Source organism: Falco punctatus (genome assembly GCF_963210335.1).
Source record: "Falco punctatus genome assembly, chromosome: 2".
Classification (NCBI taxonomy): Eukaryota; Metazoa; Chordata; class Aves; order Falconiformes; family Falconidae; genus Falco; species Falco punctatus.
In genome coordinates, this window is record NC_137581.1 from 8,824,572 (window position 1) to 9,111,718 (window position 287,147).

Sequence of the window (287,147 nt, forward strand, 5' to 3'; positions counted from 1 at the left end):
GAGGGTCCTCCCTTTGCCCTCCTGCAAAACCACGTTCCCCGCAGCGTGAAATACAGAAACGCTTTCTCCTTTCTGAGTGTGCGGGGAAGCTGTTCACAGTTCCTGGAATGACAAGGCCCTGTCTGGTTTTGTGTCTTGGCTGAACAGCCCTTCCCAGGTGGATTCACAGTTTTGGGGAATTCTCCAGAGATCTTGTTTTCCACATCAACCCTTTGGAAAGGTTTGAATCTGCTGACAAGTTATCACTGGGTGATGCCTGAGCAGGGGTGAACACTGCCATGCTCAGGCAGGGAGGACAGCACTGAGGGGTGATGCTGTGGGATGCAGCCGTAGCTGGACCTTGGCTGGTACCAGCTTGGTGTTGCTCAGCTCCTCTGCTGTTCATAGGTCTGTGCTTGTGAATCTGTAATTTCCCTGTGTCCATCTGGATACACAGATCTTGGACACATTAGGAAATCCTATTATCCACCGCATTTCACAAGATAGGTAGAACTCCCCACCTTGCCAAAGTATTTGACAAAGCAAATAGTGGCTCTGGAACGGTAGCACAGGGATTTGGCTTTACAGCAGAGGCAAATGGGTTTAATTTTGTAATTTGTTATCCAAACATCCTCAGAGCAGCACATAAGGAGGAAAAGGATATTGAGCTGCTGCCTCTCGCAGTTTGAACGAAACGTGCTGCATCCTCTCACCGCTCGGTAGAGTAACACAGGGAAAAGAGGTACCTGACCATCAGTGTATCCTTTTCACGGATAATCCTACACGCTTGTCTGGCTACCCCAGCCATGGAGTTTGCACTGGGTTCTCTGATGCGGAGAGAGATGGTATTCAAGGACTTGGTACGCAACCTAAAAAGTAGCTCTGGATTGTATCAAACTGAATTTTCTGAAGGAAGGGAAAGCAATTTGTACAGGTGAGGCCTTGGCTTCTCCCCAGCAGGCTGCTGTGCCATCAGTAATCATAGGATGGTTCAGGCTGAAGGGACCTCTGGTCCAACCTCCTGCTCACAGTAGGGTCAGTTATGGGGTCTGACCAGGATGCTCTGCAATGTATCTCGTTTACTTCTGAAAACCTCCAAGGATGGAGCCTGCACAGCCTCTCTGGTCATCTTTCTCAACAATCTGCACGGTGTAAAAGTTTTGTATCTAGTCTGAGCCTCTTGTTTCATTTTACATGTGTTTTTCTCCTCCCACCACACACCAAGCACCCTGCTCTGTCTTCTTGTTGAACCCTGTAGACTGCTGTTAGGTGCCCCCAAAACTGTTCCTTTTCCAGGCTGGACAAGTCCAGCTCCCTCATCCTCTGCTCACAGGCCAAGTGCTGCAGCCCCAACTATCCCAGTGCGCTTCCACTGAACTTTCTCCAGTTGATTAATGTCTTCTAGTGGGAGGCCCCAAACTGGATGCAGAACTTGATTTGTGGTCACCAAGCACCAACTAGAGGGGGATGATCCGTTCCCTGGATCTCCTGGCTCTGCTTCTGTTCATACCGTCCAGCAGACTGTTGGTCTCTGCTGCCAGGACACACAGCTGGCTCATGCCCAGCTTGATGTCCACCAGGACACCCAGGACCTTCTCCAGAGCTGCTCCCCCGGCTGTCAGTGCCCAGCCTGCACCACTGCTATGAGCCCTTTCTTCCCAAAGGGGAAGGACTTTGCGCTTGCTGTTGTTGAATTCCATGAAGTTCTTGTCTTCTTCCTTCAACGTGTCTGTCTGAATGGCCACCATTCCCTGAGCGTATCAGCTCTTCCCTCCCACTTGGTGTCATCTGCAAGGCTAAGAAAGGCCAAAGAATTTGAAACCTGAGAACAACGTAGTTTCTTCTTTATCTCTTTTCTAGCCTTGAAAGCATTTGTTCCCTTAAGTATTTGCAGCATTGAAAGGCTATCTTTCCCAACTACCTTCTTGTCGTCTGCATCCCTACATCAATTCTGCCATGGATTCTGCAGCTGAGGTCTGCCTGGGGAGGGAGGCCCCGTGCTGCTCTGCCCTCAGAGCCCTGCGGTACATCAGGGCATTCAGCTGTGCCTTGCTGCAATGCCTGCTGCCACACAGATCGGTTTAGAGGTGACGTTCAGTCACCACAGCCCCTGTGCTGCAACGAAGACAGAACCCAGGCATTTCTGCGGGGGACTGCAGAACAGGTTTAACAGTGGAGCACTGTCCAGATAGCTGGGGTGGGGAAGAAGAGCAGCCTGGGCTCCCTCCTTGCAAACAGCTTTTTTTGGATGTCCTGTTTTGGAGGATGGCTCATATGGTCACATGAGTCCGAGAGAGCTATGCGTTGGATCACCATTGGTTTATCACAGGTATTGTATCACCATTTCGTGAGGGAGGACTTTGGACCAGAATAAGACCAGAGAGATCTTGACTGTTTTTCTTCAGGGAGAATGATAAACCTTATAATGTGGTATCACTGCCCAGATCTTGAGTGGTGCTGCAGGGCTGCTCAGCAATGCCAGGGAAGTTGTCCCGTACATCTGGGCAGATGCTAGGGGGAGAGTTTCGGGAGTGATGGCAGGCATGGCCTAGTGGGTCACTGTTTCCAACACTGGGCTTCCCTGAGCACCCAGAGCTCTGCTTCCACACCTGCAAGTGCATCATAGGAAGCAACACAACTTCTCACTGTGTCTTAACGTAACACCTTTTGGTGTTGCTCCAGGCATCTCACAGATCCACTGGCTGCCCTTGGCTTCGTAGCTGAGGAGGCTCTGGTGACCTGGAGCCCCATTTCTTTGGTCCAAGGGGAGAACAGCGGCCCCCTCTCCGTAAAATGTGGAGCATGCATGGGGAAAAAAGGAATTTCCACCTTCCCCCCCCCTTGCAGTCTGCTGATGTGTCCAACCTTAAAAACAGTGCTCTTCGACTGCCCCTCAACATGTGCCAGCGAGGACAGGAGAGGAAGCAGAGGCCGTTATTTCCATGCAGAGGACAGTCCTCCATTCTCAATCACCATGAACGAGGCCATCAAAAAGGGCCAGGCCCTCCCAGGTCACACTGGAGGAGAGCGGAGGCTCCCACCTTTCCACCCAACAGATGAAGTCAGTACTTGCCACGCAAACTAGACTAATAAATGTCGGGGCAGCAGGAGGTGAGTGCAATCAAGTGCGAGAGCCTGAGTTATAGCAGTAACCTGCTGAATTCCTGGGTCACAAAGTAATTTACAGAACAACCCTAATGTCATTCAATAATTATTCAGACAGCCCAGACCCCGGGGGGCACAGCCTCCTGCTGGGTGTATTATTAATACCATCAACAAGCAGCAGGATGTTGGTGTGAAGAAAAGAACCACAACACAAGCGTGTGAACCTAAGGAACAAATGGGAAATGGTATTCGTAGGAGATTGTACCAGCCTCTAACGAGTAAAAAAAAAAAAAAAAAAAAAAAAAAAAAATCTGTCTGTCTTGTCCTAGCGAGTCATTCAGCAAAATATGAATGTGTCCCCTTTGACAGTGAAAATTGCTCGGGGCCGTTTGCAGCAGAAGGGGAGGAAGATCGGTGTGTCAGTGGCTGCTCATTTGTACCTCCCAGCCTCTGCGATAGTCCCCATGGAGACTGAAGAGGGGGGGGAGAGGGGGGAGGAAGGTGGTTTCCAAGCACCCCAGAATAATTTAAATTAATATCCAGCGAACAATGTAAACCTTCTCTTTGACGTGGCGTGGGAATAGGCAGTCGCAGCGCTCAAACTAGGTCAGCTGAAACGAAGGTAACGCCACAGCCCGGGATTTGATCGGCAGAGTAAGCCAGGGGCTCGACCTCTGCTATCTCAGTCCCTCCCTTCCCCTCCCACCCACCATCCTCCAAAACATCTAGAGACTTCTTTTTGTGATTGGAGACTTGCTGGATGGTAAGGATGTACATAAAGGCTGAGAGTGGGTGTAGAGGGCAACACCTTCTGCCGTGTGTACCACATGGGTGCCCGGAGAGGCCAGTGTCAACAGGGCAGCATTGCCACAGCTGCAATTTTAAACCGTTTTACATCACTGCTTTGGGTTTTGTGACCCTCCCTCACCCAGCTGAAGCTCTACACGGTCTAAAGGTTGCTGCAAAGGTGCAATAAGGAATTACGTGGGCAAAGCCTCAAGTGAATCGAGCCTGAAGTAACCTGTGAGTTGTTTCTCAGCTGGAAAATGACAGCAGAGGGCTACTTACAGCCTTGCTTTGATCTGGTGTGCACAGACAAGGAAAACCTCCCTGGTTTTGACCCTTCCTCATGCAGAGGAGCATATAGTTTATTTAAACGTGGGGGTAAATGTTTCTCGAGGGCATTTACAGGATCAGAGAAGGCTTTCTGGCCACTACCTCAGGGATAAATGGCATATGTTGGCTTTCAGCAGAAGAGGTTTTGCCTCAGAGCTGTTCTTGTAGCACAGGAGTGGAGCTGGGCTGCTGCCTCAGGCACTACCTGAGGCGGTAGACCCATGTCTTCATTTGATCCATCACGTGTGTGGGATGTAGGTCACCACCAGTGACTGGGAAGTGACTTGTGCCTGGGGTGCCCTGCTCTGCATGGAGCCCTCCAGGAGCATCGCTGGCCACAGGCTGAAGTTGTTACAGGAGCAGTAGCATCAACACATCGACTTGGGCTATGGGTGATTCTCTTTAGTCCTTAAAAGTGCAAAATGAGTACATCTCCATAAAATTGTGCAGCAAAAAGAAGTTGGCCATGTGGAGCTGCCTGGTGGTAGGCAATATCCTGGACCAGTGCACTGCAGGACCATTTCATACTCCACTGGGAGTGCCCAGCATGTGAGGGGTGGACATGGGTCTGTCCGCAGAGCTGTCTGGGTCCATGATCCAGCAAAGCACTTACGGCAGTAATGAGACTTGCTGGGTCCTTTGTCAAAAATATTGTAACTCCGTTACTAGATCAGGGGCTGCCAGAGCAGAGTCTGGAAGGCTGTCACCTCCCCAGTGGAGACAGAGCGGAGCACTGCCTGGGAGTCATCTTCATGTTTCCTATCAAAAAAAAAAAGACACAGGGTGGCTTTCCTTCTCCATCTGTCACAACTGTGGCCAATTCACCACTTTTTCATAGCACAGGTGGAATTCAGATGGCTGTTTAACTACATCAGAATTAAGCAGAGGTCCAGCAGCTGATAGATGTCCATCTGTCCAGGAGAGGTGTCCCTGAACCTGCAAAGCCACCAGACTGGAGAGCCCCAGAGGTCCCGCAGGAAGGCATTTAATGTATTTGGGCAGTGGAGGGACAGCTAGTCCTATGACTGGATGGATAACCCATCCCTGGAAGTGCTCAAGGACAGGCTGGATGGCGCTTTGAGCAACCTTATCTAGAGAAAGATGCCCCTGTCCATGGCAGGGGGCTTGAACTGGGTGATCTTTAAAAGGTTCCTTCCAACCCAAACCCCTCTGTCTATGGAAACACATGCAGACGGGATCTCTGGTTGGGAACTGGGGGAAGCTAGAATCAACAGGTGTCCCCTATACCCGTGGTGGGCAGCCACAGCCTGAGGTTTAAGAAGCTCAGCCGTACAACCTGGTTCACTGGCCACAAGTGACTCCTCTTTCTGTGGCCTTTTCCAGTGTCTGGCCAGTGATCTTTTTCAGTTTGGGGTTTGGTTTTGCTTTTGCGCTGCCAGTGCACAGCTGGCAGGCAGGAGGGCCACAGAGCGCCGCGGACATCGATGGCAGGAGGTACGCAGGGCTCTGATGTGAGTTGCAGGCTCCAGCCCCTTTCTTTTGTTCACAGTTTAGCAATAAATTGCTAGGGACATCCACCCCCCATCTACCTCCCTCCTTGGCTTCTCCCACTGCCAGACGTGACGGTAATTTTGTGCCTGTGCTGCTTTTCTTGATGAGACCCAGGAAAAAGGGGTGAGAGATGTGTTATTCCGATGTTATCACTGTTGCTGCCTAAGAACAGGATCACCAAAATACTTCTATTTTCTCTTTTGTGCTTATGCACGGATGTTGCTGCCGATATTCCCTGAATTCCCCTGAAAAATAAAGAGTGTTTTATCCGTATTCCCCAAGTGCCCAATACAAATGCAAATCAGCTCCGAGTGTAAACGTTGTTTGGTTTGTAGTTGGGGTTTTTTTTGGGTTTTTTTGGTTTTTTTTTTTTTTTTCCTGGCTGCGCAGCATCACTTGGCAGGTCTTTTCTCACTTGTTTCTTTTCCTTCCTTTCCTTTAGCTGGTGTGTCCTAAGCGAGGTCCCCAGGAGGGTCAGAGACCTGCTCCATTCCCACACCTCTGCCCTCCTCTTCCTCCTCCTCCTCTTGCCCAACTTGTTTAAAGCCTGTTTGTTTATTAACCCCTTGAGCAGAAAGAGCTGAAGGGCTAAAAATAAACCAGGACTCGCTCAAATTCCCTAAAATAATGGCTGGGTGAGCCACACTGGTCCCAGATGAGAATATTCAGGCATTTTATGTTCCTGCTTTGCTGCCTCTCTGCACGGTTCATCTCTTGGACAAAATCAAGTAGGACATCATGGCTGCAAGGAGTCAAGATCAGAGGGTGCAAGGTGACTCTGAACTGTCCCATTACTTTAAATAGCTCAGTGCTTTTTAGGTAATAAAATACCTAAATGAGGGACCCCTAAATCCCCCATGAGTGGCACTGGAACAAGTGGGATTTTAACCAGTGAGGCTGGTGAGAGTAAATCCTTTAGCCAAAGCAGATGTCTACTCACTTAGAAAATTCATGCTCGTATTTTTTAAAAAGTACAAATAGCCAGTAGACCTGGTGACCGGGTTGAAGCCGCGCCTGCCATTTCTTCTTCTGGATTTGTCACATTTTCTCACATGCTCGAATTTCAGACTGACGTAGACTCTCTGTGCCTTCAGAATCTTTGATTTGACTTTTACAAAAGAAATTATTTTAAATTTTATTTGAAGGTACAGCTGAACAGATCCGCAGGTTATGCCAAATGCACGTAGGTTTACTGCAAGAAGACATTAAAAACAGGATATCAGCATCAAAATTCAGCCCCAGCAATCCAGCAAAAGGTGGTCTGCAGTTGCTGTGCTCCTGGCATCGCTGCCGGCAATAGGCACCGGCACGGTCAGGATCCATCTCATCCTCCCATGGGTTTCAGATCAACTGAGCACTTAATCAAGTGCACGAGCAGCTCCCACTTACCGAAATGTTCTTGCAATGGGCTTAGCATTTAGGATGTCCCTAAACCCAAGCGAAGGGCTGGTGAAGCCCATGTGAGGCTGAGGGATGCCGCTTCCTTCCCCGCTTGGGTCCACCAAGGGGCTCGATGTCCCATGAACCTGCTGAGCCCGTGGGCTGGCTGCGTGTCACGGCGTTTCAGCCCACAGCAGGGCTGGAGCTGTCTGCTGGGAGGGACCGAATTGGGGTGGAAAACATGTGGGGCCCGATCCGTCACCTGCATCGCCTCACTGCCATCTCCCATCTGCCCGGCACTGATACTGAGCAGCTTGTTCTGCCCTGAATGCCGCAGCTGAGCTGGTTCCTAAAAAAAGACCTCAGAGTTAAAAAATTCATTTGTGTGGGTTTCCTTTTTTTTTTTTTTCCCCCTTTTTCTTTTCCCCCCTTTTCATCTTCTTTCCTGCTGCTATTCATTTAGCATGAAATAACCTTCCAAATCAATCCGGAAGAGATCATTTGAAACTGTTGCTGTTTTCCCATTGCTAATTGCTGGTTTCAAATCCCATTCGAATTGGCCTGAATACAGTCTGATGTTCCTAAGTGCCTACCAGGTATTTTTGCCGACAGGCTTTTATTTTCCTGCAAAAAAAAACCCCAAAACCCACAACACCCCAGTCCTGGCTCACTGGTTAGCTTTTAATGGGACAATAGCGTCTCCATAGTACGTCTTGTTTCCGAAGCAGAGCTGCATTTTGGCAGGAACCGACTGCTGCCGAGTTTCACAGAGCCGGCACTGGTTTGGTACTTGTGGACCCAGAAATGAAGCAGTTAATTGTCCTACTGGGAAGGAGGAAATTTCTTGTAAAAATCCAGAATCTGGTTGAACAATGTGGCCTTTTATTTTTCAGCCTTGGAATCAAGCCTGGCTGCCCTTGTAAACAAAGAAAGGAAAGAATCACTGAACCAACCCAACACATAAAAACTGACCATGTCTGTCTTTGAAGTTCCCTTTATGTTGTTTGGAAAACTTGGGATTATAGAGGGTTTTTTTTTTCTTTTTTCTTTTTTTTTTTCTTTTTTTTTTTTTTTTTAAGAAAAAGAGAGATGGGAGTTAAGGGAAACTTTTTCTTAAACAGAGCAGAAGTCATTAATTAAGTATCCCATTCATCCCTGAGGCACCGGCTCATCAATCAGATTTCTTATTAGCATTCTGATGACCCGCCTGACCTCCTGTCTCTGTACTGTCTGCATGACGACACGGAAAACCAGACCACACACCGAACGGAGGGGGATTATTCGATGCTTTTCCTTACTCTGGGCGGGGGAATGGGCTGGGAAGAGGAATGATGACTGACGTTGTTGTTTTGGGTTGAGGCAAGTCAGTAAGTGCCTCCTGGAGAAACAGCCCTGAGAGCTTGGGAGGGTGACATACGTGGTGTCCTGGTGGGCTTGTGGATGCATCCGCAGGGCTGCTCCGGAGCTGGGACCTTGGTGCCATTGCAGGGTCTCTCTGCTCCCGTCGTGGTCATGGGAGGCTCAAAGTCAGAGCGAAGAGCAGGATTTTAGCCCAGTGACACCCTTGGGTAACCCCGGTTGGGAAAGGACTGGCTCCTGAAAATGTGCTGGCAACTTTGGGCCCCCTAAGTTGGCTGTGCCCTCAGGACGGGTAAGGATGCCACATTACTAGTCCTCCAGCCTTTCTCCTTCCAGGTTATTCCAGTTACAAGTAATTAGTGAATTGTATCTTTACACAACTGTTCTTAGGCAAGTTTTTGCATTGGAAAAAAAACAAAAAAGAAGGCGGCAGTGACAGCAGCAAGTTACGATGTGTGCCCATCTTGAGGGAATGTCCAACTACAGCAGCCCCTTGCTTAGCATGGGAATTCGTACATGCACACAGAGGCACAGAGCAGGCAGCCAAGGGTGACCCTGAGCGACGCCAGGGAAGCGGTGGGGTGGCCAGCGGAGGGAGGCAGCAGGGAGGACCACGAGCTGCTCTCCGTTAGGTTTGCAGCGGTGTTACGTGGAGCGGCGTGGCAGCGAGGAAGAAGGGCAGTGTGAGTGATGTGCGCGTGTGCCGGCCGTGGTGATGGATACAGGAGTATGGCGCTGCTCTCAGGGCAACTTGTTACCAAGAGCTGGCTGAGATTTCCCAATAAGATTGTTTTTCCCAACTGTTCTCAAAATAAAACTTTTTGACTTTCTGTTTTAAGCTGGGGAGGCTGCTTTCCTGATGAAATAAAAGACTATTTGTTTTACTATTTCCTACTTCATTCTTCTCTTTTTTTTCTCTCTCTTTTTCAAAAGCAAAACTATAAAAATGTGTATGGTGGACAGAAAAAGGAAAACTGGAAAATGTGGATAAAATTGGAAAGTTTCTAAAGTATTTGGGGCCATTCATTTTTTTTAAAAAAATTATTTCTTCTTTTTGATTTCCTCTAGTTGGAAGGGGTTGTACTTGACCAAGCGTGACGTGTTCTTCTTTTAGTCTTGCAGCCCTGGATAGTTACCATTACAGCTCATCTTGGAATTCAGGCAATATTCCCTGAGTCACACTAGAAACTGGCAGGGATTAAGGTCCATTAGACCATTAGGGGTGTGAGCCTCAAGGTTTAGCCCCAAAAGAAATGTCTCTCTGGGCAAAAAAATTATATCTGATCTCCAGCTAAAACAACAATGGATAAAACGTCCTTATCTTTGGGTCTCATCCTCAGGGCAAAGGGTTGCACAACTGAGGGGGACATCGGGGAATGTCCTGGGCATGCAAGGACATCCATATCAGCTGTTGGTGATGGAGTGATGGAGGAGGAGATGGGGAGGATGTAAGTGAGAGGGAGCAGCAGTTTGGTCTTTCATTTTAAATACCAAAGCAGGTACCTGAACCCAAGGGCTCTGCATCCCATCCAGGTGCCTTTGGCACAGACTGCAGGAACATTGCCACTCTCTGTCCCAGTGGATCCTGAATTATTGGACACCAGCGTGAGGGGTGCAAGTCAACTTCTTCTGCTCTGTGTTCTTAAATTAGCATGTTGTCATGGTTTAACCCCAGGCAGCAACTCAGCCCCACGCAGCCCCTTGCTCACTCCCCTCCAGTGGGATGGGGGAGGGAAGCGGAGGGGTAACAGTCAGAAAACTCTTGGGCTGAGATAAAGACAGTTTAACGGGTGAAGCAAAAGCCACGCACACGAGCAAAGCAACCCAAGGGATTCACCCACCGCTTCCCACGGGCAGGCAGGGGCTCAGCCATCCCCAGGGCAGCCGGGCTCCGTCACGCGCAGCGGGGACTTGGGAAGACAAACGCCGTCACTCCCCGCGTCCCCCCCTTCCTCCTTCTTCCCCCAGCTCTATACGCTGAGCATGACGCCGTATGGTATGGAACATCCCTTGGGTCAGGGAGGTCAGCTGTGCCGACTCCCCGCTCTTTGTGCCCCCCCAGCCCCCTCGCTGGTGGGGTGGGGTGAGGGGCAGCAAAGCCCTTGGCTCGGTGTCAGCGCTGCTCGGCCACAGCTAGAGCAGCCCTGCGTTATCAGCAAACGCCGTTTCCAGCACAAATCTAAAAACATGGTCCCACATTAGCTACACGCTAGCTACTATGAAGAAAATTAACTTTATCTCAGCTAAAACCAGCACACATTTTATTTTCCTTCTGCTGTAGAGTGAAGCTTGGGACCCTTCATAGCATCTGAGATTTTACTCCATGAATTCCTTGCTACTGTAGGAATTCAGACACTAACATTGCAGGTCTCCCCTCCTCTCTTCCTGAGGCACGCTACGGTTCCTGATTTGGTCATTTGCTGGCATGTGTTTCCTACGGCCCAGGGTGCACAGTGGCAAGTGAAAGGGATGCTCTATAGATCCTTCTGAACCACATCTGCTACAGCAGCTTCATGTTTCCTCCCTGACAGAGGCCAGAGGAGACCCTTGGGAAGAGCTGTATGAATGGGATGAGCAAAGAGCAACACTGTCCCCAAATTTTTCCCATCCTCTTCCAGTCTGTGGCCTGGGGACCTCTGACTGTGTAGCTGTCTGGGCTTCATGACCCGGATGGTGTCTTCTGGTCCTGTATAAGCCTAAACACATACCACCCAGGCAGGCCCTGTGGCCCCAAGTGCCCAGCTTTGTCTAATGTCGTAGGGGCATAACCAACCCCTTCTTGGCCAGTAACTATGGCCTGGGGCCAGCAGGATCAACCGGACCAAGGATTAGGCCAAGCCAGAAATCAGACTATTAGTCAGAGTGGCTGGAAACCAGCTCCCTGGGCTACCGGCACAGACATTCCTCCCATGCACTCAGAAAGGGATCTGTGTATCCCAGGCACTTTAAAAAAGGTTGTATTTTTGCTTGGCAATGGGAAGGGCTGGTGTGCGTACACAGACAGCCCTTAAAGGCATCCTGATGGTGCCTGGCTGAGGGCATCCTCACCAGGTCACGTCTGGTCTCAGCTCCCTTCTTCTCAGGATCCAGAGTCCTCAGGAAGCGTTACCCAGTTGGGCTATTGCTGGACCTCCACATAGTGGCACAAATCGTGGACTGGGGGCATCAGGCTGTGAGGCTCCTCTCCACACCTCCATCGCAGCAGATTTCTGGTGTGTATTTTGCAGCTGGTAAACACAGAAAGGAATTAAAGCTGTTACATACTGAAATGATGAGGGTGTGTTTTAGACATTGACAATTAAGTCTGGTTGTCGTGGTCCTTGTTAACCGGAGCAATGCTTGATCTAGTTCCTCCCTGAGGTATCTGCTGTGGCCTGTCTGTCAGTTGTCTTTGTGTGCTGTGCCATGCCATTCAATACTCAGTGTATTTTAAATTTACATCAGCTGAAATGTCAGATATTTCTCTGATGATGTCATTTTTTCCAACACAGCGGCCTGGGAAGCAGCAAGTAAAATAACACAGGGAAGGAAGAATGTGTATTAGGTAGATACTGTCACAAAAGAGATCAGATGGGGAGAGTTTCCTCTGTGGAAGACCTAAGAAATGCACAAAGAGTTGTGAGGGGGAAGGCTCAACCCCCTTCCATCTCTCTCCAGTGCAGTAAATGAGGAGGCGAGTTTGACTGGGTACCAGTTTGGCAGCTGCTGATCTGGTGCCCGACCACCTGACACAGCGATCAGATGTTTCCAAAGCCCGCATAAATTAAATTCCATATACTTGGAAAAAATTTAAACAGGATCTCTGGTGCCAGCAGCTCTTATCGCTTTGTAGCCTGTTTGCATTCCCTAGCAGATAATCACCATGACTAACATTTATCTGGCACAGCCAATTTTGCTACCAAAATCTGTTTCCTGACCTTAACTGACTATTCACAGAAATGACAGCTCCCCCTGCAACAGTATAAATGCTAAAAAAATATCTCCTAGTAAATAGATGAGTTTTGTGGACACTTTATAAAGTCAAAATAAGATGCGATAAGTGCTCCAGAGAGCTGGAGAGAGGGGCTGAGTGTCTTTTATTTCTCCATTTTAGATTTGTGGTAGTTTCCTTCATCTGATTTTTTTTTATTTTCTTTTTTCTTTTTTCTTTTTTTTTTTTTTTATTGCTGCTGCTGCGTGTTGCATCTCCAAATATAGAAAGACTTGTGCAGTTGGATGGCTGGAAAAAGAGCCACCTGCCACGTTCTTCGTGCCAGCCTGTCTTCTGCTCTTTCTTTCTCTGCTATTCCTAATCTGTATTTTCAAGAGGTCTGTAAGGTAGGAAAGGCTGGTACAAGTCTTTGGCAAGGCAGTGAAGGGCACTGGGGGATTGACCAGGGTTCAGATAAACCTGTCAAGATGAAAAAAGGAGAGGTTCAACTTTGAGCAGTCATGGGGCTGCGCATGATGCTGGCTCCAGACAGCGGTGGGAGCTGGAGCTGGGACAGGGGAAGAAAGAAGGACCAGGGCAGATGCACACAGGTCTGCCTGTGGCTCGTTAGCAGATTTCTAATCTAACAGGGCTCTGCTGCCCAGACCAATTCCCTTTCCTGACCTGTGTTTCCATAGATCTCCACTCATGTTATGTGCATTATGAATCCACAGTTCATCCTCTTGGGACATAGACTAGGCCGGAGGGCAAGGAGTACTTGCTGGCTAGATATAGGAATCTTTTATCCCCAGTGAGTTTTTAAGCACTTCAGAGTTAACTTATCTTTCTCAAGAACTGAATTCTTCAAGTGGATCTGCCTATTCCTTCCAAAAGTCTGTAGTCTGTATTTCCTTGGAGACCTTCTGATTCTTCCTCCATGAAGCCCACAGCCTCCCGTGAACCCATACCATGCTCCTAAGGAAAATCCCCCTTTAAATAGTGTGTCTAGGCCAAGTGTTCACTCTGCAGTGGTCCAGACCTAGTGGTCCTCACCTGAAGATCAGAGCTGAAGGCCCCAGGCTGCAGAGGGATGGCTTAAAGATGGTCCCTTGCAAAAAAAAAAAAAAAAAATCACCAGGGTTCCTCCAGGCAGGGCTAAATGAACTGCCTCTGGGCAGCACTGAGTGCGAGATGTTTCTGTTGCCGTGTCTTGCGTGCCTGGCTGTTTGTGAGGGGTGCCGGCCTCAGAACTGGCTTGAGTCACTGGCAAAAGCGCCCACCCTGTCTGTGACTGGGGATGTACCCTGAATCCCCTCGGCCCTCAAGGTTTCTCAGTGGTTCCTCTTCTTCCTCCTCGTGCTGCCACTAGAAGACTGAATTTTCGCCTATACCGATGACTCTCCCCACCCAAGCTGAATGCGTTCTCCAAATCCCCATTCAGATCCTTCTTAGAAGTCCCTTCCGTAGGCCCCAAAAGCAACAATTCAAAGCTCCACCCCAGAGAAGATATTGCCCTTCCTTATCTTCATTTTCCTAGAGCATCCAACCATATGGACAAGGCTTATTGCATCTGCCAGCTATTTGTTGTACCATCTGTACATTCTTCACATGGGCTAATTATGGATATTTTGAGATCTTATTAAGCTTGTTAAGTTTCAAAATGGGAGCAGGGGGGATTAGATGACTTGGAGAATTCGGAAAGAGAGATGCTTTGCATTTTTTTCTCTTTCCAACTTTGGTGCCAGGCCAGTTGAAAACTGCAATGACCAGAAGCAGTTAGTAGCTGGGAGTTTTCCCCCTTGAATGGGAGTGTGGTGACCTCTGAATGGCTAAAGAGCATTTTCTTTCAGACGACTCTCCCGCACTGGTTTGACACCTGTAGCTCCAAAGGATGTTGGACCGAGTTGGCAGGCGCCCTGAGTTTTTAAGATCTGGGTGGGATGAGTTTGATTAGGTTGGTCATGGGGGGGCTGCTTCAAGGTTGGTGGGAAACCAGTCAGTTGCAAGGCAGGATCACTAAAACAGGGCAGAAAAGTTACTCCAGAGCTGTCTGCTTCTCTCCACCAACAAGAAGAGAGTTGAAGGTGAGAAGCCCATGTGGGGTCCTCTTCATCAGCCATGACCAGTGGCTCTCGGGTCTTTTTTAGTCAGTGTCTGTATTTGGCAATGTGGTGGGCAGCATCTCGTGGTCCTTGTTGAGGTCCTGGCTGAGATGAACTGTGGCTGGGGGGATGGCTGGGGGGATGGCGGGGGGATGGCTGTGCCTGGGTTCAGCCTGCAACAGCTGGGCTCCTCCTGTGGCTCCCCGTGGAAGGCACAGTGGAGACCCTCGCACCCGTCACCCAAGGGAGGGTGGGCAGCGCACAATCCCTCCGCCCTCCAGCTGGGAGCCCTCTGGCAGCACCAAAAGGAAGATGAGAGCGTTAACACACAAAGCTTGAATGTCTTGACCAAAACCCAAGCCCCTGAGAAGGGGGCTGCCAAAATCCCCCTCGCATGAGCCCAGCAGCCCCCAACACGCGTGGTGGATGGGCCACGCCGAGCAGGAGCAGCCGCGTTCCCACCGCCGGGCGCGCAGCGATATGACGGCGTGCCAAAGGATCTTTAGGGGCTGGGGCGGGGGGTGGCGGTGGAAATCCTGGCATAGAATTTAAAATGTGCTCTAACCTTTTCTGCAAACTGAAAGCAAGAAAAATGCTCATAAAACTACTCTTTGTGCACAGAAAGAAGTCCGTTTTTATACTGTTGCTAAGTTCCTTATTGTTTTCTGGCTGTTTTTTGTGTTTCTGTGGCAGCCTTTTCTGTGGGCCTCTTTCAGTGACTTAGCTATATTGGCCTGCAGATAATTAGATCAGTGCTATCATTTTCACTGTCCTTTTTCCTCTGGGGCTATTTGCATGATAATGGTAGTTTGTGCGACTCTCCCTCCTTCTCTCTCTCTCTCTTTTAACAAGACACCATTTCTAAACATGAAATAATTCGGGGAACAATCTGCGAGTGGCTCTGTTAAGAAAAGATCGAAAACATCTGGTTAAGAAAACATTTCTGTCACCAAAAATTCGTTAGCTATAGCTTTCAAAAAAAAAGTCTTTTTTGTTGTTGTTGTTGTTGTTTTTACAGTATTTTTAGTCTATATGTACTTGCTGTATGCAAAGCTCCTAACTACAGGACACCCCCACTCTGGGTATGTATGTGCATATAATGATTTATTATGTGTTTAGATAATTTATGGACAAGTAAGATATTAGGATTTAAACCCTTAATGAATCCAATGAACATTGAAAAGGTAGCCGTGCCCCACAAACTGGTTTTACACCCCTCTTGCCGTGAATGAAGGCTTCCCTCCAGCAAGTTCTGCCCAAACTGAAGCATGAGAGTAAGCCCATTGAAATCCAGAGGCTGACCTGGGTGGCTGACGCTGGTGTGGCGTTGATTTAGGGTCTGGCGTTTTCCATGTGGGAACGTATCCCAGCCAAGGGTGGGCCAAGGAAGCGCTTTGTGCAGGAGCAGGGGGTCCCACCGTGCCCAGGTCCCACAGACCGGTGGCTGTCTCAGCCTGCAGGCTGTGCTGCACCACTGAGAAGGTTATTTTTGCTGTAAGAAAGGGGTCTTGGGACCAGTTCCTGCTCCTGATGGGATTAAACTCCCTGCAGGCATACCTCAGCAGGGGAGAAAAGAAATGGTTAAAAAAATAAAGGGAGTCAATAAAATTGGTGCTGGTATCAGGAGATCGCGGAATTAATTTGAGAATTGGATTTCCCCACAGCAGCTCAGCAAGGGGCATCAGCCTTCCTACACCCAACGTTTTTTGACATGGATCTGTCAAATCTTCCGGACACCCTGGGAAAAACATATTCCTGGTCCAGCTCCAGGTCTCAGAGACCTCCTCAGGGCAGCCCAGCGCTGCAGCGGATGGCTGGTGAGGCTGGGAGTAGAAAATCGTATTTGCCTGTTTTGTTAAGCTTATTAAAAACTGCTTGAACCTTTCTAATGGGCAATTTTCAATAGGTAAAACTGGCCACAGTTTTGATAGAATTTTCAATTAAAAGTAAAGCAATTAAAAATTCCACAATTGTCCTTTTTATGAAAAAAAAAAATTCTTGAAAAGAGACAGGGTTTAACCATTTAAATACTGGGACACGGTGCTGACCAACATCTTTAAATATGATCCCACGCAGCCAACACCTCATAACAACTGTAACACACCAGAAAAAAAATATTTCTTTAGGTAAATACCTATGAGGATTGGGCTCTGTTATTGTCTTCCGTGGGGTCACACAGCTCACACAGTGTGAGCCCCAGCTGGTGTGGACACAGAAGAGATGGTGCCAGAGCAGCGTCCATAGGCAGGGGTCACTTTGTTGCCACTGTCATCACGTTACAGATCCATCAGCTGAGCTGCACCAGGTTTGTTTAAGAGACACCAAGGAATAAGGAGAGTTGTGATAGCATTGCTGTGGTCACAGGTAACTGAAGTCACCTCCAATTCAGAGACTCTTCAGCATGGTTGAAGCATCATTCAAGCTCTAGCTGGAGTGGGGAGAGGGCTGAGACCAGGCCATGGGAGAGCTGGAAGGACAAGCAGAGTTTAGCTTAGACCTACTTTGGAAGGAAGATGTGACATGGCCTATGAAGACTTTTGCATGGGGTTTCCTGGCTCAAGAAAAATTTTTATTCCCAAATGGAGGGCAAAGAGACAGGGACTGGCTCACCAGAGTCATGCGAGTCGCGGATGCTCAGAGATTCTGAAGATTAGGTCCGTTAACTGGGGTCATTCATCACAGTGAAAGTCAGTGGAAACGGCTGCACTGTAAGTTGGACCGGGTCCTTACTTCAGAGCATAAATAACTAATGAGAAGACTTCTTTCTGAAACACTGGTGCCAAGCTGTGTATGACCACGGACCACACACCAAACAGCACCCAGCCCTCCTATGCTCTCCCCTGTGCTGTGGATGGCACATGGATGGACCTCCAGGAAACACCTCAGTGCCTTTGGTTTCAGTGACCATTTTGAGATACATGATGACTATTTTGCACCATTTACTAAACCCTTACTGTTTGCATCAGGTCAGATGTGAGGAGCTCCTGTCCTCCCCAGAGCTGTGCAGCACCTCCCAGCAAAGCCTGTCAGGCACCATGAGATCAAATAAACTGGTTCCTGCCAAGCAAACAGAGATTAGTGGATGGATAGTGTGCCGCAAACAAGGCAGTGCTTGACATTAGTTGCTCTTTGTTTGCATTTCACATTTTATTTCCACCCAGCAAAAATCTTCCAAGCAGTGCCCTGCACGACTAGTGAAAATAACGCAATGAGTTTGATCTCGAAACCCACACATCTACCTGCAGAAATGTTCCTGAGTGAAGATAAAACCCTGCAAATGTCAAGGAATACACAAGGACTGAGGAAAAAAAAATAATATGAAAAAATATTTCTCAGTAACACAAAAAGTAATTTCCTTTCTTAGCCTTTCCCAGTACCTATAAATGCTTCCTCAATGCATATTTCTACCAGTAGCCAAGTGTCGGACTATGAGCAGGACTTGATGAAATGCAATTACAATTTCAACCCCCAAAACTCTTTCCTGAAGAGGCAAGTGGTGGGTTTTGCACAGCCCTTGTAGTGGTGACCTTGTAGACCCACCAGCAATACACCCAAGTGCTGTGGTCAAGAAGGCTGCCCACAAAACTTACCAAATGCACAATTTTTGTGGCAGACAAATTAATGTTTTTGCAGCTTTTTTTGGATTTTAGTCCATACCGGGTTATTTTTTATCAAGCCATAAATAATTATGCAAAATTTAGGTGGAAGACTGATCTATTACAGCTAATACTCTTCCTGAATGGTCATGTTTTCAGAGAGTACAAAAAAATATTTAAACCCACTGAAGGCAACTTCAGTGAAGAGCTGAAAGCCTGCTGCCATCACCTTTGAAATAATATAGGAGATTTGAACAAAAGTCATGATAGTCATAGGTATTATGTCCACATATTATAGATAGAAACTTCTCCAACGGGAAGTTTATATAATGAAAACCTAGCTATGATCTGAAACAGTGAAAGCAACACAGTTTTTTAAGCTGATGCTGAGGTTTGTTTTCGGATGAGCTGCCCCAGGAATTAGATTTGGACATGTTCCCTTCCCCATTGCATGCTTCTTCTGATCTTGTTGTCTTAAGCTTCCAGTCTACCTTCTCATAGATAGATTTCCTTCACATATATCATCTATAAAGCGCATAACAGCTGTGGAACAGTATTTATGACTGTTCAGATGAAGAAGAATGAAAGGGCTATGATGGAAGAGCTGACTCACTGCTAAGCAACCCCAGTTTTACACAGGAGTAACCTCACTGAAATAAGGAATTCCAGTCTTCTAAAACCCGGAGTTGGGTCAGCCTCAGCTGAGTGATGGACTTCCCTATGCATCCAGAAGATCAAATATAGCCCTCGCTACGTGTGGTCCGTGTTTCGGCTGAGTCCTGCATGGCCCACATGGGTGAACCGACCATTGCCTTATGGGTGACGTGATCCCAGAACAGGACATGGCAGGACTGGGCTGCCTAAATCCCCAAGATTTCAGAAAGTACTGGAAAACGGGAAATAAAGTCTCTCCCTAATGAATTTACGAACTCAGTTCCAGCGGAAACTTTGGGTATACAAAGTTGATTGAATGAGGGCTTGAACTGACCTACTGTTTCTTTTCCAGTTCTAAACCATATATGTATTTCCGCCCCTCCCCCCCCCCCCCCCCCCCCCGCCCCCGCTTGCTTAAAATCACCACATAAAAATTTCTCAGGTTAAATGTTTGAAGTCCACCTCAGATACTTGTGTCTAGCTCTGCAATACTTTGTTGAAACCCAGAAGTCTCCAGTGGCATCTCAGAGCTCAGCTCAGCCCATCGCTTTTATGTGATCTTCTGGTGGAGTGATGATCCCCTAAACACAGACAACACAGCTTTGTGCTTGATCCTTGTACAGCTCTTTCCAATGCAATGCAGTGCTTATAAACGCACGTCACCCACTCACTGGTGCCAACAGAACCACCAAAACCTGCTTTGCCATTTCTTCCGGAGGGAATGTATCACAGGAGAACATGAAACACACATCGAGATTGAAAAAGGGGAAGGGAAACTGAGACAAGGGCATCCAGAAGCTGCAAGAGGCGAACAGGGCTTCATTTGCAGGGTGCCAAGTCTGCAGTCCTGTGCCCACTGATAATTTCATCTTAATAAAATAGCATCTCTAAGAAGCCAAGAGTGTAAAGGAAGGAACCGTGTGTACGCACACATATGAACGTGCATCATTTAAAGGGGTCTGCAGTGATTTAAGGCAGGTGAGGACTGGATCTACATAAGCCACACAATCTTATATCTATACACATATACCAAATTTAGGTTAAGGGGCTTGAATGTGGCTTAGGTGGAACATGCCTTTCATGCCTCCTGATTTTATTGACTATTTTATTGTCAGTTTTTCTTCCTCTAGTAGTGGAGAAGCAGACTTGTACGTTTTAAAATTTCTCCAACTGCTGCGAGTATAAACTTCCTGAAGATTTTAGCCTCCTTGCAAGAGATCCAGTAAAATGAAGATTTTTTTTTTTTTTTTTTTTTAGGTCAACATTTTCTTCTGGCAGACTGAGCCTGAAGTGCACTTTATTTCCCTTTAATTTAACAGCTCCAGCAGCTTTTCCAGTTAAATCGACTGTTCATTATTGAGCCCATTTATGAAGGGCTGTGCAGTGCAGTTTAATGAATCCCTGGCACAAAGCTCCCTTTCAGCGTAGGGAAAGAATAGCAGCCTATTTAGGTCCTGTAGGGCTGTATGTCAAAGGCTGCCTATAATACTTGTCAGGGAAGGGCAGAAATTCCCACTGATATAAGAATGTGCAAGAAATCAACTTGCACAACCAACTCGCCGATTAAGACGCGATCAGGAAATGAGACTGTAGGTTGCGAGCGGTGACACCTGTTTGGGCAGCCTGATTTTCCCATAACTTGAGAACCATATGGGCCATACAACGGGCAGGGAAAAAAACACCTCCTCCCTCCCCTGTCGTAGAGATTTTCTTACTTTCACGCTGCCTTCCCAATGCTGTGATGAAAGGAGAATGGGTGTTGTGAATTGTGAGGGCTAGGCTCAGTGCTGGATTCGGTTTGCCTTCCCCATGGGAAGATTTTACTAGTGATGACAGAATCATGGAAGGGTTTGGGTCGGAAGGGAGCTTTAAAGGTCGTCTAGTCCAACCCCCCTGCAATGAGCAGGGACATCTTCAACTAGACCAGGTTGCTCAGAGCCCCGTCCAGCCTGACCTTGGATGTTCCCAGGGATGGGGCATCTGCCACATCTCTGGGCAACCTGTGCCAGTGCTTCACCACCCTCATGGTAAAAAATTTCTTCCTTCTATCTAGTCTGAACCTGCCTTCTTTTAGTGATGGGGCACAGCATGAGATGCTTCCTTCAGGCTGGACCCTAGTGGGATCCTGTCCCTGCCTTGCAGAGGATTTACTCTGGGGTTGGGCACCGAGATGGGCAGTCCCACGAGCATCAGGAGGGCAGCAGCTTCAGCCTCTGCAACCGCCTCCAGTGAGGAGCTGCTCCACGAAAATTCTGGCACTGTAACATGCTCCTCAGCCATGCAAGGCTTTCTTGTTTGCGTAAGCCGCTCTCTCCTTTTTGGCCCGCTCAGTCTGTAAGGATAACAAATTGTTCCTCTTGAGAAGGGCTTGATCGTGTGGCTTTGAGCTCAATTTGTGGCCTGTGCAAAGCACCAGTGAGCATGGCGTGTCCCTGCTCCCTTTGCTTCACAGGGCGACTGTGCCGCGGTTCCCTCTTAAAAGCCAAGCTTGATGCCAAGGGCATCATTCTGGAAAGCCTTGGTTTAATCCTCAGAGCTGGTTGAGATGCTGCTACCTATAATGAGCAAGAAAATAAACAAACCCACATAAAATTCCTACACAGAAATGGGCAAGAAAATAGCAGTAGAGCCCTGGGAGCCCCTTAGTGAGCGCTGAACGCTCTCCCGCGGGATGGAGGTTTGGGGTGGAGGAAGCGCTTCTGCAGCCACTTCACTCACCTCCCTCTGATGGGGGGGAGAGCGGAGGGACCAGGACATCTGGTCCAAACATTTGCCTGGGGTTGGGATTATTTTGCGGGTCTAAACCCAGAACTTCCCAGACCTTGCCAGTGAGTTGAGGTGGATCACTAGTGGGGTGAAAGCCATGCTGCACAGGCTGAGCATCATCATCCTGAAACAGCACAGGCAGAAGACAAGTCTTGGCTCACATAGCCACTGGGAAGGAGAGACGTTTTGCAGGAATAACCAAACTGCTATTTCCTTGGAAAAATTAAGTTTCTTTGCAAGTTGTGGCTTAGCAAATACCCCTCCAGGCATTGCCCAACTTGGGGTAATCAGCTCTGCTTGAGAGAACATGGAGAATGAGTATGTTTAATGCAATTATGAAGGCTTTCTAAATCTCCAGATCTGGTTGAGAATATGTAAATTCAGCTGCTTAGCACAACTGAATGCAAACTTTCCTTTGCATGCCTGACAATTGTTTTAATACTCTCCAATTTTTAGAAGGTAATAAAGTCTCCCACTAAACCGTAGCTGAGTTCTCAAAGCTGTTTATTTGACTGAATTCAGCCTTACAGAAGAGAAGCCGGGGCTTTCAGCTTTTTTTTTTTTTTTTTTTTTTCCTCTAAGCCACCGGATATTTAGCCACTCTGCATATAATACCACCCAGACTCATTAACAAGCCCCTTTAGACAGGCTATGAAATATTGCTGCTATAACACCGAGGCAGATACTAACCTGAGGACCATTTAATTGCTGTTCTGTTAAGAGTCATTTCACATTGCTCCGATAAGAAATGCTCCCAAACTGGCTGCACATCCAGCAACAGACAGCAATCCGCCTTTTCTAGAGCCATGTGGTGTCTGAAGTGGCCTCAAAGTAGATGCAGAACTTAGTGGAGCACACAGGGTATATACATGTTGCTCTTTACCTTTCCCCATCAATAAGGGAGCTTGGAGCAGGCTGTAAAGCTTGTCAGGGATGGTCAAAGCTCAGGTAGCTAATCCATGTCGGTTGTATTCCAGCTAAGTAGTTTAAATCCACCTGCTACGTAGAGATACTCATTCTGACACGAAGAGATACAGAGGTTTCCCATAGCCCTCTGCCTATCAGGATTTTTTTGCTTCAATTACACGGGTGCACTCAAAGCAGCTCCCCAGATAAGAGACCCTGGGAGGCTCCAGATACACAGGTTTGGCACAGAGACCCGGCTCTGATGTGCCGGCACCGGAGCCAAGGCTGTGCCTGGGACCGCGAAGCCCTGCCTGATGCTGGGACCCCCGCTGAGACCGAACCCCGCTGAGACCTGCTGGGATGCAGGTGAGAGACCAAGAACATCAGCATTTTTGTTTCGTAAAGGATTTGGAGCCTTTTTTTCCTCTCCTGAAATAGGTGCTGTCTCCTCTTTTCTCCTGGCCATCACTTGCTCTGCATTCAACAAGTGTTTGACACTACAGTGAAGTGAATTTGGCTGATTTTTCCACTTTACCACTAAGTAAAGTGATTTTTCCACCTTAGGAGTTCATTTCCCTTTTCATCTGCAGAGTTTTGCTTTCTGCTTTTTCCTTCCAATACAAAACCTGCTGCATTTCTAATGCGATCGATGCAGACCAAGAAAACTCACTTTATTTCAGTCTAAATCAGGTATGCATCTTCATCACTTGGACTTGTAAAATATCATGGAAAATAAATCCGGACGTCAAAGGGTTGAGGTTGTTCTGCACCAGTATGAGTTTTCTAATGGGAAAATCAATCAAATACCTCCTGCCCCCCCCCCCCCCCCCCCCCCCCCGAAAAAGACAAGATAGCTCCTTCAGGCGCTGTTATTGGTACTTGTAGCCACATCGCTGATTTTCCTGCCTTCCATAAGGATGGTTTACGCTGCTGCTTCACTAAACCCGGGCAAGTAAAAATCTTCAGTTTTAACTGAATGTGACCCAGTCTCTTAAAATCTCCACTGGATCACTGCGCTGGATTTTCTCAGGACTTGACCTGACTGGGAAAATACAATACGCCGGGTGACGCTGCATAGCAATGAGATGGGGAAAAAAAAAAACCCAAACCGACAAAAACCCAAACAGCTTTGCAAATTAATTTCGGCTTGTGCATCCCGGGGGGTGCCCGAGCAAGAGCACGTCTGGGTGCCCGCGCCCCCGGCGGGGACCCAGCCCCGCGGTACCGGGCTCGGGACCGGGAGCCCCCGCCCGGCCCCGGGGGCGCTGCCCACCCGCTCCGGGGCGGCCGGGGGATGCCGGGGGGACGGGCCCGGGGGGGGTACCTGTCCCGGGGCGGTGCTCGGCCCGCCCCTCCGCCGCCGCCGGTGTCCCCGGCCCAGAGGGGGGGGGGCGGCGGGGGGGCGGGGTGGCCGGGGCCAGCCCCGCTGCTGAGCCCTCCCCCTCCCCCGCCCGCCGCCTTTTCCCCGCCGCCGCCGGCCGCCCCGCGTATCCCTGCGGAGCTCGGGGCGGCGGCGCCCCGCCGCCGGCCATGGCCGTGCCCGCCGCGCTGCTCAGCCCCCACCACCTCCTCTCCTTCTGCTTCCCCGCCGCCGCCGGCGGCCTGCTGGGCTATGCCGACCTGGAGAAGGGCTACGAGGGCGGCGGCGGGGGCGAGGCGGGGGACTTCAAAGAAGCCACCCGGGACCTGCTGAGCTTCATCGACTCGGCCTCCAGCAACATCAAGCTGGCGCTGGACAAGCCGGTGAAGTCCAAGCGGAAGGTGAACCATAGGAAGTACCTGCAGAAGCAGATCAAGCGCTGCACCGGCATCATCGCCGCCGCCCCGCCGCCGCCGCCCGCCCCGCCGCCGCCCGCCGCCGCCTCCCCGCCCGCCGCCTGCCCCGCCAAGCCCCCGCCGCGCCGGGAGGCCTCGCAGGCGGCCAGCAGCCTCCAGAGCAAGAGCCTGGCCGCCCTCTTCGGCTCCCTGCAGCAGGGCCGCGGGGCGGCGGGCGGCGGCGAGGCGGCGGGCGGCGGCGGGGCGGCGGGCGGCGGCGGCGGCGGGGCGGGCGGCCCGCGGAAGGTGCCGCTGCGGGACCGCAACCTGCCGCCCTCCTTCTTCACGGAGCCGGCGCTGCCCGCCGCCGCCCGCGGGCCGCCGCCGGCCGCCAAGGAGCCGGAGAAGGGCGGCGCGGAGGCGGCCGAGTTCTTCGAGCTGCTGGGCCCCGAGTACGGCGCGCTGCTGCCCGAGCACGCCGCCCCGCCGGACGCCTTCCCCGGCGGCGGCGCCCGCCTGCCCGCCGAGCTGGGCCTGGAGCACGGCCTCTACGAGGCGCCGCTGCCGCTGCCCGCCGCCCACCACCCGCTGCTGGGCGGGCTGCTCTACCCCGAGCCGCCCTGGAGCCCGGCCGGGCCCTGCAGCCCGCCCAAGAAGGCGCCGCCCGAGGCGCTGCGCCCGCTGTACCCGGCCGGCGGGGAGCCGGGCCCCGGCGGCGGCGGCGGCGAGGAGCCCGGCGGGCACCTGCCGGCGGGGTTCGCCCCCTTCTTCCCCGAGTGCCCGCTGCCCGCCCCGCAGGTGCCCTACGACTACGGCGGCGGCTACCCCCGCGCCGCCTACCCCGGCCTGTAGGGCAGGGCCGCGGGGCCCGGCCGCCGCCCGCCGCGCCGCCGGGAGGGGTTGGGGCGGGGGGGAGGGCTGGGGCGCGGGCGGGCCCACGCCGGGGCCTGGCGGACGCTCGGGGGGCAGCGGGGACCTGCCGTGCGGCTGGGGGCTGCGCTCGCCCCCGCCGCGCACCCAGGGCCGCGGCTGCCCGCAGGGTTCGCCCCGCCGGCCCTGCCGTGCTGCGGGGCGCGCTGCAAACACGGTGTGAGGCGCTGGGTCCGGCGGGCAGGCCTGTGTCTGGCGGCCGGGCCCGCTCCCCGGTCGCCCCCCGCCGGGCTCCCCCGGCCCGGGGTGCGCGGCCGCACGGCTCATCTCGGCAGGTACTCCATCGTTCCAGTCCAAAACCACAGCGCGGTCAAACTCTTCGTGGGATGCGGTTTAAAATTTTCCCCAGCTTGGCCTGCATCGCAGGCGCCGGTGGGATGTTCGGCTGAGGACATGAAGGCCAGGGGGTGAAAAAAAAAAGAAAAAAAAAATTATTCAAGCAAAAGCGTTTTGCTGCTACCGAAACTTAGTGTCCCGAAATTTAACAGTGCCTCGCAGGATCTCGCCGACAGCCATTCATAGCGCTACGTAAAGTTAATTGACGGCATAATTTGGGGACAAAAACGTACCGATCGCAGCCGCTACGGCGATGCGGCTCCTGCAGACCATTGGATTTCTTCCAGGAATGTGTCGAAGCTCGGAAAGCGACGCGGCTCGGTTTCATTGTGTACAGGAGATTATTTGATAATCATTTAAGTTATGTAAAAGAGTCTATGATAGGTCCTATCGAAATAAAGCTACACAATAGATCTAAAGGTCTGTGGTTGTTACTGCCCTGGAAATGCAGCGGTGCAGGGGCTTCCACCGCGCCCCCGCCCTCTGTAAGGGTTTCTTGGCAGGAGTTAAGACGGGCCGAGGGTTTTGTCTGTCCTAGATCTTTTGAAATGCCAGTGTTTTACCCACAGCACCCCATGCTTGTTTTGCCTTCGTTTGTACCCGGCTGTTTCTTTAAGTTCCTAGAAAGAAAGGAATGATCATACGCTACAAAGCTGAGGGATGAAAACTGTTACCGTTATGAAAACAGATCAAAATACTCGGGAGTTTTCCTATTGTGATGCGAATCTCAAAAGGCAATCCCGCAGCCGGGCTCCTCGCCAGGCCCAAGCGGGCTGTTTGTTTTTGAAACGGGATCTACATACGGATCAGCCTGAGGTTTTACCCTCAGCCGTGACAAATCCATGTGCCTTCTGTCTTTTAAAAGATAACGTGAAAGGTAAAGCAGTTTCCTTCATTCATCAGCCCAGACTGAACTTTTCAGAGACTCGGGGTGGAGCTGGTGGGATAAGTGGAGAGGTGAAGCAAGATCTTGTGGAAATAAACTGTGAGATACATTGTTTTGGAAATCAGCTTAATTTTAAATAGCAAGAGCTGTAACTTAATGCTGCCTCTTTCCTCCCAGAAAGCTGCCCGAGGTCTCTTCAAGCTGTATGGAAAGGAACCGCCATGGGTGAACATCCACAACACTCCAGTGTCTTAATAGCTGGATGCTGTTGAGGAATTGCGCTTCTCAGGCATAATTTTGTGGTAGTTTATTTAACCAAGCTTCACAGGAGCCTGTACGAGGAACAACGAGTGTCCGGTCCAGCCAAGGTAGCTACAAATTAGGTTAATCCTGCCCTGCTGCTGGTTTTGATGGCGGGACAATGTCCTGCTCTGTGAACTCAGTCCTGCCTTCTCCGCTTTGGCAAACCTCCCAGCCACGAGGGCGCGAGTTCGCCTTCGCAAAGCGGCGCTTTGCCAGGTCCAAGCAGAGCTTGCCCATAACTACCTAGACAAGACCAACCGGCAGGTTATTTTAGTTGGAGAGGTGGTGGTGGTGGGGTTTTTTTTGTTATGTTCGGCAACTGCTTCAAGCAATGGAATTTGTAGCCTATACGAGCAGCTGCTTGGAGTATTTCAGCTTGATGGTGCTGTGCTAATATGTATATATATATGTATATATATATTTTTTTTTATATATATATAATATATCACCTGGCTCCCCCACCTGAGCCGTGCGCCTGAGGTCAGCGTTTTCAGCAGGCCAGGCAAACGAAGGGGAAGCTGATAATGCTGCGGTCTCTGCTAAGGAAAGAAAACACCTTGTTTCACTGAGGATCGCACCAATTTATTTCACAAGTTCGATATGCAAATATGTGTTAACCAGAGATCTAATCCTGAAGACCTCGCAGCCTGTCCTGTCAGCTGTCTCATGGACTTCAGTGAGATTTTGCTCAAAAAATATTCTAAAGCAAGTCTTCAGGAATAGACGCTGGGATGTGCTATGTAGACAGTGTGAACCTGAATGGTTTGGTTGCCCGCAGGCCTCACCTTTTTACTCCAAGTAGCTGTGAAGTGCCACAAATTGACCTGTCAGGTGGCTTTCATGACTTTGGTGCTCCGCTCCCTTGTAGATGGTTACCTGTGGTGCTCAGAAGCTGAGCATCATCGGCCTTCTTGGGTTAGATCTTGCCTCAAACCAGTGGGAGAAGCGGCTCTGTGGGTGTCATCAGAGCTGGGCAGCCCACCCCGGAGGCTGCCAGGTTGAAGGGCTCTTTGTGGGCTTGCAAGAAGTTGGAGGCAGGCTCCAGGAGTCAGCCTGACTGAGCAGCAGCTGCGGCTGTCGCTTCAACTTGGCCTTCTCTTCTGCAATGGTTCCCTAAAGCAGACATTTTCAGTTTACACTGAAAATAAAAAATAATAATAACAAAAACCCCAATGTAGGACCAGCATACTTTGAAGCACCGCTGCATTTCTGCCCGAGTCTGCATTTGAGGAGTACTCAGTATGGGGAGTCTGCTAAGGCTGGAGAGGAGCTCACCATGGCTGGGTTGATCCCGGCTGCTTTCCCCACAGCGCTGGCAGGACACAGGGTTTCTGTGCAGTTCCTGAGGAGCGCTGGAGCTCACTGCCAGGCCAAGGGTTGCCGTCTGCTGGAGCTGCGGCTTTTCCCTTCGTTGGCTGTATGTGGGCATGTTTTGTTGTGGTTGTTTCCCCCACCTTGAATAGCGCAGGCACTGAAAATGTCACATGTAAGAGTCTCGCGCAGAAACACCCTTGGGAAATTGTTTTCTCCACTGGAGCACTGAAAAGCACCAACTTAAGCATCTGTAAGACTAAAACCTTGTGTGACAGAGCAAGATCATTCGGTTTATCTGGTGCACTTTTACAAGGGGTCTGTCCCCAAGAACTAAAGCCAATGCTTTTTAGCTTTTCTGTCTTAAAAGAAGCACATCTCTTTGAATGGAAGTGTGGTTGGATCGAGGTCAGACTATCAAACTATTTCATTTTACAAACTTGCACTGAGTTCCTCAAATATAATAAATTCTGTTTTGTTGCTGGTGCATTTCACACATACCTGATTTTACTGGAGATTCTGGTGGAAAAGCATACACATCTTAATAATTTTTCATATGAAGTCAAAGATGATAAAGGGGAGTGACAAGAACCCTTCACTCTAAAGTGAGAGAATCCTATCTTTCCTTAATGGTGCTTTACTGATGAGTAACAAAGGGTTCACCAAGAAGTTATTACTGTGCCTCAATATGTTGTGATTTAAACAGTCCGGGTCTTTTCCAAAGGTCCTTCAAGAAAGCAGAAAGATTCGTTCATTTTCTTGGATGGGCTTTTGAAACTATTTCATGACCCGAGTTTGGGATTGCTCTAATCCGGCCTGACCATCGACGATGAATCATCTTCAGTGAGTTTACGTAGTTGTTCAAACAATGTTAGTAAAAAAGATACAGAAGTTTATTGTAGGCTGCTTTTGTTTTCTGACTTCTTGAATAAACTGCTTTTGGCAACAATGCAAAACCTGAAGGTCATTCTGCAGTTATTGGCAACAGAAGGAAAAAGGTGGTGGAGCAACTCTGTAGTCATGTGCAAGCAACTAAGATGGAAATGTGGGAGCTCAAGCCTACAAACCTGACTGTAGGAAATGAGAGTTGGGAATGCTTTTAGGATAGCTTTATGTCAACGGAAGAGACTGCAGCCTACCCTCTCTGCAATAAACTCATCTCTCATTTTTAAGATAGGTTAACACTCATTTAAAAATCCAGTGGTTTTTGTAACACATCTACATAAAAGAATAAAAATAGAAGTGTATGATAGTAACCCCCCCTTTCCCAAAGCCTGCATGTGTAAAGATTGGCCAAGGATTGCTGAAAGGTGGCGTTATGAAAGGTGTGGGAGAGAACTACTATTTTCTGTGTTTTATAGTATTTTTCAGTACCTCACTGTAACCTCGTTTATCCTTGGTGACTCCCCTCCCTCACTGGCAGAGAACAACTTCACTAGGCTGGAGGATTTTTAGCCCTTTATGCTTTTTGGACCCCCTCCCTATCAAATGTAAATGTACTGTCAAAGCCTTATTTTTCATAGTTATTTTGGTGGTAGTCCACAGACCCACAGTTGTCCGGAGATTACAGCCTCAACATCACTGCATTGTTGCCTGTGGAAAATACTTTTAATTGCCTGAATCGCCCAGTGTAGGGTTGGAGGAATAAATTGGATTTCTGAAATGATCTTTCATCTCTCCTTCTCTGAGACGGGGGATTCACATCTTATTTATGAAATCTCTGTGACCCTCCTGGAGGCAGCTATAGCTGCACACTTACCCCTGTGCTCCCTCCAGGTGTTCCTTGACAATGCTGGGCATATAAGAAAATGTGGATTGGTCTGTAATAAGGGAGGGGGGACAGGATTCAAGCTTTGCGGTAACAGGTTCTGCTGTTCCTGTTAGTGTGTGTTTTGCATGCCAGGATATCTCCTGGTGGGCATTTTAGGCTGCCCCGGTCTTAGCAGCATATTGGTGTTCAGTTTGCGGGCTCTGCTGAACAGATTGTGGCAAAGCCAGCTGTGCCAGACGCAGAGGTGACTGTCCCCATTTGCTCCCCTGCCTCTTTGCCACAGGTGCCACCCCTTAGCTGCGTGTACTGAGTGGAGCTGTGCCCGTGCATCCCTTACTCCAGCCTCTGATCAGTGCCCAAGCCCAGCTTCAGGGATGGTTTGAAGTGAAGTGCGGGTCGTACCGACGAGCCCAGGAATGGCTGTAGTGCAGCTCAGCCGGTTCAGCCACAGCTCAGCTAAGCAAATCTGTTGGCAGGCTGGGAGCGAGTTAAACCTCAGGTACTGGGCGACAACGGTATTGCTTTCTAGTAGCTGTAGACAGTGTACAGAGACTGCTTTCTGTTTGAGCAGAAGGTGGGCATAATCGTTACTGATTTTTGGTTTTGTTCAGCTTTATAAAAGGTGTAGGTCCACTGCTTAAACCTCTGTGTGCCTCCACGGCAGTGAAAACTCAGTGAATGCTTCTAAGTTTGATGATGCCAAGACACTCTTTGAGACTGGCTGCTGGACCAGGGACGGTCGCACAGGAGAGGTTGTGGACCAGATTTCGTCTCTTCTCATTTTCTGAATTGCAGACTGTGATCCGGGCTCTTCTACGCTACAAGGTGAAGAACTAGTTTATAGGGACTGATCCCCATGACCCGTCTCAATGACACATAGCAGACGTGGCCCCTTCTGCAGGTGGCCATCCAAACCTCATGGGAAGGACTCAACCCTGTGCTGAGTGTACTCGGGTCTCTGCTGTGGGTTCCGGCTGAGGCAGCGCTCCAGGGTGGCCTTGAGAGCTATCCTGGACCTCCCTTAGTATGTCATACATAATACTTCCTCCTTCTCTCAAGTCTCTTTGATGTGTTCAGCTCCTAAGAGAGCTGGAGCGCTTCTCTGGGTATTGAGGCTGAGCACCCTGAAAAGTGCTCTTTCCTTCCAGCAATTAAAAATGAGCTTCATGGTGAGTTTGTGAGAGCTTTAGAAATCTGAGTGAATTTTTTGAACCCATCTGCAGGAGTTACGGATTAAAATGCCATTTATTGTTCTGACTGCTGGACAGCCTGGGTGACTCTGAGTTGAGCTGGACCCTGGCAGAGCCCTTGGTTGAATAATACCAGCCAGCGTTACAATTCCGTGATCAAATGCCCTCCCAGTTCCAGCAGTGTCTCTCCTGTCAGAGGCTTGTCAGCTAGATTCATTAGGTCTGGAGTAAGGAGCCCTGTTGTTCTTGATATACAGAAAGCAGAGATCAGATCGGTAAAACTGGGTGTGAATTCTAAATAAAAGGGAAATTCCATCCTTCTGCCACCATTTCTTTTCAGTGGATAACTAATAAGGAATCATTTTTTGCATAGTAACGCTTGATGGTAGAGCTGGGCTTTAAAGAATAGCTATAATTGCTTCTGTGCACTCAAATAATTGAATATAAATCAATTACCACCATTTTAGGTATTTGAACAGCCAAGCTCGCTCCATGAAGAAAAACCTTTCTTTCCTGTTTAATAGCCAGACCTTTAGCTTCTTTGTTTATCCACATATCTGGGACAAATGATTCAAACTCAGTCATTAATTAGTGATTTTATCAAGATTTTTCCTTTCAGGACTGAAAGGTCAGCACACCCTTGAAGCGCTAGCAAAACAAATGTCTCTGATTTGCACATGAAGTCAAGGCTTGTGAGGAAGAAGCCTCAGAAAATGGCTTAAAGGGCAGGGGTTTAATTCAGGGTGGCTGCCTGGCGTGCTAAGCACCGATGTGATGACCAGATAGCCTGTATTTGATCAAAAACTCTGTGGCTGATATTTTTTTTATCAATTAGGTGACCCTTCAGGGGTAAAGCCGGGTGACAGAAACATCAGGCACAAGGGCTGAAGTAAATGTCGGGCCAGAGGAGCATGGCCCTGACTTCGATGTAACTTATTTTTATTGTACTGTTCAGGGACCCTCCGGCTGCCAGGGCCACACGCTGGTTCCTGGATGCCGGGGATGAGCCAGCACCGCAGCCTGCGGCACAGCGCTCCGAGCTGGATGGGCCCTGCCAGGGAAGGGAGAACACGTTTTACTATGGGACAGACGCCACCTGACTAATCCAGACCAGCTGAGATTATAAATAAGATGCAATTTTGTTGACTAAAAGGAGAAAGGTGAGTGAGTAGGCAAAGAGGAGCGAAGGGGGTTTCCTGGCAGAGGCAACCCAGCCATCAGTCAATTGCTAGGCTTAGCATCATGTTAGGGTGCCATGGCGATCCTTTCCTGGCTTGAAACAGGTATTAATATTGCCACATTATTACCTGTATTGATATTTTTTTCTTGTATTTATGCTGGTTTTATTACTGGTTTCAAATCACCTCCTTTTTCAAAGGAAGAGAAAAAGAACAACTTGGGTAATAGAGGACTTGTTCTGCTGCCGAGAGAAAAAGTGGGAGCAAACAGAGCAATCCAAAGGGATCTGTTAGAAATAGCCTTGCTTTAAGTTAGAAAAAAAAACCGAGACAGGCAGCAGCTAAAAATCCCACAACATTCAGCTTGTGTTTTTCCTACACTGATTTAATCTCTTTTCCTAGTTACTGTGCCTTGTAAAGCAGCCACGCAGTGATTTTGGGGAGTCCTCCTACAGGAGATTTTTCTTCTACGAGGTTGGACAAGAGCAAAAATACTCATTGCCACTGCTTAAGTCCCTGGCAAAACGTGATGTGTGATGTATGACTGACAGGGCGTTCGCAGCAGCCAGGGACAGAAGTCCTCTGCAGCCCTCGGCTGGTTCGCTTTGCATCCTGCACGTTGGGAGCGCAACGGGCCAGCCTGGGCGGTGGGGAAGCTCCTGGGATGGGCATGGTCTTCCAGAAAAGGCTCCTAGCGAGCTTGCTGTGCTCTTGCAAGCCTTCCCCTTCCTTCCCAGCTCCAGCAGCCACGGGGAGGATGCGCTGCCTCCCAGCAGCTTCAGCACACCAGGCGGCATTTTCAGCTACGGGGCAAGCAAAAGCGTGGAGTGAGTTATAGCCAGAGGTGCAAAGCCAGGAGCTGTGGCTCGACGGCACGGCAGGCCTGCTGGTGGGGCTTGCCTGAGCTCGGGGTAGTTTCCCCTGCAGCCTTCTTTCTCTAAGGAAGCCAGCGGGAAAGGCTACAGCGCTCAGCCTCTAAAGCCGAGGGGAAGAAAGCTTTCCCTGCAGTGGGCATGGGAGCGACCCTCGTCCTGAAGGGAGGAAAAGAGACACAGAAAGTACCGGGCTTTCTCCTGGAGGAAAGCTAACAGGTGAAGCTCAGAGAGGGGACAAGCATCTGCAAAGGGCCTCCATGGGTGGAGAAAGGTCGGGTTTTGCAGCACTTTAAACCACTCGACATATGCAAGCCCTCTCCGCCTCACTCCTCTCCCTTCGAGCCTGGCACTTGCGCTCCTCCCCCCTTCCTTTCCTTTCCCCTCAGGCAGCGATGCCCACTGATTTCTTTCATCCCCGCATAGCCAATAGCATGCCTCCTGCCGGGAGCTAAAGCAGGCAATGGTGAGAGAGATGCTGATGAAGGAAATGTCCAGAATAAGGACCCACCTAAGGAGGCAGGTGCGCCATCCTCAGTGGGCACCTGTCCTGCCCGCCGGTGACCCCCACGGGCTGGCGCTGAGCCTGGGGCTGGGCTGCAGCAGGGCTGTGTGTCAACAGCCCCTTGGTGGTCCTGCAGCCAGGCGGGAACCCCAGCCCCACCCTGAGGTGGCCCTGACAGCCGTGCCGAGCACACGGCTGTGCCCAGGACCTGTGGCTACACCAGTGGTGTCCCTCCATGGGGGAGTTGCTCTAGCCTGGCTTCAGGACATCCAGTGGGCTGGATGATGGGAGAGGTCTTTGCATCGCCACCTCTCATGGTGCTGCATGTTGGAGTGAGCTTGGGCTGGGCTCACATCTTCGTCTCATGGCAATATAGGTGCAGGTGATACCTGGAGGATGGCTGTCCATATGGGTGGTGAGCCTGGTGCTCAGGTAGTACTGGTGGAGTCGAAGCATCATCATCATCTTCTCATCCCTCACCCTCCTGGAGAAGAAGACAGAGGCAGCTGCTCTGGACAGGTCAGTGACCAAGTAAGCGTGTGCCAGCTCCCTCAAAGGCCTGTACGAGTGAAGTAGCAGCAGGCCATCTGAGGGGTCAAGCATGCAAGCTGCTGAACTGTTGGCTTTGGCCTTCCATCCCCTGGCTGCTTCTGGTAGTTCCCTTCTAGGTGGCAAGGAATAGATGCAATGATGCAATGATGCAAAGATGGGGAAGAGACCGTGACTCCAGCTGTGCCCCAGCTGCCCAAAGCCCATGGGCTAAGCCTTCCCTGGAGCTGCTGGTCACAGGTACCCCGTGGAAGGGGCTGTGCTCCCCGCCGGGGGCTGCGGGCAGGTTGGCAGCCCGAGTGGGAGGGAGCGCTGTCTGCTGCTGCAGCTGCCGTCCCGTGCGGTGATCCGGGGGAGCAGGCTGCTGGAGAAGAGGAAGGAAGCCCGGTAGGAAGACAGGTGCAAAAGCAGAGATGTGGAAATCCTGAGGGAGACTGGAGAGGAGCTCCTGTCCTGGTAAGCCTCTCCTGCAGTGGCCTTCTTCCCCCTGCCAATAGCCCCTTGGGCAGCCAGTGCTCTGGGCTCTCACCGGACGAGGGGCAGCTGCAGGCTTTGGAGACTGTGACCCTCAACCAGCCATCTCTCCTGCTCCGGAGCAGTAGGTGGGTGCTCCAGGCGAGAGCGCCGGCTGGCACCCAGCACCCATGGGTGGCTCCACACTTAGGGATTCTCAAGGGGGATCAGGCGCTGGGCTCCACCAGTTCCCCAAATCACGCAGCCCCTGCTCCCTCCCAGCACCTGCAGCTAGAGGGGCTTGCCCTGCGCCTCTGCACCTGCTCAGCCAAAGGTCTGTGCCCTGGCCTCGCATGGTGCCTCAGCCTGGCGCTGCTGTGGGTTCCCTGCCACCGCCTGGGACACGAGGGGCCTCCACCGGAGCCCCCGGGATCATGGGGACACCCACAGGCCAGGCACATGCCTGGGAGTGTCGGGGCTGAAGGGGACAGGCAGTGTTTTTCAGCCTCCCTTGCTGGACCTGAATCTTGAACCTTTTATTTCTCACTCCTTAGCACTGCTGAGAAAATCCACTGGTAGGCCCAGCCCGAAGGGTGCCAGCGCTCCATGTCCTGCAGCTGGCAGGAGAAGCTGGGGACGCGGTGCTGCCCTCCCGCAGCTGCGGAGCTCTGAGCGGAGCAGGGAAGAGCATTTTGCAGGGTGAAATCCCACTGCTTAGTGAGCAATGAAGAGAGTTGCTTCCAGCTGCAGGGTTTTGCAATTTATTTATTTGCAGGAGCTGGGGAAGGAGGATGGGTTAACAGCCCCCCACACCATCCCGCAGGTTGCTGTGTAGAGTGAAGCCAACGTGTGCAGTATCACACATGAATAGCTGCCCGAACGGCTTCTCCTTTTTGCAAGGAAGCCCAGGTGGACCCTTCATCCTGCCCCTAGCAGCCCTTTCTCTAGACTCACCAGGCTCTCTTCGTCCTAAGCTGCTCACTGACCTGCCCCTGTAGCCTGGCATTGCTCTGTGTTTCGCTTGGCCAAGGCCAGGGAGGTCTTAGGGCTTCAGGGAAAGGGAAGGCTCCTTTTTTCCTGAAGAAAAGCCATTTTTGTGGCAGGCACAAGAGAAGCACCAATGGTAGGACCACTTCCCATGCCAGACTGCTTTCACTCTTGCCCTCTCTCCCAGCAAGAATCCCCCTCGGGTTCCTACCCCAGCATTTTGGACCCCCCAGCACTGTCTCACGGAAGTGGCAGGAGAGGAGGGATGGCCACCCCGGGCGCCTGCTCTGTGAACTGTCAGTATTGGCCTCTCTGTCCCCAGGGGAACCCATCCGAGCACCCCAGGTGGGAGCCCACAGCCGGGCAGCGCAGCGTGGGGCTACTGCTCTGTGTCACACACCGTCCTCCAGCAGCTGTGCCTTCTGCTGCACACCTGGGCAACCTTGTGGCGAGCACAAGCAGAGGAGATGCCTCCAGTTGTGTGCCTGCAGACTGCTGCTTGCACAGAAGAAAGGTGGCAAGAGCCAGAGCCTGGATGGAGACATGTTTGTATTGGACATAAGGGAGCTGGAAAGGCACCTTCTATGTGTCTGTGCCATTATTCATATTTTGTGCTGCTAAGGAGCAGAAGCAGAGAGCAGAAAAATGTCTCGGGGAGAAATGTGTCCAATTTGCAGGCTCACAGGGGACAGTTTTAGAGGGAGAGGGCACTTTCAGACCTCCCCCAAAACAGCTGTTGCCTCTGCCACAGGCAGCTCAGGACTTGGTAACCCTGGACACCTGCGTTTGTCGGGACACGTGCAGCGCTGCGTGCTCCCATGTTCCTCAGAACACCGTACCGCACTGGGCTCGAGACCCTGCTGCTTCTGTCTCACACCCTGGCAAAAAAGCAGGCTTTGAATTCATCTGTAAGGACATCGTCCCCTTGTTCCTCTACGGAATTAAAAGTTCAGGTGTGTTTTACCGCAGGATTTGTTTGCACCCTGCCTGGATTTGATGGCCACCTGCTGAAATCTGTCCTCAGTGCGAGTGTCTCACTCCGCCAGCACTGCCACCAGTTCTGGGGACATGCCCTGAAAGGCCGCCGGCAGCGACTTCTTGCTGCAGCAAAACCTCCTTGCGGGTTTCACTCATCCTCTGCTTGAGACGGCTGCGCCTTGCCCTGCACGAAGCCAGGCAGTGCTATTACCTGGCTGCGGGCGCTCGCTGTGCGGCTCCTGCTTCTGACAGAGGGGCCAGCGTGGAGGACAGGGAGCTCTGCCAGAGCGCAGCTTTCTGCCTTAGCGGCCCAAAGGCTCATTGCCTTGGCAATGCGATCCTTCCCTGGGAACGGTCTCACCCAGGGCCATCTCTCCTGCAGAGGCCAGGGACGAAGGGTTTGACCATTTCAGGCAGAAAAAAAGCCCTTTCCCAGGTGGCTCCTGGTGATGTGGCCGTGTTTCCCAAGTGGGTACGTTTGCTGCTGCAGCCCTTGGTTCTCTTGCATCAGCCAGTTGTGCTAGGGCTTGCCCACTGGTCGGGAAGGAGCTGGAGGGAGGCTTTCTCCAAGGGCTAGATCCTGTTGTCTTGAGGATTGGGCTCTATGTAGCAGCTGGAGGCAGATGCCCCCGGGGGCAGATGGAAGAAAAGGGAGAAGCAAGGATGGAGGAAAAGCCTAACAGAACAAGTAATGCGGGAGGTGGCTCCAGGGAGTAACTGTGTGTGCAGGTTTTGCTTTACGTATTAATCTGTCTTTTATCTCAGCCCAGAGGTATTCTTCCTGTTACCCTTCTGATTCTCTTTCCCGTGCCGCAGTCCGGGAGTGAGCGAGCCCTTTTTATGGTACTTAGGTGCCTACAATCGTTAACCAAGAACAGACCGTAACGGTGACCAGGGTTCACGGTATGGGGAGAGGGCCACATGCTCTAGGGATCACTCCTTGTGTGCCTGAGCTTCTTCAACACCCCGGGCTGTTCCTGAACTCCCATGAGAAATGGCTCGGACACTTAGAGGGAGAAGGGTCTGGGTACGGAAGGCACTTTCAGGCTTCCTCCGAAACAGCTACTGACTGTTCCAGGGGAGGTGAAGGTGGAAGGTACCCAGGTTCCAGGAGTGTTGTTGCCTCCAAAGAGCCAGGCAGGGGCTGTTGCCTCTCACTGGCCTCATCTCTAGAAGGCATGCCGTGTATCAGACAAATCCAGAGGATAAAAAGAGGTCCCTGCTGTGGCAAGGGCACAGCTCGATCCTCCCTCTCTTGGGCCTGCTATTTGCCTGGCCAAGATGACCTGGATCAGAACCAATATTCTGAAGAATAAACCATGATTCTGGAAGTCTCATTTCTAGAATAACGAAGAATTAAGACTTCTAAGCCACCTGTCAAAAAGCATCTTGACTTTGGCTTCACTGGTGGAGGGGGACGCCTTTCCTGCTGGCAGTGTTTGAAGAGAGACTGTCCGGTGATCATCATGAGACCGGCTGAGCACTCCCTGATGCTTCCAGGCTGTTCAGGAAAATTTCCTCTCTTTGTGCCTCCACCTATAAGGCATTTTCTCTCTCTTCACTTTCCTTTTTTTCGTTCTTGCCTAATATCTGAGAAGTTAGGCCCAGAAGCTGCACACACAGAAAGGCTGAGCCTTTAACTGAGCAGTGAGGAGGTGCACAGGAAGGAAAAGAAGAAACCAAGAGAAGCTCTGTAGGGACCTTCTGATGCAAAAGAAGTAATTGCCACCCTGCTACCTCTTTTCTCAAAAGCAGAGTTTTTTCCAGAAGCCATGGAAAAAGCAAGGAAACCTCAGTTTCCAGGTCTCTCGCTCAGGAAATGCAAGTGTTTCTCAGTGTCTCTCCCTGAACCTGAACCTCAACAGCTTTCTCTTTCTTTCCTTAGCTTAGGCAAGAAGACCTGCCTATGTGAGAAGCGTGAAAACTGCTGGCATCACAAGCGCACAGACATTGGAGAGGCCAGGGCTCCTCGGCAAAATGATGAGGTTCATTTCCTGGTGCTAAATGCCACTTACAGATACTAAATAAAGACTGGTAACCAGCCTTGGTCTTGCTGTGTGTTAGCGGTGAGAGCTGGGAAGGGAAGAGCTGCCAGCAAGTCCCTCTGTTCTTTCCCAGTTATGCTCAGGAACACTGTTACCCCACTGGGACAGTATTTGGCAGGGCGTGACAATTTTGCAGGGTTAGGGGAGGACTCCCTGGGACTCTGTGAGATGGAAAAACCCCCAGGAGGGTCTTTGGCTGATGGCAGTGCTCGGTAGCAAATGCAGTGATGCAGTGGAGACCCCCAGGAGGGTCTTTGGCTGATGGCAGTGCTCGGTAGCAGATGCAGTGATGCAGTGGAGACCCCCAGGAGGGTCTTTGGCTGATGGCAGTGCTCGGTAGCAGATGCAGTGATGCAGTGGAGACCCCCAGGAGGGTCTTTGGCTGATGGCAGTGCTCGGTAGCAGATGCAGTGATGCAGTGGGGTGCCTGTGTGTGGGTGTGTAGCAGGGGTGGTGCCCTGGTCTCCAGCATCTTCTCCCTCCCTGCATCCCTTGCCTTATATTCCCTCTAGAGAGCAGCCTGGACTGCGAAGGGGAGGGAGCCTGTTGTCCCCATGAGGCTGAGGGAGGTTTTGGGATTTGTTTCCAAGGGGAGGTGGGAGCACAGGACAGTGCCAGGCTGCACAGCCCATACACCAGCTTGGGTTGGATGAGACTCCCCGAACACTTGGGGACATTCAAAGGAGGAAAGGGTAGCGCTGCCCAAATGTACAGCTCTCCCAGGGCAACGCACGCACTTCCCACCACACCCGGAGAGCCACAGGCAAAGTATGGCCATCGTGTGTGAGGGATGATCACGCATACAACTGTCACCATGAGAGTGTGGCTCCGAGCTTCCCGAGGGCACTCCCACTAGGAACGGAACTGTTTTGCTTCTGAGGTGGCCCAGGTAGCTTCTGGGGCAGCTGGGCTGAGAGCTGAGCAGCATGTAAAGCAAACAGCAACACACAGCGCTGATGGACTGGGACAGGCTGCGGCCACAGCCTGTCTCTCTCCTTGGAGTACTGACTGCCCAGCTTGGGCTCCGTTTTATTCCCTAATGATATGCTCCCAGAGAGAAAAAACAGCGGCAAGTAAAAAACTACTTGGATTAATTTACTTTTATCATTCTGCAAGCCTGGAGGTGCGTTTGATATCAGCAATGATATGAACCATGGCAACTCGTGGTAAAAATGAGAAAACAGTTCTCACAAAAACTTAGACATCTTGTGTTTGCATGGCTGCGGGGGGCCACCTGTAATCATCAATAACAAACGAATCATAATCAGGGCTGTAAACGAGCCGTTTCACAAAGGCTTCCTTGTCTGCTGGCTCGGGGTACCAAGAAGCAAGACCATGCTTGTAGGCCCAGTCAACAATCTGCAAAAAGAGCAAAATGAGCCGATGCAACAACGTCAGCAAGTTGAAACCAGCTGCAGTTTGGCCCTGGCTATATCTTCCCGATTTCCTCCCCTCAAAATTGTGTCCATTTTTGCTTTTTTTCCTCTTTGTGCAATTCCTTGAGTCACCCGCACTTCATCCCTGGGGTGAGGGAATGCAAGCTGCCCGCAATTCCTGGATGCTTAGAAATGCACACCCCTGCCCTGGCAAAACGGCTGGAGTGTGCAATTAAAGGAGAGCAGCCCTTTAACCACCTCCGCTCACACTCTTAAGCTCCTCAGCTACACTGTGCATCCATCAGTTACTCCTAGCAGGCCAATGTGATTCTCCGTGGGTGTCCCCTGAACAGGAATTACAGATTTGATGTATACAGGCTACCAATGCCACAGTTAGGTAACAAGCCCAGATCTGGAATAGTATTTAGTACTTAGACCCTTATCAAATAACAGGAGAGGTTCCAAAATAGCAATTTGGAACCTAAAATCTTTTGGCAACTTGTATCATGTTTGAATTTGGCTCTAAACCTGATTTTTTGAAGTGCTGAGCACCCACAACTCCAAGTAATAAAGCAGAGCTTTGTGAGCTGTGAGGCACCCAGAATCAGAAGGTGTTTTTCACATTTGGGCTTTAATGATGGGAGAAAACAAAGCAGCAGTTCTGGCTGGAAAGATTCCTGAGAATCATTGCTTTAGGCTGTAGAATAAGTTGAATTAAAACAGCACAAAGCAAAAATGATGCCAGGGCAATTCCTGCTCTCCCTACCACGGGAAGTGGAAATAAATGTGGAAATACTCACTTTCACAGCAATTTTGAGAGACACCTCTCTGATGCTGTTCAAGGGAGGATAGAGTCTTCCTTCTGCAAGATTCTTCTCTGTCACCTGGGCAGCAATAGACTAGAAAGAAGAGAAAGGTAGTTTATGGAGATGGTCTCAAACTCTCATGGTATGTGGTTGAAACCTCAGCAGTGGCAGAGCTGGGACTTTCTCAATGGGAACTGCTGAACTATTCAAAATACATGTGTGCATAATACATTTCATTACAGACTTAAAACTGGAGCCAAAATAGTGGAAGTGCTGTGCCAGAGCAGCAGTTGTGGAGAAGGAGGAGAACCTTGCCATGGCTCCTGCACCTGTGTAGGTGCAATAGAAGTGTGAGCTTTCCCCGAGTCTGGGAAAAGCTGTAGCTTTTTGCTGAGGCTGTGCCATTTCCACTCAATGCATTGCCCCAGGCAGGTTCTTGAAAACACCCAAAGCAGGTGCATGTGTCTGTTACCATCTTTTAAAAAATATTAGTGAAATGCCAGTTGGAAACCTCTGCTGTGATGAGGAAGATATCATCAGATATGTGCCGGACTCCACAGGCAATGACTCCCAGTGCCACTCCTGGGAAGACGTAGGCGTTGTTTCCTTGGCCTGGGAAGAAGGTCTGTCCATTGGGCAGGGTTACCTTTGAGAATGGACTCCCACTTGCAAATATTCCCCGGCCCTGATCAAAGAGAGAGAAAGAGGCATCCAAATTCAGAAGAGAAATCTTGAATATTCCTGCTGCACACCATGATTTGTGCTCAGGGGACTCTGGTGACCAAGTGGAGAAACCTCCAGCCAGTCAGTGAGAGGCATCTCCACCAGAGCCATCTCCACTTGACATCTCTGGAGGGCCTGGTCCCCAGAGGCACAGCCAAGGCCATGGACAGGGCCACCGCGTGGGTGTTTGCACTGCCCAACTGCGAGTGCTATGAACTGGCTGAGGAGTCTCTCTCCCTTCTCTATCAGCCATCTATGGAGAGACTCATGTGGGATAAAGGTCTGGGGGCTGTGTGATTGCTCTAGCCAGCAGCAGTTGGTGGGGAGGGCAAAGTGGATAGTGAGACAAGGCCTCCTCTCTCACACCAAGTCAATGCACATGACGATAATTCTTCAGTGACATTGTGTCCAAGTTGGGTGATGAAACTGTTACATAAACAACTCGGACGGCAAAACACAGGGGACAGTCAACCTGGGAGGATGCGACATCTCAGACAGCCATGCGTGAAGGAGGCAAGCACTTTCTTTACAGGATCACAAAGTAGTTTGGGTGGCAGAGACCCAAACTCCTGCTCACAGCAAGGTCAGCTATGAAATCAGAATAAGTTGCTTGGGGTTTTATCCAGCCTGGTCTTGAAAACTTGCGAGGACAGAGACTGCACGAGCAATCTGGGCTCCTGTACCACCTCCTGGCCCTCCTCACAGTGTGAACATTTATCTTTACGACCAGCTTGAACTTCTCTTATTTCAACTTATACCCACTGTCATTTTTCTGCCCACCATGCACCACTGTGGTTTCCTTGGTACAGTCATCCACGGCGCACCCAGAGCACCCAGTTTCCCTATGCTGAGCACCAGTACCTCGGTGAGGCGGTAGCACTGCTCCGCTGTGCACTCTGCTTTACTTGTGGGGTTGCTCAGGGCAAACACAATGGGCCTTTCATTGAAGGCTGCCATGTCCTTCAAAATCTTCTCAGTGAAAGCTCCTGCAACGGCTGCAACACCTAAAACAACAACAGCAGAGTGAGATGGTGCTTTCTGACTGTCTGGCTTCAGTGCACTGGGCTGATCCCTCTGGAATGCCTCTGTTGGTAAATGAACTGTGGGAGGGAGCAGGCTCCATCTCTGGAGATGCAGGTGGTGATGCTTCTGTCTCATATTACGGTGAGATTAAGAGCCTGCCTCAAAATAAAGCCCTCTGCTCCTTTGGGCGCAGTGGGCATCAGTGTTTAGACCAACCTGGCTGCGGCAATGTGCCTCCCAGAGGCTCAGCACTTTGCTTTCAAAAGACTTACCTGAGCTGCCTGTTGCCGTCGTCATCCTGCCCACCCTGCCAGGGCCATGTTTGCTGCCGAGAGCCCCGGATCCTGCCTGCCCCAGCACCTCCCTCTACAGCCCTGTCCGGGAGGGCTCCTACAGCTCCAAAAGAGAGGAAGCCTGTGCCCCACAGCCAAAGGGGAAAGGATGTGGAGAACTCAACCGACAAAATGGGGGTAAAAAAAAAGCTCATTTCATCTTGACTTGGAGAGCAAAAGGAGGCCCTGGAAGAGAGACAGAGACTCCCCTAAGAACTGAATTGATGCAAAAAGGTCATGCTAAGGGAACTCCACCTATAATTGCTGTAGGCTTCACTTTCTGCACAACCTCTTCCAGCGTGTTCACACTGGGGTGGTCCTGGGCAAACATTTCTTTCTCATGGTTCAGGTGGCTCCTGCCCTGTGAGGAAAAAGGAGGAGTCAGACTTGGGTCTGTTGGCAAAAGGTGGAGACATAATGTAGTAACTCATCAGTTCATTTCACCTCTTGGCCCAAACCCTTCATCTCTACCTAAAACAGATTCCACAGAGCAGGAATTCAGCATCAGCCAGTCAGGCTCTGCGGTGTTGGTGTAATCATAGAATCACAGAATGGTTGGAAGGGACCTTAAAGACCATCTAGTCCCACCCCCCTGCCATGGGCAGGGACCTTCCACCAGCCCAGGTTGCTCCCAGCCCCGTCCAGCCTGGCCTTGAGCCCTGCCAGGGATGGGGCACCCACAGCTGCTCTGGGCAGCCTGGGCCAGTGTCTCACCACCCTCACAGGGAAGAATTTCTTCCTAATAGCTAATCTAAATCTAGATAAACTAGTTCCCCTCCCCCCGCTTTCTTATAAGCCCCCTTTAAGTACTGAAAGGATGGTAATGTCACATGGGGCTAATGTCTGCTCCTCTCACCCTCCAAAATACAGACTGTGTGGAAGAAGGATCTGGCTGCCAGGGCAGAGAAGCTGTACATACAGCACAAGTCTCCTCTGGCCTGAGGAGGGACAAGGGCAGAGGCTCTGAGGACCCAGGGAGTGCAGAGTAGAGCTGGACCAGGCTGGATCACCAAGCAGGGCACAATGTTGCTGTTGTAATGCCCCATATGACATGCAAGAATTGCAGCACTGCTGGACCACGGCCGGCAGCATATCCTACCACTTTAAAGGTCCAGCCCAAAGCACTGCCTTTAGGGCAGCCAGTGCTGCTAGTTCACTGTTGTAACCATAAAACCTAGTCCTCTGAAAGCAGGAACAGCTCTGCTGACACCCATAAAACTGCAGCCCTTACTCCAGGGCTGAGCAGGGGTCCACGGTATCAGCCTGCTCTGGCCTCTCTCTAGCTTGCAGGAGGTGGCCAGGGACTGGAGCTTAGCTCTAGAGACAAATTTACCTTCACAATCAGTCCCTTGGAGTCCACCATCCAGATTTTTTTTATGGCATCCTCTCGTGAAATTCCTTCCTTTTCCATGGCCATGAGAATGAGATGAGCTATGCCCATTGCAGCCTGGAACACAGTATATAAACACTTCATTGGGGTATCATCATCTTTTGGGTGGGAGGGAAAGATTTTTAATGAGAGATGTGTTGGGTCATCCCTCAGTGCTGCACAAAGCAGGGAGGCTTTCTGCTCCATGGTTGTACAGTGCCATGGCACGGGGCAGGTCTTAGCATTGTAGGTGCTGCTATAAATAAAAAACCCCAACAAAACAATTGTCCAACAGAACAGGCTGCCTGTAAGGCTGGAGCAGCGGAGGTGGTACCTTGACAGGCAGAGGCTGTCTCTGTCATTTAAACCAGCTGCTGCAGGGGAGGAAAAGGGGCAGACACTGAAGAAATGTTGGTGACGATGCCAGTGAGGAACTCAAAGCAAAGTGGAACTGCTGCATCTGAAGTACTGCCAAGAGGCAAGTCCTCTTCTCCCATTCCTGCCTGAGGAAGCAGCCCCGGACAAGCTGTGTGTCTCAGTGGTCCTACAGCTGTGCTTGGCCCTCCTGCCCAGAGGGGGACTAACAAGGCAGGAGGGTCTCTGTGCCACAGAGAGAGTGACCAGCACAAACATGTCTGCCAGGAGGGGTGGAGAAAGGGAACTATCAATCTTCGTTTCACAGAGGGATAGCCAGCTGTCACAGGTGGCTGACAGCTGAGCCAGGACCTGGACCAATGCCTTTAGTCCGCAGTCCAGGCTTTAGAGACTTGCTCTTCCCCCCCTCTCTCTGAGCAAGGTGCCATACAGACTACTCGACTTCTGCCATGGGGGCAACATGACTGATGCCCAAACTGAGGTTATGTTCTTACAGTTCTTTGAGACTGAATCCTTTTTGACTCTGTTGCTAAAGAGGCTGTGGTTTACCTACGATAGCACCCCTGAGGACTCAAGCCAGCCTCCTTAATCTTCCTGCAGCACCCCGCCTCATCAGGGGCTTCCCTCATGGTACTTAAAGCCCCATTGACACAGGGGCAGCCTCGTAACACCCAGGAAGTCTGCCCACGACTCAGGGGCCAAGAGGCCACTGAAGGATTGTTGGTGACTTCTACGCAGCGGCAAGATCCACTTGTGGGGCCCACTCTTGCCCAGTGGCAAGGAACCTGCCTCTGTGCTTTGTTTTCACGAAAGCCAAGCCTTGCAGGAAGTGTCATGGTTGACTTTTCTCTCTAAATTTGAATTTAGATCATTTTTAGGAACAAACTCAAGAGCATTCTTACCTCTCCCGCTCCCTGGAAAACAAACTTATGGTCAGAGAGCTTGTTCTTTGTGATCCTTAAGGCTGCAAAGATACCAGCGACTGCAACAGACGCGGTGCCTGAAAAGAGAGAAACACCATGAATATGGTAAATGGATTGTCTACCCCACTAGCATGCTGTACCTTGTGGAAGGAACCATTCCCCTAGATTGTGTCACTAAAGGATCAGAGTGCCTTCCCTACTCTGAAACCTTAATCCTCAGAAGACGCCTGCAAGGCAGGAGAACACCAATGTCCCTCTACATAGAGTCAAAAGGACACCAAATCCTTGAACGCCTGAAGTTAATACCAAACTCCCAAGAGTTTAAGGTTCATGTGACTTGTCTAAGGTCACCTAAGGCATCTGTAGCAGAGTGGTGGTCTGAAATTGGGCACCCTTGTCACAAAATCCTCTGTGATCATGGAATTACCATCCTCTTCTCCTCATTTACCTTCACAGCCCAGCACCACCTTCTCCTTTTTTACTTCCCTAATACTCTGATACCCTGACTCAGAGCCATCATCTCTCGCTGCCAAGCATTACAGAGTCACTGAGAACATGAGCTGGTCCCAGATTAGTGAGAAAGTATCCAGTGTATGGAGAGCAGAGTCCTGCTGTTACAGCCACTGTGACACGTACAACTTTGCATCCATCGAGAGAGGCAGATGTCTAGACTGAACCAGCCTGCCCTCACCCCACATCAATCACACATAGTATTCATCTAATGTCCTATTCCAGGTGAAGGAACACGGTGGGAAGAAATCAAGTGAGGCACAGAGGAATGAGCATTCAGGCACTGGTGGTATCTCAGGTCACCCGGGCAAGCTGCACACAAGCGTTAAAGGTGAGCTAGGAATGAAGGAGACGGTTTTATCACAGAATACCTCGAGTTGGAAGGGACCTATAAATATCATCAAATCCATTAGTTTTACTCCTCAGCATTTTAAAAGATACCAGTTTGGATGCACCCCAGCTCTGATGCTGTCCCCAGCTCTAACGCTGGTCTCTCCATTCTCATCTTCAGAAGATTTGTGAGAAATCAGGGAGTCAACAAGTAAAAAGCCTTGTGTGGGAGGTCACAGGTGGGGCGGACAATGAACCCTTTTAGGTTAATAAAACCCGATTTCAGCAGATTTCCAGCATTTCCTCTTTTCCTGCCCATTTAACCAGCCAGTGCATCAGGGTTCCAGTCAGCCAGTCCTTCAGGGAGACCCCCTGCCTGCAGGGTCCTTGGGGGCTGGGGTGCTGCCAGGCATCAGTGCACAGCCCGGCTGGGAACAGAGCAGCTCAGGAGCCAAGCACGACCACGAGCAGTGAAACCGGCAGATGGTGCTGCCTCATCTGTCAAGGACCCAGAAAGTACATTCAGCTTTACCTGCTGCGGCTCTTGAGCGCAAAAGTCACGGATGAATTAGAAATCTACTGGTATATCATGTCACCGGGGAATTATTCACTCTCTCATTATTTCCCTGCAAGCAGGAAACCTAGTGGGAGCACAGGTACTGTGGCTGGGAAGTAACTTTTATTGACATGGCTTATTTTGCTTAAGGAACCTATATAAGCTCCTCTGACAAAGAAAATCTTTATTGGCCAGACCAGAAGCATTTATCGGTACCATTAGCTCACCAACATTTTGTGTTTGTAACTCGGATGAGTTCAGTTCTCCCAAATTTAATCATTAGTGTCACCTAAGAGTGATTCTGGTTTAGCAGAGGTGGTAGCGGCCACACTCCTGCAGCAAATGTTAGTGCTGTGGTGTCCGTGCGCTGGGATGCTGGTACAGAATGGCAACAGCAACATTTCTTACTCACGAGGGCATCGCAAGCGTCTGTGTCTTAAACACAACATGGACTAGACTAATGGCTGGTGGCTTCGTGAGCTTCTTTCTTGCAATGAATCACTTGAGACACTCGCTTCGGCACCAAGGATAAATTCCCTTCATTAGCTCAGAAAACAGTTTGTATCATTTCCAGACCAAGACCATCTGAGTTCGGTCAGTTTAAGAGTGAGTTGATAGAGATGGAAACGGCCCCTGAGTGCTCTGCTGCTTCAGTGTTAACGTGTCCACTCAGACAACTGAAGGGTGTATAGGAAGGATTTCCCCTTGCTTCTGCACCAATTCTCTGCCTTTTTAAGCTGTATTTGTATTGAGTAATGTATTTGCCTGGTGAAATGCCACGCTATCGGACTAGAAAAATTACAGAGGAAGATAATGAACATCCAAGATATCTAAAGGAACACCAGATAATTGCCTAGTTTTAAGACTTTGCTTTTTATGGGTGTCACATAGCTGGCCCATGCTTATTCTGTGTATTTTGGGAAGTATCTTGGCTTGCTGCCATGCCAGATGCTGAGGACAGGACTCCTCTAAAGAAACATGTATGATCCTGCTCATGCTGAAGCAGATACCTGAACTGAGTCAAATGAAATGCACCGTGAAAGCATCATACCACCACAGATTTTTAAGAGAGACAACATAACAAGAATACATGTAAACATCTCTGTTGCAGACATCTGAACGGTGAAGGAAGGGATCCCACCCTGGCACTGAACTGCAAAGAAGTGAGGTCCCACAGCGGTCAGCGATGCCAAGCTTGTGACGTGTAGCAGAATATGAACCTTTACATATATGCTCACACGTGCTCACATGTTATCTCCCAGGCTTACTTTGCACAGAAATCCCCGAATCCTCATGTGGGTGGGAGTGGGGAACTGATCAGAGGAAAAAAGCCAAAATGGAACAATTACAGTGTGACAGTGTACGTGTCAGGTTACAGCATTAGCAGCAATAGATGCCTGGAAAGTATTTAAAAGAAAGACATGTAACTGGAGAAATATCTTGTTTCTCTTGGTCGAGACCCAGGCAAAATGGCTTTATACCCTATGATTGTCAAGAAGTCTGGCAGGACATCTGCAAACCCATTTAAATGGAAAATGCTCACAGGACATTCAGCAGAGGGACTCGAGGTCTTTTAAAGACGTTAATAGCAAGAATTTGAGAACTGAGGTGACGGAAAGAAAGGGTGCACGGCCGCAGTCTGCAGAGCAGCGTGCACTCTGCAGAGAGGAGAGCTGTGGGACTGGGTGTGCCATTACTCATCCCCTTGCACTTGTACTGCAGCTGACTAACAGCAGGACTCTGTTCAGCTCTGCCATGCCTAATCATCTTCCTCTCTCACCAATGTGTTTCTAATCCCTCCACGTCTCCCAGACTGCATCTCACCCCCATTATTCAAGTAACGAAATTACTGTACCTTGGCCTTAGCTCAATATTTTTCTTCGATAATTACAATTTCTGAGCATGGAACAACAGAGCATCTCTACGGAGGGGAGTTAACAGCTGGTTCATGTAAGGAATTGGCTAATCATTGCGCTTCAGGTCTGAAAAGGCCACAAAATGAGACTGGGTGGGGGAAGGCCAGGACCCCTCACCATGAGTTCTGGCAAGAAAAAACCCACCACGCTTCAACATGTTGGTCTATCTACTCTCCTAAGAGACTGAATGCTGCTATTGTCGATAACTACTTCCCTAAGTAATTAGCGAGAGCCAGCTTGGCTGGTCCGTATCTGAGGTGAGATATGGAGGGACACAGAGAGATGAAAGGAAAATCCTTGTAAATCATCTTGTCTGTCCAAGGCTCAAAGCGAACACTCACCATATCACAAAATAGCAAGCAGACCTCAGGAGCCTCTCTGGGGAGTCCAGAGCAACAGGACCAGTTAGGAAAAGAGGCATTTCAGACTGAAGTACACTCAGGAAAATGGCCATCCCCACAGGAATTAATCTCTGATGCTCAAGCACATTCAGAACGTTGTCAAACGTTAAGAAAATCCCCTCCGAGGTTAATTCCACTTGCACTAGTGTAAGTAAGAACAAACCCCAGTAGATGTCAGTGGAAGTACACTGGAGCAAAAGCCGGGGGAAAGGATCTGCTCCACCGCTTCAGGAGACTGCAGGGATGGAAAAGGCTGCAGCCCAGAGGCACCCATGCCCATGGACCTCACCCTTCCTTCAGAGTGGGGAGCGCAGACAGAGGGGCGAGCAGCTTCCCACATGGAATTTTGGGCAGCGCTGGCATAAGCACAACAGGGGACGTGCTGCCCAGAGCCCATGTCAAGGCTGTATTGCGTGTGACAGCACCCAGTGCCTAAGCAGGGGACATGGGGAGAAGCAGGGACCCTGTGGATGCTTGGGGGCAGGAGTCCCCCCATGCTGAGGACTGGCGCTGCCCTGTCACCTGGTCTAGGTGCTGGCTGAGGGGCAGAGCATCACCACCCTGCCGAATCCTTCTGATAGCAGCAGCGATGGGAGCATGCAGCGGCATAACTGCCCGTTTCTTCATACAACACCCGTGTGGGTGATTCCCCCTGCTCCACAGCACACTGGTGGAAGAGATAGCCAAAATCTGCCTGATCTGTTATTTTTTACCCTTGCCTTGCCTGCTTACACTTTGCTGCAGCAAAACCATGCCAAGACGAGGGCCCAGGGAACTGCAAACACCAGTTTAACAGCTACAGCCACGGGCAGCCAAGAAAATATATCTGAAGTTATGGATGCAGAGAAAGCATAGGGCTTTTCCAAAGCCTGGTTCACATTAATTCCCTGCAGCAGTTCCGCCTGTTACTGGAAAGCAGAGTGGAGCGCATCCAGATCCACTCCAAATAGACAATCAGAAGTCAAACACAGCAAAACTGAAGCAAAAAGCTGCTGAAGCATTTGCAGCTCAAGGTCTTCGCCTCCGTGGCTGTGGGCTAGTGTTACCTTTCCCCCAAAGGGCCTCTGTAAAACATTAAGAAAATAAACCTCAGAATGGTGTGAGGCGCGTCAGTAAGAACAGCGGTAAAACACAAAGCATCAACGCTCAGGGAAGGAACTCGCTTTTTCCACTAACAGATTTAGGGCGACCTAACCCAGAAGAGGTGGTGGTACGGTGAAGAGCTGTCTTGACAATGAAGACGCAGAGCTCATCTTAAAGTAGATGCCTAATGCAGGTCATCTTCAGGTGCCTGTTTTTAATCCTTCCACTGTAAAGTGCTTGGACTATACAGTGCAGTGCCTTAAACCCACGCTGCAGGGCTGGCCTGCAGCACTGCCCTCACTCCTGCCTGCACGAGTGCTGGCCAGCACGCAGGCTGTGCCATTGGGCACACTGAACCCCCTCGTCCACTAAGGCAAAGGCTACCAGGCAGCTGCCAGCACTTTGCAAGAAAGCTTCCCCATCCCCATCAGCAGTGGAGACCCTGTGGATGCTGTTTTATACCAACAACCTAAACCAGGTCAGAGCACAGCCTTGTTCTATCCATTTTGCCTCCTTAGCCTGTACTTAAAAGATCGCAGAGAGCTTAACACAGAGGAGATGCGTGCTGTTCTTTACTGCAAAGGAGAAGCTTGCCAAGGCATCCAGTGAATAAGAAAAACAGCAAATAAGAGGAGAGGGAAGGGAAACCAGTTTTACAATCCCCAAAATGAAAGGAGACATGGGATGGATCTTTAGAGCTCTGCACCACTAAGCCCAAGAAACTAAGGCCCATCTACACCCAGGAGTCCACACTGTTCTGACCGGGCTTGTTTAGCGGTCAATGTGTGATTAAGAGACAAGCCTAGGATAAAAAAAAAAAAAACAACAAAAAACCCAGAAAACCTGGCCCTTAAATAGTTAAGATAGTAGGTAGCATCAAGGGAAAATGCAGAAGCCTCCTCTGCTGCAGGGCACAGCAGGTCCCAGAGCCTTGTAACGGTGAACCCCGTACGGGACTGAGAACATCTCCACATCCATCTTCAGGCTGGGTAAATCCCCACCGGGAAAGCGTGCTGCTCAGGAGCTGCCTGGCAGGACATAGCCTGCTTTGTTCTGCGGCACCGTATCAACCAGCGCTCCCTTCCCATTGTGCTTCCCCCCTCTTTAGTTTCCTGTGATGATTACCGATGCGTTTTCCACGCCAGCTGAAACAACAAAGTAAGATACTGTACCATTTTAATCTGCTGAAATGAGTTAACACCGAGCCAAAACCTAGCGTCGCCTGCTTCTCACAGCACATGGAAACATGCCTGCAAAATAGGCCACGTTTGCACAAGATTGCTTTCTAACTTGCGCAAATGTTTGAAGCCACTCAGATTTGCGGCGCTGGAGTTGGCGTGTTCCCAACCGCAGCTGAGGTCTGGGAGCGGTGTTCCTCCAGGCTGAGACACCGCTTCCCGAAGTGTCCTGGAAAGGTTACAGAAAGGTTATCTACTGGGATAATAGGAAAAGGGCTGGTGGGTCAAGAGATATTTTGAGGCTCATCAGCAGTCACATACCTGTCAACAAAGGGGACCCATTGCTCTAATGTTGGAAAAAGACTCAGAGAGGTTTTGCGAAAGCGATGACCCCGGGCATTGCCTGTAGACTACTTTAGTTGTGGAGGGACTGTGGAAATACAAAAGTTTTTTTATGTGCCTTTGTTGATTTGGGGTTTCCCATCTTGAAGTGCCTTGAAGAAATCTCATTTGCGTGTTGTAGGTATTCAGGATTTTAGAAATCCTGTCTGTTTACAGTGTCTCAAACTGGATATGGATATATCTGAACACTCGGACTGGTGGTTTGAGAAGCTATCAATGTCATACTTTGTATCAGGTCTAGTTTTAAAAGACTGTTAAAAATGCCCAGAGCCAGGAGATAGTAAGCTTTATGCTTCTGTGTGCTATTCTCTCTGCCCTGCCCATATGTGTGAAAGGCTTTTGAATGACATGATTAGATACAACTAATGAAATAACATGTTAGAGCTTTCTTCATTTTTCTGCAACTCTAACTGAACAACTTCTTTTGCAGAACAACTTCTGCTGATCAGTACCGAGTAAGCAATCTACACCTGAAGAATTCATTTGATATGTGAATATGTGGGGGTTGGGGGGCGGGTAACACACTGATCAACCAGGAGAACAAACTTTCCATAGTAAAAATAAGCTTGGAAGAGATGCCTGGAGGTCACCTAGTCTGATATCTGCTTAAAGTGGGGCTAGCTTCAAAATTAGAGTAGAGTGCTTAGGGCCTTCTTGAAGGATAAAAGTCCCAAAGCTTTCTGCACAACTTGTCCCAGTGTTTGACCACTCTCATAGTGAATAATGTTTCTGTTCTGTCCGATCAGATAACTGAACCATGACACCGAAGCATCTCTGTTGCAGCATAAAGATTTCAGCTCAGCAAGCCGAGCCAACCAATTCCAATCACAGGTTGATGCATCTGATCCCACTTTTGCTTAGCCCAGGCATAAACCCCTGCTGATTCTTTGGTTACTCAGTGCACATCTTTGAAGACTGTGCTGGAATTAGACCGGCTTTTTTGCCACAAAGACAGGGAGGCACATGCACACAGAGCCCTAGTCCCATGCTGAGAACCTTAGGTATGCAAATTTACTGGGTTTCTGTGGACTCCTGCCTATTTAGCAGGGATTATTCAACACATCCATGAGACCTGATGAGATGCATCTAAAGATGCTGAGGTATGTGCCCAAAGGCATTGTGAAGTCATTCTTTGAAAGGTTTTGGTAACTGGAGAGATTCCTGACTCCCCAAAAAGACAAATGTTACACCCATCTTCAAGGAGGGCCAGAAGAATCCAGGGATTTTTAGCTCAGTAAACCTAACCTCAGTATCTGGGGATTACAAAGCAAGTCTTCTGGAAGATGTTTCTAGGAACGTGAAGGTGACTGAGAACAGTATGGATCTCCCAAAGCAAAAGAGGCCTGACCAACTCAGCTGCCTTCTACAATGAGAAAACTGGCTATGTGGACAAGGACAGGGCAGCGGATGTTGCTTTCCTTGACCTGCATGAGGCCTTTGAAATAATCTCCCACAGCATCCCTGTAGTCAAACTGGAGAGACGCAGACTGAACAAGAGGACTACCAAGTGGGTGAAAAAGTGGCTCAGCTGCTAGGCTCAAAGGTTTGTGGTCAGTGGTACGAAGAGGACAATGCTATTTAAGTTCTATCAACAACCTGGATGGTGTGACAGAATGCACCCCCAGGAAGTTCAGGGATGATTACAAGTTGGGGATAGCGACTGATACTCTGGTGGGTGTGACTGTAATTCACAGGGAACTCAGCAGGCTGGAGGAATGGGTTCAGGGAAACCTCATGAAGGTCAGCAAAGGCAAATGCAAAGTCCTGCAGCTTTGCAGAAGAAGACTTGGGGGTAATGGTGGACAACAAGTTGAAGATGAGCCGGCAATAATCCCTTGTGGCATAGAAGGCCAACAGCCTGCTAGACCGCATCAACAGAAGTCTAGGCAGCAGGTCAAGGAAAGTGATCGTTTCTTTGTATCGCAGAACTTTTGAGGTCATCTCTAGACTAGCATCTCCAGTTTGGGGCTCTCAGCACCAGGAATATATTGACAAACTGGAGCAAGTCCAGAGGAAGACTGTAAATGTCACGAGGGTGTACAGAGGACTGTGGGATCTGGGTTTGGTTAGGCTGGAGAAGACCAAGAGGGTAACGAATTTCTGTCGACAACTACTTAACTGTTTGTAAAGAAGCCTGATTCTTCTCAGAGGTACACAGCAAAAGGATGAGGGGCAATGAACACAAGTTGCATCTAGGGAAATTCCAATTGGATATTAGGGGGGAAGATGGACAAGCAAGATGAGAAAACTTTGGAACAGGTAGTACAAAAAGATTGTGAATATCCGTCCTTGCAGATATTGAAAATTATTTGGCTGGACAAGGCTCTGAGGAAACCTGATCTAATGTCAAAGCTGGATCTAAGTTTGAAATCACCTTTTGTTTGAGTGAGGGCTGGGTGACGCCCAGAGGTCCCTTCCAAACTAACCTCTTCAATGATTTTATATATTTTCTTGTATGAAGCAGGAAGCCAGAGATGCCTGTCCCAGGGATTCACAACACTTGACACCTTTGTAATACAGACTTTTCAGTCATCTACTTTCTTTTTACCACTGTGCACAATTAAGTGGAACAAAGTTACAGTAGGAAGAGAAAGAGCAGAATCTAAAGCGTTCTCACGTCCCTCCAATTTCATACGTGTTTCACCGCCTGCCCTGGCGCTTTACTGGAAAAAAAAGAAGTGACAATCAATTTTCTCCTGTAGAGCTGCAACTGAAGCTGTTGCCCCTTGCATGAACCCAGGCAGAGCTGGGAAAGGACTGATGTCATCACCCCCATAGAGGAAGGCGAAGCATTCCCTTCATGGGGAGCTCCCACACGCGGGCACAGCGAGCCCGCTCCCGCCAGCTCCCAGGCTAGCTAATGGCTTTCAGAATAAGAGCAATCACCTCGTCTGGGATTGTGGTACCTGGCAGGAGTCCCACTCAGCATCAGCAGGCTGGCTCAGACTGGAAGGGGTCTGAGTCACTTTCAGTTCTGTGGGGTTAGGGCAGATTTGGCAATACAGTAATTTGTGTCACACAAAAAAAGTAGGTGTTAACAATTTAAACTGCTTTCTGTTCGTGTGGGCACTGGGGCAGCACCAGGGATGCCTAAGGGAAATCAAGCGGAACAAGTTATATGCTCATCCCACATCTCACCTCTGTGTGTGTGTGTAGGCACATTGCACTCAGAGTCCCACTAACCAGTGAGCAATGAGTTTAAATTAGTATAGCTCAGGCCTGATCTAACGTACACTGTGCCTAAGATGTGCTTTTAAATCAATATACTTAAAGCAATGCCACATCATTCAGGCTTCAGGAGGTCTGCTCCTGCTCGACTTGAGGAAAAGTAATCAGGCCTGCTTCAACAGGGCTTTATATAATTCTCACTAATAATTTAAAACACAATTTGCATTGAACTCTCCCACTTTTTTAAGTAGGGGAGTCATGAAACACTGGAGTGTTAGAAAAGAGAGAGCCTGAGGCAAAACCAAAGAACAGGAGGGTGTAAGTGAGAAAATGGCAATTCCTACCTTTCTCATATCGTCTGGGGATACAGAGGGGTATATCAGGGCGGGTAAATCAGACTACTCATCCCAGCTTCAACTCCATTAATCTCTGACATGACTCCAAGACCAGAGTTAACTGTGCAGATCCAAGTTACTTCAGCTTCCCGTAAGTCCTCAAAACTCATTCCTGACTACAACTCCAGCTTGGAGTTCCCCATTCTTTCTGACTGCTACATAAAAAAGCCTGAAACAGTGCCTTCCTTCCCTTGATTCATCACTTGTCTGTCCAAAAGATCCAAAAGATCTGTCTTCCCTTACCTACAACTGTGAAACCAGTGCCAGCTAGATGCTTCATTTGAGAATATAAGGGAGTTTTACTAGTAAGAGGTAAAATCCTACTGTTTTAACAGGTGGGACTCCAGAGAATTTTCAGGGGACTTGACATCTCCCATGCACCATGACACGCATCTAACCGGGGGGAAGAAGACAAGGTCCATTTTATGGCAATGCTGCTTTACAGCATCATCCTGGATGTGGTTTGCCTCTCTGGGGGGGTCATTTCCAGAAACCATCTCAGGCATTCAGCTATGACCTATGGCCAAAAAGCAACTATAAAAAAGATACAGTCTCCTGCTTCCCACTCATAATCTTCAGCTTTACTTTAGTATCGTCTTTTTCTTCTGTCAGTTGAAGAAACCATTCCAATTCACCAAGAAACCCTTCCAATTCATGCAGGTTCCCCCAAGAAAACCTACATCGAGGGCCATATATCTGCCACATCACCTGACCTCTCTTCCTTCTGACTGCTGAGTCCCCTTCCACTAGCAGAGAGAGCAACTAATCCAAAATAAACCTTTACATCATGGGCTTCTCATTATGGGCTTCATCTGTACATCTCCTGAAAACTTTGAGTTCTTGGTTCTTCCATTCAAGACTACAATTAAAAATGTGTCTTCTGTGTTCTCTTTTTCTGTGCTTCTCTCTCCACTGAAAGTTTTTCTGGGTGGCAAGAACACCTAATGCATCTTCTTGTACAGGCGTTTCTATCTCACCTTTTCTGAAATGCCTTAAAGCTCCTCTGCTTCTAAACCCTCTTCATGAAAGTGCCTTTGAGCAGGACCATGCATCTCATTATACCAACCATATTTCCATCAGCCAGGGTCTTACTCCTTCCTGTGTCATGACAGATATTAACAAGCTGTTACACGCACTGAAAATATTGCTAGATGGGTAGCAGATGCAGAAATAGTGCTGGGAAGTCTGCTCAAACCCGAGCCGTCGCTGTGTGAAACATGACACTGACATTTCTGCCAGTCTCTTTCAAGTACAAGTGAGGATAAGTCCAACTGAGTGCAAATAATTAAATCAACAAACCTTGGAAATTTCTGCATGTTGCAAGCAGGACTAGAATAAAGAAGAAAAGATGAAGGGACTTGTGGATAACTGGCTAGCTGAAAAAGGTCACATAGCCATAGTCCAGCTGGCTGGACAAAAATGCACATCGCTCTCAGCTTATCTGAAGTAAAGCAAAAATACACTGTCCTTGGCTGTTCTTGTTACACATAACAGGAAGATTTCGGTGGGAAAAGAATGTTACAGGTGGGAACAGATAACTACAGAACTGAAACTAGGGGCGGACTTGGTATTTAGGCAACTAACCAATAATGAGCTTAACTTTTTTAATATGTATGAGCTAATTATAACAAGGCATAAAAGGTGACTGTAAGGGACAATAAACGAAGTCTGCTGATCACTCATATTGAGTGACTCTATCTTCCCTCCGTCGCAACAGGGACTCACAGAGGAAAACTGGTTATTTGTAATCACTCGGGAAGATGCTGTCCCTGCTGGATAGGCAAACAGCCCTTCCAATGGTTTAAAGCAAAGCCAGTACCAGACCAGGATGCCACCAATATGCAGCTTGCATCCCTCTGTGAACCTGAGCAACTCTGTTGACTGCTGATCCTCACAGCAGTCTGGGAGGCATGCTGGTTATAACTCCAGGTTTGCTGCTGACATTTCTCTTTGGTGCTGGAAGAGTTAAGTTAACCGCTCTAGGGGAGAACATACCTGTTCTCAGATTACGATGGAGTTAGCATCCACAGAGAGGAAAGAAGCTGGTTTACCTTTTAGTTTGTGCATGTAATAATGAGGATAACAATAGGACAATACCAGGATCAGCTGCTGACCACCTGGCTCATGGAAACTGAAAGCCTTGCATAACTGTTAAATTGTCACCATCGTTTTAGCTAAATTATAGAAAATGAATGGAACTCTCTAAATTACCTTAATCTAAAGCACATGATCCATTTCCTCCCTTGAACAACATTTCTGCAGTGAACAGCTAAATTCCTAAAATCAACGGAGACTCACTTGTCAACTTAAGACTGCTGTGCTCGTTCTTATTTTCAAATGCTTATGTGTAAACTCTAAACTTTATTACACATCTGAGTATTGTATAATAAACAGTCTTCTGATCTTAATCACCTTTTCTCATGACAAGCTGAAGGTTAAACTTGCATTTTCCTAACAGTACTTACCCTGAATATCATCATTGAAAGTACAGTATCTGTTGCGGTATTTATTGAGGAGACGAAAAGCGTTAGCATTAGCAAAGTCTTCAAACTGGATCAGACAATTCATGCCGTACCTGCAAGTTAAAAGGTAATTAAAAATGGTTAAAAACATTCTCACAGTGTAGGATGATAGATACATCTTTCACTGGGACAACAGAGCTAGAGACTCTAGTGTAGAGATAAAAGTATCGCAAGAGAAATGCATCACAGTAACAGCAAACAGGATCACACCCTTCCATACACTCAGAAATGTGGAGTCACCAAGAATAAATTGTATTCATAAATCAAGGGGGGGCTTCCTAATATGTATTCTATACCTATATCTATCTATCTATCTATCTATCTATCTATCTATCTGTGCATCTTTGGACTATCAGTACGATGAATTTTCAGTGATGCCTTTACCAAGGAGCTTCTCAAAGAGAAGGAGATGCTCTTTTGCAATGGATATTGCAGCTGCCACATCACAATACGTCAAATCTGACTGCAAAGGGAACATTGGTTAAAGGGACACAACCAAGCGCCCACTTCAACTGTAAGTGACCAAGAGATGAGAAAAAACCTGCTTGTAGGATTCCATGGACCGAGGGCTTCATGGTGTGATTTCATAGCTGCATTTTTGTGCTTTGGAAATGATTCTCTCCACTGAGTTGCTTAGCAGGAAACCAGCACACAATGACAGCTAGTGACCCATAGAGCGAAAAGGCAGGAAATAATTGCAAACTTTCCATAATTGTCCAGTAATATCAGGGCAAGTGTGCAGTTTCTAAAAATTGGGTTATATTCAGACTACTCCATATCTATACACTTTCAGCACTTGGTATGTCTCTAGGCTGCATTAAAGCTTTGTGAATAAAGTCTAAAAGAGCCATAAGTACTCTTCTATCTTGCATAAATGTTACAGGGCAGTGGGAGAAGCTCAGGGAATGAGTACTGAAACTATTAGCAACGTCTGGGTTGCAGGCAGGTGAAAGGGCTCTGAATAGCTGCAATTTTAGAGACTTGAGCCTCTCTGGGACTGTGAGCAGTGCAGGGGAGCATCACCTTACATACCTCCCATTCAGACTTTCCTCCTTTGCCACTGAAACCTCAGGTAGGGGACACCTCTGCTTTAGACTAGAAACTGATACTGGATAAAACATGCTCTATTTGAGAACCGTGGCTCCTGTCATGAAAAGTTCTTTTCACAGCACTCGCACTGCAGAGTGCCAAGCTCTCCTGAAAGAGCCTTGAATTTTTTATTATTATTATTATTATTTTCTATTTCAGGTATGTCTGTCAGCAAGGAGACAATGATAAGCACATACATTGTGCTCCTTTATTTGTTCCTCATGAGAAACTCTTGCTTCATAAACCCTCTGGTCTCAAAAAGGGAAAAGGGTTGGCTCTTACACTTGCTTCACATTCTCTGTGCTTGCTTTTAGAAAAGGACCACAATGAGGACAGACCTCTCAGCAGGGCCTGCAGCTGTAGGACAAAGGGGAATGGTTCTAAACTAAAAGAGGGTAGATTCAGACTAGATAAAAGGAAGAAATTTTTTACATTGAGAGTGGTGAAACACTGGCACAGGTTTCCCAGAGGTGGCAGATGCCCCATCCCTGGGAACATTCAAGGTCAGGCTGGACGGGGCTCTGAGCAGCCTCATCTAGTTGAAGATGTCCCTGCTCATGGCAGGGGGGTTGGACCAGATGACCTCTAAAGGTCCCTTCCAATCCAAACTATTCTATAATTCTATGAATGATTTTAGAGCCGTGTATGACTCTCTTAGATACAAAAATTTCAGATTCAACTCAACTCCAGTTGTCTCCCAATATCCTACTAAGCTTAGTATTTGCAAAATAATATTAATATTTGCAAAATTTTCAATGAAAAATTAGGTGCTTGGAGTCTTTGTTGAATCAGGGTCACAGAAGCTGTGGAAATTTTTCTCTGGGGTCTGCAATGCAGTGTCATCCCCAGAGGGCAATGTCCACTGCTGCTGTCACCAAAGAGCAGCAGAATGGGGCATGTCCACCTTAGAGAGCCATGTAGGCAGCGATCACTGACTGCACACAGCACAGCTCCGTGCCAGAACATGGTGCTGCTTCCTTTCTCCTGGGCACCATCTGGCTCTCTTCAGCTTCTCCTTTGCTGATGTTGGGAATGGATGTGGCACACCTGCAAGGGAGGACATGCCATGGCAGGTGGCTTTCTTCCCAGCTAATGTGGAATCCAGTGACTGAGGGCATCTTCAATTTATCTCATGCAATCTGGGTACCTTTCTACTATCTGGGCACCATCAGAGATGGACTGCCATGCCCAGTCCCCACTGTATGTGCACCCCCTTGTCTCTCCTGAAAGAGAACACAGTGCTGAGGGGTTAAAAACTGCTTTCAACATTAGCCTGTATTTATTGTGTGCATTTGATAGCTCCTACTTTATGAAGTATACTTACTCCCCACCCTGCAATGTCACAGTCCACTAAGCCTTCTCTAGGTAGACAGAGGCAGGCATGACTGGTCATACTGGCCAGAAAGGCAGCAACTTCTTGCCTTGTTTACTATGCTCAAAGGAGCAACAAAAGAGCCCTGTGCAACATCCCTGTTGTAATTGCACCACAACTCTCACCCTGAGTAGGGAGGTTTAGGCATGGATTTTCCAGGGGACCAACAGGCCTTGAAATTCAGCAGAATCTAGATGCTTAGGTGGGGCAATTCCAGCTTGCCATAATTCAAGGGGGGAAAAAGCCCTAAAAGAGGGACTGAACAACCGTCCCCCTTGGTTTTGTGACTTTGAACAGGACAGATCCTTTCCTTCACCCTATATGACAGGCCATGTTACATGGCTCGACAGCAAACTGGCGTCTATTAAAATCTTGTGTTTCTTTTTATAAGATGCTCTTAATTTGTCCCCAGTGTGCTGCTAACTGCAGGTTGCACTGAGTATTTGAGGGACAGACTACTTATGTACTTTAAGCCTCCCCACTGCAGATTCTGGCAGCTATGAAGCAGAGATCCAGTATCAAAATTTCTAAAAAGCCGAGCAACACTTTGAAAAGCAACAGATTAAGAGTCCCAAGTCACTTTTTCTCTGTAGTCTTGGGAGTCAAAATGAACACTGTGGATATCCAAGGAATCTGTGCAAATAAACTACAAAAAGTGCCTGCAAAAATCAGTTTTCTAATGGACAATCCTGTTACCCATCGATTGAATGTGTGAGGAAAACATGGCTAAGAAGGAGATGACACACCATCCAGATCATCTGCTAACATCTCACAGCAAAGAATTACTAAATCTTTAAGCAACTTCAGTTGCTATAGAAACTATTTTTCTAACACCAGTCTTATTATTTATTTGTATCGCCGAGGAAGTAACATTACTGACCTGCTAAATGAAATCAGTGATCTCAGTCAGCATTAATCTATGTGTGACCAACTCTCTGAAGAGCATAAGGGTAGGTGGGTGGGTTTCCCTGGCTACAGACTCAAATTTGCAAGAGTATTAACCTGAACACTTTTTTCCCCTCTCTTTTGAGCACAGAATTCTTTCTTCACATCACATTTGTGGTCTGCAGCATGAGAGTGCACAGTCCCTTCTGGTTTTGCTTTTGATCATTTTTTATGAAGCAGAGCCCAAGGAAAGTATGATGCCCTATAAAGACCTCATTTCTCTTCCTGTCCCTCAGTATGACAGGAGAATGCTGGAATGCAAACTCTTTTCACTGACCTATTTTATTGAAGATTGTTTTCTTCTTCTCCTCTGCAATATGTCCACTGAGCTTTTAAAAGTATAAACCACATTTCTGAGCTTATGTGTGCCTTTGCATAATATGAGAACCAAAGTCTTCAATGATAAAGGTCACAAATTGGTCACGGCAGGACCCTAAGACCAGATGCTTTAAATGAAAGAACCAAATATTTCAGATTCACAATTAAAGAGGGGAATGTCAGGATGATGAACCTAGTCCTCAACGGCTACCCACCGTATTGGGGTTTTGAGAGGACTATAAAGAACTTGTGCTGCTCAAAGTCACTGAAATTAAACACAAATTAGGCAGCCTACTTACTGAGCCATCTTAGAAATCCACGGGTTAATGCTTACTGCTCTTTCCTAATGGTACTTTGGTGGCTGTGTGTGATGCTCCTTCTTATGATGACCTGAGCAGTCTAAGGGTAAACTTAGCAAGGAGTATGAACAAAACGGCTGCTGGGGCCATCTGCAGTAACATCTTTGTGAGTATCAACATGATGAGTCAGTTCTACTGTCCTTCCTCCACAGCACAGTAACTCACAGGTTGAGTAACCTGCTTCATCCCAAGGGAATTCAGAGCACTTTAAAAAGAGCATTTGGGTGGCATCCAAAAGTAAAATGTAGCCAACTTGGGACTGGAGCACAGAAGTGGTTTAATATGTAACAATGCTAAAAAAAAAAAATAAAATATCCAGCTCATGTGAGAAGGTGGAGAATACTTGTTACTGCAAAGGGAAAGGGCGGCCAGAGAGCTGCTACTTGTACTGGAATTCAGCCAGCAAAATGCAGTGCAAAATGGGATTTCTTCCACTACCTTTACGTATCTAAAAGCTGGCTGGGTAATGCCCAGCTATACAACTCTGGCTGCCTTCTCTGAGGATGGAGAGAAAGAGGCACGTCCAACAGCAACTTCTCTGAGCTAGTCTAAGTGGAAAATGGAAGCAGATAACATCTCTGGAGATGCCTCATTCTCCACAGTTTCTGCGAAGACATACTAAGACGACCAACTTGAATTTAGATGTCTAATTTTAGACACCTAAATTAGGAGAGATAATCTAATGTTATCTAATTATCACAGCTGGTTAGGAAGATCTTAAATACAAGTCATGCACCCTAGGTCACTGGCCTATCACCCTTTCAACTGCAATGCTTTGCTGTCCTTCAAAGCCTGTAATTTCTTTGTTGATCTTCTCTACAGAAATTGCCCTGCTCCGTCCCTTCTGTACGGTATCCAAGTGATTCCCTATCAGCATACATGGAAATACTTGAGGATAGAATTAATTATACTGGCCAGTCTCCCCCCATTGTAATGTTTTTAAAATGAAAACTGGATTTTGACAAAACCGCTTCATTGGAAACATTGTGGTTCCCATTAAGAAACCAAAATTAATGATTTCTTTTGGGAGGAATAATTTTTAGTGAGGTATGCTTTTGTCTAACCAGCTAAGAAATTTTGCTTAGTTTAACTTGTGACATCTGATGTGAATGCAGTCCCACTTGGTACACCCACACTTGCCGTCTATAGGTGCAGGACGCCTTTTAATAGAGAAAGCAATTTTAAAGAGTATTTGAACACAGATTTCTGAAGATCCCCTCGAAGAAATTTAAAAATCCTTAAATTTGTAGCTAGAATTGAGGGTGGCCCTGCAAAGAGATCTTGAAAACTGCTGTGGTAGGAAGAGATTCCTGAGGTCAGTCTGCTTGGCTTGTTGCCAGTTCTCATAGATTCCTCCATGCTTCAACTGATCCCTGTGACTCATCTCCTAACTTTCAGCTTGGAGCCCGAAGGAGAGTTTGAAGCCAAAAACAGCAGGTCACATCAGGACTGAATAGTTTCCAATCCAGGAAAGGCAGAGCCAGCTAAGGGTCACTCCCTCCAGTAATCTCATGCTGACTGTCAATGACTCATGTCTCTAAGGCGTTCATTCTACCACAGAACCACAGAATCATAGACTGGTTCGGGTTGGAAGGGACCTTAAAGACCATCCAGTCCCAACCCCCTGCCACGGGCAGGGACCTTCCACCAGCCCAGGCTGCTCCCAGCCCCGTCCAGCCTGGCCTTGAGCCCTGCCAGGGATGGGGCACCCACAGCTGCTCTGGGCAGCCTGGGCCAGTGGCTCACCATCCTCACAGGGAAGAATTTCCTCCTAATAGCTAATCTAAATCTCCCCTCTTTCAGTCTAAAGCCATTCCCCCTTGTCCTGTCACTACCTGCCCTTGTAGAAAGCCCCTCTCCAGCGTCCTTGTCGGCCCCTTTAGGCACTGGCAGCTGCTCTAAGGTCTCCCCGGAGCCTTCTCTGCTCCAGGCTGGACAACCCCAACTCTCCCAGCCTGTCTCCACAGCAGAGGGGCTCCAGCCCTCTCAGCATCTTCACAGCCTCCTCTGGACTCGCTCCAACAGGTCCATGTCCTTCTGCTGTTGGGGGCCCCAGAGCTGGACACAACACTCCAGGTGGGGTCTCACCACAGTGCATTAGAGGGGCAGAATCCCCTCCCTTGACCTGCCGGCCACGCTGCTTTTGATGCATAGGATACAGTTGGCTTTCTGGGCCGTGAGCCCATATTGCTGGGTCGTGTTCAGTTTTTCATCCACCGATACCCCCAAATCCTTCTCCACAGAGCTGCCCTCAGCTGCCCTTTTGGGGACATGCCTGACCAAACTGACCCCTAGATGTGGCCAGGTATCATACAGCAGAGTACTGCTGGGCTGATCAGAAGAAGAAGGATCATGCTAACAATTTTACAGTAAGAATAGCCTTGGGGCACTGGCCAGACTCAGGTGCTGGTGGTGTTTAACTTGCTAGAGTGGACTTTGGTTTTCCAATCCTAAATGCTCATCACTTGCCAAGCATGATTTTTTTATGATGGCAGTCTCCTTTACAGAAAATTTCATTTTTCTTGGAAATCAGAACTTTGTTTTCTGGTGTACCAAGCAGCAGCAAGAAGATCTCGAGGACAAGGGCAAGGACAATTTGGTTGTTCTCTGCCTGGTTTTATCTAAGACTATGAGTAGGAGTCGCAGCGCATCAAAGCAGATCTCTTCAATCATGAATGACTGAAAGCAGTGCTATAAAATGCTAAATTCAGACAAGGATTGGAACTTCCTTCTTGTGATTATTTCCATAAAGGAACTGGACCTTCTTGCAAATACTTTTTCATGCATGTAGGAATGTTTAATACTCTCTGTTCATGGTAGAAAAAATGCCCTTTTGATACTGGTCAGTGAAGACACTGTACAGGTCCCCAGGCCACCCCTGAAGTTCTGACTTGTGCAGTTTTGGCCAGATGCTTCTCAAATGGTGACTGCTGCTGCCTCGTGAATATTTTCCTCTCTGACCTCATGGCTTATAATGAGGCTGGATGAACTCAAAGAGGTACATACAAATAAGGATGAAAGAACAAAAGCTGCATAATGGAATTGTTCAGGCAATTGAGAAGTCTCTTGAATAAAGAAGCTGATAGCATTGTCATCAGGAAAACATCTGCCTCCCTCTTCTGGGGTTCACACTCTTTTATTCCACACTTCGAGCTCCTCCAAGAGAGATGTGTATCATCTTCTGCAGGGGATACAGACTTTACTAAACAGCACCTTTCCTGTCAGCACAGCCCCGAGATCCCGTGTAGCTCTCGGCTGACAGTAACAGTACTGGAACAGCAGTACCGTGATAAACAAAGCTTGAATCCTATGCTTGTTTGTTTTCCAGGAAATTGAATAATTTCTTAATAAAGATTTTGGGTGGTAACTTTTACAACACACTTTTAATGTTGTATGTGTTTAGCTCCTAGAGTCATCCTTCCTCAGGGTGACAGTCTTACGCTATTAGTTTGATCAATAGTGTATTATTTCACTAAAAAGACTGTTTGTGCAAAATCTGCTAGGCGAGATCTGGAGACTGGACTAAATTGAGTGTGTGGGATCATTGTATGAAGCATCTCCCAGTGAGGCTGTTTTTACAGGAAGGTTTTTGCAAGATATGGGAAAGACAGAATTTGGGTTATAATTATTTAGGGCACAAACCCACAACATATGCAAAGGAATGAGACAGCAATTACAGCAATAAAAAAGATTATATTAATCTTTACCGTGAAAGAGTAGGGATTTTTTTTGAAGAGGAGGAACTGGAAAGTACATCTTTTTGTTTCCAATACTATAAAATGGCTTAAGTAATTCCAGAGATGGTGGAGAACAGGGTCCCCCCCGCGGGGCGCAGCCCCTCAGGCCCAGCCGGCTCCAGCCCCCCCGGGGGCACCGGCCCTGCCCGCAGCCCGGCCCCGGCCCGGGCTCCTCCCCGCGGGGCCACGGGCCCTGCCCGGAGCCGGCTCCGGCGCGGCCCCCGCGGGTCACAGCCCCCTGCGGGCACCCCCTGCCCCGGGCTGCGGGGGGGAGCTGCTCCCCCGCGGGCTCCGTGGGCTGAGGGGCACAGCCTGCCCCGCCGGGGGCTGCCCTGCCCTGCCCTGCCCTTCCCCGCGGGCTGCCGGGGAGCCTCTGCTGCGGCGCCCGGAGCCCCCCCGGCCTCCTCCGGCCCGGCCCGGCCCTGCCCCGGGGGGCTGCGGGGCTGCCGCTCGCCCCTCCCGGCCCCCCTCGCTGCCGCCGCTGTTCCCCCCCGCGGGGGTTTTTCCCCTTCTCAGCCCCTTCTCCCCGCGGCGCTGCCCCCGCGGCTGCGGGGCTCGGCCTCGGCCAGCGGCGGGCCCGGCCTGGAGCCGGGGGGCAGCGGCTCTGCCGGCCGGGGGGAGCTGCCCGCGGCACCGACACCCGGCACCCACCAGCGCCCGGGCACGGGGACCCCATACAGCACCTCTGTAAGACAGGCACAGAAATGCGCTGTCCAAGCGTGCTTTTCCACAGACTGAAAATGTCTAACTCATGCTAAGGGGAAAGCTCCAGTCCCACAAGGAGATACAGGACTGCAGAGATGTGCACAGTTCGGTGTGCCCAAGAGGAATGGGAACAACTTTGAATCCAAAATCAGGTCAAAACCTTCCTTTTTTGACTGGGGAAGAAAGAACTTGTGAATGGAAGGAACCAAACTGGAGATTGGAACTTGCTGTATTTCAATGTACTTCATCAGTCTGAAACCCTGATACATTTGAGCTTTCCTTTTAGATAAAGGCAATTAGATCCTGGCTGTTTACTAAGGCCCCAGATGGCAAGAAGATGTACTGCGTCCAGCTCTGGGGCCCCCAACAGGAGAAGGACATGGACCTGTTGGAGCAAATCCAGAGGAGGCTGTGAAGATGCTCAGAGGGCTGGAGCCCCTCTGCTGTGGAGACAGGCTGGGAGAGTTGGGGTTGTTCAGCCTGGAGCAGAGAAGGCTCCGGGGAGACCTTAGAGCAGCTGCCAGTGCCTAAAGGGGCCGACAAGGACGCTGGAGAGGGGTTTTCTACAAGGGCAGGCAGTGACAGGACAAGGGGGAATGGCTTTAGACTGAAAGAGGGGAGATTTAGATTAGCTATTAGGAGGAAATTCTTCACTGTGCGGGTGGTGAGACACTGGCCCAGGCTGCCCAGAGCAGCTGTGGGTGCCCCATCCCTGGCAGGGCTCAAGGCCAGGCTGGACGGGGCTGGGAGCAGCCTGGGCTGGTGGTAGTAGATTACTTTTAAGGTCTGTTCCAACCCAAACCATTCTATGATTCCATGATTCAGAGAGAGAAAAAGCAAGCAGTTCCCATTAGGTCTTTGCAAACTGAGTTTTTACAAACAAGAGTAGAAGAAAATTAGACTTGTCTCATCTGAATCCAAGGCACAGAACAAGATATACTTTCATCCATGTTAGAAATAGAGACAGAACCAGCAATCCTAAACAAGGAAACACTGCTGCCAAGCTAAGAAGAGGCTTAGAGGGAAAAAATTACCTTTGTTAATCCTACAGAAAAAGGGTGCAAGGCCCAGACTCATTCTTGCTATCAGAGATCCAGTTCTTTCCCCCCTCTGAGTGTGCTGATAGCCCAGGTGGCAGCTCTGGTGTGGTTGTTGGGCTCTTTGCAAAAGAAATTACACAAAAGCATAAGAATGTCCCAGAAGGCTAAAACTTTTCTACTGTCAATCATGTCTCAGAAATCTCATGTCAAGATTGCAGTGTTTGCATATTTGTATGTGTTTCTGGCCAAGAAGAGGAAACCCAGATGGCAAAGAGAAAATAGGAAGACAAGTTTACTACTTGGAGGCATGGGCCCAGGCAAGTGCACTACTGTTTACAAGGGGAGCTTACAAAATTTTTATGCTTACAGGCTGCAAACAGATGTTATACTTAACATCAGAAAAAGCCTTTCATTTTTAAGACTTCCACACAGCTAAGAAAGCAAGTTTTCCCTTAAAAAAATGTCAGTGAAAACTAAAATTTTGGTAAATTAGAAGTTGACCTGGTTCTGAATCCACTGAAAAAAACCCTTCAAATCCTCACCCGGTACCATGATGTGATTTACTAGTACTATTTATATCACTCATGAAATAGTTCTAATAGTGTTAGTGTTAAAAGGAGAGATGAAAAGGTGAGTTAGAAAACATGATCATATCTTACTTTGTTTTGAAATAGAAATGTAGTGAGTAAGGTTCATTGATTGCCAGCGCGTTTAAAGTCAAACCCAAGGATCCACATTAGAGGTCATGACTGTTAACAGCAGATGTAGCAGTTATGAAGGCCATCATGACTGAGATAAAAACGCAATTCCTTTTATGCTAGAATGTGTGTTTTGAGCCAAAAGATGGGAGCTTTGCAAAAACTTGTAGCCTTTTGAATTGTAGCCAATACAAAATTTGGAACTCTGGGTCTTGGGTTTAGAAAACCCATGCCAGGGGGCTGCATCATGAACCCAACAGGACCTGCTGCCTGCCTCACCATCTGTCTTAGGCTGCAGACGATTTTGGGTCGGAGTCTCACTAGGTTTCTGCCAACATAAACACAGCCACCACACCACACTCTGAGGCACAGAGCCTGCTGTGGATTCAGTGAGTGCTAAGGCAATGAAAGTGACCCCCGAAGCACAAAGATAGCAGGAAATCCTTGAATCTTGCACTACTGGAAGCTGGGGGGGTATGCCAAGGATTGCATGCTTGCTGTTCGCAGTCATGTGCCAGGGCATCTGCTATGAGCTACTGTTAGAGACAGGATATGAGGCAAGATCAGGCCAAGATCAATTACAAAGTGCTTTGGGGAAAAAAAATCTTGAAAAATCATAGTCAACCTTCCTCATAGTGATTACAGCAGAAAAACCTGCAACGACTTTTTTGCCCAGCATATCTCATGACTTCCAAGACCAGCACTAATGGCTGCTAAGGCCATTCTTGGTTTTTTATACAAAATGATGTCAACCTGGCAGTGGGTCTGAGGAAAGACTGCAGCTGGAAGTACAAGGTTTATTAGGAGCCAGGCATAAGCAAGAGATGCAACCGTATTAGCGCTGACCCTCAGATGTAGGCTTGAGCTACCCTCTGACACACAACAAGGAATGGAGCCTCACCGCCTGCCTTCCAAGCAGAACTCCTCCAGCTACGTCTGAACCAGCTGCGGTAAATCCGGCTTAGGTGGAAAAACACAGACAGAAAGCCTAGAGCAGAGGGCTTTTTGACATCTGTAGCTGGATTATCCCAGAGGATTTGAAGGCAAGGTAATAAAAAAGTCCATTACCACTGAGATCCTGTAGCAGCACCTCGGGAGCTCAATCATTCCTCAGTAGCAGAAAATCAAGCTAATAAAGCCTAAATATTATCCTTTGACTTTAAATATCATCCAGTGGTCAAAAGTAGATCACTGATGAACTCATCCCACATCAAGCCAGGATAAAGGACAGCAGGGGTGGGTCTTCCCATTACCGTCACTTCTTCCTTCTGGATGGTGTCAGAGTCCAGAGCTCTGACCATGGTCACTGGGGAAGGTGGGCAAGAAGAATATCCACCTTGGATTCCCGTGATGGCTGGAGTCGGTCTATACCATCAGCCCTGCCCGGGCACTGGTGATGGTGTGCGGGTCTCCTAACTGACACAGAGACACTGAGGGGGGACTTTAGGTGTCAGCAGTATTATGTGAGGGCTTTGTGGAGGCCAGCAGTGCCTAGGGACTAAGTCTTTCAAGATCAATTAGCTAAGTTAACTAGAGCAGCTGAAGAAATAACACGGGGTCACCTGTACTGGTGGTTTTGTTTCTGAAAGGTGCTGGTGAATTTGTGATCCACAGCCCTGGAGAACTGTTGGAAGAGAGGCAGCTTGTTTTTGAGCCGGCTCTGCTTGTTGGAGAGCACATGGGACCTGACTTGGTATGTTTGTGGGTGAAAGTACTGGGAAGGTATTAGGAAAAGAGAAATCAGGTATAAAACAAGCTCAAGGAAAAACAAACTTAGCAGAGTTACTCTCCTTCTTCTCCCATTTTGAGAAACGGAGTGCTTGATCTCCTGAGGTCTTCTGTGCTCTGCCACATGGCACAGGCTGATTGACAGAAAGCTTCTGCTTCCCTGGTCACCCTGGTAATAAACGCTGGTGGGAAAGGAAAGGGGAATGAAGTTATGACAGCTTAATGAAGCTTCTGCAACATGGTTTGCTTGTGTAGGGAACTGCACCTCACAGTATCTCAGGCTCCGTGCTCAGCATCTGCTGGCAAGTGACTGAGGCCAGCATTCAAAACAGAGGCTGGAGCTTGGGGACAGCCCATCTGTCAATACCTCTGGCCACTTGGAGCCACCAAGCTGCCCTGTTACCGTATGATGAAACTGCAGAAGGAGCGAAAGGAATAGGACAGATAAGGAACTGGTCTCCAGTTTCTATACCAGTTTAGGAGAAAAGAGAAGGAGGAAAAAAAAATTCCAGTGGTAGCTTGCTTTGGACAAGAGTCCAAGGATTAATGCATGTTGTTACTGTAGATGCTGGGCTGAAGCCCTTCAGAGCCCAGAGAACACGCGCCAGCGCAGCTCCCATGGCATTTTGACTTCAACCTTAATTTGCTCATATAGGCAAGCCCCAGAAATTCTGTGGGTTACTCAGATTACAATCCTTGGACACTTCAGGTGAAAATCTATTCCAGCCTACAAAAATGTACCAGTTCAAGAATAAAACTGATTTGCCCTTTGCCATGGTAACTGAGGAGAGGGAAAACTGTAGCAGTGCATTTTCCCATACAAAGCAGATTACTCATTGTAAGAAAACAGCAATTTGTCAGGCTGCTTCATTCGGTCATAGGCTAGGCTCAACGGGCCAAATTTTGCATATAGTTGCCTCCCAAGAGGAGCAAAATGCATAGCTTGGAACTCCTTAGTTAAAGAGCTCAGTCATTTCATGTCTTTTAGGTGAAAGAGTAATGAATGGAGGTTTAGGCAGCAGGAAAATGCAGAAATGCATCCAGCTGTTTCCGAAAGGGCTTTTCTTTCTAAAATTGCCCAGAAGTTGCACTTTATTTCAAAGTACTGTAAGTGCTAACTCTGAAGCCTCTGATACTCTCCTCGTTTCATTACTAGGTGGCTATTACAAGACCAGGAGCCCTTTCTGCTGACTGTAGGGGTCTCCAGCTACAGAAATTTGACATCTGTTTGATATTATTATTCCATTAGAAGAGTAAATCTTCACTTCCCTGGCTTTCTTGTGGGCTCTGGCACATTCCACTTTGGTGACAAATGTCCCTTGAGCCAGCAGTGATTTGACAGGGTGGGAGGTACTCCTGCAGAGGAACTGACAAACGGTTTCCATGAGAAGCTGAAGTACCCTCAGGAAGTAGACAGAATTTCTGCACGAATATCAAGCTGAAAAGGAAATGCCCAAATTGCAAGAGATTTGTGGCAACCCAAAAGATTTCTCCCCAGATAACTGAATTTGCATGTGACATTATAGACTTGCAGAAGAAATCACAGCAGACCGAAGATCACAGCAGTTCATACTCACAGGTTTCCTCATATGTGGAAGCAGACTACAATAAAGCAGCATGTTCTTGACCTTCTGAACAATTTCTGCTTCCTTTTGTAACAGATGCAAGAGCTCCTACTGGGTTGCATCCAGTCATTGCACTGGCACTGGAAATTTGAGACCAAATGAATCCGTTTCATGTAAGTTTGCCAGACCCAGGCTGATAGCAGGATTATTCACCAGCCCAGAGGTCACAGAGGATCACACTCCAACCATGCTTTAAAGTATGCTGGTGGTCAGGATGATAACATAGGGTAATGGCAACTTTCACTCAAGGATCTCCAAATACTTCACAGATGGGAATCGAAAAGTGCAAAGTGGAATATCTCAGCCCCGCTTTGTAGATAACTTTTTGGGGGCTTACTGTGTTCAAGCAATTCATCCTGGCTAAGAGAAATAGAAAAGCCGGGATCACGGGCCCCAGGAACTTGATTCCCAGTACCTGGATGAAAGCATTAGACATGACATCACCTCCTCACAAGATAAGATTTCATTGTTTCATAGCCAAGTGACTTCTCCCTTCAACATGGAGATTAGCTCATATAAACTAAACAGAGGAAAACAACAGCCAATCCTTCTCCTCCAGCAGCAAGCACAAAAGAGGTGAATTGTCTTTCTGGCCCTGTCACTGACATCGAAGGAGTAGTGGGTGCAATAAGCTTTACATTTAACACAACGAGCATAAATCTCAGAGCCAAATTTATGATGGCTGAGACCATCATCTGAGCTGTCAATTCTATTGTCCCCATTCTACCACCGACACCAACACTGCAATACCCCTGTGGTGTCCTGGCCAGAAGGAAGTGGGATAGTTTCCTTGAAGGATTAATTAGTGACTACAATCAAAATGAACAAAACCCCCATAAATCAACCCTGACAACTCTTAAATCTTGCCTACTTGTAGAGCCTCTCGTGATTTCCTAGTTGTGTTTGACCACTTTTCTAACCTCCATGAATTGCTTTCCCCTAGGTAACCCACAAGTGTCTAACATAACACCACGCTCTACCCAACTGATATTTCAGTCAAGCTTTCTTACCAAATAGAAAGAAGGACAAACCAGAGCACAAACACAAAAGTCTCTTCTCTGCAGTCACTCTTAGGTATTTTTAATCCAACCGGCAAGGCAGCACTACTGTGTTCATATTTGCAGATATAGGGGCTGTAGCACTAGCTGACAGCAAGTATCTCTGCACAGTAAGTGGGCAGTTGCAGCTGGGTGGGTTGATGTACTGGCTGGCTGTCACATGGGACATGTCTACACCACGCTGCTAAACAGCAAAGGCAAGACTCCTGTCCTGACAGCAGCGTTACACATGCCGCACAGAACCACCACATCAACAAGATGCTGAAATGCTCCATGACGCACTCGTCCCTCTCAAAACTTGGTTCATCAGCTGTCACTGAATGGTCCTCAGCATTTCAGCCCCTGTTTCCTACATCCCTCCACCCACAGCCAGCTGGGCGGTCAGACATGGAGAAGATACACTTCCCAATGGATGGGTAGGTGTTGTCATTAGACACTGGGCATGATGCCTCCGACCTCAAGGATGAACTGTGAGCTGATGACACACGTACCACCCACTCCCTTCCATATATGCAGGAACACACACATGCTCATAAAGCCGGCTAGACATGCAGAAAGAGGGAAGATCAAACATACCCCCTTCAGCTGTGAAGAAAAGATCCTACAACACACAGACAGGCAGCAGCCTATTAATCAGGCACAGGCTGCAGCTCCCTGCCAGTCCTTATCAGTATCACCTGCTGCTTTGGGAAAGGCAGAAAAAGCTGCTTGGGAGCTTGGGCTTTCCAAAGACTATTATTTTTTTCCTTAACAGTTGTTCTCAATTTCCTTCGTATGGTAACTTCTCCTGATAGTCATGGAGATTCTAATATACTTCTTTTTTTCCAGAAAGGAACTCAATGCAGTGCAAGAGGTGCCCATACAGCACTGAGGTTGTGGTTCTGCTCTTCCCAAACTCCCTGGTACCTCAGAGACCCTCTAGCCCAGCTAGTAAGTAAGAATGGAAATGCAAACTTGCTCTGTGCCACCGTTAAAAAGACAATGCTTATACACTTATATGCCTGGCCATCTCACTTCACAGACTTAAAATGCCAGCAGGGAAGCTCCTATTTTTAACAAAGCGATAGACAGGCAGTCTGGGGACTCAGACATCACCGTGTGGAGTAACATGCCATTTCCATTGAGATGATTTCCTTCACAATGGTGAAATCTAAAAACTTCCTTTACAAAATGTAAACAAACCAAAGTTTAGATTCTGCCTGTGCTGAACGAGGCTCATAAATGCATGATGGAGGCCAGATACAGCCCACAGGGCATATGTTTGACACCTCTGGCCTATATGGACAGGAAATGGTTATAAATAGTCTCATTTCAGTTCTCTGAAGACAAATATTTTTGACACAGAGTGCTCAAGCACAAAGAGCCATTTGTAGACCACCCAGGAGACTTGCATTTAAATGACCTTTCTTTGCTTGGGCGATCAATTATACTAATGTTTATTTCACGAGTTGCAACATTTGTTCTTAAATGGAAGCAGCCCAGAGGAGCCATGTATGTAATCCCACTTACTTGTTGGTAACTGCCTGCATAAACTCATCAATCAGTTCGTCGTACTGTTTCCCACGAACCCTCTTGTGTTTCAGTCCAATATAGAGTGGATCACTCAGGAGAGCCTAGGACACAAAGCAATTCTGTTGACATCTTCTCTTCCATGGATGGACAGAGATTTATGTCCCAGCCTACCCAAAAAGTTTGTCTGTTGTGGTCATGCTATTTTTACTTACTATGCAGTGAAGGCTGGGTCACACAGCGCTTCCTGAGCAGCAAGTGTTTGCGTAAGAAGTTACGGGCTATCTTTTTGTGTAAATAAAGTCAGAGGGATGTAATGCTTCTTGACTGCCGTAGGAAATAGAGCTCTGTGTCTAGAACAGCTCTACCAAAGGCTCTCTGCCAAGGTGCCTCGCTGCTAGTGCATAAGACTGACCTTGTGTGGGGAGTCTTTACTGTTCATTCAGTTCTTAATTTTCCACTGACATTACCAGGAAGCCTGTTGACTGTAGACAGTGCTTTGAGCAATGAAGATCGCCTGAAGCAACTTGAAATGACATGTGTCATTTAGGTCTTTATGCGACATTCCAGCGTTGACCGGAACCAGTGATCAGACACCAAAATGTTCCCAAGACCTGCACCTATTTAGCACTCACCTTGGTTATCTGCAGGTGTCAAGGCAAGGTATTTTCATACGACAGGTTAGTTTATTTTTTGGCTCCCACTACGAATATATAAACAGGCCGTTCCTCCAACCCGTCCAGCAGGTGTTAAGTCAGGACCCCTAAGCCACCTAAAAAGGACTGGTTCAGCATGGAAACAGCGCATATTTTGAGGAAAATTTCAGGACAAACTGTGGCAGGAGACAGGTGACACCTCTGTGAGTCACTGCAAAGCAACAATACTTCCCGTCCAATTTCAGGAACTGAATCATCCATGTGAGAAGGGGATGAGCCATCTCAAACCTATTGTCCTGCAGCCATAGGGGCCCTAAGTATTGGCAGGTATGCTAAAACCAGATTTGTTTTTACAGCCACAGCTGTTTTCTCTTAGAATTAAAGATGAAAAGGTTTTCCTCCGAGTATGATACATTAACTCTTCAGGGCCATGAAACAGAAAGCAGACTCATTTGCATTACTTCACTGATTGCTCCTCTAGCACGGTGTGCTCCGGGGCTGGTTCACAGAGTATAAAATTCTTCTGCAGGCAAGCTGAGAAATGCCAAGCTCTGAAAAAACATCAATTTGCTGAAAGAGTATACAAAGTATCATGGACTGTTAAAAGACAAGGTGGGAACTGATGCTGAATCTATGGTATGACTGCTGTATTTACTCCATTCTACCTGAGGTTCCTGTGTTAACACCACAGTTACCCTAGGCTCACCACATACTAACAGGCAGAGACAGACAGGATGAATGCCTGGAAGAGGTGTCTTATTTCTGCACTGATAAACACGTTTATTCATGGGGCAGGATGCTTGATAAATGGGTTTACTTGTGGGGCAGGGTGCTCCTGTGACGTGCTTAGGGTTCAGTTAGGCTGGGTTTATGCACATGAGAAACCCATTAAATAAATAAACAAATTCTTTATATTGTGAGGAAATATATTGTTCATATTGTTGGAAAACAGCAACTTCTATATCTTAATCCCAGGTGTGGAAATTGCCTCCACAAAGAAGTTCCTGGACACATAAGTTACATTTGATCCTGCGCAGTATCAAAGCGCCCAAGACTGACTCTGGGAGTCCCTTTTCTTGACACAATTTAACCCTTGGAGATACCTAAAAATCATTGGGGCCACTCTGGATTTTAGTGTCCCCTGGATGCTGAGATAGAAACAGATAGTCATGCATGGTCAGAAGCTTCCCATGGGAAGGGAAGCACTTTCACCCAGGTCCCTCTGGAGGGAAACTCCAGCTGGGGGGCTCAGAACATGCTCTGGGGGGCTCCTCCAGCATGCAGGAGAAGGAGGAGATGAAGGAGCCAAAGTCAAGGGCAACGCTGTATTGACTGGAAACTAGAAGTGAGAGACAGAGACTTAATTCCAGCTTTAGCCTCAGAGGGTCCAAACTCAGAGTTCCCACTTTTCAGGAAAGACCGTGGATCAGGCTGAGATGAGCACACCCTGTCTTCCACAAGTCCATGACAGGCCACTGTGCTAAAGGGATAAAGTAATCCTGGGACCAAAGACCAAAGAAGTAATGGAGAATCTCATCCCAGATGTCATCTAGGGCCACAGATTTTGCTTTCTTTCATTCCTTTCAAGTGTCTAGTGTGACACACTTGGGACTGGAGTGAAAGAGGTGCAGAAAATCTAGCTTTCCAGTGAGCATTGGCATGTCTCAAAATGTCGGCACTCATTTGTCTTCATAGACAAACTCAAAGCTCTTATACCCCAGATTTGTTGTTTCTCTCAAAAAAACATGTGTTTGGTTTACTTGGGGTCAAGTGAGGCTCAAGTACATTTCACAAAAATGGACAAACCCAGGCGATCACAAATAACTATAGGATATTCGTTTTAAAATGACATCCTCGCAGATGTCTGTTCTGGCATTGCTAAAATGTTGCACTTCGGCCTTTCTGAGCCAGAGTCATAAGGCAAAAATCTACAAACAGATGGAGTCTTCTTGTCTGCTTATCATGTGCAGTGAAGTGTGCAATCTGACAAAACACTGAAATTAATCATTCCCAAACCACCCACCAGGGATTCTCAATTTTCTGGAATACAGTCACCTCTACGCAGACACGAGTATCTGCCGGTTTTCTCACAACTACCAGAGGAAGAATAAATCCGGGACTTGTACAAAACCTTTCAGCTCACCTTGCCGTGCTGAAAGGTGGTGCTGACCCTTCAGCTCCAACTGGCACCGCTCTGAGTCTTCTCACCAGGGGACCACGAGGCTATTTAGTGTTTATTTCAGTTCCCCAGAAAAGCAAGAGTTTCTTGAGCATCAAAGAGGAATGAAACCTCCCCACTTCCCTGCAGTGCTGGTCTAGCCATCATCTTATCTTGGATGGCTCTGACTTTGTCTCCACGTTTAGGGAACGGGCCTCACTTAAGCATTGATCTCAATTCTTTTTCTCCCCCCCCCCTCCCGTTAGATTTATGAAAAACTGTCTTACCTCATTGTCTGTGCCAACGTCCAGCAGGACAGGGAGACACTGTTGTGGGTGAACTCCACCACAAGCTGTGTACAAAGCAAGCTTCCCGACCGGGATACCCATGCCGTAACTTCCTAGATCTCCTAAGCCGAGAATCCTCTCTCCATCTGTCACCACGATAGCCTAGGAGGATCAAATGAGACTGTTCTATGGTGTGGCCAAGGCTTTAGAAGCAAAACTAGCTCCACTCTCTTCACGCTGATGCCATTTTGCAGTTGCATCGTGCAACGGATATTTGCTCCTTCTACATGACATGACGTTAATTGGCCGTTCATTTTTGGGGGCAGAGATAATGCGTTTGATGGGTAGCTGCTCGCAGTGTGGGAGAGCAGCAGCTCTGTTTGCCAACACTTCACTTGTAGCGGAGCCCAACCAGCATGGCTTTTTGTGCATCTTGAGTTGTATAACAAGCATCACAAAAGGGATCTGGCTTTGATTTTTCCTCTCTTTTTCTGGAAAAAGAGCGCTGTACAAAAGTGTTTGTGCTTATGAACTGCATCTGTGGAATTAACAAGCTCATGTCTTCATACTGTTGTAGAGTAGCTTGTGGAGTAGCCAACACTGGATAATCAAACCAAAACTCATTATCACTGGGTCCCTTTGCCTCTGGTTCCCCTGACTGCAAGGCGGGCAGGCAGAAGCCAGCAGCATGGACTGTGGTGGGGCTCCCATGCCAGGTATTAAATATTTGACCTTTTTTCCCACCCAGTTGGGAGTTAAACAATTGCCATTTAACTTGTGCAACTGGCCTTTGGCATTTCAGCAATACTGTGACGTGCTACCTCACCAAAATCTCCGATCCATAATTTTAGGGTTTTCTTGTTATTGTATCATTTCTTTGTGACAAGAAGGGAAATAAAAGCCTGCTTAATGTTGTCCAAATTAGAAGCCTAAAGTTGAGCTGTTCGGCCCTCACTGTACATCACTGATCCCTTAGGAGGCAAATGACCGAGCAGATCTGACTAAACTTCCCAATTTTTAGGTTAACTACTCTGTTCGTTTTGTCCCCAGGGTCAGGCACTCTTTCGGGCAGTCCTGAAATCCAGTAAGAACAGGAATATACTGGAGTCCAGTCCCACTGCGGGAGAAAAGCTGTAAATACAATAATAAACTTCAACTTTCAGCGCTGTCCCAGCACTTCAGAGAACAAAGCGCTCACATCAAATGGTTTATCAGACTGCGGGGGACTCAAGTTTAGCTTGGATTTCAAAGGAGAACACGGCAAAAAAGTCCTTTATTTTCTGATCTGCAAAGTTAAGGCTAAACTTAGGACATACACATGCATGTGCTTTAGTGAGAAAATAAGAGAATGGGAAATTAGAAGCTATCTCAACAGATATACTTCCTTGGGGAGGGGCTAGATAATAAAGATGCATTCATTTATTGCTGTGATGGAGAAGCATTTAATTGTTTAGGAATGGAATAAACCTCTTGCTGTACTTTTCTATTTCAGGAAGAACTGTACTCATTTGGTGCAGCGTCCTTTCTTACTCAACATAAACTATATACACATCCCAAGCCTATTTTCTCCCTCAACCTAAACCACTGTTTCAGGAATAAGCCTGAGGAGAAACTACAGAAACAGAAGACACATGCACCTATTCCATCTTTTACATCTGCTTTGCCCTCCTGCAAAAAATCCCAAAACCTCTGGCAGTCTGAGGCACGATACGTTCCAGGGTTGTATTGCACATAATAATAGTGACAACTAATATGTAATAGGGAATATTTTGAAATGGTCCTCCTATATGTAGAATATGTGGTGTTGTGCTGTTGCCACTTTCTTGTCACTAGGAGACAAGAATTCCTAAAAGTGATCCTTCAATGAAAAATCTATTACAAATAAAAGGACTATACACCTATCCTTAGGCTAGAGGCTGGATGATCCCTGACACGGGAAATTCAGTCATGGCAGTGATACACTTACCCATCTCCATTTTTTAACATTTTCCTATTTGTTTTTCCTTCTGAGTCAATGTGAAATGTTACCAATGGGAAAGTCTCTTTTTGTGTGGGCTCCATCTGTTTCTGGGTGTGAGCTCACTTCTTTACTACACCCAGAGGATGCAGTTGGAACTGGAAAGCAGTAATGGGAACGGGGAAAGCAGCAAGCACATGCACTGCTACAGGTTTATCCTGAAATGGATGCAAATTACATGAAAAGGAGTTAAAATCCTAACTATGCGAAGAATATTAAAAAAAATATCTCTAATTAATCAAAATATTTCTCTGGAGCACAGATCCGCTTTCATCTAAACAAATAAATGTTCTCGGGCAAGATCTCAATAGCACTCAGATATCCATCAGAGACAGAAAATTTCTTCAGCCTTAGATGTGCTGCATCCTGTAGGTACCAGAGCTCCTCAAGGCAACAAAGAAAAATCAGAAGAACAGAAAATACAGCACAGGAGACATTCATTGCTGTCTGTATCAGTGATGGGAAACTGGATTCACATTTGTTTGTGGCTCTTTGGATTTGAAAAACACTAGAAAAAAAAAGTGCACAGTTCCAGTGGGTACCTGATATACAAGCACATTAAAGGAATGTTTTCAGTTGCTCATATTCATGTGATCAGAACTCAACAAATAGGACATTAATCTCTGGCTGAGCAGGACAGAGCCTTCTAACTGAACCACTGCTTTAACAATTAGGAACCTATTTTCTACTTCCAGCTGTGCTACAAATTTTCTGGATGACTCTAGTCGAGTCTTTGGCTAAAGGTTAGGTGTGCAGTTTAAGCCAACCATCTAACCAGCTTCTAAACTTCTTTGATAGCTGATGGGGAGAGACAGAAACCTCCAGAGTGCACCTCCTCCCTCCAGCAGCTGTTTTGGGAAGGGATGAAAGGGGTATTTCTCTTTGAAGATGCTCATCTCCCTCTTTATTGATCACTGCAGAGGTACTCACAAGCTGAGGTTAGGCACCGAGTCTTCTTCAGGCAGCTGACATTAACTGAGATGACTCTGGACCATAGGCTGTATCCAGTTAGCCAATGTAGGTAGCTAGCCCAGTTTTGCAATGGGTCCAGCTGTGATCCAGAGCCGCTCTCCAAGCTGCCGAGGCAATGCAGAGAGGCAAGTGCCACTGTTGGCATTCCCAGTTCTCTGCATCGGCTGCTGAGGTCAGCTTTTACAGGATGAACAGATACTCTGCCTTGAATGCACCAACAGAAAACGCTACGTGGAAGGATGAGTTTGAACAGTCCTGTGTGGCAGTAACCCTGATGGGGATTCAAGATGCTGAGTGCACTTCTATGGTAAGCATCCTATGGAAGGAGGGAGGGAGGGAGTAGCAGCAGCAAGCATGGCAGCACACTTGTCTTGGAATAGAAAATACAGTTTCTGGATTATCCTCACTTTGAGATGGTTTGAACTCACAACTGCCAGGATGACACCCTACCACAATGCTATCCTGTATGATTCTCTGCATCCCTCTTGCTTTAGCTGAGCCATTGTGCAGAAAAGAATACAAGATTGAGCAACCAAAGAGAAAACTAGCAAGGGGAGGTATTGATGAGGGCTATCACCATTTAATCCAATGATTCTTCATGGCAGGATTCATTAGTCACCCTGGAAGGGACACAAAACCCTCACACTCCCACATGAGTATGTTCAGAAATGGCTTCTTCTTGCTTGTTCTGCTTCTGGCACTATGATTCTTTTAGAGCAGCCCAGCTTCAACAAGAGGGGTGGAGGTGGGGCACATTGAGCTTGGCTGAGGCTTTGCAAAGCTAAGCAGAGCACTCTTCCAGCCCCTCCTGGCAGAGGATCCAGGCCTACGTATGACCCAGATTTCCCATTTCTATAGTAAATGCTGTTGCCATGAAGCTTTAACAAGCCACAAAGCAAAATATGGACAGCATCTCCAGGTATTTCTTCACTGTCTTTAATGGGACTCACTAGTTGTTGGCATTCAGCCTTTTCAAAAAAACAGTGGGTCCCTCCAGGGACTTAGGTGCAGCCCAGGTGCCTCCCTACTTATCTCAAAATCTCAAGTGTTCCAGTGCCTACCAGTTCAGGCACGGAGAATTCTGTGTACAAAGACACAGGGAACCCTGCAGTCCAAAATAGTGATACTGATGAAATCAGCTGCTTTTGTAGTCTGGCGAAACTGGAAAGCAGATAATCTGAATTTCTTCCATGGACCACTGCCCTTCCTATGGTCTGTTTTGGGTGCCAGAGGGGGCTGTTTCAACAACAGACTCTAATTTTTCTGTGCCAGTTTCCCCATCTGCACAAACGTATCTATTAGCCATAATGAGTTCTGCTCACAGTCTTGAGTCAGAAACAAATGGAAATATTGAGATCTTTGGACAGAGCAAGGACTAAATATCTGGTTTGCATCTGTTCTCCATGGCTCCAAAGACAAGGTTATAGAAATATGATTACTTTTTCTGGAATCATGTTAAATTCCTTCCCCCCCCCCCCCCCCCCCCCCCTTAGAAACAGAGAATGCTTGTGAGGTTTTCTCAGTTGCCAAACCTTTGTTCCTGGAAGAAACAGCTGACCGATAGGGGACCAAAGCTCTGTCAATAGCCAGGGAAATTCCTAGGCACATATACTTTCAGACTGATGGAAGGAGGTGACTGGCAAGACCTGTCTTCAGTGTTGACTTTATTTCATGCCAGGGACTTGCCCAGCCCTGAGCTCTAGCAAAAAACACTTCACAAGATCACTTTTTGGGTGGGGCATCAGTAATATTTTCAGCTGCTGGATATCAAACATTATTTGCAGAGTTGCCAGTGTTCTGGATGTTGCATGACTCATTGCATTTGGGAAGACTCCTTCCCACAAGCAAGTTGGTTACAGAGCTATCTTAAACAGCTTTTTACATCTAACAAGTTACAAGTTAGCCACACACTTCTTCAACACGTCTTCCTTCTTCACTAGGATCCTTATTTTGTACAAATTTATTATCACGCACGCTCTTTTTTATTGACCAAGGTCCTGCTACCTTTGAAAAAGTTGTTCTTGACCACATAGAACATGATAGAGTCTCTGAAGTCCAACCTGGACTGGAAACTGAAGCTGAACTGAAGTCCAGCCTGGAAACTCCCTGAGGAAGGGAATAATTCTTTGCTTGTCCTTTAAAATATGCAATTCTATAAATAATGCAAAGCAGTTCCATTCAATGTCCCATCTTGCACCCAACTCCCTGTAATTTCCTGGTCCACAGAAGACATGCCACAAACCTTAATATTTTCTTCAGGCCAAGAGTTTAGCATCGTTGCGATATGGCCTTTGTCATGGATGGTGATAAACAACCCCCTACAAAAGGAAAAAAAAAGAAGAAAAATAAGCCTTGCAATAAAACTAATAACCCCAAGATAAAATAAAACAGGTACAACTTGAAAATGCAGGGAAATGAGCTGCTGACCACAAACCCAGGTGATTCACTGACATGGAAATGAGACCTTAAGGGACTGCTAATAAGTTAAATTTGCATTTCAAAAGCCCAAGGCTCAAGATCATTAATGGCAACTTCACTCCTTTCGAAACACCTTTGCTTTGGGGAGCAAACTGCCTTGGTGCAGAAGAGCTTTCTAGTTAAAATAATTTTGACACAGGCGGGGGAGGTGTTTCTTTCCCAGGGAGCTTGTTGCCAGCTGTTGGAACAGTGAAAGCACGATACTTCTCACCCAGCTACCAGTGTCAATGACGTGGATGGCTACTGCAGAGCTAGATATTTTGGGTCCCCTCTAGCCAACAGAGCTCCAACGGGATCTGACTGGATCAGTATTTGCCATGGCATTTGCTTTGACCAAGCCAAACCTGCCCTCGCAACACCATTTCCCCCCCAAATATCTGACACTTACATTTACCAAATGAAAACCACCAAAAATTATGAGAAGTGAAACAGAAAATTAACTGTTTGGGTGAAACCTCAATATGAAGTATTTACTCTGACAATAGTATACCTGATCGCATGAAGGTTCATCACTTCTCAATACAAATGTCTTCAAGGTTTAAACAAAAATGCCTTCTCTTTAATAAAATTAGGAACTGGAAGACAGCATTCTTGAAACGTGTTTTAGATTTGTGGTTTATGTTTCTCCTTTTTGCTGTTAATACCAAAAATAGTATCCTTAGTAGGGATTCTTCCAATACCCAAAGTAGTAGCATTCACATTGACTGATCACTGCTCAGATGTTATGGGTTGATTTTTTTTTATATTTTAGCTCCTTTTAGGCAGCACTAACCCCAAAGAAGCAACCTCCTCCATTATCTGTCTCCGGGGAAACTGCTTACAGTGCTCACAGTGCTCTCTAATCAGCGCAAATCAGGGGCTCTAACTTGAGGACTCCTCTTGGCAGGAGGTGGCACACATTCTCCTTGCCTTGTTATCTGCTCACAAAAGCTGGAGTTGTGCCGGTGATTAGTATCAGCTGGAACAATGGAGAAATGCATTTTTGCTGCTTACTATTGCTCAGCCCCAGTAAGTTCAGATCTGGTCACCGTTTGGGGTGAAATATTAGGTAGAAAAAGCTTGAAAACAACCTCCATTGTAAGTCCATATGAGTGATGAATAATCAGAGATAATTGGGCTACTCTCTCTGGCAAGGACTTCTCTCACACGACTCTTCTAGGGGGCAGATATCTTCCCACAGTCAGCTGTGGGATTCCTAATGAAAAAGCCCTTTACTTTGAAAAGAAGAAAAACAAAAGTGCTGACTTCAACACTGATCAAGTCACAATCACACAGAAAGATCAGAAACGCATAAAAAGGAGAGTAATGGTTCATTTATCCAGCATAACTCTTGAGAACTGTGCCCAGTGTCCAACAAACTAATCACACACACATGGCCTGTCTCAAAGGCAGTATTCACAGATGTCAATCTTCATAAAAAAGGGGGACTGTGCTGCTGCTATCTAGGTGTAGGAAGCAGTTATTAACTGTGAGTTAAAAGCACAAATTAGTAAATCATTTACTTCAAGTTACAATATGCATTTAGAAAGAATGCTACTGTTTTAATGTAACATTTTCCATAAAAAATTCCTATTACTTAAGTGTCTAGCTGTGCCTCATCTCATCAGTGCTGAAGGGTGTCCACCAGCTATTTCACCTATGAAAGACACCCAGTGCTCACAGCAGAGGCTGAAGCCCAGCTGTCTACCCACCACCACCGGTCCTGGGGCTTGATGAATTGCAAGCTGTTTCACACAAAACGGAGAGGGCAGGTACCCACTGCCTCTGAGGAGCTCCTGACTCTGACTGTCATCTCCGGAGGGCAGTGGGCTGCTTTCCAATCCCTGCTCCAGATCTTGCAGTAGAGAGAGTTCATCCTGGGTCTTCCAAAATCTGATGACTGCTCTCACTATGCTCCTTGGGAGAAGGGCTCTCACAGCTGTCATCACGGTATGTTTTGCCTGAGGAAGGACTGGCTTGGCTTAGATAGCCGGATTGGTGACTGAGAACCAAGCATGGAGAGGCACCCTGCTCAGAATTTTTGTTCCCTTCCTTAATATTATGTTTATTTGATGTTAATCAGGCCTTCCCATTGAGTACGCTGGCTTCTCTGGATCCTTCTCTGAAAACAAAATGGCCACAACACACATTCGCTCCCTTCAGGCTACGCCACTGACCACATCCCTAGTCCTAGCCGCTTACCTCCGCTGCCAGCTGCCGCATGCACGGAGCTATTCAGGTGAACAATTTCTCCTTGCCTTACTCCAGGCAAAATCAGATTGCTTGATTTAGACTCACAGTTAACACACTAATGGCACTACCCGCTTTGGAAGGGAAACCAAACCTGGGGAAAGGGACCTCTCTTACTGACACAACCCCACTGGGGAGCGGGCACATATCTAAGCAAGGCTCATATTTCCTAACGCTGAATCCAAGAGCCAAGGGGCCAGTTTCAATAAAACACAAAGGTTTCCAATGCCATTAAGGCACCCAGCTGGGGCCCATTCCTGCACCTGGTCGAGGCCCTGTGGACTCCGTTAGGTGTTCAAGCCTTCAGAAGGGGATCCTGGCAGCGGTGAGCTGCAAGTCCCTTCGCAGACCGAGCATGCAACAACCACCTCTGACAGGCACTTCAGCAAATTCACTGTTTTTAACAAGATGCAAAGGGAAAGAGACACACATCAGGCTTCAGAGTCAGGGGTCACAGGTACGTTCTCATTTTTAATGATCCCTCCCTCCTGCTGACAACAGCCACCCACAGAGATGAGGTGGCCAACTTGTTGAAACGAGATGCCCAAAACTGGCAGAGGGTTATTAGTCTCTCCTAAAATCCCTTCTGCAAGGAAGGCAGAAGGAACAGACAAGCTCCACAAACTGAACTCAGCAAAAGGTTTGCTGATGACTGAACGGGGAAGAGCAGCAGCCAGGTTTCTCTCAGGGGCACACAGATTATAGGAGAGGTAACGGGAGCAAAAGCTTATTTATGCCTTTGAGAACCCAAGGTAGAGCTCTGAATACTGCCAGGGACAGGCTGGTCTACGTGGACCAGTACTAAATAAGAAACATCCAAGTGGCAATAAAATGAATTAACTCGATTTTTCTGAGGAAAACATGCAGCCTAAGCATTCTGAAGAAGGAATGCAACCTAAGTAACAGATTCTGCCTCTGTCATCATACCTGCTTCATCTCTCTTGGGATTACAGGTGATAAATCGCTTCAGAGAAACAAAAACCCAATGAGGCAATTTCCCTTTAATCTCCTTGGGACTCAATAAAAATGATTCGACTAAAATAAAACGCTAAAAAGACAAGTCATTTTGATCAAGTCACATAACATGGGTACTTCTGGGGGCAAACACACAGCCTGGTTTTCCAGACCAGAAAACTCACCTGTGCCCAGGGATCTGCCATTCTACATGGGTTTAATCATTGTATATCCCCCCCTGCTCCCCAAGAAGCAGCTATGCACACAGTGAGCTGGAAGCCAAGCACAAAGCGTAGGGGCAAAACCACAAGAAGTACAGTTTAGTAAAAATTAACTGCCCCAGCAATTTAAAGCCATAACGTACACAGTGTACCACTATTTCTGGCCAAATGGTAACCTTCAGAGAGCTCTTACCTTTGTGGGGGTAATTCAGAGTGGGGAGTGTTCAGCCACACCATCCCAGACCTTTCCTCATCCCTAAGCCAGGGACAGTATCTATTCCGTTCTGGTTTTGTCCTGGCCGAGTTCATGGAAGCACTCCCGGAATTATAAAGCTACACAGCGTACCGTGTGAGCCATGGGAAGATTCCTGCTGTGATGCTCAGTTCTGGTTAGGTCTTGGCCATCCTGGTGGCATTTTGACCCACAAAGAAGACAATCCCAGAACTGCAAGGCTCGTTTTAGAATTCAGGGACAAGGGAGACAGGACATATTTTTGATGTCCAGAGGAAGCAGTGCCACATCCTGGTGGTGCGTTTGAGAGTAACATTCATTTCTTTTAGACATTTGGGAAGGAGTAAGTTTTAACATGTCTCAGGTATGAGGAAACAAAAATATTCTTTAATGTTTTTATTCAATACGCGGCTACTTCTTCAAAAAGGCAAAGTAGTAGTCCCCTTTCTGATCTTCCTGGTCAGCGGTGCTGCCTTCTGAGCTATTTCCCATTAGAAGAAACAGTGTATGGTGGAGCCAGCAGTGCTATCTCTAAAGCACTATTATTTATTTACAGAGAATGTGCAAAGCTTTATTTCCCCAAAACACAGAGGGGAGTGAAAAGATTACGCAACTTCTTTCCTCACAGCTCCAAATCTCTCCTCACTTCCCTTCTACCCCAGAGTCTCCCTCCCTCTCCCTAATAGCTTTTCATTGGCAATTACCAGCGCTTCTGTGGCTGTTTTGTTGTTGTCTTGCCCCACTTTTCTAGCCTACTGCTGCCTCTGACACGCAATCAAACGGAAATCCAATGCAATCTAATGCAATCAATGCCTTTGCTTTATCAAGCTCCATGTAAAAACCTCTTTGGCCAGTGCCGTGCTCCTCTTACAGTCTTGTCCTGTGCTGTGGTTTCGGGTAGCGCTCCTACGACTTCAGTTACTTGTTTACATCTATACAATTACTGGCTTCTACACTTACCATATATGAATAACAGTCAGCAATTATATCCACAAGCTTCACCACACTGCGCAAAAGCCACAGAAGAGCAGAACAGGTGATGCTGCTGGATCACTGATACGTATACTAGCATGGAGCAAAAGGACACCACTTTGCTTCATGTGAATTTCCCTTACTAGCTAAGATAGGACCGTATTTGTATATTTATGTTTCTGTGGAGGAAAAAGGACACCACTAGAAGGATCTCAAAAGCTCCTAAGTTGACAGGAGTTGAAAAACACAAAACCAGCCACTCAACTACTGCAGCTTCATCCTTCTTTTCCTCCCTCACTCCTCCAAAATGACTACTCTAAAGAAAAAGATACTTGTTCAGTAAGGGTGGAATGTGGTTGCACTGCACTATCCAATACTTACAGATACTGCAGTGGTCGGGTTCCTCAGGGTTTGGTATATAGCATGAAGAACACAAAACCCCTCAGCTGCAAGTTCTACATTCTTCCTGCACAGCAATCAGTCCATCAGTCTTGTTTATTTGATCTCAGAAAAGAAACATCAGAAGTGTCTTCTTTAATGGGCTACCAGTCTTTGCCTTACATCATTACTTGTTCCTGACTGATGAAGGGAAGCAGATTAAAATAGTAGCTAAGTCCCTGATTCTCTAGATACTTAAACCCTGCTTGTCACCCAACACGAGAAAGGGTGTTGGCAAGGAGTCTGGCTTCTTCTCTGTGTGCTGCCGTACCAGTGTGCAATGAATTGCAAGACTAAACCTGAAGACGGCAACAAAACTCAGGCTTTTGTTTCATTTTCTTTCCACTTACTGACTTCTAGTTTGTGTGCTAGGAGGGGAACTTGCCCTGCAAGCGAGGACAGGATAAAGACTATGAGGTGAGATAGCATCAAGAAAATGAGCATACTCATATATGTGTATCAGACAGGCAGGTATCGTGATTCAGTGTCTTCATCCAGATAGGAAAGGCTCATTCTCAGAACAAAAAGTTCAGGATAAAGGTTAAGCATCTCCACTCACAACCTGAAGGTGATGAAATCCTGCCCACGTAAAAGTCCTTGAGTATTTTGACTTAGTAGGGCCTGGACTTCCTTCAGAAGGGGTAGGAAGTCCACGGGAAGCCATTGCTTAGAAAAGCAACAAACAAAAGAGGTGAGTCAGATCTTTGCTAACATCCAAGCCTGCACCAGGCTGCGGTTGAACAACCGTGAAAAAGTTGTGAGACGGTGGTCAGAAACCTACACTGAGATCCGAGGCTGCGCAGGAACAGGCTCTGACAGGCACAGCACAAGCTGACCTTCCGCAGCCAGCACAGGCATCGCCTTACATAAAGGCATGATGCTCTTGGAAAGCTTTGAGCAAGACCCTCTCAGAGTAACATTGAAGTTCACCTGGCAAAATTATCGTTACACTCAAGAAAGAAAAGGACAGGTTGGTTTGTCACTGTGGAAGGATGCTGACCGCTGCTGCATGCTGCTCTGTGCTCTTCGGAGTTTGGCTGAATTATGCTCCAAGCCCAGATGACTGGGAGGTAATTTGGCTGTCCAAGGCTGCAAAGGGGACACACGCGAGGGAGGGATCAGCTGATGGCCTTGGCTTTTGTTGCATGCTAACACAGAAAACTGTCACTGCTGTGCCAGAAGAGCAGATTGGGGGACACGTTCTAGATTAAAGGCCAGTCTGTGCTAGAGATACAGTAAATGTGGTTACAGTAAAGCCCTACATTTGGTTTCATTTATTTACACTTTCAAGACTCGTACACAAAACTGACAGGTTGAGCAATAGGAGCCTCTAGAGACGTTTCCACCAGCTGCACCCTTATTGTTGATTTCCTTGGTTCAGGTCTCTGCCAGAACAGGACAAGAGGCTTCAGAACAAAAAAATAAACTTTGAAATTGCTTAGGGTTTTGTTTTGTTTTGGGGTTTTTTTGTTTGTTTGTTTTTTTTTTTTTTTTTTTTTTTTTTTAGAAAGCTTGAGATTATAAATGCCTGTGGGCTACAGGCTAGCATGCACTGATTTGTCTACAGTACAATTAATCATCAAATTGGACAAAATCTCTGTAGTGATTCATCAGCTTTTTTTGCAGATTTTTTAACAATAAAAGCCATGAACTTTTTGTTGTCTTAGATAATTTTCTTTGTAAATTGTAGGATGCTGAACAGTACCCTGAGGACACTGATGAAAAAATAACAGAAACCAAGCACAATCAACTATTAATGAACTGATATATTGTACAGAGATTTATAAGGCAATATCCTATAATTTAAGTATGCTAAGAGATTTAATTTCAAGTAATCTGCAAGGTGAATGATTGCATTAATATTATAAATGACCTTAAAGTTGTCGCCATTTATTTTAGGCAGGAGAACCAAAAGTCAGTGTGGGAGCCAGAAGATGCAGGCTCCAAGGTACAATAACGAAAGATTCACTATCCACACCAACCCCCCAAACCCACGCAGGGAAATCTCCACGATCCTAAGGGACAGCAAGCAGCTAAGCTGTAGGAAACTGCCAAAGATCAGGAACAGAGAGATTTGAACGAGGACATATGAGTGATTTCTCTGAAAGGCAGAGCAGTGCACGCAGTCTTCAGTGCAAGCTGCAGCCCCCCCCCAGTTCTCTGGCACAGTTCAACCCCTGCCGCAGCAGGAGGGTCCAGCTCAGAGCCTAAAGCAAAGCTTTTGGATTCATCTCCTAGTCTGCCACGTTATTAACACCCAGCACTATTTTTAGCAGGTTGTTTCCGCCCCCTTCCCCCAAGGAGGTTATACAATCACTCTGTGTCCTCTCTTACCTGCTAGCTCATTTCAAGCAAATTTATCAGAGAGGCAAAGGTCTCAAAGATGTTTGCTCCTACATGCTTTTATGGAAATCAGTGTTGAGATACAGGGAAAAGATAATGGGGTTCATGTCCCCACCACTCTGGGGAGAGGAACGCAGATCTTCCTCTTACAGTTATTCTGACAGTTGGCCAAAAAGGCAGTTTGCAGCTAGACACAATATGTGCTGACTCACAGCCAGCTCCACTAGCCCAGCCCCAGCAAAACCTTAGAGCCTTCCTGGGCTGCAGGGCTAAGCAAAAGGCAGAGAAAAGGAGGAAAAATCTGACTGTAGAGGAAACCAAATGAAAAAATGGAACGGTTATGGGGCAGGATCAAAACTGCACAGATAGGAAACTAGAGGGGACAGCACGCAGAGCTTTCAAAGCTGTGCCCGCTGCTCCCTGAAGAAAAGGCGAGGGAAGGGGAGAAGCACAAGCTGGTGTGGGTGGCTATGGTATAGCACAGGTGGATATGGAGAAGGCACGAAAGGGATGCAGAAAGGAACAGAAGGTATCACAAATGTGAAGCAGTAGGGGATAGTGGACAGAAACCAAGAGGAATCCTGAATTCATTGGTTCTGCTAGTCAGGAAACACCCTAAAGAATAAACAAAAAAATAAAAACAAAAGAATAAAAAACCCACCACCTTTCTTTCTCTGCAGAGGCGAGTCGATGGAGAAAGAGCAGCTCAGTAACTACTGGTATTGGTCATTATGCAGCAATGTGAAAATGCAGAGAGCTGACATCAGGTCCACAATGAATCTCTGCTATCCACAGTCTAGGATTAAGGGAGGAGGTAAACAGACCCACGTTGCTCTTGGCTTGTCATGAGCCGCTTGTCCCTACTGGATTCTCAGGACTGGATTCTCCGGTTTAACTGCAGAACTGTCACATCATAGTATACTTCAGTGCTTAAATCTTGCTTGTCCTTGAAAGCTTTGGAAACCAATTTTTTGCTGTGTCCTTTTCAAGCAGTGGTGTTTCAACAGTGGTGTTTAAGAGGACATCTGGGAAGGTGTACGTAAGGATGGAAGCCCTGGAGCCGAGGGCTTGTTGAGAGTCAGGCAGGTCTGCAGCACGGGGTCTGACTTGCTTACCCTCAGCACCCACAGCTTCCCTCCTGCTGGTGTGCAGGAGGCAGAGGGAGAAACCAGCTCATAACTACTCGGCCACCCACGTGCAAATTTACAGGTGCGCAAGGGTAAAGATCAGGCTTTGAGGTGAGACATAAGATCCCACCACCCAGGGTTTCCACCAGCCAGCACGTGTGGGCATTTCCCAAATTCAGTATCCTTTGCTGCATTTAAGCTCATCACACTCAACCTCTGTTCAAAAACAATTTTAAGTGTAGGAAAATCTGACTCAACCCTGACTTTTCTCTGCCTTTTTGGAGGCTCAGTCCTACACCTGCCTGTGTGTTGGATCCTGGCAGTGTCTCAGTAATTGGAAGATTACAGCATTGCAAAGAGAAACACGCGGAGATGGGCAATCAGTGCTGTTGCTCAGTGGTGTTGACCAAGGAGCCCTTATCTGTTTTCACTGCTAAGCACATTATGTATTCTGTTTTACTTGTTAGTACAGAGATTAAGGTGGATCAAAAATCCCTGGGAAGTTAAATTAAGTCCTATCCTGATTATATTTCCTTCCTGCACTGTGCAAATTCTTCCAAGACCCATACCTTCACTTTTAAATTGCACTGCAGGGAGCCCCAAGAATAAGCACAGAATTAGGATGAAGTTTGACAATGATAAGAAACAGAATATTAACCATACCAGAGCAATCAGCTTTCAGAGAAATTAAATCTAACCTGGCATACTTTGTCTTAGTGAATTTACCTAATAAAAAAATTTAACTTTTTGCCATAAATTGCAGCATATACAGAAAATATCAGCAGCTTTTGCAGCAGATCTTCCATAAGCATGTATTGAAGATATTGAGCTTGCCTTGTCAAAATGTTTGAATGGTGTATCTGCACACAGAGTTCTCCAGAAACAAAACCCAAGGAAAGTAAGAATTATGGTACCAAAGCACAGAAGCCCTCACTTTATGCAGACCTGTTGGGGAAGTCTTTGGCAAATGCAGAACAGCTCTTTATGCTGCCTGCTGATTCCTCTTCTCTTTCAGAAATGGATGCCCTGTTATTAGAGGATAAAAGCACCACCTTGCTAGCTCTGACACAGCTGTAACACAGCAACATGAGACTGTAACTCTCACAGTTATCTTGCAGTGGCATATAGAAGTCAATATAAATTATATAATAACACCATATCGTTTATTAATATAAATAGCCCATAAAATAAAGTTAAAAAGAGGATTGCTCCTTATAAAAAATGTCCTGAGGTCACAATGTGTAGTCCATGGGAGGCTGTCCCATAGCCCAATGGATATTGCTGTCCAAGGTTTTCATGACAGCCAGCGTTATTCCCCCTCCAGTTTGCATCCTGGTATTCATTATTCCAAATAATTCTCTTCCCTCCTCCCTGTCTCTGGCATTTTTTGTTTAAGGTGGGGTTGTTCCTTGTGGTAGCAGCATAGATTTACAGCAGATTAAAGGCAAACACTTCCTCTTGAATTTCCTTCACCAGGTCAACCTCTTTCTTTTGGCCAACCCCACCTCTTCCTTTGAGCTTTTCCTGGTAAATCAGGGAATTTCAACAGGCTTAAATCTAAATCATCTCTGACAGCAGGGGAAAGCTTGGCCTTCACAAATATGAGACCTTGCTGTTAACTTCAGTGGGCATGAGATTCTACCTCGTGCCCATGGAAGTTTCTCTTGGTTGTCAGAACCACTGCACATACATTTTGCTCAGGAAAAGTAAGGGGAGACAGAGAGAAGACTGGAGAAATGGAAAGAGGTGCACTTCTTGTCTTTCTAATGAAAAAATGGGTCTAAGACCTTTTTAACTCCCACTGTGGTATAACAACTGTGGTACAGCCTTCCAGCACCGACCATGTCCATCCTATTCTCCAAGCCTCCATGGTACCTCAGATCACAGCTGATACGCAGCTCTTCTCTCTGTACGGCCAGAAGCCACTCTGTGCTCCTCTCCCCATCTTGAAAGCCACTTAACTGAAGGGGGAACAGAGCAGGGAGAAGGATGGGGGTACAGCATGCTGAAAAGATTGACCTGGAAAAAAGCGGGGTCAGCACAGAGGGAGAAGTGGGAACCCTTGAAGTACTCTGGCACCTCTCCACAGAGGTTTCCAGACAGGCTGAGCTGTTCTCATCAGCCCTGGGCTCCCTCTGCACTAACTGCTTCCTCTTTGTCTACTCCAACCATGGTCTTCTCCTCATTCCATAACCTTGTTCCATCCAAAGGACTGCCTCCCACTTATACCTCTTGCCAACCTCTTCAGGGCTTCCTGACGACAAGTCTCCATGGTCCTTTCCACAGATGCCCCGCTCAGTCTGTTACAAGACCAGTCTGCTCGTGGTGATGTTACCCAAACACACGTCAATAAACACATCCATTATCCCGTACACTGACTTCAGCTCCTTCTGGAAGAAGGCTGAACCAGGCTGGTGGCAACAAGAGAAGTTATGACAACCAGTGTTTTTACAAGAAGTAGATTGCCTAAAGGGGTTTCAAAGTACCATTTTCAGGACAATAATCCAAAACCTAGTCTTCCCACTCACTTTTGTTCTCCACTGTTTTATAGAAGAGGGAGTGCAAATAATTCTGTAGCTGGGGACAAATCTATGGGATTTGCACCTTTGTTCTAATTTCCATTTGGTTTGGGTTTACAGGTAACTTTCTCTCCTGCTGCTCAGACTGTGCAACACCATTAAAAAAACAGTGCCTCAGTAGAGCCAGATCTGTTGACAAGACAGTTCTGTAGACTGACTGATGGTTCATTTGCTCATTTTTTGTCAGACGCGCAGATCATTATTCTGTCAGACTTAATTTTCGCACCATCTGCATCCTGTTAGCTTTCATTCTCCAGGTTCAGCTTCAACCCAATATGTTTTGCATTGTTCTACAATCAGTCCTTAAGGATATTTATGCCCCTAGAAAAGAAAAGTAAATTTAGCATGTTTTTTTCTGTCCCCATAGCTTTCCTCCAACGGTGACGCACCAACCTGCAGGGGCACCAGGAGCTCTGCCTGGCACGCCAGAAGAAGTGGGAAGATTATGGATATCATAGATAAGTATGCCAAGAGTTGGATGTTTGCAAGTAGTTTTTTCCTAGTAGCATTTTTCTACTGGTAAACAGAGAAAGCCTGTGTTGAAAGGAAAGAACATCAGGTGTCTGATCCCATTTGGAGCAGATACATCAGCTGACAGAGAGGATTCTGTAGCCCTAACCTGGAAGGAGAACTCCGGACATCAGCCCCGTAAAAGTGCAGATAAAAGGTCCACCCTTAAGAGTCTGTATAGAGAGACCAGGGAAGGTAAAAGAGGCATTGAGCCCTGCAATTATGACAGCAGTATCTGGCAAACAAAATCTGCAGCCATGCGAACACTGAGAAATGTATCCTGATGAGAGAAGCCCTGCCGGATCTCACAGGACTATTTTCAGATGCTCTTGTACAAGAGTTGCTTTGCAAGCAAGTTACTTGTGCTTTAAACTTTCTGGGCTCAACCTTCAAATATAAAGCCAAGCACTAATGGGGCTGAAAGATCTCAACACAGCAAACAAGTCTACTGTGTCCAAAGGTCACTAATTGCTGCTGCTGTGGCCGCAGAAAAACTACAATATTCTGTAGACTTCCCTCATTACCATAAGCTGTGCTATATGTTCACGTCCATCCATGTTGGAACACCAGGTGGTGTTTTCAAACTGAGACATCTCATCTCTCCTACCTGATCGACGGCATTAAATGTGACAGTTTGGATGAAAAGGTAATTGCTACAGCAAACACTCAAACCAGCTCCCTGTCACCCAAAGTCAGGCTGAGAGGTGCAGCACTGCAGAGGACTGATTTAGAAAGACTTTGATTCACTGGAGAGATGAACCAAGACCAACAGGACCGAGTTCACAGCAGGACATGTAGTGTGGAGAAATGCTAAGCACAATTCTAGAGTGGCTCGTATTTGGTGGGGTAATTGTGTCAAAGAGAAGATTCACAGGGAAAAGGTGACAAAATGAGTTACAGTGACCAGACCACTCAGATAATGCCCGAAGAGGTGAGGGCACACTGGGATGTGTTAGCAAAAGATAAAATTTAACTGCTCCAGTCTCCGCAACACCACCAGTCCTCCACGGCAAAGTGGTGCTCATTCTTCTGTGGGTGCCTTTCAGGAGATGTAGCCAAACAGAAGACACCAGAGTGGGACAACCTGGACAGAACAGTGTGAACTACTGGCAAGAAAACCACCAGGCTGAACATGATCCCAGTCTTCTACTGTGAAGAGGCCATTGTAGAGAGGATGACATTGGCAAAGAACATTTAGGTTATATACTAGGGGGAAAACACTTTCTACTTATTATGAGAGTTATGTACTGGAATGGGCTACGTAGGGCAGCTTTATTGCAGTCTTAAAATAAGACATAATCAGTTAATGAACAGGATTATATGATAAGGCTTCCTGTGACAGCTGAGCAAAACTGAGTGGCTTGGACAGCCTCTCCAGTTCTAGGTGCTATGTTCTCTCTAAAACCAGTGAAATACATTTACGTGGGTGTCATTTTGTTTAAAAAATCTTCCAATACAAATAAAATTAGGTTTTAAGAATCAGTTTTCCAGACTGCTAGTGCAGCTTAGGAAAACGAAAATGGCAAGAGCTAGAAATTCAGACTTAGATCTTAATTCCTGAGCTCCCCAAACCTGCAGATCTCAATGATTTTAGCAGAAAGTGTTGGCATCCTACCCTAAACTAAGTGTCTTGCAGGCCAGCTCCTGATGTACATAATATGTTCCAGGAGAGAAAATACATACTGCAAGACAATAAGAGTCAGACTGACAAAAAAAGCACACATGAATGCTTCTCATTTTAATCTCATCACTTTACATGATATAATAGCTCTTTTCTCCTTGCAAGAAAAACACTTCTGCTAGAACAACCTTGATTAAAACCAAATCTGAGGCTAGGCTGAGATTCACTCTACATCTTCAGGGAAACAAACTCCCTGCCATAGGAAATTCAGTGTACTAAGGGCATGATAGTTTGCCCTTCCCTGCGGAAGACATGGGCTAGAATCCAGAACAGCTTGAAGCTCCAGTTCAGCAGCAAAACTGTCAGACTACAAGAACAGATGTTCTTACCACATTGGTAAAATACTGTGGGTTTAAAACACGAGAAAGAAGGGAGTTACAGGAAGGGGAATTCTCCCACAGCAACAACTGCAGAAACAGTCCAGTATATGGAAAGATACCCCTGCTTTCCTGAGGATAACACGAGGGTAGGTAAATAAAAGAAGCAGAGCTCCCAGATATTGTTTTAACTTCTTGCAAGGTAAAGGCAGACTGAAGGCAAAGACACAGTGGCTGTAGAGCAGGAATTGCTGATGTGAATTTTGATTAGCTGAGAACCAGCAGCGTGCTCTTCCCTGCCCGACAGTGCTCACAGCTCCGTCAGGAGACAGAGTCTGGATTCTCTTCTGTCTGCTTTTACTCCTACCCAGAAGGAGTAAGTGTCCTTCCCCTGCACAAAGAACAATTCCTTCTCTGGTTTCCTCATATACACTGAGGAGGAGGAAGAGTGGGTATGACCAAGGCTTGGCTAGATGAATGACACCACAGCCCAGCAGATCCAGAAGCTGGGTATCAGGGGGAACAGAACATAATTACCTGGGATAGACACAAGCCAAAAAGCAATCCCAAGGAGCAGCTCACATGAAGGAATACAGTGGCTTTACCAGAAATTTTGATGACAAGCAGGATGCAAGTGCGTCTGCCAAGATAACCTTATCCATAATATGTTATTCATTACTAGTGTACACGGCCCTTACATCTTCAAGGTCTGCCTCAGGGTCCCCTGCGACCTTCAGTTAGTTAGTAGAACTTGCCTCAGTTTCCCCACCTACTTCAATACTCTCAGCTGAAACTACAGCTAAACCTCATGCTCGTGAAATGCTTTTAAAATGGTATTATTCCATTCCTTTACTTTGCACATTTCTACAGCAAAATAAAAAATGTTTATCTGCTTACTGGCACATTGCAAAGAAAAAAAACAACAAAAAAGCTTGCAAAGAAAACTGAACCTTACCAGTGAATTTTCAGGCTAGGACTAAAATGTATTTCAGAATGCTAATGAGGGCTTTATCTAAAAGTTAATCAGTAAAAAGAATTATGCAGAACAGGGCCTTCCAACATGGTACAGAGTGTTTAATGTTGCATGAATTTACACAGTAGCTGTTCTGAGCAGCAAGGCAGTCACTGAAGCAGAGCATCATCTCCTATGGAAATTATTCTTGTGGGGTGGTTTGTGGAAGTGCACACAAAAGTTCCAAATCAGCACAACGTGTTCAATCTCAGCACAAGGTATCCAAAATCCAACAATTACTCGAACGCCAGCACTGCAGAAGGCACTCAGTGCTCCTGAGACAGCAGATGGCGAGGGGTGCAGCCATAAGTTCAGAGTGCTGTTTGGAGCTAAGCTGCACAGACTGTACAGTACTGTTTGAGAACAAAACCATTCTGTTTGCTGTTCATAGGAAGAAGGAAGAGCTATTCTCGACTCCCCAGCTCATCATCAAATGTACACACACGAAGCTGCTTGCTAGTCCATCTTTTGATGAGAGATTGAGTATTAGATGTTTCGGGCCACCCACATGAAGAGGGACTGTCGATACAAAAGAAACATTCACATGAAATTAAAAAAAAGGGGCAAGAACAGCCTCTTCACTCACCGTGGTCTCCTGAAAGCCAAACCATACTGCTGACAAGCCAGGCCAACTGTTGGGGTGTAAACGATGGGCATGAATCTCTCAATGTCAGAGGTCAGCACTCGGTAAAAAAGCTTCTCATTCCTGTCTTGTAATGTCATAAGGACAATATATCTTAAAAGTAAAATAAAATAGATACACATTAGTATTTATGGTTGTTGGCAGTTTCATAAAAAGCACTAGTGGGCTCACTCAGTATGTACTCGGCTCTCCCAAGCCCTGACACTCCTCAGTGCTACATTATGAGCAGATACTTAGAGCAAAATTTCCCAGAGGACCTGGCCAGCTCCACCATCCTCACCAACAGCTCACAAAGACTCAGCAGGGTTGGAAGTCCAACCCATGCATAACTGCAGAATTTTGGAATTTCATTGAAGACAAATGCATTGGAAAAGGTCAAAAGTAGATTTCAGGGCTACCTGGGACACAGTGGGATATAATCTTTATTATAACAAATTATTATGCAAATTGTCAGATGAAATATGCATATATGCAAATATCAATATGCACATTTCAAAGCACTGTCTGTCCTGAAGTATTTCCAAAAAAACTCTCCATTTTCAAATGTTCTCAATTACTTAATCACTAAAATGAGAAGGATGGCTACATTTCATTTTGGAAAAAAAAAGACAAAGCCATTAATTTAGAAAATGAAAATGTTAAATCAGCTTTGTATTATTAGTGTTGTTCAGGCTTGCATGTGCATCACTAGGTTTATGTGAGTGCTTAGTGACTTAGAATACATTACATCTCTCCAAAGATTTTTCTTTCTTGAAAATGCTTCATTGGCTAAGATTGAATTTGTCAAACTGAAGCCAGAAAAATGAGTATATCAGAGAAATAGAGATTGGAAATGATGTTCTGCCTGAGAAACTTGTGTGAACGTAATGACAAACTCCCTTTTGTGTTCAGCACCCAATTTTGCAGCATGGCTTCAAAAAAAGCATCACACATTGCCAACAATATATGATTTGCAAGATCAACACAGGCATTTATAACACAGAAAAAACAATGTAATTGCTTTACAGCAGAAGAGTCCTGCTGCCTCAGTCCCCAGATCAACGGTAACTGAGACAGATGGAGATGCAAACCTCACCATCCATCACAACAGCAGTCAAACACCTTCTTCCACTGATAACTCTGATGAGCAATACTGGAAGCAATGGAAGCTCAGGAACAGAAACACTAGTCAATACACATCATTGCTTCTGCTTTTTATTTTTATCCTACCAGTTGGCAGGTTCTTTCTGTTCTTCCACCCAGTATTTTAGTGAATGCGTTGATGAGCATACGGATAGGTACATGCGGTACATGTGGTCATTCTACCTCCAGTGCCCTGAAGCGTGGACTGACTGCCTTTTTGTTGTGCACTTGCACCTGAAGTATAGTGAATTGCTTGCCTGAGACCAGAGATCTCCAGCAGTGTGGTGGTTGAAAAAAGCAGTACCAGTGCTATTTTGGGACCAGGATGGCATGTAACTGAGGTGAAGGTGGACAGGCCAGAATAAAGACTGCCGGTGCTGGAGAGTATGGACAGCTGGAAAAAAGTGACTCTTGGGGAAACCTGTAAGCTTTGAAGCAGGAACCTCAGGTCTTCCTGGGGACTTCAAGAAACTAAAAATTAAAGGGGAAGGGAGAAGGAAATAAGATGTTTTTGACATACTTGTCTAGATCATTAGATTTGTTCTCGTAGTTTTTCATCACACGGAGCACTTGAACATCTTGGCTCAAGAAGCAAGGAGGAAGGAGGCCATGAATTCCCAGCTGCAGCCTCTCTTCAAGCGTAAAAGCCATTCCCTGGGAAGAAAAGAGGAAGGCATGTTCAAATGGCATGCTACGCACTACTAGAGTAAGCGACATCATGCAACTCCCGAGGGCCCTGAGGCAGTCCTCCCCTGCAGGGACCGTGGGGCTCGGACCACCCAGACCCTACAGCTTCTGGATTAGCAGTCTCAGCACCAGCAGGGTTTTGATGATTCTCACTCTTTTGCTGTTTTAATTTGGTAGGTCTCTATAGTGCACATGTCTTTAGAGTGTATATATCCTTAGGGTTTCTTTCACTTTATGCTCTTCTTAGATTACTTAATTAGCTTATGCTTACTAGGTTTAATGGCCTTCCTGAAAGCCCAGCTCTCGGTCTTTTACAAATCACATAACAGGTTTAGAATTATAGAATCATTTAGGTTGGAAAAGGCCTCTGAGATCATCAAGCCCAACCATTAACCTAACACTGCCAAGTTCACCACTAAACCATGTCCCTAAGCACCACATCTACACAGCTTTTAAATACCTCCAGGGATGGGGGCTCAACCGCTTCCCTGGGCAGCCTGTTCCAATGCTTGACAACTCTTTTGGTGAAGAAAATTTTCCTACTATCCAATCTAAACCTCCTCTGGTGCAACTTGAGTCTGTTTCGTCTTGTCCTGTCGCTTCTTACTCAGGAGAAGACAGACAGCCACCTGCCCACAGCCTCCTGTCAGGCAGCTGTAGAGAGCAATAAGGTCCCCCCTGAGCCCCCTTTTCTCTGGGTTAAATGCCCCCAGTTCCATCAGCTGCCCCCCCCGAGCTGTGCCGCAGCCCCTTCCCCAGCCCCTGCCCGGCTCTGGACACGCTCCAGCCCCTCCGGGTCTGTCTGGGGGTGAGGGGCCCAACGCTGAGCCCAGGGCTCGAGGGGCGGCCGCACCAGGGCCCAGCACAGGGGGACGGGCACTGCCTGGCCCTGCTGGCCACGCTGCTGCTGACACCGGCCAGGGCGCTGCTGGCCGCCGTGGCCACCTGGGCACACGGGGGGCTCATGCCCAGCCGGCTGCCGACCAGCCCCCCCAGGCCCTTCCCCGCCGGGCAGTTCCCAGCCCCCTGCCCCCAGCCCGCAGCGCTGTGGGGGGCTGGTGTGACCCACGGGCAGGGCCCGGCACTCAGCCCCGTTGGGCCTCATACAACTGGCCTCGGCCCCTCGGCCCGGCCTGCCCAGACCCCCTGCAGAGCCCCCTGCCCCCCAGCAGGTCACACTGCCCCCAGCTCGTGTCCTCTGCAAACCCACTGCGGGTGCGCTCCAGCCCCTCGTCCAGGTCATCGATGAAGATACTGAACAGGACTGGCCCCAGTACTGAGCCCTGGGGGACCCCACTTGTGACTGGCTGCAAATGGATTTATTTCTGTTCACCACCACTCTTTGGGCCCAGCCAGCCAGCCAGCTTTTTACCCAATGAAAAGTACATCCATCCAAGCCATGAGCAGCCAGTTTCTCCAGGAGAATGCGGTGGGAAACAGTATAAAAGTTTTTACTGAAGTCTCTGTAGACAACGTGCACAGCCTTTTCCTCATCCACCAAGCGGGTCACCTTGCCATAGAAGCAGATCAGGTTCATCAGGCAGGACCTGCCTTTCATAAACCCACACTGACTGGGCCCGATCCCCTGGCTGTCCTGTGCATGCCATGTGATGGCACTCAGGATGATCTGCTCCACAACCTTCCCCAGCATCAAGGTCAGGCTGACAGGTCTGTAGTTCCCTGGATCCTCCTTCTGGCCCTTCTTCTAGACGGGCATCACACTGGCTAACCTCCAGTTAGGAAAGATTTAGATTTGGATACTGAATAGTATACCCAACTCATCAACTCATCATAGTATACCTAATTCATCAACTTCAGTTACCTTCTGGTTTTCCACCACACACAATGTGTATTAATGGCACATCAGCAGCACAGAAGACAGACACGGCAGGCAGGATGCTTTCTCAGTGCTTTTTTTTAATTCAAGGAGTATATACAGTGCCACAAGTCTTACAGATTGGCTGTCACTGGCCCACAGATGAAGCTTGAATGCTAGATTGAGTGGGATAACCCTGCTCTTATGGGACAATTTCATCCTTCCTAGGCAGAAGCCTGATCGTGTCCCACTCACGTGCATGCAGGGGCTGATGCTCCAGACAACCAGCAGCGCCCTGTGCTAGACTCAGCCTGATGAATAGCAACGGTAAATGCATTCTGCAGGCTGTGAAGAAGATTAAAAAAGGTCTTAGTCCTTAATTAATGGGATTTCTGCTATGCTGATAGCAGATTAGACAGCAGGATAGAAGGAAACATTTTCAGAACCGTCTAAGGAGCTTAAATCCCAGCAAAAACTTCACCCATAACTAACCAACCGACTCATATCTTGATGAACAGCTGGCAGTAAAATATTCAAAATCAGTAATTTTTGGACTACATCTAGTCAAGCACACAGACAAATGCTTTAAAAAAATCTTAATGAGCTGCTTTATGACTACATAGCTGTTAAAATGTTATTTTCTTCCATGGATTTAGTGTTTCTCTCTGACAAATAACTGTTATTACCGTTGCACAAGAAAATCTGAGGATGTATCTCGATGAACTTGGGTTTGGCAGCCTTCCCTCACCTCCTGTTGCTTGTTCCTGTCCCTGTGCCATCCCAATGGTTGTGCCAGCGCAAGCATGTGTGCAGTCACATGGTTAATCAGTGATAGGAAGTACCTGGATTAAAAATAACCAGGTCATCTGAGCTCAGAGCAGCTCCCCTGGCTGACGATACACTGTGGATGGCTCTACAGACATCGGCACAGCCCCTGGGGACATACAGCCATGGGAATGGACTGCTGGAAGAGCCATTCACTTCTAAGTGGTGAATACACTTGTAAGCTGGTGAAAAAGTCTGTCAAACTATCAGTGATGCCAAGTAACCTGTGACAGGAAAGAGGAAAAGACTGAAACTGATTCTCCTGTTTGCCAGATCCATGCTTTGAGCATAGTATGACACTTCTTTTCCTAGTAAACTGTGTACTAGCACAATTTTTTTTTAAAAAAAAGTTTTCATATGTTTCAGAAAAAATATTCAGCCTCCAGGACATCTGAGAAGAAAATCATCTTTATCCCAGAAGCATTTTCAAAGTTTTTTCTGCTGGGTATTAGGATAGAGCCAAATATTTTTGAAATCTTTGATGTAAGAACATGGCAGAGAGAAATCATTCCTCTCCCAGCCAGCAGACCAGGAGTCAGCAGTTGCCTAGGAGGTGGGAGGTCAAGATTTTGCTGTCAAACCCAGAAATGAGATCGAGGTCTCTGTGGTCATTGTTGAATGGAGTGCCCAGGACGTGGCTGGTTCTGCTGAAGTGCCTGACATTTATGACTCAAATTTCCTTCCTGGACCTGAGAAGCCTTTCCCTAAATGAGTTTCATAGCAGAAATGCTAGGTTCCCACAAGATAAAGTTCGAGTTTTTCTGAGTCATCATTTCTGAATTTAAAAACCCCAACATGTTCTCATCAGAAAAATAGTAACCATCCACATTCTCCACACTGGAGCCTTCTGAAATATTAGACTAAGATCAACATCAGTTCTCGGTCAGTATTTGGCTTTACACTGGCAATATTATATCACAGCAGAGAAAATACAGCTAACTGTGAATGTCAAAGTTTATCTGCAATGAATGGGAAAAAAAAAAGATACAATTTCAAACCATTTACTTCCTGCAGCCTTTGAACATGGAGGATAGATAATGGGAGACAGAAATATTTGGCAGTAAACACTCCACTTGCTCATCTACAGGGAGTCATATCACTGCTTGGCTGCTCAGGGTCTCAGACCTGATCTCAGACCAGCTTAGCAAAAAAAGTAAACCAGTGATGCTTACTCTCCCAAAAGAGGTAGAAAAGGCAGAAACACACTGTCCTAGGCATTATTGCCCCCAAGCACTAAAAATCTTCTTGCAGGATTTTTTTCAATAGGAAAAAAGGTCTTTCAGTTATTTGCCACGCACTAAAATAGTGAAAAGCTTCACCATTTCAACAAATGATCACACACCCAATACAAGAAAAAAACTTCTGTATTTCAGCTCATTTCTGTTCAAGGTAATACCATAACACCCTACGACACCAGCAGTCTGCACGGCCACTGGTAATCCCCCGTTTTGTTTCCAGTGGGTTGGACATCCCCAATGACCCAGCATGGGCAGGAGTTCCCTTTGCCCAGGGGTGGTGTGAGATCCGTGATGGAATTACAGCTGCCAGGAGGGTGAAGCACCTGTATTTGGGCACTTGCCCTTCAGTCCCACTGGGACTTTTTTCTCCTTTTAGGGGGAAATCGGCTGAAAAGTGTCCAGCAGTGTGCTGGGAAACCTCTTGAAGTGTTATTGGGAGTTAATGTAATAATTAGTAAGACTGAATAAGGCCAAAAGGGACCGTGGGGTTGTACAGCAGTTTGTGTAACTAGGGCTGGGAGGGACATTTGTGCGTGCCTTGGGCACAATGCCGCTTGGTGCTTAATTTCTGGCTAGTTTTTAGGTCTGCACAGTGCCAGGAGTATCTCTGTGTCTCCAGTGCCAACTCACTATTTTAAGACACAGCAAATACAAGACTCCGAACTTGAATCTTAAGCAATTTGGAGATCTATGCGCATGAATGCATGTTTCTGGACAGTGAGAGCAGATTGAACTGTTTAAACACCACAGTTGTGCTGTTAACAGTCCAAGGGTAAGCACGGTTGTGCTAATATACAACATCTCTAGCTCACTGCACTTTTGCATTTATTTCATTTGAACGAGCTATACCAGTACAAGCATCTTCATACTGGAGCAATTGCAGCCATGTGAGATGAGGAAGTCGCTGCCTTCACAATCAAGTTAAATCTCCAAAACACTTTTAAGTGCAGAGCTGGTCCATCATACAGTGGCAGTGTGGCAGGATTGGGAGCAGAGCAGAAATTGCCTGCTCTAACTTTGAAGGCTGCTTTCTGAAGTTTCTCGGAAGGTCTAGGAGTAGGACCCCTGGGTGAAGTGGTTATATTCACTGAAACAGCACAGCGTGAAATGAATTTGGAAACACATTCTGCCCCAGATCAAAAGCTGGAATTCACTGAGGTATTGCTATGTTTAAAATTAAAGCTTTTAGGGTTGGATTTTTTTTTTTTTTTTAAGACTGCCTGAAAGCCATATTGTACCACTCTTTTTCTGGTCTTGAAAGGTCTAATGATTAGATGGTGAGCCACAGCCCTGCAGAGCTAAAGCCAGGTGCTCCAATTCATTTTTAAATGTGTGGGAAATGAGTTGGCATGGAGAGGGCAGATGCTATGTCACTACCCAAAAACAAAGGCAAAAATATCAGCTGCCCACAAGGCTTCACGCTATGTAGGGGCTAAGCCAGGGGTTTTGTTCTGAAAAAGGCTTGCTGCAAAGAACCTCAGATGCTTCTGTTCTCTTATCACTGACAACACCATGTCTGTTATGTGGCAGCTCCCTCTTTGCAGCTCAAGCCCATAAAAGCCACTTACTTCAGAAACGGAAGGGTGAAGCAAATTCACAGATAATGATGAGTTTTATCACTGCCTGTACTCTCTAGCAATCAGAAGCGAGCATTTCACTCAGGGATGAAAACAAGCAGGAGGGATGCTAGCATGGCTCAGCCTTGTAATTTACTTATTAGAGATCATACTTCCATAAGTGGGAACAAAGACACAAAACAGTAGCTCCTAGCGTAGGAGAAAACTGTAGTTGAGGTAATGGGGGCTTAATCAAGGGCTGAATTAGGCCTTACCTAGTAAAGAACATGCAGAGTCCACTGTGGCTCAGGCCATCTCCAGCTGCTCAGCATCTGTTTGGAGCAAAGTCTTGGCTTGCTGCAATTTTCCATGTCCCTCTGCTCTAGAGTGCACGAGCAGCCACAGCACAGGGAGGGCTGTGGGGTGGCTTGGGTGGCCAGACCAAGGGGTTTATGCAGTTTGTCCAGTCCCAGGCCACGGCCCTCTGAAGCTGCAGCTCTCAGGCAGCCTTTGGGACCACAGCACCTAATCCACACAACTCGAAACTGGCCTGGCAGTTTCTGAGCTGAGTACACAAGGATCAGTGAACATCTCCCAACCCTCTGGAAAACAGGCCCTGGAACAGGGAACTTCCTAGTTTGATAACAGCAGAGTGCTGGAAGGGGATGCCGGGGAAATACAGACACACAGGGATCGCCACTGCAGGCTGCAAGAGCAGGCACAACTAATCTGCTTCTTCTTTATCATTAGTATGTTAACAGCCATGCTAGGGAAGTCCTAATAAGTCGGGGAACTTAAAGGCTTATTCTGTAAATATTTTTCCTGTAATGTGTTTTCCATAGATATTTGCACCTGTCTAATTTTACAGCCGGGATGTACTTTGACTATTTGCAAGCAAAAGTTCCTCCTGCAAGGGGTCAGTGCCAGAAGCTAAACTAATCCCTACTGAGACTGTACACAGGGGCCGGGGAGCAGAGAGCAACAGCAAGGAACATTGATTTTCTACACTATGAAAGATTTTTCGGCAAAGGTCAGATCCTACTGTGGCCTCCTTGGCTCCAGCTGACTTGATAACCCTCTTCACAATGCTCCTTCACAGCTGCTCAAGCTTCTCTTGCTGGCGTGGATGGACTGACACAGGCCTTGTCCTGCCCTGCATCCCACCCTGGAAAAGCTGTATGGAAAACATTACTTGCATAAAAAGCAGGAAGGAGAGGAGGAACATCAGAGAAGTAATCCTTCATTTTCACATTTTACATGTCTTGTAGCTTCTTATTAATTTGTATGTGTTTGTGCTCTTAGGCTTGGAAGAAACCCAAACCTGTGATGCTTTGGTGTATGGGGAAGACATCATTCAGCATGTCTTCTCTGAAACCTGGAAAGAAGACTCCCCACTGTCCCTTCTCAGTAGTTATTGCTGGGCAAGCATTTTCTTGACTAATTTACAAACTCTTCTCACAGTGTGTGTCTCTTTCTGGGTTCAAAGTCACCAGCTGAAAAATCCCACACTTTTGCCCATCCCCTTTGTTACAAAGTGATATAATAGTGGATTTCTAATCTTTTCATACCACTGTTCCTTCCTCTCCCACAGAGCCTGGGAATGTTAAAAAACCCTCCAAGACCAAGATAATTAAGCAACTCCATGTTTGTTTCAGTTCCCAGGGAACCATCTTTAATGAGGTCCACTACTAACTCAATTACCATGTGAGTTGTCCATACTGTTAATGAGGTTTTACCAGTAACTGTTTTCTTGTCTGCAGGTAACTTCCTTTCACTGGATTAGGACATATTTCCATTATTCTTCTCATTTTTACCTTGTCCTACAACAGTGACTTTTGATTTACAACAACGTAAGAGTGAGCAGAACTGGAACATGACAAAGTCCCTGTGCCAGAATACTTACTGACCAAGCACCTGATGCTTCACAGTTTATCTCACAGAAGCAAATCCTTTCCTGAGGAGGACATCCCTGATGGGCATGTGACAGGCAAGATGTGACAGGGTCACAGGCAAGAAGAAGCAAAGCCATGCTGTTCCCGCATGTTCCCAGGTGTTGTTGAGGTTTACCTCAATAAATCTTGTAAGACAAATGTCTTCAGGATTTTATTCATTTATTCATTAATCCACAGGAAGAACTTGAGCACTAAACTCTTCAAGCCCTGCTCTGTGATTTCAGACTGCAGGGGTACAGCTCTATACCAAATCTGGCAAAGAATTCATTAATATTTCCCACAGTTTGCCAGCCTCCAGGGCTCCTTAGGAAAAAAAAAAGAAAAAAAAATCCATATGCTAGAAATTGTATGTGTTTAGTCTGCAAACAAGATCCTGTTGCATTGAGAAAAAGAGATTTTTAAAGCTGAACTAGATAAACTTCCCCAAACAACATCTTGTTTGGCATATTGGTTTTGTGAAGGAACTATGAACTTCGCAGATGGGTAAAAATAGCATCATTGCTCTACTAATAGGAAAGGTGAAGACTGACAATTAATGCCACGTAAGAAGTGACAAGATACAGCTGTTTTTTTTTTTTAAGAAACTCACGTTTTTCAATTCCTTGTTTCTTCTCACAAAAGCAGTTATTAAGATCCTCACGGAGTTCTACCTAAGGTAATGGGAATACTTCTCTGGTTTTAGTGAGAAATAGGTTAGGCTGGTATTTCTTTTGAGATTTTGACTAGATTCACAGATGCCTTTACATGCATGAAGTGTCTAAATACAAGCTTCAGTGTCTTCCAATAAAGGAGAAGAGTAAAATCACTGCATGGAGAATAGGACTGCCATGCTACACAAAAACCTGGTGTCAGGGGCAAAAAAAGAGAGAAATGCTGAGAAATTATTAGGAGCAACAGAGCAGCACGGAATCCCAAATGTCATGGGACACACGGTGCATGAATACATGCAAACAACAGAGTAAAAGACCGTTCCTGCCCAGATGAGCCTAAAATGTAAAGTACTCACTGGTTTCTTTTTCACATATAGCAAAATACTGGGTAGAGACGGGAGGTATGATGGCACAAGCAGTAATGAGAACATCAGGTTCTAGGCTACAGCCAAGAGCATGGTCAGATTCCTGAGGCAAACAGCAGATTCTCAGGACCCTATCAAAAATATCCCATGTGATCCTGGCACACAGATCCCAGTGGACTGGTCCTCCTGACTCCCAAGAAAATGAAGACACCCTGGTGTCTTTGTTCATCCTCTACATGATTCCCAGTCTCCTTGTATAATTCCACATCTGTTTTACACCTACCATTGTCACACCTTTACATGCCAATTAGTGAGTGAAATGAGCTAGTCCACGACAGAAATCAAAAGCTCATAATCCACATGGCTATCCATCTCAGCTGTGGGGGATGCTATTCGTTCACCTCATGGGGAGAGGGAGCAGGGTAAAACCAGTTTGCTGCAGGAGATTTGCCAAGCACAAAACAGCATTTCTGTCAGAATATGGCAGCTTCTGTGATGCTGCAGACACACATTTCTCCCAATATGATGTCGCCCCTAGACAGGAAGAATACAGCATAAATTACAATGCTTGCATTCCTAAGTCTATGAAAACCAGCCCTCATCCTCAATTCGAACAAGCAAGTATGTTTGAGAAGAAAGATCAAGGCAATTTTAAGGTTTAAATGTGATCCAAAACATTAAGAGGATACAGTTTTAAAAGCCAGTTTTACAATGCCTGGAAACTTCTCCCACTGTACAGGCAGCTGGTCATGTGAATCCTGGTTGTATATAATTTGAGTTCGGTGGTACAGAGAGCACTAACTTCCTTTTGAGGTTCCAGCAAATTACATAAAATGAGGCTTGTGCGCTTACTGCTCGCACGCAAACTACATCATGCTGTGGGTTTGGAGGATGGGAGTCTCTCCACAAGTTGTATCTCATTTGCTGTTGCCACTCCAGCAAGTGAGGTTGCTTCAAATGTAGGTTGGAGCTGGATTACAGTTAATGGATGATTGCTGATGGCTGTATTTGGTTAAAGAGCACTGAAATGCACTGCCTAAGCTGTACAACTAGCTGTTTCACAACAAGATCGCTTGGGTGGAAGCTTAATCTGAATGAAACCAAGAGTAGTTTTGTTACAGACTTTACCAGAGATGACTTCTCCACTGTACCATTCGTATGTCCTTGTATGCTTCTTCTACCAAAGCTCTGTAGAAAGGAACCATCATCAGCAGCTTCTTGAACCAGATGCTCTCTCATTCCCATCTAATCCAGGAAAAGCAGGCTTGGCTTCTGAACCACCATTTTGATAGCTGTTTAATGAGATGCCTGCTTCAGTGCACTACGGGGATTTGAGATGCTTACGAAACATTCAGATACCCCCTCAGATAAGATTCTGGAGAAAGGCCTTAATTTTAAAAAAAAGAAATTCCTTAAAAATTAGGAATATGAGAAATAAAGAAGGCTCTAAATAAGGAATCTGTCATCTCAGTAGAACAAATGCACTAGAAAAAACACCACTAAGCTCTCCTCCACTTACACAGCCACCACTTGAAGACAACTACACATGCAGGTAAACACAAAGCATCCTGCAGGAAATCTGCAAGCCTCCATTTCCCGTTTGAGTAATTTGCCCTGGTTTTGTTTTTCCCCTCACTGCTTCTGCAGTCCATCTGCACTGTGAAGTCGCTGACGGACTTCAACCCAGGCAGCTTATGCTGGGGCTCAACAGAGAAACTAGCTATCATGAAGTGCACAGGGCCAAGGTACACTCACCCGCTGTGGTACCCAGCGGCATTGCAACACACCAGCTGAAGAGACCTACAGCACTCTCCGGAGTGTCCAGCTTCCCTTTGGAAAGTAAGAGGAGATCCTCGTGCTGTCCTCATTTGGCAGCTCACCTTAGAGTTTAGCTGTGCTTTGCACCATGATGATATTTTTCTTCCCACTTCTCAGCCTTCCACCGGCTCAGCTCTCTGACGTTCGTCTCTCAAGGCATTACGCACCTTGCTTTACTCTAGCGTTTCTACAGCTGTGTTTCACAAAACCAGTCTTTAACACTGACAGGTAGCTAAAGCTGTATGTATTGCACACACACGTATATATATATATATCTCTCTGTAGCACAAACGTCCTTTTCCAGTCCAGCCTCCAGCCAGCCCTAAGATGATCTCCATGCTGACCTCAGGGGCTGTTGTTTTGCCAAGGACATGTTTTGCTTAAATGCTGAGATCAGTCATCCAACTGTCCAAACTACTTTTGGCATCACCAGGAGAGTAGCTAGCCTACCGTGACTACCCTCTGACCCAGTCCCTCGTCCTCCTCCTCGTCTGAGTATTTTACTTCAAACTTTTTCTTCCTTTTTCATGCAGAGGGGAAAAAGGAAGATGTATGAAGTGCTCACAAAAGTGCAATCTGACCTTTTGTGTCTACAGCTCTCATCACCTTTGCGTGCACTCTCCCAGCTATCCTGGTCTATTGTCAACTCGATTTGAGCTGTCTCTAAATTATACACAGTTGAATGCACAGCACTCGGCATGCTTGGCCCCGATACCGGAGCATCTGGACTGCAATTTGTACAATAACACAAATACAAAACGATACATCCTTTCTAACGTACTTCCCCCCCAGGACCTCTAAATATTCTTCCAATTATATAGTTCTTTTATTTTCCACTTTTTTTGCTCCTCAAAATTTCAGCTCTATTTTTCCCATATGGTGTGAGAAAAACTATGTCCAAATATTCCAGGTGATAAAATACCACTAATTTTATACAAGTGCTTCAATTTTTATCACTTGCTTGAGATCAAGCTTAACCACTTCCAGTCTCAAAAGCACCCACTGCACTACAAAGATATTTACACCAAACTATAAATCAAATAACTAATAAAGTTCCTGAGATTTTCCCAAAAAAGTTCAAAAAAAGAAAACTCCCATCCTCCTCTTCCAACTGTTTTTAATCAAGGGCAGTATGAAACAAGTTATCCAAGTCCAGGATGGGGGAAAAAAAAAAAAAAGTACAATTACTCTGAGATGAAATTTAAAGATTAAAACCCTTTTGATTCCCTGAGCTGTTTGACAAACATCTCTGTGGAACAGGAATTGCAGCAAGATGTTATAAACCATTTGTCAGTTTGCAACATGTGTGACCACATGTTGGTCAAGACAGCTGAACTGTTCATTATTACTAGGAAGCTGTAAATCGCCCTTTTGGCAAACCTTCAAATGAGTTTAGAAAAAAACCTGGTTCTGTTCTTGATTCCAATAGATGCTATAATTTAAAATGCAAATAATATTGTTCTTGGCGTGGCTGCTGCCTGTCCACCTCAGCACAATTACTCCAGCCTCTCCTAGCTTGGACGAGTACTATCTGAGGCCAATGCAACAGCTTCCTTCCTCCAACAGAACATCTATTCTTCTGTAACCGAAACAATTTGGCTAAATGACACAAAGATGAAATGTGACTGCAGCAAGGGTAACAAACACAGCCCAGGCTCCTTGAATACACAAGTGTTATCTGAAAATAAATTGCTGTATTAATGATCAGGAGAAGGCAATGGCTAGAGCATTGATTTCCCTCATACATGCCTGGTTTTTTTAGGAGGTATCAGCTGATGAATCAAACCTTTAAACCTGCCATTCAAAGTTGGGTTGCAGTGCAGGGAGCACTGGAGGCAGAACCAGCCAGCCAGAGTCTGCAAACACTGGAATGGTTTTCACTTATGACCTGCTGTGAAAGACCTGCATGAAGGACAACGGGATGGCCACTGATTTTGTTTCCTTCAAAACCAGCCAGTGACACTGGGCGCATCTTTGGGAAGAGACCTCTCAAACTCAGGTTTCAGTTCAGGGTTTTGATTCTCCTCTGCCTGGCACCACAGTCATGCAGCAACATCAGACTAAGGCAAACGTAAAATGACTTTGAACTTGCTCAGTGTTTGAAATAACCAAAGCCCTGGATATTCAGAGCTGACGAGCTAGAGGGAGACATTACTGTGATCTGTCAAAATATAAAAGGTGCTTATAGGAAAGATGGGGACAGACTTTTTAGTAGGGCCTGCTGTGACATGACAAGGGGTAACAGTTTTAAATTGAAAGAGGGTAGGTTTAGACTGGACATAAGGATGACATTTTCCCAGATGAGGGTGGTGAGACACTGGCCCAGGCTGCCCAGAGCAGCTGTGGGTGCCCCATCCCTGGCAGGGCTCAAGGCCAGGCTGGACGGGGCTGGGAGCAGCCTGGGCTGGCGGAAGGTCCCTGCCCATGGCAGGGGGGTGGGACTAGATGGTCTTTAAAAGTTTCTTCTGACCCAAACCACTCCACAAGTCTATATTCTGGGGAAAACAAGGCTATACTTTGGCATCAGTATGATTTTGTCAGTGCTCAATGATTATATGATGTTTTATCACACACCTTCCTCCTGGGGCTGGAACTCAGATATAAGCAGTTATCACAGTATCCATAAAGTCTGAGTGAGTGAGCACTCACTCTTGAAGTTGTTGGGTTACTATTATGTTTGGTATTGAACAAAACCTAAAAAGTCACACTCTGCTTTATTATCCTTTACAATAAAAGCATAGTTGTCAGAGTATGTGTCTGTATGGCATGTCCTTTGTGTGTTTAAAAAAGCTTTGTCTTCCGTTCCATCAGTACGCAGAAGTGCTGACTTTGCCAGGTCAGTAGTTAACATCATTTACTTTCTGGATGTGCCTCTGCCTTAGTGCCACACGACAGCATCCTTTCCCAACCCATGAGAAGAGGTCAGCAGTTTTGACTGACTGATCCATTATTGATGCTGATGAACTAAAGGATGCTCTCCAAGGGAAGGCGTGAAGCTGAACGGCACCCCGGGGAGTTATTTAACAGTTATTTAAGGATGCGCATACAATTGCATCAACAGCCTCTTCAATAAAAAACATGCTCTGGACAAAGGTCCAGCATCCCTAAAGACAGGATCCCAGTCACGATACCTGTGTAAGCAAACTGACAGCTTTCTTTTGTTGGTTGAAAGATCCAAACAGCGATTTAAGAACAGCATAGTGTTTTGCTTTTGCCTTCATACCTCTGGAATTGTTTCAGTAGTATGTGCTTGATACTATAACCTTGTGTCTGAAAACTTGCCCGAGAGCAATAGAATAGCTGGCAAAGCCCTGGTGATCTCTACCCGAGGAAGTGGCAATCTCTACAGGAGGGTGCTAGCCCAGTCCCTCTGGACCCAGAAGTCAGTACAAGACGTCAGTGAGAGGCAGTGGGCTTTTCCTTCACTGAGCTGCACAGATCGGTTTGCAAGCTCATGACATTGGGGTCTGTTTGAGGAAAATGTTTTCTTCTGGGAAGCCCTAATCAGGGCAGCAAGAGGAGTACCTGAGTGTAAGGTCTCTTGCAGTTGTTAATGCCATCGTGTCTTACACTCAGTAATTCAAGACGATCGTACCCTGCAGCTCTGAAAGGCTGTCATGGCAACAGAATTATCAGACTGAGTGCCCAGTGAGTCCAGCCAGCTGGTTAAGAACTAGCTTGACACACTTCCTAGACCCTTCTGTCAAAAACAATGTGACCAAAAAAAAGTCGACTGGGATGGGCAAGGGGAAAATGAGCAGTTAATGGGTTATGAACTGTGCAGCACTCTAACACTGTGCAAGGGTGAGGAGGAAGCCCACGGGATACTTCAGCCCCCACAGCAGCACCATGCACTGCCCCAGGGGCTGACTCCGTCCCTCCAGGGCCCAAGGGGGGCTTCCAGAGAAAGTCACTCAGGCACCAGCATTTCCAAGCTCAATTGCATTTCCATTCCTAAAACAGTTTCTACGGCTTTACTACATCGATGTAGCTTGCTTATTCAGACCCACCCCTCTCTCTCTTCACTTTCACAGAAAAGGCAAAGAAGTGGCAGAGCCGATAATCAATGCCAAATTATCTTGTGGAAGATGCTATTTCTAGGATGTATTATTTGGAGCTTCCAAGTATGTCAGTGAATGTTGTTCAGTAGTCACACACTGTCATTGTATTTCCTCTGATGACTTCCCAAAGTAAGGTTTTTGTTTTTTCTAGCTGGTAGTAGATGTGTGCATGTCAAACTACGGAAACAAACACTATTGGTGCCAAATCTGCAGGATGAACCTTACTGCTACTTCATTGTGCAATAAAGAAAACGTGCAAAGTAACTCAGATTACTTTCATGGAAATGTTCTGTGTATGAATAATGTCAGTGATAAATACAGAGGATCCTTCAGAAAGTTCCCACTCATTTGCTCTGGGCTGTGTTAGGCAACTCGGTGCACACTGATTTGAAGATTACGAAGTGACTCCAGTTGGCACAGAGTGGCTATCTGTTCCCTTGGGGACAGCAGCTGCAGCGAGTCCCTCAGCCTTATGTTCAAGTGTGTACACTGGTTTCCAGACAGCAACATTAAACATTGGGTCTTGCTCTTTTAAAGAAATCAAGGGACAGAGCCCTTGGTTATGCAGGTTGAATTCTGATACAGAGCTTGATCTCTGAACCACAGCAGTGGCTGGTTTTCTGGGACAGGGCAGATACCACATCCCAGGGCAAGTTGTGTGCAAGCTGTGTACACGCTGACAAAGATATCAAGCTCTGGAAGAAGCTTTCAGTGAAAGTCAAGTAGATCCAGGATGTGACCTTCTGGAAACAACCAAAAGCCTTTCCCTTCAGCATGATACCCCTCACAACTCAAAACAACCTTTTATTCCTAAAGCCCTGTTAATTCAGCCCTTCAAAAACACAAAGCACAACGAAGGAGAGCCTAACCACAGAGTCCGGACTCCCTGAAGGAGTCCCTGAAGTCTAAAGATGATCAACTAGGAGCACCTAAAGGCAAAAACTGCTGAGTCAATCCTTCTGCTAGAAGAAATTTCAAAAATGAAAGCTTTAAAGCCGGTGTCAGAAGTCTGCCTGAAAGCCATCGCTTCTGCCCAAGGCTTGGAGTTTTGTTCTGAGCTTAACACAGGCCTCTGCTCAGCAGCAAGCTGGGGTAGAAATAATGAAGTTGGCATTTAGGCCATGCAAAATCATACCCTGTATGTACTGGAATGGAAAGCAAAGTGGACTAAACTTTCTTTGTTCCTTAGCTGGAGGGTTTGGCTTAGCACTCAGCCGAGCCCTTCTTTCCAGCTTAAGATAAATTAGATTCCAGGGATAAAACCCTGGCTCCAGCAAATTACACAGCAAAACTCATACTAAATCCAGAGCAGATCAGATATGGTAAGTATCTGGCATTTGTCTGCTACACAAAAACATAAATGTAAATAATGACACATATTCCATTATTATTCAAAAATAAAACCTCTAAGTGAAAGTTGAAGCAATGGCAAGGCATACTGCGAGGTCTTGAGAGGAGCAGGGACTTGGACTTGATGATCCTTATGGGTCCCTTCCAACTTGAGGTACCCTACGATGCTGTGATATTATAGACTTAAAGTTTTTACCATAAATAGAACTTCTAACAAAAGAAATGGTACATTATTAAGTTACTTTTAATGGAAGGAAAACTCATGCTTAATGTATATAGTCCAGTATCAGGTATGATATGCAACAAATGCCAATGAAGTACACGCTTCCAAACATAAATCCTTTCATTTCTGCTACCCTGAAATGTCTCATCTTAGTGTCCTTGGATTTGAGTTTAGCTAGCAGGTACAGTATTTTTTCTCCACTTGGGCTAGCCACAAAGTGGGAGAACCAACTCATATTTGAGAAAAGAGAACTTGTTTTCCTATGACATTCTTTTACCAAAACAGGAACAAGAATCAAATCTATTTAGTCAAAATGAAAATTAACTTTTCATTTACTTAATGAAAACAGAGCCATATTTTCCAGGGGTATTTAGGTACTTGTAGATGCAGAAAAATATCTACTGGGATTATCAAAGCTGTATTAATAGGACAGGTCTGTAATTTGCATTGCGTCCAGATTCTAGAGATTTAATACAGCACTGCCTAAATACCTCCACATTTCTGATTGGAAAGATAATAAGAAAATACAGATTCTCTAGTGGCTGTTAGTAATTTATTTATTTTATACATTTGCTTTTCTCAGTAAGATAAAATTATTCTGAGAGGGGCAAGCCTACACAAAAAAAAGCTGTTAAAAATTCCTTTCAAAGACAGCTCTAATTTCTAGCCAAACAGCCTTAATACAAAATCAGAGTAAAAGCATCTGGAAAAGGAAAAAAGAACAACACGTATGAATTGATCTAGACAAGCCACCTCACTGCTTAAGTAAAAACAAAGTTTTGGGGATGCTTTCTGATAACAAGAACTCGCTTGGAGACAAACGCATCCATAAGCATTGCCAGCCAAGGAGAAAGAACATTTAGGAAAACAAAGAAAAAAAAACCAAACAGGTTTCCTGCTTGTTACAGGTCAGCCCATCTCACCTCAGTGGCCAGCACTTCCCTCTAGATCATTTACTGTTTCTGCACCACAATGTTGTAACCGGTGACTTGCTTCCTCTACAGGGTTTCACTTCAGTCAGAGGGCTACATGAATTTTCTAGACGTACAGCTTGCTGCTCAACCAAATCCCTCACCTTCTAATTTTGAGACCTCCTCTGCAACTTCCAAGGCTCAAACTATCCCAGCGTATTAAGAGGATGTACATGTGCTTGACGTATATTGTTTTATTAATGAGAGAGCCTAGAATCACTAATTAGGAGGTTAGTGTCCGTAGCAGAAGTGCTTAATATAAAATGGCATTTCAGGAAAGCCTCTATCAGTTGATTTCTTCTATTTAACCACGAAGCAAAAAAACAAAAAGGCAAAAAATAAAATAAAAATAGTAAATACATACTACATTTTTCCCACAGAGCCATGTAAATGTATTTCTTTTTGTTATTTTTTGTTGTTGTTGGTTTAGAGGAAGAGGAAATAATGCTGTGCAGGTATTATTACACCGTACTGTGGAGACAGACACATTCTGTTAGCACAGTTTAGTCAGCAACCATCTGATTACTTGGAGCTTTCTTTAGAGCCTGGAGCAGAGCCAGGTGGTGCCTATTGATGGCACTGAAAGAAGAGAAACGCGGTGGAGGTCAGTCACCAAAAGAGACCTTTCTGCTTTGCCAAGTTGCTTGACGAGGTGGCTGATGGAAACGGCTTCCTTTCACTGGTTACAATGGGATTCTTTCAGGCTCTTTCTCATCTCAGCCTTATTGTCAGCACCATACACAGGCCAGTGCCGAGTCCTGCAACGAAGTCACCATAGAAATGACATGGAGAGCATTTACTGACCTCCCAACTGCGTTTCCTGGCCCTGAAATAAATTTGAGCTCAGTTATTACAGCGCCTCTGATTTAGTAATTGCCTTTTGGGAGACACTCAAATGCTTCAAATGGAATCTTTTCTTAGGGTCAAACCCTGTCCCTATTGTAGCCTACGGGAATTTTGCCATTGGACTTTAATGAGACAACAATTTGGCCATTAATCCGTGAAAATCTGCTACTGTAGTTCACACTGCACTCCCATTTAGGACCCTGTTGTTCAATTCACTCTGAACCAGCTTGTTTTCACTTCCAAGATAATTGCACAGACTAGGGAGTAATTCAAACAACAAATTCAGCAGTAGCAGGCATTAGTGGCATTAACTATATGACTGCTGGGTGGACACTGCCAAGCCCTGCTGCAGAATCTTCCCAAACCTGCTGACAGTCACTAAGTCAATGAAAATACTGAAGAAGCATCTTCCCCCTCATTTCAACAAAAAGACAACAAAAGCCCCATAAACAAGGAGTTTCTACGGTGCGCAGCCTGGGACCATTAATACCTTTCACTTCCAAGAGCAGGAGCTGATTCTTTAGGTCAGAGAGCATCAAGGATCAAATTCTGCTCTAGATGTACCTTAGGGCAGGCATTCCAAATCGGCACTTGCACATCCTGGCTGATCTCAATAAGTTTCTATCATAACACACTGCATTTTTGTAGCCTTGTTTTGAGTTGTAGGTCACTGAAAATCTTCCGGCACAATGCAAGCGCTCTTTTAGAAACGTCCCTCCGTGGTTTACGGTTTAGCAGATGCGTGCTTGTGTTCCTAACCACCCTTCACAGACATGCTTAGTCACAGATTCCTGAGGTTCTCAGGTTAAACACTAGGGGTATAGAAAATCTAACAGATTTTCAGAGTAACTCCCAGTGACTTTAAGTCTGTTAGCTGACTTTTCCTGCCTCTCGCTCACAGCTGATTCTAAGCTATACTCCTGGACTTGATTCCTGCAACATTTTGCAGCACCTGGAGAAATACCTTTATACGTAAATGGCAGATTTCTCTGTGTGGAAGGGGGTTAAATAAGAGAATACCCAGGTTTCTGTGTCTCTGGTTAATAAAACACAAAATTTCTCTCCTGTTGCCTCTCATTGACCCTGTTTAAGTGATCTGGCACGCTCTGAAAACACACAAGGGCTCTATTATGCACACGCACTAGGTACAGCAGCTTTCACTGGACTGTAACTGATTTGTTTCAGATGAAGGGATGCTGTTAACCACCACTGTGAATATAATTGCTTAGTTGATTTCCACATTCTTGTCATTGTTGGCCTGGCTACTGCAAGAACAAGCTGGTGAGGAATTCCCTAATGCTGGTTAAAAAAAGAAAGGAGGGAAAAAAAAAAAAGGAAGTCTTCAGTTCAAACCAGGAGTTCATCCAGCCAGGCCCACACCAGAGGCAATACGAATAACCCCTTTCACCACTTCACTGCTTATCTTTTGCTCCTTCTTTAGACCACAACCAACTCCAGGAGGAGAAACCCTCTAGGTGAAGAAGGAAAGGGACCCTTGCAGATGGTCAAGATACCGAGGTGCCACCTTCGAGCGAGCTCTGGGATGCACACTATCCGATTCCTTTTGTCACACATGGCAGGGGGCTCAGGAGGCTTTAGCAGACTTTCACGACAGGCTCACAGCTCGTCCTTGCCCAAAGCACGGCTCTGCTCCTGACACGTTGCCTCTCTAGCATGTCCTGGGCTATTAAGTTTGTGGGAAAGCCCCCAAATTCCAGCTGCGATCAGAGCTGGGCTCTCTCACCACAGCAGAAAGAAAAGCCACAGTTAATGCACCACACGTAGACTTGCCAGTTGCGGATCTGGTTCTCTTCCCTCTCACAGGCTCGGAGCAGTGTGTTCCCACTCTGGAGTCTGGTGGCACCTGCAGCCTCCAACAGACTAGTGCCCACCCGTGCCAGGCACTGGATATACACAGGGAACATATATTCTCGTTTAAAGCTTGTTGAACAGTGTGGCACCAAGAGTGGGAATGTTACGGGGAAGGTTTTTGCAAAGGCATAGCTGCACAAGTCTGGCAGTCCATGGGGACCGGGCATCCTGGTGACCTTAAGGTCTCTCTCTACTGCCACTTCACGCTACATTTCTAATCCAGATTCCTGAGTGAGGAGAAATGGTTTTTTTCATTGTGTTCATCACTGCAGGTTTGAATCTTCTTCTCCTTATGGTCATTTTGTCTCAGTCATGGAAAACTCTCCTTGACATCCTTCCTCCTCTGACTTAATTCTTTTCCAAACACCAAAAATGAAGGCCTCCTGATTTTACAAAGGCTTTTGAGTATGCTTTTGTTTCTTCATTTGACATGTAATGTTAAGCGTACACATAATCCTTTCAAGAATGGAAGTCCTAGGCTTTCTTTCTTACCTTTTAACTTATCTCCTTAGTCATTATTATCTAGATCTAGGGTGCACTATATTATTCATTTCACAGTAAAACTCCTTTGAAAATAAGGAGGAAACACTATCATTTATTGAACATTTTACTTGTTTTAAATAATTAATCAACATGAATTCGCCTTATGAAAAAAAACAGTGGTAAGACATAGGCCTTTACAGAAACGGCCTGGCAGCATTTAATATAGACACCTACACTTAAGAGCATTGCTTGACAGCAACACAGACAAATGAGGTCAATGTACTCCAGGTATTAGGAAGAGACTGTGAAGTGCAGACAAACTGGAAGAATGGGAGCACATTTCAATAAATGCTAAAGTTTTGTTTGGGACTATGAACAAACACTCAAAAGGTATTCGGATCAGAAAAGCTCTTGTCATGCAGCACAGGCTCAGGGTCCACAGCACACGGTAAAAAACAGGAGATCAAAACAAAGCAATGAAAAAAAGATCGTTTTTTTTTCCAAAGAGACAACCGGTAAAGAGAAGGAGGAGACAACAGCGGAGCAATACTGATTAGCACGACAAGCTTTGTCCTCGGCACAAGTCTCACAGTACTCTCAGCATGCCTGCAGCCAAGTCGGTAAGCCAGCTCAGAAATATTTGTTATGTTAAAGTAATCCTTCTGTGCAAGTCCTTTTGCTCTAGGATGACAGTCATCTCCAAAGTAAAACACAGAGGATCTTTGGCTGAATTCTTATTGTGAGTGACACGGAAAAAAAACCCTCGCCATAGGACACTGATTTATTGCCTATGGCTCCATTGAAATGGCTGCATAGAAAATCAGGCTGGTCCCAACGAGCTGCGTGACACCCAGCTGAGCACGCCGTGCAAATTAGGAGCTCGCAGAGCTTTGGCAATAACTGGGCCTGCTGGGGAAAGACATGGCTACAGCTCAACAGGCAGCCAAGGAATGCTTCCTCAGAGGCCCTATATATCCATTGAACAGGCACTATGGATCTATACAGTAGGACAGAAAAAACAGCATGTCGTTCTTTGTAAAAGCAAGGAGCACCGACCGAGCAAGAGACACTCCAAGTTTCTACCTTGCTTCACGTAATTAAGATGCATTACCAGCTACAGGAGGTATGTAATCAGCATAAATTACTTGATCATTAGCTACCTAATATGCAACAGTTGTCCTCAGAATTAATCGGGTAAGCTAGGAAGGGCAGAATAAAAGTAGGCAATGACACTGTATGACGTTTTTCCTGCTAATGCCACTCAGTAGCAAGCAGCAGCAGACCAGCCCTAAATGCTTCTCCCAGAATTTTAACCAAAATTTTCCCAGGAATATTCAAAAGGAAAAAGGCTAGGAAAGCATAATGGTGTGATGCTAATGTTTCTCCATTCTAAGAGCTCTACAAGTAGAGTTATGCAATTGGTGTAAACTGGGGAAGACCCTAAGGGGGAAGATGTAGGGGCTTGAAACCGCTTTTGTTTTTTTGGTGGAGATATGATCATGTGCCCAGAAAATAATCTTGATGGCATCTACCTGGAACAGGCATATTTCCACAGAACATCACTATATATGTCTTGCTGACCAGACTTTGCTAGTTACAGCAATACATATGTTATAGATCATCCCGCTATTTATACTAGTGAAAATCAAAGACAAATACTAAAGAAAAACAATCTAAACAAATAGTTAAAAGATAGTTAAAGTTAATAAAGTAGGGTATATTGGAATGCACAGAAATCTGGTATTTAAGTTCCTAAATATATTATTTTTTATCACTCATTCATTTCTAAAATTAAAAAATAAAATAGCAACAAGTGGATCGTTACGTGATGACTCTTCTTAGGAAATCTCAAAGAAACCTCAGATCCTCCTGTCTGGTATTATTTGTATGAAGTTTATATATATTTTTATATATATATATACACATACACACACATATATGTAAAAAGGCACACTCCATAAGAGGGAATCCTTCCCCATGTTCTGGTGGCTCGGGCTCAGCCTGGATTAATGCCAACCACCCCTCACACCAAGAATACTTCATCAGTGTTCATGCTGGTGGTCTCCTGTCTCACCAGAGAACTTCTAGCAGGGCACAGGTATCTAAGTAAAGCTAAGGTTCAGGTAAAGCAACAGCATTTCTCACAGCTGAAAAAAAAGCTCAACAGAGGTAATACTGCTGTATCTCAGCTGTAGGCAGATTTCTCAGCTCAGGTGATAATACCCTCTACGTGCTTATTTCTCCCCACTGGTTATATGGGAAGACCAAAGAATTGCCTCTGGTGGTAGATGTCTAACCCATGTCTGTGTCAAAAGCAGACCGAGAATGTAGGTCAGGAGGCTGTAAGGAGCAGTTTTGGGATAGCACTACATCGAAGGGTATAGATGGCTTCTAGTAATATTCCATCACTAGGGATGTCGTACTTCAGTCCTATTACATCCTTTCACAAACTCTGTGAATACATCATTGATCCTACGAATCTGACATACAGTAAATAATAAGTTAAATACGACCTCAATTCCCCCAATAGCTCACATTCTGTACACATTTTACTGCGAACACAAGGACGCTTCTGCCTTCCAATTCTGCTGCCATGCAAAGTTCACAAGTCGAATTTCATAGCCTGCATCTGAAACGTGCAAAATGAGTTTTCAGTTTTACTGCGCCAAAGGGAAGTTTTTCCACGCTGCAGAGGAACTGCCGCCGAACATGAATGTTTAGTTTCAGCCTTGCAGGAAGGGCTGAGAAACACACGCAAAGCACACTGCTGCCAGCACAGCCCTTCAGGGAGGTCACAGGCTAAAGGTTTACAGCACTTTCCCTAATATGAGAAAGGAATTAATCCATTGTTTCCATACTGGACAAAAGGTTAAAGCAAGACTCTCAAAGGCCAGGGCTCAGAGGTAAGCAGATGGAGCCTATCAAATATTCTGCAAACTTCCTTTTCTTCTTGAATTACCAGGGCACCTTACCAGGGTAAGAATTACCAGGGCTGTGTGTGTGTGTCAGCTCGTGAGACCCAGAGTGGTTGTCCTGGAGGTGGTACTAGCAGAGCAAAAACCTGCCCCCAAAGACCATAAAGCACGGGAAGGTCCAGCTGGTATAGGCACACAGCAGAGCACAAACATGTATCTGCAAGAGAAGCAATGACTTTGATATACCAGTGGCTTAACTTGGTAAGGTAGTTGGGTTTTGAAAAGTTGGTGAGCATAGCAGTTTTGGTGGTACTCAGAGGAACTTCTTCCTAATGTAGGGGAAAATGAGAGAAAGCAGAAAATATAACGAGGGAATGATGGAGGCTCATGTTGCAGGCTGCTTTCAATTGGGAGTCAATATCTTGACAATAAATAAAAAACCTATGCAATGAGAATCACCTGTGAACCACCCTCCTACCACAAAGACTGGTTTGTTTTACTGCAGAAAAGTGGAGAAAGAATAGCAGCACACAGTAAAGCTAGGAACAAAGCAAAAATGCTTTAATTTAGGTGCAGATTCTAAAAGCCTGGATGAAATTATAGCTGTATGACATTTTAGCATAAGAAAGACCATACATTAGAGATGTTATGCCCAAAGCAGTTGATAACATGCAGCCATACTGAGTACAGCCTTCAGAGACACTGGGTACAGGTTAAGCATCAGGATGGAGGTTGCCACTGTTTACCTGAAAAGAACGCAGGGAATGAGATACCAAATTATCTGTTTGGTATGGTGAGCTAATAGCTAGATACCCCTTAAGAAAGGTCAAATATGACTGTATCTGAATTAGGCTAAAATTGTAGCTCAGAGAGAAAGGGCAGTAGTTTGGAAAGGATTTGCATGGGGAGAAATATAACCATAAGATATACAGGTAGTGATAGTACTTGTATCTGTGGTTCTGGTGAAGGTCTCCCAAAGAACGAGGGAAGAGAAGAGGGACAAATGGCAGACGATCTTCCCCCAGGAAGTCCACCAGTGAAAAGAAAAGAAAAATGTGATGAGAGAAGTACAAGTAGAGGCAAATAGTCATAGATGGCAAAGGATGTCACAACTTACAGAAGAGAGATGTCATGGGCTTTGTTGAAGGTGGCAAACAGTGGGATAGAAGAAACTGTGTAAAATACTATCTTTGAGTTTTTGCTAAGATGAGGTCACTAGAAATGTTTCTCCCAGCAGGAACATGCAGTGTGTATCACACAGTTATTTAGAGCACAGAGAAACGCTGCATTTGAACTTCTATTAAAGAAGGAGAAACTCCCATACCACCAGGATCACTGACTTCCAATTCCTGGTGTCATAGCTGTTCCTGCTGAAAAAGAAAAATTGTGATGCAAAGGATTAATGACTCAAGGCACAGCTCAGCTGCAAATAGAAGAAAGGGAGAAACATGGATGAAAAACACAGCAAAACCTCAGAAAGGGTGAAGTACAGCCAATGGAATGACAATCATCTGGGGACACACAATTCCTGTCCCATGGAAACAGGTTGTAACATTTTGATGTGAAAAGCTTGTATCAGCCTTAAAAACAGCCACAAGATATGAAATCTTGCAATCCTTAAAAATAAATTTTGAGCCTTCAAAAACCCTGCTGAGGAATCTGCCCTGTCCAAAAGCTTCAGGTCTCTGCATCAGCCTTTACACGGAGCCTACAAACGAGGCAACACCGCTACTAGTAGCAGTACTGGGCTATCCCAGTGGGATCTGGAGCAAGGTCTTAAGCTGAGCCGGTAACCTCCTGCAGCTAACGTCACAGCAGAAGGCAGCCCTCAGGAGAGGAGATTCCCCACAGTTTGGGGTCCCTCTCTCTCCTTTTTTTTTTTCTCTTTTGATTCCTTCTGAAGCCCGAGCAGCTCTTCAGTGCGGTTCTTAGATCCAGAGCCAAAACCATTTAAACACTCGTAACGTGCAAGTTATTGAGCGCTTGCCCCAACAGCATGCACCTTCGTTTATAGTCCCCTTGACTAACATAGGCCTTTCCCAATTCAGAACCTATAGGACTGCATATTTTAACAGGGTATTCACCCTGTATTAAAAAAGCATCCCTTAACTGTAGCCAGATGTCCACTGAACTCTGCAAACAGCTTTTTCTACCAGTGCCACTTGGTTTACTCTTACATCTGTTGCGTAGCTCAGGAATCAGTAGAATGTAAAACATTTTATGAATTCCCTCTGCTCTCATTCAGCATTAATATATTCAACATGTTTTTCTAAAATCACATGCAGGCACACACATGCACGCTTTCCCCCATTTATTTTAATCTTTTTGCATAACTTAACTCCCGAAGCTAACCTGGAAAATTCACAGAAATGGGACACAAAGCCCATTCACCTCCAGAAAAGCTTATTTCTAGTTCTAGGGAGGATCATTTCCAAAGGGTGAAATCTGGCCTTACTGAAGCTAGTGGCAAATCTCCGAGGGGCTTCATTAAAAGCAAGTTTGGTCCAAAACTACCTCCAGGACTCTTCCCTCACCCCTTTTATTTACAGTTAAGGCACACTATGCACTTTATACGAACTTGTTTGAACTAGTATTCAGGAGTTTAACACTCCTTGGACTGTGCTTAAGCCTATACGCGCCGTAACGGCATCACGTTGGGATTATTAGCATTGCCGCTGCTTTTTTTCTATACATTTCTTTTTTCTCTGAGACTGAACTTTCTAACTTGCTTTCTCCCCTTCAATCCCAGGAAGCAAGCACAGGTGTCAAATCTGCCGAAATATTCCCAAATCATCTTGGTCTTTTGTTTTTTGGAAATGAGTGAGGGAAAAATGACAAACTGTAATTACCATCTTATTCCCTACTGTGCAAAGCCCAAATTGCTTCATATTCTCAATAAATAGTAAATCTGTTCGCTAAGTAAATTCTGACTTGATTCCAATTTTCTCCTTGTTCATAAAGGTTGTTGTTTGTTGCAGGAAAGGAGGGAGAAAGCAAGTGCTCAGTGCTGTTTACGCAGTATAGACTTAACAAGAAGGGTTACGAAAATCAATGAACAGGAATTTGCTGTTCAGGATGCTGCATTTCCATCATTCTGATCTCAGACTGTGCTCACAGTGCCAACATAAATCCACAGATAGCAGCAGCCTCTGCAAATCTTGTGCTTCCAGCTGAACTTGCTACTTTATTGAAAGTGAATTCCCTTTGCACACTGTTATCCCAGCCAAACGCTTTAAGGGACAAATCCAGCTCCTTTCTCCTTGCCAGTGCCCTGCTACCATAGCCCACATAATGTCATTGCACGTAGGCACAGGGTAGGAAATACATCTGGAGGAAGATCTACGCACAATTTCGCAGTCATGAGCCAATGTTTTTTGCCTAATGCTGCTTGCCCTTGTTGGCTTTCCTGGGGTGGGGAGAGGGAAATGCATGATCATTGACCTACCTGAAGAAATTACATTCCCTATCAAGTGCCCCTGGGAGAGGATTAATTTCCTTCCTACTCAGTCAAGCCTCCATGGAAATATCCCACAGCCAAAATACCCTTTGGGTCTAAGGTCCACTCAGCAGCAGTTACTGTCCTTCCGCCCCAGAATCAGAGAAAAAAGGGGGTTGGAAGAGGCACGAAAGGATCATCTAGCTCAGTCTTCCACCATAAGGTAAGATGTGCTACACATACGTCACTTGGGACAGACATTTTAGTCCTAACAATCTCCCCGTTACAAGTTCCACATGATCCGTTCATTTCCCTCCAGAAAGACCTTCTTGTTGTTCAACCCTCGCTGCAGTGAAGCTCACTACTTCCCATCATGTCTCCCACAGTTACAAAAGTCAATTTATCCCTCTGTGTTACTGCTCCACTTAGATATTTGAAGACCACTGCCATGTCACTTTCTCTCCTTTACCGAATGGCCACCTTCTTCTGGCCAAGTGGGCCACAGCTTTTTGGAAGCACCATGCCCCAGGTGCGGCACAGCACCCAGCTCAACTACACAGGCCAAAGAGAGGAGGTTTACTAAACACATCTTGCAAAGGACATTCCAGTCCTAGTATGTCCTAGTATGAAGACTGCTTTTTTTTTTCACAGTGGTACGACACTGTTGTCTAGCATTTGGTTTTTGATCCATCACAACTGCCCCAGATCCTTTCCTGCACAACGGCTCCCTGGCTGGGTTTCTCCCCTTATCTTGTGTTTGCACTGCTGATTAGTGCAAGTCAACCTCACATGTATGCTTTTCCCACATAATTTCTGTAGTTTGTGCAAATCATTTTGAATTCTAGTTCTGCCCTTGGATGGGCTCACAGGTCCTCCATAGCTTGTTGTCGCCAGCAAATGTAATGAGCAAATACAATAATTGCACCGTGTTGCTTAAATTGTCTTCAAAATTATTGCTAACTCAGCGCCTACAATATTCAGAAAGCAACAAAAAGCACAGAGGAAAAAAAAATCACTGCTGGCATTTGAATTTCTAACAGCCAGTTTAGAGGAATGATTTCTCAGTTTCTGTCTTCTACCATGGCAAAGCGCATGGGAGCATGATGGGAGGTTCTTCTCATTTTGGTCAACTCAGGAAGGGGGAACCATTGCTCTCAATGCCAACAGCATTCACACTATCTCAAGCAGCAGCAACCATCAGCATTTGATACACACAATTGCTTAAACCTCCCCAGTCCAGGAGGACCTGGAGGGAAAAGTGAGTGAATGGGGAGGTAACATACCAATAGAGTAATTTTACTGTATTGTCTACGTATTGCATCCAAAACACGCAAAGCACAAGCTGTTCAAGTGAACAAAAAGTAAGTGCTGCAGCTGCCACTACCAGAAATGTTGGCTACACCTCACATTTCAGCAGAAAACATCCTAGACTGGATGTTTCAAAGAGCAGCAGGGTCCCATCAGAATGAGTTACTTAACGGCTATTGCCAGAGCATCTCTGCACTGCACTTCTCAGGGGAACAATACAGGACTGGAAAAAGCAAAATGGAACAAATGTTTTCTTTAATTTATGGCCCACAGCTGTTATACAAGTATAAAAGTTAGGTGGAAAAATTTCTCTGAAAGCATGAAACAAAGCAAAAATGCATTAAGGAAACAGTCTATATACCTCTTTTTCTGTCTTGTACATGTTCTCTGGCTTCTTGATGCTTCTTTTCTCCCTCCCATTCCTTGAAGCTTAAGCATAGAAGTTACCACATTGTAGCAATGAGCACCCTTGAACCCCCATTTCTTCACACTACCATGGCCTACAACACAGCCTTGTGTACAGCATCCAGGCAGAACACTGCTGCCAGGCCTTACCTTCCACCTCTCTCTATCCATACCTCTTGGCTGTGGCTGCAATCAGCCAGGACAGCTCAGGGCTGCAGGCAGAGGTGGCTACCAGCTCACATTTGGAACCAGCTGATGGCTGCTTCAGTCAGCTAAAGGACTCCTTTCTCATTGCAAAAGCCACCCCTGCCTGGTCCATGACTTTTACAGCTCCCCTGCAAACTGCCTGTGCTGAAATAGGAAGGGAAAGAGATGCACAAGGCTTGGGTACCAGCTCCTCTTCCCACTAAGAAAACCTTTCATATCAGCTTTTACCTGCCTGGTTCACAGGCCTTTTATGACCCTGCATCAGCCCACCTACAAACCAAATGCTGAGCACAGTATCGTTGCGTTTATGACTTGCACCGGGGGAGTGAAAGCAAAAATTTCCTTATTCCCTAACTTACAGCTAGGGAGGATAAACACCATAATTCATGCTTCAGAAGGTCTCCTCTTTCAAACTTGGACAATGACCTAGTGGTAGACAAGGAAAAATAGCAATAACCAAGAACGCATCTCCTGCCTCCCTATGAGACCTGAATAAGTAACAGTGTTAAGCGATGTTTTCCCATTTACCCTAGCCTCTCCAAAGGCCAAATTGTAAAGGGAATAAGAAGCAGACAACTTGAAGAAGTGATCCTGCTGCATTACATTGGTCCATGCCAAAGGCTACTTTTTAAAAAGCTTCAGTCAGCAAGCCGTGGAAGCTGGAGCACATTGGCTTGAGAGGATTTGAGCCAGAGGGAAGGGTGCAGAAAAAGCAGTAGCAGCAGCGACCTGCAGCGAGCTCCCCTCCAACCCAGCACCTTCAAGGGCAGTGAGCATGTCGCGGCAGCAAAGCTGGGTGTCTGTGTTCCTGAAGAGCTGGGAATCACACGCAGTGCAGGAGCAGGCGGGATGTCTCCTACTAGAGCTGGAGAAAAGGCAGGAGGAGCAGGCAGGACGCAGAGCAGCTGGCAGCCAGGCAGGTGCAGCAGCCCAGCCAGAACAGCAGTGGTGTCAGCAACCTGCTTACCTCGCTCAGACAACGGCCAGCACTGGCGGTTTGAAAAAGTGGGAAACGACGTGCAAGGATAGCAAATAGGCATTTGCTTTGTATCCAGTGCGTTTCCTTTTGAAAGTCTGGAGTTTATGCCTGAACAGTCTATCTGCACCTACATATGTACCAGCTGAGGTGTTCATGTGCTCAGCTCAAAAGCCCTTGGAAGTAGAAAATAAAACCCTGTATTTTTATTGTGGTTCTGCAATGCTCCAAACCTTCAAGTTCATTCAGTAAATAACAGGAAAATCCAGGGAACTATGCCAGGTCTCTTTAAATCCCAACCTTTCTGTAACTGAATCTCACCTGAGAAAATGGGTGATGTTCCTCACTTCGCTGCTTCTTTCCACCTCTCCCTCTATCTCAAGGCAGCTATGGATGCCTCTTCAGCACCTGTCTCGAGCACAGCACAGACCCCTCAGTGCTGGTCTTGCTGCCCCAGCTCATCCCTCCTACACAGGTGAGCAAAGCTCTGCACTAGGCTATGGCTCAGGCAGAGAGCATTGTACTTTTTCCTGGAGTCAAGGTTTGCAACCCAGTACCTTTACAATCTCATCTCAGGTAACTGTAAATACTGGTTTTAATCCTTGTATTAAATGTTAGCTTCAACAATGTCCAGAGTTTCATGGATTTTATACACAATTTTTTTTTTTTGGTAGTTATCCTACTGAAACTGTGGGATGTTGGAAAAAAAAAAGGGAGGCAGCAACTAAAATGTTTAGAAATCTTGTATTATGATGAAGCACAAAATTATTTCTATTTCACCAAAGCAAGAGATATGGGCTAAAGCATTTGAACACTTCACATTTCTGTACATGGTAGAGTAGGAGAAAATTGGCAAACAACTCAGGTACCTTACTAAACAAAGGACAGAAATGGGTCAGGGCAGGTCAAATAGCTAAACCCATCTTTTCAGGCCAAACTGATCTGAATTCAAACCAATGATGTCCAATCCTGTAATTTACAGCTTAGTAGCATCTCCCTCTGGAATGTCAAAATAGCTTTCCATTTGTCCAGTGCTTTCACATTTCCCTAATGGAGCTATTCACATGCTAAACAAAGCCTGAAAAGAGCCAGGCTAGGGGGAAAAAAGTATGAATCTCACTAAATATTCAGTATTTAAAATGCAGCTCAGAGAACACAATTGAGTTTAATTAGAAAACTAAAATGGGATCCTGCATGTTAATGCACTTGCTCACTGCTTGGGTTCATGTCAAAGTGTTCCCATTTGATTGTCCTTGGAGACATTTGTGTTCGTAACTAACAAAGGAGATAAAAAATGACAGGAAATGTTTGTTCTGGGTGTATCTGTGTAAATCTGCTTGCAGCAAAGATGTTATTGCAGCCCTCCACTGCACCACTAAGTTCATGAGACGGGAATGGTTGGACACAGCGCTGTGCAAACCCTCTCCCCTGGAAAAGCCCTTGCTAACCTGTATCCGTAGCAAAATGTAGTTTCCAGTGCACTGGCTTTTGACTTTTACAACTTTGGAAAACTGCGGCAAGAATTAGAGCAGGGCCACACATCTGTGTCACAGCCTGCCTGTAAATGATTGGGTTTTCAGTGCCTGGTGGCCAGTTCCCAGCTGTAGTGCACAGGGATGCTGCTGCAATGCACAGATGCAATGACGGTGGATATAAAAAGTAAAAATTTACATGCTTTTTTATGGTTATAAATAATATTGTTTCTTGAAATCACTCAGTGTAATACTGAAGGCAGAAAACAAGTGTGTGAAGCACCGTCCCCACTGAAGCTCATCAGCTACTCCTGTTGATGCTACTTGAATATGATTATAGTGAAACAAGTTGGATAGTGTGCCTATAAATAATTTTTTCAAACTCTCTAGAACTCTTCACTAGCTGCTTTAAAAAAGTTATCATATAACATAAACCAGCATTTTTTATAGCTAGGTTTAATAAATTTTATGTAACCAAAAGTAAGCATGTGTTGTGCTTAGTTTTCCTTCAGTTTATGGCTTTCATGGAAAAAAACACAGGGCACAAATCACAGCTGAATTAAACACTATGAAATGTATTCAAGAAACAGTATAGGCTACTTTAGACCAGGACTGACCTGAAGGGAATATACTAGGGGGTTATTCTCAGTATATATAAAGTACACATATGGGTACAAGGAAAAAGAATATGAAATACTGACTGGAGGCACACAATATCTGTCTGTGATTGCAATGGATTGCAATGGAAAAAATAGCCCAAAAGGAATAGTCAAAAAAGTCTGAGTGTTTTCAGACTACTCCTGTTTTCCTGTTGTGTGTGCAGTTCAAAAGTTCCAACACTAAACCAAGACCCTCGTTCTCAAATTTTCCATGCAGAGATCGTTCCTTCACAGAGACCTCTCCTGGCTAGAAGGTACCTCTTCTGTTTGTGCAGTGCAAGAAGGGATGAAGGGCTGGAATCCCAGTGCTGGGGCACGTAAGGAATTGAACTGGAATCAAAACAGATTATGAACAGAAGATTGACCTGTGAAGATGCGTGTTATTTTAGCTTAGTGAAATGTAGCTATAGCAAGTGGCAGCAAACACACACACATGTAAACTAAGCTTGTTAGCACCAAACATAAGATGTAAACCATACTTGAAGAAACATTCAAACCCATTTTAAAGCATTATCCACAGATATAAACATTAAAAAAAAAAAAAAAAAAACCAACCAAAAACCACCCAAAGAAATCACAGTCACATAATGGGGTGAAAATCAGGAGGAACATCCTCTTCTGTTCCTCATGACTATCTCAGCTCCAAGAGCAAATGCAAGACTAGAACACAGACGTGGGGTTGTCCCATTTTCTGTAACAGCCACTTGTAAGATGGCCTGTGCATTGACCATGAAAAGTCTTACTTTGTGTTGCTTCAGCCTGGAAAATGCTAGATTTAAGTGGTTGCTTACTGAAATAACTGAATCTCTGGTTCAATGCACTTGGTCAGCAGTGGTGGGTGGCTCATTCCCCTCAGTGTGACCCAGATGCATGGGATAGTCTCAAGGAATCCATCCATGGTCCATTGCTCACCAGTTTCCTTCCCATGATCATGGTGGGACCAGCCCCAGACACCTTTCTGAGTTTTAATCTTAGAGGACAAGTTGTCCTAGATAAGGTCTGCTGCAGCTAAAGGCTGTCCCATGAGGGGCATTCCCACCCCGCACAGACTGAGTGCACTCACGACCAGTCTCAATACAACACCCACGTCTAGCAGCTGGAGGTGGGACATGACAAAGGCACAACTCTCCTTTCCATCTTCTTCCCATCATTCCCTCTTGTGGTCATCAACAAATTCCATGCCCATTTGAGGAGCCAGCTGGGACACCACAAGGAAAATCCCAAAAAGATTGGCCTAGCTTCTTCCTAGGAGGCATCAGCAGAGCTGGGGCATCTCTCCAGTCACCCTCACCTGAAGAGCACACATCAAGCAGACCAAATCCTGGGAGAAACGTTAACCGCCTCATTTGAGTAAAACCTTACCCAAAGGTACTGGCTGAAATAAACCCAGAATCTGCTCTTAAATTTCTCACCTCCTCATTCATGACTGAGGGTATTCTTTGGCAGATGCCTGTGTGCTTGTATTCTGTCTAGACGAGCGACACTTCCCTGCCTGCCCTTAGCAATATATTGTGGTAGTTCAGGACAGATTTCACTCACCAGCAGCACAACAGGGATTGCATTTTTTTTTTCCCCAAAGGGGAGACAAAAGCTGCTAAGCATTTCTGCATTGAACCTTGCAGACAAACTGACGAAAAAAAAAATATCTCATTACTTGGGACATATTTTACCTCCTGCAAAGGGTGAAACAGGCCAAGTGCAGAGATAGTTAAAAAACCCAAACCCATCCCTACAAACTCCCTCAAGCCTAAAGCATTTCCAGAGATCTCCCACTGTGGGGAGCTACAGACCACAGTGCCCTTGACTTACCCAGAGAAAAAGAAAATTAAGGGGCTTTAATACAGCAGGTAGGAGCTGGATGTCAGGGCTTCCTCCTGGAGGATGTACCAAATGCTGCAGTGAACGGAGAGTCAGAGATGGGTACCCGTATGCCAGAACCACGCTGGTCCCCTGAGCAAAGGGCTGGCAGGTCGCATGTTGCATGTCCCTCTCAAAGCTGCAGGTAGCTGATGCTCTGGAGGAATGTAAGCTTTTCCCTCCTTCAGAAATGCTCCTGGCTCTTTGTGTGCTGCTCCAGATAGAGGAATTCCCTTCCTGACCCCCAGCAGGAGATCGGTTTAGGCATGTGCACAGACAGACAGCCTGCTACGCCAGCCAAAACAGGCTTTCTGAAATCCTTCACGTTGACATCAGGTCGTGAGCTGATGTCTAAGAAAAAAAATCTTTGTTTTAAACTAGTGCCTTAGTGGAAAAGCTTGTAGCTGTAAACAGATGACCCTGTTTCACCTAGTAGCGAGCAATGGGAAAAGTTAAAGAACTGTTAGATGAGCACTTGAGTGAAGTGAGGCTAAGTAGCATAGGGATTTCACCACGAGCTGAACACAGAGCTGAGAGCTGAAATCAGACGCAAGCTTTTGTGTTTCAAAAAAACACCCTTCACAGAACCGAGTGACAGTGCAACACAGAAAGCCACGGAGTGGCAACAAGTCAGCCATAAGGAGTCGAGATGCTGCTCCTCCAGATAGCTCCAGGGCTGACTTGTATTTGAAGACATGAGCTCGAATACCCACTCACCTACAAGACTCTAGGATGCACCAAGACACTGACCTTTCAAAAGGTCAAATTCTTAATAAGCAGCAGAGTGAATAAGGCACAAGAAACAGCCTGTTTCTCAAATTCCAGGCAGGACAAATCCAGCCCATCAGCAGTGAAGCAGTGTCCGATTCGTGCCAAATTCAGCCCTGCTCAGGGTTGGACTTTGCTGCTGGGCTGAATCTGATTCAAGCAGTACAAAGATGGTTGCTTCAGTTCTTCACACACACCCCCCACCCCCAAACTGCTATTGTTTTTTCCACCTTTTAATCCATTTATAAAAAAATAAAAGACCTGGTACAAAGAACATAGGCCAGGCAAACGAAAGTTGCTCCATCTGAAACCGCTAAGGAGAAAGGCCTCCGTTTTTGGCAGGGAGGTTGAAGCAAGTTCACTCACAGGGTTGTTTAAGTTGGTTTGTTTAGATTCAAAGTAGAGGCCACAAAGTATACAAAAAGCATTCACAGATACAGCAGTGAAGGCATTATGATTCCCAGAGTTTGCCAGGCTGAATAAGAAAGTACTTTTCTGCCGCAGGTTCTAAAAGTATAAAATTCTTCTTCCCTGTATTTTCACTGTATCTGCTGTTTTTCCACACACATAATCAGTGGGTAGTCTGTTAAAAATGCAAGACCTGATGATTCAGCAGAGGTGATACCCAACACGCATAAAACGAGGCTGAATTTATATCTGTTCCTCCCTTCCATCTGCCCTGTGGCCTCTTGTGTCTATCGCCTACTCCCTCTGCTTCAAACCCCCTCCTCTCCCTCTGCATCTGATTTTGGTAGATTATCTGCAAGTGTTATCTTTTTGTACTTTTAGGAGGTTCAGTTTATACAAGTGAGAAGAAAATGACCAAACAACAAAGCTACATTTAAATGTTTGCTCATTATTTCAGAGAGAGTGGGCCTTAGAGCAAAGGGGGTTTATTTCAAATACCTGCAGAGTTTGACGGACCACAGCACTGCAGCATCACAACACCAGCTCAAAGCCTTTTTTACCCACTGTGGGAACAGCTTAGAGCTTTATTGAGTACATACAGCCTAAAACAGGATAACTGCATTCCTGGCAATAGCTGAGGAGCTCTTAAGTAAACAGTCCTAGGGAAAGTTGATGAAAGGAGACAACAAACACCCATTTTAAATCTCTGGGCTGTGCTGTCCGTGTTTATGACATGCTGCAGCAATCCCCCTTTTGCTCTCTCCCTATTACTTCTTCCACTGCTTTGTGTTGAGTTTCCCTGGCTATATTAGGGTCACAGAAGATGCAATGGGTATTTATCTGTAGGATAGCCCCCAAATCAGAAAATGCTTGCATAGAAGCACGCACTAACTTCCCATTAACTTCAGCAGAACTGAAATCACGCTGACATGAGGTCACAGTTTACATCTCATTCTGGTTCTAACCAGTGCAAGTGGTTCTTCCGTAATAGCACGCAGGTGGGTGTAGGTAGGAAATGCACCAGCTGTGAAACTCTTAAAGAGTTAAAAGTGGTTGGCTAATAGTAATTTTTCTCTCAGTGGCAATAGACATTTTAGTAAGATACGTACCTATGCTTTAAATGAAAACTGGAATTAGAAGACATTCGAGATACACCATTTTCAGATATTTTGTTGTTAAAGCAGTTAAACTTTCTGTGTCCTGTACATTGGAAACCCCTGTATTTTCATATCAAATGTACATGGCCTGACTGGATGAAAAGTAAAATGACCACAAATCACAGGCAAGATACAGTACAGGCAGTAGAGCGACACAGTGAATCTTTTAGATTTTAAGGTCCCTGCAGGAACTGCCTCTCTGGTGATTTTGAATGCAACTCTAATATAAACGTAACATTTGCAGCACAAGTTGAACATCTGTATTTTCACCTTCCAAAGGAAACAAACTGTGAAACTGACAGAACATAAATCTTATGCCTTACAGAGAGCACACTCAGATGCAACTAAGCAATCCATGGATGCTGTAAGAGCAAAATCCTCCAACTAACACAAAGCGAGGGTGGGCAGGTGGGCGGATTAATTTAGGACAGGACTCAGTGCCAAATCTGGCATATACATTACCGCACTGTGTGTAAAGTATGAAACGCTTGCAGCAAGCTCCACATGGCAAATCCTGTAACATGTCTACATTTAAACATCCTGGGTTTTCTGAAGGCTCCAAACAGGAGAAATCAGCTGAAAGCCAGAAAAGATGGGGACTGAAGAGCATAGGGTAGAGTAAGTTACACGAGGTCAGGAAAGCGGAGAGTTCAGCCTAAAAGCAGCATGGGGGATCAGTGTCCTCCCAGAACCCAGATGCAAAGAGCGGAAAAGATAGACATTATCCATATACATTTAATGCCAGTCCTAAAGCAGAATTCTTATTGAAAAGCCCCACACAAGATGCCTAAAATGACGGAGAAAGGAGGAAACACGGTCCCATCTACAGAAGGTGAAGTCTCACCCCAGTGACCACCAGGTACCACAGAGAAGAGGGTCAGCTCTTTGGCAAACCAGCCAAGGGTGGCTGGAAGAGAAGTCAGCTGCAGTGAGCCAACCACTGCCACCGAAAAGGAAGGGTATTAGCTAAATGTGCCCTAGAACTACGTTTTCTTACGATTTTCTTTTGTTGATGTTCAAAGTAGTGCAATCATAACTTTTGACTATCTTTATTCTATGAAGATAATGGCCAAACCTAACTCTTACCTTTAAATTTTGTCTGGTAATAAAGCAATTTCCCAATGATCTGACACTTGTGGGGAACCTTTGGGAACAGTTCCCATTAAACACAGGGAAGTACCACATACCGTAAGATGTAAGCTAACTAGTTCTCTAAAGCCGAGAGATACTTTACGTCCTCCCAAAAGCAGCTGTTTCAGGGACTGGTGGGACAACAGACAAACTTCTGGTCCTTTTAGTGGGTAAGAAACCATTGCCTGAAGGCAAAGAACAGCAGTGTGAAATCAGCTGCTGACCCTGAAAACACTGTCTCATTCCATCATCCAGAAATTAATATGGTTAAACTAAATGTCCTGGGAAGAAATAGGTCATTTGAAGGACACAGTACAAAAAAGATAGCTTGAGCATTCCGGACTTTGGGTGCATTTTTGAAATTATTTACTGGGCATCTTGCAAAAATATCCATTTCTGTGACTGCACAGGCAACAGAAGTAGTACATTATTGAGTCTGAAAGTTGGTATGTGCTCCAGAGACCAAAGCCTACACAAGAGTCTTTACTTGCATCTTAATTATAAATGCATTGCCCTGGGACAAGACAAACATTTCTTTGCCAAACGTGACCAACCTTCACATTTTGATGATTGCCAATTTTCATTTTTAGCAATTTTCATGGTCTTCAAACACAAGCATTTGTAATTATTGCATTATCTAGATCAACACTTTAATACATAAATTAAAATTAATTAGTTAAGCTCAGGATCTTGCCTAGCAGCATTTCCTGTTCAGTGATTTGGATCAGCGTGGGCTGATCCTTATTGGAATGCCTGAAACCTTTAATTGTATTGCATGTAAACACAACAGGATTTTATTTTCACGGCAGTGATTTAATGTCCACTCCCCTTTAATGCAGTCTTTTAAGTGATCCACACAGAAAAAGTTAACAGTTTTAATACTTTGGCCCATGCGGTTTACAGGAGTCCCTTTATCGATCAGCATAAACCCTGATACTTCTGCAACAACTCTCATAGCAAATAATTGGGCGCTCAGCTCAAAAAACAACTCTCAGCAGCAATTGGCCTGGTCTGGGAAATAGTGCTGCTCTCCTGGCAACAGTTGAGGGAACTGTTTTGCCTTGAAATAGTAAGCCCAGTTCTTATTAAAAGTCTGATTTTGATATCGCTTATCAGCAATACCTGGAGCAACTCCACTGAGGTTAGTAACATTACAACAGAGTAAAAATCAGGCTAAGTGAAAATAAGGACTCAGGACCATAGGCAATAGAAGTTTTGTGTCTATATCAGATCCAAGCTTGGCCTGGCTGATCAAACTCATCTGTATTCATGAAAAACAAGGATGTGCAATGCAGGAGAGGTACCAAGTAAACTTGAAAGAGAACCCACTGAAATATTCTTGGCTGCTTCTAATCTTGTCATTCTTTATTTACCCAGTGAATGCAAATCACTTTAAATGTTATTTCCCCTCCGAAATTGAGATAATCTTGAAAACGCCTTTCCTCTCTTCCCTCTATTCTGGCAGGCCTGTAACATCCTTCAGAAGACTATGAACAACCTGGGGGCAATACTGTACACCTGCACAAAAAAAAGCACAAATTTATCGTCCTCACATTCCTATCTAAATAAGCCAAAGCTGCTCCACTCTGGAAACAATGCAGCAGGCCGCTTCATCAATGACTTATGTGGCTGCAGGCTTCTGAGGTGGAGCTCTGCTACTTCTGGCCAGTTTTCTAGCAGAAGCAGCTAAGCTTAAGTCTCTCTAGACTCATTCACTTAGATACAATGTGTGTCTTACCAAAAAACCCGAGCAATACTCAGGAATTTGAAAATTGTCACTAATTTTGAGTTCTTGTGTTGAAGCACTTTGTGTCTGACTTCTAGATACCAGGGGAAGACATGACTTCATTAAGCTCTGGAGATGGCCAGGACTTCAGAAACAAAATGAAAACAGAAAGACCGAAACCAATCAAATTAAACTCATGACTCAATTTAGGGTCTGAAAAGTTAAGGAAAGTACTAAGAAAATCACAGGGAACTAGTGACATTTTCATCTCCCTGTTTTAATTCCTGGGAATTTTCTTCCAAGACATAACTCATGGAAATGGCATTCTACATTCATATGTGTTGGAAAAACTGAAGTTTATGCATCCTTTCCATGCCACTCACAATTTTTTAAACCAAACAGTCCTAATCTGGTTAACTGTTCCTTGTAGAAGCCCTTGTACATCTCTGATCCACTCTGCTGCTCTTCTGTGGGTCTTTGTCAGGACATCCCTTTTGGCAGGGCATTTATAAGCTGAGCAGGACAGATCTTAGCACAGATTCCTCTGGGACTTCACTGACAACCTCCCTCTGCTCACCCCAAGCCTTTGTTTCTCATCTTTTGATTACTGGTATAACCATGCCAGGATCTTCCCTCCTCTATCACAATCGCTTTGTCTCCTAAAAAGCCTTTGGCAAGGACTGCATCAAAACCATCAAAATCCATAGAGACAATATTAATCAAACCACATTAACTATGTATTTGTTGAACCCTTTGGAGATTTACAAACCAAGAGGTTTACAGAAGCCTTTAAAGAAGCTGTATGGATTCTTCCTCGGTAGATTTTATTTATCCAAGTATCTATTCATTCCATCCTGTATTAGAGAGTCTCTGCTAATTTGCTGATGTTGCAGGCCTGTAGCTCTCCACATTCCCTTAGAATCTTTTTAAGGTAAGACAACCATCATCCACCTTGTAATCTTCAGATGCTGAGTAAGTTTTAAGCGATGATACATTCTACTGCAACCAACACAGCTACCTTTAATGTTTAAATTCCTCTAGAGCTCCTAGGTGAACACCGTCACGCTTGTAGTATCTACAGTATCGTAACTTCTTCTACAGCCTCAGTATCGGACACATTCTCTCCTGAGTTTACCCCAAAATGCTCTATGGCTGTCTCATAGCGAATAACAATGTAAATGATTAATCTGGCTTCTCTGCAATGGGGTGTCCATCATCTCCAGCTGCTCCTTTTTAAACTGTGATCATAAAGGGAACTCTCTGGAAAGCTTTTTGCTCTTGATGTGCTTGAAGAATTTAGTACTAGTTTTGAGTCCTTTAGCTAGTTACTCCTTTTTTTTGGTTTTGCTTTGTATTTTCATATCACCTCTACCAGAGATTAGGATCCTTTCCATTTTCGTTCTTTGGATATGCTTTTATCTTTTTGAGGACTGCCTTCCCATCATTTCATAACCTAATTTACTTTGCTGTTTAGCCCATACCTGCTCCCTTTGACAATTTTCTAAGCGCTTATTAAAAGGTGATCCATACTAGTGATTCTGGTGTGGTATCATTCAGCATCTCCACACCTCCTGTAAGTGTTTATTTTTCTTAAAAGCCCTTTTAATCATCCTTTTATCAATCTTTCTCATACACACATATAATCTTATAGAAGATGAGCACAACTGTGGTGTATGTTTGACCTTTGTATCTCTGCAGGGACACCGAATCTAAAGTACCTTGTAGTCACTGATATGAGCAACACTTAGAACTGCAAAATTTGCAGTCAGATCTGGCACCTTAATACCAGATCAAGGGCTGTATTTTCTTTTGTGGCATACCTTGATCACCTGCTGCAGAAACAATTGCTGACAGTGTCGCCCCATTTCACCTCCGGGCAAATATTAGACAAGATGCGATGCAACAGATACGGTGGTAACTGGATTTTCCACATAGAAGAGTATTTTCTGCCCCTGCGATCTCCGTATACGCATGGTCCTGGTAGAAGAGCCAATAGTAAGGATCCAATGTCGTATTCCTATTTAGACATGAAATTTCAATTCAGGTTGCACAGAATCCCTGAGAACTCCTGCTACCTAATCTGACCTTTAAACTATTTTTTTTTTTGGAGGTGGGGGGATGTTGAGTGAGCTCAGACAATACAAATTCATGTCCAGACTTGCACCTTACTGTGAATTAAGCCCTTCCAGGTGGCAAGTGATATCTAAATGTTGAAAGTACAGTCGTGCTGCTCTCTCTTATGTCTAAAATAAGCCACTGACAGGTCTCCCTGATGTCCTTTAAAGAAACAAAGAAATCACCTATGTACAAAGTTTAACTTTTTTTTTTTTTTTTTAAAAAAAAAGAGTCTGAAAAAAGGTTGCAAAATATGGATTCATTTTTGTGTGGAACTGCTATTTGTAAGGATTTTAACTCCTGAGAGATGAGATGGCAGCAGCTCTCTGTCTGCCTGGCTTTCACATAAACAAAGCACTGTCAGGAGATGCTGTTCTCAGAATTATTTTTTCACATCCCTATAGTGCTATACCAAGCACATGGACTCTCATCTTGAGCAATGACCCAAATATTTCTGGTGGAAAACAGGTCAAGCCCTGGCTTCAAGTTTTAAATGAACCAGAGACTTTTCTGCATGAAAACTAGTTGTCAAAGTACTTCTTGCTGTCGAAGAGCAGGTTTAAATTACCTGTGAAGACCTTGCTAGCAAGAGCAATGTCCTTGCTCCCTACTGCTTCAGAGATGCTGTATGGATATGCAGGTTTTTTAATGTTGAGAGCTCTGTGCTAAGGAATAGGTAAGGAGAAATGAAACAACAGTTCCCCTTGGCACAGATTAGCAAAAACCAAACTGCCTTCTTCCAAAAGTTGTAGTTTAATTTTGGTCTCACTTTGAAAATAAACATTACAGAACATTAAAATCCCTTAAGCAGCAACAAAGTATCAATTAATGTCAAGCTAAGTAAAAAGAAACAAACAAAAAAATATTTTCTAATAGCTAGAAATGAGAGCCTTCAACCCCTTAAGCTCCTGGCTTTAACCACAAGGACAGGGCTGCTCTTCCAGCTGTCCAAGGCAGCAATGGAGGCAAACCCCTGAATACTGTCAGACAATACACTGAAGTAGAATCTCCCCCAGTTACATGAGCGTGTCACACAGTCACAGAGTAATTTAGGTAGAAAAGGACCTCCAGAGGTCACGTAGTCCTATCCCTGCTCAGAGAAGGTCAGCTTGCTCAGGTTCTTCTTTGTGGTTTGCAAAACCCAGGTAAAGCAAAGAGAATAATGTGACTGGAGCACAACGCTGACCTCATTGTTTAGACTCACATTTCCAAATAAAAAGGATGAAAACCAGTAGAAAAATGAATGTGTTTTGGGATACCCATAGTAAACCAAGTTTTGTTGTGTTTTATCATAACAAAATGATCTTGAACTGAGACAAGCAAAATATTTATTGTTGCTGACAGCTGGCACACTGTGCAAGGTGACCTGAACCAGGCATGCCAGACTACCTCATCCTGCTGAAGGTCTGCACTTACTGACTGAGGGTCTGCATCTGTGTTTGTCTGCCTGAAGGAACCAAAGCCAAGCGCCTTGTCATCTTTAATTGCTCCCTCTCCCATTCCTTGCTTGTCTCATGTGGTGGAGGACAGCAGAACAGTGTCTCTCACTATTTGAATTAACCATAATTAGCATAAAGAGACCCCAGGTCACATATACTGTATAGCTCTAGACAATATAATTACAGGAATACATTTATTTGAAGAATTTTTCCATTTGCATATTCCCCTTTTGTCTCATTTTTCCTCACACAGATTACAAAAATACTCAGCTGGTTGTGTTCAGTGAATTTATCTCTGCCTGCAAGACCCTTGGAGGAGGTTGGATTTTGCTATTTCAACCTTATTTCCTCCTCTTCTGTTCTGTCTTTCTAACAGAAGATATATATGTAAGTTCCCCCTCCTCCTTTCACATTTTAAACTCCCTTTTCATTACTCTAGCTTCTTAAGTTTGAGCTGTTGAAAAAAATCACCTGCAATGTGGTAATGGGGCGAGCAGAAAACAGCAGGTAGCCTTTTACTGTACTCGGTAACAAAAAGTAAAACTTTCTTAAAAAGAGTAAAAGAAAAAAACCCCAGAGTTTTAATATTTCATTTTAATCAAAAGCTGGAAAACTTCTAACAAAGGCTTTCCACTGAAAATTCTTGAAAGACACTTTTGTAAAGAAAAAAGTTTTAAATAGCAAATACATGAAATCCCAAAGTAATTCTCACCTTAGAACTTTGGGGACAGACACAACAGCAGGCCTGTTGTGGCAGGACAAGGGATAATGGTTTCAAACTAAAAGAGGGCAGGTTCAGCCTAAATAGAAGGAAGACTTTTTTTACGATGAGGGTGGTGAAACACCGGCACAGGTTGCCCAGAGGTGGCAGATGCCCCATCCCTGGGAACATCCAAGGTCAGGCTGGACGGGGCTCTGAGCAACCTGATCTAGTTGAAGATGCCCCTGATCATTGCAGGGGGGGTTGGACCAGATGACCTCTAAAGGTCCCTTCCAACCCAAACTGTTCTAGGATTCTGTTTCTAGCTGTTCCTATTCACAAAGACCTTGGTTTGACCACTTCTCCAGCACTACCAGCTCTACTGGAAAAGTTGACTAACAGTTTTCAGCCGATTCCTCAATTCTATGTAGGTTTTAGGACAAAACTTCCTTGTACTCTACCAGTACAGGTCTACAATCGACAGACACCTGCAAAAAAGAATTCCAGGTCAAATTCCCTGGATGCAAGTAAGGTGAATTATGGCAACACAGGCCCCAATTACAGTCTGAAAGAAAAAAAAAAAAAAAAACAAAAACCAAAACACAACACCCAACAAACAAAACACTCAAACCAGAAAATCCAACCACAGTGATGAACAGATGAAACTGCACAGAACCACAAGGCTTCCTGCAGAAGAAGCTTGGAAGCACAGCCAGGAGAGCTGCCTAAGCAAAAGAGTGCCTGGGGTGCAAAAGCTGACGGATTAAAATTACAAATTTCTTTCCTGACTGTATCATTTATTTTACAGCCAAAGCTGAAGAACGCTTTACCAGAGCTGCACCTCTCCAGACAGCAGATGGGCACTACCAGTCACGCTGCTCCTCACAGGCATCTTTATGGGCACACTGTCATGCTGAGGACAATATTGAAGACTAAATCCACAGTTGCATTCCTGTCCTAATTCCCCTCCTGCCCTCAGGTCACACTCACGTGTCATCTCCAGCATTTAGTGGCAGAAACCTCCCCACGATTCTGAATGGACAGGACTTTCTGTCTCCATATCTCCCCAATCACCGTTTTTTTTTCCTTGGTTCTAGATTTCAGCTTTATTTTCTTTCACATTCTCTGCAGAACTGAAGCCCAATGTGAGATACTCAGCCCAGCTCAGAGATACTCCTCAGTGAAGCAGATGATTCCCCAGTAAGATAAAGTAGATGGATTGGGAGCATTAACGAGCTTTAGGATCCGCTGCTGCAGCTCCACAGCATAGGGTATTTCTGCTGAGGCTGCGGGGATGAACCTGCTGGTTTTGCATTCATTCCCTTAGCAGCTAATAACAAATCCTCAGAGCCTGCTCTGCAGTGAATCACTCCAAAATATGTAGAAACTTCAAGCCCAGCCTGGGCATCACAGCTATTTATTTATTTTAAATTAAAGCCAGGCTCAGAGTAGATTATTACATAAAATGGACAAGGACTGTCTCCTCCAGAAAAAAAATTATCTTACACAGTTTGTTGTTTTTTGGGTTTTTTTTTTTTTTTTAAATCCAACATATAAAAACTGCTACAAAGACCCTTAAGGCTTATCTCTACAGCTTTACCACCATGGTGGTGTTTACTTTTTCACAAAACTATTTGCACTGAAATTCCATCATATCAATTTATCAAATATGTTTTGAGTCTGTGGAATATGTGCTTTTGTGGTGGACCTGAAGTTACAGCTTCAGTTTATGGAAGTAATTTCCATTGCAGAGCTGTATTCTAGACATTGCTTTAGAATTCTTAGTTTGTTATGAACTAAGAAAACAGACTTCATATAACCGAACATTTCAAATTAACTTTCTAGCTCTACTCCATCACATTAGGGCTTTTCACTATCAAGTCTCCATTCTACTTTGAAATTCTATACTCATTTCCCATGAGAATTTAAGCAACTGGCTGAGAACCAATTACTTTAAAAATCTCATCGATTTTAGGTACGCTAATTTTTTGTGATCATCTTGTGTGAGGTTGGGGGGGTGTTGTCTGTTGATTTTTAACCTTGGTGTGACTCAAAACTAATCTGCTTCAAAGGGAACCCACATTTCATGACTCCTGATGTTACACCCCCACCCCCGAAAAAAAGGGTGTTAAGATTCAGGAGGTCACGAGCATTTGATGCATTACATAAAGCAGAAAACTTGATAATAAAGAAGAGATTTCCACCCTATCTAGTTATCCCTAGTAACTGGTCCCTAAATTTGAGAAATTGAATTAGGCTAGTACATCTCACGTGCTGAGATTCTCTAGAAGTTTCTCTTAAGAAGTTGCTGGAAATCAATTTTCTCCTGGAGGGACAGAGAAACCTCTGGTTATTCACACTCCCTTCTAACAGAAGAGCAAGAAGGCATCAAACACTACCACCAAACTGCAGGTTCAAAATAAAATATTTCTTTACACAACACCCAGTCATCTTCAAGAACTCCTTGCCTTGTATGTTACTTCTTTGAATATGGAGTTTAGAAGCATTTAACAAACTGTGTGTGTGTGTGTGTGTTATATTTTGAAGGCTAATAATGCAATGATTTAAGCTAGTAGCTCCCTGAGACAGAAACGGCTGGCAGCAGGAAGCACTGTTGCTGCTTGCTTGCCTATCCCCAATTTTCCCTGAGCATCTGCTGTTGGCCGCTGTGAGAACAGGGTACTAGAACAAACGGTCTAGTCTAATTAAAGCTACGTAGACATATTCAAGCAGTAAAATTATCAAGCTACCTGAGATAGAAGGTAAGATACAAAAAGCCATTTGGTTGGCAGAATACGAAGAAACCCCAAATCAGTTCAAATTTCTCATGTTTTTTCATCCTGTTTCTTGCTGCGCGCTCTCCACAGGCATCTTTAGCATCGATGCTGCAAGGCCAACTCATTTCAGAGCTGGGGCATGTGCCAGGGGACCTCACCACACAGTTTGTGCAGAAACCAAAACTCTGCAGCTACCAAGCAGTGGCTTGTAACAAGATCCCCTAAAAAGGCAAAAGTATGTTCTAATAGTTTATAAAGCCCTGAAACAGCATCAGCAACTCGAGTAGCTGTACATCATGGAACTGATTCTTAACACCTACAAAAGATTGCACTTTCCCTACAGTAAGCTTTGTACTGAGGCTGTTATTATTCATGGGAAAACTGGGTTTCCTAATGGCACAGGACTGGGAATGAAGTAGTGCAATCCCTGAGATTTCTTCACTTCCAGATTTTTCCTTTCCAAACTGTGCAACAGGGGAAAACAAATCAGAGGGTGGGTGGAGGGAGGACAGAATAGAGTCAGCTTGACCAGCCAAACCCTGCTGACAAAGCCAAACAACATCATCTAGCATCGGTTATCGGCCAAGAAGCCCTACATCGAGTTGAGTGTGTTCTGTAATTGAGACATGCAGTTCCAGCCCAACAGATAGGCAAAAATGCTGAAATAAGCTCAAATATACTATAGGTATCGCTACGGAAACAGCACCCCCACACAATGAGACATTTAGATTAACAGACTGTAAGGCAATAGATGAAAAAGTGCTTTTGCAATTTGAAACTGTATCACAGTCACCAATGGTCAGGGCTGGAAGGGACGTTTGGAGGTCACCTCGCCCCACCCCCTGCTCAAGCAGGTTCTCCTGGAGCAGGGTGCGCAGAGTCACATCAGGTGGGTTCTGAATGTCTCCGGAGCAGGAGACTCCCCAGCCTCTCTGGGCAGCCTGTGCCGGGGCTCTGTCACCCTCAGGGTAAAGAAGTTTTTCCTCATATTCAGATGGAACCTCCTGTATTGCAGTTTGTGCCCGTTGCCCCTTGTCCTGTCACTGGGCACCACTGAAAAGAGCCTGGCCCCGTCCTCCTGACAACCATCCTTGAGATGTTTGTAGGCATTGATGAGATCCCCCCTCAGCCATCTCTCCTCCAGGCTGAACAGCCCCAGCTCTCCCAGCCTTCCCTCACCAGGGAGATGCTCCGGTCCCCCCATCATCTCTGTAGCCTCCGCTGGCCCCTCCCCAGTAGCTCCCTGTCTCTGTGGAACTGGGGAGCCCAGCACTGGACCCAGCACTCCAGGTGCGGCCCCACCAGGGCAGAGCAGAGGGGGAGGACCCCCTCCCTCGACCTGCTGGCCACCACGCTCCTCCTGGTGCCCCCCAGGGTCCCACTGGCCCCTTGGCCACAGGGCACACCGCTGGCCCACGGGCACCTTGCTGCCCACCAGCACTGCCGGGCCCTTCCCCGCAGAGCTGCCCCCCAGCAGGTCACCCCCAGCCCCTGCTGGTGCCTGGGTTTATTCCTCCCTAGGCGTTACTATAACTTCAATCACTAAAGTATGATACATGAGGAAGTACTAAACATGGTGACGCAAACCTAAAGCCAGCTAAAGCACTTAAAGGATTTATGCACGTTTCACCCAGAAAAAGTCAAGACAGAACTGATGTCTTGCAAGTTTGTGAAGCCAGAAATTAAGATGCAGTGCTTCTCCGAAGATGCTTAATACATTTCAGAACAGAATGCCTTTCTGAAGTGCTCAAGTGTAGCACAGAAAAACCATGCGTCATTCAGTTAGATCCCCATCCCTACACCAGATCTGCTTGAAACCCCATGCTAACACCTGACAACATGTCTGAACTGAGTCCTGCTAAGCATAAAGGCAGCAGGCTTTTCTTGGTGTTTAATGAATGTGAGATCTGTTTGCAAAAAATACCTCAAAACATCTTTTCCCTTTGTATACAGAAACACATCCTTTCTTTGTAGAAAAGAGACTTGACAACACTCTACAAATGAGCAGAGCACCTTCAGGGCTCACAGATGCAGCAAACTCTTTCAAAATCCAAACACCCACACAGAAGAGGTCGTACCACGACACAGATGAGGGTCCTTTGAGGGTCTGTGAACTGCTGTGGTGGTAAAGCTTCATGTTCAAGCACGAACATTTATTTGCTTTAGGGTAGAATGTGTGTCACAAGGCCCTGAAGATAATTGCTGCTGCAGCAGTTTAAGATCTTAAGAGTCTCTGATTGTCCAAGCTGATTTTCTGGTCTTGAAGTTGACTGCCTCTGCAGTAAGGTGAGCAAGAGTCTACTGTGTCCAGAATAAAGCATGAAGCAACGAGCTTAAACCACCGATGAAGGGACAATTGTGAAGCAAGATAGAGTTAACCTTCCAAAAACCCTCTGAACTTGGCTTGTTAACTCCAGAACACCACCCAAGATACTTCCCTTGGCAAGCATCTTTTTTTGGAAGGGTGATGAACTACTTTTGAAACACAAGTCATCACTTACTCTGGTGTTGATGAAATTCTACTTTTTGGAGGTCCATCAGACTACTTGCCTCATATCTGGGACCTCTCCCACCCAGACATCTCTATGGAAACCTTTTGTATGTACCTCCCAATCACACAAACCTTATAGGTGTTGCCTTTCCATCAACTGGCTAAAGTACACCCAAGATACTGGTAGTCATTGGGAGCTGTGGAGTTCTAAGCAACCCTGTTCCAGAAAAGACCTCATAAATGGGCTCTAGTTCTTCATTCCTCTCTGAAAGAGCTGCCCACTTCAGATGAGAAGCATCAAGCAACATACCATAAACTATAACTAGTTAGTGCAAACCAAATAAGAACCCAAGATTTAAAAGACATTATATTACAGAATTAAATATTTCACATAATGAAGTTTGAAGAGTGAAAAGGTCAATGTAATTGTCTAAAGTTATCTGCAATTACTTTCTTAGCTTTCATAGTAATAATCATTGGGGAAGACTAGTCCATGAGAAGAGTACTGTCCTGGGGAAATGAACAACATTCCACTTGGAAATGCTCAGCAAATGCATTAACCGTTTCTAAATTAACCATACGTGTGGCCATTCTCAGCTTCAGATTTATGAGCTCCTGGCATATGTCAATCATTCCCATTGAGCTTGGCTATGCCAATCAATATAGTCAGGGGGGAAACAAAATGATAAATGGACAAGCTTTCAGGGTCACAAATTCTTCTTCAAATACTGGAAATTTTTGTTTACTCTAGACTGTTTAACCAAGCTGTAATTTGTGGGTTTAGTGCCGCATGATTCACCAACGTTGAGGTAGCCCACAAGAAATAGAATTTTCAAATAATGCCTTGAAAATGTGTGTGGGAAAACCCTGTTTTGCACAAGAGGTCTTCAACCCTTTGACTCTGTTGTGGACTAGTGTAAAAATCAGCAAGCAACTGTCATATAGACCGCACTAGAATTACACTGAAAAGGCACAGGCACAGAAATCTGGGGAAAGCAGAGCTGGAACAATGCTCCAAGGGGTCAGTGTACTTTTCCATATTCTAATTTTTTAGCCATCACTTTGTAAGTAACTAAAGCAAGATGCTATCATGCAAAAAAAAAAAGAAAAAAAATAATTTTCATAAATTGTACATCCTATTCCAAAGCAACAGAAACAGACATAACAGTACAACTGAGGTACATCATCAAGAACAGTAAGGCAATATGAAGTGCATTTGAATATGTATTTTAGTAATAGAATTAGATACAGATTCTGCTCCAAAAAGAAAGTCTACTTTATCCAGAAGCGGTTCGTACAGGGATTCATACACCAGTCTCTAAATAGAACGCCTGTTACAGAAGAAATGAGAACCTGTGGTCATCACTGATGGAAAAACAAACTCCAAACAAAGCAAACAAACAAAACCAGAACACACCCCCAAAACAAACCCAGTATGCATGAAAAGTCTCCCTAGCTGAAAAAAATCCAAATACTAAGGAGAAATGAAAGATTACAGGCAAGCTGTAAATCAGTTGCAGAACTAAAATCCTAGCCTGTATTTTGAGATTTAAAGAAAAAACTTTGCTCACAAAAACTAAATTGTACTTTTGTTAATATCAAGAGTAGAATTGCTGTTTCATAACAAATCACATTAAAAACAAGTGTAGGGGAATCATTAAATAAATACAAAACAGCTGCTAATTATCAAAAGCTTGTAATAACCAATACCGTACCTTAACTGAAAACCCATGACATCTCCCAATAACAGTTAGATTAAAACCTTCTGCAGCAGTCAGTCCTATTTATAGGCTTGCTGATTCCTGGTGTGGCCATTTGGGAGCTATGATGGGTCACAGACCATACCCAGAAGGGTAAGAGTTTAGTAGTGTGCATGCAGACCTTGCAGATGGCCTCAGTGGCAAAGAATGGTCTAGGGTATGTTTAAGTTATTAGTACAGATACTGCCTACATCTAATGTATGTCTTTTTGGGTTTCTTGAGCTTCTACATCAGCAGGAATCCAGCACAACACAACATTTAAAGTAGCCCCATTCACAGAAAGTGTTGACTGAAGCGTTCCCATGAGACAGGAAGGAACTCGAGCTAGAAAGCCTGTATTAAGAGACCGTAACCAGATTATGAATGCAAACATTTAATTATGTCATCGAGTCTAGCTCACATGGCAAAGCATCCCATCAACTGTGGTTTTAAATGAGCATCAGGATGTACTTGTCAATTAAGGGTCCAAGGAAGGCTGCTAGTCATCACAAAACAGTTGAGATCTGGCAGATTACCTGGGAGTTGAGATGGGTAGTACATCACATTTGATTTTGATTGTAGAGGTCAAGCTACAGCTTTCCTGGACATCACACACATAGAAAAATCCCTAACCACTTTCAAAAAGCTTATGCCACCTTTCCCCAAGAGCTTGTATGTTATGATACCTACCCTTTAAAATTGCTGAAGGGTTACAAACACCTCTTCTAGCGCCATCATACCACCAAACCCTGATGCCTGATGAAGATTTCTAATTGAAAAACCTTCAGTTCAAATCGGATGTTTTCCTAAAGTCTTTCTAGATGTATGAGAAAGCTCAGTAAACTGTGGGCAATTAAAAAGTAGTTATAGGTTCACATCCAATGAATTAACTTGTTTGTGGCAAAAAGCATCTGGATTTAAAACCTGTTTCTTTCTTCTTCTCTTGGTAGCTGAACAGGTTGCAAGATGAATAGAAAATCTCACAAATCTTGAACTTGACTGTAATTTCTCACCACTTTTCAAGTCCTCAGGGGGCAAGAAAGAGGCCTCTATTTTCATTCTACCTTTGCTTTCCTGAGATAGATCAGTAAAGTTTAAAAGAACGATCCTCTCCTTGACTTCAGGATGGCACAAGATACAGGTATCTGTACTGGAAACTCAAAGAGCTACTGACAGAGAATGGAGAGGCAAAGCACACTGTGCTGCAGCTATAGGGTATTTTATACCTGTAAACTGCATTGTGCAGTTTTCACTCCCTTCCCCACTGTACAGGACCAGTTTTTCTTTTATTCATTTTGAGAGGTTTATTTTTGCTTAAAGATGTAGAGAAGTAAACCAACTGGAAACAAAAATATTTTATACAAGATTTCAGAAACTGAAATACCACCTACTTCTACAATACATTCTGAAAAGCCAGGCTCAAGGCTTGTTTCAGCACCTGCCCATCCTGCTCACCCTCAAAAGCCCTCTAGGGAGCATCACCAGGATGATCAGGCTACTATCACTAAAAGAAAAGTCCAAAGTACAGCCTGTGCTTTACAGTACACTCAACACATGTTTGTGTGTACTCACGCTCAACTGCTGTGAGGTTCAGATGACTCTCTCCCCTCCTTTCTTCAGTGACCTGAGGCCAACAGACAAGACCACAGATGTTTCTTTCTGAAAGTGTCTGCACAAGGGTCCTTCAGTTTCACAAACAAGCTGAAGTTGGGCTGCTAGGACAGACAGATAGAACCAGAAACTGGGTTCCTCCAAGCCAGCTCAAGTACAGTATAAATACAAGCAACACAACAAATTGCTTTTGCTATTACTTTTCATTTCATTGTAAGACAGAGATTTTCCTTATCTTGTACTCCTGATGGTAAAAAACCTCTCACCGTTATACTAAAATCCCTTTCTGACAGGTATGTCATAATCAAAGTAAGTTTATATCAATAGAATGAAATGTTTCACACTTTTCTCGAAAGGGTTACAGATTATCCACAGAAAGCAGCTTCAGGCTTGAAGCTACCAATCCATTTCCCAAACACCTCCATTCCTGATCCACATCCAATAAAAGGATGACCTACATCCATAAAAAGAGAGCTCTAAAAGAAGATGGTTTGTGCAAATACATCCAGAAAGTACTATTCAAAACTCAGCACCTGAAAGCTGGTTTTGCTTCACAGAAACGTTTTTAATTGCAAAAATACAGAAGCACACAAAATAACAGGTTAATACAAAGTAGATAAACGTGTCATTTGTCCACCACCAGAATACATGAACTGAAGTATGAATTAGTGACTGCTAAATAGCACCATAAATTAACTGATGCCCACCTAACAAACTGGTTACATGACAAGACATATTCAGTCTCTTAACACCAGCGTTTAACATAAGATAAGGATATGCCTTTGAACATTCTTTTAAAAGTCATCATATGCCGAGAGGTCAGAGTGATTTTAGCATGATGTAGAAGGTGCTGATGTTTTGCAGATGGCAGTAGCAATGTCTCTTTCTGCAGGAGAATCAGATTTTCATTTCAGAGAACAGTGGGGGTGAATTAGGACTCAGAATGAAGAGGCCAGATCCTGCCAAAAATCATGGTCTAGGCACATACATGTGCTTGCTTATGGGAGGAGGGGGGGAAGAAAAAAAGTCATTTCAGACAAATTTCACATAAAGTTCTACTTTGATGAGTATCCAAATTACTCTAGTTGCTCAAATCCTGTGCTGTTGGGGATGTATATTTTGTACCTATGAAAATCTTACTTCAGACTAAAATGTGCTAAGTGCAGGGGGGTGCCCCTCAGTTGCACATTTTACATTAGCTTCCTCTTAGATATAAGAGGTTTATAGAATCAGGTACCTCTCTATTCCATTATGTTGGTCTCAGTCAAATTTTCTGCGTAAAAGTTGCCCCGACACTTCTCCAAGCCACCTTCTCGTCAGAAAAAAAGAAAACAGTTCTGCAAAGTTTGAGGTTACCTGAATAACTTAAAGACATTAAAAAAAAGTTTTTTCCAAAAGCCAACAACTTCTAAACTATGTTTATGTTGGAACAGCATTGCTAAGACTCAGCATGAAGCAAACATTCCAGGTTTATTTTTGTCCTCACTGAAAATCCATGCCTTGGAGTACTTTTATTATTTTTTTTTTTTTAAACACGTATCTGGTTGTCTGCATTCAAGTTATTCACAAATCTTTCTACCACTGAATTTCCCCACCAGATCACAGAATTTGTGCATAATCACAAACACGCTGTCAAGTATAAGTCTTTCTATATGGATAGGATTCCACTTCTTGACTGTAAGCATTGCATCTAAGGATCTCCAAGATCATAACACAAACATTTACAAAATGCTGCTGATCTCAGTTTTCTTTTCAAGAAATACAGACCTTTTACTTGCAAAGGTACCTAGTATGTAGAAGAGAGACTGAGTTTGCCATGGCTGTAGGGTTTTAGTCCTTCTGTTATACCTCACAGGCAATCCTCACTATGCTTCTTACTACTGCTATACTTTGCCTGTTTTCCCTAACTTCCCAAACCTAGGAGTTGGGGACAGGCAATTGTGAACCTGAATAGCAAATGTGTCAGAATATGTAGTTTTGCACCAAGGCAGAGAGAGTGAACCAAAATTTAACATCTAACTATTTGGGGAGGAGAAAAAGTTTGCTCTCCATGGCTTGGAGACAGACCCTGACTGCGAACACTCTTAATGTGTGTCTTTAATCAATCATGCTTTAATTAAACTGCTCCGTTACTGCATAGTACATCGGAAGGACAGGTCAAACTCCTACGCTAGCGTTAAAGAATGAAGGATCTAAATCCACCACTAATAAAACGGACTGTCATACTGCTTCAGGACTTTCCTTTCATCAGTTACTGTTCTGCTGCTCCTTTTTTAAATTAAAGGAAGAAAGCGATTCAGTGAAAAATTTCCATGTGGCCTCTGCAGTGCAAAGCTGAGAGCAAATCTATACATTCAAAATTTTTAATACCTGAAGTGACTGTGTTTTTCTTCTGGTTTATTAACTAAAGCAAATGCCTACTGGAGACATTATAAGCTGTCTGAACCTCATCTTGGAAGTTCATTTCATTTTTGCACTTAATTTTCTTCTGTCTGGTACTCAACAATACAGATATATTATTGTTGGGGTTTTATTTTGCTTCTTTTCCCTCTGAATGCAGAGCAGAAGTGCATCACCGCTTGTTTAAAACCCAGTTGTGCTCCCATAAAGCCACTCCTCAGATAGGCTTTAGCCAGAAGACACTCATAGTCTTAATAGCAGTGGGATACTAAATCAAAAACCTATGCCCTAGTTCAGCAAAGCACTTTCTTAAACAATATGAAGCCAATAAGGCTGTAACTCTGAATACTTTCCTGCAAAGGGCTGTAATTACTCATTTGTTTCCCATCACATTCAATCTGCTTTGGACCTAGTCCTACACATTTGCTGGAAGGTGTCATTAAATAGGATGAGAGGAAAGTCAGGCCAACAGGCTCTCAATTTCTAAGAAATCGCTGGTTTTAGCATCTGCCTGTTCAGATGCTTAAGAAAGCAGCCACAGAGGGACCACACATCACACCCAGACCTCTGGCCCACTAGCTTTAAACATAAGTATTTGCCCTGTTTTGGTTCTCTCTTTGAATTACTACTTTAATAATGTAGAAAAGGTAATTACCTCAAGTTTACAGGTATTGGCATCTGTAGCGTACACAGTGTGACTGGAAGTTTTGAACTGTTACATAATAAACCCAGAAAATTTAAGTGATTCACTAAGTATATTAATGGGAAAAAAATGAAGTGAGCTCTAGCAAACAACTAGAACAGCTCCTTATTATCCTCACTTCCTTTGCCTACAACTTTTGGGAAACATTTCACAAAATGCTTTTTGTTTTATAAAACAATGTATATTTGATGGCATGTGATGCATGCAGTTGATGTATCACATGTGTTTCTACCAGGCTGTGTGGTTGAGATCACTCTTGGTGCAGACAAAAGATGCTATGATAAGACAACTGAGCAAACAGGCATGCTGGCTGAATGGTCAGGGAATTAATTTGGAGGTACTTACATTCAGTTACTTGGTCTGCCATAAATGTCCCTTATTACATTGGGCAAGCTAAATTCAGTCGCTCACTGAAGTGAAAATAACTATTTCCCTGTCTCAGAAGAGTGCTCCAAACCTAAATGGGAAATACAATACGCCAACGTGATGCCCGTGAGTGCCTGATCCTTTCTCCAATGCATATTAGTGACTCAGAAACTGCCCTCCATAACTATTTGATAAGGAACAACAGAGCTCAAAAGTGTTAAATGTAATGCAGCAAGCGTGTTAGGACTCCAATAGCTTGAACTGCAATGCCTGAATGAATCTCATTAAAGAAAAGCAGAAGCTGAATGATACATGCCCTGGAAGTCATATTATGTGCTGAATGCCCCCAAGAATTAGGAGTAAGAAATAATAAACCAAAAAATGTGACTGGAAGAATTACTTTTTCTTTCCTTTTTTTTTTCCCCCCCTCAAGATACGACATTCAAACTCAATAGTTCCTACATTTTGCCACAATCTGGCAACCACAGCCAGGGATGACATGTCTAACCACAATATCACTGGACTGAAAAAGTAATGTGTCTCCACTTCAGGCTCAAATTGGAGAAAATTCTAAACCTAAGTGGTACATTCTAGATAATGAAGATTTTTCTTAACTTCTAGAGTAATAAGTAAGTTCCTTTACAGCTTCTAGTGTCTTTTTTCTTCACCTCATATTTGTCAGGTGAATTACCAAACACGTATATAGATGTTCTTTCTATAGAATGAGCTTTGAGAGCTACTCACTCACATACCAGTATCTCAAGGCATGCCCTCTATTTCCACCTAGATCTTTTATTGGGGAAAAATGTAAGGACTTAGGTTATCGCCCCAGGATTTCTGAAAGTCCAGAAGCTGGCTCACAGCTAGTCTTACATGCAGAACAATTTGCAAGTGGACAATAACTTCAATGCATCCAAAAGATGATCAGACCCTGGATATGTACAGACTATATGCAAAGCAGTTGCTGGATGCCCAGAAGTCCCAGATATCTGGCCCATCTCATACAGAATGGAGACGAGGAATATCTGCGATATTTGAAGTAACATGCATCCAAGATGGTCCCACCACCATGTGCACTGCAGATCGGGAAATTCGCACACTAAAGGCTCCTCAGCCCATGTGCCTCAGCTCTCCTAGCTGCATTCTTCTGCCAGGATAGGACAAAGTACTGCTGCCACAAAGTTAAAGTCGAAGCCTCTTTTTAAGAGACATAAAACACTTCCCACAGTATGAAATTACTACAGACCCAAATGGGAAAAGGCACACAGGACTTCAAGCAGATTTGGTTTGGGTGTTTGGATCCCAAATCAAGGTTCGTAGCGATCAGCTCAGAGTTTGAAAAAAAAAACAACCAACTTTGCCACACTAGGAATGTCAAGAGCAGTAGTGAACTGACCAAGTAACTGTTTCATCAACAAAACTGAAGTTTATGCCTCCTGCAAGCACACTTGATACAGCACTACAGTTCAGAAATGATATTATGATGATGCCAAGCAGACATCAAGAAAGATTTGAGAATGGTTTCAGCTGTCCATTGCTTCCTAGTAGATCTGCTACCATGTTCACCACTCTTCTTCCCTATTCCAGCAACATGGAACATTCAAGCTCCTGTGAGTTGCTTTGTTTATTCTCTGACAAAAAAATAAAACTTTAAAAGCATCCACTTTACTGAATTTGCTGTTCCTCAGGAAATACTAATTGAAAACTTCTTGCTCTGTGTTACAAGTTGCAGCGCAAATATTATGATACTTCAAGTCAAACAAGATTGATACCCTTCTTTCCCTGCAGGAAATCCTAAGAAGTCCTATAAGAGTTCCCAGCTTTGCAGGAAATGAAACTGCTGGATGCTCATACACTTCTACATTTGGCTTCAGTGAGAAATTTGTTTTGCAACTCCCCCAAATACCAGTTAGATTACCACAAGCCAAGCAGTCCAGTTGCCAGTCAATAGGACGTTTGACCTTGCAGAGAAACCTGAAAGGCACTTGTACAAAACAACAATATCTGGTTACAGTTCCATTCTCACTGCCAAACCCATTAAAGCTTATCTTTAAAATACAATTAACTTGTAAAAAATGGCCAACACCAAACCTGTTTTCCAGCAGCAGTCAGAGCCTTGCTGTTGCTTTCCAGCACCTTTGCATCATGTCTTTTCTATTTATACGAGAAATGACTTCATTACCTTATAACTTCAAATACAGTTAACATGTTAAATCCAAAACAATTACTTGCCTTCAGGGAGAGTAGCCCAGTTTCAGCATCAGTCATGCATTCATTCTGGTTTCATAATCCCAGTTACCCTTGACTAGTGGACATTTGGAAGGTCATAATTCAAAAGAACTTCTGTAAGTTGTACTAAGCTACAAGAACTCTCCAGGGCAGCTTCAAGCTTTCCAAGGTATCTTTGCTTAGTGCCCTTATTTTTCTTCCAGCAGGTCTCGTGAAGAAGTCCAGCTCTTCTTGCCTGCATGCCAGAGGACAGCTTTTGGCATTAGAACAGAATCACTGAGTTGGTTGCTCCAAAAGCTCATAAGGAAAATGAATAAGCTTGGACAAATAATGCTACAATAAAGAGTACTAAAAGGCACTTTTGATTTTTGGGACATACAACTGTGGAAACAACCGGGGCCTTTACATGATTCTGTCAGTAGAAATTGATTATATTAGCAAATTCCATTTTTTCTTTGAGATTTTGGCTTAAACAATTAACACTTTTTCACATATGCTTCCATTTAAATTACTATCTACTAACAGAGCAAGACAGTGAAGTTTCACACTATACTGCCTTTAATCTTACCCTTTTGTGATCAAATGATCTTATGTCTTAAATGGTGCAGCTGCTTATTCCTAAATTCAAAAAAGGCTTGATGCAAAGTTGATTGAAATCAGCAGAAACCCTCCCAATGGCTTAAGCCTATGCTGCCTCTTAAAAACCAAAGAGCAATGCTCAGGGAGACCCCTGTGCTGTTTCAAGCATATTTTTCCCCCCTCCTAGACTTATAAAAGCTGCTGGCATCAGCACATGGAGTGAAAGGCACGTCACACATGTCTCCTAATAAATACTGCTGCACATCACAACCTGGGCAATTTACCAAGCCTAAGAGGAATCTGCTGCATGTGTGCAATGAGAAACAAGTCCCGGTAGTATGTGCACTGAAAAGCCTCCAAACTTGAGAGGGGAAAAAAATGCTTTTATTACTTTTGAGCAACTAAGTTTGTGTTTGAATGTGATTTACTTGACAAAGCTTGTAAGACACCAATGTAAGCAAATTTACTAGTGAGTATGAAGTAGCAGACATCCCAGAACACAAGCCATTCCACATGGTGATCAGCGTTGATTTATGCTTGGAAAGTTTTCTGCAGACACACCTACGTGGAGCACACAGTCACATCTATCGCTGCCTTCCAACACGTTCACGCATCAAGCTATCTGCTAGGCACCGGGGGAAGAGAGAAGTTTTCAATTCTTCTTCCCAACATCCTCATCACTTCAAATACTCTGAGATCCTCTTGTGCAAACTGCATCTTTCACCCAGAAAGCACCTGAACTGCTGAACTATTCCAGTACAAGTGCCTTTCATGTCCTGCAACTGTTGCACACCTCTCTCCATCTTTCCTGCAAGAGTGTCTGCTGGAATTCAGACTTTGTGCACGCTGCATTGGTGCAAATTGTTTGCACTCCCAGAAGTTTTTTGTTTTTAAAGAGAGTGTTTAAAAAAAGAATCCAAATCAATGGGGGATCCAAACACTTTTAGATTATATTTAGTTTTTTCTACAGCATTCAGACATAGCACTTCAGCAAGTAATTTTTATTTGGCTCATTTTATGGTTAGATTCAGAAACCTTCATACAGTATTAGGGGAGAGTAGGGTCTTGTCCCTCCAGTAATTGTGATCAAGGGATCTGATCAACAGCACACACATTTTTTTTTTATTCCAGCAATGAGCTACAGACACAAATGGCAACATGAAGACATCCAGTTCCCTGTTAGGTAGGACATGGCTAACAGGCCGAGGTTTGGGGTGAGGGATTTTTGGCTGGCTTTTTGTTGTTGTTGTTTTGCATTTTTCTGGTGTTGTTTGGTTTTTTTTTAATGGGGTTTTTTGGTTGTTGTTGGGTTTGGTTGTTTATTGGACCAACTGATCTAGCTGGGGATAAAAAAAAAATTGAGTTTCTAGAAGAAGGGCTATGAACATGAAAACCCATGATTTTACTTCTTCCTTCCCCCCTGCCATCTAAATCAGTTGGCCTAATAACACACATCAGCTCTGCCTCCAGCCCCTGCCCTGCTTGCATGCTCAGACTGTCCCGACAACAGAAATACTCAATAATCTGGACACTTCCAAAAGTGACAGGATTTGGCACGTATAATCCATTTGCTCATTTGCAAATAATCACTGCTAAAATTACCTGCAGGCTTCACAATAAACCCTCCAAATAGAGGTTCAACAGAGTTTAATAGTTTCCGTAGTTAACTTAACCACTAGGCCAAGTGACAAATCTATTAGCCCAGAATTAAAGTTCAAGATGTCTTGTTCAAGAGAATATAGCACTGCTGTATTTGAAATAACTAATTCCTTCTTATGTTGAGAAACAGAGTAAAGCCTTAACTACACATTTTATGAGATTGGACAGAGCTAATCCATATGGACATACTACAGACTAGACTTATCACTTTGTAAGCTAGACAAAGAAAAAAATTGCTCTGAGATGTGGAACTTAATCTTTTTATATATATATACACAACAGAGAAATTTACTGAAACTCTGTTTCAGTTCCATGGTTCCACGTGTTGGAAAAGGACATGTGCAACAGAGAGCTGCAAAGTGAAGCGAAGCAGAAAACGTTGATACGCAGAAAACTTTTGCGTTGGTGTTATTTTCTTTGGTAGACCCACAGTCTGCTCAGTGTATGTCTGAATTTTGTGTTTGGAAGCTGCAGAACTATAAAAAGCTTTGCCATTTAAAACATTTTTAAAAGAAAGATATTGTATTCAGCTGACATATGCAAGTCATTTATTAAAATGTCAGATTGTTTGGGGAGACAGATAGCAAGTGTCACCCCTGGGCCTCAAAGCGGAGGTTAAAAATTAAAAACATGCTCATCATCTCTACCAGAGCACATTATAAGCTGAAAGTAGTCAAGTTTGCTGTTGTGCTAAGCTTTCTATTGGAAGAGAGGGAATTACAGAACAGTGTTTACTCTCCCCCAAGCACCAAGGCCTGTCTGACCTGCTCACAACAGCTCTAAAGCTAAGTCTGTCCCAAAAGAATTTCTTTGGGTGAAAGCTGCAATAGGCTGTTGGAGGTTTGGTAGCAGGTCTGGTAAGTCAGGGGAAAAAAAATACAAAAAAAATTAGTAACAGTCAGAGGAAAAGCAAGAGACAAAGTAAAAACTTTGTTTTTTCAGCCTGACTTGTCTCCTAGGTCTTGCCAGTGTAAGAATATTTTTGGATCCAGAACCCCAAGGGTAATTAAAATAACCATTTGCTTCTTAGCTCCCTGGGCTAAAAAATAAACAAACACACACACACAAAACACCCACACCACACAAAACAACCCAAAATCCACAAACAATGAAAGACGAGAATCTATAGCCCTGCATGGCATTTAATTTGAGACAGGTACAGGCGAAGCTCCTGCCACGCAGGGCAGCATCCAGGTTTCAGCTGCAGCAGTCACGTGCGTTGGAAGCTCCAACATCAAACTCCAGGCCCTAATTCTGCAAGGGCCTCGGTGCTAGAAATACCTGGGTGCTGTCTGCAGGGGGGAACCTGCTGGCAGTGGTACTCCGTGAAGTGAAGAATGAGTAAAACACTGCAATCACTGGACAGCTGCCAAAAGCAGATGTTTGCACAGTACCTCCACATCAGCCAGGCAAGTTGAGGGGGCAGGAAGGGAAATCAGCATCACTTATAGCAAGTCAGAGAAGGAACACTATCCCATAGCCCTGAAGGAGCCTAAATATTATAAACGGTCATAAAACTTCTCCCTTCAGCAAGAGGTATCAATAGAGGGCAGTTATTTGTTAAAGACCCACCTTTTCTTTCTCAGCTCTGAATGAATGCCAGTAACAAGCAGCTGGAGTGTTCTTCTGGAGGTGGCTGCTATAGAATTTAGAGGGGAATTAATTTTACATTCTCTTTATCCAAAATCAAGTCCAATGAAATTTGCTCTAGGGTCCAGTTTTGTTCAGCCAGTGCCAGATCTGACACACAAAACTCAAAAACTCTGCCACACAGCACTACAAACACCACCAGACCCATCTCTAGTCGTTACCCTTACTGCATGTCAAATCCATCTGAAATCAAAACCAAGCCACTAACTATTGCTCTTCACTCCATCTTGTGAATTAGCACAGCCTTTCAGCAGCTTCCATTAAACCATCACTAATTCTGATGAGCACCAACAACTCATCTGAACATATAGCAGCACACAGTTCCTAATGTCAATGATATTATATGTCATGCTACTTACGGGGGGCAAGGCTTGAAGCCTGCTGAGGTCAGCGGAGTGAAGACTGTTTACAGGACTAACCCCAGATACAATATTCTCAGTCTTCCCATCAACATCTACAGTGCTTCCAGAATAATCAACTGGTGGTTTGCCACCTGTTTCACTAGATGCAGCAGACAGGAATGCTGTAAAAGATGTAACAGTCGGCCTTCTGTCCATTCTAACTGCAACAATATCCATTTTCATACTACTTAAACAATTGTGTTACTTAAGTGCAATTCTTACTCAAGTACCACAAAACTTAATCCACGCTATGAAGCAAGAGCTACATTTGGTCTTTGCTCTGCCCTACCGAAACATGCCTGGTGTAAGGGTTAAGGCTTCTCTAAAAGAAAGGGCATGGTAAAAAGTGACATTGGCAGCTTCCAAAATGATGAATTTCCACAACTTATAGGCAATTTTGAATGTATTTTTACAACAAACTGCTCAGAAAACAGCAACAAGCATTTTGGTCCAAACGTAATTTCTTTTTGTTAATAACTTAGAGTGACTGCAAGCAAATCAGCACTTATAAAAAGCTGCCCAACTGAAAATGAGGACCAACGTATTACAGGGTTAGTACAACACAGACTGAGGCAGGGTCTGCATCAGCACCCCTCTCACCTTGGCAGCCGCAGGCTTCCTCTGCGCTTCCAAGCTTTTCCACATGAGCTCTACTCCCAAAGCATTAGTGGTATCCCAGAGGGGAGAGTGACAGTGTTGGCAAGAGATTATGCAGACAGACAGGAAGGCAGATGGTCTACTGGTTTGGCTATGATAAAGGAGAGGAACTGGAATCCAAGCTGGGGAAGCAAAGGGACTTTTTCAGGCTAATACCCTGACAGATTTAGTTCAGGCTTAGTTTGCTGACCATGACATTAACAACAAGTTCCTAATGTTTTGGTACCAAAGAAATGCCACCACCAAAAGATACTCTGGACTCAAAAAGAGATATGCCTGACATAAACACCAAACAAACAAAAATGGAACTTCGTGCACCAGGATGAAAACCAAAACAAATCTCACTGAGCAATCATATTTCCAGAACACCACGACATTTGCCAAAATACTGGGCCAAAGCTCATCTCCTCGGAGTTTGCTTCCACTGAAGTCAATGGCAATACACCTAGACTTGACTAATGAAATAAAGAACAAGTAAAATCAGGAAAACAGCCTCTCTGCTCTGCACACCATTGAAGGCTCATCATACTGCACTGCACTCCAGCTCACTCACATTTCAGCTCTAGAAGAGTTGGAGCATGACTGGATAAAAAGCACTCTCAGCTGCGGTTTGGCTTGGGTCTGAAGTGGCCCATGTCCTGCAGGGTTTGCCCATGAAAGCTGCTTGTTTGATATCCCTAGAAACACAAGAATCCTGTAAGGTCAGTTCATCTACATAAGCATCTTGTCTTCAACAGCAGCCATAAACCTTAAGAAAGGTAAATAACGCTGCACACTCCCATCCTTTCACCATTTTTGGTTTGGGGACTTTCTAAGCCAGGTGTAGTTTTAGGGTATTTAGTAATCCTCAGTGGATTTTTTCTTCTTTTTTTTTTTTTTTTTTTAATGAACTTGTCTAGTCTAAAACTTGTCCCCTCAAACTTACTCAACTAGCTACAGGCTCCTGAAAAATAAGAGAGGAATCTCCAAACTCTGCCCACCTCATACTCTATAACTTTGCAAAATGTGAACAGATGGGTAAGTTAACAAATGCTGGGAGTCACACAGCCACTTATAGCCCGGTGTGTACCTCAGCAGTTACACGCCTACCCAGACCTAAAGCTAGCCGACTGGGAACTCCAGCTGCAAGAACATAACCTGTGGATTTAGAGAGATTTACTAATCTGAAAACAGAATCCTGCCTCAATTTGATCTTGCCAACTGCCATTTCAGAAACACTGTTCTTGTGCTCATTACTAATTTTGTTTAAATGCAATCATATTACAAATCCAGCTCATTTCAGGCCTGTTTCACCACAGTTGCTGTGTACAGCTGTTTGCAAGATCCCATCGTTTTTTTTCTCAGCTGCAGTGGCAAATTACTGACATTACATTCAAAGAACCTTCAGTTAGCTCCATTCTAATCACCGCAAAGCTGAGGGACAAACAAGCTTTCCACATTTTAATGTGTACAGCAGTACATTCCAGAAACAGTCCAGACACCTACAGCACTTCTTTAAAGTTTCATTCTTACTGATCCAGACTGGTAATTTTGGGTTTTTTTGAGTTTGTGTGTTTTTTTGTTTGGTTGTTTTTTCCCCCCAATTCATTATGCCACATTACATGAAAAGTAACAGAGAGCATGCATACACATCAAAAGGGTAGTACCCAGAAGTACACAGAAGACCCCAAATTCTGACCCATACACTGCACCTTGCAGAAAGGTTTAGTATGTTATTATCTCAACCCTTCAAATACAGCAATATCCTGCCACTCTGAAAACAAACTGTGACATCCAGTTCTGCATCTGTTTGTGATGGCAGATCTCCAATGAGGCATGATTCATCTCAGAATTAGGACTTCCAGCAAAATGCATGAAATGCAGTCAACCTTCCAACTGAACACTGCAGTCAGATGTCATGAACAAAATTACAGTGGATTTTGGACAAGATTTTTGAATGCCTACAGGTGTGTGGCTAAACTGGGAATTGTCCAGCTCAGTCTGTTAGAACACAGAAAGGGCACATGAATTTGACAAGAGTCCCTGAAAGAACAGGAGAATCACAAACATCACATCCGAGATGAGCAGAAATGCACAAATCTTGAGAATGGACAGCAGCGTCAGAGAGAAGGCAACACAGCCTCAACCACACCAAACACAAGGTAACTTTGATAAATAAGGTTGTGGGTAAGAGATGCCCCATCTTTCCTCCCAGGGTCTGAGTGCTGAATTAGCTTTTCACAAGGCTGAAGCCCCCCAGACTTGTCTCTCAACAAGTCCAGCACTGCTGCCGCCCTGTCAGCAAGTCACTTACACATGGCCAAAGCTAACAAATCCTCCTGGCACCCAGCTTGCAGCTGGATCACCACAGAACACTCTTACCAGTTCTCTGTAGTTACCTGACATTGTTAACACTATTAGGTTTTTCAATTCTGCAGCATTCAAAGGAAGAAAAAGAACGACTTCACGAGGTGCTTAATGAAAATATGTGACAAGCTCTTCTTCATCCTCCTGTTATTTCTGAGACTGTTCTGTCAACTGAGAACAGCTGCTATCATCTTTTAAGACTGCAAGAACCTCTCAGAAGACTGCTGACATTTTCCAAGTCCTGCACTTGGATCAGCCACGGGCTGTAATGCTTCACAACAGAAGGAAGAACAGTATTTGAATAGTGCAGAAATGTGCAGTGCACTAAAAGTCTCATTAGCATAGATGAAGCATAACTGGTTTTGTCTTCAAAGTTCCTCCTACTGCCCAAGGATTCAAACTACTAACTTCCTCACATGTGACCTCCCCAATGTCACACAGAAAGTGTGAGACATAAACCCAATCTCAGAGATGAAACACAGCCTTGCCTTAACTGCAAGAAGCTTCCTCCTCTAATTTTTCCCCAGAACACCTACTCAAGCAAGCTCTTACATGCAATACATAGCTTGGCCAAATGATTTAAGGACTGGACAAACTCATTTACAATCCATGCTTAATACAGTGTTGGCACTCTTGATCAATATTTAGGAATTCAATTTCTTTACATCAGAAAACCCACGAACTTCACATAGTAAACAATGACCAAAGGAAAGAAATGACTGCAAATTTCTGACATCTATCACCAGTTCTTCCATTCATTTTTTTCTTCAGGCAGATTTGGAAAACAGAGGAGCTTCTCAAAGGACAGCCTGCTTTTCACAGAATCATAGGATCATTTAGCTTGGAAAAGACCCTTAAAATCATCAAGACCAACTGTGAACTCGGCACAGCCAAGCCCACCACTGAACCATGTCCCTATGTACCACATCTACACAGCTTTTAAACACCTCCAGGGATGGGGGCTCAACCATTTCCCTGGGCAGCCTGTTCCAATGCTTGATCACCCTTTTGGTGAAGAAATTTTTCCCAATATCTAATCTAAACCTTCCCTGGCACAGCTTGAGGCTGTTTCCTCTTGTCCTGTCGCTTGTTACTGGGAGAGGAGACCGACCCCCACCTGCCTACAGCCCCTGTCAGGCAGCTGTAGAGAGCGATAAGGCCCCCCTGAGCCTCCTCCTCTCCAGGCTGAACACCCCCAGTTCCCTCAGCTGCCCCCCATCAGAGCTGTGCTCCTTGTTGTACCCAGGGAAGAACTGGTCTTACTATTAATGCCTTCTTTGCCTTAGTCTTTAAGTACCTCAGCCTGGTCCTCATCCTTCGTCACTACATTTCCCCTGGCATCCATTAAAGAAGTGAGACTCTTCTTAGCCCTCCTTTTGTTGCTACTGTATTTATAAAACCATTTTTAATTGTCTTTTATGGCAATAGATTAAGCTCTAGCTGGACTTTGGCTCTTCTAATTTTCTCGTTGCATAACCTCACTGCATCCTTGTAGTCCTCCTGAGTAGCCTGCCCATTCTTCCAACAGCCATAAATTCTCCTGGTTTCCCACCCCACCCCCACCCCCCGAGTTCCAGGCAAAGCTCTCTGTTCAGCCATGCCAGTCTTCTCTGCCCCCCCCCCCCCCCCCGGTCACCTTTCAGCACACAGGGACAGCCTGCTCCTGTGCATTTCGGATTTCCTTCTTGTAGGAAGTCCAGCCTTCCTGGGCTCCTTGGCCCTTCAGGGCTGCTTCCCAAGGGACTCTGTCAACCAGGCTCCTACACAGGCCAAAGGCAGCCGTCCCAAAGTCCAAGGTGGCACTTCTGCTGACCCCTCTTCCTTACTTCTCTGAGAAACAAAAACTGCATCATTTTGCAATTGCTGTGCCCAAGGGGGCTTCCAGCCACCACATCACCCACAAGTCCTTCTCTGTTCACAAAAACAGGTCCAGCGGGATGCCTTCCTTGGCTGGCTCCCCCACCAGCTGTGTCAGGACATTCTCTTCCACACACCCCAGGAACCTCTGAGACCGTTTCCTCTCTGCTGTACTGTATTTCCAGCAGACATCTGGGCAGTTGAAGTCCCCCATGAGAACACGGGCTAGTGACAGTGAGATTTCTCCTAGCTGCTTACAGAATATTTCATCTGCCTCTTCACCCTGGGTGGGTGGTCTATAACAGACTCCCACCGTAACATCTCCCTTGTTGGCCTTCCCCCTGATTCTTACCCACAAACACTCAAGTTTATTGCCACCATCATTTTAAGCTCTAGACAGCCCAAACCCTACCTAACACACAGGGCTACCTCAAGGCCCTTCCCTCCTTGCCTACCCCTTCTGAAGAGTTTATAGCCATCTATTGCAGCACTCCAGTCACATGAGTCATGCCACCATGTTTCCGTGATGGCAACTATGTCATAGCTTTCCTGCTGCACAAGGGCTTCCAGCTCTTCTTGTTTATTGCCCATGCTGCGTGCACCGATGTAGAAGCACTTCAGCTGGACTATCAATCCGACCACCTGTTTGCGGTGAGAAGGCCCAATTCTTATGTGACCATCCTCAGGCACTTCTGTGGTTTCTAACACATCAATAACCCTTGTGTCTTTGCTGCCAAATGGATCTCCGATCCCTACCTCCATGGAGATGGAAGACTGAAGGACCTTGCTAGCACACTGTCCCTTAAACACTGGCGTGCCACCCCCAGGCTTATCTCTGGTGAGCCTGGTTTTATTCCTTTCCCTGTTCAAATCTAGTTTAAAGTTTTTTCAATGAGCCCTGCTAACTCCTGTGCAAAGATTCTTTTCCTGCTCTGAGAAAGGTGTACTGTGCCTGTTGCCAGCAGGTCTGTTATCCTGTAAAATCACCCACAATCAAAGTACCCAAAATTCTGTCAGTGACACCAGGCATCCATCTGCTAGCTCTTCTTGTTTCTTCCCTTATTGTTCCCTGCAGCTGGAAGGATAGAGGATATTACCGATAGTTAAGGTATTATAGAGGACCCAGCAGCAGTGACTTCTGAGTCTGCTGCTGCTTCAAAGCACCTTGAACCTAGTAAGCAAGCAAAGGCTTGAATCAATAACCTCAGACTGTAAATCTGTCTGTGATTTTGCCAGAGTGACAGTCTTCTTCATTGAATAAATATCGCACACTTCATTGCTTTAGACTGACACTTCAAACTTCACCCAAAAGCTATCAAACAGCCAGGGCACTGAAGAAAGGAGCAGAACACTTTCTGCCCGTGGCCTCGCTCCTGTAGAACTTTTTCAGAGGTTCTTGGAAAGACGTAAGGACTATCCATCCCTGCAGAGCAGCCTTCAATCAGATGAAAAGCTTAGATTTAAATAAGATCCACTGCACAAAAACAGCAATGACCCCATGACCACATTCAGCTACCAAAGGGTTAAATAGTAATTGCTATGTGATGAGAGCACAACAGCTGAAAAACTACTGAGATCCCTAATTTTGACCTACAGCATTGCAGCACAGCAGACCAAAGGGCCATTGATCATACATTAAACATACGAACTGTCTGAAATACCCTGTTTCAGGTGAACACAGTTAATTCCTCAGATACAAGAAACTGTTAAGAGCAACAGAGAAATAGAAGCCTCTTTAGAAAAGTTTGGAAATTTACTAATGACTAGTTATCTAGGTGCATAAACATCTTAGCTCTTACCACAGATGTCAGCCATTTGTGTCCTCCTTTGGGTGTTCTCTAGATGACTGCATCACTGACACTGACAGAGGAACGTAATGACATAAACAGCAGACACCCAGGCTGGAGACCAGCTGGGAGATTTATCATGGCCAATTAAATAGGGGAGGAAACAATTAACAAAAGCCTCAGTTCTGAAAATTATCAAATGGAACACTCAGAATGTATTTCTGCAGTAGCCAGATCAATTTAAACTGTGACAGAGTCAACTGTTTGTGTGTTATTATTGCATTACACTGAGCAAAGGTCAAAGCATTAATTTTTCAGTTCAACTCGATACATGCACAACTACTAGAAACATTAGCAATGTCACTCTCTGTAACTATCATCAAACACCCAAGGGAACAAACGAGATGATGAAGAAAAAACCATCTAAACCACTTAATGCTGACAAATTACTGTTACTTATGAGATAGTTGGCAATTCCTCTTCTTTTCAGTCTCACAGATATGCACTGAATAATGATTCAAACCAGACTGCCTACAAAGTTGTTGCATATTCAGTAACATCCTGCGTCATCACATGACTTTCTTAAGGGGTTGACCTCTATGGATGCTGCAAGGGTACCAGGAGATGCAGCCCAGCATACCACACAAAGTAAGGGTTGTCATCCAGGGAGTCCCCAGTCCAGAAGAACACACAGGAGACTCGTATGTTGGATAACTACATACCAAGCAGATGATAAACAGCCATAGCCCCATCAACTATCAATACCATATATAATACCTGCTTATTTTTAAGGTAATTAATGTATTCATAGTTCTATTTCTAGCAATATTAATACAAGAAACCAGAACCCAACATTCTTGAATCTCACCTATCTGATCCCAGAATTTGCATCCAGACACACACTTCCCCTTCAAATTACGAAAAGGGATGGAAAAGTAGTACGGCGTTATTTATAAAACACATATATATTATACATGTTCCTTTTCCGAGTTAAGTAAAGGTGGCCCATCCACCTACATCAAAACAATTAGTGTTTTGGCAGGATAGGTGACGCATCACGATTCTGTGTCCCCACATACTACGGGCACTTTTTTTTTTTTACCCCCCATCAGCTCTTCCTACCATTGTGAAATAGAATTCACTCCTACGTGGGCCACAGGTAACCCTGGATCCTGCCTAACAGATAGAAAGATAGGAAAAACCATTTTATTTGCAACTCATAAAAAGACCATTACAATTTGCAAGATTTTACAACAGCGCGAGCGACTTACAAACATATGCACAACAATCACTGAAGAAAAGAGCGCTCTGTTAGATAAATGTTGAGTGACCCTTCTCTTGTCGGGAACTAGAGAGTCAGAGTCCAGCTAATAAATCATAATTACCTTGATGCCATTTTCCCACTCAAAAGGAACCCTATAAATTTAACAATAGTAGCATTTGTCAATTACTGAACTTGATCTTTTAAATACTTTTTCAGAAGCAGCAACAGTTAAAGATGTTGATCATGAACCGTGATGTCAACTACGAGGGCCTGACTTTCTTTTACAAATATTAAATCCAGTTTATACAACTCATTTTGCTTGTCTCTCAATAATGGTTCTTGAAAGACAACCCACTTTTTTTTCATCTGCAATATTACATATAATTGATTATGTCTCTTAATCCTTGCATCTTGTACTGCAGGGCAATATCCTGCTTGATATTATTATATGTGTGCAAGATTCATTTTCTGCCTGGCAGAGTCTACATAATTTAATGTAAGTCTCTTGTCTGCCCTTTGCCAAAAATTCTCTAGTTGGATATACGCTAGCTCTTAAATGCACTGCTGTTAACAGGTTTCCTGTGAGGAATGCCTCTATAATGCTCAATCCAATTATTACTTTATCTCTGTCAAAATTAGAAATACCATGGCCCTGAGATAACAATTTAGTCCAATTTATAAATTCTTGGGTTTGCCAGTTACAAGGCCTCAGAAAGACAGTATCTGGAACAGGTACTTCCCATTATGAGACTGGTTCCTCCCCCTTGGCAGGTATTACCGTTATCGCTTTTGGGTGCCAAATAGATGGTATTTTATCTTTATCCTTCTGCTACCCCTAATCTTTCAAATTCTTCCTCAACACCCTCCTGTTGAACAACTTGTCTTATTGTTTTTTCCAAAGACTCTGCAATCCTGTGCAATCTTCAAGTCTGTACACTGGGAATTAGTCCCACCAATATCCAAACCACCGTTCCCAGTGCTAGAATATAAAAAGGCATCACAGGTGCTCACTGGTAGATGCAACCATTCTTTGACAGCTGCTCAAATGGCCAAGTCAAGGGTTTCTAAATTTGTATTTGCGTGCCGTAGATCTGCCAAGTAGACCAATCACGCTATAGTATACTCTTTTAAGATGTCAATTTTTTGAAATGGCTTCAAAAGGAGCCTTCTCAATTTGATGCAACCAATCATTAATTTTTATTAGGAGTTCTGGTTTTGACATTCCAATCCGTGGATTAATAAATAAAGCCAAATATTTTTCAGAACTGCCAGGTTCAATCATATTCAAGGGAATGCCGTTAACTGTCCACGGAGGACAGTCACTGATCGCATATGTATGTTTAATGGGCTTGATATTAAAGCCATAGCAGTTTTCCCTTTCTATCTTGAGGCAAGTAAGTTAACAAAAGACCTCGAAAATTTCAATATTCTTTTGCGTTCCCTACAATGAGCCACTTCACAAGACTAAATAGCCTGCAAAAGCCATAGTTGTTATCTTTCTCATTATGGTGTTGAAACCCACTTCCCTCCATTTCCAATTTACACAGCAGAGGGTCTACAGACAAGTTAAATAAAATAGGAGATAGTAGGCCACCCTGTTTTACACTGATCTGGATCCTGACAGGATCTGACTGCTAATTCTTCAAGCCAATATGAGTGTTGGTATTACAATATAAGTTCATAACCAGGGCTATAACGTGAATGTCCACACCCTTTTGTTTAAGGGCCATAATGATGTGTGAAAGGCTTTAGCTAGACCTACAAAATGCACTTCCAGGAGTCCATGTTCCTTCTTAGCATTCCTAGTTAAACGCTGTAATAGTTTTAAACTCTCTGCACATCCTGATGATCTTATAAACCCTCTTTGCTGCAGATGAATGGGACATGCCTTAGTCATACTCACTGTTAAAACCCTTGAGAACAACTTTTAAATGATTGAACCAACAGTAACGGGTTGACAATTATTGATGCCATTCAATATATCCAGTAGAGCCAATTTAGATGTTAGCACAGCCTGACATTCTTTCACCGTGTGCGGTATACTGCCAGTCACTAGCCATAGACTGAAAAGCTCCATCAGTTGGGTGCAAAGAGGATTTATCTTAACAAGATCTCTCAAACTAAGCCCATCTGGTCCTGGCACCGCATTTTGACTAATCTCTTTGACGTTTTTAGGGATATCTTTTGCTGCGATCATGGCTTCAAATGCTGAGTTGTCAGCCTGACCCATGGTCCTGAAAGCACCTAGGCCCTTGAATGTTCCTGGCAATTCCCATCTTGACTTGAATACTTTGTGCACCTCATCCAGTGGGATACTGCATTTTAGGGATTCTACCTCATCCAGGATAATACCAGCCAGTTTTCCTCTATCCAGGTAAAACAGCCGGAATCAGAGGAACCGGCCCTGTTTCTTAGCCCTCTTCTTCATCCACTGCTTTGGTAGGCTACTTGGTGCTTTCGACCCTGACTTGCTTTCAACTCGGAGGACTTCATAAACAGGCATGCATAGCAGTCCTCAACTGCCTTGTTAATCAGCGACAGGGACCCTTCCTTCCCTTCTATCACCTTTTCAGAAGCTCCCTGAAGGATGGGCAGCTTAGTAGATGTTAACCAGTCTGAAATTTTTCTACTATAATGGGACCTTAGTCCCCTTTCCTCACATGATCCAATGTCAGCAAGGTATTCCCCCTCTTTCCTTATATGTTCTCTCCACGCTTGATCTTTCTCCATCCTCTTTACAGGACTTTTATACAGTCCTCTTATCACTTGCCTGCTTAGTTGTTTTTGACAGAATACACTCCACAGTCAACTTATTTATGTTCTTACTTCCCTCGTACTGCTTATGCAGCTTTTTCAACAACTCCACCTCCTCATCAGTCCAGCACTGCCAGTGTAGCCCTCTCACAGTACCCTCTTTAGGGCAGGAAGAGAGAATTTGTAGAGGAATGAAGGCAGTGGGCTGATTAGCATTGATAACATGCAGCTGTGGCCTTGCCTCGAAGGCAGTGGGTTGATTGATATGGACGATGTGCAGCTGTAGCTCGTTCCGCTAAGTAGGAGGAACAGTGTGGTCTGACCTCTGGAGGAAGGAGAAACAGCATGGACAGTAGAATCTGGCTGATGGTAAAAATCCTTATTGCAGCCTGATAGCTTGTTTGTGCTGCAACAATAATTCACTCTGTGTTTCCAGTAACTGGATGTGCCAGGTGTTTATGTTGCCCAAGTCCAATTTTTGTTTCAAGTACTCTCTTATATTCCTCACATATCCAGCCATTGACAGTTGCTGCTTCTACAACCCCTTTGCACTTCAGAAAGCGGCAGGCAACACTATGATGTTTTACATCTGTCCTACCACAACACGACCATGTAAACACGATCTTTTTCCTTCCATCGGGTCTCTTTAGATGGTCTACGAGTCCTGATATTTTTCCTATCTGGTTGCCACACCGTGGACAAGATGTATTATTTTCCAGGACCTTTACCACCAGCGTTCCATGAGTTGATAGGCCCATACTGGTTCCCAGGATAGCAGTTGATGGTACTGGAGCAAACTGAACCATAGCTCCTGTGGGTGAAAGCTCCTCCTCACTCTTATTCTCTCTCTCCCGTGGGCTGACTGTAATGCCCTTATAACTCGGGGAAGCAGGTTCCTCATACACCTCTCAGAAGCTGGCCAAGCAGTCCTCTGAAGTGGAAGGATGACACCATTCCAAGCCATCAGCCTCCGAGTTTAACTCCAATCCAACCAGATTCAATCTCTCTTCCACTGGTTTTTCAAGGTCAGAGATGGTTCTACTGACCGCAACATCTCTCAAGCCCTTAACGCTTGTTTGTGTGGTGACCGATACATGAAGTTAACCGCATCAGTCTACCCATTTTGGCAATTTAAATTTGAGGACAAGTATAAGCCAGACAGCACAGCCTTCTACAGCTGTCAGGCTGAGCCCAACAGTGTCTGTGGGCACAGGCTTTGGGCAATGAGTAATAATCAATGGTAGGAATTTATTTAACCTTATTTAAATACTGTCAAGTCGTCGGTGGAGCCATTAGATGGGAAGTAACTCAGTAACTCAGATTGGGGCAGAGGGTCAGCTCAGTTCTCCTGAAGAGCATCCAGCAGGACCACAGGGAGGTGCAACCTCTGCAGCTAAGCCCAGTTAACAACTATGATCCCGAGTTAAGAGAGTCTTAGTTACCCCTGAAAAATACAGCGGGGCTAAATTACGGGGTCTCATTTTACAAACCTTGCAGACTTCATTGAGAACCTTTCTCCAAACGCTTTTTTTTTTTTTTTTTTTTTTTTTGGGTAAATAACGTTGATGTTTCCTCAGCACTTTAGCCTGGTAAGACGCACTGCTTTGATAGCGGGACGCACATTGCTACACATATGCTACAAAAAGAAGATTTACAGCAATAACCACCAAACATGCTTGTTATAACATGAGGGTGTCAACGATCCATTTCGCTGCCGCCAGCGTAACATCATGTACATCAAAACACCCCAAGTTTCGGTGTTGCACTTTTTTGGAGAAGCCACGCTTCCCCCTTCCTAATTTTTCATCTTTTCAGGCAAATAAATGACCTCAGGTCCTAGCCAAGGGCACTGCCGCCCCACAGGCTCTTCCAGTGCCATCAGCGCCGCGGGCAGCCAGGCGGGGGGCCGAGGGGGTGGCCCAGGCGGTGGGTGGGCGCCGGTCACTCGCCCCCTGCTCCGGTGGGATCCAGTGGGATCCGGTGGGATCCGGGCCCCTCGCCCGCTGGGGACGGGCACGGGCACCGCTGCCAGGGCACCCACCATCCGGGACACCCGCGGCCCAGGCCGGGCACCTGCCACCGCCCAGCCCCCCTCCCCCCGGAGGACACCCCCGCCGGCACCCACCTTGTTGAGGTGGGGGTTCCGGGTGATGTCGTAGCCTCGCTTTTTGACGGCCAGGGCGCCGCCGCGGTGGGTCGCGCTGCCCCCGGCCTGGCAGCCGCGGCCCCGGCTGGCGCTGAGGAGCAGCGGCCTCCGGCCGGCCCCCACCAGCCGCAGCAGGCGGCCGCCCGCCCCGCCGCACACCGGCACCATGGCCCTGCCGCGTCTACCGGGACGGCGTGAGCGGGGACGGGCGCCCGGCGGGGCGGGGAGGGCGGGGCGGCCCGGCCCAGGTGTGCCGCGCCCGGCCCCTCACGGCGCGGCGGACCCCGGCGAAGCGAAGCGAAACCCAGGAAGCAGATCCCGGTCGCGCCTCCTCCGTTACCTGTTAAGGCGCAGCCGGCGGCGGAGGGGAGGGGGCTGCTCGCCGGGGCCCGCCCCCGCCGGGGACAGCGGGCCCGCCCCGCCCGGGGCCCAGCGGCGGCCGCGGCACGGCCGGCCTGAGGGGACGGGGTCAGCCCGGCTGGCGCTGCGGCCCCGCGGGGCTCGCCGGAGCCCCTCGCCGCGACCCCCCTGCTCCGCTGGTGCCGGTGCTGTCCCCTGAGGCTTTAATGAAGGGCACGGTGAGGGGGGAGCCCCGGCCGGCGCTGCGGGGAGCGGGGCTGGACCCCCGGCGGGACGCGGGGCGGGGGGGCGGAGGGGCGCAGCTGTGGGTCCTTGGGAAGCTCTTGGGGAGGCCTTACCAGGCTGCCCCCTTCTGCAGCGTGAGCGGCCGTGGGTAGCTCAGCATTTCAGTCTACCTGTAATCTGTATGGCCCATGTATAAAATCTATATATGCCGTATACTGCCTATACACAATGCATATACTATATGAGGGTCACGTGTGTATTACATGTATTTCTTTTATATATCCAAGTCACCGAAGAAGGCAGGGCCCTGCATCTGTTTCTACAAGAGATGAGCTCTTTTATCCTTTGAAATGCCGACATCACCATCGCTGCTATCACTTCTCGTATAAAAACCCACTGCCTGGCTGAGTCCCCAACACAGGGGACGATTTGGGATCGGTTCCACTCAGATCAACACTGCTCCCATACGCGTGTCCCCATGGCGAAGCTCAGGTCTGCTCTGGGCGCTCTCCAGCTTCTCCTTCCGTTTGTGTTGCTGTCTGCAGATGTATTTTTTAATATGCTTTCATATTTTGGGGGACAGATGATACAGTCTGTGCAAAAAGAACAGACTACAGAGTGAAAGGCGTTGATTATTTGGATATGCTTGTCCTTTCTTGCCTTGGCATTTTATAGGCACTCCATAAAATAAGCTATTTCAGCTTAATTCCATGACCTTATGATTTCTCCCTAAAGAGTATATGGTTCATGCGTTGCCCTCAGTGTGCCCAGGATATTTACGCCTCTGCTATAAAACAATGATTATATTCAAACCTCATATTTCAGGACTGTGGCCACTTAGTAACTACTAGGACCATGGGGGAAAATACTTCCCCACCCAGTCAGATATATTCTGAGAGTGAGGTGGTTGGTCAGGTCTTTGGTTTTTTTTCCTTTTGCTTTAAAATACCACAAATTGGCCATATGTGGAGATGCACCACTCATGCAGTGGAGGTAAAGGAATATGTGCATCCCTGAGGCCAGGTTATAATGAGGGGGATTCTTAGTGCATGGAAGACACAAGAGGGAATTTTCCACTATTACTGCTTTTTTGCATAGCTATAAATTAGAAAAATTTGAGACTTTGATCTTGGGAAGATGAATCTGCATAAAAACTAAGTCAACATCTTGCCAGCTTCACAAAGTTTTCCTGCTCCCACCAGCCAGCACAACGGTGGTCTCACCCAGCCTAAATTTGAGTGAGCTGTTCTCCACACCATTACAGATCCACTGTAAATTCTGCAGTGTCTTTGTGGTGGCTGTGGCCATGTGCATAGCAAACAGGACATTTGACACTGCTGTTTGTAGGAGAGTCCATAATACTAAATCTCTGGATTCTTGAGCCACTCCTGGTGAGCAAAGATAAAAAAAGAGGAGAAACTTCCCTGACTGCTTTGCAGAAGTACACCATTAAGTTGTTTGAGGAGATTTATGTGACAGAGGAAGAAGTGCCAGGCTGAGAGCCTGCACAATACGGTTGCTTGACACAGCTGAGGAGCGTCTTGGGTGGTAGCATTAGCTGGCCTAGCAAGAGGTGTACATCCTCAGGCTCTGAGCAAATGCATTTACCTGGAGAATCTAGCTCTTTCTACCTGCAGAACCTAATTACACCATCTAGTGCTTTCTAGTGGATGCACCGCTAACAAAACGCAATGAGTTCACTTTGCCTGTTTTGTAAAACACTGTGTGCCTCTTCTTGGAAAAAACAGCCCACAGCTTCATGTTGAAAATGCTCTAAGAGAAGGTCAGAACTCAACGTCCGTATAATTTGACTGTGTATGTCTAACAATTAACTTAAACTGGTTTAGACTACATGCAGAAGGTCTGTTTGGGGTTCATGTGCTTGTCATCTTTGCTATGAACAGCAGGAAATGCCAGTCAGTTTTAACTGGTTCACTAAACAGTAGCTTTAGCGTCTTGAATTGTGAAGAGTCAAACCACCATGCATTATGGCGTTGCAAACCTACCTAGGGTGTGATGCGCATTCTGCATGATACAGAGGCAGTTACTAAAAAAAAAACCAAACAACCCTACACTACAACCTGAAATGTATTCAATGCAAAATTCCCATCAACTGTTTTGACATTTTTAACCCAGTATTCTTCACTGTGCGGGTGGTGAGGCGCTGGCCCAGGCTGCCCAGAGCAGCTGTGGGTGCCCCATCCCTGGCAGGGCTCAAGGCCAGGCTGGACGGGGCTGGGAGCAGCCTGGGCTGGTGGAAGGTCCCTGCCCATGGCAGGGGGGTGGGACTGGGTGATCTTTAAGGGTCCTTCCAACCAAAACCAGTTTATGATTCTGTGATAATTCTATATCCGCAGACAGAAAAGGTTTCCTAGCGTGTTGAATATTTTATCTTCTATGCCTAGTGACAGCTGCATACAAGCCCTACAAGTGAGGGAAAGAGAATTTCAGGGCTAGATTAAATCCCTCGTTGTATCACTCTAAGTAGGTGGAACAATTAACCTGAGAGGCTTTCAGACCTCCAATGGACTAAATTTCCAATGTTTTGGAAATACAGAAAGGCCTATTAAAGTGTAAAATAATAAATATGAACATGATCTAGTGAAAACAACTTGTTTTTTACAGTAATGATGTTTTACTGATGCAAATGGGTATTATCACAAAGCATTTTCATATCTACAGAACTGTTCATTTTTCAGTGAAGCTGAAACCCTAACTAGTCTCAATTTTGAATTAAAAAATGAATTATAAGAAAATAATCTACTGAGAACAGATTTTACAAGAATTTTTTACTGTGTGAATTTACTTTTGAGTTTAATTTATTTTATATAATCCATTTAACAACAGAAGTTCCAAAGTTCCATCTGAAATAGGTTTGATTCTTCAGATCAACACAAGCAAGAGTAACTTTTATTGGGTCTTTTTCAGAACTGATCGCTTAAATTTACTCAGCTGTAGCAAATACTGAAGATACAATATTTCCTTGTCTGAGAAGGGGCAGGGTGTTGCTGGCTTCTGTATCTACAATCCATGTATCTCGCAGCCTCCTAATCCTCTGAACCTTCTGGTAGACCTTACTTAATTTTGCTTCAGAGGAGTAGACGACTAAGTACTATTAAAGACAAGATGCGAAAGCACAGACATCAGCACAGTTACCGTGGAAGGCAGAGACCAATAATGAAAAGCAAATTTATGGCCCATGCCTGCTTGATAAAAGACAGGGAAGCTGTGGGAGGAGGAAATAAGGCATTAAAAGGCGTTTCCCATGCCATGGGACCACTGGCCCAGGCTGACAGCTTTGGTCTGTTCCTGAATGGTGCAGGGAATTGTTATTTCCTGACATTGGACCTGAGTGAGTGAAGGTAAATGTGACACCTCCTCGGGCTGGGCTCCAGTTTTCTAAACACTGGCAATTTTATTCTGCTTTGTAATGTTCTTCAAGGTGCCTTCTCAGAACTCGTGAATCACTGCCCGTTTTTGTGACATGGGTGGAACACACTTTTTTAGCTAAGAATGCCCATAAACTAGCACACAGTGAGCTAACAGAATTAACTCATTACCATCACAAGGATTTCACAGTTTTCTCTAGAGTAAATCAGCTTCTCCTGCCTAATACTATTCCAAAGCACAACAAAATAAAGGAGCTTCATTGCTTGCTTTGGGGCTTGTCAAACCACATTTCCCAAAGCAGCAATCTGAAACTGAGAGAGCTCCCCAAATAGTTGGTGCATTTTCTGGCTGGGGACACAATTTCCACTATACCCCTGGAAGAGATTTGCCATATAAATCTTGACTTTGTACATCTATCTTCTCCCCATTGGCGCTGGATTGAGGGTCATGACAAAACCATAAAGCAGCATGTGAACTGTCAGAAGAGAAGTCTCTTTTCTTTTCCTGGCCCTGAATTGATAGAATTATTATTTCGATTTCAGGAGTGCCTGGAAATGTGTCAGGGACCTTGCACAGTACCCCCTCAGAAGTTTATGGTCTATATGTGCAAGAGGGACAAATGTTGGCAGGGATCAGGAGACATCATTTGCCTGGGGCTACGCAACAGGTCAAATGGCAATGGTGGGAATTCCTGCACACGTCTCCTACAACAGACTGGCAAAAAGCGCAAGACAGGGAGTGAGGGAAGTGCTATATCCATAGTATCTAATTCCTAAATCGGCTGCAGAAATGGCTGCATATGAGATATCCCACTATTGACTGCTAAGGATCTAGGACAGCAATGTAAGAAGGTTTATTTTTAACAGGCTCACAGCATTTTGAGCATTTTTGGCTCATGTATACACTGCCAAAGGAAGATATCTATAGATAGATACATATGCACACACATATAAACACTTTTGCCTTTATTGTTACTGTATGGACTCTTTCACATACTTTATTTCCTTCATTTTAAAACTCTGGCTTATATGCTTCTCAGAGCAGGTTGTATTGTATATTTATAAAAGTAAAAATAAGATTTTCTCTGCAGCCATGAATTGTCTCCCTACTGTTGTGCAGACACTGAATAGTGCCTTGCTGGGGGCTTCTCATCTTGTACCCCCTATTGCCTGGCAATAGCCATCAAACTGATTTTTTGCAGCTCAGTGAAAAACAGATTACAGATGCTGGGTTTCTAAATTTTACCTGGCACTGTAAAATAAAGCGTGGATCTGATTTAGATTCTTTATCTCCGAGATGCAGAGTGCTTGCTGTCAGGTGCGCATGAATGCACTTTGTCTAATGCGCAAGCCTCTCTTGAATGCAGATTTAATTGAAGCAACGGTTAAAGATTAAAAAACTAGAAAGAGTGCTACAAAAAAGCTACAAAAGCAGTGAAATGCATGCATATTACCATTGAGCTCTTAGGATTTTATTTTAGCTATTTTTCAGCAGCAAGAAGGAAACAATGGTTTGTAGAGTAAGATTCTATATACACTTGGGGATTTGTGGATTGCTGCAAAATGCAATTGAAGTTTCAGAGCATGTTATAAGAGCTAATTTATTCCTCTAGTAGTTTAAAACGCCTCTTTGTGCTGTGGCCTTGCATTTAACAGTTCGTCATCTAAGAGAATGCCAATGAAATAGTCTTTAAACTTACCAAAGAATGAATCTCTGACATATAAATCAGGACCTTAGTGTCTATTCTTCTATGGCATTATCTTTCCTCTCAGGAAATGAATTGAACTGCAGTTATAAACTTACATTGTGGTGGTTTTCAAACCACATACCTTGAGAATTCTTGGCATTGTGCAGCCATGTATCTCCTGGTTTATTAGATTTTGCAGAGACTATATACTATCCATTCATGCAGACTGTTTAAATTGATCATGACGCAAGAAGCTTAACACAACAGGGGCCCTGAGCTTTGGTCGGGACCCCTCTGTACAACAAACAGTGTCAAGAAAAACTATAAATGCTACAGAAGAGTCTGGAGACAGGTGGGTCACAGATAGCTTCCCACATAGAAGGCGACATAACATTTTCATCTGTTGTAGCATTTAGGCTGCTCTGCTTGGTCATAACTCTATATAGAATGTATATTTATGCATACATATATTGAGAGAGAATACCTGTGGAATAATGTATGTGTAGTAAATACATACATTATAGGTAACTGTATGCATTAGCTCAGAAGTTACGGGCTCAATTTATATGGCATATGCAGGGTATCAGACTGGGTCAGGCCGCGAGATTTGAAGGCACCACAGGGATCGTCATGCCAGCCTTTCCCAACTGCAAACAATTATATACTTGATAATCCACAAGGATTTGTAAAAGTCATCTCCAGATGCAGCAGCCCCAGACCTCTAACAAATACAAGACCTAAGGTTACGGACAAAATGCCACAGATGATCGCATGCCACTATAAAATAGCAGATTCCTGCAATGGGATAACAATCCCCTCTGGTCTTAAAAATCTTTATTACTACAGCCTGTCCCATGCAGCAAAGTTCAAAGCCTTCTTCTTTTTTTTTTTTTATAATATAAGCATGGTTAATGCCACTGTGCTAACTCCCTATTTTCGCATACACATTAGAGATGGAGGAACATGCAGAGGGTTCTTGTTCACGGTCACATACTCAGACAGTGATGGAGCTGGGAACAGGATCCATACGTCCCATCTGTCAGTCCCTTGCTTACTTTGTCATCTATCACTAGGCTTCCTTTGTCACAGTTTATTTCCTTGACATGTGCTCTCATGATGTTATTCTTCAGCAGTGAGAGACTTCACTGTCATCCAGACAAAAACCATCTGCAGTTGTGCAGTTAAGGCCTTAATCAGACCTTTGGACCTCTTCCCTGGCTTTGGCTAGTTTTAAGTGATAATGGTGATAGTTTATACTTCTACCTCTTAAAATTAAAAATGAGCATGAAGATAAACACACTTTAGTCAATAAATTCTCCTGTCCTCTCTAATATAAATTTTGGCGCTTTTTTTTGGCTGTGGGGTTTTTTTTTTGGTTGGTTGGTTTTTTTTGTTTTCCTCCCATCTTACCACAGATGTCCTAATCAGTACATTAACCCTGTAGTGCACAGACATGATCCTTTGTCCGAATTCTTGAAGAGAAATGGGCAAAACAGCAAAGACAATACACTATTTAACATCTTAATTTTTACTAAACAGAATCAATTTATAGTGATAAACAAACATAAGATGTTAATTTATTTTAAAACCGATTTTATTCCATTGGCATAGGCTTTGAGCTTCCTCCCATATAAGTTTTTGCCGTTGGCATAGGTTTTATAATTGGTTTCAATAGGACTTGAACACTGCTGTAGTCCAGCTATAAATGTAAATCACATTTTAATTTCAGAAATAGTTCTCTATAAAGTGCAAAAGTACATTTTTACATCTAGCACGATGACACTGTTTTTGAGGAACATCATACGTGTCTAAACAGAAGGTTTTGAAGACCAAAAGGAGGTGGATAATCTTTCTCCTTAAAAGTCAGTTTGTTATTTGAAGGAGCACAACCAACCTTCCAACTAGTAATGTGCTACAAGTCTGACCTCCACCTTCAATTTTGCCAGAAAAGTTTGTGCAATTGAAAGATTGTGTTAATAATATGGATTCATTAAAATGATGCTGAGTGAGACTTTGCAGCTCACAAAAAAAGGTAAGATGTCCTGATAATGCCTTGTGGTATAAAAGAAGTCAAGGAGGTGATCAAAGACTCAGACACATGAACAAGAGCTGTTATACAAGTCACCGAGGGGTAAAATTGTGGTGTCAGCAGATCCACCCATGCGCATCCTCACTCACTGCTGCTGTGAAGGCAGTTTGAGGTAGGTTAATTACAAGTGAAAGTACACTGCAGTCATCTGTATTACCTTCAGCCTGCCTGGGGTAAGCGTACCGATGGCTGGGTTAACCTCTTTCTGAATAGCTCACATTTGTCAGGACATGGGGACACGTACATATTCAGCTGATATGCAGCAAGTTTGAGAATTTACAGTAACCAAAGTTTTAACCGTCCTCTCTGGCTTTAAAGCAATAAAATATTTATCATCATACCAGAGTTTGGTCAAAGGAGGTTTAAATGATGACTTGCTGCCATGAAAATAAGCGTAACATGTTTCTGAACAATCTTTTTTCGTTGTGCAAAATTGCAATTATCACTTGACTTTATCAGTTCAATAGTTTCAGACTAGATATAAGGATGACTTTTTTTACGATGAGGGTGGTGAAACACCGGCACAGGTTACCCAGAGGTGGCAGATGCCCCATCCCTGGGAACATCCAAGGTCAGGCTGGACGGGGCTCTGAGCAGCCTCATCTAGTTGAAGATGTCCCTGCTCATGGCAGGGGGGTTGGACCAGATGACCTCTAAAGGTCCCTTCCAACCCAAACTGTTCTATAATTCTATGTTTCTAATTATTTTAGGTCATTCCTAAGTCTTTATGACATTCCTAAGTCTTCTAGGGCAGTACAAGTTTATACAGTGAAAGGACAAATCTGTGAGAAGCTTTTAATGAGAAATGATAGTTTATACTTCATAAACATTGTATTCATTGACTTCTTTGCCAATGTGATTTTAAAACCTTTTACTTATATGTGTGAAAAGGTGAGGTTTAAAAATAGATATTTTTTAATATTGCAAAATGAGAAAATAATACCAGGTTGTACACAAATCAACATTATGAAAATGCCTGCAGATCCAAGTAAATCTGGATATCATAAAAGACAAAATATCATGAAGAAACCTGCACGCCTGCATGCAAAGTGTTTCTTCACCCTTTTCTCTACAACCAGGCAGTTGTCATTCCTTCATTTTTTGAATCTCATTCCTAGAAGACAAGCTTTTTTTTAATGTTAAACAGAGCATTTTCCAAGTGCTATATTTATGTATTACCCTTTATCCTCACCCCTATCCCAAAGGGTATCTTCCTCAGTGCGCAAGTCTCCAATATGAACCGTAGTAAGAGTAAGGACTGGAAGGATTCATCTGTTGGAGATTTCTCAGGCTCGTAGAGAAACTGGTGCCAGTATGGTCCAAACCCCTTTTAGAAATCCACTTTATGTCAGCTGGCCTCTGTATAATTGTATTAGCTCTGCAATTAACAATCAGTAACTATCAAGTAAAATTGCAACGATGGCCTCTGAGTAAAATCACCTTGTTAGTGCTGTATCCGAAAGCATGCTTTTTTAAAGCTCTGTGGCAAAGAGAAAACACGGGCACAAAGTTGTGAGTGATCGCCAGTTTAACAGAGGGCAGTAGACTGCTGCTGAACTTTGCCGTGCATCCAGTTAACACATGGCAGAGCTCTTCAGAGACATATTGATGAGACACAAGACTGATAAGGAAAGCAAACAGCCGAAAGTGAGAAGTAGTTGGAGAGGTCAGCTGTGCCGCTGAATAGGTACAGATGTACTCGGCTGCTGGCATGCGTCTCATACCTGGCACGGAGCTCTCGGTCTCGCTGCCATTTAAAAATCCTGTGTGTAAAGCCAGCCTAAATGCTTTGCAGAGTCCTACGAAATGACAAGAGAAAAAATAAAGTGACAGGCTTCGTAAATTGTGTGGCATAAAAGCATGCTGTTTACATAAGTAACACAGAAATGTTTGCTGGTTTTGTCATTAAGTGCTTTTTTTTTTTTTTTTTTTTTTTTGGCAATACAAAGGTTTGCAATAATTTTTTCTGTTCGTCAAGTCTTCAGTCAGTTCTATAACCTCCAAGACAAACTTCCAAAATGCCTTTGGGTCTGATTTTGGGAGACTTTGTGTCTCTTATGCCTCTTAAAATAAATCAGGACAAACATTTTTGAAGTCAATGGGCCTATATTTTTGACTGATGTAAATCTTTTTTTATTTTTTTTGACATCAGTATTCCTCTTCTTCACACTAGCAGAAGTTTAGCAGGCTTGTATCGCTGACTTGATCACTTCATTCCGAACACAGCATTTTCCCTGAGTGCTTGTAGTTATAAAGACATATTTGTTACAGAGACAAGAAAACCAGAAAATAGGAAATTAATGCTTTAAAAGGCCATTTAATAGAAAGCTTGCACTGCTAAAAGTCGATTCATCTAGAGAGTTTACTGAGAAATCTCTCTGATACTCTTATGTCATGGAGCCTGCCTGCATGAGTCAACCATAGGAATTTTAATCAATATGTTCATTTTCTAACCAGAGCTGCTGCCCATCATTAAGAAGCGTGGCCTGCCAAGCTCCAGCTGAAGCTACTGACTTTGCACTGGAGCTGCTGGGGACTGGGTGGATCTTTGCTTCTGCTGACCCTGCTCTGAGAAATTAACTTGTGCCAAAGGGGGCAGACAGCTGGCTCTGCCGATGTAAACTTCTGCAGCACCGATGTGTCAGAGAGAGATTCTTTTAAAGGAAAGAGAGAAAACAGCAGTCATAACACTGAACCAGGCAAAAATGAGTTTGGGTTGGCATTTTTTTGCAAATAGACATTCTTTAGGTCACAGTGGGGAATTTTGACATTGCAAAAGGGATGAATGAATTAGCAGGCAGAAATAAGAACAGTCTCTACTTGTAGCTGGAATGTGCAAACGCTGCTAGCGCATCCTTACAGCTCTTGGATCCACGCAGAAGTCAAAGAGGCTTCCAAAAGCCTTTTTAACCCGTGGAAAATGCCACATGTGAAAATTAATGCTTTATGAATTGCCATCTACTACGTTAGGAAAGCACAGATCATTGTCATGGGGAACTGTGCAAAATGGCTAATTTCTGCCATAATGAATCTTAAACAATGAACTAATTTGTGTCACTTCTAGAACTGGAGGGAACGATACGGCAAGCCAAGGGTCCACCCCTAGGGATCTCAGACTAACTCCACTGACACCTATCGGCATGTACAATGCTGATGAATAAGCTCATTCTCCAGGGATGAGCGGAGGCAATTCATTACCTATACAGAGAAATCTGCAAGCAGCAAAGATTGCTGTGAGCCGTTCTTAAATGAGGACATACTCCCTTAGAATCATAAAAAGCAACTTGACATCAAAAGAACTTCATGTCCGAAACTCATATCAAAATCAATGTAAAACTCTTTGTCTGCACCCCAACATCACTACGGCCAGCAATAGCAGGAATCGGGGGAGAGAAAGGTAGAGACATGCCACGTTCAAAGTGCATGCACAAATTGTAGATCATCTCTAAAATCTGAAGACCTGCTAAGATCAAAACATTTTCACAGGATAAATCATGCATCTAGCAGTAGTATGTGGGTGGAGAATTTGCTCATATTATGTGGCAGTGGTGTGCTGGTTTTGGCTGGTTTTTTTCTTCACGGTAGCTGCTATGGGACCATGTTTTGGATTTGTGCTGGGAAGTGTTGCTGATAACGCAGGGCTGTTGTAGCTGTGGCCGAGCCGCGCTGACACCGAGCCAAGGGCTTTGCTGCCCCTCACCCCACCCCACCAGCGAGGGGGCTGGGGGGGCACAAGGAGCGGGGAGGGGACACGGCCGGCACAGCTGACCCCCCTGACCCAAGGGATGTTCCATACCATATGGCGTCATGCTCAGCGTATAGAGCTGGGGGAAGAAGGAGGAAGGGGGGGACGCGGGGAGTGACGGCGTTTGTCTTCCCAAGTCCCCGCTGCGCGTGACGGAGCCCGGCTGCCCTGGGGATGGCTGAGCCCCTGCCTGCCCGTGGGAAGCGGTGGGTGAATCTCTTGGGTCGCTTTGCTTGTGTGTGCGGCTTTTGCTTCACCCATTAAACTGTCTTTATCTCAGCCCAAGAGTTTTCTCACTGTCACCCTTCTGATTCTTTCCCCCATTCCACCTGTGGGAGTGGGAGTGAGAGGCTGTGTGGGCTTAGTTGCTGGCTGGGGATAATCCAAGACAAATGGATATTCCACTGAAACGGAGCTGTGAATGCCAACGTGGCTATGAAGAACTCTTCAGTACCCTCCTCTCTGATACTTGATTAGCAGAATATAGAAGGGTTCAGCACAGTGAGCAAGTGTTAGTGGAACTAATTCTCCGAACCGAACCACCAGACCAAAAAAGAGGAAAGTGATAACATCTCTTTATCGCAAGATAAACCATCAGTTGCTCAAGTGTCAAATTGTCGATGTGGTGCAATAAAACATCATGTAACAGAAGAAAATGAGGGAAGGACCTTTTGAAGCCCAAACCCATATGACATGCTCCTCAGACATTAGATGTTGCTAAACCACAGAAAACAGGATGGCTGGTCTAAGAGAGGTGAACAGTCTAATCGTGAGTCTGATCTTGAGCAAAGAGGGAAAGATGTCTCCAGAGGGCACTTTCTGCCATCCTAAGCTAAGAGTTTAAGGGGCCGTGAATCACTGGTGAGTGCCTGCCTCCTTTCATCCGAAAGCGTGGAGGCGTATCTTCAAGCCGCTGTCTGATATTTAAATAGACAAAACTGATTAGGATTAATCCTTCGAGATCACTTGTGACAAGCCTGGTTTGCGTGCCTGGTTCACTATGGTTTAGCAACTGAGCTAGAGCAAAGATCCTTTTCCTCTCACTGAAGCTGGCTGCCTCCTCCGCTGCGTGTTCATGTCGGTGTTCACTGCGGAGAGCTAAGGAGTTCTAAGAAGCTCCTGCGGCTAGAGAAGGGTTTCGGCTGACTCCTGGTTAGATGTTGTATGTCTAGCAGCAAAGTCTTGGTAAGTGAAGGATAAAATCTGAAAAAGAGGGAGGTCTATGTCTCTGCTGGAAGAAGGGTGGAAGAGCTGACAAAATACAGAAGCAAAATTCCTTTGGAGGACTGAAGGTGCTGGGAACCTCTGGAACCAATACAGGCAGACACAAGACATCCTTCCCTTCCCACTCACATTTTCGAAAACCTGGATGCTTATTGACACACGCTCGGCTGTGTTTTGGAGCCCGTGTGAGTCACTGAGCTAGGGTTTGTTACTCACCGCTGAGCAATAGCTAAGGAATTGGGAGCTCCGGGGCTCCTGCGTTGGTGGTCACTATATACACGATGTTAAATATGGCAGGTTTGCCTGAGAACCCTCCGAGTCATCCCTCTTTTCCTTTTATTTATTTATTTAGTTGTCAACAGGGTTCAGGGACAGGGTGTTCCTGCTTTCTGGGTTATTTTGTTACCCTTGAGCGAACAAGCAGGCAATCTGTGCAAGAAAATGGATTTTATTCATTGTGGGAAAGTGAGTGGATACGGGGCAGGGGGGTGGGGGGAGAAATGTGTTCCACATTCTCTCCACATGATGAATTTAAGATTCATGTGGAGATAAACCAAAAATACCCATGAAAGGGCTTTGGTTTTTACATTTCATTTCCACAGGAGATTCCCAGAGTTGTTTGTTTGAAATAAACAACATAAAAGGAGACCCTCAGCCCACTCTCTGATGTGAAGTAATTAATGGCTGAATCAGCATTTCCACCCTTAATTCTGCTTTTCATATGGTTTGTTTTAAAAATTTGCTCCAGACATGAACTTTACATGTGATAATACTTCGCATTTACAAAAGTCTTTCATCTGAGCAGCACAAAGTGCTTTGAAAATATTAGTCAATTAAGATTCACAACATCACGAGAGATACAGGCTCTTTTTCAAAGAGAAACTGAGGCATTTGGGGTCAAACACACTGGTGACATTTTGCTTAGTGATACAACAGAACATCAGAAACCCAGATTTCTGTTCCTTAATTTGGATAATCATTTGGACCCATCACTATTTCCATGTCTTACATAAAGACGTCTTGTTTAATTTTTCATACCATGAAGAACTTTGAAACAATTATTGCACTAAAATTTTTCTGTGTGGCTAGATTCAGCTTTATGATATGAGATATTAATAAAGAATTGATAATAATAAAGATCTTCTGGTGTGTAGAACCATCCTGAATTATTACAACAGACCTCATTAATGAAATGGTGGGAGTCACCCTCTGCTGATCTGCACCCATCTTATGGGTGTTGAGCATCTACTATTAACAGCATGCCACATCTGCACTGCAGCAGAGTTTAAAACAGATAACGCAGATGGGAGAAGGAACTGTAAATTATACTTACCTGAGGCAGAATTGGCCCTCGCTTTTATGATTACTGAGAATCTGGATGGAGATTAGCCCGGGTAATTTAGGCAGCTATCTTACATCCTAAATTCCCCAAACCTACTCTAGCCAACTAGGTGCTTCCATTAGACAGATTGGATGTGTGCCTCCTTCTGATGTTCTGCAAAAATTGCGGTGTCCAAGCATCCCTCCCCCTCCCCAGCATCATTTCAGCACTTGGTGCAGCATTTAGGGCTTGCTCAGGGATCTCTCTGCGCAGTATTCAGAGCTGGCCTTCTGCATGAGAACGTGTAAGTTCACAACACGATACAGCCAGGTGAAAATCTTATTTTTAGGGCACAAAGAAGTAAGTGTAAAAGTCTCAATATTTTTTGTTCTTACCTACTTTGCTGAGGTAGGACAGCTGCTGGGATGTTTTGCACCGTGGTAGGGAAGGTTACCCAACCCTACTCGTGGTGGGACATCCAGCCTAAGCCCGTGGGTACTCTGTGTATTATGGGAATGACGTATAAAGAACCAAGTCAGAAAATCCTTGTCCCTTTCCAACCTCACTACCTGATTTATGGAAGATTGCAGAAGGTGGTTGTAATAAACAATCAGAAGGAAGTGAAGAAAGAAAAGAGGTTTTATAGGAAACCACAGGACTACATAGCTCTAAAGAATGCACAATCAAATCATTTCAAGAAATTACAAAAGAGTCAATTCTATGAAGTAAGCATAAAATCAATGGGAAAGAAATGAGATGCCTCTCCTGACCATCTGCCCAGCTGCAAGCAATTGGCATTTCCCTGCAAGCATTGTGGAACAGCATGGCACAAAAATCAGTGGCAGGTGTGGGAAAAGCTAACAGACACAGCGAAGAAACTGAAGCTGGGCTGTTAAGGTCCTAATCATTTCCTGATTCCCAGAATTTAGAAAATTAAGCCAATGTGAACAGCAGTGTTCTGTTATCCTACTTGGTTTGTGACGTTCAGTTTGCCACCAATATCCCGTTTTGGAACAAGGCAATCCAATATCTTAGCTGAGAAACAAAAGCCCTGGAATGAAGACCATGGTAGGCTCTGTTTGTGGTACTGTGAAGAGGAGCATGGAGGGAGGTGGTGAGTCCGAGTTAGTCCTGTTCATCTCTGTTTCTCTTTCTGAACATGTTTTTTTTTTCCCAGCAATTACAAAAACTGATCAAATTTCAGTAACCAAGGACCAGCATATCTGCTCCTTTCATGGTCTGATCTCCAATGCAGAGATTAATTACCAGTGCTTTCCACTTAATGACATAACTAAGACAAAAAAAGTATTAGTATTTCAGTAAGTTTGCCTCCAAGGAAATAAATTTGAACTTCGTATTACATGCTGTTCAAATCCCCCAAAGACCACGATGTCAAAGCTTGCATATAAACTGGTTCCCTGACCTTTATCAGGAGAAAATGTATTTCAGCTTTTACTCTGGAGAGGCAAGAGTAAGGAATATATGTGATTGCTAATAAGCTGTGCAGGACACAACGTGCTGGAAAGATTGCAGAGTTGTGCATTACTGTAATGACTTTCAGAGGGAACGACAGTCCTGCTCTACAGTATATTGATCACCAAAGTGGCTGCCAAAAAAGTAGAGCAGTGAAGTATTGAATATATATTGAACTTGGCCCTTTTCCACACTCTCTCTCTCCAGGATTTCGAACTGAACAACCTGAGGCATGAAATGGTCCTGTTTCCATCAGCTATGTATTCCTCCTGAGGAGCCCTCTGTAACCGTCGTGGCAAAACACTTCCCGTCATCTACCTGGTAATTCCTGCTCCAGCCTCTCGTGTTTCCCATTTTTCGGTAGGGGACCTGCACCATAACTAAAGAGTGACTTTTTAAGGATCACATGGGAAGTCTGTGTCAAAACAGAGGAGTTTCATCTGTCCAGCTTAGTGCACTAAGGCCAAGGCCATCTTTCCCATTTGGATTTTCAATAGGTTCTTGGGTGTAATCATCTTTTCTGTCAAACTGTTCCAGTGCCATAGGTCTTCTGATTGTAAGTGCAGTAGATATGAATAGAAATAATCCTGGTGGCACTGGACAAGAAGTTGGGAAGCTGCACACAGTAACAGGAGGTGGCTCTCAACTGATGTACGTAGCACTCTGCTGCGTACAGGGTTTAGACTTCGGTTTGTGTGGAAGCCTGTGATGTTTCATTGTCTTTTTTTGTTGTTGTTGTTGTTGTTTGGGTTAATCTAGGGCCATTGTTGCTGGTATAAAATCCTTTTAACAGATGGCTTGGGGCATGGCCCACCGTGATCAAGGGCAGCACATTCGGTCCCTGTCATTAAATAGTGCTGCCTCTAATCCCCAGAGGTGAATGACGTTCTGTATTTTACAATGTGGCAAAGGCATCTGGCAATGTTCAGATACAGGTTATGAGAAGGCGTTTTTTACAGGCATGCATGCAAATATATAAAGTTGTTCTGGGCAAGGTCAGAATAATTCACAATACATATTCTGGCTCAGCTTGAATATCATCTGCAAAACCTACATAGAGAAAATTGCAGGCAAGACTAATGAAAAACTTAATGAGCCTTGACCAGCAGGAATAGTTTATTATGAATTGGTTTAATAGCCCTTTCAGCTACTCTTTCCTCATGCCAATAAATATCAGCCATTACCTGCCCATGAACTTTTGTTTAGCTTGCCATGGATCACACCTCAGAAAAGACCCTATATGGGAAGTGTGTTTGTGTGGACACTCCAAGAGCTGGAAGGACCAAAGCTGGATCTGATATTTTTTGTCCACACCCAGAACAATGACACTGGAGTCACTTATCTGAGTCAAAAGTTAAGTTTCAAAATACAGTCTTGTTTATGATGAACTATTCCTTTTTAAGGCTAATACCAGAACAATAAATGCCTTTGGATTGTTTTATCTATTATTCGGGGCCTTTGGATTGTTTTATCTATTATTCGAGGCAATTTTGTTTGATAAAGTCCTACTTGAATATCTGAGATTTGCGCTGGGGAGCACAATAACAGGATATGGTCACATCAACAACTGACTGGGAGGTTCACCAGCGCCTAACTTGCAACACTTCAGCTATTTCGTGGTAACAACCCTTTACATGCTTCGCCCCGCGTCAGTCACCGGGGAACAAGCTCCCTGCGGTTTCACATGGAGAATGCTCCAGCGCTTACCAGGATGTGAGGGATGCTCTGTGAACCCAAATCCCAACTAACCCCTCAACAACATGCTCATGGGCCTAAGCCCAAGGCGTTTACAGCTGCAAGACACCACAACAGGGACTCTTTAGTGTCAGCTAGGGAACGCTTTTGTCATGCAAAAGATTTTGGACGTTAACAGAGGGTGGGAGCAACAGCTTTGCCAGTGGATTTGGAGACAAGCTTTGAAGGAAGAGAAGGGAGGATTCTTGGAGTACAGAAAGCCTGAACTGCTAGATCTTTTTTTCCCCCCTCTAAATAACAAACAAAGCTGTGACCACAGGGTCTGCCCATCCTGAGTCCCTGGGATACTGGAGGGAGACGAGTGATTAGAAACAGCTGAAATACTGCTTTAAGTCTCCATTATTAATCCTGCAGCAATTCCACTGTCTTCATAACTTCCTTTAATAGGAAATTTTCCTTCCACTGTCTGAACACTGAAGACAATTTATTTCTTATGATTATATGCCATAAACTTGTTTTGAAATGAGTTTGTCAGATTGCCCTGAGTGATGCTGCCCCTACCAAATGAACCTGTGAATGTGAAGAGCTACCACAAAGCATTAAACGAATTCCTCCACCTATAGGAAACCGCTTGTAGTGCATAAGCATCGCCCTGGGCACGATCACGGCAGCATTCCCAGTGCCAGGTACCCAACGTGGCAGGACACTAACGTTCAGCTTCAGAGACCACACCTGTGACTGCAGCAGGAGGGTGCCATGGGCTCTCTCCCACGACCAGTTTTAGCAGTCTTCCAAAGCCGGAGCTGGGAAGCTGCCTTTGAAGAGGTGCCAACAAAGGAGAATTGTCCTGACTAGACTAAAGGGCAAGTCCGCACCTCTGAATGTACATGTATGGATCCTATCAGTAATAATGCAGAGGTAAGACAGCGTATAGGACACCTAGGAACCTGCGTGCTGAAAGCCCCAACAATTCAAGCCCCTCATCTGCGAGATGAGGAGACAGGAACACACATGAAATAGGTGTTAATCGTGGTGTTCTTGCTCTGCACAACACTGACTCATTCTTTCCATTTTGGCAGGCTATATCCAGAAAAACAAGGCTGGATGGTGGCTGTGTGTTGCCTACAAGCCTGGCAAAGGTACAGCAGTAGAGATCACACCTCTTTTTATAGATGTGAAAAAGCCAGTGGTGAGAAACAACCAAGATGGAAGAAGGCATTTTTGTCTGCAGCTGTTTGAGAAGTAGGTATGCACTGTCTTGTCCTCTCCACCCTTTTTTCTGGGTTACTTCATCACTGGGACAGGTCCTCATCTCGCCTACCTGGAGATAAAAACACGGGGTTGATATAGGTAACCTGGCCTTGCATCTGTGAGCTCAGCTTGCACCGAACTTGCTTTGCTCCTGAGTATGTTAGATGAGTGTGTGTCATCTGGGAGAGCCAGAGGATTTCTTTGAGACTCTGACAAAAAATTCTCATGGGAATAATGCCTTAAAGCAGGACCACATCCTCTTAATGGAGCTTTACACAGAGCGGGGAGGAGAGCTGGGAAGGTTTGCAAGTGCTGTGGATCAGGAGCAGTAACTGAAGGATGTGGCTGCTGACAGGAGAAGGGAGGAGGACCCCAAGTTGCTTGAAAAAGTGGGCCTCGGCTGCCAAAAGGTCTTGCTGCTGTCCTGTTTTGATGATAACCTAGCTCAAACACCTGAGATAAGACTGGCATTTAAGCCTGGGGCTGTACAAATATGCTGCAAGGACCTCTGAAAACTTAGGGGGTATAAAGCGAGACAGGGAGTGTGTGGGAGAAGGATGCTGCTCCTTCCCATTACGCAGGGATTCACCCCGACCGTGTAGGAAGCTGTGGCAGAGCTGGTCTCTGGAGCTGCGACACCTCCGTAACCCCCAGCCAGCCGTCTGTGCTGGTGGCAGGTGACATGCTTTTCTCATGAACTGGAGAAAGCCTGAATGCCACAGATGTCTGAAAGGCAGGAACACTCAACCGATACTGTCTCACATAATGAAACAAAAAGAAGCAGAAACATCTCTCATACAAATCCACAGGATTATGAACGTTCATAAGAAAATAAAACTAACCCCAAAACCTGAACACACTTTGTCCCAGCTCCCTCTGGAGTGTGCTGCAGTGTGCTCGCCTTTACCCGCAGGGAAGGGATGGGAGAACAAATACCAAATCCCAGATGTTGTAAACATTGCATAATGAATTACTGGAAAATAGTATAGGGATGGATGAATAGATTAATGGTGAATAATACAAAATAAATAATAATAAACCACACAACTACAAAACAGAACAAACAGCTCTCATGCAAGAAGCACTACTAGGCTGAGAAAGCATTACCTAGAGGAACCAGAGGAAACTCCAGCCCTTTTCAGAGTTTCAGCTAGAGTGGACAAAGCACTGATGTACAGCCATCAGGAACACGCTTAGAAGATTGATAAATCATATTATCTGGATCACTTTCCTGTCTCTAGATAAACGTCATACTATAGAAATTGCTGGTTTAGTAACATTCAATTCACATACAAATGGGCTGGCTTTTGACTTGGTAAGATAACTTGTCAGAAGCAGACTTCCTTATTTATTCCCTTAAAGATTTTCCTAGTGTTACACAAGAATTAAGATCTTTTTTATCTCATGGAAGAAAAAAACCCTTTAATAGTGACTGCTCCACTCTTTCCAAACACTAAAACTCACTGTAAAACAGTCCTACAAGTAGTCTCTTGGTGTATAACTACTACCCACATTTGCCCGGGCCACCAACTCCTGCCAGGGGGAACCTAAACTCCAAATTAACAGTCCCGTGACACCAACAGCTACCAGCGACTCTCCTTTAGTTCAGTGTCTGCTTTCTCTGGGGTAGAGCTCTGTTCATGTGGTGAAATTTCAAGTAACTATAGCTTGAAGGCAACATCTGTTCCAAGAGGTGAACTTTAAGAGACTTCAGGGTAACGGAACCAGCAGGTACTGAGATCGCATTTTTACAGATGGTTTCCTGGGTGAGTATGGCGCTTACTTATATGAAGCAAAGTCCATTGCATGCTTTAAACTCTAAGATGTGAGTTACACAGAGGCAAGCAGCTTGATGCAGCGTAGGCTATTGTTTTCCTCACCTCCACTTTTCTCCATGCCTTGCTCTTTCCTACTGTTTCCTGGCTCTAACCTCTGAATACATCAAGAAACAACGAGCACACCGAGTCTGAGCCTATTTCTGAGAGAAACGCTTCTGATATCTATTGAGAAAGGGTACAGAACAAGAGGATGGTGACAGATGGCAGGATAAATGCGTGGAGAGAAAGGTAAGGATACAGAGAAAGGTAAGGATACAGAGAGTAAGTTTCTATACATTGCCCTGAAGAATTCAATTGAACACTTAAAGGAGAATTAGGGCATGGAAAGTGCTGATACAGAGAGCCAATGTGAGTGAGTGCACAAAGACCAGCAACTGAGATATATCAAGTAGTTTCGCCCTAACGCTGGGGAAAGAGCAGGGAAAGGGAAGGAGAGATGAAGATCGTACTATTACTCAGGGCTCTGTCATATGGGCATCCTTGCCCAGAGGCCACAGTATGTGGTTTCATGTTATAGAACAGAACTGAAGCTTTGAGGTTTGGGGTTCGGGGGGGGGGGGGGGGAACACGGGAGCTGCCATTTCAGGCATCTGACTGAGAGGGCAGGAATGCAACAAATGGGCGGTGTTACTGCAGCTTAATGAATCAGCTGAGCTGCTGTGCACACCGATGTAAAGCGGCTTCACCTGTCATATCTGCAAGACAAAATGTGTTAACTGACCCTAACATCAAAGTGGATTCTTTCCAAGGCCCTATGAGAGGAGGTTCAGCAAATGTGTGTTGATTAGCTCTTCAGAGAGGCTTAAAATAAAGCTGAGGTGCATCTTAGTGGACAGGTGACAAAATCACAGTAACCATGTTGCTTTTATTCAGAAGGTCATATAAATCACCACTGTTTTGGTTTTGGCACTGATAGTCTACAGTCAGTTATTTCCTTGTATGTTCCACGGGCTTTCCTTATAACACATACTGAGCAACTTCCCAAAGCCATTTCTCTTCCCTTCTTTAGACCCTGTATTAATAAGGAATATGAATATTAGAAAACTGCCCTGGGAACAAGAGAGAGGACTGAGTTTCATACCAATAGCTATACTCCTTTTGTTTAACTCAAGCACAGATCACAAAGTATCCCTCATGTATTACAAAACATGTCATGTAAATAAATCATAATCCCCTTAAGTGGAGGAAGAGTTAGGGATTATTAACCTTTCCCTTTACGGTCTCTGCTCTGAGTAGTGTAGAAACCTCCCCTTTTTTGTGCTCCAGGCAGGTATTTGAGTTCAGCTAAGCCATTCCAGCAGAAATTTTCTAGCATTCATGTACCCCGCACGACACCTTCCATCCCAGTGTGTCCAAGCAAGCAGTCATCAGTATTGCTGGTGTACGGCGAGATCACTCACTTGCTCTGTTAGTAAGGGACTAGTAAAAGTGTGTGGGACCCTACTGAGCCAGGAAAGCAGCTAAGTACCACTAGGCCTTTTTTTAACATATTAATTCAGTTATGATGCAGAGGTAATTTTAAAAAGAATTACTGCATTGTCCCTGAATTTAGGGAAGCACCAAAGCTGCAGGATACTCAGTTGCCCAGTACTAATCCTTCTCATGGCTGAATTGAGCCTTGTGTTTACACAGCATCATCTGGTGTGAAAAAGACTGTCATTCTGTATTGTGCTTTTAAGAAGTTTGATCTTTACCTATTCAAAAGCCAGTGGGTCCCAGTTCAAACTGGGCTGTTGGACACAAAAGTAAATGCAGCCAAATGCAATAGAAGACACGTAAACATTACACACACAAATATGTGCACAGATGTGTGGCAAATATATGTGTAAATAGTGCTTCTGAGGCATATATATGTTTAAACAGTGGTTTTGCATGCCCTGAATACTGTACACTTGAATGAACTTTCCCTCAGAGCAGAAGCGTAGAGGGGTTTTTTTGTACTCATAATTTTTTTCCCATAAAAATAGTTTAATGATTTAACTCCCATAAGCCCAAGAGCTCCAGATGCATATTTTAGTTGTTTGTCATAAAGAACTATCCAAAAAAAAAAAAAAAAAAAAAAAGACCAGTCTTTTCAGCCAGAATGAGTTTGCACAATGCTTAATGTTAAAGTCAAGGAGAAGAGTTTTTCATTATAGTGAAATAAGTCCTTGTAAAAGTGTCATTTGTGAAGCTTTAAAACCAGCAGTAGTAAATTAAGAAATTTTTTTTTTGCCATCTGAAATGCTTTAAAAGGAACTAGGTCTCTAGAAGGTGAACTCCAGTTCCTATCAAAGGCAGCAATAACCTTCCAATTGATTTCAGTGGTGGCAAAACATGGACCTACCTGTCTGGCTTTGTATTTCTTCTCCTGGGGGCATCCAGATACTTTGTCGGATACTTTGGATGTGGATATAACAGAGGAACCCCACGGAATTGCACATATGGGTGGATATAGATTCATGTGCTTCAGAAAAAACTGGAATTGCACTAATTTCAGGAAGCAAAGTTCACCGTCATCTCCCTAAGGGATAGGATTCAGATGCACCTCTTAGGACCCTTTCTTCCAAACACAACTATCTCTGCTTCTTTGTGGAAAGTGCTTCCAGAGGCATCTGTCAGAGGGAGCAGGCTCTTTTAAGTCAGATGTGGTTAACAGAACACTCGCTTCTCATCTCTATATAAGACAGTGTCATCAGTTACCCAATTCTTTTTCAAACTGCTTATCTTTCACTCCTTGTTAATGATTTTCCCACAAGCAACACTGTTTGCTTCTGGAATTACTTGGGTGATGCCCACTTAATTGCCTTTTGTCCTTTTCACCTTGGGATGAACTCAGATATGAAGAGGGATTTACCTAAAAGGGAAAGTTCTTGCAGTCTTCGGTTAAGTATTTACTTATGCCTTTTTTGGTTTGCCTTCTCCTTGGTATTCCCAAGTCCTTTGAGACATCGATATCAATTCCCACTGACTCTATAGACGCTCCTCCTCTCCAGCAGGGTTACTCAATACTGTTTTGGAGGCATTTTCTACTACTTAACTTGACTGCAAATATTTTTGTATTTGTGTTACAAAGGCCAACAGGGACCTTGTAGATCATTTCCTCCTGTTCTTAGAAAAGTACGTGCAAGAGTGGTTAGGATACAGACATTTCAGACTGGATTCAGACTGGACTGCAGAACCAGGCTGGAATATTAATTTATATAACTCAGAGTGATCAAGAAATTACTGAATGAAGGGCCTAGGTCACCCTTCGCTTATCAAAGCACATTTTAAAAGTAAATTACAAATACAAATTTACAAAAATTTGTGTATTACAAAATACACAAAGACTATCAGTAAAATGCACACCAATGCTGCAGTACCTTGAAACCCCTCGGCTTTTCGTAAAAGGAAGCAACAGAGAAGGAAGGGAAACTAGGGGAACACCACGGGCCCGAAATAGGAGAAAAGTGAGGTTAGATTCAAGGTAATATATAGATGTGGCTCAGCACTGAAGGAGCTACCCTTCATACTCCTAGCAGCACTTACTTACCTAGACTGCCTGTTTCCTGAACAGGAGGCATTTTGAGGCTGTGAAAAGGAAGAAGGTGGTATGCTGAATGGGGAACGTCCGCAGCCACGTGCTTCGGGGACTCCCTTGACACCACGATGTCTCTACTCAAAAGCCTTCTCACAGCAGCGACCTGCTCTCCAGCTGCCGTTACCTCTGGTGACTGCTTCGAGTATCATCTTCTTTGCTATTATGAAACTGGTCTTCATGTCTCTTACTTCCCACATTATATTAAATAAAGAAATATTTTTAAGGACAGGCAGAATTGTTTGAGCCAGCTCTGAGTATAACAGGTTGTACAAAGTGGGAGTAGTTACAGAAGGCTGGAGTGGCTAAGGCAGTCCCCGGTGAGGACACCACTCACCTGGAACTGGGGTGAATTCAGACAGAGAAAGAGTTTACACGGGAGCCTCCCTCCTGCCCCAGCTGAGTGATGCTAAGATGCTACATGTAAGGGGCAGCACGTATGAAATGGAGGCACTTCCCAGATGTCCTGTCCTGGCTGGTTTTTGTACCAGACCAAGCACGTAGATGCTCTCTGAGCTCTGGGAAGAAGAGAGAAATGTCCATTCTGAGGGTCCCACCAGAACTTCATCTTTAATAAAGACCCCTAGCGATGAGGTGGGGCAGGCTTTAGGAGGCTTTATTCATACACCAAAATATTTCTTCTTAAACATTAATGAGGACTTTTTGTGTAGTGTTACGCAGCAGCTGACACGGATCCAAGGCTGCCTGTGGAATTCCGGTATTGGACTTCTGTACCTAAAATAATTATTTTGGTGGTTGAAATCCATTATGAACCTAAACTTTAATGTCTGCACTCCAGAAAACCATTTTTTATATATTCCTAACATGTACCTGTAGCTGAACAGAGAAGTTTTCTGTTTTCCACTCTGTCCCCACAAGGATCCCTCCCTCTCCATCCAGTTGTAGCTAGACACCCAGGACCTCCGCATGGGCTGGAGCTCAGTGGGAGCTGAGGGCTCACTCAGCTTTCTGCCAGTCTTCACCTCCCCAGATGGTTTAGCATTACCAGAATTGCTCGTTGCAGGAGGCAATAGCCATCCTTTCTGAAATGCAATGTGCATCATTTCTGCTTGTCCCTTGTCTAGAACTGACGTATGTATATGGCAAACGTACAGTGCTGAAAAAAAACAGAAATGTTTCAGAATTTTCTCTAAGACATTTTTGAACTTTTTCCTGTGTATAAAGTACAACATTTCTACCAAACTCAGCCATGCATGTTCTTATCTGAATATTTGATTTACAAACCATAGTGATGCTAGTTTGCCTTTTTACCTTTTACTGACTGACCAATCAATCCACTGACCCTTAGGTATCCTTCTGTCTAGTCTGTACCCACAGATTTCCAGGTTCAGTGGCCTTCAACTGAACATCTATGGACAGGAGGGGACATCTATGGACAGGTAGGAGCAGCCTCATGTTCACAAATGCTGGTCCTCATGGGGGACTTCAGCCACACTGGTATCTGTTGGAGGGACAACAAGCAGAGCTTAAGTAATTCCAGTTCCTGGAGTGTGCTGATGATACCTTCCTTTTCCAAATGACAGAGTAGCCAACGAGGAGAGGTGCCATGCTGGATCTTGTTCTCACCAACAAGGAGGAGCTGGTGGGGAATGGGAAGCTCAAGGGCAGCCTTGGCTGCAGTGACCATGAAATGCTGGAGTTCAAGATCCTTAGGGCAGCAAGGAGGGCGCACAGCAAGCTCACTGCCCTGGACTTCAGGAGAGCAGACTTTGGCCTCTTCAGGGATCTGTTTGGTGGAGGACCATGGGATGAAGCCCTGGAGGGACAAGGGGCCCAAACAAGCTGGTTAATGTTCAAGGATCACCTCCTCCAAGCTCAGGAGCGATGTGTCCCAACAAAGAGGAGGTCAGGCAAAAAGGCCAGGAGGCTGCGTGGATGAACAAGGAGCTCCTGGGCAAGCTCAGACACAAAAAGGAAGCCTACAGGGGGTGGAGGCAAGGAGAGGTAGCCTGGGAGGGATACAGAGATGCTGTCCAAGCAGCCATGGATCAGGTTAGGAAAGCTAAAGGCCTGATAAAATTAAATCTGGCCAGGGACATTGAGGGCAGCAAGAAAAGCTTCCATAAGTACTTCACTGATAAAAGGAAGGCTAGGGAAAACGTGCCTTCTCCAGAAGGAAAGAGGAGATACTTAGTCACCTGGGGTACGGAGAAAGCTTAGGTACTGGACAACATTTTTGCCTCAGTCTTCACTTGCAAGTGCTCCAGACACGTTGCTCAAGTTGTAGAAGGCAAAGACAGGGGCTGAGAGGATGAAGAAACAGCTGTTGTAGAAGATCAAGTTCAAGACCATCTAAGGAACCTGAAGGTGCACAGGTCCATGGGCACTAATGAGGTGGACCTGTGGATCCTGAGGGAACTGGCGGACAAAGCGGCTAAGCCACTATCCATCATATCTGGGAAGCTGTGGCAGTCTGGGGAAGTTCCCACTGACTGGAAAAGGGGAAACATAACCCCCATTTTTAAAAAAAGGGAAATGAGGAAGACCCAGTGAACTACAGGCTGGTCAGTCTCACCTCTGTGCCTGGCAAGATCATGGAGCAGATCCTCCTGGAAACTTTGCCAAGGCACATGGAAAATAAGGAGGTGACTGGTGGCAACCAGCATGGCTTCACTAAGGGCAAATCATGCCTGACAAATTTGGTGGCCTTCTACAATGGGGTTACAGCGTTGGTAGATGAGGGAAGAGCAAGTGATATCATCTACCTGGACTTGTGCAAAGCATCTGACACTGTCTCATAGGACATTCTTGTCCTTAAAGTGGAGAGACATGGGTTTGACAGATGGACTGCTCGATGGATAAGGAATTGGATGGATGGTCACACTCAAAGAGTTACAGTCAATGGCTCAATGTTCAAGTGGAGACCAGTAATGAATGGAATTCCTCAGGAGTTTGTATTGGGACTGGCCCTGTTTAACATCTTTGTTGGTGACATGGACAGTGGCATTGAGTGCACCCTCAGCAAGTTTGCTGACAACACCAAGCTGTGTGATACGGTCAATATGCTGGAGGGAAGGGATGCCATCCAGAGGGACCTTGACAGGCTTGAGAGGTGGGCCTGAGTGAGCCTCATGGAGTTCAACAAGGCCAAGCGCAAGGTCCTGCATGTGGGTCAGGGCAACCCCAAGCACAGACACAGGCTGGGCAGGGAATGGATTGAGAGCAGCCCTGAGGAGAGGGACTTGGTGGCATTGGTTGGTGAGAAGCACAACATGACCTGGCAATGTGTGTTTGCAGCCCAGAAAGCCAACTGTATCCTGGGCTGCATCACCAGCAGCGTGGCCGGGAGGTCGAGGGAGGGGATTCTGCCCCTCTGCTCCGCTCTGGTGAGACCCCACCTGCAGTGCTGCATCCAGCTGTGGGGGCCCCAACAGGAGAAGGACATGGACCTGTTGGAGCGAGTCCAGAGGAGGCCACAAAGATGATCAGAGGCTGGAGCACCTCTCCTATGAGGACAGGCTGAGAGAGTTGGGGTTGTTGGCCTGGAGCAGAGAAGGCTCCGGGGAGACCTTAAAAAAAAAAAAAAAAGCAGCTGCCAGTGCCTAAAGGGGCCGACAAGGACGCTGGAGAGGGGCTTTCTACAAGGGCAGGCAGTGACAGGACAAGGGGGAATGGCTTTAGACTGAAAGAGGGGAGATTTAGATTAGCTATTAGGAGGAAATTGTTCACTGTGAGTGTGACAAGGCACTGGCCCAGGCTGCCCAGAGCAGCTGTGGGTGCCCCATCCCTGGCAGGGCTCAAGGCCAGGCTGGACGGGGCTGGGAGCAGCCTGGGCTGGTGGAAGGTCCCTGCCCATGGCAGGGGGGTGGGACTGGATGACTTTTAATGTCCCTTCCAACCCAAACCATTCAATGGTCCTATGACTCTATGAATAAAAGGTGCTGGCAAGAACCAGCATCCAAATTCTCTACACAAATTGCACACAAGAGCAAAGACGCATTCTTTGCTTCTGAAAACACCTGTGTGCTGTCGGTCTGAAGACCTGTTAGGGTGGTGGCTGGCCCAGGCAGTGCAAACCCTCCTGTCTGGTTACTCATGTAAAAGAACCTCTGGTTAGAAGGTATTTGTGTTTGCCTTGAAGATAACTGATCAGATTCCAGCCAAAATGTCTTGAACAAGCCTTGAACATGCCCACAAGCACAGAAAGGTATTTGGGAGGGACAGTGCTAACTCTTCTTTGTGCATGTTTAATCTTAGGTTGCTGATAAAGTTTGGGAAGTGTGGGGAAAACCTCACGACACAGCCTGTACTTCAACACAGCACCAAGCCCTTTGTGGAAATGTCGTTTTCTTCCCCTAAAGGGTATCAGGCCACTATCTACATATTATGGACTTCCATGAAAAGGTACCCAGTGATGCTTTTCACGGTTTGCTGAACTGGTCCATGGAGCTTTGTTATTAAAAAGTCCCACTGGTTACAGCTGTACTCCTGACTGCAACAGACCAGTGACTGTAGCCTGGCATGAAGCCAAAGGGCATGTTATGATTCATATCCACATGACTAAACACTTCTCTCCCTAAAAACAGGGTGGCCACACCCAGCCTGCCTGTTGGGAATGGTCCCAAGAATGTGCTGTTCTCCACACTGTGCTCAGGTTTTGTCTGTTAGCTGATGCTAATCCGCATCAAGGGACCATGAAACAATACAGACAAGCATGCACCGGTGCTAGAGCTAGTGTCATGGCCCGGTTTAATTTACTGGTCTAGACACAGCCATTATTACAAAGAATTTAGCAGGATTCTTGAAAGGGCCTGTACATTTATACTGCTAAAGAGAATATCCAGAGGAACAGGAAAAATATTTCAAAAATAAACCCCCAAACCAGATCAGGTGTTTTGGAAGTGATAAAGCATTAAGTTCCTCTGGGAACAGATTACCCAGAAATGCTTCTTAGAAGGTTTCTGGTATCCTCCCCAGCAACATCTGGTGCTGCAGGTTTTTGGGAAGAGGATGCTGGAGACGATGGCCCTCTGCCCACTCTGCTATGGCAGTCCTGGTGCTAACCGCCATCCCATGGTACATTTCCAGTAAAAGGTACAGAAAAATTGTGAAAATTCCTCAGGACCTCTGATTTCCTTGACTTTCTCCCTGACCTGAACAGGGCAAAGTTTGGAGTTGGAAGCCGGCTTTCGCCCAGTGCTGCATCCAGATGAGCAGGCCTGGGCGCACTGGACACAGGGCTGCTGAAGGAAGCTGTACTGCTCCACACCTGGGCTGGTACATTGGCACGAAGGTGGATATGGTTTGCAAGGCAGTTTTACTGCCTGGTAGCTATACACTTGTGGGAAGTGTACCGCTAAGTTGTATCTGTCATTATTTTTGAACTGTATTCTTCAACTCAAAAGCTTACGCTTTTTCTAATGTTTTCTTATTTAGATCTAAATAAAGACATGGAGGCTTTCGCATGCATACATAGCATAGCTTGCCTCTTGCATCCCTTCTCTTACCTCCAGAATGAACTCAGGTTCTTGTTCCAAACATGACTGTGGTGTGATGAGTTGGAGAGTTTTAACAACTTCTACTTGAGCTTCCTTTTGTGAAAGTCCACGAGAAGCAGCAGCTGAAGAAGAAAGGTTGAAGCAGAAATGTGTAGAAATGGCACCATGGGCAGACCCTGCCAGCAGAGACACTGATTCTGATAGCAGCCAACACACGTTTGCCTTGGCTGGAAATATCAACAGATTATGGGAAGTTCAGAATAGCCATGAACGACATCAGCAGCCTCCTTCCTGAGGCCAGAATCTGGGACACAAATGTAGCCATTATATGGAAAAATACAGTGATGCCTAAGTGAAGAACCAGTTTTAGCAACCCACCTGGAGGCCCCCAGCATGTGCCAATGCCTTCTACTGTGGGAATGAAGACATGGATTGCATAATCCTTACGGGAGACCCTGAGCCAAAATGGCTCATGTCATGCTGTTTCCTTCAGATGAGTGGCACTACCTTTGATCAGTGGTAATCGGTCTGCAGATATTTTATGTGCTGTGTCTATTTACATCGAAGAAATATTATCATGGATAATAAATCTGTATGCCCCTTTCATTACAAAGGCAGGCTTCAGGTCTGAAGCGAAATGTGAAGCCATATCCTGTATCTCATGCCAACCCCAAATTCCCACCAAAAAAGGGCTGTGGAAATACAGAATCGGACCCAGGCAAAATCTAAATGCAGTTTGTCCCTGTTCTTTCTTGTGGGTGATACTCAATTCATTACGGAGGCTTAGCACAAAGCCTAGCCCACACTTAAGCCCCTCAGCAGGATGTTCAAGTGGTGTCTAGGCTTTGTGCTGGGTCTCTGCACTGGCGTGAATTTTTACCAGTGGGGAGAAGAGTTGCTTTGTCCATGTTGAAAAGTACACAGTCAGCCTTCCCTGTAGTAGGTCTCTTAATTTAGTTTTGATTTAATCCTTTGCATTGAGGGGGTGCTGGTTTCTCTAAAGAAATAAAAGCTGCCACTCTGAGGCATGTGGATTTTACTATCCACGCGATCCAAATAATTACATTCAAATGAAATGGAAGCACTTCAAGAGCCAAATCTAGAACAGTTTTTCTTAATTGGCATATAAAGTTTTAGTTCCTTTTTTTAACATTTTAAGGCAAGTTAAAAGCATTATTTTAAATGCTGAGGATTAAGCACAGTAGCCTCAGATGTACGAGTGCTCCCATACTCTTACTTCATATGATCTATCTGAGCTCTGACTAATTGTAACCACAAGCCCTTGAAGACAGCACATAACCCCTAGAAGCTGCAATAACTGTATTAGGTATGGTTCATCATAGATATTTTCATATATGTAAATAAAAGTCCACTTACAATGCTAAATATACCTTCACTTTGGACTGTATACACAGGTTTCCCTTTGTTTCTATTCTGTTGCCACTAGCAGCTGCTTTTTGGATGCTAGGGCCATGTCGCCTTTGCATAGTGGGTTTCTAGCGAAAGACTCAAGGATTTGGGTGGTAAAATAGCTATCAAGTAAAAAAAGGAGATGAAAAACTTTAAAAACTGTCAGCTAGAATACAAAACCAAAGTTTTGGTTCAGTGGCTTGGTAAATATTCCAGGAACTGCTCTTCTCTCTGTGGCATTAGGGGTGCAATCCTCCCTCATTTCCCTGTCTCCTTGTAGAGGTGAATGTCTCTGACACTCCTTAGGGCGTGGTTATAGCAGTGGGATCAAAAAAGCTCAGATTATAGTTGTGAGGCACAGTGGTCTCCTGGTTCAGGCTGCAACCTGGACATCCCAATGTGCATTCCTGGGTTTATCACACTGACTCACGGTCAGAATAAGGACAAGTCCCAGGTACCCAGATTCGTTTTACCTTTGGTATACACAGCTCTCTCCAGCTGTGTGCGGAAGAGGCTGGGAGATGCTTCGGTGAGAAGCACTATAAATGCAAAGATGTTGGCATATGGGTGATGAGGGAGAAGTATTTTACTGAGCACACCTACAGATATCATGATTGGGAAGAGGAGGGTGGAAACGACAGTCAGTAACTAGGCAAGAGGCAACACTTGTCAGAAGGTCATGATGAGGAACCCCAACCCAGGAGACTGGTAACAGCTGAGAATATGAAGAAGCCAGCCTTGCTTGGCTCTGGAAGGTCCCAAGTACAGGACTGTGAGCACAGCATGGGCTTAATCACTGAGCTTAAATCCATAAATAAACAGCTGCTTTCCAAGAGCACTGAGCACCAAAATGAAGTTCTCTTGAGTTCCTCTGAGGTATGTAGCTTATATAGACTTGCCTTACCAACTGAAATGTTGGGCTGTCCCTCCTTTCTGATGACTAGGATCATCACATGGCTACAGGATGAAAAGAGTTAACCCTGCCTTTTACACTGTCGTGTTGTCCTAGTACACCTCAGCTAGCTTCACACACTTATCTCATACATCTAAGGCTATGCCTCCACTAATAAATTAAACAAGGCAAGGAACGTTACAGGGCACAGGACTGCTGCTATACTATCAGAAAGGCCCCTGACATCGGTGTAGTGGAGGGTACTAGCCCTGTTCCAACAGTCCCTGGCCGTGAGCTGGGAGCCCACCAGGCTGGTGGTCCCTACAGAGACACTTTGATCAGCAAAGCATGAAAATTTACTCGCCCGGATGGTGGCTGCATGGTGCCATCTGGCCTCAGGACTAGAGCTTGGACACATTTAACTTACTAATAAAGACCATGTCTAAGATCTGGAAAGGTAAAGACCCTTCCAGAGTCTGAGTCAGCCCATCCAGGATCTGAATCAGTCCTAAAGCTGTCTGTCTGTCTCTGTACTGGGAGGCTTAGGTGTTACCTTCCTAGGCAGCTGCCTCAGCTGCAGGTATACAGTCAGGGCAGAGGAATCTGAGCAAGAAAAGGTAGCCAAGGTGTATGGGATTAGGCCGGAGGAAGGTATTTTCTCTTGTACTCTGCTGAATGATAAAATAATTAAATGGTTGACATTGTTTTTAATAATCCTATCCTGATTCTCCAGTCACTGTAATAATAATATTTAGTGCTTTGAAAGCAAATCTGGATGTTTTGTAATAAGAATCTAGTAATTTGCATCCACCCAGGGTCACAGAGTGCTTTATAAATTCTCTTCCATAATGTTATCAAGAGGACTCTGAATAATAGCGTCCCTGCTTGATGAATGTGTAAACTGAGGTACAGAGAGCTGAAAGGACTTTTTTTGCCCTTTTTTCCCCCATATAGCTAGTCAGAGATGAAGCTGGAAGTGCAGCCCCTGGGGCTCAGTTCCTACTCTCCCAAACCTGCCAGCTGAGGAAGTGTCTCACTTTGTTTTAATGAAATTCTGTTTGCCATTTCATTTTGCAGACTGTTAGCCCAGAATAATGGGAAGTGGGTACCCTGATGGATAACAGAAAGCCTTTCTAATTTGTCAAAGTACAATTAATAGCTGGCAAGCTCAAGACCAGCTCTCTGTCAGTAAATACCGTTTGGGCCAGAGTCACTTAAAGGTTTCTGTCCTTGTGCCTCTAGTTGGCAGGGTCAGCTGCAGCTCAGTCTGGAATTTGAATCCCCAAGCGCAGAAGCAATCTTTATCCTGCAGAGCCTTCTTAGAAAAGATATCCCAGGCCCCCAAGACCATGAGTCTTTTGCATCTGGTCAGAATAAAGGCAGAGAGACAGTCAGCAAAGGGTGAGGTCTGATTTGTGTTTTTTAACAGAGTTTTGTTGTCCTCAAGCTCTTCTCCGAGGTGAATTTTCTTGCCAGACATTATCAGCTTCAGTGGTTTGGCTCAGATTTTTGCTCCAGATTCCTTTGTCCTGTTGACTTTTGGATCAACTCTGCACTGGCTCTGTTTTGAAAGTTGCTTTACTCATATTAATGTTTAACTTAAACAAGTATTAAATCATGAGTGTAACATGGAAATGTTTAAGTCTCTGGACAGTTCCTTTCCTTGCTGCTTTCAACTTGTACATGAGTACAGCTTCACTTGGCAGGATTTCTTCTGTTTGGTGCTGGTCTCAAGACACTCCGTTATTACTTCTGTTTTAATGCAGTGGAAAATAAGAACCACTCCCCCCACGCCCACCCCCACTGTGGCATTGTAGGCAATACTGTGGGCTCCTGTGAGTCAGAGTGGCCCAAGGTGGGGGGACAGAAGCCTGAAACTTATTTATTTCCCATTATATCCATGAGTCTCCACAGTGTTTTGGGGCTGGGAACTTGGTGGTGGATCTAGAGGCTCTATGAGGAAGGAAAAAGTCTCTTGCTGTTGTCATATACCTCTTTACAACTCGTCAGTTATGCTCTGGGCGTTAGATGCCAGTGCCAATAGAAATGGAAGAGAAAACCAGATATTAGGTGTATCAGGACAGTTATCCCCATGAAAAGTAACAACTTTCCATGCTGGTACTGCTTTGTGCACATTTTCCAGGGAACAGCTGATGGAGTTACTGCTATTCCCACTGCCCTGAGCTGCCTTCAGGATCTCAAAGTGGGGCTTCTGAAGGCTTAGTACCCCAAACAGCACGGACCTACCACCACTTTCCTTTTCTAATGCTGCTTTGTCCCATATCCTCCCTTAGTATGTACCACCCTCTACAGAAGATTAATATATAGTAGAGTTAAAAGCCATCTTGTCAAGGTCCTGGGTGGCTGTCCAGAATCAAAGAATAGCTCAAGTTGGAAGGGACCCGTAATCAGTGAGAATAGAAACAGTCACAGTTACCGGAAAACAGCCACTGATTAAAAACATGGCCAGCCTCAACAGCAGCAGAGCTTGGACCCACACAGAGTTGTGACCACCCCCTCCATACCTTTGCAAGATTCAGACTGCTGGTTTTCCATGTGGTACAACCTCTGCACGGTCCCTCCGGTCCCTGTTTGTAGAGGCTGTCTGCGAGCACCTTACAGACCATGCTTGCTGTACATGAACTCACACTCTCCAGCATGCACATTTAGTCACCCAGCTGCACGAGCTTTGGCCTTCTCCTGATCTCCTGCTCCTGAGGCAGTTCTACAGCCATGACAGGACAGTGGAAATAGGAGCTAAGGCATCTCCACATGGCTGCAGTACTCATTCCATCCGTATTTCTTTGTGGAAAAGGCTTTCAGAGAAAGAATTCATTAATCTTTATTTCCAGGACACCCATCAACAAACAGCCCTTCATTTGGGGCAAATGACAACTGATGATGATGGCTGTCTTCTGCCTGGTAGTTTTAGGTTCCCGGCCTTTGTCCCTGCAGATGGGTGTGCCATCATCTTGCATTGCTTCAATTCACTCCCCTGCTGTGTGTCTACTGGGACACATTTTGAAGGAAATGCTGTTGTTGTGCTCAGTGAGGGAAAGGCAAAGCAGCCTGGGAGTGAGGAGAGGAGCTCCATACATTACTCTCATGGTATCTTTCTTTTCTGTCTCCCTCTACAGCCCCAGCAGAAAGCTCTGCCTTTGTAGAAAGCCATCCTTCCTAGCATCTGACTGAGCTCTCAAGCCCTTTCTACTTGGCTCTGTACAATATGCCCTACCTGCCCATTCACATCCACGGCAGAGTCTTGGATACTGCACGTAAAGCACATCAAGCCCTCTAAGCTGTAGGTAACTGAAGCTGCCGATCACCTTCTGGGACAGGAATGCAGTGCAGGAGCCTAATGTCTACCTCGTTGAGACTAACTGGGGTACAATCAAAGGGCCCAGAGCTGTGCTTCCCCTCTTAGCACTTTCCAGAGCAGGGAGCATGCTGCTCGTGGCCTGATGATGCTGGGGCTATCAGGGCTCACCAAGCCCGCTTCCTCATCCTTCGGGTTCTGGGTTGATATGCTCATGGTTTTCAATAAACTTGCAATCTATAGTGTGACATTCTCAAGGCATTTTATAAATGTAATACTAAGTATTAGTATGAGATTAGCATTAGCTAATTAGATAAAGTATTAGATTGGCACACTCAGTACTGAAATACTCTCATCTAGGTTGGTGCTCAGCAGAGCAGCTACTGAAACAGCACTGGTAGGGCTGTTAAGGTCAGGGAGGGATGGGTACGTATCCAACTGCTGCTGTCAAAGCGGTGCAGATAAGTACATTGTACTTAGATTGGAATTTGTCTAGGACTCAGAACTGAACAGCTTTGTCTTTCAAAAAGATTTCAGGGTCTTTAGGGAGCATGGGTGGTTTGGTCTTCAGAATTATATCCCCTGCTCTTCTTGTAGTACATGTGCCATAACATGCAATGGGGTGTTTGCCTGCTCTTTAGTCAAATAAGTCACTTTCTGCGATGACTGGGAAGGTCATTTGGAGCCTGCCTGCTCCCTCCAGACTGCTGGTGCTGCTCCTTACAGGAGAGATCTCGGCCTGAGGGCAACTCTGGCATCTCTGCCCAGTTTCATGAAACAGAGCCAGAAGCCAGCAGTATGAGTAAGGCAGGATCCCATGTGATTGCGTAACCACTGCTTTCCATGGGAAGATATTTCTCACATTAGAAAGTCCAGTGAGTGGGAGGGGGGAAATCTATAGCAGTGGTTTGGCTTGGGATTGTGGAAAAGATATGTGATGCAAGCTAAACTACTGGCCTCTCTCACCTTCACTTGGCATGGGAAAACCGTCTCTTCTTTCCAGCTCACAACTGGCAAAGACTGTGCAAATGGTTGCTGAAAGGTGCTGTAGTTCTGGGTTCCTCATTATGATTCGTATTTTATTAGATGCAAAAACTCAAAACCTTTGGCTTTGTCATGGCTATAAATAAAAAGTCTGGGCAGAATAATTCCTCCAACACAGTTCCCCAGAAAATGAGCAGGAAGTTCACTCAGTGAAGCAAAGAGGTGGTAAGTGGAGCTGTGCACATTGTTCCTGGCTTTATCCAGCTGAGATAGGTTGCCAGCCTCGCTTGTCAATGAAAATGTATTCTATTTTCCTCCCTGTGACATGCAAAGTTTAAATTAATCGGAGCAGCAGAGACAAAATCTCTATTGACTGATTTTGGCTGGAAGTACTTTTTCTGATTTCCAGCCAAATTTTTCCTGGAGGTTAAGGTCGTTTTATGACACAACCATGTCTCCCTGTGTTTATGAGAATACAGCTGGATTCTGCAAAACAGGTGTGAGTCCCTGCTCTTAAAGTTGTAGTCTATATTAAAATAATAAAAGGAATAGATATAAGGGAGACTTTTCTCCCTTTCTGTGAAACAGATGCTGTTACATCTAGCTGAAACCTCAAGTTTCCATTCCACAAGAAATGCCCACATTTTGATGCCAGTTCCATTATGGTAAAACAAAGAGTGCTATTCTGACTTCAGCTTTTTGGAGTATTAATATAATATAATCTAGAACAAAACATGTTTGGAGACAACAAGTTGTTGGGAAATGAAAAATTAGTCGATGGAGTCAACCCAAAATATCATCAAAGTCAGCACTGTTGTAGAGGAAGTTTTCAATGTAGACAAAACAGGAAAAATATGCTGTCAGAATTATTTTCAGGCAGTCATAGACGCTTTAATTATAGTTGCATTATCATATAGGTAGACAAAGATAAAAAATATATATGTGGCTCTTTTTCTGGCGAAAACCAGATACTAAGTCAAAATGTTCTTTGATTTCCTCACACACAGGGTCAACACAATCTAGTGAGAGATGTACATATGTTTATACATATGTGCTTGGTACAATCCAGCAAATAGGTGGATAAAAACTTTCTATATGATAAATCTCCAGGAACAGTGCAAGAAGACTTCCAGTGAGAAAGTCTCCAGCTTTGAGGAGGAGATATCAGCATTAATAAGCCGTCTTTTGGCAGGATTTACCTGGGGAGGACTGTATAGGCACCTGTTCTCCTCATTAGCACTGCCCACAGTTTGTCCTCATCTCTGGATAAGACGAGCTGTGTATCTGTTTCCCCACTTGCTGTCAGTCCCACAGACGCCTCTGCCCTTGCCGTTGTGTTTAGCAGGCTCGCATGGGTACGTACACGGGGCACAGAACCAGCTGAGCTGCCAGGGTTTGAATCACCTGTTTTCACCAGAGGGATATTTTCAGGCTGGCTGACCCGGAAAAGATAATGTATCCCAGAGCCATGGAGCAAGAGAAATGCTGACATTTAGAACAGTTGGCATGATCCCCTGCCTGGCCACTAGCTCCTTGTCCTTGACACATTCAAGTTCACCTGTGATTTTGATTTGATTGCTGTATCTCAGCAACTCCTTTTTGCCTTCCAGGGTGCCGGCTGCTCCCTGCGCTGCACTGCACCCCTACGGTGTCTGTCAAATTGCATCTCTCAGCTGCTGGTAACTTGGTCCTAATTCCCTTATGGCAGCATTGTACATCCTTCCTAGTTTGTGTGGCCTCTTTTCTCCACAGAAGATCTGGATCCTACAGTGGAAAGGCCAGAAATGGCAGAAATAAAGGATCAGCGCAGTTACCCATACATCTCGTTCAATCATTTACTTATTGCCATTCCCTTTCTTCTGCTGGCAGACAGGAGCAGTGCCTGATTCTGTAACTCCATAGAGCATTTGAAGTTGACTGAATTCAGCTTCTTGAAAAAACCTTTTCTGGAAAAATTCTCTTCTGGCTACAGAGGGACCTCTAAGTGAAAAAGACTTTGCCAATCTGCAGTCCTTCCCAGTTAAGTACCAAAGGATGTCTTTCTTGGAAATCACTGGAAAACATGACTGCAGAATTCAGGTGGCAACTACCTCCCGCCCCAGTCTTTTGCTTCAACTTTCAGAAGGTTCTTTCTGACAGGGTCTAGCAGGACTGGCATCCAGATAACGAGGAGGCTGTAGGAACTACCCAAAGCAGTTAAACATGGAGCTATGTACTTCCTATCCGCTGCATTTAAACCACACACGGATAAAACAATTAGCTGCCTCTAATACTGCACATTAGTTTTCAACTGCTGTAAATAGTTACAGTTGAATAGGCAAAGTGATTGTTCAAATTAATTTCTGACAGATTTTAAAAAAAGCTTAAATATAAGCTTTCAAAATTTCACTTGGTATTTTTTTTCGTTATGGCTCTTATAGTAGTATCCCTTCAAATAACTGTTTGCCAAGCAGCTTTCAAAATGAATTTTTTTTTCCAGGTTACTACTTGCTGTAACAATGGAGAATGATACTGCCTGCAGCTGGACGTGGGAATGATTAAGGGCTTCAGGGCAGCCCAGGCAAAAGCTCCCTCATCTGATGGCTCTGTGGCCCAGGAAGGCCAGAGGTAGATGTGGAAAACTGGGGAAGACAAAATGTCATCAGGCATTTCAAGAAAAGTCCAGTTAAGGGTAAAGCAGTTAACCTGTAGATGTCAGTGAAGGTGTAAGTCCCTGTGTTTATGCCACCCTTCTGTCTCAGGACCTTCTATCCGAGCCCATCCCATCATGAGACCCACAGCTTTAAATTTTTGCTGTGACTGCACCTTGAAAGGCTTTTGGGCTTATAATACCTCACAGCAGTAAAATGCTTATTTCTAGTGCAGAAAATCTGTCCTGCTTCTACTCTTATCGTTTAACCAGCTGCAGTTTCTTAGGTTGTCTTGTTTTCTTCTGTGAACATAATGCTTGCAAGAAGCAACTGAATGTGAGTCTACCAAAATGAGAACTAAATACTGACTGATATTCCCAGGCACAAGTGATTTTTCAGCAGAGGGTGTCAGGAACTTGTCTTTTTGGCAGAGTCTTTGTAATTCCAGTTTTATCATTACTTTCAGGAAGTGACCAGGAGGGAAAGAAGTTTTCTAGCAGAATGCAAGGGGAATAAACTGTGACAAGGGAAAACGGAGAATGTAGGCTGGCCTCTGATGAGAGATCTGTGAGGCTGAAGAATAATCCTCCAAGGGAAATGCATCATGCAGAATTGTAGAGAAATTTACTTTGTAAAGGACCTCTGGAGATATCTAGATGTCCTGCACATTGGAGCTCTCCTCAGCACAGCACAGCCTTCTTCTCGTCTTCTCTGTACTTCCTAAAGAGTGCATATGCATGCATTACAGATCCATCTGTAATGTTTACAACCCATAAACATCCCACCGCAGATCTGTAATTGCAGTGATGGCACAGCTCTGCAGCTGCACAGACCTCCAGTTCCTCCTGTTTGTTTCCCAACCAGTGTGCTGGTGTGCAGGAGCTCCCCAGGACATCCTCTGCCTCCAGAGAGCATAAAGGCCTCCCCCAGCGTCCTGTCTCCTCTGTCATTTCGTCTCCATCCACAGATGAACCTACTTCAAAATCTTCCTCAGTGGGTTAAAAAAGACAGGCGGAGGAGCATTTTGAGAGGGTCAGACAATGACACACAGAGCTTTCCCCTTTGCCAGGCGTTCAAATGAGGTCCAAGGCAGCAGTAACCAGAGTTACTGTCAGCTGTCAGTTTGGAGACATGGGCTTGTAATCTAAATTCGGCCTTCCAGCAGCACCACTTTCTGACACATTTATCAGTTGCCAGAGCAGAAAGGTCAGAGACTGCACGAATTGAGGAAGACCAGAGGGTCTCTGCCCCAGCATGGAGACTGTCGCACGCTAAAGGAGCAGGTTGCTGGTGCACAAGAGGTCCGTCTGATGCTACAGCACACCACTGATCCCAGAGGGAAATCTCAGAGGTTGTTACCTAACCTGACAGACTTTTTTAATTCCCACGCTGGAGGGTCCCTGTCAAACTATGAAATTAACTAACCGGCATGAGGAAACAAACAGCTCCTCAGATAACTTTCTAAAAGAGAATCAGTTCAACCTCGAAAGCCGTTGTTTTCCAGCTTCACGTTTCTTTTGCTTTCTGTCCCTCAAACATTTCCCAGAAGGAAGAAAATCGGCTCCACACATTTATTTTTATCTCCACAAGCACATTAGAGACAGATTAAAAGTTTTGTCCTTTACTAAATGTCATGTGGGGTTGCATTATGGGATCTTGATCAGTCTCCTGAAACTACTATTAGGAATAAAGAATGTGAAAAAATATGATATTCAAAGGTGAGTTAAGTACTAAGGTTAGGGATGTAGCTGAGAAACCTAATTAAATTAGAGTAATATTGCCTACTGGACAAACCTAATTAAATTAGAGCAATATTGCCTACTGGACTGGGGTTCAGGGGATGTTGGCTTTATTCCAGATTGTGCCAGTAACACGGTGTGCAAACATAGGCAGATGGACTGTTTTTTTCTATCTTGACTGCAAAATAGGGCAAGAAATTGGACTTTTATTTTTCTTTTTTTATAATGTATAGCACAGTGCCTTTCCAAACTGAGTTAGGACTTGTGAATTCTGGAGAAATACAAATAATATATGTAACAATATAATACAATACTGTTCTTAATCAGACAGAGCTCCCATTTATTTCAGTGAGAATATTGCCTGCAGGATCAGGTTGTCAGGTCCTAATTAGGGCTCAGTCAGCTGTCGGCTTTCCCTGCCGAGCTCAGTACAGGGGACTCAACTTCATCTCACCCTCCTTCTCCTCGCCTACCCTCACAACAGAAACTCCATATTCACATTCAGAACAAGAGCATTCAAGACACACTGATTTAATTCTGACCAGGCCTGGCATTCCCCTGGCTTTGTTAACGTCTGTGCTTGTTTCGGTGCCGTCCTTTATTGTAAGCCTAATAAGTACATAAAGGCTGAGGAATGGGGATCCCGGCAGACTCGCAGCAACGAGCTTTGAGGAGCTTGTTTGCCTGGGCAGACAGACTGGGTAAACAATTAGCTTCAGCTCAGACCTTCAGGTCCTGTAGAAGAATTGGATGCTTGGCACTGGCCACTCTCCATGACATTCAAAATTTGGCTTTTCTCCAATCAAATATTTAAACATTTGTGATCGTTTGTCCAGCCCCACAGGCTCAGTTAGGAATTTCTGCTCCAATCTATTTTTGTAAATGGAGATAGGGCAATTATTTACTAAGAACTTTGAAAAAATGTGCTTAGCTTTACAGCAGGGGTAAAAGAGAGTGTTTGAAAGTCATATAATAGAACAGATCAGCAGCTACCAGCATAAATAAGCAACGTACGTTTAGACAAAGTATAGCTTGGAGCATTGCTGTCACAGGCCCTTCTGTGTTCATTGCTTGTAGCAAACAGCTGGCTTTTAATGAAGCACAATAGAAAATTTGTGATTTTAAAACTGCCTTTCCATTTATAATCACGCCTGCTGCAGGACAATGGAGAATTGTAGCCTTATTCCTTCATGCTGGCAATGTAGGAAATGTTTAACTAGTGCTTGGTAAGTATTTATTTTAAAATATGTTAATGGTGTGTCTCCAAATCAGCAAAGTTAGTATACTTTGAGTCATGCATACATGTCGTACCTTTCGTATCAGGACATCATATTTATTATAATACATGCCTGTCATAGTTTAAGATTGATACAGTAAAAGTTGCACAGCATCACCTAAGTCAATCTCCTGTATATTGCAAACTTTTGCGTTTCACCCCATTTCAATTTATCCAACCCGTTTCTTCAGTTAGAGTAAGGAACTTGAGTAAGTTCTTAGGAAATTAAGCCAATGTATGCCACAGGTCTGCCAACCCAGCTTCATCACAGTAAATGAATAAATAAAATCTGGTAAACAACATGAAAAATTGAAGGAAAATATTTTTTTGTAAGACTTTTGAAGAAAATTAGAAAAAAAGGTTGTTTGTTTTCATTGGTTTTCACTTGTCTTTGAAAACAGAATCAAGCCACTCCAGCACATAACCACTAAACTTGCTGTTAGTTGTTTTCTTCAGCCATATTTGCACAAGACATTTGGAAAAGAACAGAGGGTATGGGGTAGATCACTGTGGAAGTCTCAACCTGTCAGGCTCCACGCATTTCCATCAAAAATTTGTAACCTGTTCAAAGGCAGAAGATGATCCTTGATGGATATTCTGCAAAAGAGGGGCTCTATTGGACTTAAGAGCTGAATCTAAGGCTCAGCTTTGGACTTGGTCCTGCTTTGAGCAGAAGGTTGAAGACCACCAGAGGAAACCTAAATTATTCTATGGTTCTCTAAATAGATTTAATGATTACTGATGGTCTAAATGAATACTAATGACAGGTCATCCCATTTACTACTGATAGCAGAGATCTCAGCAGGGAGCTACTAAAAAGAATGTCCAGGTGATCTGGAAGAACTGGTAAATGTGTGGCAGAAGCTAGGTAAAAGCGAGGTAAATAGTTGAAGTTAAAGCTTTGAAATTTTTTTACCTACTTTTCCTAGGGAAATAGGACAATCTAGATGGCCTCCAAATCTAGAAAAAGGTATATAGACTTCCAGAATCATAGAATCATTGAATCACAGAATGGTTTGGGTTAGAAGGGACCTTAAAAGGTCATCTCATTCCATGCCCCCTGCCATGGGCAGGGTGACCTTTCACTAGACCAGGTTGCCCAAAGCCCCATCCAGCCTGGCCTTGAACACTTCCAGGGATGGGGCATCTTTGGGATCAGGCTGGGGCATTAAGCTGGTAGAAAAAAAGAGCAGAATTAAAAGGTAGAACAAAAGCACACTCTTTAGCACAAATTTAAAACATCATGAAAGAAATCAGCAAAGCAACCAAGAGACTTGCAAAGAAGGACATATCTAATTTTCCTTAAGCTATTACTCAGACTGGAAAATAAGCAAGAGGGATTTGCCTGCTCATTAATAAACATCAATTTGACCTAACTGATATTACTGAATTTCATGGCAGCATTTTGCGATCAGACAGCTTAAACCACTTGTTATAACTAAGCCAGCAAGTGATCTCAAAATAGCAGAAATCATATGTCAAAAATGGCATCGCCTCTTTCTGTCACTGATAAGTGAAGCCATTGATCTCAAACATTTTTGAACCACAGGATAAATACTTACTTAAAACACTCCTCTGCAATGTATAGAGAAAGTGGCCTAGTCTGAATGATGTATTCTGGATTTCCCACAGTGACAGTGGGACTTTGTAAAAATTACATACAACACTTTCCTAGACTGAAAATCAACATGGAAAACACATATTAGCCTTGCCAGTTAACAGATTTATCGTTCCAAGAGTTAAATATTATTGCTTACAGCTGTTATTAAAATTAGACATTTTAAAATCAAGAGTTTTCAAAAACTTGTCAAGAAGTTCTCTTGACCATTACTGTCAATTTTCAGTTAGTCCTAAAGCAGAAGGAAAACTTGTAAAGATCTGGAAGAAAGTGAAGGTGATATGAATATTTGAATAGGCTATAGGAAATTACTCAGGTAACTGTGGGCATTTCTACTTGATTCCAGTCAAGTAGATCAAGATGACATAATCAGATTGCTGATATATTTCACAAAGGATTAAAGTAATATAGTTAAGATTTATGAAAACAGATTTGGTTGAAGAACAATACTGCTTTTAATGAAATTGCAAGTTTCAGAATAACAGTAACTGTACTCATGCAGTATACTTAGACTTTTAAGGCCTTTGACCGTAACATGTCTTAATAAACAGCTGAAGTATAAATAGAAATAACTATACAATGATGAACCAAAGGCTGTAATGCATACCTACACTGTAATAATTTTTAGCTCAAGACTGACTGTTCTTTAAAGTATTTTTCTAGCTCAGAAGAGTGACCAGGGGCAGAGAAGTCCAACAGGTAGTGCAGGATGTCAGACTACATCAGGGTGCTTCCTTCCAGCTATAAAGCCCTGTGGGTAACTTGACTATCATGTCAAGACAGGCCAAAGTGTTTGGCAGCATCCAAGATACAGAACAAGATGGTACTTCTGTCTGGGGTCTTTTCTCATGGCCCAGGTCCATTACTGCAATCAGTAGTTACGTGGGATCCTCCTACCAATACACTAGAATGAGGGCAGTGTCAGGACCTTTACTTTTCCTAAGTGCGGCATCCAGGGAGTATGTGTGTGGATGTCTGGATCAGATGCACTGCTCACTCCTTTCCTGTATGAGGAAGTCTTCTGCCAAGGTGGCCATGGAATAATGCCATGGAGTTATAGGGGATGCCCCTTAGAATTACTGTCTTAGGCTGTTGCTAAATGTAGGCAGATACCTATACCCTGCTTGTCTTAATTCCTATTTTCAACAAGGATGAGAAAGCTAGATTCTAAATCATATTTGCAGGATTGATGCATGTCTCAGCATCTCGTGCGGACATGATCCTAGGCTCAGCTCTGTAGTATCTATATCTTTATCGGATTTGGCTTGTATGAGGCTGTATGCCTGTCATTAAAAATTACTTTTTTCTACTTAAATCTCTCTCCTTGGTACAGAAGGGAACCCAGCTTAACTGAAAGAGTGTAGAATGAACACATAGATTTGACATTTCAGAAATAGGCTTTTTCACTGAGTACATTTGAGGGAGGAAGTATTTTCAGGACATTAGTCAGTACCCAATACATCGTATGGAGCAGCACAAGGCTATTTTAAGACATTCGTCTTTGAGTTTTGAAAGGCACACTGTGTCAGAAATAAGTTATAAGAAATCCAGACTTGCTATAAATATTCCTTACAAGATATGTCTTTGCAAGACATATCATCGAATGGTTTTTTTTTTATCTTCTAGGCTTTGAACTGTAGACTGCAGTAATTAGTGCTGGGAAAGACCTATTGGATTACCTAAACTGCTACATGATATCCAGCATTGTTCTTTCCTAATGTTTTGCCTCACACAGTTTATATATCTCCGGGGGTGGTGGTGGGGGTGGTGGGAGGTGGGCTGGAAATCCCCTGGGATACTATTTCACAACCAGTTCACACAGTCACAATTTTTTCTGGTGACATTCAGCCTAAATATGTCTTTTCTTATTTCACTGCATTATACTCCTTAGTGCCATGTGAAATAATTCCTCCTTAGGGTCCTATGTAGTCTACACTGCGAGTATAGACTGTTAGATTCATTCCTCTGATAAACTATAGAAGTTTTCTTTATTTACCTTTTATCATTTTTTGTTGATTTTTTTGCTTAATCACCTCCAATTTTTCTGTCTCACATAGAACTAGTAGGCAGAACTAAATACAGTACTGCAGCTGCAGTCACAGCTGAGAGGCATAAAATCACCACTATGGCCTTGCAAATGAAAGATGTCATCTGCTACCAGGGGAGAAAAAGGATCATAGGTTAGTGAAACAGGTAGCCTATTTGGGAGAAAAGTCATCACTCTTTTCATAGCTGGACACACTAGATTTGGAAAACAAGCCAAGCTCATCTTGACAAGATGTGAACAAGAGCTGCCCAAGAGCAATTCTCCGATGAGGAGCACTTAACTCTGAATGCTGTATTGCCACCTTAACTTTAAAAGCCGAATATCATCTCCACATGAGCTGTCTAGGCTGCTGCTATTGATACCCAAGAGAAAATAATTCCAGACTGCAGTTCATTCCATAATAACTGCAGCATCTAACATGGGTGGGATGGATTGCCCTCTGGAGATGCCTCCTCTACTCTGACTTAAAGATGGCCTCCCTTAGGCTACTTGTATAATTTTTAGGTGGCTAAAATTAGCTGAGGTTAATCTTGTTTACTTCTTCCCAAGCTAATGATAACTGACCTCTCCTGGTTATGCTATAACTCCTTTTCACATTTCACACCAGAGGCCCCTATCAGACAGTCCCATGTGCTGTTTGCAACAGCCCTCCTGTCTGCCCTGGACCCCTGTGTTCATTCCCCATAGGAGCACTGGTCCACACGTGTTACACGGACTCACAGAAATTCTACCAGCAAAGGCTTATTTGAGAAACTAAGGCAGAAGTGATCATTAAAATAGTCCCAGTCCCTGCCGGGTTTTCCTTTTTCTTTGTCTCCCTAAGCTGGGGAGCTACACTGCTTTAGGTGTCCCCACAGTGCCTACACCCGTTGCAGGATGATCTTGTCAAGAAGACCACCTTCAACCCTTCCTCTCCCTGAGGGAAGCCTTAACTGCATAGGCTCTGCGCTGCCAGATGGACCATGGCTATAATGTAGTCTGAAATACGATGTGGTCCCTCATTACAGGTCACACTGCTAATGTCAGGGTGCCTTCATGCTGGGTGCAACACGACAAAGCATCAAACTAAGTCTGAGCCCAAGCATCTTATTAGAAATCCTACCAAATCTTGCTGTACAACAGGACTAGGAAAGGCCTTTCCCAGCATTAGCCAAGCAACACCGTTGCAAAGGCTGACAGACAGATGGTGAAAGGTTTGACCAGACACTCTGCCCAACTCATTTCCTCCACAGACGTGGGCTCTCACCGTGGGAAGAACCTTCTCTTTTGCTGTGTGCATTGAACACAGACTTCTCTTTAAACAAGCTGAGCGTGAGGTGATCTCCAACAGGAGCTGAAAAACAGTTTATTAATACCCTCGATGACCTTCTAACTATACAGTAACTTCATGGTCACAAACATCACTTATAAAATGTTATAGTTCACTATTCCTATATGAGTACACAGTGGATTCAAAACCACTAGACGGAGCAGTGAAACCTACAGCAGAATCTAAGCCCAGCAGATAGGCACAGGCTAGCATGAAAACAAAAACAGTAGTGATGAATGTGATCCACTTTTGCGTAACACTGATGATTCCCTTTTTCAGGAAATTCCTGAAGTTCTCAGGGAGTGCAGTTGCAGTGGATGTTTTATTTTTAAGGTGTTATTTTGGGATTACTTCACTGTATTGATATGCTGTTTATCCAAATGGTGAAGATACAGCATCTCACAAGAATCTCAGTCTTGCTGGAGCAAATCCAGATGCCTGTTTTATTTCAACAAGTTTTCACTACCACGAAATTAAAGGGGCACTGTTAGTTTAAATATCACTTGACAGAAATGTTTTCAGCAGTAATTCCCAAGATCTGTGTAGTTAAGCGCATATATAATATACATATAGCTGTGAATTTTGAATCAAGTCGAATTCAAAATATTCTTCCTCATTTTCTTCTTTCTGTGCATCTCATAGTTTGATCAAAACTTTCTGCATCGTATACTCTATTTCAATCAGATATTTAGAGAATCCCATACCATGTCTGACAGATACAGATAATCCCAATAAGCCTTTCAACTGAGAATTCTGTGGGGAGAAAAGAAACCTTACGAAATATTCCTAAATGTACTATATTTTCAGTCCAATGTTACCCCTTGTGTTTCCTATATAGTAGTTGATTACTTTTCCAGTAATTTCAGAAAGTTTCTGTAAAGCTTGAGTTGTCTCAGGCAAAGCTCTTTGTTTGCACAGTTATGTCTGCAGGTAGAACTATGCAGTAGGAACCTTCCTCTGTTAGGATGAATTGCAACTAGATGCTCAAATACCCCTGATCACCCAGGAGGCATACGGACACACCAAGTGGGATTCACTTCATGGAACTGTAGGCATCAAAAAGTTAGATTTAACCTTTCCTGATTGACAATGGAAGGAAATGAGTGCTTTTAAGGAGTGATTGTCTGGCCTATCTTACATCCTATTTTAGGATGTAGTAAATCGCCCTCTGATGTAGCCCCTAAAGGGCTGCAAAAGGAACTTGAAGTGGTTGTTTTTATTTGGGCAGAGGAATCCTCTCCAAGGCTAGAGTCCTCCACACCACTCCCCTTGTGTCACACTCGCTGACGACAACACAGGAAGGACATTGTATACATTCAGCTGTCAGTTTTCCCACTTGGCAATCTTTTCTGTAAACCAAACAGCTCACATTCTCAGTCTTCACACACTTCCTTCAAGAGACGACAGTAAAAGCATCTTGCTTCTGGGAACTAGGAATAAGTGCCTCCCCCACCACCTGTTTTCCATCCACAGTCTTGGAAAACCCAAGAAAAAAGAGTTTATTCTCTCTGGGTGGTATCATCCTATGCTGCAACATCTCTGAGGCAAATGTCTGGCCTTCCCCTTCCCATCACCACAGCACCCACAGTCGTGGGACAGTCACCATTGTATTTATCATCATACCACTGCACTGAGACAGAACGTGCTCTCACAGCCATTGAACAGGTTGGGAACCAAGGCAGCAGAGCCTTCCTGAAGTCCTGCAATGATGCAGGGGCAGAGATAAGGATAGGACTTGCTTCTCCAAAGTCCCAGTCAGCACCGTCCTTGCCTTCAAAACAGACTGTTTCCAAAGGGATAGAGAGTGTCTTCACCTTTAACTCCTTCCTCCTGCAGTTAGAAATGGCATCTGTGACGCAGAGGTCTCTGTTCCAGGGAAGGCAGAGGGAGTGTGCTGGTTAGCTGCCACTGCAGTGGGGAACTCCAAGGCCTTTTCTGCTGCATTAAATCAGCAGTGAGCAATAGGAGGACTCATTTCAGCCAACTGTAGGTTGTCATTCTTCCTTCCAGACTCAGTGGCCTCTGAAATCGCTCCATTGTCTGCAGCAGAATCTGGCACAGGCCCATAATGCCAGGTTCTTCACTTCCCTGCAGAATAAAAGATTTCTTCAACCATGAGAAATTATCTCCTGACAGTGCCATTCATTAGGTCTCCCACCTGTAGACCGTTTCATTTTCAGCTTACTCACAAGGTGCTGAAAAGTCAGCATGTGTGTTATCACTTGACAATATAGTACAGCTAATACCTCTTCACCCTTACTTACGTTGTCACTTACTGCTCCTTGCCTCAACAATGGCTCACAGTAACACTCCGATCTTGGACTTCACTCTTATTTTAAAAAAGCTTGTGCAGCCCAATTTCATCAGAGCTCTTTTTTCTTAAGAATTATACACATGGTGGGAGGTGGGGTGGGTGGGGGGAATATAATCTTTAATTGGTACTTTTTTCCTCTTTTGAATTAGAAAGTAATTAGAAAGTTAAAGCATTAGATTTTGTCTATAGCTGCTGGAAAGAACTGGACAGTAGTTCATTTTTTAAGACAGGTGTTCAGATAGGCTGGGTGAACTACCTTTTCTGAGTTTATGGTTCAATGTATGCCATAAAAATTATAAAACTGTAGAAGTTTTTATGGCAACCAAATGTCTTGTAACTAAAGTTCAAACTAAACATTCTTCTCCACTCCTGTTGACATGAAGGAAGTTTTGCCTAACACTTTGCTGCAAGGTTTCATTCTCAAGAGGAGTCCTGTAGACACCAAGCCTTGTGGCTCTTGTTCATCTATCTGTTGCACGTAGAGGCACATGATGTCTTATAATCTGCATAACTAAAATACCGCAAACTGGTAGCTATGGACCAGCTCCCCATGGTGGCAGGTGCTGTGCAAACGTAACACACAAAAAAAGATTTTCCTTTCCTCTAATCAGAAGTAGAGAGACAGCAGTCAGTCACAGGAAGACAGAGATACACCAGGAAGCCATGAGAAGTGTGGTGGGATATCTCTAACTATGGATTTTTACATAGGCATTTTTTGGGTGGGGTGCCTTCATCTTTCCCAGCACTGACTTTCAGCTGCTGCTCCAGGCAGGGAAGGTCTGTGGTCCTGTATTGTATCATGGATAGCCCAGGGCATCCCAAAGCCCTACAGTTAGGTGAGGTGAATCCCAGCATATGTAACTTAGCAGTCATGCAGCTCTGCCCCTCATCTGCTGGAAACATTTCTATCAGGGTCACATCTTCTAGGATTGTATCTATTTGAATTTGTGCCAGTCAGAATTTATTCACAGTCATTGTAAATAAAAAATCAGGGAACACATACAAAGAAGGAAAAAATTGTGCTGATATTTATTCCTTCTTCCCACTGAGACTCTTGAAAACAGAAGTGTGATATGGGAAGGCGGATATGTTTGAGATAAAGCAGGAAAGGGACATATAGAGAATTGTTCAGTGGAGGGTCTGCAGTCACGTAGAAGTGACCGCTGAGCAATTTGTACTTTGTCAGAAGAGTAAAAATGATCAAGAGGCCTTGTTTGGTGCGGTGATCTACTACACCTAGGAAGACCTGTGAGAGGAAAGCTGGGAAGGCCCTGAAGCACACATGGCCGTTGTGAAAGAAGAGGCTCTATGCCCATGGAAAGCAAGAGCCCACCTGGACCGCTGCTTGCAGCCCTGACTCCCATTACATAACCAAACCCCACAACACTTCCACCCTCTACGAGACATGGACCAGCTCCTCCATCCACGCAAAACAGCAGAGAGAGGTGTACAGGGCAGAGCTTCCTGAGCGGTGGGACTGTGTATTTAATCAGGAGGTGAGCAGACGCAGAGTCCAGATAAGGAAGGCATCTGTGATTTGTATGGCATTGCTGATGGAGTCCTACTTGTTAGCTGCCTACGGATACTCGAGGTGTCTTCCTTGCTGTTGCATGACCATTCCCTGGTGGCCCAAGAGCAGCTGAACTGGTGTCACCAGCCCTAGCTTCCTCCAGACACCAGTTGTGTTCTCTAGCAGTGTTTCTGCTGAAGACGTTTGCCCTTTACCCCCGGGGACCTCTCCCTCACATCGTAATTCTCCTCTGATCATTTGTAGTTGTGAAAGACTTGTCCAGGTTGTTAGGATTTTTCCAACCATTTGTTAAACCTTTCCGCAGGCCCAAATGGGGTTGGTGCTAGGGCCAAGTAAATGAAAATTAGAAAAATAACATCTAAGAATGCAAGATCCTGTTAACATCTCAGCTCCTTATGTAGGGTCCATGCGTGAGGCAGAGTTTTTGCCATGCTGCGAGGTCTCCTGGTCCCCTGGAAGGGTAGCAGTGGGGTGAAGAGGTCAGTAGAAGGCAGCAAATAAATTGATTCCCGTGAAATTTGTATTTCCTTTCTGGGGTAATGGTGATCAGCTGGGAACTTTGGCAAAACCTTCTGTGGATTTTTCTCGCAGACTTAAAACACATTGCAGGAATTTTGCCTTCTTGGCCCCCATTTCCTCTTTTCTTGCCAGGTGTCATTACAAGGATTCAAGAAGGATGAGTAATTAAAACCCATGCAAAGAATGTGCCTGACAAATTCAGATATCTGCCTGATGAGGGAACATAGGCGACAGGCCACAGAGCTCCTGGAGCTTGTGCCCTGCCGTGGCAGAAGGGACCCCAGGGGTTCACCCCACGCCGGGGGACCCTCTGAGAAGGGACCCAGGTGATGGGGACCCAGGTGTTGGGGACAAAGAGCCTGGTGCCCTGGGGGCTGCGAAGGTGCCACCACTGCTCCCTGAAACCTGCCACCCCAGCCCTGGGGCGGCCTGGCCACCCCTGAGGTGAGGGGCCGGTGACCCCCTGAGCTGCCTGCAGTGGCGGGACACCGCGCGTGAAGGCAAGGACGCGGAATAAGCTACAGTTTTCCTCAGGCGATAAACGGCAATGGCAGTAAGCGAGGAAAGAAGCGGGGGTGCTGTGCCACAGGCTGCGCTGCGGGGCGAGGCCTGCGCGGAGGGACGCCCCGCGGCCGCGGGCGGGCGGTGGGGCAGAGGGCGCCGCCGGGAGCGCTGCGGAGCGGAGCGGGGCCGGGCTCGGCTCGGCGGCGGCGGCGGGAGCCACCTGCGGGAGGCGCCGCTCCGCCCCGCGCCGCTCCGCCCCGCTCGGAGCGCGCCTCTGGGGGCCGGCGGCCGGCGGGAGGGAGGGGGGAGGCGCCCCCGAGCCCCGCGGAGGCGGCGGGAGGGATGGGACCGGCTCCGCCACCTGCCTGAGCGGCTCCCGGAGACGCCGCCGCCGCCGCCGCGGGGAGCTGGTAGGTAGCGGGTCCCGCCGGCCGCGGGGGGTGCCGCGGGGTGCGGGTCGCCCCGCGGGACAAAGAGGCGGCGGGGAGGATGGCGAGGGCCGTCCTCGCCCCTCGGTGCCCCGGGGCCAGCGCCTCACCTGCCGGCGGGCGCAGAGCCGAGGGGAGCCCGGCGCTGCGGGGCACCGGGCGCTGCCGCCGGGCGGCCTGCGGGAGCCGCTGTCCCGGTCCGGGGCGAGCCCTCCGGCGCCCAGAGGCTTAATTTTTAACGCCGCTCGCATCAACGGGAGCGCAGCCGGCACCGCCTCTCCGCCGGCGGGCAAACAAAAAGGGGTAACGCGGCTTCTCCCCGCCGGTCCCCGCTCCGGGTCCCCGCCTCTGGGGCGGCAAGCACCGCCGCTCGCCTCTCCCGGTGATAACTTTAACGGGGGATCCAAAGATTCGCCTTCGCTGCGTTTCGCGCTTGGGAAGCGTCAGGAGTAGCTCCGCGGCTGAGCCGCTGCGGTCCTGTGCTTCACCCCCCTGAGGCAGAGCATCAGTCAGTGCGCTGGCTTTGGGGAACGAGTGACACCGTCTCCTCAGCGGGGCGGCTGCGGGCCCGCTGCCCCGGCGGGGGCGAGGAGCGAGGGGCGGGGGGCGGGGGGGGTCCCGCTGCCGGCCGCTCAGGTGGCGGCACAGCCCGGGGCCGCCTCCCTGAGGAGACCCGCCGGGGCTGGGCTGAACACGCCGCACGGTCCCTCTCCTCCGCCCGGGCGTGTGGCGCTGACACGCGTGTCAAAATCCCCGCTGGGCCGTGTTAGCGGCCGCCCGGGGGCTGCCGGTGTCAGAGCTGGTTTGGGGTTCCCCGAGGCACCCCGCCCCGCAGCCCCCAGCCCGGCAGGGAAGGCAGCGCCGCCGCACCCCGCTCCCGGCAGCGGTGTTAGGGTGCTGGTGGCAGCCAGACCTCGGCAGCTCTCAAAGCGCGACTCAATTATGTTTGCTATGTTTTAACAAGTTCTGTGACTAAGAAAAGCAGCAGAGGTATTTTGGCACGCCAGTGACAGTAATTTAGCTCACCTTTATGATTTGCTTTGAGGCAGGTTTTTCTCTCTTACTCTCTTGGCTTCCTTCTTCTTTTTTTTTTTTTTTTATTTTTATTTTTTATTTTTAACCGTGTTAATCATTCTGACTTCCAGCACCGTGGAAAAACTTTCTTCATTTCAGAATGTAATGGAGACTGTTCACTTCATGGGCTTTCACACTGCATGTTCCCAGATCTGTTGTTATTTAACCATCTCTTACAAGAAACACCCCTGAAGTACTGAACTCTTCCAGAAAAATTACTTGCTTACTAGAAAATGATTCATGCCAGTCCTGAACAAGGCAGTTTTCTTTCACTAACATCTATCTCCAGGCGTGAATGCCCGTAGCAGGCAGGAAAATGTGTCTGCAGAGTGTTTTAGCAGCGTGGGGAGCCCCAGGGTAGCTGTCACTGTTCCCTTTCTCTAAACAATTTTAATGCCATTAGCAAGTGTGATTATGTACAAACCGCTTTCTAGGGGGTTTCTAGGCTGGATATCGGAGCAGGGCTTTGTACCGAGTCAAAGGGTGGATTGAGTTTATGACACAGTTTAAATAGAAACAGAAGAGCAGTACTACAGTAGGGCAGCATGTCGTAATTCATTGAGTATCATTTTGTGATAGCCGTTCCGGGAAGTACTCGCTTCTAACCAGTTTGTTCGATTTGAGAATATCTTTCCAGGGTAACCCATGAGTAAATAGCTGAACACAGAGAGTGTTAACCCTGTTTCTTGCAGCATTTTGGTTTTGTTTTAAAGAAAAAGCAAAAGAGAAAGGAAAAGGAAAGAAGAGTCTTAACTGGTAGGTCCCTCTTTAAATTCAGACTGCTTTTACAATTCCTTTATTTTTCTGCTTAACTATTTTTTTTAAAGAGTAACAATCTACACAGAAAGAGGTACTATGCACTAATTTGCTATGTTGTTATAATTGAGGCTTATTTATTCTATTTATTGCAGCCCAGAGCTGATTTAGTACCAGTTATGCCTCCAGATAAGATGTAACTACAAAGTCTTCAGTAAATGCCTTGGTTTGTGAGCGCTGTTTAGCTTATATGGTCAGGTATAAACTCAAACCTGTTAGGTTTTAATAACATTTTAAACAACAGAAATGTTCTGTAACGGATGAAAAGGATTTTTTGTCCCATACATCTGCAATGCAATCATACCACAGAAGCCACAGGGGTGTGTGTGGGAAGGCTTACTCAGAGACATAGAGTAAGTACCACTTACAGAGCCCAGCACAGACAGATACCGTCTTCTGAAGCTTTTTTTTTGGGGACCAGCTTGAGTCCCCATCCCTGTCTTGTTCTCTTCACAGGGCGGCCGCCCTCTGCTGTCTAAAACTGCCTTTCCAGCGCTGGCGTTGCTCCAGTGGGGATGGTAGGGAGATAACGGCAGGGCAGGTTGCAGGGAGAGGTAATTTCTCTTCTCAGCCCGGTTGATGCTCTCCGAGAAAGGAGGGAAGTTGTTGGGCATGCAAGCCCCTTCATCAGGTCGCTGTGCTGACAGGCATGAGGGAATCTTCCTGCTTGTGCAAATAACAACTGACAAGACACTTCTAATTTTCCCCTGCCAGCTAAATAAACCAGCCAAGGGCCAGCATTGGCTCAGTTAGCATGAATGATTTTTAGATCCAAGTGGCATGAGTGGTGCAGTTTAGAGATTCCATCTATCAGGAAAGCTTCAAATATAATTTGTGGGAGTAACTGGTGTGAAGCAGATGAGAGCAGACTGGTTATAAATGCACGCTCTTAGTGATGGGATCTGCTACCTGATGCACAGCATAACTCTGTTTTAGTCTGTTCTCAGCTTCTAACTGGGAAACCAGTAAACATTTCTGTGTACAGCCCTCACTGTTGCAAGCAGGATGGCTAACTTATGCTATTGTGTATTGTCTTTGTGGGGACGGAGTGGTATCATTTGCCCCTGTTACCTTCTTTTTCTATGTTTTCCTAATGTTTTCCTAATCAGTGTTATACAACAAGTCTATTTGATAATACAGCAAGTGTTCCCTGGGCCATCCTCTTACCATCATGAAACTACCTCATTTCATAGCTTGCAAAACCCAGCCACATCCAATATTAATCTCTGCCGTGGAAGGAGCCAGAGGAGCTGATGGTTTTCCTTGAATAGCTGGGACACCCAAAATGATGCAATTCTGATTCATGTTTAAAGTGGCCTGTATTTTCCAGCATGACTTGCCCGTTAGGGATAAAGCAATGTATTCTGTAGAGCTTAACCCTTCTAGAAAAGAAGTATGTCCCTTTAAAGATGTCCTGTTTGTTAATGAAAAAATTAACCAACAGAATGCCTGGCCACTTCTGGAAGAGTCAGTACCTGCCTCTGTGGGCATCAGTAACGTCAGCTCTGTTCATCTATGTCTGTCTTTTGGAATCGAAATGTTTTGATATCCTGCACGGGTCAATTAATATTTTGAACATTGTGTGCTTTAATTATAGCCTTCATTCCCAAAGAGGATGCTACCAACAATGGAAGAATCCAAGGCCAACGTTTGAGTTAGACACCTCTGGACTTTAGCAGTCTATAGCTTCCAAAGTCTTTTTCAGTGCAGCTTGCTGATGGAGTATTCCTACAAAAAGCATTGGAGAGAAGGCTTTTTCTTTTTTTTTTTTCTTGGACAGCTGTGGTCATCTCCTGCATGATTTGCTTTGGTTTACTCATTTGAGGTATTTCAGGAATGATCCTGCAGTTGTGATCAGTGTAACCTCAGCAGGGTTTTAAATATGTGTAAGCTCAACATAATTGTGAAGTTTTGTTTGAATAATCTTTGTCTGAGGGAGATCCTGCCTGCCTTCTTGCCCAGGGTGCAATACCTCCTGCAGTGATTCAGCTGTATGGCTAATTTTCAAATAAACTAAAGTTACACATTTTCTTGACACAGTACTAGTGCACGCTGTTCTCTGCAGTCCGAGGCACTCTGCCTGTGGTTCATAAACACATTTACAGTCCCATTTGCCTCCTTGTGCTCAGAGGGAGTCGGTTTGCATTTCTAATTAATTGAGTTTGTAAAGGAATAAGCCAGTATGTTAACTGAAAATTCCCTCAGGAGTTGTAAACTTAGTTCATTAGCTGCCCTCATGTAATCTTATCAATCTTTCTCATGTACGCCTAGGGGAGAGTGAATGCTAGGTGGAGCAGAAACCTTCCCTGGGTATGAGTTGCAAGGGGAAGCGAGTCTCCTGTGTGGTCATGTTCTGCAACCCAGCTTCTGTTCAGGTTACCTTCTTTGTCTACCCACTTGTTCCTACCATCAGCTTGATGTCTTTGGCTAAGACAGCAAACAGTGTGAGGTGATTTAAGGACCTCTGTCAGTAGAGTCAGGGAGTAGGTGGGAGCTTTCAGAGACCGCTGTAATCTAGCTGAAGACAGACACATTTGCTCTTTGCAGGAGCTATCGTTTCTGAATGCAGGAATTTACAGGGTCTGACTTTTCTTTACACTTTGTGAAGACAAATACCATAACTTCCCACTGATGTCAACTGGGGGTTGGTGACTCAGCACAACCTAAGGGTTAAACGCCTTGTGTTTCAGTGTTAAACTGGGACGCTTGTTTGAAGATACAGGTTAAGGTGCCAGTTTAACACTGAGAAATCTGCAGTACATAGTGATAGTTGGCTCCATTCAAATTGCTTGACCCTTATTATATGATACTTGGTCAGCATGCCGTTACTTAGCAAGGTAGATTAATCCTGCAACATGTCTGGGTGAATAACCGGACTTCCTTTTGTCTTCCACAGACCGGCATTCAGAATGGCAGGCTTGTCCACTTTAATCCTCCTTTTGTGTGCTGCTAAAGATGTGATGCCCTCCAGTTCTCACTGGAAGCCAACTTGGCCGTCTTACAGAGTTCCAGTTATCCTGCCACAGTCTACTCTTAACTTGGACAAACCACAATTTGATGCTGAAGCCAGACTGGAAGTGGTATCGCCCTGTGGCCCAGCATGCCACAAAAGTTCTCCGCTGCCAACTTACGAAGAAGTGAAGAACTACCTGTCCTATGAAACCTTGTACGCTAATGGTAGCCTCACTGAAACTGAGGTGGGCATATATATTCTGAGCAACAGCGGCGATGGGTCTCAAGGCAGATCTCGAACTAAGAGGCAGATCTATGGCTATGACAGCAGGTTTAGCATTTTTGGGAAAGACTTCTTGTTGAATTACCCATTCTCCACATCGGTGAAGCTGTCTACAGGTTGCACGGGGACGCTGGTGGCTGAAAAGCACGTTCTTACTGCCGCTCATTGTATCCATGATGGCAAGAGTTATGTCAAAGGAGCTCAGAAACTGCGGGTGGGGTTCCTAAAGCCCAAACTGAAAGATGGCAGCAAAGGGGCCAATATCACCAACTCGGCAATGCCTGAGAAAATGAAATTCCAGTGGATCCGAGTGAAACGGACACATGTCCCCAAAGGATGGATCAAAGGCAATGCCAATGACATTGGCATGGATTATGACTATGCCCTGCTGGAGCTGAAGAAGCCTCATAAAAGAAAGTTTATGAAAATAGGTGTGAGCCCACCAGCAAGAAACTTGCCTGGAGGGAGGATTCACTTCTCTGGCTATGACAATGATCGTCCGGGAAACCTGGTTTACCGTTTCTGTGATGTCAAAGATGAAACATATGACCTATTGTACCAGCAGTGTGATGCCCAGCCAGGTGCAAGTGGATCTGGGGTGTACGTGAGGATGTGGAAGAGGCAGAATCACAAATGGGAGCGTAAAATTATTGGAATATTTTCGGGCCATCAGTGGGTGGACATGAATGGCACCCCACAGGATTTCAATGTAGCTGTTCGCATCACACCACTCAAATACGCACAGATCTGTTACTGGATCAAAGGCAACTACCTTGACTGCAGGGAAGGATAAAGACAATGAAAATCCTTGAAAGCACTTAATAACTGGTTTTAATTACTCATCTGAGGAAAGGCTAGACTTCTGCTGCAAATGTGTGTGATACGATCTTGTAACATTGCGATGTGATATAAAGCTTTTCAAGCAATCCACCTCGTTCTTGGGACAGGGGCTGTGTGGTGCTGTCGTTGCAGCTCGAACTGGGGAGAAAGGAACATCAGCTGGGTGGGGAAGGAGCAGGTGGACTTGCTGAATTTGCAGCTGAGCAACTGAAGATTAATTAGGGGCGGATCAGTAAACAGTATGAAATCAGAACCGTCTCCAAAGAATCTTATAAAAGGGACGCTGTTGACTATCTCATGCCTACAATGTTTGTTTTAATAAATCCTAGGATTAGTAGAAATGCTTTGATCTGAACTTTTAAAAGAAAATATTTCTATGCTGTTGGGGGCTGAAGAGGGGCATTTAATGGTGTTTGCAACCCAAACATTACAGCTTTGTGTTCCTGCATGAGAAAGGGAGTGTGAAAAGGGCAAGGCATGTGCTGTGGGAGATGAATGCCACACAAATAGCGTGAAGGGGAAATAAGTGCATAACACTTCTTTCGGCCTGAGTGATTTGAGACTTTATTAGTAACATAGTTAAGAAAAATGCTTTTTGAGCAAACAGACCTTGACCATGCAGTTGCAAGGACTTGACCATGAAGATGATGTTGGTCGTATGAGCAGTGCCATTGCACCCTGCTTTGGGAAACAAATCATACACGGGATTAAATCTTTATAGCAGCTGGGGTATAGCCTTACACCTAGCAGGACACCTATGAATATACTGTTACAGAAAGCGTATGGGGACAGAGGCCTGTTTCCCATTGTGAGCTACTTAGATCCTTATAAGGAAAATCTTGTGTCAGCAACTCACATTTTCGGAGGGGAAGCCTGTCTTTGGTCTTGCTGGCCATCTGAATTGCTGCCTGCAAAGCAGGTAGAGGGGAGAGCAGGACAAGGGTTCTACTGACTTTTTCCCCTTTCTGTTGAAGATCCATGCTGTTCTACCTAAAAATACACCAGGCAGAGGGACCCCAGCTTATAAGTGTCTCTCTATTGTACCCCTGTGACAGCGTAATTTGTACGGCATCTTGACTTATGTTTCTTGTGATGTTTGGAGTAGGAATCCTCCTCCCCATCAAACTGTTGAGTTACAAATAATTCTTGGCAAATGCACAGTTAGTAATTCTACAGCTGAAATAGAGCCACATTGTAGGGTGCAATCTGAGTTTGCTATGGAGTGATGTTCTGTTGTCTCTTATAGATAAGTGACTTATATTTTTCCTATAGCAGAATTGGAGTTTAAACCAAGAACTGTCTTTTGTAGGTAAATTCAGTCCAGCCAAATACTTGTAGCTCAGCAGATGGCATTGGGAAGTCAATCTGTACAAACAGTGTTTCTCGATGGGTTGTGCCACTGTATTGAAGTAACATGGTTAAGTACATGCTGCCATGCCAATATTATTTTTTTAAATAGGAGGATAGACACTGGCTCCAGTTCCGGTTTCTCTTCCATCCATCTGTCACTGTCCCCTGAAGCTTACGAAGTTGCCCATGGCCCTTGGTGTTGTGGGGCAAATGCAAGTCCCTGGTGTGAAATGGCAGAGCTGGGAAGGAATGAATTTAAACAGAGCTTCCCTATGCTATACAAATACAAGGAAAATGTTAATTCAGATAAGCCTTTCTTACAGCCTACTAATTACTATGGCATTTGTAAACATATGCCTGATGGTGCTTTATCTTTGTGATGGCTTTGGCTCTAGTTCTGAAAAACATTTTTTGCTAGAGCTGCCTATGATTATTATTTTTATAGGTGCAGCATACTAAAACAGGGACCCTCATGGGCTTTTGGTGCACTCAGATACAAGCAGTTACTAATGCTTTGAAATATGAATAATCACCATATGTATCTGATGGTCTTTTTCTGCCTTCTTATTTTAATTTCCTTTACTCTATGGCTGTTATCTGGAGCACTTTTGTTTGAATGTATCACAGTGAATAAAGAAAAGTTATGGAATTACAGTGCAGACATTCTTGTATTTGTGCTATACTTGGGTTGCACTTCCAGTCTCATTTCACTTACTTGTTTGTAAAGACATTCAGATACAAACCAGATTAATTAATGTCCACAATGCTGTTTATTTTCCTTCAGTTTTCTTTTGTCCGCACCTCTTAAAAGTCTTTGTTTTGTTTTGTTTGTTTGTTTTTGGTTTTGGTTTGGTTTGGTTTTTTGTTTTGTTTTTTTTAGTAGGCTTAATTACACTGTGTCTTTGGATGGTAGTAATCGATCTTAGCTTTTGTATGATTGTTGCAGTTCCAAAGCCAATCACGAGCTCGGATTAGTTAGAGCTGAAAATAACCTATTAGACTAGAAAGTCACATTCTTTTTATTAACTTTAGGGTTGATAAACTATGGAGGAATTTGAACCAGTCAGTATAAGGTCATAAATCAGGTCACTCTTCTTTTTCTTTTAGTTGATACACTAAGAAAGTTCCTCTGAGGCCAACAGTGAGACCCACAGTTTTTGGAGGAACAGTGGAGTGCAGAAATGTTCTACTTTTTGATTTGGGGATTGCTACCCATACAACTTTCCTGATCTCTGAATGTGCACATTACATCATGCAGGCTTGAGAACATCAGTCCTGGTTTATTAGACATACTTCCTATCCATGGTCCTATATTCTCAGCTGGCTTGTCAGACTGTAGACGAAGGTCTTTTCATAGAAAGATAGAATGATTTGGGTTGGAAAAGACCTGTGAGATCATCAGATCCAACCATTAACCTAACACTGCCAAGCCCACCACTGAACCATGTCCCTAAGCACCACACCTACACAGCTTTTAAATACCTCCAGGGATGGGGGCTCAACCGCTTCCCTGGGCAGCCTGTTCCAATGCTTGGCAACCCTTTTGGTGAAGAAATTCTTCCTAATCTCCAATCCAAACCTCCCCTGGTGAAACTTGAAGCTGTTTCCTCTTGTCCTGTCGCTTGTTATTGGGAGAAGAGACCGACCCCCACCTGCCCACAGCCCCTGTCAGGCAGCTGTAGAGAGCGATAAGGCCCCCCCTGAGCCTCCTCCTCTCCAGGCTGAACACCCCCAATTCCCTCAGCTGCCCCCCATCAGAGCTGTGCTCCAGACCCTTCCCCAGCTCCGTTGTCCTCCTCTGGACACGCTCCAGCACCTCAGTGTCTTTCTTGGTGAGGGGCCCAAAACTGAACCCAGGATTCGAGGTGCGGCCTCACCGGTGCTGAGTACGGGGGGCAAAGTACATCCCTTGATGACTGGCAGAGTAGAGTTGTGCAGAAGGCAAATGAGCTAGAATAATGTGAGCAAGTTTGTGTGTGTGTGTGGTGTTTTTTTTTTTTTTTTTTGTTTGTTTGTTTGTTTTTGTTTTTTTAATGTATACTGCAAGTTTAGTGTAATCAGGGGTGGGAGAGTCTCTTTCTACTGTGTACCCTATGCAAACATTCCAGGTTGGTTTTGGGAAGAAAATGAAATCTCATACAATGTAGACAGAATTGTTGTGCTCAAGCTCAACACAGTTTCACCTGCGCTCACCTGAGTTGGTGGTAATTTTGGCAGTGTATTCATTCAGAGTGGGGCTGGGCCACTGCTAGGTGGGTTTGGAAATAGCATTCTGAGTCTATTCGTTTTGATGCTGTAAAGAGGGCTCTTTTAAAACCAGAACTTTAAACTCTTAGAGAGATAGCCAGGCAGCCAAAATAGCTCATCAAGGAAGCACAAGGAGCTAAACTATATACAGGCATGACACTAGAAATGTCGTTGTCCTGCTGATGATGACTGCCAATGATCTGAAGAACTGAATCAAGTGCCTCATTCTTCTTGAACCTTAAGGCAGGACCGCAGATGGGTATGGAGGGGCTGTTTCAGTTGCAGATGGAAGGGGTTAAAATCTGCTCCTGCGTCTTGAAGAGGCTGACGTATGAAAAATTCTAGTTAATGTGATATAACTCCCTCTGAGAACAGTGCTGGAGATGGAAATTGAAGTCTTGAGAAAGCACAGTCCATGCCGAGCTGTTCCAGAGCACACAGTGAACTCAGCCTACTGAAGACTGCAGAATATCATCAAGTTTCCTTCTCAGAGGAAAGGTATTTTCCTTACATCTGTAATTGTTTTGCAACTAAATTCCCAGGCCTGCCTGTTTAGAGGGCAGCCCTCGTCTTAAAGTTGCACGCTGAACTCCAAGCAAGCATAATACATGCTTGAAATTCTTTTCTGGGTTTCCACTTAATCTGCCATTTGTTAGCAGGTTTTGGTAGCGTGCCAATGCAATATGCGCAGGCCTTGAGAAGAGAAGCTTTCAAAGAGTGGATAAAGTGTGATGGGTGGGTAAAAAACTTCTTTGCTTTCCTGGAGTAAAAAGGAAGCGTGGACAGAGAAGAGCAGCGAAGAATTCAAGGGCAATGTGATTTGTATTACAGGAGCAGGATTCCTAGTGAATTGGTTGCTGTGTATAAATGCACATGTATGGATGTGCATGTGTATGGGGGTTTTATGAACAAAACTGTTCATTTCCATTCCCTGTTCTACTACGTATAGAAGAAAAACTTATTAGCTGAAGCAAATTAAGCCTCTTAAGAGGAGTGCATAAATACCAAATCTGAAGCCAGTGTGCAGCGCATATGAGAAGTTTAGGCTGTGATTTGTCTATAGGGACACAAGAAAAGCGTGTCAGTGATCTTAGAATTAGGAACGTGATCTTTTCCACCCAGAAGATGTTTTTTCCTCTCTTACACGGTGACTATTAGGTTGCATGAGCTTTGTGCCTGCTGTAAAATATAGTGTGGGCTTTTATAGGTAAGTGATTAAAAAAGAGAAGAGAAAAATCCTAGCGTGCCTCCAACACTATTATCAACACTGATTATTCCCATGATAAAATTATCAGAGATGCTTTGGGTGTGGATTGATTTTGAACTGAATGGGAATAGGTTGAGTCATAAAGCAGGTTCATACCTTTTTTAATCTAAAGATCTCTAGCAGTAATTAAACGATTGTAGCTCGAAGGGTTACAATGAATGTTCATCTGCAAGCCTTTTATGGACAATGTGGGGGTTTTAACCGTTTTAAATAAAACCACTTTAATTCTGTTTAAAAGATAATTATGCATCAGGAGAGATCTACAAGAAGTTAAATACTTCTTTTACTTCACCAAGCAAATGATCACGATGTAAAATACTCCATTTAGATAGCAAATTTAATGAAAATATCTGATACTTGTTAACTGACATTTACTCATTTGCTCTCATTTCAGTTTTGGAAATCACTGTTCATGCAGATTTGGTGAGAAGAGTGTATTTTTCTGGAAATCCTGGCCAACTCCAATACAAAGAGCGTGTTCATGAAATACTGACTTATGATGGGAGTATGAAGGTTGTTAGCTCTTATTGGAGTGACAACAGTAATAAGGTGTAACATTTTTTTCCATCTTACCCTAAACAATTTCCTATTTTATGCCACATTATCATAGATTTAGTGTTTTTCCACAGGTTACATACATGAAGATGTTAATTTGATGATGATATAGATGAGGTTTTTTGCATCCCCTTACCTGTGAAGTATTTACTCCTATGGGTAGGTCAGAAGGGGACAAAAATGTTCACATTTGCAAAAGTTTATGAAAGGCTTGTCTAACATAAAGTCCCACTTCCAAGCTGAAGTTGAAATATATTTGCCATCATACAGAAAGGGGTAGGTTTAAATGGAGTGGTTTAGATGAATTTAAACCTGAGATAGCCAGAAAATCCTTTTTAGTATTTTCCCACTGTCTCCAACCTTCTTTTTCTATTCCTGCCTATCCTTGGAACAGAAAACTTCCTGTGGTGAAAAAGAATGGAGATCCTTAAAAATGAGGCAATAAAACACACTTCAGAAAACCTATTCACCTGGTTTGTTTGTGCTTTCCTGCTCCAAAGAGGGAAAACAATAATGCAACCAACAAATGGCTTGGCTGTTCTGATCATTCTGGGACAGGCTGGTGGCACTTGTTTTGGTTTTGCCCAAAAATTTCCACCTGGGACAAAGAAACCTTTCTGATAAAAACTTGTTTGAAATCAGGTTGTTTCAACAAAGCTTCAGTTTCTGTGAATCACTATAAAAGGTAATTTTTCAAATGAATTTTCAGTCAGGCCCTGCTTCAAGTAACTTTTCCTGTGGTGGTGTTCTGGTCCCTGTGGGAAAGAGGAGGGCATCACTGCTTGGAAGATGATACTATGGCTTATCAACAGCACTCAACAAAATTCTCTTGTCCCAAAGTCATGTTTTATCTGAATTTGTTGCAGTTTTGTCCATTCCAAATGGAGAACAGAGGAGCTTGTTTCTTTGTTGGTAGGGGAAGGAGCATGGGGGGAGCTACGTACCACTGCAGCGCTGGGTCACCCAACCGTGGGACCATAGGCTACAGAAACAGGTGGAACAACAGGGGTTTTCTGGCCTCCACTGTCTCACAAAAGTTTCACTCAGCAAAGAAGCGTGGGGTGGAAGAAAATGTCACACTGGGCTTCATCCCGCACCCACCAAAGTCTGCTATTGTGTTGGGTGGGAGCAGGATCTGTGCACCAAGGGATCCGCCACAGGGCTTAAATGTCACCAGTCGTGTGGGAGCACTTCTCTCCAGCCAGCCCTTCTAAGGGATCATTGTGGGCAATGAAAGCACAGGAAAGGCTTTTCCAGAGCGTGTGGGTGGGGGGAAAGCAACCCTTCATGCTGGGAACACATCGGCTGTGCAGATAGCTCTGAAACATCTTTTCCCTGAAGTAAAGGGTTACAGACCGGGTGAGCTCTGCAGGTGGAAGGAGAGCAGCTTTGCTTCAGCAGGATTCCTCCCCGTGCCCAGAGGGCCCAGAGATGTCTCTGGCTGCAGCTGAGCAGGAGGGGGATTGCCACGCTCCCACCTTTACGGATGAGCCACTCAATACCTTCCACCTGCCTTCTGTGGGCAGTAACTATTTAACCAGGAAAAATGATAAAATATGAGAGAATAACCTGAAGGAAGCTGTGGAATGTGTTCAGTTTACAGTACCAATGAAATAACTGTTTACAAAGAGGTACCCAGAAATACCTGTATTTTTTCTAAGTACCTGCAGCCAGTGCTGTTGTTGCCAGTGCTATGAACCATGCCTGGGCTGGACTCAACCTCGTAGGTACTGTGGAGGCATCCGGATTAGGAATTCACATTTCCCAGGCTTCACCATAAAAACAGACTTTCTGTCTCTTGTTTCCACCAGAGCTCATTCAGGAAACACAATCCCCTTTTAAGTACATGATCTTAAGCTTTGTATAATGAAATATCTTTAGGGTATTTCTCAGTAATCGGCTCCCTGAGTTCTTCCTGTGAGACATTCTGCTGCTCTTCCCAGCTTTGTGTCATCAGTAAATTTCATTAATGTGCTCCTTCTTCTTGTGCAAATGTTGCTGGTGAATGTATTTAGTTAAGACTGGCTAAGAGTGATGGTTGAGAAACTGTGCTTGTAACCTCCCTCTACCCTGACTGTTCCCCTTTCAGCACCTTTTATCTCTGCTTCAGCCAGACCCTTTTGCTAATAATTCTCTATATGGCACTGTTTCAATTGCTTTGCTGAAATCCAGTTAGATGGGGTCTGCCAAAGCCAATTATTATAAATTAAACTGTTGCTTGAGCAATGCTAAGAATTTGCAATAAATGATGTGCAAAATAGATGGCCTATTTCATCATGATCACTTTAATCTCTATTTCAATGTTCACCAGAAAAAAATCAGTTAAGATTACAGTTTTGGGTCATAGCTTTGAGTGTAATAATATCAAGATAACTGGGGTTTTATGGGACAAAATCTCAAAATTATCTAGGTTTCAAGTTTAGGAAAAAGTTGTATGCATTCATTTTTATTAAGCTCTAATCTGGAACATAAACACTCTATTGGTTCTCTTCCGTCATACAGCTGACTGTTTAGAAAGCTGATAAACCACAGATAAAGCCTAAGGACACAACGTGACTTTAATTGTCTATAGCTGCCTTATTTGCATTGTTACTAATCTGAGCAGACGCAAGATCTTTAGCATCATCATGATGATAAAACAGCTCATTCTTTTGATGTCAGATAAAGCACAATTTTGATGTGATTCTGAAGCCAAGAATCATAAAATCTGCTATCATAATATCTTCCTCTACACTTGAAAGGGCTGTGAGACATCTGGAAATAGAAGAATATTTTCTTTTGCCTCATAAAAAATAGCGTTGCCCTCCTTTTCCTCCCAGTTTTGACTTTTGCAATCTGGCAAGATTACCAAAACAGTCTGTGAAGTCAGTTTATGGAAAGCATTAGTAGAAATCCTCTGTTTGGGCTATGAGGTATTTTGCATATTTGAATGGAAGAGTTAAAGCAGGAATCAAAGTTAAGAATATCAGCAGCACCAGGTCACAGAGTCCCTCACTATTTTGGAGTTGCCAATGATGAGAGGGACATGGTTCCCTGCATCACTGCCTCGCCTTTTCCACAGCCTCAGAGGGAACTCCAGCACGCAGGGGTGACCTGGCATGAGCTGGGGGGTGCCAGGACCCCTGTTTCCCCCACTGCAGGGTAGTGGGAGCAGCCTGGGCAGTCCTGGCTGCTTGGCACCCAGCTGGGATTTCTGGTTTCCAGCACCATCATGATGCAACAGCCACAGCCATGTACCCATGTGACCTGAGAAAATCCCGTTTGATCACTCTAGGGTTTGGCTAAGGTACCTCCGTAGCTCTTTTTTGGGTTATTTGGGTTTAGGTTTGGGGTTTGTTTTTGTTTTACTCATCTTTGTTGTTAGCTGCTCCCAGGTTTCCATAACAATGACTTCCCTTGTGATACTTTTTGTTATGTTTGTACCAAACACTGGCACCTTTGCTGTAGTCCCTGGCTTTCAAGTGCGTTATTTTTCCAGAAACACTGTTACTGAAGGGACAAGCCACAGGACACCATAAGCCCAGCAATGCACACTTGCTTTTGTGAAAGATCTGTAGGCTGAAGGCGAAATGGGAACAGGCTGCAGGATTTAGTGACCTATTTCACATGATCCTTCTGAATTTAATACATATGGTGGCTTTAGGTCTTACAACACTTCACAGGACACCAAATACCATTGCCACTATATTCTTTAATCAACACGGAAATCAAAGTCTGCAGCTTCTGAGTTCCGCACATATTGTTGCTGCTTAGTGCATGATACATGCCTGCTCAATGTTCTTACCAAAGGCAGAACATGGTATATTAAAAGGCACGTAAAAGAGAAAACATGGCTTGCTTTGATCTTGGGAATTCTTGCGCTACTTGCCACTGAAGTTTTACATTTGCTCTTCACACACTATATGCAATTTGTTTGGCTTTCAATAAAAATGACAGACAGAATTAATAACAGCCCTGATATATCATCAGAAGATGCATTCCAAAAATATCTGTCTATCTACACAGTGAGTGTATGAAAGCCTATATGGGATCCTTGTCAATACAATTCCTCTGCTTCACTCCAAGAGAGACTTTTCATTAGTTTGAGAAAATGCTTTCCTCATTACGGTGCCTTACTTTCATGCGTACAGAAAGATATTGAAGGTAATTGATCATTTCTAAAGAATAAACTTTTCATACTACTATGCCCTAAGTGTGCCATTCGATTATTAAAAAGAATATTAAAAAGAATGTTCTTTGTGGCAAAGGATGAGGCTATGTTGTAATGCTCTGGGACACGCTGGAGAAAGATAGTAGTGTTTAATTAAGAATTTTTATCTATGTACATCAACCTTGAATTAAAGCTGCGTGGGCCATTTATAAACTTTGGAACAGTTTGGAGATTGCAAACCTAAACTATTCTATGGGGATCCATCTGGTACCCACACTGGTCAGCAGCACACCTGGAGCATGGGTTTACACCACAGATACTGCATCGCTTCAGCTAAATCAGAAACTGCATCACTAGGTATTTGGGGGTTTTGAGGGTGGGCCATCTATGTAGCCAGGGATGGGAGTTATCTTTGTCCTTATACTTCTCAGACACTTCCTGACAACAAAGGAATTGTTAAACTTAGGGCTCTCAGATTCCAATCTCTGCCCTAATGAACAGAAATTCCTCTGTATATTTTCCTGCCAAGTTTTATCTTGTCTGCTGCACTCCTCTTTCTTCCTCATCACTACCATCTGGTGCTGGAGACATTCCACTTTGTGTTGTCTCAACTGGTTATCAGAGAGTTAATGAGTACCTGGATACACGATGGAGACATGCTCCATCCTTCCCGCACGTCCTGTTTAGTCAGTGGGATTTCCCCCTCTCCTCAGCTTTATTTGTGGTGCTGTAAAAATAGATCAGCAGAGTTCCATCCAGTACTGTGAGCAGAGTTTACTTTTAATCAAACTATGTGGTCTTTTTTATAAAATCTTTGACAAAGCTGCTATTAAATACCTTTGAAGTTTTTCATAGCCTCCAACCTCAAATGCTCCAGCAAAACAGTTCCATTAAAGCTTTTAGCTAAGAGATAAAGAAGGTGAGTAATAGCAGCTTGGAAACAAAGCTGGCTCCGTTTCCTTTAGCGTGTGGAACAACTCTTCAAATACCAATGGGCATGAGCAAGCCCAGCCTAGGAAAGGAAGGAAGATAAGATGTTTGGATGCAGTCCAAATTATCACAAAGGCGCAAATGATGAGGAAGCAACCTTACAGAATCATAGAATCACTTAGGTTGGAAAAGACCTTTAAGATCACCGAGTCCAACAGTTAACCCAGGACTGCCAAGTCCACCATTAAACCATGTCCCTAAGCACCACATCTACACATTTTTAAAACACTTTCAGGGATGGTGATTCCACCTCCCTGGGCAGCCTGTTCCAATGCTTCACCACCCTTTCAGTGAAGAAATTTTTTCACAATATCCAACCTAAACCTCCCCTGGTGCAACTTGAGGCCGTTTCCTCTTGTCCTGTTGCTTGTTACTGGGAGAAGAGACTGACCCCCACCTGCCTACAGCCTCCTGTCAGGCAGTTGTCTCACAAACAAGATCATTGTTTTGTGTCAAACACAGTGTCAAGCCCAAGGACTGTCTTTACATCAAAAATGGAAATACCCACCAGCTGCTGTGTGGTCTGGGTACCAAGTCAACACAATACCGTGATCTCTTAAACTGCTTGGGATTTGTGTCTTGTGGGATCCAGCTGCTAGACCATGTCTATCCACCAGGTGGTAGGTGACGTTCAGCTCTTTCTTTTGTCTGATGACTGTCCAAACACGAAGAGCTTTTTCTAGTAAGGTCAAAGTCAAGAAGTGTCTATAAAAGTGCTAGACCAGGAGGCTGGTAAGAGTGGACCTCTGCCTGGAGACAGCCTGTCTACGATAGGGAGGAACTGATCGATAGATCAGTAAAAAGCCCATCCAGATGGAAAAAAAGAAAGCGTTAGAGACTAAAGTCATGGGGTCACGGTACACAGGTGTGCTGTGAATGTGCCACACTGGCACCCTTCACCCCTGCACTATTTCAATGGGAAATACGCCTCCCCTGCCTATGGGAAACATTAACTGAAGCTGCAAGTTCCTTGGAGAAGACAGTGAATGCACAACCTTCTTTTTCCCAGTCTCACTCACCAGGCTTTTCAGTCCAGTCTCCATCTCCTTCCACCACCAGTTGCCTCTTTTCTGGCTTTTATTCCTCTTTTTAAGCGTACCCCTTCACCTGGGCTGGTTCCTATCACCAGCGATCTGAGCTGGCTCCTCATCTCCCTGTAGAGACAGGAGAGAAAGATATCCTGACAGTAGCTATTTGCACAGAAGAAGCTTCTGTAGAGCAAATATAGGTGGGTGTTTGGTTGGTTTTGATTTATTTTTTTTTCCTGAGAGCTTAGAGATTGGTCTGATTTGGGCAGACTTAGAAAACAACAAGAAAAACACAGCTGCTGCAAACACCTGGTCTGCTAAAATATAAGCTGCTCTTCCAAATCCAGCAGCACTAGAACATCTTTTTTTACCCAAAATGTGTGTTTGTGTGGGAGTGTGTTTGTTTTGGGGGTTTTGTTTTTTAACCTATGCAACAATCTCTTTCATACCCTTGTTTCAACCCAGGAGTGAGTGGAGTTTCCAAGAATACGTCAGCAGAATGCTGAACATCAGGAACATCACTACCTTACATCTGGAGTTTGCCAAGATCTTAGGACTTTAACCAGGATCTTATAAAGGAAAATAGCAGGAAACTTCAATAACAGGCAGAGTCAGTGAGCTCTGACTTGTAGTTTAGGGCTGACGGGAGGTAGGGAGCAGAGGATCTGAGACAGGAGAGGTCGAGAGCTCTAGAGCTGCTCAAAGTGTTTTGAAGGCAATGACAGGAAGAGCTGCATAGGTAGTTGAATGACTGGAGTAGAAGGAGTTTTAAGCAAAAAGAAAGTGAAAGATGGACCGGACATCTGTTTCCTCATTATGGGAATTGTGGTTTGGTTACAGGTAAAAGTGGGTGGTAACTCCCTTTCTACCTCCCCAGTGAAGGAGAAAAGTTGCTCAGCTAGGAGAGGGGAGAAAACTTGCATGGAGGAAAAGAGGCATGCAGGAAGGAAAGTGAAAGGCAAGATGATTTATTTTTTTTTTTCCCCTGGGAAGTATGATGTTTTAGTTGAGTTAGAAGATAAATTTACTGCAAAATTTAGTAACTGTATATGACTACAGAGAAATCCTATAAACCATTTTCACCTTATTGTACTGCTTCATTTAATCTATGGTGGAGGATGGCAACTCAAACAGAAGGAGAGCTTTCTGACAAGATTAAAATGTAAATATCTGAAGAAAAATAATCAGATAGATATGATTTTAGATAGATTTGGTGTGGTGCAAATTTGAGACAAATTAGAGTTAAGATTAAGTTTTGAATGATCAGACAATGTAATTCTAGGCAAGAATTCTAAGACAGAGGAAACACTGAGATTTGATCTTCTGGGGATATTTATGCTCTGTTGAATGGAAAAACTCAAACCATATTGGCCTGTTTGCAGAATTTAGCTGTAACTGATAGAGAAGCTAAAACCAAACTATTTCTCATTTTACACCAGACCCAGAGGGAAGATAATGCCTGGAATTCAGACCTGGATTTACTTTCCCTGTCTGTGTAACCACACACAGATTTGGAAGACATTTAAACGTCAAACTCCAACGAAAGAAAGAGAATTAGTCTGGGCTTTAGTTTCTCTGGATGCAATTTGGGCTGACTAAATGCAGATGTCTATGATGTGATAAACACTTCTTCGCAGTCAATGGAGAGGAGAAACCATTTTGTAGGTCACGATTCAAGTTTCCCTAAAGTTGATGTTTAAAATAGGTCAGGTGAATCATTCAATAATACTGTTTCTCTCTATTGTCTCTAAAAGGAGCTGAGGGCTCTTAGCTCAGTTACAGGAGTGCAGAACTTTCCTGTTTTGGAAATGTAGCCAACAGCTAAAACTGTTAAATTTGGAAGGTGCTCAGATGATGGTCTAGCAACATCAAAGTGCTATAGATAGATTTAAAAGGTCAGACTGGAACACACTTGGTTTCCTCTTAAAATTCAAAGTGATTTGAGTCAGATGTGAGCTCCACAGCAAATCTTTAGGGCTTCTGCCCATCTCTGAGAATTGCTCTGATTTTCTGGGATCCAGTGAAAGTCATTGATGTGAGTGTTGGAGGATTGGGAAGTCCTCAAATGAAAATGCAAGCCCTAACCACCAGGCAGACCTGGGATGGGCCCCAGCATGATCACTCCTTTCCTTTAGCCACTTGCCTTACTGTGCCAAGGGCCAAATAAATTAAGGAAACTATAATTAAATGCAGCACTGAAAAAAAAAAAAACCAACAATTAAAATTGCCCCCAATCGGCCATGCCTAGCTCTACTCATTTACAGGGCCTTGCATCTTTTCATTGTATTTTATCAGTTTACTTTTCATTCCTACTTTCCATACCTTTCCCCTTTCCTCTCTTTGCAAGGAGGGTTTGTTTTATGCCAGCTGCACCACTCTGGACACATGGCCCGATTTCACACCACCTGCTCTGGAAACCACCTTGAAGTCAGGAAACTTGTGCTTCATATCTCATTCCACCTTTGGTGTTGTTCTGATCCTCTGGCCACATCAAAGGCAAGCAGAAACCACCACATTCACCCAAAGGCATACCTACTTCAACCACATCCCTTCTGTATTGCTTTGGGAACAGGAAAATTGCTTCCACCTTCAAAGAGGTTTTCCTGGTTTTGTGGTGCCATTTGTAGGTGCCCGCCTCTGTCCCAGATCCTCGGGACCTTCACAAAAAAGACATCCTTTCCTTCCTGTGGTTCCTCTGAGATGCTTTCTGAAGCATTTAGCTACTAGCCATCTTCTCCCTTTATGTGTGACCTTTCCAAAGCTAGGCAAGATATAGCACAAACCCCAAAGCGTGGTGTCTTCTGCTTTGGCTGGGCAGCTCACAGCCCTAACTTTTCCCTCTGTTGCTTCTCACCTTCTCCTTCACCTTGCAAAGATCATGTGCATGTTGTCACGCAGGCTCCTCCAGAGCTGATGCTGTGTGCTGTTTTAATACGCTGTGAAGCCCCCACTTTAAAGACGTATTTCAGGATAGTGCTGTAGCACTGAGCAAGATGCTGCGCTTGTAGGTAGAGAAATTTCACCACCACCACCTTCAAAAAATGCAGATCACGTGAAAGGTTGTTCATGGTTGTTCTCCACAGCATTGCAAGACTTTCAGCATGCTTGAGGATTCTTATGTGCAGAAATCCTATGATATGCGGGTGAAATGTATTCCAGGAATTTGGGCAATAGGATCCTGTTCACTTCCACAGACACCACCTTCCCATCCAAGACCCTCAGAAGTCCCTTATCTGTTTTTCACTTCTTCCTGTGGGTTTGCACCTTTTGAGCTCTGAGCCCAGGTCCACTCCCTCTCCTCTGCTGCTTTCTCCAAATGCTTCCACACTTCCCTTTGCCATAACTTTCTTCCCTGAGAATTTCCTTCTCACTCATTGTACATCATTGCCTGTAATTCACCTCTTCTTTCCTGTGCAAAACCGGGACTTATCCCTTCTTTTCAATTACATCACCTGCCGTAAAGAAGGATGATGACAACAAGATGCTCTGGTACATGCTGAGAGGGGATCTTAAAGGAGCCAGATAGAGTGCATAGGGCTTCAGAGCAGTCCCAAATGGTTTTCCTGTAATCAGCTCACCAAAATGGCCTGAAAGGTCTTTTGAATGCAAGTTTCGTTACAGCGCAAACACCAGACAATGAACAAAGGCTCCTACGTGTCTGCTGGTCCTTGTGGCATGTTTGGAAGCAAGGTGTCATCTCACTCAGTAACTTCTAGGCTGCAGCAAACGACACCGAGTCCTTGTTCATGCTTTCCTTTTCCTTCCTGCTCCTGCCCCTCTCACCTCCCTCCCCATTTCTCTGCAGAGCTGCAGGACCCCAGCTCCTAGCTGGGACTCTCTCCTTGCCCTCTGTCTCTTCCCCTTGTCATCTGGAGACACTCGGTTGCCTCCAGGCAATGGATAACTTTCCATCCCCCTGCTCTGGTCACTGAAAATATGACATGAACTGCAGCAAGCAGACTAGAGGTGTCCTGCCCTTCACGAGCACATTGGGTGAGTTTGTGCTCCGGGCAGATTTGTTTTCCACCGCCTCAGTTGCCCCTGGTTCCTACCCCGACGTGCACTCCGATGGCAGCTCCCGAGCCTTTTCCTTCTTCGCAGACTGTCACTTGGTTGTTCTGTCCATTTCGCAGTGGCGTTGGGGAATTCTAAAAATCCACAGAACTGCTGCATCGCCTGAACTGCACAGTGTGCCAGCACGCCTGGCAGTGCCTTTGGCTTTCACAACTGCTGGGATTTTTTGGTGTTTTTTCTCACAAGCCTTACAAGAGTCTTAAGTCTCTCCTTCTATCCTGTCCTTAGCAGCACTCCAATAACTTTAGAATCAGAGACAGTAATGGCAAAAAAAGATTTATTTCATCATCTAGTTCATCCCTTTGCTATTGCACAATTATTCCCCAGGGAACACTTCAGGCTCCTGTCCAAGAAGTTTTTATGTTTAGCTTCAATCTCAAAAGCAGCTCTGCAAGCATGATGGTACAAGGCTCTTTGCCTTTCAGCCATTTCAAAAATTAATTTGCCCAAAGTACAAATAAAAGGTGATTTCCCACCCCCCACCCCCCCCCCCCCGTTCCAACAATCAGGCCTGTAAACTGTGTAAAACATCAAAGCCAAACTGCGTTTCTTCTGTATCTAGCTTCATTAGCCAGAAAGCATCTGCAACTGGAAATGAAACTGCAGCTGTGTTGATGGTTTGCAATCCAGAGTCCCACAGCACTTCACTGTCTCATAGCTCTGTTAGCGTTTTATAGCAAGCAGGAGGAGGGGAAGAGAAAGAAATCGTATTGCAATTAATAGGGGTAATAATTTTAGAAGAGTGATCTTTATTGAGTAACATTTGTCTGTATCAGTATTTCAAGGAAATCCATTTTTAAAAGGCTGCTTAAACTCTGACAGTCGCTTTAGGTAAGATATGAATCACAATTCACTCAGATCGCTGACTTCATTAGCGGTAAGAGGGAGCGGGGACAAGTGATACACATGGCTCTGTAAGGCAGGAGGCAGGTTTCTTCTCTTGAGCTTCTCTTGAGACGCTGCTTTTTCTTGTCTGTGCCTCTGTGACCCTTCTCTGGGGCAACACCGTGTACTGATTTATGTCTTTTGCCTTATAAATGGCCCAGGTGATATGAGGCAGCCACAGAGTGTAGGTCGCCCCCAAATCCTCATTTTGTTGAATATGCGGAGAATGCAAAGTACAGTCACCCACCCTGTCCTTGAGCCATTTTGTGGGATGTTCCCCCATGCTCATTCACTGGGCTGGTGCGAGGATTAGTTCATGCTTATTGAATGTATTTTCAAGAGCTCCAGACATGTGTAGTGACAAAGCTCACATGGCCAGAAACAGTAAAAATTACTGCAGATGCAATGTGTTTTTCAGACCCTTAAGACAGATTAACCTAGAGATACTTAAATGCCATGCGGAGGTTTTTCCATTGCTTTGATCAAAGAACAGGGGGTTTCATTGCTTAATTAAAACCCACAGGTCTGTTATTCCCCTCATCCACCCATCATCACACACAGTTCAGCCAAAAAGGTGCTGAGCCTGGAACGTCACCAGATTTCCCACTTTCCCTCTTTCCATCACTTGCACCCAGAGCTTGTTGCTATGAGGTTAGCTTTGCTCAGAGGGTTTTGAGCCGGGAAAGTCCCTTGTTAAGGCTCAGCTTTTGGAGCATGGTTGGCATGACGAAGAATGGCAGGGCTGGGCATTTGCACCAAGGCTGAAAGCATTAGCTTGGTCACAGCCCCGTGGTGGGACTGCACAGGGGCGGTCACAATCCCATGGTCCTTTTGCCATTAGAGGCATGATGTGGCCAGTTTGGGAGGCCTGTCTGCATCCTTGGGACACCTATGCTGGATTGGCTCGTGAAGGCTCAGGTTTTGCAGGGTGGCGGAGGGAGAAGAAGACTCAGATGGGGTCTGGGACTGCTCCATCAAGGGTGATGCTTGAGCTGTTGGCTGCAAGCAGCTCTCAGTGCTTCTCAGGTCCTAATGATGCAGAAAATGGGAACCTGAGGCTTAGAAAACAGTTTTGTTTTAAAACAGTTTATGCCCCTTGAAATGTACTCTCTTCTTCTGGGCTGAGCATTTGCAAAATGTTATTTAATAGAGACATAATGTAAAATCCCAGATCCAGACACAATCAGCTCTTGGTCCAAAAATAATCAAAATCTGAGCTGGAACCACATGCCAGTTTTGCAACTGGCTCCGTGACAGCAGTTGAACTATAACCACAGAGTCAATCAGCCTAGCTCTTTGGGAGGTTGAAATTCAGGCCAGATTTTGAAATCCGGGACCTCTCTTTAGTAATTTACAGCATACAAAAAGAAATTCAATAATAAGCCTGGTTTAGCTTCCCTAAAACCTTTGGGTCCACAAAGAAGCACTTCCACATGTTCAGATCTACGGAGTCCCTCTGCTTTCCTTCCAGTGAAATCCTTGCACAGCATGAAGTGAGACAAGTTAGTATTTTCCAATTTTTTTTGCATGGATTTTTAGCTAATTCCCCTTCTTCTCTCTGAGGAGGGGTGGTTCCAAAAGGAGGGGGTTTTGATGAGCAAGGAGGCAGCTCTAAGCATGCACTGCATTGGACACAGTGGAGTAAATGACATTTCTTTGCTGATCTCATCAATGAGCTGGTTGGTTCTGGGTTTGTTTTTGCAGCAGTGGATCTCTTCCCTTGCCTGGGACTTCCAGGACCTTTGTCCTGCAAATATTTCAGAACCATAAAAAGCTTGAAAAACAAGAGTGACTACAGGATATTAAACGCTTGCTGCTTTTAAATGAGCAGATGGTACTTCTACCAAATAATATTATTTTGACCATATTTTTCTTGTGTTTTCGTTTTTTGATAGCTTATTTTTCCTGTAGAAAAGGTCTGTGAAGCAGCTGCCAGCAAAGCAATGGCAACTGGACAGCATCTGTACATTTGAAAATCTTGTTAGATGTTATGCAAGGGAAGTCTTTTAAAACACGTTTTTCTGGAGTTCAGAAGGTATTTCATGCAGGGAATTGTTCTGCTGTAGCCTAGGTCTGCCTTTTTTATTAAAACACAAAATTAAGATATTGTTAAAAAGAGTGCTTTAAATGTTATTGGAACAAATTACCACTAGATATCCTGAGTGATGTGGTAGGTTGTGTGGTAAGGCACAGACCTGCCTGGGCTGCACATCTCAGCTTGTAAAGAATGAGTTGTTTTGAAGGTGCATCTCGGTGTATACACCAATGGCACGAAGTAGCAACAAATGTTTATATCTGCATGGGACGGAAGTGATGAGATGGACTGGCTTTTCGAGGTCAAAGAGGCTCCATGTGGAGACACAAAGGAAGCTATGTGGAATATTTCCTTTCAGATATTCTTAGCTACCACCACTTTTCAGTGGAATGTGTTTCATTTTCTGGAGGTAAGAGCTAGGAAGTCCCTCTGCAGCTCCTGCGAGAGATCGTAAATCTTCCTGTTAGAAAAAACAGCTACTAAGAGTTTCCCATCCATCTTTTCATCGCCACTAGCCCTTTCTCAAATTTTGTCAGCCTTACCAAAATACAAGTTATCATTAATAATGCTTTGCTACTCAGATATGCTTTTCAGGTGATGATCTACCTGCATGTTATACCAAGCGAATATCAATCTGTGTTGCACACGTATTTTGTACAGTAATGTGCTAAGGCTGAGGGCAGTCCTGAGAAATGGGCCATTGCAACCTTACCTTATTGCTGGATAGATTAGGTTATAAATGGCATATCAAAGCTCCCAAATCTGAATTTGAGACTGAATGGTAAGAATATCCAGGTCCTGTTGTCTAAGATGAGCTAGAAGAAACCACAAAAATGTATGGATGCATGTATATTAAGCTGGTTTTTGGATATTTTTTTATTTATTTATTTTATACACAACATACAACTCACCATGATGTAACACTCGGTTTTTAACCTCATTATATCTATATGTAAACCCAGGCTTTCACTTAACCCCTTTCTTCAGAACTTGAAATTGGCTGGAGTATTGCATGGCCTGGCCTGGAAACTGCATCCCTTTTCCTTTGGAGAACATTGATACGTCTTCAAGGTGCTCTTGAAGGTCAGCTGTCTTGATTTGACTTGCAGTGAAGAAACCTATGCCCAGCTGCCTTGCTCATAGGAAAGTTACACGCCTGCCAAAGCCAGGAAGGCTGGTGAAGCCGAGTACGGAAAACACTTTGGGATGCCTGCAAGAGCTGTCATCAGCTGCTCATGGGATCCTCATGTGTGGGCTAGGTATAGGATATTTAAGTGCCTGCTTGGGAGCAGTCAGAGTGGAGCTGCTCCACGAGGGAGGACGAGCTGGAAGCTGAGGGGACTCCCAGCACAGAGAGTGCCATCCCTGACAGGGTGCTTTTCCAGGTGGGCCACCAGCAGTGACCAGCTCTGTTCAGTGGCCACCAGACAAGGCAAGGTCCGGGGTCCATCTGGGCAGCCTGCTCAGGAGCAGGTGGAGGTGGAGCCCGAGGCAGGATTGGAGACAAGGCCACTTACAGCGTGGGTGCAGGGGGTCAGGTTAATTCATTAAAGCCTGTGTTTGGTCCCAGGGTCCTGACACTGTTCAGCGAAAGCTCACTCGTTAGCAAGCAGGCGTGGTGGTAGGCAGAGCCTGCTCTGCGGGGCGACTGTGCAGGCTGGGCAGTGGGTGCTACCCTATAAATCTCTTCTTGACCTTCACACCTGCTCTGCTTCTATGACTTCTAGCACTGTCATCTTGGCCCGAAATCTCAAAAGCCCTGAGCCAGCGTCCTCAAAAGTAATTTGGATTCTTTCCACTGGCTTTAGTTTTGTTCGAGCCAGCCAGTTACTGGGATGGGCTCTTCCTGGTCTCCCAGCACTGCTGCTGAGCCTGCTGCATTTTCCATCCACTAGAAAGGGAGTCATCCGTGGAGAGGTTCAGGTCATCTGACAAGCAGGGAAATTTGCTTGCAAATGGCTGTAGGGAGCTGTTATTAGAAATTAAAACCACACCACGGAGAGATGAAAACAATTCTTGCTGTAGGTGCAATAGGGTCTGTTAGCCGGAAGATACTGCTCTGCTTTTGGTTGATTCCTGCTCTTTAATTAATCAATTCACTTCCTTATTCTTTTTGGAACTTTTCTGGAATAACAAAATGAGAAATCTAGGCAATCAACTGTTTTTGCAGGGCTTGACCTGCTTGTGGCTGGCTTTCCTGGGCTTCGGGGAGGGCAGTAGCAGCCGTGCCCCTGCCTGTGTGCCCGGACTGCCCGGGGCTGCCTGTGCCCAGAGAGGTTGTGCCCCATGGGAACAATCCAGTTATCCCCAAGGGGAGCAGGATGACCTGTGGCTGGACTGGGGCTTCAACCCGTGTTGGTAAGGGCGAGGGTTTGGGTTTCAGCGGCACCAGTTCCCTTTTGCTGCTGGGGCTCGCTTTGTGCAGCTCCTTGGTGGAGGAAAGTCCCCTCTCCGTCCTTGAGCTCGTAAGTGGAAGGGACAAATTTTTATTTTTTATTTTTTTAAACAGGAAAAAGCCACTTGGCTCTATTTGTCATTCTTCATTAACCTTATCTCAGTCCCTCTTTATCCTCCTTTCTCCCGTGTTGCCTGGTCACTGTAGCTCTTAATACTTCCTCTCCTGATAAAGACGTCTTGTTCAAAGTGTATTTATATCATTAGTTTCAACTGCCTTACTTGGCAACGCCACCCTTTGTGACCGGCTTGGTTGTTGTTTTCTCAGTCCCAGTCCAAGGGGCAGGGTTATAAAAATGTCCCGTACAAGCGGTGAGGCCCACCCCTCCCCAGGAACCATTTCCAGGCTTTACGCCGTGCCTTCGCAGATCAGCCCCGCGGGATCACACGAGGTCGGTGCGGCACGTATCGCTTAGTGCTCAGCTCTTCAGCCCTGGCTCCCAAGGAAGCTGGACCCCAGGAAAGGCAGAGCAAAACGCAGAGCCGAGGAGCCCTGACTGTCATTTGCCATCCCCCATCCCCCCACCCCCCTTCATTTTCTTTCATTTTCCAACACATTACCTTGTGTATGCTCTGTGGAACACATTCATCATTTTACATACTTGTTGATGTCCTTTACAGCAAACGTGATGCTGAGTCCTCTGGATGTTTCTGGTTATCAGGGCAGCCTTGCTTCAGTGCAGTTGCAGCATTGCTGCAATCTCTCCCTGGGCTGCAGGCACGCGCCTCCCCCTCTGTCAGCATTCCTCACCCGTTCAGACATTTAGCCATGAGGAATTTGGGGTTGATTTTCCCTCTCTTCCTGTCCTTTGTTACATAGATTAGATATAAATATATATATGTACACACACATATTAGATATTGCAGGGAGCTTAATGAACATAAGAAACCCTTGATTTCCAGTGTCACCCTGCAGAGATGTAAAGGTCCACGTAACAAGAGTCAGTGATCAGACTTCTGTTGCGATTTCCTATGGAAAAAAGTTTGTGAAAGTGGATAAATGGAGAAAAAAAAAAGGAGAAAAAAAAAAGGAAAAAGAAACAAAACTTGAGTTCTTAAAAATATTTGGAAGCTCAGGCCAGTTCTAAGATGTGCCAGGGGAGGCTCCAAAGACTGGTGGGACAGTGTTTGTGTATGTTTGGTTTCCAAGACTGTCTTTCACGGAAACAGCATGATTGAAAATGGTTTTGGTCAGGAATCTCAATATCTTTGAGGCCAGCACAGTGCCAAGGAGGTAGCCCAGGCTGTCAGGGTTGGTGCTGACTCCATTTTCCTGTGGTTGGAACTCAACCTTCAACCTCGGGTTTCAAGCCTGTGACCTGTAGGCATAAGGCATGGTCAGGTAGTTCTTGCAGCTTGAGAGCGGGTCGTGTCGTCCATGTGGGCAGAGCTAGAAGGTCTTCTGGCATTTTGCTTTGAGTGAGGGTGTTCACCTCTGAGGTTTGGTTGAGGGGGACTTGGAGAACCTCTGTTTCCTTGCTGTGAAGGAACAGATGTGCAAGGAGAAGAATGTGTGCACAAAGGAGTAACCTCTGTGTGGAGTGGGTGTCCCTGAGACACAACTGGTTTAGTCGTAGTTTGAGACAGCTTGGCTACAGTTACACGGATGGTCTGTATTGAAACATCTGCTGTGGGATTCAGTTACACACTAAAACACGTAAGTGCCAGTATGTACGTAAAGTTTAAGTGTCTACGCTCCCTTTATACTCAGCGGAGATTGAGCTAATACAGACCGTGGAGCCTTCAGCATAATTTGGTGTACCCTGCAGGAGTCACCTCCTCGTTAGTCAACTGAGTCACTTCCAGACTCCACTGACTGTAACTTTATTGTAGGCACCATCCATATTTGCCATGACGAGAGCATAGTCCCTAGTTCACATGCAGCCACCTACAAGCGGGTACTTGAATCCCACCCCAGTTGCCTTTGCAGTGCACACCTCTGGTGCCCGTTAAGCTTTTGGAAAATTTACAGGAGTCAAATTTTCAAGCGATGACATTATCTTTTATCAAAGTCCCCTGGAATGGAACTATCTCTTAGGCACCTGAATTTGAAAATCTTGACCACTGTTGTTATTCTCGAATTTCGCCCTCCAGACACTTTGGTTTGTCTGGTTCTGGATATGGAACAGAAACCTAACACCAAAATATTTCTCCAAGCTTTGCTGGCTTCTCCATGAATACCATCATGTGTGACTCATGCTTTTTGGCATGAATAAGTAGCTCGATTTAAAATATGGTTTTGTACTTCTTTTGAATGCCAAATAAAGCCTAATGGAAAAATATTATTTATCCCCTCACTTTATGCATTAAACAATACACTGGCTTGGTTGCAATAAAAAACCCACTTCATTCCCTATATTAAAAAAAAAAAAAAAAAAAAAAAGTGGAATGTTTTTACCAAGCATTTTAAGTCTGAAAAATCTGAGTAAGTTTCTCATTAGTGCAATCTTTTCTGATTAGCCCTGGCAGGGGAACACTTCTCTGCTGCCCCAGTGTTCTAAAGCTAGGCTTGTGCTGCCTGAGAGGGCGTTTGGGATGCATCTCGGTGGAGATTAGCAGGAGCTGTAAAGCTTCTGACCTTTTAAACACTAAAGCAAAATCTGCAATCTCCGCTAGCAAGTATTCACAACTTTAAATCTCAGGCTGTGTTTTTAACCTTGTCTTTAATTAGACACCCGGGTAATAGCACAGCAGAAATAACCCCCTGTGTCAGCACCAACACAGCCTTCAGCAGTAGACGCAGATGCTGTTTGGCAGCCCGGCTTCCTCCAACACTTGCATTCCTTCTGTGTGCCCTCATCTTCCTCACTGGTATCTAACACTTCACCCTGGGCTCTGGTGGCGGAATAGGGAAAATCACAAAGAAATTTGAGAAGAAAAATACAAATTTGTCAATGTTGCAGCCAGCACAGCCCGAAGAAAGAGGAGGTGAATGCTTTGTCCGTACAACACATTTTCCAAGCCCAGGTCAGACAAAGTTGGGTTGCTCGCCCTCCAGAAAAGGAGATTTGTCTTGTTGCTCTTCACTACTGTGCCCTGTTGTCACCCCAGCCAGTGCCTCCGCGTGACCTTAGGGAAGTCACTGGAACGCTCTCTCTTTCAGTTCTTTTTATCTACAGGATTATCCTTCCCCCCCGCTCTCTGCTCGCTCCCCTCGGTCCCAGCAGCCAGGCAGAGGAACGGAACCGCGGCACCGTGCCAACGTGGCCGCGCAGCCTTCGGCTCGGAGCTGGCTTACATCCCACCTGCCCTCCGCCCTGGCAAGGCAGGTCAACTCTGCCCACGGTCTCCCCGGCAGATGGATTCAAAGTGATCTAGTCCGAACGCTGGAAGTCATTAGTGTGGCACGCCGTGCCGGTTAATTTGTCCTCCTTCACTGAAGGTGAACAGAGTGTGAAAGGAAGGTTTGTTATCCAGCTTTACTGACAGGACATTCAGCTATGAGATCCTTCAGTTTCTTCAACATCAACCTCCTTGCTGTTATGGGGATTGCCTCTCGTGGTAAGGACTTTTCACAATGCCTGTCTCAGGGGGATTCTTATCTCAATTGCTTTATACAGGTGCTATTGTAAAAGTGGCAATTATAATACAAGATCTGGAAAGAATAATAACTTAAATGCCCTTCTTTAACTTGTTTAATGGCATTTCCCTCATTTCCGAGTGTTTCGGGAAATTCAAGTTTTTTTCCTAGTAGCTGGTTTTAGCTTTATTTAGGAAGTTCATCTTTATGTAAGTGACGTTGTCCCAGAGGAAGGACTAGCTGGATCTGCGTAAGCTATGAGTGTTTTGAAGGAAAATGAAGTGTCTTCCTCATTTGCCTTCAGACAGCGAATATTCATCAGAAGTAAACTGCAAATATTTTAATCCCGAGATGACCTTGCAGCTGAGACAGGAACAATTGCTTTTGCAGTGATGGAGACTGAGTCACATTTTGACAGAGCTCATCTGGGCAGGAAGGGTTTACCTAATTTCCTAAAGGTGCTCAGGGACTGAATTTGTCTGATCTCTTCTAACAGCCAGGCTCCAGCGAGGAGAAAAAAAAACCCACACTTGTTTTGTCTTCAGCTTAATCTTAGCTTTCTGTTATTCCTGAGATAACATCACAACCTCAGGAAACCGAAATGGGCTAGATGACTGGCACCAGAAGCTGCCTGGGAGCGAGTGGAGTCATCTACATCCATGGAAGCCTGAAGCACGGAGAAGGCAAGCTGAGCTGGCCTTGTCCTCACATCCAGATTCAAATAGGGAATCACAGCGAGTCAAATGGGAGGTCAGGAAGGCATGGGTCACTGAGGCCTCATCCAGAAGGAAATAAGGGAATTTCTTAGCTTGCCAGAGATGAAATAAGGTGCTTTTAGAGAGTGTTGTCCTGCGAGTTCTGAAAAGGACTCCATGTTTCTTCAGCACGGGGACAGCAAGGAGACATCTGCTATAGAGTGATGTGAGGTCAATGTCAAAGTGAGCTCTTTAAAGCATCCCACCTTTTTAATCAGCATCCCTTTAGTCTTGCTTGGGTTCATCTGAGCCATTGCTGTCCACAATGTGATTTGCACTGATGCTGAGAGGTGCACAGCTGAGTTATCGCTTGTTGGCTAAGGCTCTGGCCTTAACCATCTTGGACACCAGTGACACACCACTATGAAGCAGGGGTACAACCAGTGTAAATGTTCTCCTGAGACCCTCCAGGCAGAAGCCATGGTTTCAGCTGTCACCTCACTGCCAGAGAAAAATGGTTGGACCACTGCAGTGCTGAGGCACCCCAGATGGACAGAGGAAGCCCCTCAGAAAGGGTGTGCAAGTCTTAGAAGAGACCACAGCCATAAAAAAAAAATAAAAAACTAACCCACTAGAGCAGCCCCTGTGTTCCTGATGAGGCATTACACGTTTTCAGTTAGTTTTGCTACTCTCACCTCTGAGAATTCAACAACCTCTGCCCACAGCAAAAGAATTAATAAAACTAAAAACCGTAACCTGCACAGTTTCTGAAGATGTTTGAGCAGGTTTTTTGCGGGTCCTGGAAGAGATATCACAGTCCCAACTGTGGAAATAAAAGAAGCATCAGAAAAAATCCACATGGCAGCTCATAAACAGGCATTTGTCACACACAGACCAAGGCAAGGCAAAGAAGAACCCACCACTTTAGAAATGTGAATGGACTACCTTACAATGTTCATGAGAATTAAAGGTACAGATAGAAACTGAACAGCGGGAACTGAGCAAAAATATAATACTGAGTGTCTGAGCAAATGATGTGTAGCTACTTTTCTGGTGAACCCAAGACATCAGCTACAGCTAACAGTCTTAATGGGAGCAAAATGAAGGCTAGCATCCAGGTGGAATTCTGTTCACCTGAAAGCATGCGAAACTTGGAGATTTTGTATGTGGCAGCTGTTAAGTGACTATGGAAACATGTAAACATGTCTGGCCCTTGCTTATGCAGCAGAGTGAACTCCTGCCTATATACAGGACTTTACCAACCGACTTGATTAACTAAAATGAACTTGCAGTGCTTCTTCTCCTTGTGAGCTCTGCAGGGACAACTTCAGTGTCAGAGTGGGTTTCTGGTTTATGAGTTGTAAACACAATTGCCTATGAAAGTCCAAACACAGGTTATTGGTGATGGAAAAGTGAAAGACAAACACCTGACTTCCAGGTTCAGTTTGTAGACTGCCGGAGGAATGGTTGGGGTGAAATCTTGAATCCACTAAGTCATGCTACTGGGTTCAGTGAAGCCACCCTTGATTTTCTCATAAAATTGGCTCTCTTGCTTCAACATTAATCAAGGCATAGATAGCCCCAGCTTCTATTCCTGCTAGTAGCCATGCACAGTACAACTGACTTTTCAGATGGAAATTTGTGACTTATGCAGGTTTGAAACAACCAAAATTCATCAGGCAAAAAAAAAAAAGGTTCCCATGGCCTCACCTGGTAAAACGTATAGAGACCAGACTATAACAGAAATGTGGAGAAGGTAGGCAGAAAGCCCCTTTTCTTGGGTTTGGGGTTGGTTTTTCCTCATTTTGTAAGGAGCATGTATGTGAAAAACCATCTCCATATCCAGAGGGGCTGTCTGATGCCAATACCTCATTCTGTAAGATGGGCCAAAAGGGGTGGTTATTTTCTTCAACACGTTGGCTTTGATTTCTTCTGAAACTTAGTGTTATGATGCCATCTGAAACTAATAATATTTCCTTTTATTTACAGCAATCTCATCTTGGACTGTATTTTGATTTTGATTATATGAGAGATGACTCTTTGCAAGGACTCATCTCCATGTGACTCCTGGCCCTGCTTCCATTGCAGACTTCAGCAACGGCACGGCTGTCCTGGGATGCTTCTGCACAAACTGTTTGATTGATCCCCAGTTTGTATGGCTTTAATTCAGCCCAATGCTGTTTCACACTGGTTTCACTGCAAAAATTAAATTTGCCTTCTGTCATTTGTGGCTTTATCAGGATTTTTTTTTTTTTTTTTTTACCCTGTGCCAGTAAAAAAAGGGGCAAGGGAGCAGTAGGGGCTAAAGAAAAGGGAGTGTTTGCTGACATCTGAGTGCGTTCCTGCCTTCGTCTTGGCTTTGCCTCACACGCACTTAAATCTTGTTAATATTGTCCTTCCAGAAACATGTGGCTTTTTGGAAGCTGATTTGCCTGTATAGAGCAAAACAGACCTCTGTCAAATGACCGTGAAGCTGGAAGATATTTACTTTTGGGGATGACTGTTTCATACTCCTGTACCATATGAAATTTACTGAATGATAGTCGGGGTATGTAGAGTAGAAGGAATACAAATATTTATTGTCAGGCTCTCACAGAATTAAATGAAAAATGCTCTAGACTGAGTTTAATGGCATTTTTCCCAAGTTCTGTTAATACTGACGCTGGCCTGATCTTGATATTTCACTTCGTGCTTTTCCAGGGTTGCAGAAGGGATGAGGACTTGCCCTAAGGGCGAGTGCATGGGAAGGGCTGCATCACTGCAAGGCATTACAGTCCTACCATAACCACCACGACTTGAGCACCCATTTAACTGCAACACTTTATGCAAAGGGGCAGGAAAGTAGAGGTGACTTAGATCCATATTCTCTCCCCATCTCTTTGCATCCCAGCCTGCTGGTGAGCACAGCATGGATCAAGGACTTCAGCCTTCAGGACTGCTAACAGAAAAGCTGGTGTCTTGTGTGAAACTGATGGAGACAAGGAGAGGCAGTGCAAATATTTAGGTTTCTAATAATATCAGTAGTGCTTCAAAAGACTCGCCTTTGCTCTAGACTGCAAGTGACAGCAGACTAAAGGCGACTGGCAAACAGCATTGAGAACCCACTTGGCATTTTCTTCTTCATTCTTAATGTTTGCCTTTCTATCAAGAAAATATTTTAAAAATAAATAGATTAGATATGCAAAGGACATTCTTGATGTGATCAAAACAAGCGTCATAGATCTGACCTGCTTGTCTCCTGTTACAGGAACGAGGTTACCTGTTGTCATCCCAGATGTTTTCTCTAACCCAGCAGTGAAGGATGAACTCGCCAGCTGCCACCCATGGCCTGGAGCAGTGGAGCATGGTGTCTGGCAGCTGGGGCCGACTTGCCTGCTCCAAAACTGGGGGCACATTGGGCAGAGGACGTTGCATACAAGCTCATTAGTCTTGCTTGTCATAGGGGTTGTCCATTAAAAATTTACACTGATGTGGATGCCCCGCTTTGCTGAGGTAGTATTCAGTGCTGCTTGGCACCCCATGGATGTGCAGGCTTGGCAGGGGTTAAATCACGGTCTTTCTGCAGGAATTCACTGTACAAAACCCCGCACCCTTGCACAGGTCTAACAAGACCTCCACAGGGAAGGAACCACCATTGAAAGTGGCCTGTCAGTGAACACCCCTCGGACATGATTGAAAGAAAAGGAAAGAGGAAAGAGATAAAAGAACAGTAGCTTAAATATGAACAGATTTGTAGCACCCCATTAAAAAGGCTGGGGGTATTTACAATCAAATCATATAGGCTTAAACCAACACCAACAGCCTGGAAAATCCAGACTGGCAAAGCAAATGTTTGTTGAAAGTAACCGTCCTGCTCTCAACCCTGCTAATGCAATGAACAGCCGCCTCCTGCAGTAGCTGAAGTGATTTTCAAGGATAACCTAGGCAGGGCATTTCACGCTAATCTAATCTGCGAGCCAGGGCTATCAGACACTGACATCCCCGTTTGCCAAATTCAGACTGACTAATGCTTCCCTGACCTTGGCTCCTGTTACCATATGAATCTGCACAGAGCAGGAGAATTGGCAGCGTGACAGCAACGCAGGCACTTCATCTTCAAGGCATTTTATTTAGCATTCCTGTGAAAAGTGGGGGTATTAAGATGCCTGGTTTACAGAGGGAGGAGAGGTGACAAAGGGCTGTGCCCTGGGCTGGGGGCCGGCTGCTGGAATTCAGGCTCAGGAATGTCCTAAAGCGAAACCCTCTCTGCATCTCCTTCTGTTCCCCTGACAGTTCTTGCGGCCACAGAAACAACAGCCTCGTCCTTTTCTAATATTGCGATGCCTTTTATTATTTTTTTTTCCCTTATTAAAAAATAATCTCATCAAGACAGGAATCACCTCCATCTAAACATCTTCTCACAGCCTCTGCTAGCCTGGAGCCAGGAGTTGTGTCAAAGCACATAGCTGGGATCAACTCTTTGTATTCCTTTATTCTAATATAAAACAGAATTTGGATCGAGATTTCCGGCAGCGTGGAGTGCTTTTCTTTTAAAATGTCTTCTAGGAACTGTTCAAAACTAGAATACACAGGAGATGCATTAGAAAAATAATTTTAAAAGCTCTAAAATGGTATTTTTAATCTGGGGTATTTCCACAGTAGCTTTCTAGCACTGTGATCCTTTGCCTGCTTTCTGGGGCAGAGGGAGGCAGGATTTTGACTATTTTTTTGGTAAAGGGATAGTACACACTGTTCCCCTCTACTGAAAACAGCATTAACATGAATTGGACAAAACGACCTCAGAGGGAGACCTCACGTTGAACCAGAGACTGATCCTCTGCTTTGGACGGCAAGGTGTCATCCTTGCGTTGTTTTTTGCTTTGGGAGAGGGACGCGGGATCCAGGGAGAGCAGCAGCTTCCACAGCCGCCGTCGCTGCGTGTCGGAGCAGCCTCATCAAAAACTCTTCCTGAGTGGAAGCAGTTGGGTTTGCTTCCAAGGCTTCCTCCCTGGGCCTCCCAGAAACTGGCCCTGGCTTAGCTTTCTTCCTAACAAGCGAACCAGTGAGGGAAAAACAAAAGCCAAGGTGTAAACAGAGTCTTTTCTTTTCCTCATATGATCCTGCAAAGCGCTGAGTATTTTGACCCTGCTCTAATAAAACACTCGCTTAATGCAACGCGCAGCGCAATTCTTTAGAGTTCACTGAGTATTCACTTAACATTATGCAGATTTGGGTCGGTATTTGGCTGAATTCAGCCCAGGCTCCTCAGCAGCAGCTGCGGGGAGCAGCCTGCCTGCCCCGGGGAGCGCACGGGCAGCTCGCCCCAGCCTCTGTAACCATCCATCGCTCAGCCTGGCTTTGTTGCATTCATTGAACTCCCTCTGGTGGATACCTTCACAGGATTGTTTTGTTGACATAGCCCCTTCACTTGGGGCCTGTTTTCCTCAGGACGGAGCGTGAGTGGAGGAGGAAGAGTCACATTTTGCGAAATGGGCTCTTTAGAGAATGAGGATTACGGGGTTGGATGTCCCCGCAAGCCACTGGTACCGAGGCTTTGCAGCTCTGACCCCCAAGCCTCTGTTGCCAACTTCCTCCGGTCTTCTTCTGACCTTTGTGATGTTCAGCCCTTCTGCCACATGCTGTGTAGAAGTATTACATGTTTTTCCGGCCGAGTGGGCAGCTGACCTGGGAGAACAGCGGTTCCTGGTCTGCTCCTGGCTATGGCTTCTTCTCAGAAGGTTAATGGCTCTACAGAAGCAAATCCCAAGGAAACAGGGCAGTGCCCATGCCTCCTGGTGCCCAGGGCACTACCTTAACTACTAAACGTTTGTGTTTCTTTTTTGGTTAACTCCTACCACCTTACTTGCCCAGCAGAGGAGGTGCCAGTGGAAGGAAGGACGGGAACTGCAGCCAGAGCCATAGCCTGGTGCTTGTGGGTTCGGTGGGAACTGCTGGTGTGCCTTCCCCCAAGCTGCACTGATCCTGTGCAGATACGCAGAGGTTCTTGGAGGTGTTGGACCTGCTCTGGGGTGTTCATATGGAAGATCTTTGGAAGAGAAAGGGATCCAGGTCTCTCAAGTCCAGCCTGAGCAGAGGGACAGCCTTGTTCTTGGCCTGAAGAGCCCTGGCAGCAAGCTGCTTGCATGTCAAAACAAACCTGAGCAAAGCAATTCTTTTTTTGTAAAACCAGGATACCACAGGTACCTAGAAGGGAAGTAACCAACCCAAACACATCAACAGTCAAGAAGAATCAGTCATGCGTTTGATGTCTTTACTTAGGGCTATCAGTCAGAAACGGTTGAGATGGGAGGAAAGGTTTTAATGAAAACGAAATACCAAATAGAAAATACAAAATACTGTGTTGTCAAAACAGCTGTCAAAATATCAACAGCTACCAGCATATACTGATAGCTACCAGCAGTGCTTGGGGCATTTCTCTGGACTGCTGAGACTTGCTAGATGGTTTTCCCAAGTAGCTAGCTGGTATGAAATGAAAGTCGTGGAAACTTTCACAGATAAAAACATAACGCTTATTTTATACAAAGAGAGATGGAGGTTTATTTATTTTGTTTTCTTCACCCATATGCACAGCTATTAAGTAGATTTGTCAAGGTCATTCTTTCATCTGATGGAAATCAGCTCTTCAGTTAACTTGCTAGTGACACAGATATACAAAGGTACTGAAATTCACGGAGTTTTAAGAGGCAAAATAAAATATACAGCTTTGGCTTGGCAAGATAAACATATCAGTTTTAAGCATAAATACTGCTGAACAATTGCAGGTGAAATCTGAATAAGAATAATTGGTTTTATTGGCACAGTGATATTCAGGTCTGATGCAGAGCTGCACTTCTTTTTGTTGGCCTCTCCCAGAATAACAGCAGTCCTGGCTCTTGTATTTCATCTTCACCAGTGGGTTCAGAGCACTGGGTGCCCAAGGGATGCAGAGAAAATCCAAAACCTGCCTGGCATACAGTGCTGGCAGCCCAGCTCTTCAAAAAAATGTGAATTGGCTCATCACACAGAGGCAGATTTGTAAAAATAAGAGTTTCTCTCTCAGATTTTACTCACAGACATTTCAAATATCCCATTTTCAAGCTTTTTACTGTAAAAACAAAGACCAGAACTGTGTAGGTTTGGTTTTAAAGGAGGAGAGGCTGACATAAAAGCAGTATTACCTGGAGGGGTACATTTTTTAAGAGGGCAAATGTGGCTGTAGTTTGCCTCAGTGAATCTGTTAGCTATACATTACCTTTATATAGTGATACATATTATATATTGTGATTATATATATATAAATATATATATATTATATATAATATATAAAAATATATAGTGATACATATGTATAGTGATTTATATGTATAGTGATATATAGTAATTTCAAAGACTTGCTGTGGGTAGGTCTCAAACAGGCTATCTCTGGATGTTTCCCTTTATTTAGCTGCACCTCTTTTGCTTTGGGATCTGCACAGCAAACCCCACAATCAAATCTTTCAAAAGCTTTTCAGTTCTTCCCTGTCCAGCTTAAGCCGAAATGACCCAAGAAGAGCCATTCCACCAGTATTTTCTTCTGTGCTTCATCTCAGCTGATCCCCAGAAAGAGTAAAAATATTGCTGTCGGAAAGCTTCAGATTCATTTTTTGTTTCACCCAGATGTGTTTTTTTTTCCCCACAGCTACCATGGTTCAAACACATTTAATTCACTAGGTAAGACGTGTAACTGGAAAAATAGCACTTGCCAAAGCTACGTCAGCTGAGCATTTCATTAAACAGTCAGCATAGTTGCGGTTCTGATCGATGCCCAACAGCAGCTTGGTTACGTGGCAAAAATGAAAAGTTTCAACAGCAAAGAGAAAGCAACACATGGACCTGAAAGATCTGTTAGTAACAGAAATGTTAATACTTGTTGGCATAGGGTTTAGGATCGCAAGATCAGTTTAAGATCAGAAGGTCAGAAGATCACTAGGTCACCACCTATTTTGATCTCTGATATAATGCAAGCTGGAGTGTATCAGTCAGCTTTCTATATATGGAGAGCAAAGGCTTGTCTTTGGAGCTCCAAAAGTGTGTCCAGTTTGTATTTACAATTGCAAAAGATGACAAAGTCAGACAGTGCCCAAGGTATCCAGTCCTGGGCTCTTTCTTTCCAAGTGAGAACACTTGGTAGCAATGGTAGAAGTCTGGAACCCCAAAGCCAATATCGAATGTAAAAGCAGAGAAGTGTCAAGAAAACACGGTAAACCAGATGTTATCAGAGAGGTTGAAAGATACGGTCAAGGAGAGCCAAATAGTACTGGAAAGTGTGATGTGTAGTACCATTGCATCAGCAAACTTCACAAGATTCACTATACCTAGGAAGAATCAATTAAAGGTACAAATAGTACAGTACAGTAAACCCTTGGTATTAAGTAAGGGTCTGTTAGTTGTTACTCACTGAATAGCATCCCTCCTCAACTTCCTGATATTTCTACTTAGTTACAGGTGTTTCTTACCACAGCTCAGTAAATCACCCGATGAGGTGAGCTGATACTTGTTCTTCAGACCTGCCAGGATCAAGTCTTCTGGCTGGTACTACTTGGGTAGCTTCGCAGCATCCAGAGCAGATGTATTTCAGGAACCACAAGTTAGCACTCCCTGCTATGATAATAGTGACAATGACTGTAGCACTGCGAGCTGGTGACACCGTATCCTCCAGAATGGAGTGGTGTCCTCCTGCTGTGGAGAAGGGATGCAGTGCTCTGTTCTCACTTGGTAATGACAAGTTGAGAGTAGTTGCAAATCAGAAATTGCATATAGGAATTGAGCAAAAAAATGCAACATTGGTGCCACTTAAAAAGAAAATTTAGGAAAGCACAAAACAGGACACACTGGCATTTATCTCAGTTAAGTTTAGACATTTTTGGTGTACATGGGAACATCTGAGCTAGTGTGTCTCAGCTTGCTTGCAAGGAAAAGCAGGAAATAAGGTCTTTGAGGGCACAATTAATTTGCCTAATTTTACCTGCCTTTAACATGAGACAAGTCTCTCCCTCAAAGTGCTTTTTCTTTGCAGAGATTCTAAAGGAAGTTGGAGAGTGACTAGCTTGGAAACTGATGGCTGTATTTGGTCAGATGAATCCCACATACGATGTTTTTCATTCTTGGAAAAAGAAAACACAAACCAGCTGTTGAACCCGGTTCTGTGGAAATATCCTTTTGGGTGGCACAGGAAGAAAAAAAAACAAAAAACAAACAACAAAAAGCCCCACAATGCAGTGAATACAAGGATAGACTGCTATAATACCTGAGCCACAAAGCCCTGAAAATGGCTTTGGAGTAATCCTGTTCCTGAGAAGTAAGAGGTTGTTTGACGCTCTTTGACCTTGGTTTAGCTTAATCAATTCATTTGGACTATCCTTGGCACTGACCCTTATCCTGGGGGTTGATACTTGCTACATGCAAGCAAAAACCTCTATGCAAGCAAAAACTATGGACATCCAAGATCTGTCACTTGGCAAATCCACTGCTGACAAGTGTTGTTATTTAGCTGGTTTTTTTTTTGTTGATGTTCAATATACATGTTTTCCCCCAAAATGCTGCTCAAAAGCAATGCCCGTGTCCAGCAGCACAGACTGTGTCACTCTGGCCCACTGAGATACTATTCAATATCCAAACCAATGCCGGGTACCCCCTGCTTCAGAGCTCTACAGTACTATCTCCCATTACGGTCCTCAGTCAGGAGCATGATGAGCACGTGGAGCACATGTGTGCTTACCATAAAATTCTGTGCTTGGGTTAAGAACATGACCAGATTAATTTAAAATCTATGTCTGAACCTACTTTCTGTTTACCTTCCCAGTTCCTGGCCTATTGACATTTTTGTGTAATTCACCCCTACTTTATAGACAAATCTCATATTGGCGTAATTTTTTTAAATTATTTGATGACCACCTTAAAGAGACCTCATGCTTGATGCAGCATGTTTACCCTTCCAAATAAGCCGTGATACATCTGACTTTTGCACAGAGACATATTCTCTCAGCAGAGGTAGGATGACTTTGAAGGACCTGACAGTGCAGAATCCTGCTCTCAAAGTAAGAGCAGAAACAAGACACACACTCCACTTTTCCTGGTCATTTTTAACCCTGAGCATGTTTCCTTTCGTTTGGCACAAATAATTTGTTATATGTACATATAATACATACATACATATATATATAGCGCATATATATATATATATATGCATATCGCATTCTGCATTCCTATATGTCTCTGCTGACTCTGTTAGCAAAAAGAATACCAAACTGTTATGTTTTCCATGTGGAATTTCATCTAAGTTCAAAGGGCAGCACACTGTGTTTTCTAAAGGACTTATCCCTACGTACATTTCCCAGGGGAATCTATCAAAATGAGGAAACAGGAGCTTTAAATAGGATTTTCCTTTGAAAGCAGCACTAAAATCACCATTTTAATCAAGACCTTTTCTTTAATAGGGGCCAGATTTTTCCATTCTTCATCTTGTGAGTAGAACAGTGATTCTGATAAAAGTTTTTGGAAGTCTGAAATATGCTGTGGCTTTTATTGGTGTTTCTCATCTAAGACTTCTTTCTCCAGCGCTCAGGCTACTTTAAACAGGAGGCCTTGAAGTTCAGCCACTGCTCCTACTGTGCTGATATCCCACTGATTTCAAGATCACACTAATTAAAGGCTCACCTCTGTTATGATGCCAGACAAAACACTCCCTAGCAGACTTAGACTGTGAGAATGCCAACCTTGATTCTTGCTCAATTTAATATGGTTGTAACTAGCTAAATTTATGACAATTTCACTGTTACTTTGTCCTTTTCACTTATTATGTTTTTCCTTGCCTTGTATATAGACTGTAAGCTCTGCCGTACAAGAACTTATTAAATGGGTGCCCTGTGCCTCAGAAATGAGTGCCCAGTGCCTGAGAAAGAGGAAGGTGGGTCTGTGGATAGGGCTGCTTCTTGCTCCTGCAATGCAAACAGGCGGTAGCATGAACACTGAGACCAGCCCTTGCATCCAGTTAACTGAGAAAGCAAAGTTGGTGTAAAGTATGAAGCACTACCAAAGAATTCAGATGGTAACACAAGGCTGAGTGGTATCTGTGAAGGCAAAGGGTCTCCATTTCCCTTTGTACCATCTTCAGCTACTCCAAGTGCAAGTTCATTTTTCACCTGACCCATCTGTTTGCTTCTGCATCTCAGCAACTGTAGAAAGCTATGCATGGCAACGCCTCTGAAAGAGGGAATGCAACTGCCCTGGGATCATGTCCATCTGAGCTGCTGCTGGCATACAAGTCCTCTCTTTCAGTGAATAAATAATATCATGCTAACCTCCCCTGCACAGATGCAAGCAGCGGCCGGGGCCAGTCCCTCTGCAAAGGGAGAACACAGAGCTGTTCAGGCTTGTTCCTTCTCCACGGTATTGACTTTTCCTATCAAGTTACGCTGCCTCCAGTTTTAGTGGCAGAGAGATTGCCAGCTCAGATACCCACAGTGCTGGCCCTGTCCTTTGTCAGCAAACTGACCCGCCAAGAAAGGGGAAAGGGCAAGTGGCACAGTCAGGGATGGGGAGCAAGGCAGCGAAGGAGAGGGAAAGAGGATGACATCTCTACACCTCAGGCTTTGCTTCACATCAAACTCCAGCTGTGTGTCCCCACGTCCAAAGACCCTTATAACTCTTCTCTGTCTAGCCAGCTTTTGTTCCTCATCAAGCTGCTTCTGATAAAGTCAGCTTCATCCTGTATTTATTTACGTTTCCAATGATCCTATTTACACTTTACATCTCACTCAGCCTTAAACCTTTACAGTCTCTCTCTCTTTAAAAATTCCTTTTGACCTAATTCTCTCCACTTTTGTAGCAAACCAGCCAGCACATCTTGGGTGGAGTGAAGCACAGCTCTGCTTTGTTTACAGCATTTAAAATAGTAGATTTCACAAATATCCTGATTTACCCATCTTTTCCTATAGCTGAACAAAACCAAGCACCTCTCACACCTTTGAAAAAACAGGCTGTTTGCACATGTTGAATTGTATGTGCTTTGACCGTCTCCCTTTCACCTCCTCAAATTATGCCTTTTGCCTTCTCATGCTGTAAAAAAATTTCAGGATGAAACTGCCTTCATGTATTTGATGCGTTACCAAAGTATAGATAAAACCTTTGGTCATGCAAGGGCACGTGCATGCAGAATTATTTATGGGATTTTTGCTATTTTCTTTTATACAAACAAATGCACTAATTCTGCTCTTCCCCATGAGTATGTGGAGTGGTTGGGAAAGAAGCTGAGATCAGTATTTGGGGCATTTTTATAACAAGTCAGTGTCAGTACTGTCTGCAATGAGTGGGATCAAAATGTCATTTCCATGTCTGAGTGCAGTGGAGTCTAGCTCAAATTAAGGCTGAGTACTTGTCCTCTTAAAAGATGTTTCTTCTGTCAGGACAAATTTTCTTGAATAACTTGAGTCCAGAACTGGCTCTTTGCAAAGCAGAGGAGACTGTCAGCAACCCACACAGGCATGCTGGTGGAGCACAGCTGTAAAGTATGCAAACAATCTGGGCACCTAAGGAATTTACTACCTTCTCTAGTAGCTTAAAATACCAGTCGGACCTGATATTGGGATCTTCCTGACTAGAAACCTGCCGTGAAGTGAACGTCTGCACGTTGGCTTTGTGAGAACTGGTGCTGGATCTCAGTGCTGGGACTTTGCTGAAATAGCCGTGTGGTAACAAACACAAAATTCATACCCCAGCACTAGGGAAAAGTTTCTGGGATGTTGTTTTGAAAAGAAACTAGTGGTGAATAACTGCTTAAATTCTGTGTCACTGACTCCAGAAACATGTGCTTTCTCTGGGACATAGAAAATACTGGTGTTCCCCATTAAATGACAATCAGTAACCATGAGGAGCAGAGCGCACAGCCCAAAGCTCATCAGCCCAGCTACTTTCAGTCCCTGTAGTGAAAGTGGGAAGGCAGGCAGTGGGAAGAGATGGAATCCAGGAAAAGATAATGCAAATTCGTCCTACAGCATAAAATATGGTATCTTACCTACACCATAGAAATGTCAGCTGCTCCTTGTTTATTAGATAAAATGAGATGTAGACCCTAACTTTGCAATTTTCAACAACAGTTTTTCAGATAGTCAGTTTTATCAGTTCAGAATTCGTTTCTTCCACAGTTTCGATAGTTCTAATTATTAAGATTGGAAGGGGTAAGACACAGAGAGGTGGGGCTAGAGACTAAGAAAGCACGGATGTGGGAAACCCACCAGACTCATTTTGGAGGTGTATGTCTGTCTTTCAGATGGGAATCATTTCACAGGCTGAGGCAACTCAGGCATAATGGTAATTCACATATAACAGATTGGCCGAGTATACATACAAAGATATGGCTATATTTGTTTACATTTTGATCTACCTGTTTAGCCCAGGACTGTAGATTTTCTAGCTTTCTTTGTTTGTTTGTTTAGGACAAATGTACCATACAAGTTGAACATTTTTGACTGGAAACCTTTTCGTGCACAAAAGCTATAGAAAAAGTCCTACTTCACTGTAGAAACAGAAACAATCTATAGAATATTATTCTAATTAAAGATGATTAAATGTTTTTTTTATTATTACTATTTTCAAAAAATGAAGTACTCGGCCCACGAGAAGTCTGACTTTCAGCTGCATGCTAAGGTCAGGGTCATTGCTGCTCCCTCCCTTTCTGGTTTCTTTTGCCTTTGGGCCTGCAGCTTTACAAAGCAGACTTAAAACACAAGTTGGGTTCATGCCAACCCTTTTCTTGTGCTGATACCAGTATGGTGCTGGCACAGACGGGAGTTCTGGACTGGGATGAGTACCAGGTAACATACCTTACCCAGCTGCATACTGTGCTAGACTCAGGATCATTCTTTGAGGACAGGCAGATGGCTTTAGACCTGGACACCACCTTCTTGGGTCTTACCATAAACAATGGTCCAGCTTATTCTCCTAAGAAAAGAGGTGGGGTTTGCATCTCTCTGTTCTTCCTGAGACTGGGAGAGAGAGAAGAAAGCAAGCCCTGGGAATTGGTAAATGTCTACAAGGTCTTGCTATAGTGCAGGACCGAACTAACAGATTTGCAAGCCCAAAGGAATGGGATGTATGTCAAGTGAAGTCTGACAACCACATTTTACTACAAATCATGTTATTTTCCATTACTAGGATATGAACTTCAGGAGATTTTTTTAAGGATACACAAAATCCTTTCAAAATTTCTCTGGTGCTAAGCGGAAACACACAGGCTACAGGATGTTCTTTACTCAGATGTGATGATGTGAAGACCAGGAATTATCTCCCCCGTGAATACACCAAAGGTATATGTCCCTGGAGGGTACATACTGAGGTCACGTGGCTCCTTGCAAACAATTCCCTGTGCATCCTAGCCCTCTTCCCACACAAGAGGTCTACAATTCTCCCATCCCCTTGCACAAGATGCATTTGATGCTTTGGTATTTCTGGCCAGTCATCAGACACTGTAAGCCCCTCTGTCACAAAGCTCATGCCCAGAACATCTCACCGGATCAGACAATTAGCAGTTAAGTCTCCAGCTGTTCTCACAGGTCTATGCAACTTTCTCTGTCCAGCCCTGCAACTCACCCTGCAGCTTGCTAAACCAAACACAGCCACCTGATCAGCACATCCACACAGCAGCATGAAACCGCTTCTTGCCCTGTGGCCCTGACTGTCCTCAGTTATCAATGATTTCACAACGCCTGTGATCTGTAAGAATTTACTAGAGGAGCAAAATGAAATTACTTCAGGTAGTAGATTGCCGAGAACTTCTTCATCCCACCTGGCTAGCAGAAGGAGGCTCATTATGTATCTCCATTGGGTGTGAGGTCTTCTGCAAATGTAAAGACAGAAAAATAAAGGTTTCTGTCCCAGATGTGAATCCGCTGGATCTGGGAGAATGGACACAGCGGGCTGTAAAGCAGGAGATACGATCAAGTGAGAGGGGACACAAAGAAGGAGAAGAAAAGTCTGGAGATACTTGAGAAGTACCAAGAACTGTTTGTGGGACAGAGATGTAAGCTCAGGCCGGTGGTGCTAAAACTAAGGAAATACAAAGGGAGTTCGCTGCACTATGTTGCAATTAGTGATTTGTATCTAAGCAACGTTACTGCAGAAGTAGGACACAGGTTCATCATTTCGATTAGCACTGAAATTCAAATGTAGATCCCTTACCCTGACCTGTCAACAAATCTTTTGCCTTTTACTTGAGAGTACAATCTAAAATTTTCATGAAAAACATTAAACATCTTATCAAAACTGCTTGTTTCTCTTAGTGCTTGTATTGTTCTAGAAGATCTATGAAGCATTTTTATGTTGGCTCCTGATACCGTGTTGGTTTGCAGATGATTCGTATAAGACTGAGAGTCTCCACAGCTGTTAAGGAAGTAACAGGAAAAATAGAGGCCCCCCCATGTATTTAGCCAAACTGGAATTATCACTCCCAATAATTTGCCACAGCTTTATACTCATGAAAAGCATTATTGCATTTTAATGGGTGGTAGGCAAACAGCAAAGATGCCAGGACAAATACTGGATAGCAACAGCAATTTTCCTGCCCTTTCTCTGCGGCCATCTATGACACAAGAGCTCTCAGTCTTGTGGAGCCTGACCAGGATATTCAGAAACCCAGAAATACAGCTTAACACTTTATTTTTCAAATCTGAACCAAGGAGAATGTGAAAATCCCAGGAAATGGCAGTGCTTTTGAATAGATCTGTATAGATTTCCTATCACGAGTGATAACCTTCAGCAACTGAATAATGACAAATCTTCAAAGCAACACTGACTTCCATAAAATACCTCTTTAAACTTCTTATTACTAACTGGAGGAATGAATCTGCCTCCTTTGAAGCCAAGAAAATCTCTTTCCAAAGGAAAACTGGATGCAAAAGAGATGGTCTGTCCAAATGTATCTTATTTACCTAAGATAGTCTAAGAATTCAAAAAAAGCACGTGTTTCTGTAGATTAAATGAGAATTTGGTGTAATGAGGTTGTTGGAGATGAGCAGTTGTCTTTGAAGAGTGTGATTTGACTGCCTTTTGCCCTCATCTTCAGGTTTAAAGCCAAATTTTGTTTGTAATAGGATTACTTAAGCTCAGTCAGGCTGCAACTATAGACAATTATTTAGAAACTTAAGTACCAGGTAGATTTGCCAGCTTCAGAAGACCAAGGAGCACCAGAAAAGCCTAAGCTCTACAGGGTCATTTGTGACCTGTGGATGAGCAGAAACCTGTGGATGTAGAAAGGCAGGACCAGTTTTCCAGCCAGCATGACCCCACCCTCCAACTAACAGTACTAAAGAGAACTAGAGGAATTCTCATCCGAGTCTCCAGCAGTAGCTTGCTTCTTCCTGAAGTAAGATATGGCTACATAGGTGAGAAGCAACAGTCAATCACTAGATCATTTTTCTTAGTCTTCTGGTGCAGTTGCAACAGTAAATGTTATTCATCAGCGAGTAGCGCAGCCAATGGGATCCAAGCTTTATTAAAACACAGCTAACTGCAAATTTTCAAAATCCATGACATCAGCCCAAAATTTACTGGTGTTTTAAAGTAAAAAATACATTTCAGAGTTGGGTTTTTTTTGCTTTGTTTGTTTTTGTTTGGTGGTTTGTTGTTTGGTTTGGGGTTTTCTTTTGCTTGAATGGTTATTTTTACTTGTCCATAAAACTGAAGATTCAGGTTTTTCAGGCTTTTCTTTTCAAACCCAAGGACTGAGATATGAAACAGGAAAACTCAGATTGTTATGTAGTATTGGCACTCCAGCACTTGGGTCTTCCAAAAGGCATCGTATCTCACAAGGCGCTTGGGGCAATCTGACTGCCATCGTTCCCTGACTCTTGCCTTACATTTTTGTTTTTCCACCAAAGCAAACACGAGATGCCTGGAGAATCTTGTTTCTCAGTAACTGCCATCTGAGCAGAAAATATTGATATTTTTACATTTTATAAAGTAAGGTTACTTAAACAGCTTAAATCTTGAAGTTAAAATTGCTCAGTTATCTGGTGATAATGTTTTTGTTTACTTGGTCCTTCCTCAGTGCTTATTTGAAACTCTATAATTGAGCATCTTAATATCAATGCTAATTAATCAAACACATGCATTTTTCCAGAAGCAGTGTAATGAAGTGGTTTCAGTGTTTTATCCATGGGGCATTTTTCAGGGGAGCTGGCCACTCTTAGAGCAAAAAAGCAACTGTGTTCTCCTCTGGGCTACCTATTATGTGCCCATCTGGCTCACTCCTTCACTCCCTGGGTCAGATGCTACAGTCTATAGTAGATGTCCAGATGTACAAGGCTGATGTCTTGCACTGTGTTGTAGGGCTCACCAAATGCAGATGACAACCAGAAGGCACACTATAGCTACTACATTTGACATTATTTTCCTTCCAACACAAAGATGTCCATCTTCGACCCACACCTTCAGGAATGAAGAATTGCCTCAAGAAGAGCTTTTGCAGCACATATGCCTCCCATAGGTGTTTTACAAGCCTTCACTTTCTTTTCAACATGTTTTTTTTTCCTGGTGCTATAGACAAATCAGTATTATTTTTGCAAAACCACACACCATACATTGAAAAATGAGCAGATACGTTGAAATTAATGTTTTGGTATCCAAGTAATCAAACTGAGCACAGGGGACAGAGCTGGGTTCACGCTGAAGTCTAAAATCCCAGAACTGGCATGAACAACAGCATTTTTCATCCTGTTCTTGAAACAAATTATTTCCTCAGTCCTACCCTTTTCATCCCCTAAGAAAATAAATAAATAAATAAATATAAATGGACTCTGTCAGTTGCTGTTTTATTAGTTTTCTGTTAAAAGATGTGGAGTCACCCCTTTTATTAGGACTCAAAGCAAAAAGAACATGAGAGAAGTAAATGCTGGCGGCATGCCTTCCTACGGCCTGCCTTTGCATTCCTACACCACCTTTAAAAATTACTAGGAAATAAAAATGAACAAAGCACAGGTGCACACTTCTGTCCTTAAACCTTCATCACTACCACAGAAATAAAAAGTTTTAATCTCAGAAAATTCTGTGTTAAATGTTCCAGTATATATGTAACAGAGGCATCATGTCTACCTAGTCCCCGACTGTACAGTACACAGCCATGACGTCTTGCACCCAGGGCTGCGTTCAGCTCTTCAGTCTACTTTCAAATTGCCAAACCTTTCCAATTAACCACTCCATACAATTATCATTCTGCTTCGCCTAGCATGCAAAGTGGTTCTCTAATAAAGTTCCTTTTACTTTTTCTGCCATTCCAAGCTTCTAAACGTATGTCCCAAAGCATCAAATACCAGCAAGGAAGAAGTTATCCTTGTGTTGCCTTTTTGTGGGGGCCACTTGTGCTCACCTATACACAACGCCCTGTTCACACACTGCCTCTGCTCCAGAGCCTCTGGAAATGGGTCCTCCAGCACCGGGGTGGGGGTGGAACTGGCTGATCTCCCTCATTTTAGCAACCAAAAAGTCTTACTCAGCTGCTGAGCAGCCCAGACTAGCACACAATTTTTTAGATGACTAAGTTCAGGTGAGACAGATACCAGCTTTAGGGCCGTTTTTTAAAAGGTAAACCAAAGGGTTACCTAGGAATGGCACTAAAAGTGCAGAGGCTATCAGGAAATTTAAGCTCCCCAAGTGAATTACTCCCTCCACATTTGTATGTGGGTCATGTTTTTGGCTCTGCCAGCTCCATCTGCCCTACACCTCAGGTTCAGAGCCTCAGAGCTCACCAAGTTGTATTTCTCATACCAGGAAGGCAGGACCACCATTGCTCATCTCCATAAGGACCTATGCACCCTGTGGCTTTACCAAAACCATCTAGCTCTTTCAACAACGTAAAAGGGAAACACAGTTTCTCCTTGCATCCTTATCTATCACACACGTTCAAGATAAAGAAAGCTTTAAGATAAAATCAGATCAGAAATATCATATTGAGAATAACACAAGGTACAAGCAGTGGAAAGTCAGGGCCAGCAGTTTCACAGGTTCTTACAGCATATGAATATACTTCAACACAAAAAAAATGTTATTGAACCCCAGTAGAAGTATTCATCAGGTAAATGAGAGTTGCTTCTCTTCATCTTGTTTTTTTGGATGTAATTACAATGAAAAAAGCAGAGAGGGTGCACTGTCGCAGTCTCCACCGTCTCTTGATATCAAAACAGAATGGCCACAATGGTGTCCAAGAATAAACACAGCAATGAGCTCCTGTCACAACAGTCTCCAAACTATCAAGCTGCAACAAGGTCTTTCACCATGTCATACCAGCTTACTCCTCATGCCAGTCCCTCTGCTGCCTTCTCCTGGTGTCACCTTACCCAGGGCATATGTTCTACTCTCCTCTTGCTTCTTCCTCTCTCTCCTCCTTGGCTCTCAACCACTTAACTTAACCAGCCACAGCTGCACCTTATCTACATCGGCCAACCCACCACCCCTGAAGCCAACCCACAGCTGTATGTTATCAATGATAATTAACCCAGCTTCGTTCTTCTACAAGTTCCTGTAGAGCTTAGCCTTTCCAAGAGCTGAGGCAGGTGTCCTCTACCTCCAGTAGTGCACAAAATCCATTAAGCTTGACAAAATCAGTGACTTTGGGCATCAGTTCTATTAAAGCAGCAACAGCGACCAAAAAAGTGAGCAGACATCTTTATCTGTCCCCCTTTAGACTTCTGCAGTGTAAGATACAGATCTGAATGAGTCAGTGGGGTTATCCTGGTGGCAAGCAGAGAGAAATACGTACTTTGTAGGGTAGGAGTCACTTTATCTTACGTTGGGTGTTTATAACAGAACAGATGCAAACAGGTGCAGTGAGGTGAGTCTAGATGACTGGTGCAGAAGTGAACATTGAGAGTGAGTTGACTTCCATCCTTATTAATACAGAGATACAACAGCTAAAATGTGATTTTGCAACAGTAGCAAAAAGACAAATTGCAATCTGGTAAATGCCTGAGACTTGCAGAAGCAAGACATGCTCTTTATTCAGAGTTACAGCATATTTTCAAAGATGTGATGAAAGAGTGGATGAAGACATACTTTATTCAGGGCTGTTCATGAATGGAACAAAAAGGAAGGATGCCCGGGCATGCTGTGACTGACAGCACTGGATCAATCGCATTTACCTCTTCTGTCCAGTATGTGCCCATATGAGTCGCAGATTGAGCTGTGAATCTAAAAATAATACACTCAACCATCTTTGCAGTGAATATATTTCAAAATCCTGTTTTATTATTTATACACACCAAACCAGATATTTTTTGTACCATTGAGTAGACCCAGCCACTAATTATCCACTAAGTGTCTCTGGATTATAAGCAACCTTTGCATAAAATTCTTCTGTTCACTGCCTTATTACAAGGACAGAAAAGCTCTTTTAGTCCCCCTTTTTGGGCCACAAAGGTTTCATTTTTGTTCTGCTTGCAATAATTAATGTGCCCTGCACGAAGCCAAAAGAGAAAAAACTCAGATGTGTTTCTTGGTCACTGTAGCAGTTTGTCTGTATTTCACTGAGTCCTGCATCCTTTTCCAGACTTCCTGGGAGCCTACCCTAAAGAGTTTGGGAAATTCTTTAACACTGAGATGTGTTTCCTAATCTGGGACTAGAATCTTCTTAGAAACCACATTCGGTGACCCTGTCCTAGTGCAGACTTCATATCTGCAGTATCCTTCAGCCTGGATCAGGGTGGATATCTTGCAGCTTTTTGCATAGTTTCCCTGTATTTCACATATGAGTTGAAATTCTGCTGAAGTGGCTGCCCAAGCAGTTTAGTGGGCCATGAAATTAGCTTCCATTTTTAAAAACTCTGTCTTATTTCAGATATTCTTGACTTAAATTGTAGTGCACTGGAGTGTGAATTCAATACCTTCCCATACTCCATAAAGACTTGCTTCTGTCTTCCTTTTGCCTATATGTTTTAAGTTTGGATCCAAAGTGAACTCTTGTTTTAGGTCAGGTTTTGAACATCCCCTAGAGCTTTGGATTTGGGTCAGATTCAAAATGATCAGCAGATTGTGCTTTGAATCTCATTTATTTTTCCCACAAAACTGTAGAAAGTACAATGTATCATCTCATGCTGCCAGATGAGTGCCACTGAAAATGACTGACTTCCCTCATAAAACCTATTTTATGAGATCTCCACCATGTGGATGGAATTTATTGGCTGGACTATGAATTTCCAAAAGGAGTTTGGCTCTTTACATCTCCTTGGGTTTTAGTCATCTAAGTTATTAAAGAACACAAATAAGAAAATGTATTTTTAAATGATAGCTTTTATCTTGGGGACGTCCCTTGTGATTACAGTTTTTTGGAAGTTTACTGTGCTTATTTTTGCTGATTAAGAAGCTTTGAATGGAAAGGATTTGATAAAAAAATGAATGTAACGGAACTTCTATTGGTCCAAATAGATAAAATAATTTCCCTTGATTTATCATCTCCATTAGTATCCCTCGTTATAAAGCAAGTCACAGCTCTTTTTCCCCAAGTCACTGGCAAAGAATTCATCCTGGCTCGTGAGGTAACGCAATAGCTGGAGGGTTTAGAGTGCTCAGAACACTTACCAGCGGTCACAATGCCAAGAGCATCCTTGGTGCCAAGCGCAGCAAGACGCAGCTCTGCTCGTACTTTCTTGGACAGCTATTGCAAAAGTCCCAGGAGCTAGCAGCTCCTCCCAAGGCCAGGAAAGAGGCTCTTGTTCCATTTAATGCATAATTAACAAAATAACTGGTTTAGCTGGTAAACATGGTCTCTGGGTCTTAACACAGGTTATAGTCCTGAGGTTTATACTACCAAAAGCTGCAGGTCACACGCCCTGGCTGCTTTGTTGAGTGGGGCTGTAGGGCTGTTCCTCTGCATTCTTCTGTTGGCCGTTCTCAAACCTCAGGGTCATTTAATTGTAATTGGTGCTTTAATTGTAAGTTGGTGCTCACCCTGCCTCTGAAAAAGGGCTTGGAAATGCAAAGCGAGAGGAGAAAAAGGTGCAGAACCCAGGAGGCAAGTAGAAGAATGTAGCAATTTACCTTTAAAAAAAGTTGTCATGATTCTTTTAAGCATTTGCTTTAACACTGCAAGCATGAGGCAGGTGAAGGGGCAGCCTTGCCCAGCAATGTCAGTGCAGACCTTGGTACCAGCTCCTCCTCTAGCACACACACTAGTACCGTGCTGCGGTCCCCACCGAGTGAGTGGCACAACTTTTCTCAGGGTGACTGCGATCCTTGCAAAAGTCTCGGAACCAACTGAAGGAAAAGCTGCCGCAGGGGCTTCCAGCTCCTGCCGTTACAGAGATGTCACCTGCTGGGCAAGATACTTGGAGCTGAGAAGGTGAGGGAGGAGAAAATGCTGTGCTCTAGCTGTGGGAGTTTCACAGCTTTGAAAGAGGTTCAGAGGGATGTGAATTAGCCCTGCTACAGGGTACCAAGAGTGCCAGCCACATGCAAAATAAACTTGAAAAATTCTCCACAAGTCAAATGTAACTCTCCTGCTTTTCCACCAGTCCCATCCGCAGAATGACTCAGGGTAGTTTTTTCCTGCATATGATCTCCTCTGCCCTCTTAACTGAGAAGGATGCTCTGTGTGTCCCTCCGTATCAAAATAGAGGGTTTTAAGCACTGATAGATGTTTTCTGTTATTTTTTTCCATTTTCTTTCTGTAGAGGAATTATAGAGGACTGTATGAAAAGTTTATTTGTAAAAAGTTTGTGATGATTGTTGAAAACATAAGGTATGCAATATTAAAAAGGAAAAGAAAAGAAAAAAGAAAAAAAGAGGGAATTTGTAGAGGAGTTATAGAGGACTGTATGTAAAATTTATTTGTAAAAAAGGCTGTGATGATTCTTAAAAACATAAGGTATGAAAATGTTAAGAAATAAAAAGGGGGAAGTGTAGAGGAACAAAGCTGGGTTAATTATCATTGTTAACATACAGCTGTGGTTGGCTTCAGGGGCGGTGGGTTGGATGATGTAGATAAGGTGCAGCTGTGGCTGGTTAAGTGAAGAGGTTGGGCAGCCAAGGAAGAGAGAGAGGAAGAAGCAGAGAGAGCAAGAGTGCCTAGGATCGGGAGAAACCAGGAGAAGGCAGCAGAGGGACTGGCATGAAGAGTGTGCTGGTATGAGGTGGTTTTGACCTTGTTTGTTGCAGCTTGATAGTTTGGAGAGTGCTGTGACACTTTCAAATGTAAAATTCCACAGACCCTATTCACCCCATTTCAATGAAGGCTCTGCTTCTATTTCACATTTAATACAGTTGTGAAGGAAAGAAATGCCAAGCAAAAGGAAAAATAATGACCTCATGCTAGAAGACTCAGACAGGTGGAGTCTAGGAAGGGCTATAGGTTGATCTGTCCCTATGTAGACCATTTATATATTTGTTTAGAATTATAGGGCTTTATGTTGCAGCTTTGTTGCGGCACTGACTTGGTGAGCAGTCCAGGTTAACACGCTGTTCAGGCAGCTGGCAATTGAACAACACAAAGACATTAATGAACTGGCAGAAATCTAGAGTAAAGCAGCAATTAATTAAACATTAATGACCCAATAAGGAATATGTTTTAAAAATATTTTCAAAATCTAGCCAAGTATAACATAATCTAATGACAGTGCTAGGGGACATAGAAAGTAGCTATGTATGTATTACATACAGAACATATATAATTCTAAATTTCAGAGGGGCCATGGGCCATGAGGTAAGGCTATGAGTAATAGGATGAAGTTATGCAAAGGAAACTTTAGGATGAATTACAGGAAAAAATAATTAAGTCCAGTGAGGTAGTTTAGACTCACAGGTTCCCAAAGGAAGAAGGAAAATCCCAATACGTTTGTTACCTAAACCAAATGTATTATATATTCTAGCCAGTAGATGCTTGAGACCAGTGCCTCACTGGCCTCTGTGGATTACAGTAGATTTCTAATAGCACTTTATAATCAACTTGGCTTTCCATGAGCCTGGTTGTATAAAGGCTCAGGCAAGAATTTCTAACATACCAGCATTCCTAAATCACACAGAGCTGCCTAGTGTGATTTTTAAAAGCACCTTAGAAGAAAGATCGTATGTCCTACCTGCCTTTTTAACCTCCTAAATATCTTTGGAGGGTAATCTCTAGTGCAAAGGTGAAGAATGTATATGAGTATCATTAAACGAAACTTCCAGTGAATAAAATTATCTTGGGGCAAACAAATCATTAGGGAAATGATGAACAAGATACTGTACTTCAAATAAAACTTTGGAATTTCTGGTAATGTCTGGAGTGATAGACCATTGCTATCTTATACAATAGTTTCATTTCAAATTGAAAAGACAGTTTTCCAGTTTTGCATCTCAGGTATGTAAGATTAAGTGGCCAATTGTTTGCTTGGGAGGTATTTCTGGGGGTGATCTTCTTGGTGGTCTGTAAATGATGGAACAGACAACATTTTCCACGAAATAGAATGAGAAAAACTGCTCTGTGTCAAAAATCAGAAAGCTATTTTTGTAGATCAATAGAAAAATTCAGTTGAGTCTAAAATGATCGGCAAAAAACCACCTCCAGGAGCTGCCAGCAGATTAGAGAGGGCCTTCCTTTCCTCCCTAGGCTGTCCATAGAAATTACCTCTAAATTACAGCTTTGCTATGGCAGCACTGAGGGAGATGAAGTAACTATTGAGACAGCCCTTCCTTTCCCACTCCAGTATCAGGAGAAGTTGCAGGAGCAGCTCACAGTCCCTTCAGCCCTGGCAGCGATTCCCCATCTCGGTGTCATCCTTTCTTCTTCCTATAGCAACTCATTTCTGCCTCCTGCTTTCTCAGCAGCTGAATTCCAACACCAGGGGGATAGAAACAATTTTTTCTTTATTCCCATTTGCAGTAACATCTATTTCTGCTGCTGTCCCATCACCTTTGGCATGGCTTAGAGAGATTTTTCTGCCAGGAGCTCAGCTTGCAGAGCACACCTGCAACGGGCTTTGTAAATTCTGATGGCATATGCCCAACAGACTTCAAAATCACAGCCTTGAAAGCATGTCCATGGAAGTCAATGGATGGTCACACAGTCATAACTTACCAAATTATCTGCTTTTTGGTGGTTTAAGTCACTGTGCTCAAGGGACTGGTGAAATGCATGGGCGCTTTCTGGGCTCAGCTCAAACGTGGAAAATCATGAAGCAACAGAAGCTTTACTAGTTTCTACTGATTTTAGGTTCCTAGGTACTCAACCACTTCTGAGAATATAATTTGGAAGATGAAATCACTCAAAGGCTTTGAAAAATTTTCTTTGTCTCTACATATTTCATGGACAGCTTTGACAGTCTCAAGCACTTCTAAAACTACACTTAAAATTCTTTGCAAGTCACATGAATTTACAAGATCACTAAGGTGTGTTAGTAAATTTCAAAGGGATTGGATTTGCTTTAGATACTTACAATTATTTGTAAGTTATTTCTAACTAATACTTTTTTCTAAGATTGGAGAAGGTTATTGACATGCTGGTGCTATCAAGACCTACTCCAAGTTGAATCTTGGCTTTTTTTGATTGGGAGCCATTTAGGCTGTTAATAATTGGCTTTAATTACCAAATGACTGAAAATAAAGAATATAAACCAAGACTTTCAAGAATAAGTCCTCCTCCTGTCAGATTGTGTGTAGAGTTACATACTAGATTTCAGTTTAGGGTATGAGGGTTATCGTATTTCATTTTACTAACAATTAAAATAATTGAGTAACTCCTGAAGAAGTGTTGAACACTGCTTATATTCTGATCCCAATTCTGATTAAGAAAACAAATTAAGTATAGGGGTAGGTAGGATATTCTTAGCTTATAAATCAACATAATCATACTGAGTCCAGTGGAATTACATCATGTTATGTCAGCTGAGGATCTGACCCAAGCTCACAGGATGATTAATCTTCCTCACATACTCCAGAGTTTATAAAAATTATATTTTTATGTATAAATCCTCCCTTCAGCACCTACCAGAAAGGTTAGAAAATAGATTCGCTGTGCTATAACCCTACAGATTCCTTTTCCTAACATATGTAAAACATCTGGTGCAGTATGTCATTCTTAGCATGTCACCCATATTTACTAAATGCTAAACAAAGATCCACTTCTTCCATAATCTCTTTTTCTAACTATTTTCTTTCGCATGCTTCTTGTAAACTATTCTTTCCAGGTCCAGTTCCAGATAGAAAAGTAAAATTGGCCAAACAGGATTAAAACTGTGGCATGTCTAGGATAACCCCAAAACCATCCATGTCGATTAGAGATGAAGAAAAGAAGCAAAGGGTCCCTTTGCTCCTGCAGGGAATCAGTGGAGGCAAAACATTTGAACCGCATCATTATCACAGCATGCACTTCTAGAAATATCTACTGCTTTGCTGTTCATGTTATGATTATCGTGATTGTGGTTCTCCACTCCTTATGTGAGTTGATATGAGGCTATGTATCTATCCCACTGTCCTCGTTTGGGATGGGATAGGTTAATTTTCTTCCTAGTCCTGGTCCAGTGCGGTGTTTTGGATCTAGGACGAGAATGACATTGATAGCACAGGGCTGTTTTCATCACCACCGAGCAGTGCTGACACCGAGCCAAGGGCTTTGCTGCCCCTCACCCCACCCCACCAGCGAGGGGGCTGGGGGGGGCACAAGGAGCGAGGAGGGGACACGGCCGGCACAGCTGACCCCCCTGACCCAAGGGATGTTCCATACCATATGGCGTCATGCTCAGCGTATAACTAAGGGGAAAGCTGGCCGGGACCACTCTGCTGGGAGACTTGGCTGGGCATCCATCGGTGGGTGGTGAGCAATTGCATTGTGCATTGCTTCTTTTGTATATTCTAATTCTTTTATCATTATTATTATTTTCCTTTCCTTTTCTGTCCTATTAAACTGCCTTTATCTCAACCCATGAATTTTACTTTTTTTTTCTGATTCTCTCCCCCATCCCGCTGGAGGGGGAGCAGTGAGCGAGTGGCAGTGTGGTGTTTAGCTGCCCGTCAGGTTAAACCACGAAACTCACCTCTTTACATATGGGTGAAAGGCCTCATGGAAGGGTTTCGACGGCAGGAGAAGCAGTGTAGAATCCACACCATAGGAAATGCTTGGAACAAAGCTCACGTTCATGGATGCAGGATAATCCAAACAGGAGATAAATAAGGTCATGGGAAAACAGGCACCATCGCTTCTGCTGCTTGTGGAACTACTTGTTTGTATCTAGTTTCCGGATGAGGCAGGAAATACTGAAATATCTCAAAAATGGCTCTTCCTTTGGCATTTTAAAGTAGAAGCAGGAAAAGAAGCAGCTGGAATCCTCCATCCTGATTTCACAGATGCCACAGGGGTGTATCCAGCCTTAGCCAAACTGGGGAATGAAACAGGGAGACACAGGACCACCATGGAGCACAGCGCGGAGGTTCTGTGGTGACTCTAGTCCCTTAACCTTGCTCATGTAACCTGGGACCTGTTTACGTTACCGTGCCTTCAGTTTAAGATCTAGATTTCAGTCTGCTCCAGTGCGGGGAAATCGCCTCCTTTGTTCAGGCTGAGTGCAGCTAGATTCCTTCCCGCGCGTGTTCTTGTGTGTCTTGCATGCAGCTCAACACAGGGCATCGAAGTCCTGCACTTGGAGAGGAACAACCCCAGACACTGGTACATGCTGGGGACTGACCCATTGGAAAGCAGCTTGGCAGAAAAGGACCAGGGGGTCCTGGTGGACACCAAGTAGAACATGAGCCAGCAATTGGTCCTTGCCACAAAGAAGGCTAACAGTACCCTGGGTTGCACTAGGAAAAATGTTGCCAGCAGATGGAGGGAGATGAGCCTTCTGTAGTCAGCCCTGGTGAGGCCACACCTGGAGTACTGGATGCAGTTATGGGCTCTGCAGTACAAGAGACACGTGGACATACTGGTAAAAGCCCAGCCAAGGGCCGTGAAGATGATGAAGGCACTGAAGCATCTCTCCTACAGAGAAAGGGTAAGTGAGCTGGGACCTTTCAGCCTGCAGAAGAACAGGCTCATGGGGGATCTCATCAATGTCTGTATGTAAGGGCTCTTCCTGAAATCCGTGCAGGCTTTTGCTGCTTGCTCCCGAGCCCTGGATGTGGGGATAAAGAAAAGGCTTTGTTCCCTGTCTGGGTGCCAGGCTGCAGTGATTATGCCTTAAAATGTAGTGAGGAAGCAACTGGCACTGAATCTGGCTCTGGGAGCTCACCTGCAAATCAGTTCTGTGCACACCTGCCTGCAGTGAGGGGCTGCCCAAAGCCTCCCACAGCTTAAATCCTGGTCTGGGGAGAAGAGACCTCCTCAGGTGAGCATGGAGGGAGCAAACAGCTCAGAGGAGTGTGAAGTGGCTGCAAAGGTGCTTTGCTGCATGTAGGCACGTTCCGGGGCAGAACTTGGGTGGGTAAGTGATTGTATACAAACAGTGCTTATGTACGCAATGAAGGATCTCACCTGGGGTCTGTGCCTTCATATGCCACATCTATAAATACCTGAAGGGAGAGTGCAGAGAAGATGGAGCCAGGCTCTTTCCAGTGGTGCCCAGTGCCAGGACCAGAGGCCATGGGCACAAGCTGAAACATGGGAGGTGCTGCCTGAACATCAGGAAACACTTCTTTCCTGTGAGGGTGAGCAAGCGCTGGCACAGCTTGCCTGCAGGTGCTTGCACTCCTTATCCTTGGAGATATTCAAAACCCAGATGGACATGGTCCTGGGCGGTCTTGAGCAGGGAGGCTGGATGAGATGACCTCCAGAGGTCCCTTCCAACCTCAACAATTCTGTAATTCTGTGTCCCTGAGCTGTTTTTTACAGGAGGGTGGCAGGTCACTGGGCCTCAGATCCTGGAAAGCATTTATAAAAGACCAGTGCATATTTGCAAGATTCTCATATGCAGAGATATGGGTCATCTGATGATTCTGATGGACTAGACATTCCCAGTTATTACTTCTGGAGGTTAGAAATTATGAATAAACAGTAAAGTGCGCTGAGGATGATCAGAGGCTTTGCAGTTATTTCAAGTTAATCTCCATAAAGTCAATGGCTGTAAATTTGCTTGTTCAGCTCAAGTCTTTCATGTTGCCTCATATCTGTCTAGTTTGGTTTCTTCCTAGCGAAGTCAGTCATCTGCTAGTACTTGCATTGTTTTATTTACTCAGACTTTTGTTTTGGCCTAGCCCAGTATTTAGTTTATTTGACAGTTTCTTTATCCAAAACCAGATTTTTCCTACCTCCCCTGTGAAAAGACTGAAGAAGATCGTACGCCTATGGCTGAGTATGAATGATTTTTTTTTCTTAAAAGACATAAAGAACATAACAGATAACTATACCTAATTAACCTTCATTATTTTATGAAATTTTTAGCTATGTTTTCATAGTTTTTATAAACACTGAATTTTCTTCTCAATTTACAGTGGCCATCAAAATAAACATCAAAAGTCTCTCTGTGATGAAAACAAGATATCCTGCTGCAATTCTTTCTCATAGTAAGTGGCATCTTAGAAGACATCCTTGAAAAACAAAGACTAGCCAGGGATGGAGCTACCAGCTAAACCGTGTGGCTGACCAACTGTCCAGTGCTTGAGCCTGGATCCTGGTCCTCTTTTGTTTGGGAGTGTTGGTGTACCCTAATACTCTAATATGACCTCGGATGTATCGCTGAGGAAGCTGAGGTACCAAGACTCTCACGTGACAGCCCTCTGTTTGTTGCAAGGAGTGTTGTGGGCTACAAACTAGGCATAAAAAGTTGTTACAGCTGAGATGAGCTCTACATAGGAACAAAAGATGGCTACAGTCTTAGCCTGCACATCTAAGAGAGAGCTCAGCTTATCACCACTGATTTGTGTGAGTCAGACCAACTCAGGATGGACTCAAGGTACTGTACAAAATTCCTTGGAAATGTCAAAATATGGTTGTAATATGGTTGAAAAGCAATGGGGTGTTCTTTTCTTTGAGATGCATTTGGGCAGATGACTATTGGATGTCAGAAACTCTGCCATTTTTTAAGATGTCAGCACACAGCCATGACTTGTAAGAAAATAGCATCCTGGCTTGTATCCAAAACAGCGTGGCCAGCAGAACCAGGGCAGTGATCATCCCCCTGTGCTGGGCACTGGTGAGGCTGTGCCTCGAATCCTGGGGTCAGTTTTGGACCCCTCGCTCCAAGACAGACACTGAGGGGCTGGAGCGTGTCCAGAGAAGGGCAACGGAGCTGGGGAAGGGTCTGGAGCACAGCTCTGATGGGGAGCGGCTGAGGGAATTGGGGGTGTTCAGCCTGGAGAGGAGGAGGCTCAGGGGGGACCTTATCGCTCTCTACAGCTGCCTGACAGGGGCTGTGGGCAGGTGGGGGTCGGTCTCT

At 44.9% G+C, this 287,147-nt stretch overlaps 3 protein-coding genes across 6 annotated transcripts; 2 read left to right on the forward strand and 1 right to left on the reverse strand.

Moving 5' to 3' along the window:
• The first annotated feature begins 23,826 nt into the window (after positions 1 to 23,826).
• On the forward strand, positions 23,827 to 25,117 carry FAM181B (family with sequence similarity 181 member B). The gene has a single exon (XM_080376239.1). The coding sequence runs from the start codon at positions 23,916 to 23,918 to the stop codon at positions 24,990 to 24,992; it is 1,077 nt and encodes a 358-aa protein (XP_080232365.1). The 5' UTR covers positions 23,827 to 23,915; the 3' UTR covers positions 24,993 to 25,117.
• Positions 25,118 to 39,508: 14,391 nt separating this feature from the next.
• ME3 (malic enzyme 3) lies at positions 39,509 to 174,093 on the reverse strand. The gene is made up of 14 exons (XM_080375916.1): positions 173,741 to 174,093; positions 99,474 to 99,607; positions 97,775 to 97,924; positions 82,338 to 82,413; positions 77,107 to 77,268; positions 74,006 to 74,109; positions 57,766 to 57,875; positions 45,341 to 45,438; positions 44,028 to 44,141; positions 42,950 to 43,055; positions 42,201 to 42,343; positions 41,128 to 41,301; positions 40,611 to 40,709; positions 39,509 to 39,793 (listed from the first exon to the last, which is right to left on the reverse strand). The coding sequence occupies exons 1-14, from the start codon at positions 173,927 to 173,929 to the stop codon at positions 39,632 to 39,634; spliced, it is 1,821 nt and encodes a 606-aa protein (XP_080232042.1). The 5' UTR covers positions 173,930 to 174,093; the 3' UTR covers positions 39,509 to 39,631.
• A 51,322-nt stretch (positions 174,094 to 225,415) lies between these two features.
• Positions 225,416 to 233,568, forward strand: PRSS23 (serine protease 23). Of its 4 annotated transcripts, none has more exons than XM_080375928.1 (2): positions 225,416 to 225,576; positions 230,381 to 233,568. In XM_080375928.1, the coding sequence occupies exon 2, from the start codon at positions 230,394 to 230,396 to the stop codon at positions 231,510 to 231,512; it is 1,119 nt and encodes a 372-aa protein (XP_080232054.1). In that variant the 5' UTR covers positions 225,416 to 225,576; positions 230,381 to 230,393; the 3' UTR covers positions 231,513 to 233,568. The 4 variants fall into 4 exon arrangements, with proteins under 4 accessions (XP_080232054.1, XP_080232056.1, XP_080232057.1 ...); XM_080375930.1 differs by lacking the exon at positions 225,416 to 225,576 and adding an exon at positions 226,231 to 227,424; XM_080375931.1 differs by lacking the exon at positions 225,416 to 225,576 and adding an exon at positions 227,454 to 229,933.
• Positions 233,569 to 287,147: the final 53,579 nt, after the last annotated feature.

Excerpts from the sequence above, each read along its gene's own strand:
- FAM181B (XM_080376239.1), top strand. The coding sequence starts at position 23,916 with ATGGCCGTGCCCGCCGCGCTGCTCAGCCCCCACCACCTCCTCTCCTTC.
- PRSS23 (XM_080375931.1), top strand. The coding sequence starts at position 229,797 with ATGAGTTGCAAGGGGAAGCGAGTCTCCTGTGTGGTCATGTTCTGCAAC. Across the intron at positions 229,934-230,380 it reads AAGACAGCAAACAGTGTGAG|ACCGGCATTCAGAATGGCAG; the intron begins GTGATTTAAGGA and ends TGTCTTCCACAG.
- ME3 (XM_080375916.1), bottom strand. The coding sequence starts at position 173,929 with ATGGTGCCGGTGTGCGGCGGGGCGGGCGGCCGCCTGCTGCGGCTGGTG. Across the intron at positions 97,925-99,473 it reads AAATCTAATGATCTAGACAA|ATATATTGTCCTTATGACAT; the intron begins GTATGTCAAAAA and ends TTTACTTTTAAG. Across the intron at positions 44,142-45,340 it reads TTTTCCAGGGAGCGGGAGAG|GCTGCAATGGGCATAGCTCA; the intron begins GTAAGAATGCTC and ends ACTGTGTTCCAG.